At 37.2% G+C, this 260,622-nt stretch overlaps 10 protein-coding genes, 4 long non-coding RNA genes and 1 other non-coding gene across 26 annotated transcripts; 5 read left to right on the top strand and 10 right to left on the bottom strand.

The window, feature by feature from the left end:
• Positions 1 to 3,087: 3,087 nt before the first annotated feature.
• Positions 3,088 to 14,055, top strand: gipc1 (GIPC PDZ domain containing family, member 1). The gene is made up of 7 exons (XM_065263367.1): positions 3,088 to 3,261; positions 3,604 to 4,084; positions 4,164 to 4,349; positions 7,683 to 7,863; positions 7,947 to 8,053; positions 10,628 to 10,709; positions 10,831 to 14,055. The coding sequence occupies exons 2-7, from the start codon at positions 3,785 to 3,787 to the stop codon at positions 10,980 to 10,982; spliced, it is 1,008 nt and encodes a 335-aa protein (XP_065119439.1). The 5' UTR covers positions 3,088 to 3,261; positions 3,604 to 3,784; the 3' UTR covers positions 10,983 to 14,055.
• A 143-nt stretch (positions 14,056 to 14,198) lies between these two features.
• LOC135744983 (E3 ubiquitin-protein ligase TRIM39-like) lies at positions 14,199 to 19,651 on the top strand. Its single transcript, XM_065263366.2, has 6 exons — positions 14,199 to 15,302; positions 15,568 to 15,663; positions 15,741 to 15,971; positions 16,267 to 16,289; positions 16,372 to 16,490; positions 18,547 to 19,651. The coding sequence occupies exons 1-6, from the start codon at positions 14,775 to 14,777 to the stop codon at positions 19,104 to 19,106; spliced, it is 1,557 nt and encodes a 518-aa protein (XP_065119438.1). The 5' UTR covers positions 14,199 to 14,774; the 3' UTR covers positions 19,107 to 19,651.
• Positions 19,428 to 22,485, bottom strand: LOC135744986 (C-signal-like). Its single transcript, XM_065263369.2, has 6 exons — positions 22,249 to 22,485; positions 22,121 to 22,175; positions 21,843 to 22,030; positions 21,593 to 21,757; positions 21,369 to 21,479; positions 19,428 to 19,733 (listed from the first exon to the last, which is right to left on the bottom strand). Exons 1-6 carry the CDS (start codon positions 22,387 to 22,389, stop codon positions 19,620 to 19,622), a joined length of 774 nt encoding a protein of 257 aa, XP_065119441.1. The 5' UTR covers positions 22,390 to 22,485; the 3' UTR covers positions 19,428 to 19,619.
• A 2,684-nt stretch (positions 22,486 to 25,169) lies between these two features.
• Positions 25,170 to 27,906, bottom strand: LOC135744987 (C-signal-like). The gene is made up of 6 exons (XM_065263370.2): positions 27,311 to 27,906; positions 27,184 to 27,238; positions 26,905 to 27,092; positions 26,654 to 26,815; positions 26,425 to 26,535; positions 25,170 to 26,011 (listed from the first exon to the last, which is right to left on the bottom strand). Exons 1-6 carry the CDS (start codon positions 27,449 to 27,451, stop codon positions 25,898 to 25,900), a joined length of 771 nt encoding a protein of 256 aa, XP_065119442.1. The 5' UTR covers positions 27,452 to 27,906; the 3' UTR covers positions 25,170 to 25,897.
• A 196-nt stretch (positions 27,907 to 28,102) lies between these two features.
• Positions 28,103 to 33,544, bottom strand: LOC135788818 (C-signal). The gene is made up of 7 exons (XM_065298242.2): positions 33,362 to 33,544; positions 31,445 to 31,627; positions 31,309 to 31,363; positions 31,035 to 31,222; positions 29,384 to 29,545; positions 29,197 to 29,307; positions 28,103 to 28,379 (listed from the first exon to the last, which is right to left on the bottom strand). Exons 2-7 carry the CDS (start codon positions 31,592 to 31,594, stop codon positions 28,266 to 28,268), a joined length of 780 nt encoding a protein of 259 aa, XP_065154314.2. The 5' UTR covers positions 31,595 to 31,627; positions 33,362 to 33,544; the 3' UTR covers positions 28,103 to 28,265.
• A 2,924-nt stretch (positions 33,545 to 36,468) lies between these two features.
• On the bottom strand, positions 36,469 to 41,965 carry LOC135744811 (C-signal-like). Its single transcript, XM_065263156.2, has 5 exons — positions 41,742 to 41,965; positions 37,674 to 37,916; positions 37,431 to 37,592; positions 37,241 to 37,351; positions 36,469 to 36,820 (listed from the first exon to the last, which is right to left on the bottom strand). Exons 1-5 carry the CDS (start codon positions 41,898 to 41,900, stop codon positions 36,707 to 36,709), a joined length of 789 nt encoding a protein of 262 aa, XP_065119228.1. The 5' UTR covers positions 41,901 to 41,965; the 3' UTR covers positions 36,469 to 36,706.
• Positions 41,966 to 44,510: 2,545 nt separating this feature from the next.
• On the bottom strand, positions 44,511 to 45,749 carry LOC135744800 (uncharacterized). Its single transcript, XR_010530861.2, has 2 exons — positions 45,500 to 45,749; positions 44,511 to 45,029 (listed from the first exon to the last, which is right to left on the bottom strand). It is a non-coding gene; the product is annotated as an uncharacterized lncRNA (long non-coding RNA).
• LOC135745028 (small nucleolar RNA SNORA50) lies at positions 44,683 to 44,816 on the bottom strand. Its single transcript, XR_010530934.1, has one exon. It is a non-coding gene; the product is annotated as a small nucleolar RNA SNORA50 (small nucleolar RNA).
• A 1,606-nt stretch (positions 45,750 to 47,355) lies between the features above and the next one.
• Positions 47,356 to 175,213, bottom strand: kcnt2b (potassium sodium-activated channel subfamily T member 2b). Of its 2 annotated transcripts, XM_065263358.2 has the most exons (30): positions 174,701 to 175,213; positions 136,260 to 136,339; positions 135,895 to 135,994; positions 134,581 to 134,634; positions 133,004 to 133,052; positions 128,250 to 128,309; positions 127,398 to 127,472; positions 124,622 to 124,705; positions 124,259 to 124,353; positions 121,307 to 121,487; positions 108,452 to 108,616; positions 108,050 to 108,186; positions 107,650 to 107,713; positions 106,229 to 106,337; positions 80,241 to 80,349; positions 77,448 to 77,504; positions 73,190 to 73,342; positions 72,849 to 73,099; positions 63,985 to 64,303; positions 61,031 to 61,136; positions 60,756 to 60,928; positions 60,321 to 60,392; positions 59,136 to 59,270; positions 58,943 to 59,054; positions 56,867 to 56,968; positions 56,139 to 56,222; positions 55,887 to 56,015; positions 55,349 to 55,688; positions 51,910 to 51,994; positions 47,356 to 51,322 (listed from the first exon to the last, which is right to left on the bottom strand). In XM_065263358.2, the coding sequence occupies exons 1-30, from the start codon at positions 174,787 to 174,789 to the stop codon at positions 51,205 to 51,207; spliced, it is 3,687 nt and encodes a 1,228-aa protein (XP_065119430.1). In that variant the 5' UTR covers positions 174,790 to 175,213; the 3' UTR covers positions 47,356 to 51,204. The 2 variants fall into 2 exon arrangements, with proteins under 2 accessions (XP_065119430.1, XP_065119431.1); XM_065263359.2 differs by lacking the exons at positions 135,895 to 135,994; positions 136,260 to 136,339.
• Positions 83,281 to 89,297, top strand: LOC135744973 (uncharacterized). 2 transcript variants are annotated; one of them, XR_010530901.2, is made up of 6 exons: positions 83,281 to 84,858; positions 84,974 to 85,123; positions 87,325 to 87,392; positions 87,514 to 87,608; positions 87,675 to 87,774; positions 88,558 to 89,296. It is a non-coding gene; the product is annotated as an uncharacterized lncRNA (long non-coding RNA). The 2 variants fall into 2 exon arrangements; XR_010530900.2 differs by lacking the exon at positions 83,281 to 84,858 and having other exon boundaries at positions 84,897 to 85,123; positions 88,558 to 89,297.
• LOC135744901 (uncharacterized) lies at positions 114,354 to 117,246 on the bottom strand. The gene is made up of 9 exons (XR_010530874.2): positions 116,689 to 117,246; positions 115,984 to 116,045; positions 115,805 to 115,879; positions 115,630 to 115,691; positions 115,467 to 115,541; positions 115,305 to 115,353; positions 115,148 to 115,217; positions 114,883 to 114,970; positions 114,354 to 114,680 (listed from the first exon to the last, which is right to left on the bottom strand). It is a non-coding gene; the product is annotated as an uncharacterized lncRNA (long non-coding RNA).
• LOC135744974 (uncharacterized) lies at positions 152,757 to 153,692 on the top strand. The gene is made up of 3 exons (XR_010530902.2): positions 152,757 to 153,132; positions 153,294 to 153,418; positions 153,553 to 153,692. It is a non-coding gene; the product is annotated as an uncharacterized lncRNA (long non-coding RNA).
• A 1,869-nt stretch (positions 175,214 to 177,082) lies between the features above and the next one.
• Positions 177,083 to 184,644, bottom strand: qtrt1 (queuine tRNA-ribosyltransferase 1). Its single transcript, XM_065263178.2, has 9 exons — positions 184,318 to 184,644; positions 183,924 to 183,992; positions 183,511 to 183,649; positions 183,206 to 183,400; positions 182,877 to 183,015; positions 182,718 to 182,793; positions 178,595 to 178,704; positions 178,375 to 178,459; positions 177,083 to 178,298 (listed from the first exon to the last, which is right to left on the bottom strand). Exons 1-9 carry the CDS (start codon positions 184,597 to 184,599, stop codon positions 178,146 to 178,148), a joined length of 1,248 nt encoding a protein of 415 aa, XP_065119250.1. The 5' UTR covers positions 184,600 to 184,644; the 3' UTR covers positions 177,083 to 178,145.
• A 487-nt stretch (positions 184,645 to 185,131) lies between these two features.
• dnm2a (dynamin 2a) lies at positions 185,132 to 246,999 on the top strand. 10 transcript variants are annotated; one of them, XM_065263199.2, is made up of 23 exons: positions 185,132 to 185,272; positions 185,385 to 185,651; positions 202,882 to 202,955; positions 203,102 to 203,251; positions 203,368 to 203,571; positions 203,854 to 203,952; positions 209,941 to 210,101; positions 210,534 to 210,676; positions 210,752 to 210,887; positions 211,030 to 211,097; positions 214,184 to 214,322; positions 217,954 to 218,040; positions 218,120 to 218,190; positions 222,725 to 222,778; positions 223,011 to 223,059; positions 226,165 to 226,197; positions 232,623 to 232,733; positions 234,253 to 234,362; positions 234,447 to 234,558; positions 238,398 to 238,562; positions 240,575 to 240,798; positions 240,994 to 241,230; positions 244,693 to 246,999. In XM_065263199.2, exons 2-23 carry the CDS (start codon positions 185,491 to 185,493, stop codon positions 244,760 to 244,762), a joined length of 2,658 nt encoding a protein of 885 aa, XP_065119271.1. In that variant the 5' UTR covers positions 185,132 to 185,272; positions 185,385 to 185,490; the 3' UTR covers positions 244,763 to 246,999. The 10 variants fall into 10 exon arrangements, with proteins under 10 accessions (XP_065119271.1, XP_065119272.1, XP_065119276.1 ...); XM_065263200.2 differs by lacking the exon at positions 226,165 to 226,197 and adding an exon at positions 225,958 to 225,969; XM_065263204.2 differs by lacking the exons at positions 214,184 to 214,322; positions 222,725 to 222,778; positions 226,165 to 226,197 and adding exons at positions 214,917 to 215,055; positions 225,958 to 225,969.
• Positions 247,000 to 253,311: 6,312 nt separating this feature from the next.
• On the bottom strand, positions 253,312 to 257,275 carry tmed1a (transmembrane p24 trafficking protein 1a). Its single transcript, XM_065244539.2, has 4 exons — positions 257,084 to 257,275; positions 256,157 to 256,254; positions 253,738 to 253,915; positions 253,312 to 253,593 (listed from the first exon to the last, which is right to left on the bottom strand). The coding sequence occupies exons 1-4, from the start codon at positions 257,264 to 257,266 to the stop codon at positions 253,375 to 253,377; spliced, it is 678 nt and encodes a 225-aa protein (XP_065100611.2). The 5' UTR covers positions 257,267 to 257,275; the 3' UTR covers positions 253,312 to 253,374.
• Positions 257,276 to 260,622: the final 3,347 nt, after the last annotated feature.

The raw sequence follows: 260,622 nt of genomic DNA, 5'->3' as shown, positions 1-260,622 counted from the left end.
CCTAAATGTTGCTTTAAGAGGTACTAACGGATAGGGCTGGGTATCGATTCAGATGTTCCAGATTCGGTTTCGATTCAATTTTCGATTCCGGTTCTCGGGTCGATTTTATATAAATATAGATTTAATACAAATACTATATTAATAAAAAAGAACAGTGAACAGCAGTTTACAAGTGGGTAATTAACTCTATCGTCATCGTCTTGCTTGCGAAATCTAAAATGCTTCCATACCTCTGACTTTTTATGTAAAGGTGGCATCAACGTCAATGAAGCACCTGAAGCACCGCCATTTTAAGCACTGAAAGAATGAATGACAAGGCAAAAAAGAGGATGACATCTAGTGAAGAAGACTAGTAATTAGATTAACGTTAATCTTACGTTCAATGTTTACGGAAATAAATATGAAAGAAAAAAATCTATGCTGTTCTTTGAGAATCGATTTTAAATCAACCATGTTTAAAAAAAACTATTAATCGGAAAAAAAAACATTTTTGCCTAGCCTACTAAGGATTGACTCAAAAAAATATTTTTTGATCTTAACATATGAATGTCTGTAGTTGAGTTATCTGGGATAGGAGGAATCATCTTAACACCAACACTTTTCTAAACAAATTTCCAAATATAACATTGGCATCTTAAAAAAAAAGGTAACACTGGAAGTTGACTTATTTTAGCCATATTTGCAATTACAAATTGATTTGATGTAAATGTGTCAGTGTATGAAATCACAAGTTTCACTTAAGTTCATATCGTCCTAGTAAAGTAACCACAGGTGTTGTTCATTACAAATGCTGGGTTGTTTTTAACCCAGGGCTGGGTCACTATTGGACAGAACACACTGCCGGGTTAAAATGACCCAACTGCTGGGTTGTTTTAACCCAATTGCTGGGTTATTGTCAATCAACCATGTTGAAACAACCCAGCATTTTTTTTGTGTGTTATATAAACTGCTTGATGGATGTGTTCCACTCATGTTTGAAAACTAAAGGTTGCCCCAAATCTTTTTATTTTATATTTTCTATCATTTAAAATCTCACAGATTACATTTTTATGAAATGTTTTATTTGAAATGTGTGTGATCTGCCACAGGTTTGATATTTTTGGGGAATTTAAAGTTCAGAATCTTAAAATTGAGCATAAACCTTCTGCGGTTTCTTGGACAGGGTTTATCCTAGTCCCAGACTAAAATGCATGATTGAGTTGCCTTAATTTCAAAACACCTTGCACTGACATATTTTAACACATATTAGTACCATTGTTTTGTCTCAAAATGCACATCAGTATTGTTGTTTGTGAGGTATGTTTGTAAACACTACTTAAATGTCCTAAAATAACTAAGGCCTAGTCCTGGATTAATCTAAACCCTGTCCAGGAAACCGCCCCGTCATATGTTATTGCTTGAAATTATTCAGTCAAGATCCTGTGCATATCTTCAGGGTTATAGTTTAATAATGTGTTTTAGACATGAAAGCCCTGCTGAATAAAAAAAACAATATAACCCATCACAGAAATAATTTTGGTTCCATGAAAACTTTTGATTAGCTTTTTATATTTAAAACCAATACAAAATTCCTTGTATTGTGTTTTGGGACATATTACAATGGTCCCAGCATTGGAACCCAACAGTTAGTTAGTTTCCATTACAACCAGTACAATTCCCATTAAAACCATTAAATCCAATAGAATTTCTGTGATGGTTTCTATAGTTTGTGTGTTTTTAGCATGGGGATTTTGCTTTCATCTTAATTTTATTTTATTTTTTTATTTTTTTGAGCAATTACAGTATTTGTGCCAAAATTGTTAACTGGGTATGCAGAATAATTGGGGATAATCTGTGATGTTAACATCTCATAATGATAAGATTAGGACCATCAAATCTTTCAATATTAAAAATATCAAGGTTAGATTTTTTTTCCACAGAATGTTCTTTACATTATTTTGAATGATTTTATGTAGAAAACACAAAAAATGACTTTAGCTGTTTTCACATGCAGCGTCACATATGGACACTTAGTGTAAAGTACCTCACACACTTGCTATCTTGTAAAATTCAACTACCGTAAACAGGTTTTGGGTTGTTTTGAAGTAATACTTGTTTAACCTGTAAAAGAAATACTTTTTACAGCTGGTCTTTTTTAGTCACTTAATATGACATGCATTCTGATTCTATCCTTTATTCATGCAAATTAAAGCTTTACAATGACCGTATTGCTTTGCCCTGCTTCTTGCTTTTTGTTGTATATTTAAAAACGTGTTAAGAGTAATCTTGTAATAATTAATAATATAGTTATGTTAGGGCTGGGTGGTATATCTGGTAATATTTGTATATTGTTAATAAATTGGTATTTCTTCCAGGTGGGATGCATTGTAAGACAACACTGTCAGGTATGATCCTATGCCAGAAACGTACACGGAGGTCAGATGTAGGCCTGCATTTCAACCAGCTTGCATGTTGTGCAACTGTATATTTACCCTGTCTTTCAGTTTAGTTTTCATCATACTCCCAAATTTCATCCCAGATGTGAATTTCGGTCGATATTGCCAAGCCCTAATGGAAGTCGATAGTCATTATACATCATCATGATAACATTGCAACTCCGTCTGATGTGGACACAGTTTCTGATAAAACAAGTAGGCCTTTCATATCCAATATTTAACATATTCATATGTTTGTTCTGGAAGTATTTACTTTGCCTAAAGTCTTTTTGTTTTCCACGTTGATCGTAAGTCATTAAAATCGGACGAAAAACAACCAAATAAACCTTTAATTCCCCACAAAAAAAACTGTTCACTGGTGTGCAGTCCCGTTCCAATATGGCGGCGACGTTGACGTATCACAGCAACGGGACAAAGCGCTGACTGCGGCGTCTACAAGCGCACTTCTGACACCTACACGTCAATGGGGTTTACACCAAATATCAGATAAATACTTAGAAATATTTCTTGATGGTTTCACTCGGTAGGACATGAATGCTATACTATTATAAAATATGTTCTGTTTGTCATATTAAGTGGAGGTGTAGTTATCCCGTCTCGTCTGTAGGTGTCAGCAGTGCGCCGGCGCTTGAGTCGTGATGCGGGTCCGTAAAGAAGAGCTTCAGGTTGTGTTGAGTGATGTGATATCCGCCCTCCTCATCTAAAATACCAGAATATTCTCCCTAATCCCCCGCCTTAAAATTCCTCAACATCTGTCTTCTGTAATGAATACACTATAAACTCGACAGTCCGGTTGTTTACGGGTTTCTCACTGTCTGTTAGTTTGGTAAGTGTCGTGAAATGTAGAGGATTGCTAACATGCTAATTCACATTGTTGTTAGCTACTTTAGCTTCAGTATGTGACAGAAATATCAAACTGCTTAAATTGATATCTGAACTTTTACACTTGAAAGTTTTTTTGTTTACTGGTTTGGTAGATATAATGTAATTCAGGTTAGTAATATAACTGTTGCTTTTGTGTAACTAAGATAAGCCTTTCATGTTTTTGATTCATAAATTATTTATGCCCCAAACGAGATCTATTTTAAAATTCGTTTATATATATTTTGAGTTGTATATTATATTTGTTATAACTGTCCAGCTCATCTGTTCTCTTTTTGTATCCTAGGTGTGTATTTCCTCGTGAATGGGTTGAACCAAAAACCTCACAGGCAGAGACTTCCTTTGATTTGGGCACCGGGCTATAAAGCCTTTCTACAGACATCTCCAGTTAAAGACACTTCACAAAATTTATAATAAAAAACTTTGCGTCCCTACAATAAAAGACGACAGCAGCAGCTCCATTTAAAATGCCTCTTGGATTGGGCCGCAGAAAGAAAGCATCTCCTCTGGTAGAGAATGAGGAGGCAGAACCGATCCGAGCCGGGCTGAACGTCTCAGGCCTGGATAGGCTGGATGGTAGTGGGGTCAGCCTGGGCGGAGGAGCGACCCAGGAGGGCCTGCCACCTCCACCGACCAGCCTACGTCCTCGTCTGATCTTCCACACCCAGCTAGCTCACGGCAGCCCCACCGGTCGCATCGAGGGCTTCAGCAACGTGCGTGAACTGTATGCCAAGATAGGAGAGGCTTTTGGGATACCTCCAACAGAGGTGAGGTGCACGCTGCCTTTAAAAACGTTTCTACGGTTTGTAATTGTGTGCTGATTGATGAATACGTCTGTATTTTCAGGTAATGTTTTGCACACTGAACACTCACAAAGTGGATATGGACAAACTCTTGGGTGGCCAGATTGGTTTGGAGGACTTTATATTCGCTCACGTGAAGGGCCAGAGGAAAGAGGTGGATGTCTTTAAAGGAGAAGATGCCCTTGGACTCACCATCACTGACAATGGAGCTGGCTATGCTTTTATCAAGGTGAGAAGTTCCTGTTTGACAAAAATATTCATTTTAATGAGTAATTTTACATCACAGTAATGATGGTTTACTTTTGTGCAAAAAAAATCAATAACCAAGTAAAATCATCATTAAACTGATAGTTTCAACATTTATGTTGTCTGATCGGATGAGTTCAACTTAAAGGGGACATTTCATAAGAATTTTTTAAGAGGTAAAATAAATCTTTGGTGTCCACAGAGTACGTATGTAAAGTTTTAGCTCAAAATACCCCACAGGTAATTTATTATAGCATGTTAAAGTTGCCACTTTGTAGGTGTGAGCAAAAATGTGGCATTTTTGGGTGTGTCCTTTAAAATGCAAATGAGCTGATGAACCGCAAACAATGATTGCCATGATGATGATTTGTTGAAATTGAAACTCAATTGTGCTGTCAATTATTTCTCTCTGCACTAAATGGCATTGCTGTAGTTGGATAGTCCAGATTAAGGGTCGGTATTATTTAGTGATGCACCGATGTATCGGCCGCCGATATTTATCGGCCGATTTTTGATGAATTTGTAACCATCGGCATATCGGCAATAGCACGAGAACGGCCGATACCGATTGTTTATTAATTAACTGCATAAAGAAATCCATTATATGTAAAAAATGAGTTAATGTTGTTAATAAAATAAATGCTGAATAGCAAAAAACACCTTTGAAGGTTGTCATGCTGTCTTATTATATTTGTTTTAGCTTAATTTGTGTCTCTCTTATTATGTTGTTCAGTTGAATGTTAATTAGATCCAATTCGTGTTCAGTAAAAATAATTTGATGCAGAAATAAACTAGCAAATAGTTCAAATGAAAGGACAGAAATGCGCGAAAACTTTCCCTTTTGTGTAATGTTGGACTTAAAAAAGGTGTATATACGTCCGTTTCTCGTCATGCATCGCAAACAGTGACAAGCGCCTCATCAGACTATAAGCAGGTTTCATTAAAGCCCGGAACACAGCAGACGAAAGACCTACAGTATAGTTTCTTGCACGCGCACATCCGCACCGCTTTGAAAGTATATTTTTTCTTATGTTAAATCATAGATTCTAATAACTAATATATTTACATTTATTACAGATGCCTGAAAAGTAAAACAAGATAAGTATAGTCTTATGATTAAAAGAAAAAACTAAACATTTGCTTGTCAGAAGCATTGTTGTAGTGACAGCCAAAATACATTGGCCTATATGTTATTTTAAATAAAACTTTCAATACATTTTTGTTAAACTGTATTTTCTTAATGTTCTTAGATTAAAAAAAAAAAGTTTGTCTGCAGAAGAGCAAAGTCCTGCAGACACTTTGGTACAATGTTTAAGAGGTCTTAAATAAACAGTAGCACAGCATCTTTCTTTGGTGCTATTAAAACCACCACAACAAACCTGGATGTAGCTCTTTTATTATATACTAATGAATCGCACTTTAAATCGCGAATCGCAATTTTGATCAGAAAAATTGCAATTAGATTTTTTCTCCAAATCGTGCAGCCCTACTGGGTTGTTAATTTTCATATTTTCTAGGTTGATATAAGCACTGAGGACTCAATTATAGCATGAAAAGTCAGATTTTAAAAACCTTTAAATATCATCCAGAATATGCATGTGTGACTGCAAACTTGCTTAGGATGTTTGTCTCGCTCTGTATTTACTCATTCCTCCGTATTGTCTAGCGCTGTTATAAATAAAGCAAAGCAGTCTTGCTCACTGATGGTTACTCTGGTATAGACTGGGTTCGAAATAGCTCCCTATACCTTTATATAGTGCACTATTTGACAGCATAGACTTAAAAATAATGGATGTAATGTTCGCGACGTCACATAGGTTTCTGAAGATCGTTTTTGAAGCCAATAGTAGGCGGTGCCTGTGTCGCGTATCACTTGCGGATATCCGAATATGGGTAAAGAGGCAGGACGTGGGTGAAGCTGTGGTGACTGGTTGCTTTAACCACGCCCACCCAGCTCGATTCTAGTGACAGCAGTGGCAGTTCAATTGTCACTCAAGTGGCCACGCCCTTAATTATGCAGAAGGCTTTAAGGCTTAATATCATTTAAACGTATGATGTAACAAAAAATTTTACCCCCCTCACAGTTATCATGACAAGCAAAATTAGCTATACAGACCAAAAACTATTTTTGTACCAGGCTGTAAACATTATTATTTTCTATTGTAAAATGGGCAATTTAACATGGGATTGATTCCCTTTTGGAGTCAGCCTCTAGCAGCCAATCGATGAATTGCAGTTTAAATCACTTCCGTATTGGCTTCATCGAAGAGATCGGAAGGTTGCCCCTCAGTGGACAGTCATTATGTTATCCCATAATGCACTTCAGTAATTAGTTAGTCGCTACTCATTCACTTTTTACCCCCAGTGCTTTCGGACACCCAGCGTCCCCGTTTTCATTCACTCCTTTAAATGGGACCTATTATGCATCCTTTTACAAGATGTAATCTAAGTCTCAGCTGTGTGTCTGTGAAATTTCAGCTCAAAATACACCCCAGATTTATTACAACAGAACACATTTATTATAGCATGTCAAAATTGCCCCTACTTGGGTGGGACAAAAAACTTGCTGTTTTGTATGTACCCTTTAAATGCAAATTGAGCTACTGCTCTTCACCCCCACCAGATGTGCATTTATAATTTATACAGACAAGCGAGTTTTTTAGATTAAAATAGATCTGATTTCTGTTAATACAGTCTGAGGCCAAATTAGCGCTAATGTGGGCGGTGCTTGGGCAATGTGACATCATACTGCAAAGAAAATGAAAACAGCTTTATCTATGAGACCCTATTAGGTGGTTTCCCGGACAGGGATTAGCCTAAAACAGTACTAGGCCTTAGTTTAATTAGGAAATATAACTAGTTTTAACAAACATGCCTTACTAACAACATTACTGACATGCATTCTGAGGCAAAACAAAGGGCACTGATTTATTTTAAGATATGGTAGTGCAAGTTGTTTTTAGTTTGGACAGCTCTTACATTTATTTTAGTCTAGGAGTAGTCTAATCCCTGTCTGGGAAACGGCCCCTATAAGTGGGATTAAATGGAGTAGGTGGATTTTTATAATTTTAGGTTGGTTGGTTGGTTGTGTATACAAAATTCTGACACACATTTATGTTCAAGTGGACACTATTAGTGGACTAATAATGTAGGGTATAGTGAATAAGTGGGGATTTCAGAGACAGCCATAGTTTTTGCCTTGTAAACAGTATAGCAAAATGTCTACCACTGTTGCATGGTTTATATTATCACTAAGCCCTGCCTAAACATCTAAAATGAACAAAGCGATGCTAAAAATCATCTGCTGCTTTTACAGAGAATCAGAGAAGGCAGCACTATTGATCAGATCCAAGTCATCAACGTGGGTGACATGATCGAGTCGATCAATGGGCAGATACTCATTGGCTGTCGCCACTATGAGGTTGCCAAAATGCTGAAGGAATTACCTAAAGGAAAAACCTTTGTCTTGAAGATGGTGGAACCTTTGAAAGCATTCGGTAAATCTTACGTTTTTTACAAGATTGCGAAAAGCAATGAATTTGATGTGCTCATTCATTTTTAAAATGTTTTTTTTTGTTAGACATGATCAGTCAGCGCTCTGGAAGCAGGTCGGGCTCGGCACAGTTAGGAACAGGCAGAGGAACATTGCGTCTGAGATCTAAAGGACCGGCCACCGTGGAGGAACTGGTAAGACTGTTGGCCTAAGTGCTTTGCTCAAGGGTACAACGGTGAGCTCAGTTACATTTCATGTCATGGGTCACCTCTAGCAAATATGTTTGTGAAGATCTTGAGATAAGCTTGCGTATCGCCAACTATGCACACGCCGCATGTGCTTGTTTACCTGTCTTGCTCGAATGGCATGAAACAGGGATGCACACAAAACTAAACATGTTGATGTGAGGCTTGAGAAATTGATTAAATTGGCAACACATGATCCTGAGATAAGGGTAATGACATCACTTTTCCAGCCCTGGAAAATCACAGTGCAGTTCTGTAGTTTTCCAGGGCTGGAAAAGTAATCCAAATGAATGTAATCATAAAGGATTAGTCCATTTTCTTAAAAAAATCCAGAAAATGTACTCACCACCATGTCATCCAAAATTTTGATATTTGTCTTTGTTCAGTCGAGAAGAAATTATGTTTTTTGAGGAAAACATTCCAGGATTTTTCTCTTTTTAATGGACCCCAACACTTAACTAAATACTTAACAGTTTTTTTCAACAGAGTTTCAAAGGACTCTAAACGATTCCAAACAAGGCATAAGGGTCTTATCTAGCGAAACGATTGTCATTTTTGACAAGAAAAATGAAAAATATGCACTTTTAAACTTCTCATCTATCTCTGGTCCTGTGACGTGCCAGCACGACCTCATGTAATTGTGTAATGACATCGATAGGTCACATGTTACATATATGAAACACACATTTGCAGACCATTTTAAACAATAAACTGACACAAAGACATTAATTCGTATCATTCGACATACAACAATGCTGGAACGGTCCTCTTTCTGCACACTTGGAAACACTGGGCGTAGTTTCGATACGTCATTCGTGACCTCTTGACGTGATGACGTATTGTGTGAGGTCGCGCTGGCGCGTCACAGGACCACAGATAGAAGAGAAGCTGTGGTTTAAAAGTGCATATTTTTATTTTCTTGTAAAAAATGACAATCGTTTCGCTAGATAAGATGCTTATGCCTCGTTTGGGATCATTTAGAGTCCTTTGAAACTCCGTTGAAAAAACTGTTAAGTGTTGGGGTCCATTAAAATGAGAAAAATCCTGGAATGTTTTTTTCAAAAAACATAATTTCTTCTCGACTTCTTCTACGTATGAGAACCAAAGCATGAGTGGACGTCAGTGTTCACTCGCCCCGCTGACCACCGCCCTCTCTGGGCTACATCTCTGACAGGGATTCCCTGGCTCTTATATTCGCCTTGTTTGTTTTTGATGGTCAAAATGAGATCAAATCAGCAGTATTTGGTGTCATGATAAAGCTATTACTTGTTTTTTATTCATATTTAGTGTCTTTTGTGTTGTTATTGTTTTGGCGCGAGGTAAAAGTTAATAAAACTATACTTATATACCGTAAAACTTCAAATAATAGCCGAGTCCCAAATAGACGCCTGTCTCTTTTAGACGCCTGGTGTGACGACAGGTTTGGGTAAATAAACGCCTGTCTCAAATAAAGGCTGGGTCTGTTTTTAGTTTCGGGTTGTATTTAATCTTCTAAAACCCGTCAGATAGTCTGTTTAAGCCAGTTCTATGGTGCAGATAGCACACGCTAAAGTTTTGATTACCGGTAGATATCACGTGACGGACGCAGTCGTTCCGTTACTCATCACTATGACAACACAACAAGGTTCTTCTCAGGATTGAAGTGATGATGACAGTAGCGAAGTGGCAATCGGGAGAGCCTGGACTTTTCCCGGTGGGCCGGTAGTGTTTTGAGGCCGCTGATAATAGCCGGGCTTTCAGTCTTTTGTCATGCATGCACTCCCGCCACACATTGTATTTCTCACGCGGAGACACTGTTTATCATATTTAATATGCTACAGCACCCAAAATGTATCTGGCCGCACTGCTCTCTCTATCAAGCCCATATCCCCTGGAGTTCTAGTCGAGCGAGCCAATTCAAAAAATTTAAGAAAGAGGCTACACAATAGCCAATCAGAAAATAGCACTGTTGTATCTGGGTAAGATTTCACGCAACAACCAATAAAAAGCATATCCTCGTTCGCTTTATTTATGCTGCCAATAATTTAAGACTGTTATTCTTACACGAACTGTTTTGTTAAACACATTCAAATTATAAATAAAACTTAATATGTGGTAAACTCCTGCTGACATGCTGGAACAATTAAATTAAAAGCCTGTCTCTTATAGACGCCTGTCTCTTTTAGACGCCTGGTGTGACGAAAGGTTTGGGAAAATAAAAGCCCGGGCTATTATTTGAAGTTTTACGGTAATGTTACTATTGGTTTCTTATTTATTCTTAACGCGATACGAGCACTCGATTATTATTAAACTTTGGTCTTATCAGTACTATATAAAACTGTTTTTTATAAGTGTCAGAGAGATGTTTTTGCATGCTGCTTATAAATATACCAGTGGCGATATTCTCATAATGTGTTTTAATAGATTTTTTATATATATATTATTTTTTATATTTATGTATATTTTTATATATACATTTTTTACTTTGAAACTATTAAAATTAACATTTATATGAAAATGCATAACTATTGTTTGGTGTTTCAGCCCTCAGCATTTGAAGAAAAAGCTATTGAGAAAGTGGATGATCTTTTGGAGAGCTACATGGGCATTAGAGACAGTGAACTTGGTACGTTTACAAGTTTTTTTTTATTCTGTTACTGTTTTTTTACAATTGCAAGCTGCATAAATAAATCAATGTTAAATAAATGCAATGTTTACTAATTTCTCACTGTTGTGCTGTTTTTCAGCGGCCACGATGGTGGAACTCGGCAAGGATAAAAAGAACCCGGATGAGTTTGCCGAAGCTTTGGATGAGACTCTTGGTGACTTTGCATTTCCAGATGAGTTTGTGTTCGATGTATGGGGCGCCATAGGCGACGCGAAGGTCGGCCGCGTGTAACTCTAAAAACACTACTTTTAGGAAAACTTTTGATTTTTTTTGGGAGCTGTTTTTAAGATCGCCGGTAGTTCCTCTGTAGTTTTTTTTAAGCTGGATAAAGACATAATGTTGAATGACGTATTGAAGCTGTATTTAGATTTGCTCAAGTCGAGTCTTACTAGTTTTAAAGTTGAGTGATGAGATGAATTGAAGATGTTTACCTCGATTCTGCCATCCCTGCGATGTTATTCTGTTACATACTGTGACTTTCACTTGCACTGTATACATTGCACGCTATGGCACAGCAGCCAGAACACAAAGTGCAGACTGATATATAGACGCTGTGCTGCTCTGCGACCTCCATTGTGTGCATCTGCCCTGTCCTGTTACAAAGTTATGGACCATTTGTGTTATCAACACTACAGTGCGATGATTCCCGCAAGCATGTGCTGTCTTATGTGTTACGTTCTCTTTTATATGAAGGATTTAAAGTGGCTTTGAAATCGTGGTGGTGAATTGTACGTTGCAACTGCTTCCAAGGAACCTCTAGTGCTTTACATTCCCAGTTCTGTGACTTCCGTTGAAATAGCTGTTGGGAAAAAACGATCAAACAAGTTTTCATCGTAGGAGAGTGGTGATGTACCTTCTAATGCCAAACATGAGATCATCTTTCTGTTAAAGCAGTATTAGTAAGTATTAGGAACAGTAATTCAGCTGTTACATTATTTATCATTTTTACATTTGATGGAGAGAATATGGAGGACATGTAGGGTTGGGTGAGATTTTTAAAAATGTTTACTGCACGAATTTTTGTAGGCATAATGTGTTAAACTAAACACAAGAATGCAATTTACTCATTTTCATTCATATGCACCAAAAAACTATTGTAATATAAAGCAGTATTAACCTACATAAAGTATATTTTACTACGTCATTTTTTTACATACCGAAACATTTTTGAGTGATAATACAAATCTAAGTTTCGAATTAATTCATTGAGTGCATTCACATGCACAGTCTTACACCGATTATGCTTAATGAACTGATAACGTGTGGGGTCATGTAAATGCGTAAAACGCTTTTCCTTTATCAGGGAAAGCCCATAAACGGCATAAGCAAAAACCAATCGGCACAGGTAGTTTTTTGCTCATTACGCCGATTTCGCGTGGCATGTAAACACTTTAACCGGCTTTCTCACGGTTTTGTCCATGTGCGCATGTCTCCGCGTATGAAAGATAAACATCACACGCGGAAGTAAGCGCAAAGTAACGCATAAAAGTCTCCGCTCGACAAAAGCAGTTGGCAGAGAAACTGTGAAAACAGAAGCTCATGTTACATTTACAGGTTCTGCAGACCCGAGAAGAGATACAACAATACAGCTTAAGACAGATATGCTGTCGGCTTTTCGAATGACTTTAATCTACTATAGGTGGTGACGCCACTGCCTGCGAGAAAACTGATAATTTTTCAAGTCCCATTTTAACGCAGTTGTCTGCATAGCCGGCTTATTGATTTGCATGGAAACGCATGAAAACAGTTTTCTATAGTAAGCAGATTTTTGATAGTTATCCACTTATTCTGTGCATGTAAAAACGTACTCATTGAGTCATTAGCTGGTTTCCATTACAGATTTGCGCAAAAAATTTCCAATGTTTATTGCGAATTGACAACGTTTCCGTTAATTGATGTTATGCGACTAAAACGTACGTTTTTAGCAATAAGTCATTAAAAAACATGCTGGCAGGTTTATGTGTATCGCAGCTATAGCACTAGCCGTTATTTTTAATCAAAGATAACGCAAACGCTTGAATGTTTTTTTGCCCCTTATAATTGTTAGCAATTTCTAGGAGGTTATAGTACACACTTTCGCTTCCTTAAGTCATGTGATCTGTAAATGCGAAAAACTATTTTCATTTAGCAACATATATTTCTTTTTTCGACTGACCTGAAAACCACCTCATACAAGCTTTTTTTGGCGATATATGTGAATTTTTCAGAAATTGACAGAAATTTACGTTATTTCAATTTGCACAATTGACCCTTTGCTAAGCCCCGCCCTCCTTAGTTACTGTTGCTATGCCTGACAAGCTTTTGCACCTGGCAAGTCTATTACAGTATGTTTGCGCCGGTGTCAGACATTCCAAAGGAGATAATTAGTCATTTTTGGCGAACAGGAGAAATTTTTGAGAGAGCATAACAAAAGGGAGTGCAGTATGCTTTCGAGGGATATATCCAAGATATCCATAATAGCGAAGCGAAGTGTCAGTTAGAAGCATAATTGAAACAACTACTCAATCAACAGTCCAAATGAATTAACGAAAATTATTCAAACTCTAAGAGCATTTATGCTGCTGAGAGGAATCATGAAACTTGGACAAATAAAATCTGCATTACAATCCTATTCAGATGCTGCTTTGTTGGATATCACCCAACCCTATGTAAACCCCAAAGTGAATTAAGTGGTTTTACAAAAATGTAGGGCTGCATAACGATTAATCGCGACTAATCGGTTGTAAAATAAAAGTTTTTGTTCACATCATATATATATATATATATAATTATACACAGAACTCACACATATATATGATGTGAACAAAAACTTTTATTCTGCAAATGATTAGTCGCGATTAATCGTTATGCAGCCCTACAAAAATGACACTACATTCTATAAGTGTTTCAAATGTGTAGCTGTTATGCACGAGTTTATTGTTACAACTCTTTTTTTCTTCTTCTTTTATTTAACCAGGCAGTTCAACACTGTAGTATTCCACATCTGTATCATCAAAGCATGTTTAAAATGTAAAATATACGGATCATGTTAAAACGTCAAACTTTATATTTCGTTTATTATTTAGCCGAGTGTTTTATCTTCTTGCTGATCTGGTTTTGGTGTTACTTTTTACATGCTGTAAAGCTACGAGTGTAGCTTTGAATTTATAGTTGATGTTATGGTTTTAATGGTTTCATGTTAAACTGTACTACCTTTATGGCAATAATCATGATAGGAGTCTGGTTTTATTTCAGGCAGCAATAGTATTGCACCAAGTTGTATTGTTAGATGAGTTTCTCAGTACTATTAAAGTAAAGAAAATGATTTGTGCGAGTTTGTTTTTGTGCTCTGGAATGTGTTTTGCGTCAGTTGTTCATTGAAACAATGGGTTGCGTTCTCCTTCGCTGAATAACCTTACCAAGGACATTTTTCGTTCTCTAAATGCATTCACTGTGGAATTGTAACCGTACTAACTTTCATTGATTATTGTAAATGTTCAAGTATTTTTAAACATGACAATTCATCATTAAAATAAAAACAAAAACCTATCGTCACTTCAATCATATGCCATTAAACATGATACAAAATACATCTTTTTAGCAAAAACTTAAGGGTGATCCAGTGTGTGTCCACTGTTGGACTTTTTGCTAGACAAAATAAGTGTCAAAAGGTCCTTGAAATGACTATAAACACCAATAGCTTAGAATGCTGCGTCTATTCCAATCCCATCACACTGCCCAAGTATCCAAAACAATAATGCTTACACCAAACATTTCACGGATCAAAGCTTGTTTTCCCCTCGAGCACCGGTTTATCCAGTAATGATGCAAGAACAAATATTACACTGCTGTAAAGCCTCTCGAAAGGGACGAGGTGTGGTCAAAGACCGACTTCTCCGAATGGATGGACACGGCTCTATAAAAGGTCAGCCTTTTTCCTGGAAAGTGTCGCTGCTTGGGGGAGTCTTGTGATTTAGCTTAACATACGGCAGTCAATGGGAAACATTGGGAATTAACGCTACACTGAAGCAACCTCATGCAGCCATGCCTTTGCGACCAAGAGCTGCTTCTCAACCTGGAAGAGCCAACCTCCTTCCAACCCCCAAAGTGACTTCGGCCGTGCGTCCGAGAGCTCTCTCTTCCCACTCCAAATCGGCTTTGGAAGATGAGCTTTCTTGTCCGGTCTGCTGCGAGATCTTCAGCGATCCTGTGGTACTGAAGTGCAGCCACAGTTTCTGTCGTCTCTGCCTTCAGCACTTCTGGAACAAGAAGGCAGCCAAGCGGGAATGTCCGGTCTGCAGGAGGAAATGTTCCCTGACAGAACCCACAGTGAGTCTGGCTTTGAAGAACGTGTGCGATGCCATCTTAAAGGAGCAGAAACTACCTGCTGGAGCCGGGTCTGATTTAGTCAACGGTGCATCCAAACCGGAGGCTCTTTGTGCTGCTCATGGCGAGGGACTTAAACTGTTCTGTCAGTATGATGAAGAGGTTCTGTGTTGCGTCTGTCAGACCTCTAAAAAACATCAGGGTCACAGCGTTTGTCCTTTAGAAGAGGCTGCGAACGATCTCAAGGTAATGACAAAACGTGTAATCTAAAAATTTTGGATTTGTTCCTTTCCCTGTCAGCAGACGACTCTGGGCCGGATCCTCACCAAAGTCAGCAGCTCTGGTGCGGATCCGGCCCAGAGTCTTCTGCTGTCTGGTTCATTTTTTTTTATTCATTTTATATTCTTCTCAGGTAATCTTGCTTAATTAAAAAGTTAGGTTGATTAGTTGCTGGTGTAATTCACTATACTGGTTACAGTTTAGTATCACTCCCGTGTGTCTGCTTCTCTAGGAGGAAGTGCGACAGATCGTCGTTCCTCTCAAGAAAAGTCTCAGACGCCTCTATGAAGCCAAACAGGAATGCGATGACATCACTGTACACATCAAGGTAATGACAAAGAAAGTAGAAACATGTGACACATCAACAGTACCAGCAGCTGATCTGTATGCTAATTTGTGTGACAGAATCAAAGGCAGCAGACCGAGAAACAGATTCGTGATGAGTTTGAGGAGCTCCGTCAGTTTCTTCTTCTGGAGGAGGCTGCACGAATCGCTCATCTGGCTGAAGAAGAAGAGGCCAAAAAACAGACGATGAAGAAAAAAGCGGATGCCATCACTCGTGATATACTTACCTTTTCTCACACGGTGGTGGCCATTGAAAATGAGATTGCTAATGACAACATCGTCTTTATGCAGGTAAGCTGTGTTTGGATGGTCAATTGATCTCTCCCTACTGGAAAGACCTTCAGGCTGGTTTTAGAAGGATTTGGGACACTTTTACCTGATCAGGTTGAAAGACCAGCTGACCCACCAGCTTGACCAGGCTAGAAGTCTTAGCTGGTTTAAAATGGAAGTAGCTGGTCTTCCAGCCTGACCAGCTAGAAATTGGCCAACAGGCCTAGACTGGTTTAAGATGGTCTTTTTAGTAGGGTTATTCACTTCTCAAAAAATGTATATTTTTAAAGTAACCTGTCTTATTTTTTTTCCACAGAACTACAGGAATATAAAGAAGAGGTAATTGTAGACTTGAAATATAAAGTATTTGTTTGATGCATTGATGTAGATGTAAAACTAAACTGGCTTGCTGCCTTTACAGAGCTCAGATAACATTTCACGAACCAGAAAACGTCCCCGACTGTCTGATCAACGTTGCAGAACACATCAGCTCTCTGAAGTTCAGAGTGTGGGAGAACATGCAGACTATGGTGGAACACAGTGAGTACTACATTCATATCCAGATGGAGATAAATATGACGACAAATAAAAATTGTCTTTCAATGAATAAGTCATGAATTTCCCACAGAATGGTGAATTGGAATTATAGGAAGAGGAATTTTCCAAAGTGTAATTTAAAGAATGTTGTCAAAATTGGATAATAAAAACTTAGTTTCCAGCTTGTAAAACTTCATGTTAGTTGCATAGGCAGAGGTTCACGTTTGTAATTGGGGGGCACCTACCAGCAAACAAGGGTACTGTAATATTTTGAGATTAGCGAGAAAGTGCGGCTTTATGGTTTTTAAATATGGTTTAAATGAAATTAAAACTATTTTAGCATTTAATTACTCTGTCTACCTATTAACGCTATTATTTACATTAAAGCATTTTGAGAAATAGTGATCTTACACCATAGATCATAATATGAAAAGTTTGTTTTCAAAAGGCAATAAATCCATTTTGACTAATTTAGGTAAAAATGTGTTTTCTATACCAAGAAAGTGACGAGATGAAAACCACTATTTTCTGTTACAAACTTTCACGTAGCATCTTTAGGTTATAAAAACATAAAAATTCAAATCCATAATTTGATTTTCAAAGATTTATTATAAAAACTGATCACTTTTTCCACAAAATGCAATAAATCCATAAAAAGTTTTTTTCCAAAATGCTATAAATCTATTGAATCAATGTATAAATGTGCATTCATCTTTGCCATTTTATATTTATTTAGTTGACTAGTGGTATACACTGATTAAAAAAATAAACATGAATGGCATTACTGAAAACATTTACTTTGCTGCGGTTATACTTGGGACGTTGTCGCTGAACTTTTTTTTTGACAGTGATCAGCTGTAAAACGTTTTGTCCAGCGATTTTCGTTGGCTTCGTGTAAAATAATATAAAGTTTTTCATAAGATCCCCTGGGGTCAATGTGTTACATGACAGAAGCTTGATGCTGTCGGGAAAAGAAGCAACCAGCATTTTTCCTTCTCCCGAGTGCCTCTCGCGTTTAGATGTTGATGGCTTAGGGTTTTTTTTTCGTCACATAAAACACCACAGGTTTATCAATGCCATCAAAGTGTTTGTTTGTGTTTGTTTGTTGATCAAGAAGTACAAGATGAGGAAAACTAGGATTCTGTGAGTAACGCTCCGCCATTGTTGTTTACAATGCATGGAATGGTGCGCTGTGATTTGTTGAGTGGATTTATTGCATTCTGCATAAAAGTAGGAGTGGCGTTTATTGCATTTTGGGAAAAAATGGAGAAAAGATGACAGAATAACATGACGGATATTGGATTTTGCGTAAAATTAAGAATTTACTTTTAAATACTGACCTGATACAATACAGATTTTGTCGAGAATTCGTTTTTTTTTTTTTAAATGGTGTTTATTGCGTTTTGGAACCAAACTCTTCATATGTAGTTGCCTATTTATCTTGACTAGAGATGAGTCATTATAACTCATAAAATATAGTTGAAATATGTCAACTTCATTTTTTAAGTTGCAGCAACTCATCTCTTGTCAAGATATACAATAGTAATTTGAAAAGACTTTTAAAAATAAGTAGATTAAACAAAAAATTTAAGGCAGCAAATATGTATTTACAGTGATACACACACACACACACACACACACACACACACTATCGTTGAAAGGTTTAGGATCACTTAAATAAAACAATAAAAAAAACCTTGAATCTAAAGGTGTATGCTGCATGTTTAACATGATGTAAATGTATATAGGCCTACTTGTATCTATAATTTCTATATGCATTTGAAACATTGATTAATATGTGAGCCTGCCTGTGAAAACCCAGCTAAAGTCTTTTTGTTTTGTGTGTATGATTAACTGTTTTCTACATAAAATTATCCTACATAATGTAAAGGTCATTCTGTGAAAATATTACCTTGATATCTTGAGGAAGATCATCAAACTTTGATGTTCGTATTATCCTTTTATTTTCACATATTATCTGCTGTTTCTACAAATAGCTTAAAACAGTTTTAAGAATTACACACAACTACATGAAATTTTTTCTTTCTCTCTCATTTAGCTCTCGTGACATTGGACCCAAACACGGCGTACCCCTGTCTGTCTCTCAGCAAGAACCTGACAAGTGTTTCTAACACAGGGACGATGAAACAGCTTCCAGATAACCCTGAGCGCTTCGATCACTTTGTATTTGTGCTGGGATCCAAGGGTTTCACCTCAGGATGTCTTTCCTGGGAGGTGGATGTGGGCCAGAACAATGACTGGGTCATAGGTGTGGCCAAAGCATCCATAGCCAGGAAGGGAAAAATCTCTGGCTGTCCAGAAGGAGGATTCTGGACCATTGCGCTCTCAGATGGGAAATACACGGCCATGACCACACCACACACACCACTCGAGGTGAAGGGTCAACTGGAACGGGTTCGAGTCAAGATCGACTACGGTGCTGGAGAGGTCAGCTTCTTCAACTCGGTGGACACGACACTGATCTACACATTTAAGGACCATTTTACCGAGAGGGTGTTTCCTTTTTTCTGTCCGGGTGCAAATGTAAATGGGAACAATCCAGGCCCGCTAAAGATCTGTCCTGTGAGAGTGGCAGTATGGAACAGCGCCACCTGGTGACAGATATCTATAGATGAGCAACGTTTATGTATTTTCACTTTAGTTATACAATACCAGGCAAAAGTTTGGACGCACATGCTTATTCTTTAATATTGCTGTTTTACAACTTTTAAAACTATGAAATTTCACAAATGTATATATTGTAACTATGCAGTGCCCAAAGAATTATTTTGGTCCTTTTTAATTTTATATTTAAGCTAACTTCATGAGATACTGGGATGCTTTTTAAACAGTACTGATGGAGCTTTCATGTATTCATTTAGCCCAACTCATCCATTTCAGAAAATCAATAAAGTGAAATAAGTCAAGCGAAACAACAAATTCTGTTTGCACTTACATTTATGCATTTGGCAGACACTGTAATCCAAGGTTTACATTTTATAAGTGTGATCAATGTTACAAAATGTCAAACCAGAATAATGAGAATTAAAAAATATTAAATGGGATCTTCTTTGTGAGATAAGGCAACTAAAGCAGCCCTTTATTGACCTTCCAGATGTGTCTTTGTCACCTTTACCAGGGCATTATTTTTCCAGTGTAGTCAATGAATAAACCATTCTGTTTGTCAGTGAGACCGCTAATGACACGCAGAATCCCCTCCACACTTTCTCTCGGTTCAAGAGGAGCCTGATGGATAAAAAAGAAAAAAAACATGCATGGAGTTAATAGATAGAATAAATAATAGACTAAATGGAGACCATCACCCTACTTTTGAGGTGCTTTAGGGGTTAATTAACATTAATATATAAGATCCCAGATAGCAAGCAATCATTAAATCAATGTGTATAGCATTGAATCAATATCATGTTGCACCTTCCATTAATGTTGAAAAATATAGAATTTTAACAAACCATCATTATGGTGATCAGTGTTTGTTTTAGCTGGGCACTTGACTTTCGCTAAATTATTTTTTTGGTTGTTTTTCAGTGCTTTTTTGTGTGTTTTAGTAAGGACACGTATGTGCTGACAAAGAAAAATATTGTTCAAAGTTAATGTGTTGTTGGTTGTTTTCTATAATAGTTATTTCTATGAAGTTGATCATTTTGTAACTGTTATTCTGCGTTTACACCTGCCGCGTTAGAGGTGGCAAAAAACAAGCTATTCGCGGGTAGTTGGACGCTTGAACATTTGAGTTCACTCGCACGTGAAATTCTAGTCATTTGAGAAATTCAAACGGAAATTCCCGTCATGGGAGGGGCTTCTGAGACTCCGCCACTCCGCTCGCTTCCTGTAATCACGTCACTACTACAGAAAGGTCCTGATTGGTTAACGTGGTGCGGAAATCCGCCGAAGTTCCGATTTTTCTCAATGCCGCGTGTACTGCGCCGCAGGATAATAATCCGCGTGTAATCGTGTCTTTGCATTGACTTAACATGTTAATCACCTGAGCTTGCCGCCTCTAACGCGGCTGGTGTAAACGCAGCATTATAAATGTTCTGCATTGCAAATGCACTGTGACAAAACAAAAAAAAAGGTTGACAAACTTAACATCATCATCACTAATCCTACAAACCACAACAATGGTGACAAACATCAAACTATCAGCCGTTAAAATGCAATGCATGTTGGGAGTCATAGATAAGTTTAGTACTGTTGATATCCATCATGCATTGCAGCATGAAGCTTACTTCTGTTGTCACCATTGTTGATTTCCATACACTGATTCATGATGTCAGAGATTGTTTCACTAACATAACTTTTTTGAGTTTATTTGATCATTCATAAGCTAATAACAGCTATAACACTGCAGTATCACATGATATTTACACATCATTAACACAACATACGATGATAAAAATCATTATAAAGATCCCATAAGGTCGTTGTTATCTTTGCAACAACCAAAGAAAACTTGATGCGAAAGAGTCAAGGGACCAACTAAAGCAAACACTAATCACCATAATGGCGGTTTGTTGAATTTTCAATATTTTTTCAACATTAATGGAGGGTGCAAACCTGATATTCATTTAATGCATTTAACATTGACAAATCAACTGTTTTTTTTACTCTGATGTACAAATATGCAGTCTTACGTACAAAAGTTTACTTTTTGAAAGGGTTTTACCCCAGTAACACTTTCTGTGAGAGTGTATTGAATTGCCGACTGTCCCGTTTATCAGAAGTACATGCATTTGAAAACAGGCGACAGATGAGTTCAAAGGAAAATGTTTAATGTTTAACCAATTTCATATGACAATAAATGCACACGAGGTTAAAGGCCAAACATGTTATTGTGAATTAGCTTTCTGGATCTAAATTTACCTTATCTCCCCCCATGTCAGTCTTCACCCATCCAGGATGAATTGAAACGCAGAGGATCTCATCTTCTTTCAACTCCATAGCCGAACACACTGTTAACATGTTAAGAGCTGCCTGAAAGAAAATCACATCTACATTCAAACACGAAGCCAAAACTTTGCTTTAAACAGATTTGAGTCTTAAGGTTTATTGCAAGCATTGAATGATGCTTTAGGGTTTTGGGGTACCTTGCTGATGCTGTAAGGAAAGAGGGGAAATGGTGACTCTATTGTTGGCACAATGCTCATGGAGGATGTATCTGAATCGGAGAAGTTGATTATAGCTGCTTTATCACATGACAACCCTGCTTTACCACTGGCTTTAGCTGCTGCACGCAGGTATGGCAAGTACTCCTGATGAAACATTGAGCAATTTTTCATATTGCATTTTTCACATTTTACAAATTTCAAACAATTTGGATCAACTGTTCATCCTTACCCTAATGACTAACATAGGTCCTATGACATTGGTGTTAAAGTTGTCCTGCATGTCCTCCACTGTGGCGGTCAGCATGCTTTTTTGTTTTAGTATGGCTGCATTATTCACCAGCAGATTTAAGCCGCTATTCCCCAGTAAAGACGACACTTTCTCGGCGGACTCTTTGATACTGCATGGATCAGCCACATCTAAACGTCATGCAAATGAAATAGTGTCAAAATATGTAGTTTTAAAACACAAAAACATTACATTCTAATGTAAATAAAAATCACATTTACCTAGACGCACAATAGTCAAAATATTCGGATGTTTATTGGCCAGTTCTCTCAGTGACTATAAAAAGATAACGGAAATGATTAAACAGGTTTTTTTTTTTTAAAAAACAGCTTATTTTATGAGCTCTCACCTCAGACTTTGGCCCATCTGTGTCCCGACATCCAGCAAATATTTTAGAGCAGTGGGCTTCAAGAAGTTGCTTAACCATTTCCAAACCTAATCCCCGGTTGGCTCCTGTGACCAAAGCATTGCATGACTTTAATGTGGCCATGTTTAGTCTATTACCCACACTGCTTATGGATACAGCGTTATATAGGAGACCGTACACTGATGTGTTGTGAAATTATATGGTGAAAGTTGTTCCAACTTCCTGCTTTATAAGCTCATACTCCCAAAGCGATTCCCAAACGGAAGGCTGCAGCCTTCGGGGTCACATATGCAGGCTGCATACGTCATCAAGTCTGGTTTATTAAAGTTAACAGCGCATTACATTCGCAAGTCATAGGCATATTACAACAATTTACGATTAACTAAAAAATAAATGTCAACTTAATAATTGTTAATATTCTGAAATAAGACAGACTTTATGACGTATGCAGCCTAGATATGCGACCTCGGGAGTTGCAGCCTTATAAAAAAGGGGTCGAGAAACGGCCACAGGCATAGGCGTCTGACTCTGAAGCAAAAAATGTGGGTGGGTCCAAAACATTTTCTGGAGTAGATCCAATTTTTTGTATTCTGGTGCCTTTAAATTAAGCAATTGCTTTAGCCTACACTTTAGCTTGTTGTGTTGCGGTCGTGCAGCAGGTGGAATTTAGCTTTTAATTAAAGTGTATTGAGTTTAAATGAGTCAAGTGGAATGGATTTTGTGGAGACAGCAGCGTGGACGTCAAGGCTGTAACTAAAACGCGGAATGGAGTTTAATTTATTATGGCAAACCTCTAGTGGAATGGATTTGACTGACGGCGCTCCGACAAGTGAACAGACATATGTGATAAATTAAAGATAAATTGAGTGTTTACAATGTCATTGGTCTTAAAAAGAGGGTGGGTCTTGTCCCATGCTCACAACGATAAAGTAAGTAAATACGTTATATGACTATAATGTTTGTGCACCACGTATTGTGAATATCACCTCAGCATAACTTTGGCTCTGTGGTTCTGTCCTTACCATTATACACAATTGTGTTGTGCTTTCTGTGTGCTGCTATTGTGTAAAGTAAAAAAAAAAAACATTTTTCTGTGTCAGAGCAAGTTTCTTGATTATTAACTATTAACTTCCCGAACCAGCAAAGCGTTTAACTGATAAGCACGGCAGTTGTGAAATAGGGTGAAACATACAAATGGTATGATTTTAATGCTTCAAAAAGTACAAGTAAAAGGTTTACGTCAATGCATGAGACAAACATAGTAATGCCTTCTTTTCCAGACTTAACCTTTTACAAACTTAAAGCATTATTGTAAAGCATATCATATCAAGTTATCCCAAATCACATTTGTTTTCTTCCAAATCATGGAGCCCTAAATAGGGATTTTTTTCAATTGTAATAAATACTTTGAGAATTACAATCTCCTACAGCAAAAGTGAGACGTTGGGTCCCATTCACTAATTGTATGAAAACATGTTGTGTATAAAACCTGGGTTTGACAGAAATGTATCTATTATGTATGCATGCATGAAAACTTTGATGAATAAATATGAATGGATTAACTTGATTAAATTGTTCTTGCCATGACTGTAGCCATGGATGCCAAACTGGTTCTCCTATAAGAAATATTTAGTCTGTGTCCACTGGAAATTATTTTCATCCACTCCATCTCTGGAAATAATCAGGATTTGATATACATTTATGTGATTTTGTTGAACACTTGACATGCTTTAAAAGTCCTCTAATACGGGGTTTACAAACTTGCTATAGGACCGCCAAATATGATAAGCTTTCTGCAAGGGACCCCTTACCTATATATATACATATGCATATACATTTAGATTTTTTTAATGTATAAAGAATACATTAGATAAACACAGTAAGATTTTTATAGACAACATATTGTTTGATCAAACTAAATAATTGACTATGCTTCGATGTATAAACCTAAAGTATAAAATTTTTAATTTAAATTTTTAAGCCCCAGTAAGTGAGATGAAGAGAACTGTTCAGAAAAAAAACAGACTCTAGTCTAGAACAAAACATTTCTGGAATCTAACAAGAAATGAGAAGTAAACACTGAGAAATAAATAGGCCTATAAACACTCAGAAATAAAAAGGTTCTGACAAATTTTCCGTAGAACCCTTTGAATCTTTTGGAGGCCCCTTGTACCCCAGTTTAAAAACCTTAAGTAAAAATGCTTTTGTTTATCAAGACCTATTCCACACATTCACAGGTATTTTTATAAACTGCGTTTTCCCCTCTTTCATTAAAAGATCCAATATGATGCGCTGTCAAATGCATGCCAAATCAACAGATGGATATATACCCAACCGTTAAGCCATGTTGGCCAATCAGAAGCCATTGCGGAGTCTCGCCCTGACATGAACAATGACATCACAAAAAAACCTCTGGTTTCACCGGCTACACGACAACGCTCCAACCAGTTTTTATAAAAGTTCGGTTTCAGCCACTTGAATCTGTGTTTGCATGTGGACGAATTCTCAAACCACATAGAAAAAGGTACGGTTTCAGTTCACGGCATAAATATGAAGTGCTCTAATTTTAAGCCAACGGTCGACACTACCTGGTCTGGCCAGTAGGTGGGACTGTTCTCTTTCGTCGGTATGAATCATTTCACTGGGCAAGCTGGCTAACTTGGTTTTTAAACCTAGTTAAAATGAAACCATACATGTTTTTTGGAATATTGCAAATAAGTATTGTAATTATGCAGTGCCCGAAGAGTTATTTTGTTCCATTTAATCCAGAAAACTAATAAAGTTAAATAAGTCAAGTGAAAAAATTTTGTTTACACTTTTGTTCATGCGCATCCAAATCAACATAGGCTACAGATTTCATTCTTTTGTTGCACAATAAGTGAATTAAACACATTTGTCAATGATAACACAATAAAGTAAAAAAAAACACCTTAGTTGTGATGCAAGAGGAAAATGAGCATTGGCATTACATATATCACCTACATATATCAACTAAAAACCTTTACAAAGTATTTTAACTTTCAAACTAGCTCTAACTTTTAATCTAAAACCAACTGTGTTCGTAATATTTTTTATATTGACAGGCAACTTATTCCACTCTAGAGCCCCTGAGTATTTAAAAGACATAAGTTTGAAAATTATACAATGTACCATGTGAATAAGTCATCGGCATAAAAAAAGTAAAAACACATTGCAATCGAAAACCACTCTCATATCATTTATGTACAAAAGAAATAAAAGGGGGCCTAAAACATAGCCCTGAGGTACTCCACTGATAATAATATTTTCCTCATAGAATACCAAAATAAGGCATTGCAATTCCTGACTAATAATTGCCATTAAAGTGAAATTACTGAACCTAAACATAAGAACCTGATAAAAAAATGATAATTTACAAAAAAAAACCATGTCAGATGCAGTGGGGTAAAGGGTTTTTAATCCGAACCCCTTATTAACTATTTATTTCTCATTTTTCTGATGTGCACTCAATTTATACATTGATTTTAAAGGTGTGATAAATGGTACAAAACATCAAATCAGAGTATAAAGAACTAAATAGTAAATGTGATACTGTCTGTGAAACTGAAGCGGCCCTTTATTGACCTTCCAGATGTGTCTTTGTCATTTGGCTTTACCAGGGCATTATTTTTCCAGTGTAGTCCATGAATCCACCATTCTGTTTGTCAGTGAGACCCCTCATGACACGCAGAATCCCCTCCACACTTTCTCTAGATGTAAGAGGTGCCTGTTGGATAAAAGAAGAAAAAATATTAATAGATCGAATAAATAATAATCTATCTTGGTCAAACGGAGACCATCACCTTGCTTTTGTGAGGTGTTTAAGGGTTAATTACTATTAATATATTAATATATCAATATTATAAAATACCAATACATATATGTACATTTATGTATAAATATGTATACATTAGGTACCAATATGTACCTCTGAGGTACTAATATGGAGTCTTTAGGTACAAAGGTGTAGGTTTTGAAAGGGTTCTGCTTTTTCAGTAAAACAGAGAGAAGCAGCAGCAGTGCTATCGGTCTACTAAGTTTTAATAAGTTCAAAAGAACATATTTAACAAATTTCATACAAGAAACACACATGAAGGTCAAACAAGTTATTGTAATTTTGCTTTCTGTATCTAAATTTACCTTATCTCCCCCCATGTCAGTCTTCACCCATCCAGGATGAATGGAAACGCAGAGGATCTCATCTTCTTTCAACTCCATAGCCGAACACACTGTTAACATGTTGAGACCTGCCTGAAAGAAAATCACATCACAAAGCCAAAACATTGCTATAAACACAATTGGGTCTTTAAATTAGGGTTTATTCATATTTTGATAGCACTGAATGATGCTTTTAGGGTTTTTGGGGTACCTTGCTGATGCTGTAAGGGAAGAGGGGAAATGGTGCCTGCATGGTTGGCACGATGCTCATAGAGGCTGAATCTGTTGAGATGTTAATTATAGCTGCTTTATCACATGACAACCCTGTTTTACCGCTGGCTTTAGCTGCTGCACGCAGGTATGGCAAGTACTCCTGATGAAACATTGAGCAATTTTTCATATAGCATTTTTCACATTTTACAAATTTCGAACAATTTTGATCAATGAACTGTTCATCCTCACCCTAATGACTAACATGGGTCCTATGACATTGGTGTTGAAGGTGTCCTGCATGTCCTGCACGGTGGCGGTCAGCATGCTTTTTCGTGGCAGCACGGCTGCATTATTCACCAGCAGATTTAAGCCACCATTCCCCAGTAAAGACGACACTTTCTCGGCGGATTCTTTGATACTGCGTGGATCAGCGATATCTAACAATGACAAATTATATAGCAAAGTCTTACAAGTATCAAAACATTACTTACATTTTAATTTTAAATAGAAGTCAAATTTCACATTTACCAATGCGCACAAGATTGACAATACTCGGATGTTTATTGGCCAGTTCTCTCAGTGACTATAAAAAGATAACGTAAATAATTAAACAGGTTTTTTTTAGAAATCTGTGTTTTATCTTATAAGCTCTCACCTCAGAATTTGGCCCGTCTGGGTCCCGACATCCAGCAAATATTTTAGAGCAATGGGCTTCAAGAAGTTGCTTAACCATTTCCAAACCCAATCCCCGGTTGGCTCCTGTGACCAGAGCACTGCATGACTTTAATGTGGCCATGTTTAGTCTATTACCCACACTGCTTCTGAATACAGCGTTATATTGTAGTGATGTGCTGCACTATGTTATGGTGACAGAGGTTAACTACCTGCTTCATGATGACTAAGCATAAAGATATCAGCTCAGACACTTACAATGATAAAGTAAGGTAGCCTACACGCAAAAATAAGGGCTGGGTTATTTTTAACCCACGTTGGGTAAATACTGAACAGATCACGCTGGGTTAAAATTGATCAAACTGCTGGGTTTTTATAACACATGATTCAGCAACAATTCAGCATTGGGTCATTTTAGCTCAGCATGTGTTCTGTTTAATATTTAGTATAACTTGCGTAATAGTTTCAATTGCCTGTTAATGCAAAGCATTGTGGGTACACCTCTGTTTTTATCATTCCATGTCATTGTACTATTGTGCAAAGTGTTAAACTCATGTGTCAAAAGCAAGTCTTTTGGTTATTAACTATTAACTTCCTTAACCAACAAAGTGTTTAACTGATAAGCACAGCAGTTGTGAAATACTGCATGGGGTGAAACAATGCATTTCATCCTATAGTGCACATAATGCATCAAAAATTAAATAATACACGTTGTGCCAATGCAAAACATTTAGGTGCCTCTAGAAAACTGATACCATACTGCTTTATGGTTGTTGAGAGTGTTTTATTGAATTTTATACTTTTATACAAATATATCAGATGTATGTCATAAATATAGTCTTATATATTGATGATGATTTTTTTATATTATGCTGTAGTCTTGAGCGTGATTAAGAATTTTGGTGATCTTCAAATCGGAGATGTTTTGCATGTCGCCTTTACCAGGGCATAGGTTGTCCAGTGTAGTCCATGAATCCCCCGTGTTCATTCTCTGTAAGATTGCTCATAACCTTCATTATCCCCGCCACACTGTCTTTAGTTTCAACAATTGCCTGATGGGAAAACAAAAATAACTTTGCTAAAGATTTTTATTAGAATGATTTCTGAGCTTGCCATGTTTATTTTCTGCACTTGTGCACAAAAAAATGTATTGCACAAACATAAAATAGACTGTTTATGACTAGAGATGCACCAATATATCGACGAAAAATTGGGATCTGTCGATAAAAACAAATCGGTTATCGATTGATAGGTTAAAAACTGCTGATAGTCATGGCCGATATATCCTGTCAATCAAAAGAGAACAGAAAAATGCTATGAATTTGAGCGCTTGTGTATAGAAAATGTAAAGAAACATTACTAGTTTAATGTTCAATATTAATGGTCATTATATGACTGAATAACATTCATTTAATTTAATCTTCAGAATTTAGTTAATTGAAGTTAATATAAGCAACAAACTATTGGTATCAGTTTGAATAATCGTCTATCAGTGGACATTTTAATATCGGTGCATCTTTATGACAATTAAAATGTCTACATTTGTGAAATTAAAGTTATTCTTTTAATGTGTCCTGAAGCTTTATACTTTCCGATATATTTATACTAAATATTTTCCAAATATTCATTACTAAATTTTTTGTTATTCTTTCCATGTTTTAAAATTACAATCAGCATAATGTAGCATTTAACAACTGCTGCCATTAATTACTACAATTTGAGCAATATGCAATTTTACTGATAATGACTGTAAAGAAGAATGGCCAAAAACATGCCTTATTTTGTATGCACAATACAGAATAAACTTATTTTCATCTTGAAAGATACATCATTGATGGGTACCTTCCGATTCCCCCTTTATAAACTCACCTTTTCCCCTCCCATGTCAGTTTTTACCCATCCTGGGTGAATGGCTATGCAGAGGATTTCATCTGCTTTAAATTCGTGGGCAGCTAACGCAGTCATCATGTTAACACCAGCCTGAGAGAAAAACATAAGGTGCAATAGCTTTTAAATGGGAAATCCAGTTTAATCCCGAAGCAGGAGTTCCATGTACCTTGCTCACACAGTAAGGAAACAGCGGGAATTGGTCGTAAATGCCAGGCATGCTGCTCACGGATCCTCCTATAGAAGAGATGTTAATGACAGCCGCTTTATCACAGGACATTCCTGATATGTCGCTCGCTTTGGCCGCAGTTTGTAGATACGGCAGAAACTCCTACGTAAAAGAATATGAAACAACAATATTATATACATTTGTGACAGTTTCACTTACATAAACACCAACAACATAGTGTTCAAGCCTCAGAGATTTAAAAGTGACCCTGTCTGTGAAATTCAGATTAAAGTCGCAAAATCTAATGATGAGATTTGGAGCATCACAGTTTGATTTGAATCATTGACATGATCTTACTAAGTCATTCTTAAAGATATCAAGGTTATATTTCTACAGAATGATCTTTACAGTGTGTAGGATTATTTTATGTAAAAACAGTAAATGTCATTTGATGTCATCCACATTAGATGTTCCGTTGGTTTATTTTATCCCAATGTTTATCTAGTGTTAAAAAACTGAAACAGGAAGTGCTTCTGGACCAGTGTTGTTTACATCTTTTGAAATGGTCTATAAATCAGCTATGACAAGTGATGTCATTTCTTGATCAGGATGGCACAGTGGATCAGACACTCGCCTTTGGTGTGGGAGACCTGGGTTCGAATCCACTGTGACACATCATTGTGTCCCTGAGCAAAACACTTAACCCCTAATTGCTCCAGAGGCGTGTGACCTGACATATATAGCAATTGTAAGTCGCTTTGGATAAAAGCGTCAGCTAAATGAAACCGGTGAATCTGCTTTTTGAATCGGTTCAATGAGCCGAACTGTCTGAAAAGAGCCGGTTTGCGTAAATGAATCAGACTAGTAACCTGATAAGTGTGAGGAGACGGGGTGGTGGAGGGATTCTGAAGACTGTAGAGAATCCTTAAGTGAGCTTGACTGTGATTATATATGGGCTTGCCTTTGTGCTGATTGGATAGATATGTTGATTACTGATTGTAGACAGCTGGTGATACTTGAGTAGCTTATTTTTAGGTGTTCCTCCCAAACTATGTTAATAAAACATCATATAAAACCTGGGTTAGATAGCAACATGAGGTAAACCTAAATGTTATAAGAAAAAGATAATGCTGTACTTAAAGGTGACATAGAATGATTGAACGGGGTATTTATCCTTGTTCTGTGATGTGACATGTAGACAAAAAATGTTTTGTTTGGGTCTGTAATGCCTTAGAAGTTTCCTAAAACCTCTCTCAGATAGCTCTATTAGGGTGGGGGATTTTAAACAAGTGGTTTTGCACCTATTTGGCTCCCCCTACTGGCTTAACTTGCAATCTCATTACTGACTGGCTGACTTTGTTTAGCATGTGTAGCACTTTTTGTGTGTTCGTGAATGTGGGTAGACTACCATTATTCAACAAAGACAAGGTAAAAATGGTTTTTCATTCTCTGTCCCCTTTAATAAATCCCCAGCCAGAGATATTTGGGTGTCATCTCTCTCGCCTACTACAAAAATTCAGCTAAGACCAGCACAAGCTATGGAATATATTAAGTATAATATTAAGTACTGTTTATATATATATATAAACAGTACTTAATATTTGTATCATATTATGCAGTGAAATTAATATCAGTGTTTTCTCAACATTACCCTGATGACTGATAAAGTTCCCATCACATTGGTGTTAAACATGTCACGCATCCTTTCAGCTTTGACGGTCATCAGAGTACCACGCGAACACAAAGCTGCATTATTCACCAGCAGATTCAAGCCCCTCGTCCCCAGTGAAGAAGACACTTTATTGGCAGCTTCTTTGATACTGCTGAGATCAGTAACATCTAACAGTAGCAGATAAAGAAGAGGTGAAGTTTTCATGCCATTTCTACTTTCGATATTTCAGAGTTGAACCCATATGCACATATACCAAGGTGTGTAATAGTCAGCACATTTGGATGTTGTTTCGCCAGTTCCCTCAATGCCTTTAAATAGAGGATATGCATAATTTAACTCAATGCATAGGTGTTATTGCTGTTGTCTGTTTTAAGTTTCTAATAACTCACCTCAGACTTTGGCCCGTGTGGGTCACGGCAGCCGGCGAAAATCTGGCGCTTTGGACAGGGGACCTCCAAGATTTGCTTGACCATTTCTAAACCCAAGCCCCTGTTGGCTCCTGTGATCAGGACACTGGCCGCCTTTACTGCTGCCATCATCTATCACTATCAGTCCAATGTGATAACCACCTACTATACAATCCACAAATCCATCAGAGTTGACTCCACGTGCATACAGTAGGCCTATTGAATTTGTGCGTCATATTTCCAGGAAAATTTTATGAACACCAAACACCATTAAAGTATAAGGGATTTATGTTTGTCTTATATATCTGTGGCTGCTGGGAAATAACATAGGGGACCAATGTAACTGGGGGTTGTTTAATTCCTTGCACTTTTTTTACTTTTTCTTACTTTTCCCTTTTTAGATAAGTTACGTAACGTGGACAGTAAAAGTAAAGTAGGGATACCGAAGAACAGCGTCATTGTTTCTCATCATCAAAAGCGACACAAAAACGTATATATAATATTATGCATAGGTGTCATTTACACTGGGGATGCTGGGGACATGTCCCCACCACTTTTTGAAATGGCTGATTTTGTCCCCACCACTTTTTGAAAGCATATGGTTAAAATGTTCTGAAAAATTCAACAATACCTGTGCGACTTACACTGCAAAAATGACTTTCTAACTTAGTATTTTTGTCTTGTTTTCAGTAGAAAATAGAAATATCAAAAAATTCTTAAATTAAGATGCTTTTTCTTGATGAGCAAAATGACCTAAGAAAATAAGTCTAGTTTTTAGACAAAAATATACAATTTAAGTGAATTTGTGCTTAAAACAAGCAAAAATATAGAAAATTTTGCTTAAATTAAGTGTTTAAGAAAAAATAAATCTTATTTTTTGAATTTTTTCTCACCCCATTGGCCGATATTTTTGCTTGTTTTAAGCACAAATTCACTTAAATTGTATATTTTTTGTCTAAAAACTAGACTTATTTTCTTACGTCATTTTACTCATCAAGAAAATACATCTTGATTTAAGAATTTTTTGATATTTCCACCAAAAACAAGACAAAAATACTAAGTAAGAAAGTCAGATTTTCAAGAAAAAAATTCTTAGTAAAATATCTAAAAAATTCTTAAATTAAGAGGCTTTTTCTTGATGTGCAAAAATCTAGTTTTTAGACCAAAAATATCAAATTTAAGTGAGTTTGTGCATAAAACAAGCAAAAAAATCTGCCAATGGGGTTAGCAATTTTTTCTTGAATTTTTCTTGAATTTAGTGTTTAAGAAAAATTTTCAAGATTTTTTTTGCTTACCCCATTGGCAGATTTTTTTTTTGCTTGTTTTATGCACAAAATCACTTACATTTGGCATTTTTGGTCTAAAACTAGACTTATTTTATTAGGTAATTTTGCTCATCAAGAAAACGCATCTTAATTTAAGAATTTTAGACATTTTTACTGAAAACAAGGCAAAAATACAAAGAACATTTTTTCTTGAAAATAATTTTTGCAGTGTTTTGTGGTCCAGGGTCACATATGTTGCGTTGTGTGCTTATAGTGTGTTTTCTTTTACATAATGAATTTAATTGTAATCATTGCCTGAACGCGCTGCTGTTTTCTACAGTATGATGCTTTGGTACTGTTTGGCTGAGCTGGTTTTGCAGGGACTGTTACATGTGCAGTCGACATTGTTAGGGTTTTATGCTGAGTATTTTTTGTCCCCACCACTTTTCAACACAAACTGACGCCCCTGATATTATGTAAATATATCAACTGTGTCTCTTTGGTGTTCATAAAAGATAAACAAATAGAAAAGCTACAGTACCAATAATACGATAGTCAATAATAATGCGATAATAATCACACTTCTGTACACAAGATCCCACTAACTTACTTTGTGAGTATGAGTATTACTTACTTTTTAAAATGTACCAACCAAGCACCGATATCGTGCTTACGACACGAGAACAGGTCTCAGCTCCTCAAGAAAATATCTTTATAAAATATATCTAAACAAAATGTCAAAAAGTCTCTCACAAACATTACCGCAGTTCTTCGTGAAACCCCCTTCTCACGGTCACTTTGCGAGTCTGCGCTGTTCACGTGTGCGATGACGTCACTCGTCGACTCTTAAAGGACCCTTTACTTTATCCAATATACATTCAAATTATGATGGATAAGCATGTCCGATGTCCATCACATATATTGATATTTTAAAATTGTATTATTTTTCTTCTTTTTACTGACATTTGGATACTAAAACAGAAAAAAAGGCAACGAGTAAAAATAACTAGCTAGGTTAGCTGAATTTCGGTTTTTCATGTGACGTTCACCAAAAAGCCAATTTTATGCATATATATCTTAAAGGCGGGGTGCATGATATTTGAAAAACACTTTGGAAAAGGGAGCCGGCCGATCAGCAGTAAGGGGTGTGTCTACTTGGTTGGGTTATGGGGCAGGTCTATCAAAAGAAGGTCCAGATTCTATTGGGGTAGGGGCGTGTTTGTTTAGGTTATTTCGAATGTCAATATTGGTTTCAAACGGTTTCAATTAAGATCGAATGCAATAAAATTATTATATTTCGTTAAGAAATAATAAACTGTGATGCTTAATAAGATAACTATTTTGAGAGGTTTTTATGTGTATTTCCGTGTGTTTAAGCCAAACAGATTTATTTATAAATCGGTTGGTGTGATGCGCGTCGCGTTTTCCAGTCCAACACAGTGAATCTAATCATCATACATTAGATCACTTCAACAATAAAACACAGCGTTGAAGTTTTTTGTAAAAAGGAAAAGAGTGCAAAGGCCCAAAGAGAAAAATAAATAAATATATAATATATCTATATAGGCATATTTATTCAGTGTTTTTAGCAATATGCTGTTCTGCCACACGTCTAAACATCCGATTAAAGGGAAGTGAATTATGAAGATGAAAGTAGTGCACTAAATTTGGGGTGGCCAGTCAGATGCCACCCCGGACACCCCTCCTGTCCTCTTCTGTTCAAGGTGGCAATTTCCATATTTTATGGCAACAAGGGAAGTAAGTAATACTTTTTTCAGATTATATGGTCTAGAAGCAAAATCTTGGTCTCTTTTTAAAGAAGACATTTTATAGTTTTACATTGAAGTTTTTGAAGTTGTGAATATTAAATTAAAACATAGTTATACCAGTTTAAATGTATTTTAAATAATAAAAATAATGCAATAAAGTATCTATTTTATATTTAAAAATCATAAAAATTAAAATGTGTTACTCCCAAAACACCACAACAATAAAGACACAAGTCTCAACAAGTTCACAAAAAATGAAGTTTCTGTCACACTTGTAGTGGTTTTACCAACCAAGGCCACTAGGTGTCAATGGTTAGCTGCATTATCTTGTCACAAGTTAAGAAATTACTGTCTCTGCATTGTTTTTGATGCAAAAAGGTTTTGAAATATGAAATCTACATTCTTAGAGATTTCCAACGATATAGTTTGATTGGAACTATAAAATGATTTGGTGTAGTAGGTTTACACTATTAGATTATTGTTTTAAATACGAAGGGCCCTATTTTAATGATCTTAGCGCATTGTGTAAAGCGCACGACACATGGTCTAAATGGCCGTGTCCGAACCCACTTTTGCTCATTTAACGAAGGGAAAAATGGTTTGTGCGCCAAGCGCATGGTCTAAAAGGGTTGTTGCTATTCTCATAATAAGTAATGGGTGTATTTTGGGTGTAATGTGCAATAAACCAATGAGGGTTTCAGTTCTCATCCCCTTTACAAGCCAGTTGCGCTCACGCCATTTCAAATTTTTTTAAATTGTTATTTTTTAGTATTAAAACCTTTTAAAGTCGTTTTTTTTCAGTCATTGAAGTAAAAAATAGCAAGCCTTTAATTGCTGTAAATGTGTGGATAGCCCAAATGATCCGTGTAATCTCAAAGAATAATTTACAAATATGCAAAAAAAGGTTTGTACTCTAAAAATACTTTATTTGTAACCAACAGTTGTTGACCAGGTTTTAGTTGGTCAATGCCGTAATCTATGTTAGTTGCCTCAAAATAGCAACGCGCCAACAATGCGCCTGAACACAAATGCATTTGCTATTTAAACAACGTGACGCTAAACATGAAAATGATATTTGCGCCGGGTTGAAACTAGCAAAAGACACTTGCATCGCGCATTGTGCTGCATTGTGCCGGGTGTATGATAGAGCCCGTAGTGCCAAACCTCCCATACGTGTGACATTGACAGTTAAAAGGTTTTAAAACTCATAACCTTCAATTGCACATTTAGGAAAAAATGAAATTGAAAACAAAAGTAAATGTAAAAATAAAATAAATGTGAAAATGAATCAAATGGCAAAAACACTGAATCAAGATGGATTTAATTCATTCAATATTAAAGTCCCTTGTCCACTAGAATGGACATGTCATAAAATAAAGTGTTTTATTATTCTTTGCAAAGTGTTACCAGCCCAACACTTAATTTTTAAAAGAAAAAAACTTTAACTTTTTTTCTGGTTCTCAGGAGGATATTTGACCTCAGAGTCAGAGGACATATATATCCACGCCCCATCTAGTGGTGAATCTAGATATAAACATAATAAATTGACTTGATGTAAGGTAAGGGTGACAGTTAAGTCGTTTGTTATAATGCTTTCTGACGTTTGTTGCAATCCCTCCCCTCAGGGATTTTTTTTCCGTCAGGGAAACCCTCATTTAAGGATTTTCATGCAAACAAGCACTGGATAAAAAAATCACAATGTAAACTCATCTTACCAATGAAAAAGTGCAGGTGCCTTTTATGACCCTGCATCATATGCAGAAGATATTGGGTGTTTTGCTCCTTTCATGTAACAAAATGTTTCACAATTTTCTGACAGTCCCGCTCTACTTTTATTGTATGGAAATAAACGACTTTGGCATTCTCTAAATCACCTCTACACAAGATAATGTTTCATAAATGAAAAGGTTTTAAATGACATGAGGGACCAGCGTTTCATAAAACAATAGAAATTTTTATTAAGCACTGCTGGAAAAATCTTATCAATTATAAACCACAAGGCAAAACCACATAACATAATGTTATGTAATGATAAACATGTTAAATGATGTACATGTAGTGTTTAATTGCTTTTTGTTAGCTATTCAACTTTGACTTTTTGCAGAAGCGTTGGTTTCATTGATTGGTCCCGAGTGTTGTATTGTTTAAAGTTCAAATTGGGAAGTTTGAACTTAAATCGGTGTCAATGTGAAAATCACAGTTCTCCTGGATTACCAGGGAAGAGTTTGTCCTTTGTAGTCCAAGAATCCAGCATGCTGCTTCTCAGTAAGACCGCTCATGACACGCAGAAGCTCTTCCACACTTTCTTTCATTTCAAGAGGTGCCTGGGAGACAAACACATGGAAAATACATTGGTATCAGAATTAAAACTTAAGTAAACATCAAAAGGAAATAGTTAAAAATTAGCTATTAGTAAAAAAGTTTGGTTTAACCTACAAAAGTAAGTTGACACAACAATTTTTACCTTACTTTTTTAAGTCGATATGAATAAACTCAAAATGTTAAATGCAACCAGGTATCTTACTTTTTTAAGTTGAACCAACAAATCTTTCTTTTTGCAGTGTTATATAACTATTTTATTTGACGTGGATGAAACAATATAAGTGTCTTGATAATAATTACTAATATTTGAAGATCTGTACATTGTCACAAACAGGAGATCTACTGTAGTGTGATATTGCTTAACTATTTATTTAATGCCAAGCAGACACTGATGGACATCACATATTTCAGATAACACTTACTTTATCTCCACCCATGTCAGTTTTAACCCATCCTGGATGAATGGAAACACAGAGGATCTCATCGTTCTTTACCTCCGTAGAGGTGTACACAGTCAACATGTTAAGACCTGCCTGTTAAGAAAAGTATTTTTAACAAAATTTGAACAATTGAAACAAGTTTAGTCAATATCTGATAGGAAGCTATGTTTACCTTGCTGACACTGTATGAGAATGTTGGAAAATTGGAGTACAACGTAAGCATTTGAGTCATGGAGCCAAGTCCAGCAGAGATGTTAATGATAGCCGCCTTTTCACATGACATGCCTGATGTGCCGCTGGCTTTGGCTGCAGTGCGTAGGTATGGCAGGTACTCCTAGTAAAAAACAAAGAGATTTCAAAATCCTTGTGTTTTAGGCAGTAGTGACATAAACGTAATCCATCTTCAATCTATTACCTTGGTGACTGTGAAAGGTCCCATTAGGTTGGTGTTGAAAGCATCACGCATTTCTTGATCTGAGGTGGACAGCATGGTGCCATGTGCAAGCACGCCTGCATTATTCACCAGCAGATTCAAACCATTCTTCTCCAGCATAGGAGCCACTTTCTTAACAGACTCTTTGATGCTGGATGGATTGGTTACATCTAATTGGACAATGGTGATAATGCCAGGGTGCTTTTCAGCAAGTTCTCTCAGTTTCTGGATAAAAGAAAAACACATTTACTCTATATCTAGACTTCAATAATGCATTAATAATAATAATTGACTGGCTTTTCAAATAGCTCAACACAAAGCAATTATTTGCATCAGCAGGAATTCTGAAGAATCGCAAAGCTTCTGATTCAAAATAGACTGAAGAATCGCAAAGCTTCTGATTCATAATAGACTGAAGAATCGCAAAACTTCTGATTCATACTAGACTGAAGAATCGCAAAGCTTCTGATTCATAATAGACTGAAGAATTGCAAAACTTCTGATTCATTCTAGACTGAAGAATCGCAAAACTTCTGATTCATTCTAGACTGAAGAATCGCAAAACTTCTGATTCATACTAGACTGAAGAATCTCAAAGCTTCTGATTCATAATAGACTGAAGAATCGCAAAACTTGTGATTCATAATAGACTGAAGAATCGCAAAACTTCTGATTCATAATAGACTGAAGAATCGCAAAACTTCTGATTCATAATAAACTGAAGAATCGCAAAACTTCTGATTCATAACTAGAGTGAAGTATCACAAAGCTTCTGATTCATAATAGACTGAAGAATCGCAAAACTTCTGATTCATAATAGATTGAAGAATCGCAAAACTTCTGATTCATAACTAGAGTGAAGAATCGCAAAACTTCTGATTCATAATAGATTGAAGAATCGCAAAACTTCTGATTCATAACTAGAGTGAAGAATCACAAAGCTTCTGATTCATAATAGACTGAAGAATTGCAAAACTTCTGATTCATAATAGACTGAAGAATCGCAAAACTTCTGATTCATACTAGACTGAAGAATTGCAAAGCTTCTGATTCATAATAGACTGAAGAATTGCAAAACTTCTGATTCATAATAGACTGCAGAATCGCAAAACTTCTGATTCATAATAAAAAGTTTGACTGAAGAATCGCAAAACTTCTGATTCATAATAGATTGAAGAATCGCAAAACTTCTGATTCATAATAGACTGAAGAATCTCAAAACTTCTGAATCATACTAGACTGAAGAATCGCAAAGCTTCTGATTCATAATAGACTGAAGAATCGCAAAACTTCTGATTCATACTAGACTGAAGAATCGCAAAGCTTCTGATTAAAAATAGACTGAAGAATCGCAAAACTTCTGATTCATACTAGACTGAAGAATCGCAAAGCTTCTGATTCATAATAGACTGAAGAATCGCAAAACTTCTGATTCATAATAGACTGAAGAATCTCAAAACTTCTGATTCATACTAGACTGAAGAATCGCAAAGCTTCTGATTAAAAATAGACTGAAGAATCGCAAAACTTCTGATTCATACTAGACTGAAGAATCGCAAAGCTTCTGATTCATAATAGACTGAAGAATTGCAAAACTTCTGATTCATAATAGACTGAAGAATCGCAAAACTTCTGATTCATTCTAGACTGAAGAATCGCAAAACTTCTGATTCATACTAGACTGAAGAATCTCAAAGCTTCTGATTCATAATAGACTGAAGAATCGCAAAACTTGTGATTCATAATAGACTGAAGAATCGCAAAACTTCTGATTCATAATAGACTGAAGAATCGCAAAACTTCTGATTCATAATAAACTGAAGAATCGCAAAACTTCTGATTCATAACTAGAGTGAAGTATCACAAAGCTTCTGATTCATAATAGACTGAAGAATTGTAAAACTTCTGATTCATAATAGACTGAAGAATCGCAAAACTTCTGATTCATACTAGACTGAAGAATCGCAAAACTTCTGATTCATACTAGACTGAAGAATCTCAAAGCTTCTGATTCATAATAGACTGAAGAATCGCAAAACTTCTGATTCATAATAGACTGCAGAATCGCAAAACTTTTGATTCATAATAAAAAGTTTGACTGAAGAATCGCAAAACTTCTGATTCATAATAGATTGAAGATTCGTAAAACTTCTGATTCATAATAGACTGATGAATCGCAAAACTTCTGATTAATAATAGATTGAAGAATCGCAAAACTTCTGATTCAAACTAGGCTAAAGAATCACAAAACTTCTGATTCATATTAGATTGAAGAATCACAAAACTTCTGATTCAAACTAGGCTGAAGAATCACAAGACTTCTGTTTCAAACTAGACTGAAGAATCACAAAACTTCTGATTCATATTAGACTGAAGAATCACAAAACCTCTGATTCATAATAAACTGAAGAATCACAAAACTTCTGATTCTTAATAGACTGAAGAATCAAAAAAAACTTCTGATTCAAACTAGGCTGAAGAATCATAAAACTTCTGATTCATATTAGATTGAAGAATCACAAAACTTCTGATTCAAACTAGGCTGAAGAATCACAAGACTTCTGTTTCAAACTAGACTGAAGAATCACAAAACTTCTGATTCATATTAGACTGAAGAATCACAAAACCTCTGATTCATAATAAACTGAAGAATCACAAAACTTCTGATTCATAATAGACTGAAGAATCAAAAAAACTTCTGATTCAAACTAGACTGAAGAATCACAAAACTTCTGATTCATATTAGACTGAAGAATCACAAAACCTCTGATTCATAATAAACTGAAGAATCACAAAACTTCTGATTCTTAATAGACTGAAGAATCAAAAAAAACTTCTGATTCAAACTAGGCTGAAGAATCATAAAACTTCTGATTCATATTAGATTGAAGAATCACAAAACTTCTGATTCAAACTAGGCTGAAGAATCACAAGACTTCTGTTTCAAACTAGACTGAAGAATCACAAAACTTCTGATTCATATTAGACTGAAGAATCACAAAACCTCTGATTCATAATAAACTGAAGAATCACAAAACTTCTGATTCATAATAGACTGAAGAATCAAAAAAACTTCTGATTCAAACTAGGCTGAAGAATCCCAAAACTTAACTATTAAAACCCCAGCTACATCACTCAGATAATCAGCTGAATCTAAAATCAGTTAAATTTGTGGTTAAATTAGCATTTAGTTATGATTTCCGCTTGTGTTTTTTTGACGTCCTGTTTTTAACATTTAACTTTTTTGTCTGATGTATATCTATGCGGTCTTTCTAGCTGTCTTTTACTTTCACTTTCTCAAACACCAGCCATTGGCTACCGTTGCTGTCAATCTTAATTTCCCAATGACGTAATTTCTTCCTACCGCCAATAATTTTCTGCCAGCCTGTCTCATTTTCGCTACACTACACTTATCTTTTATTTTATCTCATTGCGCTGTTTTGGTTGTCTTTCTGTCCTCTTCTTTCCCGCGGTTCGTTGAATCACTTGATTTTTATATGCTGTTGGTGTTAGGTTTATCTTCGTTCTGGTTTCGACTTAGTTTAAAGAGCAACAGGTGTTTTGTTATTTTCTTGACTCGGCTCTCGTCCCTTGCCCCTCCCTCTTGTGTTTTGTAAACTGTTTTGTGACATGTGTAACCTCACCATCGCACTGTATTTTCATTTAGCAACGTTGATACTTGCAAATAATAAATCACACAAATAATAAAATACATTTATATTGATATTGACAAAAAAAATAATCACATTAATTTAAAACATATAATCTTCCAGAGCCAATGTGGTCGTTGTAACGTGCAACTGATTTAATCGAAACTTTATTTTACTTTTATCGTTTACTAGTTTTCCCGCGTGAAATCGTATCTTTTCTATATTTAGCTTGCATTGTACTATTATGCATTCTTTTTGCATTTCATCATTTATTTGTTTCTATATATTCGAAGTATTTTTTTTTACTTCTTGCATCTCCGTACTTTTCATATATAAGTTAGTGAAAAGTTTAAATTCATTATCAATGCATTTCAGGCATGCATAATAAACTTAACGTTACCTCAGATCTCGGACCAGCAGGGTCACGGCAGCCGGCGAAAATCTGGCGCTTTGGACAAGAACCCTCCGCGAGTTGCTTGACCATTTCTAAACCCAAGCCCCGGTTGGCTCCTGTGATCAGGACATTGCATGCTTTTACTGCTGCTGCTGCTGCCATCATCTATGACTATTACTATCAGTCTGCACAGTCTCTCTCTATCAGAACGAGCTTATAAACCAGTGCTTGTGTAAGTTGTGTAGTCTGAAGACACACCTCTTTAATGTTCCGCACTGTTAGTGTGCTTCTGTATTTGGTGGAAAAACTGGAGTGTGCAGCACTGAGAAAACAAAGGACAATGTAGGTGAAGTGATATCTGTAGGATGCATACTTCATGATGACTAAGCATAAATTAGCTGCTACTGTACTACATACTGACTTAGCATAAATACTGTATGTCGTCCCTTGTCTAACCAAATGTCACGAGTTCCCCTGAGAAATATTTAGTCTGTGGCCAGTGGGGATCATTTTTACCTTCTTTATCTCTAGAGACAAAAGGATTTGATGTACATTTATTAAACTCTAATTATATTATTACTCTGTTAAACAATTTATTCTGATCTGAGGCTTTAAATAACGATAAATGATGTGTGTTTTTTAATGTCTCATGTTCTTATAATTTATATTATAATATTGTGTAATGCCTTTTTATCTTTGAATTGTGAATTGGATATGAGCAACATTTCAAGATGAAAAATTCTAATTGCTAAGGGACCTCCAAATAGGGTGAACTTTTTGTGTGGGGGGGCATTTTTTATTTGTGTTGTCAAATGGTGTATGTATATATATATATATATATATATATATATATATATGTGTGTGTGTGTATATGAACTCACCTAAACAGAAACGCCCCATACCCCAATAGAATCTGGACCTTCTTTTGATAGACCTGCCCCACACATACGCAACCCAGGCAACAATGTCGGTTAGTAGACACGCCCCTTACTGCTGATTGGCTACAAGTGTGTTTTGGTTCTCGGCCCGACTCCTTTTTCCGAAGCGTTTTTCAAAATTCATGCAGTGTCCCCCAAATTTATGTCTGTGGTGTTATAACAATGGATGTTGCACCTATAAGAAAAGGGGAAAATCTATTTGGACTGTGCATACAGGTGTTGGTTTATCTGAGGGATGCATTCTCTCATTTATTTTCTTAAAGTTAGCAAAATTTCTGTGTCGCACTTTATTAGTGTCTGTGGTGTCAAGTTTATAATTTTCAGATTTTAAATATTTTAATCAAAATTTTGATAAATACATATTAATATTTCCTAAATGTCCCCTGATCTTGAAATCATCATGATGGCAGCCTCCATTTGAAAAAAGACTAATTTGTCTATGGTGTTACTGGATTTTTCCTTCAAATATTGGTACACCACAGACATAAGTGTATGTTTTCCCAGTTTTTAAAAATTATTTAAAATTAAAAATGTTATTAAGCTTCAATTTTAATAAAAAAGCATATTGAACAAATGTTTAATGCATAACAATACATTTTATTAAAATAAAACAAACAAGCACTTTTACAATTTTACAAAGAATGACCCAGGGGCAACATTTCCAATTCTATATAGGCTATTTATTAATCCAGCAACATTGACATTAAAGGGATAGTTCACCCCCAAAAAAAATCAAAATTATGTAATCATTTGCTTACCATAATTTATTAACGTATGTTCTTTTGTGTTCAACAGAATAAAGAAACCCATACAAGTTTACAGGGTGAGTAATGATGAAAGAATTTTCATTGTTAGGTGAACTCCTGTTTCAACGAATTGGTTTACAAAGAATACAGCCTAACCCTGGTGAGTGAGATTAAGGGCATTGTTGTAAGAAATAAAACAAGAAAGTTCGAAAGACGTTTAACTCTTTTCCTATCTTCTTCCACTGAAATTTTCTGGAGACCCCTTAGAGTAGTGGTTCACAATCCTTTGTGGGCCAGCACCCCCCCCCCCCCAATTATCAAGGTCCTACTTTCCCGAATTTATGCTGATTAACATTCTGTCTTAATAATAAAAAATATGCATGACATTGTTATTTTCTTTCTTCTTTATTTATAATAGTATTATTACATAATTAAAAAGCATGTCACGTAAAGCCAAGATTTGATTGTACAGTCGGAATATTATTATCATAGTTTCACAGAGAGTAAATTGCAATTATAGGCCTAAATACTACAACCAAACTCCATATTCTAACTATCATAAACAGAGCTACTTTTAAACCAAAATATACAAACATTGAAAGGTATGCCGCTGGACATTTGCCAATATGGCACACCATTGGGGGACCAAAAGAGTCGGGGTTATATGTATGTACATTAAAAAAATCTAACATTGGGGGGCAATTGGACTGTTTATTGAGGTGGACATGTCCTGCACTGGTTGTACATTAAATCATGTCTCAGTTTTAGCCAACAGTCGACAGTAGTTTGGCCAGTAGGTGACACTGTTGTCTTTCATCTGTAGGAATCATTTTATTGACCAAGCTAGCTAACTTGTCTATAAAGACATAGTTATATCAGAGAGAACAGACCTACAGTAGCTTGGCATATTTCATTAAATAGCCCTCACTGTAAAAGGCCCTTATCCTTAAAAACATGATCAAAACTACACAAGTGAAAGAAAACTGGGCCCAAAATGTATATACATCTAGTGAATAAAGTTTGTGCCAACCACTGTGTTTTGTCAAACACAAAAATGTATAAACATTAATTTAAAATACAAGTGCTCATAGTCATCATTTTGCACATTTATTTGCATATGTTAAAATGTTATCTGATAAATTTATGCTTGATTTATTTTAAAAGTGGTTAATTTCCAACATAGGTGAAAATTGATAAACAGAAATGCCCAAAAATCTATAGCCATTGTGAACAAACAAAATTAATGTGAAAGCTTTTCAAAAGAAATGTAGATTGCTTTTAAAAGAGCAACTTGGCGTAAATTCCATGAAGCCCCAGTTATAACAACCATTTACTTTTGCACCGTTGCTTGACCCATTGAGCCACGAGGAGGCTGCATGGGTTCAGATACAGTGCTTACATACATGGACTGAATAAAGACACAGACAACCATTAAGTCCCAAATAATTGTTTATTACACACAAACTGAAATGTTAAGGGTCACACAGTAAAGTAAAATACTAATTTATATAGCGTTATTAAAATAAGGCAAAGTTAACAAGTCGTATTGCAAGTGAAGACGGCATCGGCCTCGTGGTGTCCACGTTTTCTGGTCCCTCTACGTTCTTATTCTGTTTGAATAAAAAAAGAAATATGCGTTACTTAACATATTCAACCTTTCAAGAGTCTTTAAAGTCACAATGCCCAGTTTGGTCAGAGATTTGATTTGACATCATTGCTGATCAGTAGTCTAACGCGTTAAAAACATCATTCCAAACTAGAAATATCATGGGTAACACATACAAGGTTGCATTTGTATTAATAATGCATTAGCTAACATGAACCAGACTTCTACTACAGAATTTCTTCATATTCTAACTAAGTTTGTTTACTTCTTTTACATTTAGATCAATAAATGTTAGTTAATGCACGGTGAACTAACTTGAACAATTGTATTGGCAATAAATAACATTACCAAATGCTAATAAACTACATTACTCATTGTTAGTTCATGTCAGCAAATACAAGTAAAAATGCTTGAAAAACATACAACCTTGTATTGTGTCACAGTTATATGTAATAAAGAGAAGTCTGGCCTTACCTCTGATCACACGCACACTCCAATAAACCCTAATAGTGAAACTAGTAAATAATCACTAAAGTGTTATAACTAAAGACATGTTTAAGTTTACATAAGTTCTGTTAAAATACATAAAATATAACGTTAAATGCAATTTCACCAAGAATTTAAACAAGCAAGGTCCCACTACATACACGTGCTGTAATGAAATGGCCGCTCGTGCCGTGCGCGCTGAACTAAAGCGTGTGACGTCTTCTTCTTCAGCACTGCAGTAGAGATTCAGACTCCTATATGATAATATAGCATCACCTGCTGTTCAGGCGTAGCTCTACACACAAAAACGACTTGTTTGAGATAGGCGTGTACTCTCTTTGGTGTACTGCAGAAGCGAAGAACCATACGTCATGACGTGCTAGAACGTAATCCATATTGGTTGGGTCTCCTCACTCTCTATGCCATAGAAATGTATAAAGGCTATGTCGCGCCCGCGCTGCTGGACAATTGAGTGGAACGTCCGCATTTGGCGGCCATCTTACCACAGGCAGCTCGCTCACTCGTAGCATTGAGTTTAATGGTGCAGGTACTTTTAAATGACCATAACTTGCTTAAACTTCTACCGATTTTCAAACGGTTTGTTATAAACGTCAAAGATGTACCTATGACACTGCATACTTATACTAAAAAAAAATTATAATTCATGAAACATGTTAAAGCATCCAGAATTATAACCACGTTATCAACGTTTGTTAAGAAACCTAACCTTTTGAAAATTTTTAGAAAATTAAGCAACTTATGGTCATTTAAAAGTACCTGCACCATTAAACTCAATGCTACGAGTGAGCGAGGTGATGACGTTAGAGACTTCGCCGTAACACATATAGCCTTTATACATATCACTCCACTATAGAATTGTTCTTGGAGAAAAAAAGAAAAGTTTTTCTTTGTTTATTTGTGAAATATAGTATAAAAAAGTATTTTTCAATAAAATCAAATGTTCAAATGCTCAAGCTTTGTTTTCTATTATTATTATTATTTTAAATATTTGTATTCAACTGATGTTGTTAATTATTTCTGACAATACAAAACAAATGGATAATAAACTATAAGCTAAATGGCATCTTATGTGTTGTAAATATATATACTTTAAATTAAAAACTTTAATAAATTGCTTGATAGTAGTAATTTTTTAAGATGTCAAATAAATTTTGGTGTCCCCAGGGTACGTATGTGAAGTTCTAGCACAAAAATACCCCACATATAATTGGTTATAACATATTGTTTAAACATGTCCTTTAAAATGCAAATGAGCTGATCTCTACACTAAATGGCAGTGTTGCGGTTGGATAATGCAGATTAAGAAGGTGGTATTATCCCCTTCTGACATCACAAGGGGAGCCAAATTACAATGAACAGGTACAGTGTACAATGAACAGGTATAGCCTCGGATTTGTGAAAAGTTGTAAGACCTCTTGTATTATTGACTCCCTAAGATAAATCCCTTGATTGTTTCCCTATCTTTGTAAGTCGCTTTGGATAAAGCGTCTGCTAAATGCCTATGTAAATGTGTGGTTCTGCCTTTCTGCAGTTGTTTAGCGTTTTTTTTTATCTAAAAGTGAGGGTATAGATGAAAATGACCAAGGATGTTACTGTAAATTGATCAAATGAGTGGTCCAAGCACTTATGTAAATGCACTTGTGTGGCCTCAGTTCCCTTGCATTGAAAATAATTTGATGCATAAATTAGCATTTTGTATTAGAAATGTATGTTCATTTTGAGAAACTTTTGTTGTTCAACAGTAAGTGTTGTATAAAAGCAGTTTCATTGTGTTGTTAACTGCAGTGACCACATAAAATACACACCGGAAGTCATTGGTTTTGCTGATTTTATTATTCTCATGTGTTTGAATGGCACTGAATCAAGGCAATAGTGCATTATGAACACAGAGCAAGGGGATGGTACATTCATTCCTGTTATTTATAGCAGGACGAACAAATCCTTGGTCTATGCATGCGTGATCTGTAGCATGCATGCCAGCAACAGGATATTAACCTGACCAAATTACAAAAACAGCCTTGGTAAAATCAGAACAAAGAAACCCACGAAACAGTAGCTGAACAGATCTTATCAATGCAAACATCAAACACATACAGAAATAATCCAGTTTTGTTCAAAGAGACAATTTGGAAATTTTGAACACAAAATGCTTGTTCCTAAAGTGTCCTCAAAAATAAATAAAAGAAAGAAAACACATTATTGTAAATTTGTTTGGTCCATTAAATAAGCTCCTCTTTTGATGCCTTAATTCAAACAAACTAGTATGCAAGTTTAGAAAAGCTAAGGAAATGATAAATAGTATTAAAAACCGTTCATGACCGTACGACCACCTCTTCTCAGATTGCATTTAGACCATCTGAAAAATCCTTCCCGAGATCTCAAGCTGTTGACAAACATTGAAACACATGACAGCAGTGAACATCCTGTATCCTTTCAAAGTACACTTGGCAATGTGTTCCTTTGACGCTCCAAGAACGGCAGTGCTGTGGCTATTTCACATAGGCCTACATTCACATGCACAGAGACTAATACAAACAACTTATTTAAATGCACTTGTGTGGCCTCGGTTCTCTTACATTGAAAATAATTTGATGCAAAAATTAAATGGAAAAAATCCATGCATTGGAAAGTCCTCTAGTAAGAAAATAAGGATAAGATCACACTGTAAAAAGTGATTTAATGCTTAAACTTTTTAAACAACCAAATTGAGCTTTTTATTATAAATCTATTTTCATTTGTGAAATTTAAGAAAGTTATTGTTATTGTTAGTTGTGAAAATGATGACAAATGTTTGTTAATCAAAACAACAAATGAAAGTATTTTCACATATTTCAGTTGTTTCCATTTTCTTTACATTTAACAGACACTTTGACATTTTACATTTACGCATTTGGCAGACGCTTTTCTCGAAAGCAACTTAAGAGTGAATTATGATATATATATTTTATCAGTATGTGTATTCCCTGCACTCAAAAATGCAACATAAAGGTAAAACAAACAAAGTCAACTCAACCTACTATTTTAAGTTTTGACCTGTGATAAGTTGACATAACTTATAAAAATAAGTTAAACAATTTCAACTAGTTTTTATTAATTAAAGTAACATAATATATATATTGATTTGACAAAAATGCTGCATTTCAAAATATCTATTCGGTGCATGTGTGTGGCTCGTCATGTCAAAATATGTGTTTGGTGTGTCGTGTGTGGCTCGTCATGTCAAAATATGTGTTTGGTGTGTCGTGTGTGGCTCGTCATGTCAAAATATGTGTTCGGTGTGATGTGTGTGGCTCGTCATGTCAAAATATGTGTTTGGAGTGTCATGTGGATGCTCGTCATGTTTAAATATGTGTTTGGTGTGTCGTGTGTGGCTTGTCATGTCAAAATATGTGTTCGGTGCGTCATGTGTGTGGCTCGTCATGTCAAAATATGTGTTTGGTGTGTCGTGTGTGGCTCGTCATGTCAAAATATGTGTTCGGTGTGATGTGTGTGGCTCGTCATGTCAAAATATGTGTTTAGAGTGTCACGTGCATGCTCGTCATGTTTAAATATGTGTTTGGTGTGTCGTGTGTGGCTTGTCATGTCAAAATATGTGTTCGGTGCGTCATGTGTGTGGCACGTCATGTCAAAATGTGCTTGGTGTGTCGTGTGTGGCTCGGCATGTCAAAATATGTGGTCGGTGACATGTGTGTGGCTCATCATGTCAAAATATGTGTTTGGTGTGTCGTGTTTGCCTCGTCATGTCAAAATATGTGTTCGGTGCGTCATGTGTGTGGCTTGTCATGTCAAAATATGTGTTTGGTGTGTCGTGTGGGGCTCGTCATGTCAAAATATGTGTTTGGTGTGTCGTGTGTGCCTCGTCATGTCAAAATATGTGTTCGGTGCGTCATGTGTGTGGCTTGTCATGTCAAAATATGTGTTTGGTGTGTTGTGTGGGGCTCGTCATGTCAAAATATGTGTTTGGTGTGTCGTGTGTGGCTCGTCATGTCAAAATATGTGTTTGTAGAGTCGTGTGTTGCTCGTCATGTCATAATATGTGTTCTGTGTGTCGTGTGTGGCTCGTCATGTCAAAATATGTGTTCGGTGCGTCGTGTGTGGCTCATCATGTCAAAATATGTGTTTGAAGTGTCAAGTGCGTGCTCGTAATGTCAAAATATGCGTTTGGTGCGTCGTGTGTGGCTCATCATGTCAAAATATGTGTTTGGAGTGTCACGTGCGTGCTCGTCATGTCAAAATATGTGTTCGGAGTGTCGTGTGTGGCTCGTCATGTCAAAATATGTGTTTGGTGTGTCGTGTGTGGCTCGTCATGTCAAAATATGTGTTTGTAGAGTCGTGTGTTGCTCGTCATGTCATAATATGTGTTCTGTGTGTCAAGTGCGTGCTCGTAATGTCAAAATATGCGTTCGGTGCGTCGTGTGTGGCTCATCATGTCAAAATATGTGTTTGAAGTGTCAAGTGCGTGCTCGTAATGTCAAAATATGCGTTTGGTGCATCGTGTGTGGCTCATCATGTCAAAATATGTGTTTGGAGTGTCACGTGCGTGCTCGTCATGTCAAAATATGTGTTCGGAGTGTCGTGTGTGGCTCGTCATGTGTTTGGAGTGCGTCTCTTTTATCAGAAACCCCTTTGAAGCGTCTGCAGCAGGCACGTATTTTGACATGACGCGTTATGCACATAAGTGAACACGACGCGCCAAACACATATTTTGATATGACGAGCCACACACATAACGGGCTAAATACATGTTGTAACAAGCTTCACATTGTGCGCCCTCAAAAAAGAAAGTCACCAGCCACCTGTTCAGAATGCATCAGTTTCTTCTTTAAATGTATTGTTTTATATTTTTTAAAATAATAGATCAGGTCAGTAGACAGAAAAGCAGAGAGAAAAAGACAGGAACATGACACCGGCCAACTGTACCAAGCTATGTCTGAACAAAAACCTTTGATTATTAATAATGATGTATGTTGGCTCAAATTAAAGGTGGGGATCACATAGAGAATGAATTGCTGTAGTAAAGTCCTTTGAGCATTGTTACTTATAAATGCATTTTTAGGATGACTTATTATGATGAAAAAATATAATAAGTCTACTAAATCCACATGAACATGTGAAAAATATCTATTTTACAATAATGAATCTAAAGACACATTGGGAGAAAAATGCTTAAAGGGATAGTTCATCCAAAAATTAATTCATAATTTTCTCAACCGCATGTTGTTCAAGAGATTTTGTCTTCTGTTGAACTCAAAAGAAAATATTTTGTTAAATAAGGGTAAGATGATACACAAATCATTTTTCGTTTTTGGGTGAACTATCCATTTAATTCACAAAACAAACAAACAAAAAGATTCACAATAGACAATTTCTGTATGCAAAACATATATTCGTTTTTTGAAATGTGAAATCATGTGCTCACGACAATTTCAGTACTGACTATGTAACATTCAGTTTGACTTTGGTGAGTGATGAGTGAAGGCAACTATAAAAGCCAGATCACTTTTTACACTGTAGATTCAGTTCCCAGAGTTCCTCTGTTTTTTTCCAAAATTTCCACATGCTGTTGTTTTCTACATTCCATCCAATCCATCACGTTCCACCTCTTTCAGTCGTGCACATGCACACACAGCTTATATTTAACCTCCACGCTGTGATTTTGGTGGTGATTGTATTCATAAATGAGTGCTGTCCTGTGTGTCAAATCTGTGTCCCTCCGCTGGGCCTGCGCTTGGCTTGCGCCCACTGGCCTGGTTAGGCACCGCTGACAGTAAATCTGGTCTGATCAGATACCTGCGGGAATAACCCAATCCCTTTGTTAAATCTGAAAAATGATGAACGTTTCTATTCGTAATTATGACTTTGTGGTGGCGTTCATGTGCACTCGACTCATAAATACAATTTGTCAGTCACGACTTGAATGCACCATTGTTGCACTTTGTAAACTCTAAAAAAACAAACGGTGCTATATAGCACCAAAACAATTGCTTTGGATCGTAACGATAGAAGAACCATTTTAGTGCCATATAGCACCGGTGAAGAACCAGTGAAGCACCAGTGAAGCACCAGTGAAGCACCAGTGTAGAACCATATAGGGGCCATATAGCACCACATATGGTTCTACATAGCACTATATGGTTCTACACAGGTGCTTCACTGGTGCTTCACTGGTGCTTCACCGGTGCTATATGGCACTAAAAATGGTTCTTCTATCGTTACGATCCAAAGCAACTGTTTTGGTGCTATATAGCACCGTTTGTTTTTTAGTCATGTTAAATGTCATTCAGATCATGCCTTTGGGGCGAATCTTGGCTTAATTAAGCCAAGGAGATTGAACTCAATATCTAGTTGAGTGATGTTATTAATGTTATAATACTCACACGACATCATGAAGTTCAAGGCGTGTGTCAGGGGAGGGATTGATGAGGATATAAGAGAGTCTGTTGCCCTGATCTGTCATACCATCTGATAGCAGACAACAAAAAACAAGACACAAGTATATAAATCACAAACTCTAACAAAATATATACATTATACAAAAAGATAAACAGTTACATGGGCTTTTGTAAAGCGATGGGTTTTTGTAATTTTGGGTCAGAGGTCAACCTACTGTCTGACCTTAACTGTCTCGTTTCTCACGTATAAAGTTTGAAATATGTTTTTTTATACAAAAACCAATCGCTTTGCCTCACAAGACATTTCATTTAGTGTATATATTAGTTTTTATTGGATGGATGCACTTTTTGGTGCTTTAAAAATGGGGCACTATCCAATTACATATAAAGCTGAAAAGAGTAAGGATATTATTTAATATAACTCTGATTGTGTTTGACTGAAAGACAAAAGTCATATAGCAACATAATCTCAAAACAAGTCTTGGTATAGTCATGAAATATTTGATTTATTTATTAGTGTTCTTGGAACCAATTTTCCACATTTTTTCGTGTCATTGAGCATGAATGGCTTTTTCATGTCACTCAGCACAAATTTCTATAAATAGTTTTTCGTGTCCCTAGCACAACTTACTTTTTTGTGTCATTATATGTATTGTTTACTATTGTCGCTTTGGGTTTGGGTTAGAACGACTTTCTGTCTAATGTTCTGTCAAACATCCTTAACCCAAACCGCAACTTTAACCCCAATTCCAAGCAAAATAGTTTAAAAAGCGAAAGAAAAACATGTAGAAACAATATATAAAATTAAATCCTAACCCAAACCCCAAATTAAACTGATTTTAAAACAGAAAATTTAAGATTTCAAATAAATCTTTGGTGTCCCCAGATTGCATATGAGTTTTAGCCCAAAAAGTACCTTAAAGATAATTTATTATAGGATATTAAAATTGCCACTACTGTATGTAGGTGAGCAAAAATGTTCAGTTTTTGGATGTGTCCTTAAAGGTGACAGAATGATTGAACAGGGTATTTATCCTTGTTCTGTGATGTGACATGTAGACAAAAGTGTTTTTGTTTGGGTCTGTAATGCCTTAGAAGCTTCCTAAAAACCTCTCCCAGCTAACAGAAAAAAGTTCTAAGAACGTTCCCTGAAAGTTCCCAAGGTTCCCAAAAACGTTCTGCCAACGGAAAAAGTGTCCACTTTTCTTGACGTTCTAAGAACGTTTTTGTGTTGTCTGAACGTTAGAGGAATGTTACATTTTACCATTTTTAAACTTTATGCTTTAATGTTCACACAATGTTTAAAACAACGACTGTTTATTTTATTGACTTGTTTGATTGGTATGTAAATGATAGAGAAACATTGCATTTTAGTATTTTAAAACTGTTATAAAACACACTTAAAAAAATATTCATTCGGTTTACTTAATTTTTTTAAGATAAGTGGTTTCAATCAATTTATTTAAGATACATTTGAACAAATTTTTTTTAGTTTATTTTATTTGACTATTTTTTTGTTTAAATGTAGCTTAAATAAATTGATTGCAACCACTTACCTTAAAAAAATTGAGTAAATTGAATGAATAATTTTTTTTCAGTGCATTATTTCTGAATGTTCAGTAAAACATTGCTGTAGAAAACACAATTCACTTATTAGGTTTAGATTTTGATGTTTTGTTTAATTTTAAGTCACCATTATTGTGATTAGTGTTTGTTTTAGTTGGGCTCTTGACTCTTGACTTTTTCTTGCTAGTATTTTTCCTGGTTGTATTAACTTTGTGTTAATAAACCACATTTGTTATGAACATGTAAAGTTAATAGTGTAATTCTGTGGTGGTTGGTACATAATGGTAAAGATCATCACCTAATTAATTTACTAATCAAAAGTTTATTTTCTGTCAATAATGTAAATGAGATCCAGCACTTTCACAGCAGTTTGTCATTAAGGAGTTTTTGAAACTTTGGACAAAAAATATCCGCTTTATAATTGGGATGCACAAACATCAAGAATCAGAGTATGAATCTCAACCATGGTGACAAATAAATGAAAAACTTCATGCTGCAATGCATGCTGGGTATCAACAAATTACAAATCTCATTCAGGAATCCCAGCATGCACTGCAGCATGGATAAATAATGATTTAAAAAAAATTATTTGTCACCATGGTTGAGATTCATTTTCTGATTCTTGATGTTTGTGCGTCCCAATTATACAGCAGATATTTTTTGTGTTAAGTTTCTAAAACTCCTTAATGACAAACGACTGTGAAAGTGCTGGATCTCATTTACATTATTGACAGAAAATACACTTTTGATTAGTAAATTAATTAGGTAATGATATTTACAATTATGTACCAACTACCACAGAATTACACTATTAACTTTCCATGTTCATAACAAATGTGGTGTATTAACACAAACAAAGTTAACACAACCAGGGAAAAAACTAGCAAGCAAAGAGTCAAGAGTCCAACTAAAACAAACACTAATCACAATAATGGTGACTTAAAATTAAACAAAACATCAACATCTAAACCTAATAAGTGAATTGTGTTTTCTACAGCAATATATTTACTGAACATTCAGAAATAATGTTTTATAAAATAATAAAATGCAATGTTTCTCTATCATTTACATAACAGTCAAACAAGTCAATATAATAAACAGTTGTTGTTTTAAACATTGTGTGAACATTAAAACATGACATTGTCATAACGTTTAAAAATGTTAAAATGTAACATTCCTCTAACGTTGAGACAACACAAAAACGTTCTTAGAATGTCAAGAAAACTGGACACTTTTTCCATTGGCAGAAAGTTTTTGGGAACCTTGGGAACTTTCAGTAAACGTTCTTAGAACTTTTTTCTGTTAGCTGGGATAGCTTTATTAGGGTGGGGGATTTTAAACAGGTGGTTTTGCACCTATTTGGCTCCCCCTACTGGTTTAACTTGCAATCTCATTACTGATTGGCTGACTTTGCTGCCACTCAAAAAATTTAGCCAATTATTTTAAAGTGGAGGGGCAGGGAGATGCCAGGGATGTCATAAGCATCAGTTTTTCAGATTGAAAATAGGCACATTTTTCAGCTCCCCTAGAGTTACCAGTACCACTTTTAGCACTTTGCTGCAGTAACATGGCTGCAGCAGGTGCAATGATATTACGTAGCGCCTGAAATAGTCACCTTTAAATAGCAGGGGACTATTTTAGTCTGCTGCGTAATATCAGTGCGCCTGCTGCAGCCATGTTATGGCAGCAAAGTCCTTGATTTTTACGCAAGAATGAGATTATAGTTCCTAGCCATATTGGCCTAGAAAATCACAACTTTTAATTTTCTGTCTTAGTACACGATGTAACTACAGAAGAGTCAAGTTTTAAATAGGAAAAATATTAAAAACTCTTGGTTCTCACTAAATCGCACACTCACTAAATCCAGACGGCGAGAGACCCAAGTGCTTCATGCGGGTGCGGACCAGAGCATTGAGTTCCTGTCTCTCCGAGCGGCGGAAAAGGTTGAGTCTCTGCTGGCTGATGCGCTCGGCGGCGCTCCCCACACCCTTGGTTCCACTGGAGCTCCTCCCACCCTTGCGACTCAATCGCCGTGCCCACTGCATGCTCTTCCTCCTCAGGAGAGGGTGGTCCATGGCTTGTGAGGATGAGGGCGGTTCGGATGAGGTTGAGTTACGGTGAGGACCGGAGCGGCAAAGCAGAGGCTCCCGGGGCTCTCGCGTATCCTCGTAGTCCTCCACCGTGATAGACACCTGAGACTGAGAAAAACGAAATAATCACAAATCATCTGCATGACTATAAAAGCAATAATATTAAATGTTATTCCTGGTCAAAATGTTATTCCTGTTCTCTAGGATCGAAACCAGGACCTTTGCACAATTTCAGCTACTGGAACAATACAGTACAATCAAATTTGATTTCAAGAGTGACCCATATGGCCCTTGCTATTTATGTACCTCTGAGACGGGGAGTTTGTGAGCTTCAGTTCGGTAGATCCCAATGGGAATGTCTCCTGTTGAGGAGCACAGCTTCTGGTAGAGACGACCGTAAGTACGGATCCACAAATCCTCCTCCGTGATCTTCATCTGCAAAGAAGATCATTTCATTACGCCATCATTATTATCGACATTATCGTTCAGATACTATCTGGGTAACAGCTGTCTGGAATGATCTTATAATGGGTTTAGTGATGGGCTGCTTATACTCACAGCACACAGAAAGCCAGATCCAGGCATCGAGTCCAGACCTAGCAGCAGCCTGGTGATGGAGATCATGTAGTCTTTTACGAAGGACTACAACACACCAAAGATGAAAAGCAGATATGTGCGTATTGGTATTTAAATAAAAGTGTTTATAAATGTTTCAGTAGACCTCAATCACATATTGTACATCTGGATGTAAATGAAAATGGGAACGGTTTGTATTTCCACATGGGTTCTCAATTCCCAATCACAGTTAAATACCTGACTATTATATTGTATATTCATCTTAGAGTGCATTGAAATATGTTTCTAAATATGTGAACGTTGGATGTGAAAGTTTGATGTGATGTAGGAACACTGAGTTATCCCTTATTTAGCCTTTATATATTTTGTGTAAAGTAAATGCCTAGGGCAGTGTTTCTCAAACTCGGGGGCGTGAGGTGGTGCAGGGGTTGACTTTTTTTTAAAATAGCACTACATTGTAATTTAATTTAATATTATTTTATATGTTTTGTTTAATTCAAATTCTAAGTCTGTGATTGTTTTATGCAAAGGATAAACCCCCACATGGGGCAGGATGGGGCGAAAAGTTTGAACCACTTCAACCACTGGTCCAGGGTGAAGTTGGGCATATATTTTGGACATCATCAAAAAATTTTACATTTACTCGACTTCCCCTTCAAAGACTATTTTGAAAGATAGAAAGATGAAGCAGTATTTGAACTGTGTGTTACCTGATACAGCAGAGTGTCCAGCATACTGACACTAAACACCTTCCCTGCTGCAAATGGCAATCTGAACATGAAGACCAGGTTGGAGCCTCTCTCTCTCTCTTTCTACAGCGTACAGACAAAGCAAAAAACAAGATAATGAATTACAAAAAAGGACCTGAAACTCTTCATTTCATTATTCGATCCCATGAGGTCCTACTTGTCAACATAGCTTTGTTTACTTGTTGGCACAATGTTGAATGCTTTCTCATTTGTAATTCGCTTTTGATAAAAGCATCTGCTAAATGAATAAATGTTTAGTTTAATTTAATAAATTTTTTTATTCAATATTATAATATTTATTATCAAAATTTTGAATTTTGAGGAGCTAACACTTATGATTTTGCCATTATCAGTAAGCTTTATAATGCAATATACATTAAATAAAAATAAAACAGAGACAAAACTATGACATTGATGCATTTAAAGCCATGTCATATGAGTTTGAGAGGGGGGCCGGGGGGGCACTTCCCCCAAACCAGAGCTAATTATTTTTTTGTCTGAGCTATTAATTAAATAAAAATTCATAATATTTCTTTCATCTTAATATTTAATAGGTATACTAAGTAACGCAAGGCTAAAATAGTTTTAAATCATTTAAACCATATTTAAAGTGCACCCAAAAAACAACGTTATTTTGTGTATTTGTTATAATACAATGTGTTCGTGTGGTTTATGGTTCAAAAACACAATGGGTCTCATTTACTAAGCATGCGTACGCACAAATTTGTTCCTGAAATGTGTGTTCAGACGTTTTAACTAACAAATCATGAATCAACAAAAACGTTCATACTAAAATTTCTTCTAAATGTTTGTAAAAACGTAAGAACAAGTTTGACCACATGTGTGCAATAATCATGAGCAAAGAAAAAAAACTCTATAATATATATCTGTGTTATATATTTTATCCTTGTTAAAGATTATTGTGCATGTGTGGTCTGGGTGGTTCTTATGTTTTTACATACATTAAAAAAAAATTGTATGAAAGTTTTTGTTGAATCATGATTTGTAAGATAAAACGTACGTACGCACATTTTACGAACAAATTTGTGCGTATGCATGCTTAGTGAATGAGACGCAATATTTACCACATACCGTTCATTTTTTTAGCTCCAGATTTCCCTCTTTTCCTGAAACGCAAGGCTTTGAAAATATTTGTGTCCCTGATTGGCCAGCTAATCTGTACGTTGTGATTGGCCTGAATACCTTTGACGTCAGCAGGAAATGTGACGCTCCATACCATGTTTGAGAGATTCGCTCACAATGCAATACTAACAGGAGTTAACTTACAGGCCGTAAGTCCGAAGCGGGAGGAATTATGATAATGTCGGTCTTTACTACATCGCCAATCACAGGAAGTAAACTGTTGCATAACATCCGTGTGTTTGCTGTCCAAGGAAGTAGATTTATGTTGGAGACGATAACTCGCGTCATCATTTCCTTTGGGGTTTGTACCTTTTGCATATCTTTAACATGTACTAATACACACTTACACACCAAAGGAAATGTAAAATCGTGAATCGGACCATTACCAAAATGTGGAATTTTGGGGAACTAACACCTATCGTGATTCTGCCATTATCAGTAACCTTAATAATTTACTTTAATAATTTACTGCAATATACATTAAATAAAAATAAAAATAGTTTAAAAACACGTGTCCAATCCTTCTAAAGCACATTGAAGCAGCTTATTACAGTCTCATATTCAGCTGAAAATGACATGCAGGTGTGTTGGAGTGTTTTTCAGAGAGGTATGCTGGCTTCACATGCTTTTGGAAAGTCATACTTCCTACTTCTGAAGCTGTAATAACGTCTGTCATGACCAAGTGCTTTGCTAAAACGATCTCAGAGTTTCTCAGTTTCAAATACGACTTGAAAGGCCATTTAAATCAAATTTTTGAGTGGGACACTTTCATTTGCAATATTTCCAATAGCACATGAAGGCCATTGTAAATCTCCAGAAGTAAGATTGAGCACCTCTTCTGTAAAATAAAAGAAATGGGACAGCAAATGGACAAGTGCTTCATACACGACTCACCTTCTCCAGTTTTGAGAGAGCCAGGGAGTAGTGGTCTTTCACTTTAAACTGCATGAAGCGCATGTTGGCAGGGTGGGTCAGTTCTGTTATAATACTGAGAGCTGGAAAAAGCCTTTGAGAAACAGTGAGGAAAAAGATCTCGTCAGGCAACAGCACCAGGCAGAAACACGGTCACATGTAGGAAGTGACTTACCTAAAAAGTGTCTGAACATTCACAATGGTCTTGGCATCGGCCATGTAATCCTCTTCTGCGATCATGGAGCTCTCTTTGTCCACCACCACCATGGTGTCAGCAAACGTCACACCACAACGTAGAAGACTGTCTAAACTACACGTGAAAACAGATACAGGATCAGCGGACAACAGACGTTTTTTACTCACCAATGGAAGTTTTGTTGGTCTTCTAAACCAGTATGCTATATGTTTTGCCGTTCTACGTGTCATTGATTCAACAAGGTGCTGAAAGCATTCTTTAGGAATGTTGGCCCATATTGATAGGATAGCATCTTGCAGCTGATGGAGATTTGTGGGATGAACATCCAGGGCACGAAGCTCCCGTTCCACCACATCCCAAAGATGCTCTATTGGGTTGAGATCTGATGACTGTGGGGGCCATTTTAGTACAGTGAACTCATTGTCATGTTCAAGAAACCAATTTGAAATGATTCGAGCTTAGTGACATGGTGCATTATCCTGCTGGAAGTAGCCATCAGAGGATGGGTACATGGTGGTCATAAAGGGATGGACATGGTCAGAAACAATGCTCAGGTAGGCCGTGGCATTTAAACGATGCCCAATTGGCACTAAGGAGCCTAAAGTGTGCCAAGAAAACATTCCCCACACCATTACACCACCACCACCAGCAGCCTGCACAGTGGTTACAAGGCATGATGGATCCATGTTCTCATTCTGTTTATGCCAAATTATGACTCTACCACCTGAATGTCTCAACAGAAATCGAGACTTATCAGACCAAGCAACATTTTTCCAGTCTTCAACTGTCCAATTTTGGTGAGCTTGTGCAAATTGTAGCCTCTTTTCCAATTTGTCGTGGACATGAGTGGTAGGAGATGGTCTTGACCAGGACCACACCCATAAATGCATTGAAGCAACTGCCATGTGATTAGTTGATTAGATAAACGCATTAATGAGAAATTGAACAGGTGTTCCTAATAATCCTTTAGGTGAGTGTATTTTTTTGGCTTTTGCTACTACAAATATACCCGTGCTACTTACAATTGCTTTTGTGGTCCAGTGTCACAAACATTTTTATTTCAAAACTAAAAACTTAATTAAAAAATTAAAAATCTTTTAATAAATTTTTATTACATAAAAGTCTCCAAGTAAAGCATTAATGATATTTTTAGTTTTCCCTTACTTGTCAATGGAGCCCACAGTGTAGAAGACCATAGGAAACCAGCAGATGGCTTCTAGGAAGTCAGCCTCCGGTCTAACAAACAACACATTAGAGAGATGTTGAGAATCCTTGACAAAAAGGCGCAAACCCAATTACCCGTCTCTGATGTCACTTTCCTAGTATTAAACTGACCGGAGTCTAAAAAAAGAAGCTCTGGGTCATCTAAATGATCACATTTTGCCTGCAGATGCTCTTCAACATACATCCAGTCAGGAGATAAACAGATGATAGTCGATAGTTTTACGACATCTGATTGCATTATATGAAATCACATCTCGCAGTATTCGCTTTCTATTGCAGAAGATACAATGATTATGTGTCATAAACTCATTGATGTGCGATAAATAAGATGATGAACGATGCTCGACATCTGCTTGCTTGCTTTGAGACACTCACACGTTCTCCAGTAGCAGAACGATGGGGTTAAGCTCTTTCCTGGGCCGGTAATAAGCCCTCAGTGGAACAATGAAGTTATACAGGCCGTTTCCGGCGCTTTCCGCCGACACGATGATGAGTTTGTTTTTGAAGCCGTACGAACGGGCATCCTCGTAGGGCATATGATGACAAGCCTGAGAAAATAATCATTGACTTTTATAGTTTTTATTGTGATGATTAACCTCTGTTGCGAGCTGTGAAACTGCAATACATCTCTATGGTTCGGAGAGACTCACCTTATCCAGACGCAGACAGCAAAATGGCATTTTCTCTTGCAGGAGGTGGCAAAGTGCAGGAGAGCTGCCGATGTACGGAGAGTTCAGTGGGTAACCTTTCACCCATCTGTTTTTAGAAAGTTAAAAAAAACAGATTGTTTCAAAGCAAAGCCTACACGGTAACTCACTCGTGAAGCAGCAACCTCAGTGCCAGACTAAAACTTAAACATCGGATGCACACAAAATGACTCAATGTCTACCTTTTTAGTAGTCTTAATACATTTTCCTGTATAAGGTAGATACACGGCCTTGGATACAATGACAGGTACTTTTTATTTATTGGGTCGATTTTTTGAAATGGTTGAAGTCTGACACAGTAGTCATGAATTGTAAGTCAGCAGGGACCTGGGATTGTTTTGACACTTCTTGGCATGTAAGAATATGCCTGTTTTAGTATTCACTATGCGTGTGTCCTGTCATCGTTGTAGGTGTTTGTTGTGAAAGGACCCACAGCTCTATGTTCTGTGTCTAAACATAAGCTTTGGATCCTGAGGCTCTTGTGACTTTGGGTCTTGTGCCTGGTGTCAGGATCTAAACTCATGATCTGAATTCATGACTAAACTCGTGTCTCTTGTGTTTGGATGAACGTGGCCTTTGTAAGTTTTCTGTGGGTAATGGAGGCCAGCTATTTTTTGTGTGAAAGCTTTGTTAGATCCAATGGCCTTTAGACTTTTTGGTAGGGGCAATTAGAGTGTGGACCAGGTTTTAGTTGGTCAATTTAGTTGGTTTAGGGCTGCATAGGAGTTGGAGTTGAAATTTAGAGCCACAAACCTGTATATTAAACCTGTATCTTTTATTAATTTTGGTTTTTTTTAACTGTAGTAAAACCATAGTTAATTTTCATAAGGGACAATGCGATGCCAGGCTATGTGATGCAACGCAAGTGTTTTTTGCTAGTTTTAGCCCGATGCAGTTATCATTTCCACGTTGTTTAAATATAAACTTAAGACATTCATCTTTAACAAAGCATTCACATAAAATGTCCATTAAATGTACTTATCCCGCAATAGTAAGGTTGTCTAGAACAAACCACTCACATAACTCATCTGGGTAATATACTTATGCCGCAATAGTTAGCCTGTCTGGAACCGAGCTGACTTAAACCACTATAATGTGTGACACTTGCATTACATGTGAACGGCCCCTATGCTAATAGGATTCTGTTTCTCTCTCCCTGTCTCGTCCTCGACCCTGAGGACAATGAGACAAACAGACCCAATTCCTGCAGCTGTGAAGGTCATTACACCACTGATCTACTTACCGTCCTTCAACTAGATGCCCAGTCGATGCCTGACCAGTGACCACCAGCGGAACCAGTTTAATTCGCTTACCCGTTCACATACCCCGATAGTACTTATATATATATAACACAGTCTCACCCCATTTCGTCAATATTTGACGACACTTGACCATTCGTCATATGTTGACGTGAAGGGTATACCTTTCGCGTCATTTTTTGACGAACTGGGGACTTCAATACTATTACGTCCGTTGTATTCTCTTTCCTATTTTATTACCATTTGCGCGTCGGTTTAGGGTTAGATTACGCAAAATTAAACAGTGTACGCGAAATTAAACAGTGTACGCGAAATTAAACAGTTGTCACCTGGCGTTGGGGTTAGAAACAGTTGTCACCTGGCGTTGGGGTTAGAGTTAGGTTTGGGTAGGGATGTCATTATGTAAATCTAACCCTAAACCGACGCGCAAATGGTAATAAAATAGGAAAGAGAATGCAACGGACGTAATAGTATTGAAGTCCCCAGTTCGTCAAAAAATGACGCGAAAGGTATACCCTTCACGTCAACATAGGACGAATGGTCAAGTGTCGTCAAATATTGACGAAATGGGGTGAGACTGGGTTGATATATAAATATATATGTATCTCTCTCAGGGGTTTTTCTCCTCCTAGGAGTTTTCCTCCTGGACTAGCCAGGAGGGTTTTTCTCCTAGGGGGTTTTCATCCCCTGGACAGTCCGCCACCTTTGGCTTAACTTACTACTTTACTGTATACCTTACATTATTACTGTGCTCGCTTTTCTATGCTTTTACTACATCTATTAATATAAAGCTGCTTTGAAACAATTAACAATTGTGAAAAGCGCTATATAAATACAATTGAATTGAATTGTAAACATGGCCGCCAAGTGGGGCGACTTCCCTTAAGTAACTTGTCTCTATGACACTTTACTCTCACATTAACACACTTGTTTTGAAATGTTGCCATGTGAAAGCAAACCAAACCAAGACAAAAATTCAACAGCATTGTTTACAATTTAATTCCTGTTTGGCAACAAAGCAAATGATCCACTGGTCTGAAAACACGTTTTCATTGTCATTCATTCCATGTGAGGAGTATATCAAATCTAGTCATTTAAAGTGTTGGGTTGTCTCTGTGTTGTAGTGTTTATTTGTCTCTTGTGGGTTTCTGTTTGGTGTCAGCTACGTTGGCAGTTTTTTCTGGTTTTTTATGTCAGCCCTGTTTTTGAGTTTAATTCAAATGTCTTTTGTTTTCATGGCTGTCTGCATCTGGCTTATATCTCTACAGATTGTGCCAAAATGTATTTTCTGTAAATCTTTTGCATCAATGAAATATTGCGAAAACTGCTTTCAACAAAGACTTGAAGTTTTTTAACCTAAACCCCAGTCTCATCTTTTTACATGCAATCTGACTAAAATTGACAACAAAATCATATTTAAAATAAACTAGTTGAATGCAATGAGTTTTGCATTCAACTAGCTATAAGAAGTGAATATGTAGTGAGTAGCTATATATGGTGAATAATCTAGATATCTATGGCAGAACTGTTTATTACCATAACCTCTGCTTATTACTTTAGATGGAGAGAAAATACATTTCTATCAGAGTTGGTCAAGGTTTTAACAAAAAACCTGTGTTTGTTTACTTTATTACTCACTCGCAGTGAGCGCCCCACCACTGGCCCTTCTGTTCCCCTCCCTCGTCCTCTTTCCCATCGTCTCCTCCCTCGTCCTCTGACTGGTCTCCCAGCAGGTCGAATGTGGGACTGTGCACCCCGTCCACCACCTCCAGGACCGGGGCAATGCTGTGTCTCCTCTCCTCTCCTGAGGCGCTCACGGCGGGCAACGCTAGAGTGTTACAGCCCATAACGTCTGCCCTGGAGCCGCTTCTGCTCAGATGACCGCTGCCCAAAACAGCCGGGCCGGTCCCCTCCGGACTGCTGTCACTGGAGTCCTGCAGGTCTATGGCTACCGTGCCTGTAAAATGACAAAATGACTTTGAAACAGAAGTTAAAACAACTTGAAAACTGAAATTGACTCTTTCTTAAAGGGATAGTTCACCCTAAAATGAAAATTCTGTCATCAGAACAAAGAAATGTATTCAGGTTTGTAACAACATGAGAGTGAGTAAATGATTACAGAAATGTCATTTTTGGGTAAACTATCTCTTTAACATACTAATGGTGCAAGATCCATTTGGGCACATTATTACAAAAAAGTGAAATGCCATGTGCATAACATCTTCTATGTTGAAACCTTCCCATCCAACCCCCTAACTTCTTAAAAGGTACTTCCATGTTCCAATTAGTTTTTTAATAGAAATGCACAAAATTGAACTATTAAAACGCCATTATTAAAACTAGAGACCAAAAGCAGACAGATGATTCATAAATAAGTTCCTGTGCTTTTCACTAGGTGGTGATATTGTACAATAATGGGGCATTTTGTTGGAAAAGTCAAATTTAAAACAAATCTTTCTCTCACATTTTTACACACAGTAGGGCAGAAAAAACAAGCTGTATAAATTACTGCACTGAGAGATCCATAGATTATATAACAGTATTACATGGTATCTGTTTAAAATATTGTCAATAAAATATTTTGATTTTAAATCTATATACGGGTCAATGACACATTTAGGGGTGGTTCCCTTTCAGTCGGTCACTACGACGTCACGTCGTGACCGACGAATTGGGAACTCGCTTAGAGAGACCAATCTGCTTCGTATACTACTAAAACGCCAATGAACTTGGCATTGAGATATTTGCATAATGCTGGCGCCGCCCCGCCAGGTGCCTTTATAAGCAGCAGGTGCAAATAGGGAAATTAGCTTTTTCGCTTCGAAAGCCGGCTTTATCTGCTACTGAGAAGCTACTTTACTCTGTTGGGATTTGATTGCTGAAGTTGGTTGAACTAGCAGTATCACAGCGGACGCTTCGCTTATTCCACGGCTCTACATCTGTTTATTGTTTTGAGTTTAGTGTGTGCGTTGCCTTCCTGTGCGCTCATCAACTAAGCATCTGAGTGAATTTCCCTAAAAGAGTGATACGAGAGAGCTTTGTGCCTTGTTAAAGGCAGCCACTCTCTCGTATATGCGGGGATCAGCGTCCTTTTCAGGATAGCTTTTCGCCCGTGCGATCTTGGATGCGAGAAGTATAAGGGTTCCAGTGACGGTCACGAGCGCTGTCTTCGTGCTCAGGCATCGAGCACTCCGGGGCTGCGTTCGTGGAGAGTTTCTGTTCTCTCTGTGAGAGCATAACCCTCTTGGATTGCGGAGACGACTGTCGTTTCTACGGGAACGCTGGCAACAAGTCTTTGCAGTGCTGACGCCGCCATGGTGCGGCTGTCAAGCGCTCGCAAGGCGCCCTTCGCGTCACTACGCTGAGTAGGACGGAGGATGCGTCCTCCACCTACCGGCCTTCTCATCCTCAGCCGGTTGAGGCTCCGGTGGAGACTGCAGAGTCGTATTCTACGATGTCTGCCGAATCCATTGGACCTCCTTCTGGTCCCGTCACTTCTGCAGCATCAGAGGGGTGTCCATTTTTCCTCCGAGGCAGAGTCGTTCCGGAGATGGCGGCCGTGCCCGCGAGCGGCGGAGACGGTAGAGTTGGAAAGGTTAACCCCTCTCCGCCCGAACCGTCCCGCCCACATGATTGGTACTTCGGAGCTGCTCGGGCCTCTCGGTCCTCTCCTCCTGTGCCTTTCTTCCCCGACGGCACGAAGAGCTGACGTGATTTGCGGCCGTCCGGCCGTTCAGCTTTCACCCCTCACCTCCCTCACCAACGGAGCCGCTAAGGGCGGGGACCCCTTCAGTGGAGCGGGATGCGTTCCTGGAGGGACCACCCAACCCTTCCCTCCCGTGTTTGTAGACAGTCGTCCGGTTACGGACGCTGCCCATCAGGCATGCCGGAGAGGCGGCTTCAGCCCTGCACGTAATAACGTTGCTGCAGGCTCACAAAGGATTTACCAGGGAGGCCGCGACCTTCAGTCGTGCGATGTCCACCTCAGTGGTTCAAGATCGCCACCTTTGGCTGTGTCTGGCTGACATGACGGACGCAGACGAGAACAACTTGAATGCTCCTGTCTCACAGACCGGCCTCTTCGGCGAGCCAGGGGAGTCGTACAGCTCCGCTGCACAGACTGAGGCGATCTCCTAGGTCATGCCCCGGCGGAACAGAGCTGCCCTTGGTCCACCACGCCGGCTCCTCAGTCTGCCTCTCGCCGTCGGCGTCCTGCGGCGACCACCTCCGTTCCCCTCCTCGGACCCCATCTCGGCAGCGCAGGGGAACCGGTCGTCAGCAGCTCGCCCCGCCCGCTTAGCCGCTTCCCGTGAAAATCGGGAGTTTAAGTGGCCAGTGAAGGGCGACCCGGATTGGCAGAGGATCACTCTTCAGGAGATGGAGCTCCTTCCCCCGATAGAGGGTCGGGTGGAAAATCCTTGGTTTGCATATGTTCCACCGGCTGTTTAGCCGGTACCCACTAACCACACAGAGTGCATTCCTCTTCCCTCTCCAGGTCTCCAGAGGATCGAGAGAGCCGTGAGCGGGCACACACCAGCTCACCCTACCTCTCCTCTATCGCCAGCGGGTGACCTGAGGAGTCCGAGCTCTCCGCTGAGGAGACCGGACCACCAGCACCCTTATCGGAGTCTGCGCTCTCCGCAGAGGAGACCAGACGACCGTCACCCTCAGCGGGCTCAGGTCAGTGTCACACACACATACTGTAGATGTTTATGCTGTCACAGCAGACGCACCGGCAGTCCCACCTGTCTCGCTTCGCTGCCCCACCGCGGGTACTTCGGTAGTGTCGTTATTTCTCCTCGTACGGTGCCTGGGTGCTTGGCTTCAGTTCCCAGCCCGTTTCGTTGGGTTTTACGCACGATCCGCCTCGGTTACGAATCCGGCACACCCCAAAATTCGGGCTTTCGTTTCACTGTAGTGAAAGCGTCCGATGCACATGTACTGCGTGCAAAAGTCGATATCCTGTTGGCGAAGGATGTTCGAGCCGGTCCCTCTTACCGAGATGATGATGATAGGGTTTTTCCAGCCTTTATCTCATAGTACCCAAAATACGCGGCGGGTTACGATCGATTTGATTTACGCACCGGCTCTACGAAGGTGTTCTTTTTGGATGATAACGCCGAGGCTCGTATTTCAATATTCAGATCGGTTTGCAGCCTTAGACCTGTAGACGTGTACTTTATGTGTCCATCTCCCCTCGCTTTAGACCGTTTTTCGCTCTGCGTCGTGGGGTGGGCATATTAATACGAAGTACACCATTCGAGCTGTCTCTCTCTCTCTCCGTGTCTCCATGTGCTAGTCACGGCATTAAAATGTCAGAGAGAGAGCGTTGTTCGCATTCTGCTTTTTTCTACGTCGACTTATAATAGCCCGTTCTTGGCAGACGTGCGCGAACACAGAGAGTTAATGCTTTGGCATCTCGCTCGTTTAAGTCTTCAGGTCGACTGGGAAAGAGCAACTTTGCCCCGTGCAGAGGATCCTTTTTCTCAGTATGGAAATAAGACTCGATCGACTAATTGGCGTGTTTAACAAGAGCGCGCAACCAGTCAGTTCTGACTTGCCTCGGTTTAATTCGAGGGAAGTACGCGGTCCCTCTGAAACAATTTCAGAAGCTCCTGGACATATGACAGCATGCTGCGGCTGTGACGCCGCCTGAGCTGCTTCATATGAGACCGCTTCAGCGTTGGCTTACGATCGAGTCTCGAGGAGAGCGTGGCACACCGACATACACCGTGTAAACATTGCACCTGCGTGTCATTTAAATTTTTCCCCGTGGTAGACCCGGCATTTCGATAGAAGATATGCCCCTGAGGGGTCTCCTGGCATTCTGTATATTGCAATGCCCTCAGCACGGGATGATCAGCCACGTATGACGGGCTTGCAGTCTCAGGGGTGTGCATAGCACCCCAACTGCCGCGAGCGGTGCGCTGTATATCTGGGACTTGTACGCTCCGCTATGGAGATGCGAGGGAAGGATGTATTAGCCGACACCAATAACATTGCGACTGTTGCGTTATTTACCGTTAAGGCGGTTTTGCGCTCTCGTCACCTGTCGCATCTCGCTCGTCATCTCCTCCTTTGGAGTCAGAAGCATCTGAGGTCCCTTCGTGCCATTTACATCCCGGGTTCGCTCAGTACAGCGGCAGACGCGCTTCCCGAGCTGCGCCCCCGGCGAATGGCGACTCCACCTCCAGACGGTCCAGCTAATTTGGAAGAAGTTCGGTTGTGCGTAGATAGATCTGTTTGCGTCGCCGGACGATACCCACTGTCGCCTATTTTATTCACTAACCGAGGGCAGCCTCGGCGTGGATGCGTTGGCACACAGCTGGCCGCGGGGGGTGCGTAAATACGCATTCCTTCCAGTGAGCTTTATTGCGCAGACACTGTGCAAAGTCAGGCAGGACGAGGAGAGCCTTTTATAAGTCGCCCCGTACTGGATTGGTTTTCAGAGTTAATGCTCCTCGCGACAGCCCCTCCCTGACGATTTCCCCTGAGGAAAGACTTTCTTTCTTTAGGAAGGGGCACATTATGGCACCCGCGCCCCGACCTGTGGGATTTCCATGTATGGTCGTTGAGCGCGCGCAAGGTTTAGGTGATTTATCGCAAGCGGTATCTAACACCATCGACGCGGTTCGAGCACCGTCCACAAGACGGGCTTACGCGCTTAAAGAAACCTTTTTCGTCACCCGGTGCTCTTCGCAACGCGAGGACCCCAGAGAATGCCCATTAACATTGTGCTTTTATATCTTTAACATAGGTTAGATGGTAGGCTGTCCCTCCGCCATTAAAGTTGATATCGCCGCTATTTCTGCTCATCACTCTCTTATCAACGGCAGATCAGTTGGCCGGCATGATTTAATTATTTCATTTTAAGAGGCGCTCGCAGGCTAAACCCCTCGCGCCCTCCCTCTTTCCTCCTGAGACCTGTCCATGGTGCTGAAGCCTTCAGGTCTCCCTTTTGAGCCTTTGCAGTCTACGAGTCTGATGTTTTTATCAATGAAAACTCTGACCCTGATAGCATTGGCCTCCATGAAGAGAGTAGGGGATTTACATGCATTCTCTGTTGACGATTCGTGCTTTTAGTTTGGTCCTGCTGTCTCACTGAGACCCAGACCAGGCTACGTGCCCAAAGTTCCCACCACTCCCTTCAGAGATAAGGTGGTGAGCTTGCAAGCGCTGCCCCCGGAGGACGCAGACCCAACCATGGCTTTGTTGTGCCCCGTACGCGCACTGCAACTCTACGTGGATCGCACGCAAAGCCTCAGGACCTCAGACCAGCTCTTTGTTTGTTATGGTGGCCAGCAGAAAGGGAAAGCTGTCACTAAGCAGAGGATGTCTCATTGGATAGTTGATACTATCGCCCTGGCTTATAATCTTCAGGGTATTCCTTGCCCCTTTAATTTGAGAGCTCACTCCACACGGAGTGTTGCCTCATCTTGGGCTTTAGCTCGTGGTTCCTCGCTAACAGACATCTGTAGAGCTGCTGGTTGGGCGACACCTAATACGTTCACTAGATTTTACAGTGTTCGTATCGAGCCTGTATCCTCTCGTGTTCTTTCCTCATCAGGGGGAGCACGGAGAGCAGTCTCGCAGGTCGGCTTGCAGCCTCCAACTGATGCTTCATAACTGTGTCAGTATGGAAGGCCTTCAGAACAAAAATGCGTAATGGTTTGAATTGTTCTTCCTCCGCTGCCTTGGCAGCCTTTGTTGCGGAGCATTGGCTGTCAGCCTTTCACTAGCTGTATCCTCGCGAACCTACGTGTCTGGCTCGGGCTCCACATTGTGTCCCACCGGGTTCCTTTGTGAGTATTTTTCCGTGGGGTTAATCCTACCAGCCCACGTTTCCCTTAGCAGAGCACTGCTTTGCTTACACAGCCACGGCTGTCTTTATTCCTCAACTACGGTTGACTTCGCCCACCATTAGCCCTTAAGACGGGCGGTGGCTTCCGCAGCGTTCCTATCCCGCTCAGGTAGGGCGCTTCCCAGTCGCTGGCACTTCTGTGGGGTTAAAGGAACATCTAGTGCCCGGCCTTCTGCCTTAAAACCTATCTCCTCCTCCTTAAGTGGAACCGGAGGGCTTTACGCAGACACTGGAAGAGGTCAGCCCCTAGTGGCGTTTTGGTAGGGATTCCCAATTCGTCGGTCACGACGTGACGTCGTAGTGACCGACTGAAAGGGAACGTCTCGGTTACGGATGTAACCCTCGTTCCCTGAAGGAGGGAACGGAGACGTCACGTCCCGTCGCCACAGGTGCTGCCACCTGCTGTTTATCGGCCGGTCTCATTTTCCCGGCTTTCTCAGCGAAAAGAAGCTAATTTCCCTATTTGCACCTGCTGCTTATAAAGGCACCTGGCGGGGCGGCGCCAGCATTATGCAAATATCTCAATGCCAAGTTCATTGGCGTTTTAGTAGTATACGAAGCAGATTGGTCTCTCTAAGCGAGTTCCCAATTCGTCGGTCACGACGTGACGTCTCCGTTCCCTCCTTCAGGGAACGAGGGTTACATCCGTAACCGAGACGTTTCCCGGACAGGGCTTATCCTAGTCCCAGAATAAAATGCATGTTTGAGCGGCCTAATAATAAAAAAAACGTTTGCATTGACATATCTTAACATATATATAATATCAGTGCCATTGTTTTGTCTCAAGATGCACAGCTGTATTGTTATTTTGTAAGGTATGTGTGTAAAAACTACTTAAATGTCCTAATATAACTAAGACCTAGTCCTGGATTAACTTTATCACTTCCTTGGAAACTGCCCCATAGATAATTCTTTAAAAATCTTTTATGAATGAATGCAATGCATATTTATGAATCAGAAACAATGTGCTTAGTTTGTTTAATAACATTCAAATGCATGTAAATGCATTTTTTTCACAGTTTTTCTCATTCAAGAGATGTCAGGTGGTACAACCAAATTACAATATTACTTCCTAATAACATCATCTGACTTTTTCAACTAATTCACATGGAACAGGCTTCTACTTGGATGCCCGTATAAACTTTTGCATGTGCAACCAAGTTCATAAATGTAGTTTTAATGACTATTGTTTTACATTGGTTGTACCACCTGACAAAAAAGTGTACCATTCTACTCATTACACAAAAGTAGCTATTTTTCATTTCCCCAAATAAAGATCTGATGCAATTTTATGTTTACTACTTGTTCACTTCTTAATAATGCTGCTTTCACATAGGACGCGGTGTGCGCTGTGCTAGGAAATCCATTCATTTCAATGGTTTGCGCCGCGCGAGGGCTGTTTGTTCTTGCGTCGAGCAACACGCCAGGGTCAAAGTTCAAAATAGTTTAACTTTTGCGCTGCGCTCTGTGACGATTACCCGCACGGCCAATAGATACGGGGCACCCAAACAAAATGGACGAAAAGCTTATACTCGGAATTCCCGGATCTCCTACCCATGTTTGTGGTTGTACCACCCTGACATTTAAGATAACCCAAATTTGGTAGACAAAAGATTTTCAATTATCTCAACATCTCTAAAACGTCTGATATTTGTGAAATTTGTTTATAGGAAATGTTTCATAAAATATATATTTTAATAGTTGTCTTAATTAATTCGGACAGTTGCACCGCCTGACATTTTAGAAGTTTTAGATACCAAAACCTAAATTCATTATATTAATAAAAAATAATGAAAATGTTTTCAAACTAAATATGTTTTATAGAATAAATTGTCATGTATCATAAATGTATCAGTAAATAATGCAAAAATATGCATGTCATGTCACTGACCCAAAACGAAACTAGATCTGTCCCCATATTACATTATTACTTGACCAATTGTATTCTATTGATTCATTATTTAAAAAAAAACAGCAATCACAGTTTAAAACAGTATATACAATCTATAGTTCAGTGGTTGAACGAATGCAGTTAGCAGCGCAAAAGGTCATGGGTTCGAACCCAGGGAACACAAATACTGATAAAAATGTATACATTGTAATGCACTGTAAGCTGCTTTAAATAAAAGCATCTGCCAAATGTAAATGTAGTAAGCTTACATTGTAAGTGATGTGTTGCAAAGCAATTTGTATTTGTACAACAATAAAAGTAAATCAAATATTTGGTGTCCCCAGAGTACGTATGTGAACTTTTAGCTCAAAATATTATAGAGATAATTTATTATAGCATGTTAACATTGCCACTTTGTAGGTGTGAGCAAACATGTGCCGTTAAATGAGTTGATCTCTGCACTAAAAACGGCAGTGCCGTGGTTGGATAGTGCAGATTAAGGAGATGTATTATCCCTTTCTGACATCACAAAGGGAGCCAAATTTCAAATACCTATTTTTTCACATGCTTACATTGAATGGTTTACCAAAACTAAGTTATTGAGTTGATCTTTTTCACATTTTCTAGGTTGATAGAAGCACTGGGGACCCAATTATAGCACTTAAAAATGAAAAAAGTCAGATTTTCATGATATGTCCCCTTTAAGATTCTGACTACCCTAAGTAAAATGAAAGAGTTGTGTTTACTAACCCATGCTGGCTATAATGCTGTGTACTGGTAGACGAGTAAGGCCATGATAGATAGTCTGAGGGACTCCTCTGGAGTCGACCCCGGGTCCTCTCACAGGCTCCCTGTGGCCCCTGACAAACGCTGAGTTCTCCTCTTTAGAGATGTTAATGTAGAAACAGGTGTCTGAAGCTCCCATGATGTGACAGGGACCAGGGTTCAAGAGGATGTTCGCTGTGTCCATTCTGCGCACTCCGATTAGACACACTCCGTATCTGTCAAAGCAGTAAGAAGTGATTTACTGTGTGTGTGTGTGTGTGTGTATACGTCTAAGTTAATTGTAACAGATTGATAGAGACACTTACTTCTTATGTGCGTGAAATGAGGCAAAGGTGAAACTCTTTCCCTGATATTCCCCAAAGAACTTGCTCTCCTCCAGCCGGATGTGATGTACCTCATTGGCTGCACAGCGTCTGTAGGTGCGTTGCCAATGGTCGGCCGAGCCAGCAACGCCCTCCCTGTGACAAATTCGGCAGAGAGGGTTACAAATAAACATGAATCTTTTTCTCTAAAAAAAGAGCACCTATTTCATTGCTAAAAAAACAATGTTATTTTGTGTATTTGGTATAATACAATGTGTTTGCGTGGTTTATGGTTACGAAACACATTATTTTACACATACCGTACATTGTTGTGGCACCATATTTCACTCTCTTCCTGAAATGCACGGATTTAAAAAGCTCTGTGTACCTGATTGGCCAGCTAATCTGTACATTGTGATTGGCATGGATACCTCTGATGTCAGCAGGAAATGTGACGCTCCTTACCATGTTTAAAAAAGATTTGTTCACAATGCAATGCTAACAGGAGTTAACTATAATCCGTGTGTTTGTTGTAGTCCAAGAAAAATGATTTACGTTGGAAACGACTCGTGTCATTGTTTCTTTGGGGTTTGTACCTTTCGCATATCGTTAACATGTACTAATACACACTTACACACCAAAGGAAATGTCAAATCATGAATCGGACCATAGGTGCTTTTTAACGTTAAAGGAACAGTATGTAGGATTGTGGCCAAAACTGGTACTGCAATCACACAACTAGTGGCCAATACACAAAATGACAACATAAACATCAGTTGAGGGCTGCAACTCCACTTTTTAAATGACAATATCCTGGCCAGACCACTGTTGTGAGTGATATAAGTATTTGAAATGAAAATGATTTCAGAATGTCTAGTGACATATCAGGGCCATTTTATGATTAATTGATATAAATTTCTTACATACTGTTCCTTTAAAGGAAAAAGACATCTAAAAAAATTCTGTTATTACTCGCGCTCAGGTTATTCCAAATCTGGAATTTTATAAAATTTAAATAAAATGTTTTTTATCTGGAATGTTTCCATAAGAAAAGTACATATAAACAAAAACCAAGGAAAAGTTTTAAAGGGGTCATGAACTAAGAATTCAAATTCTCCTTGATCTTTGGAACGTTTAATAGGTTTTTAGTGATGCAACTATTATGATTTTTAATGGACAAATCTGACAAAACAAACAAATAGTCCAATTTCGATACACTTTTTTACATTTGTTTATGCAAAGAGTACATGAACAAGATGTTTATTTAGTTGTTAACAGGCTTAAATAAATCTGTAGCTATTTGAAATTAAAGTCAACAACTACATCTTTAGCATAATGATCAAAGATGCAACATTAGTGTTGTAGTCAAGACCACCTAAACCAGGACCAAGTCATGACCAAGACCAAGACAGGCAGAGACCGAGACAAGACCAAGACTTTAAAGGGTCGAGACCAAGTCAAGACCAAGACCACTGCAAGTCACTGCATTAAAACACTTATGATAAAATGTGGAATATGCATATGATTAGGCACTTCTTGTCTGTGTGTGTGTGTGTGTGTGTGTGTGTGTGTGTGTGTGTGTGTGTGTGTGTGTGTGCCATCAGAGAAGTTGATCAAATAATCAAAGGCATTGCAGATATGTGGGAATTAATCTTTGTCTATAAGCAAATAAAAGTGAACAAACACTAAAGAGCTGAAATCAACTTAACCATTTATTCTGAACTGTCAGATAGCATGCAACCATTGAAACAATGTTAAAAATCGTTGATTTTTCAATGTTAATACCATTGAATCAATATTACGTTTGCACCCTCCATTAATATTGAAAAAAATATTGAAATTTCAACAAATCACCATTATTGTGATCAGTGTTTGCTTTAGTTGGGCCCTTTACTCTTGTGTTTTAATGGTAAGTTTTCTTTGGCTGCGGAAGCAGTGTTTTAAAATATATCTGCTACTGCAAAAAAAAAAACAAAGATCTAATGGTATCAAGTAGTTTAATTCTTTTAGATATACCTAAATGATATTAATGAATTACTGTTAAAGTTATGCAAAAAATTTATTTTACAGTACTAGTTGGAAACCGTGTCAGGTCTGTTATTTTGAGGATTACAAAACCACAATTAAAAAGTTAAACTACTGAATCTATCTCTGACATCATGAATCGGTCCATCCCTCACAGCCTCGGTTTGGAATCAACATGGCAGCAGGCTGAATAAGGCGTATAGTATGAATATGGGTAAACTGTCAGAAATAAAGGTACAAAACTGTACTTTTCTGTCACTGGGGCTGTACCCTAAGTTTTGTGTTTGGTACATTTACAGGAATACAAAACAGAATACAATTTTGGGTAGGTTACCGTACCTTAAGGACCTACATTGTTAGAAAAACGTCAAAATATATACCCTAGCTGGGGCAGCACCCTTTTAAAAGGTAATTGTATGGACCATTAGGTACAGATATGTAAACATTTATTACCAATATGTACCTTTAAAATATTAATATTTATTTTGAGGTACTAATAAGCTCTCTTTGGTCCCAGAATGTATTTCTGAGGTACTAAAAGGAAATCCTTAGGTGCAAAGCTGTACTTTTTGAAAGGGTACAGCCCCAGTGACAGAAAAGGTACAGTTATGTATCTTTATTTCTGAGAGTGTAGTGTAAATGAAATTTGAACGCACTATATCTGTCATGTTGATACATCATGTGACACGTGTCATCATAACAACAAGTGAACCGTTAACTTGGATGCTGTTAAACAAGAGCAATTTAACCACAAGGAACATCTGTTTATTTATCTACATTTGAATAAAGCCACGTTAATGCTTTTCTACGATTTTGAATAAAATATGATAATGCCTCCCCTTCTCCTTCTTCGGGCTCACAGGATAGTACATTGTACATCAAATGTAAATCTTGCCGGAGAAAGTCGGTCATCCGGGTACTTTTCGACAGCTGTTTAAAAAAAAGCTATACTTGCCTCGTTTACTGCTTTTCGGCTACAATATAGTAGGGGCTAAATAAAACAAAACACCATGCAAAGACCAAAAACACCACATTTTGAATTAACATAATTTTTTTACGTAACTTACAGTATTTCAATCATGTGAAACCAGTGTCTAAAATTAAATTATGTAAAAGAAAAAAACAGATTCTCTCTCTGACAGCACTTATAAGCAGCCGTGTGTGCTTATAAACAGAGCTTTATCAGGCATTATACAGAGATAAGACTTTTCTGGAGGCACATTCATATCACTGCTTTGTCTCTCTATACAGATTGGCTGAAATAAATCAAAAACCATTCGTGCGTTAGGTGTGTTGGAGAGCAAAAACCATCCGTTTTCAATCTATCGGTGCATCTCTATAAAATATCACGCTAAGTTATTAAACCAATGTCAGAATACAACAGAAAAGTGTCTGACAATTACATCATAGTAATGCAAACGTCCGCCTCTGCAGGATAACGTCCACACTTTTTTTATATAATTAAATTGTGCAATTCCACACAAGCACAGACGGGGGGCTTTGAAACTTTTTACATGCAATACCCTACTGTTACCCAATAATAGCAGCGGGAGGTTACTTTTAAGTCTTCCATGCGGCACATCCACAAAAACTGTGTTTTAAAAAAAGATGCTCAAAACAGCTAAGGTAGAAAAAAGCCTATTAGTTATATGTAGCTCATGACCCCTTTAAAAAGCATCTTAATAGTATCATAATACACCAGCATATGTAGCATATTATACAACATTAGTCTTTGAAGTGTTGATCTCAAATCTCAATCGTCCAATATTGTTATGTTATGCAATGTCAAATCTAGTGTGATGTGCCTTGAGGCGACGCGTGTGATTCGCACCAGTCATAATAAACTATTTTTATGATAGTTTAATGGTTTTGTTTTTCTGGAATCTTAAAGTTAACCACAATCACAAAAGCATCAAAACAAGAAATTTCTTTCTAGATTTACAGGATGAAAAATATCACAGGTTTTTAAGTGACATTAATGCAACGTGTTTCTCGGGGCACTACGTCTTTAACCTCACACAGGAAAACACGTTTTGTTTATGAGCATCGATGTGTCTGTGAACCTGTAATGTGTCTGGGATGATGTAGTGGAGGTGAGAAGCAGAGGGAGTGGAGGAGTGTTAAGATGGAGGAGGTGAAAAACAAAGAAACATGATGCAGAGATAAATTTACTGGTGAGATCCCTGCTGCTGTGTGTATCGATGTGTGTGTGTCGATATTTGCCAGCGAGTCTGACCTGTTGAGCTGTTGGAAGGCACCGGCCCGCTGCCTGAAGGCCTCTGAAGATGCTGTTCTGATAAAAGATGAAATAGTTAAACACATGATCATGAATCAATAGATGAGGACTCTGTATAGCAGTCTGATAGTATTTTCTTCATCTAGAAAACAATGCTGTTTTGAAGATACATTAGATTATATTTGTGTTCAGATGTCAGTACAGATATGTATCCATTCTAAATCATAAACACACACATATTGGCAATATAAATATAATAAACATAGCATAATAAACACAAAAAAACCAAATAAATTGTCAGTTCCAATCTGATCAATAGTTAATAAAAATAATTACTACTACTAAACATTAATAATTAATAAATAATATTCTTAATAATATTAATTAATAATAAAAGAAAGAATAACTAATTTTTTGAAACAATGTTGTCAAGCACAGCTGTAAATTTCACTTTGTTTCACGAGGATCTCTGTAGTAAGTGATTTTAAGTAAATTTTACTTTCAGTCAGACATAAAATGTTGTTGTATTTGTTTGTGTTTTGTGATATAATCTATTTCAGATAAACCCCTTCAAAACAAATTTTAACAACTGTGGTCGGCTGTTTACATATTAGTCGACAGTAGCGGCGGTTCCATTAAAGATTTGTGCAAAACTTCAGCGCTATTTTCTAAATGTCAACAAAAAACTATTGCAAAATGACAGCATTTCCATTAACCAATGTTATGTGTCTAAAACGTAATTTTGTTGTCCCGTCATAAGTCATTCCAAAATCCATTCCACTTCTTAAGGCAGACTGACATGTGGATGACATCAAAATACCACGAGAGCAGTTCGACTTCCGAATCGCTTTCATGCGCTTGGCATTTCTTGTGACGTCACAAGTCGAACGCACCTCTTCTGTCTTATCCTCTAACCAGACATATTACGCCAAATTTAAATAAGGATAATGTAATTTTTATGCACGTCAGCGCAAATGCGGAAAAAATGTTCCATTGCGATTTTGCGAAATATTCCTTTTTTTAATTGTCTAAAAATGCACCTCACCTGAGCCAACGCTATCTCACGAGAATTCGAACATATTTTACGAGATGGCTAATTCGTATTAATTCATATGACCACATTCGTAAGTTTTGTAAAATTTGCCTTGACCCCTGTGACGTTGTGGTTAAGGGCTTGTTATAGTTGTGCGTAGGTCCTACGCCGTAGGTTCTGGGTCGTTTTTGATTTATACTTTTGCGTCGTCTTCGACGTGCAAACACACGCACAGACCACTGTTAGGCAGTATCCATTAGTGCTGTGTTCAAAATATCGATACGACGATACATCGTCATGGACGCCTGACGATGCGTGCATCGATACAGCACCTTCCGTATCGATTCGGATGTACTTTTGAAAGTAACGTGATGAATTGCTGTTGATCCGTGATCCATATGGAAAGGACGCGTGTGTCCCGCAGAGTACGTAGAGTTAAATGTGGCGGGTATACTTTCACTTTGCGTGTCTGTCTCGCTGGCGCACGTGTCTGCATAGTGAGCTGCGTACTCGCGCGCGTGCATTAAAGTCAATGAGTTCAGTATGAAAGCGCAGATATCTAAGCCTATACTACTGCAAAGAGCTTTATTAGCCATGCTCTTATAAAACAGTACTGACGCATTTGAGAAGAAACACGACAAAGATCTGCATGTGAAAAGTGTACGTCTAGAGAAGAGATACAGAGCTACTTCAAACTATAACTGTCACATTAATAATCTGATTTCTATTAAATAGTATTAAGTCTGACTGCATGTTTATAGATATATTCATAGATGTAGAATAATGAGAGATAAGAGTAAGGCACCATCTTTGTAAAACTGCTTTTAAAAAAACATAAGTTAAGTACTAACTCTGGGATTTTAAATATTTCTAATAGCTAATAAATGAATGGCAAAAACACAACTGTTACCACACTGCTTATTCAATGTACAATAAACAAATAATAATAATAAAAAAAAAATAATAATGTTACTAAATTCTGAACAAAAATGTAATTCAAAATAGTCTTGTATCGTGATGCGCATCGTATCGGGACCCTTGTATCGGGATACGTATCGTATCGGGGAATTGTTGGCGATACACAGCCCTAGTATCCATGCGTGTAACCACAGTAGCAGCCCGGCCTTCAAAGAAGAAGAAGCTTGGCAAGTTAACCCACAAACAAAGAAGAAACAGCAACTTGTGTATGATTTGAGAAGACCAGCTGTGATGGAAGTAAATAAACAGCGACTTTTGATGCAGTTTGAGTTAAATCACTCCTCAACTTGGCCATTCTTTGTTTTCACTGTCGCAAACGGAAATAACTATGACCCAGTTTTTTTACCAGACAGGAGGGGTTCTGGCTGACCAATCACAGCGCTTGCGGTTGCGCGTAGAACGCACAGGCTACGGATAGCCTATGCCGTAGAACTTACGCACGACTATAAATGGGCTTTAGGTGCGGGGTTAGGGCCTGGGTTTCGTTGTTGTTTTGTTAATGAGAATCATACGTTTTTGCGCGATTAACTTCGTATGAATTTAAAAAAACCCTCTTAAAATATGTACAAATTCTCGTGAGATAAGGCTGCCTGAGCATATAAACTTTTTTGCTAAATTGCTGTGTTTCTATTGGGCTCATGTCCAATTCGCTATTTCAATTTGCGCAATTTAAAGAGTAATAGATATGCAGCTAGATTCTTTCCGTGTAAGTGGGCGGAGCTTGGTCAGAATAAGCTACATGTGACTGTGTCTGCATGTATAAGAAAGATGTTGATACTCACTGTCCTCGAGATGAATGAATCAATAAGGTGATCAGGGTGGAAGTGGCAGGGCATACACAGTTCAGGGCCAACATGGCGTACTTAAACTCCTCCTCGCAAACCACATGGTCTGCGAAATAAACACACATGCACACAGTTACAAATTGCATGCAGAAAAGAAAGTAGATGTTTTATTATTATTATATAAATTAGTTAAAGGGACACTTTTTTAAAAATATGCTCATTTTCCAGCTCCCCTGAAGTGAAACATTTGATTTTTACTGTTTTGGAATCCGTTCAGCTGATCTCCGGGTCTGGCGCTAGCACTTTTAGCACAGCTTAGCACAATCCAATGAAACTGATTAGACCATTAGCATCGCGCTCAAAAGTAACCAAAGAGTTTCGATATTTTTCCTATTTAAAACTTGACTCTTCTGTAGTTACATCGTTTACTAAGACCAACGGAAAATTAAAAGTTGTAATTTTCTAGGCAGATATGGCAAGGACTATACTCTCATTCTGGCATAATAATGAAGGAGTTTGCTGCCGTAACATGGCTGCAGCAGGCGTAGTGATATTACACAGTGCCCGAAAATAGTCCCCTGCTATTGAAAGTAACCAAGGGGACTATTTTCAGGCGCTGCTAAATTGTATAATCAGATTCAATGGATTATGCTAAGCTATGCTAAAAGTGGTATACCGCCAGACCCGGAGATCAGCTGAATTGATTCCAAAATGGTAAAAATCAAATATTTAACCTCTAGGGGAGCTGGAAAATGAGCATTTATTTTATTTTAAAGTGGAATGTCCCTTTAAAATTATATTATACGAGTTTTGTAATTGACATCTTATGACATCATATATACAGCCTTGCAGTACCTTCCCAACACACAAACTTTACTAAGCCCCACTTTTATCCCAGCGGGCACCTTGACGTCAATTTGACATCAACAAATAGTCAAGATTTTGACCACCATGTATAACGTGCATGAATATGCATATTTTCATTATATTTTGTAATTATTTCCTTGTGGTTGTAAAGAGGCCCAACAAAGGTATCGATCTGACATGTTTTTTCTGGTCCCTATATCTCAGGTCAATATCATTGACATTAAATCGATGTTGATTTGATGTCAGGAAATAAGATGTCAAATTGATGTTAAATTTATGTCAAAACAATGTCTGTAAAAGTATATTTATTACTCATTGTAAATCAATGAGACTCATTTTTAACATCTTGAAAGTTGTAGGTTTATGTATTTTGCATGTGTTTTATTTATTTATTTAAATCCTAGCATGTTTACAAGTAGTTCACATTTAAAATGACACTATAATTGCATATACTATAAAAGGTCAATTTAATCTGATATCGAAGCTTGATATTGAATGATCCAAGCAGTCATATGACCGACCTTCAACGTTGAAATTTGGTTGAAAAAGCTTAGTTGTTCACAACAGTGAATGGTAAACAGTTGCAAAGGGTCAATAAAATAAATGTTTAATGACATTGTAATTTGTGAATCATTCAGTAAAAAGCTGTAAAAACTCGTTTTATGAAACTGATAAAAATACTATTTTAAAATTTACCAAAAGTAATTGGGAGAGTTAAAAATGTAATAGACACATGCAAATAAACTATTATTATTGTTGTTTTATTTTTATTATATTTTCATCACAGTGTCTTAAATATAACATGTTAAATATAAATTTTAAGAATACCATTAATAATAAAATACATCAAGACTTTTATCGGTTTAATTCATACAAGTCAGTTTGGAATGTTTGATCCTGACTAAAAAAGTAGCGAGGTAATCTCGCGAGATTACAGCCTCCCCATATAGAGATTACACGAGACTGGAGAGTTTAACGGCTGTCTGCGTGATCATCGAGAAAGTGCATTGAGGTAAGGAAATATCAAGTCAATAAGTCAATGTTTAAAACGCGTAACATTATTTTATTCACACATAAAATGTTTTATGTTTAATATGCATCGTGCTTTTTCTGTTATTTGTGAACGTATCCGTTATAATGGTTGATTCGCTATTCCACGGCATGTTCCCGCCGAAATTGGACTACGGTTACATTAATATGATTGTAATATGAATATTAATCAATTAATATGATATCTGGTCTTATCAACTTAACCACTTGGTTGTTTATTGCTTCAGAAAAGCACTTAAATGTAAGGGCTTTTTGGACAACTGTTCGGTAGAAAAGCGTTGATATCGTAGTTCAGTCAGTGAATATCTGATAGGTCTTACAGGCGCCACAGACACCTCTGTCAGTCATTTGTAAAGAGGAGCAGCACGGCAGCTGGATGAGTGCGGTCAGTTAATTAATGCTGCTTGCTTCATGTTACTGATTAAGTGTTTATACTTAACGTTAGATGAGATGTTGGTGTTTTATTGCTTGCGAATTTGCAATAACTGCATTTATCAGGCATCACACGTTACGTCACACGCTTATGCTTGTATCTGCGGTCCCTCGCGCTGTATCCATGATTTAAAGCGGAATAAAACTCTTAACTCCTTTGTAAGGAAAAAGTCAAACAGTGTAAGTTGTTGGCATGTGCTATTTGAATTGAAATGAAGTGTAATGGTATTATTTTGCTTACTTCTCTTGATGAATAATTAGCAAGTTTAATGGAACTTGAAAATATTAGTTATCCAGACAAATGTGCTCTTGTTTTCAGTGTATTTTTATAACTCTTTTGTAATGTCTTTGTTATCAGAGCCCTTCAAATTAAAAATAGTGATGGTGGTCTTGTCAATGCTGAGATTTTAATGCATCAACAGCCATTACATCTGGCTGGATCAGGTAATGTTGTGACATGTTAACCCTGATATTTCACAGTATATACTTAAATGCATTAATGCAAGTGTATGCATTGCATTCTGATGAAGGTCATCATTTATAGAATTCTCTTTTACTATTGCACTAATTTTACTTTTTTTATATGTTGTCAGGATTGAACAAGAATCAGACAGCAAGGGTTGTCACATCAGAAACGTAATAACACAAACATAAGAAACTTCACAGGTAAGCTTTTTAAAACCACCTACTACTTGTTTCTCAGTACTGGTTTATCATTGTCATTAGGAAAATATAAGAAAATAATTTAGAATGCAATGGTCTCTGTTCAGCACAGCAATTAATTTCTTCTGTATGTCACTATTCCCTCTATATTATATACATGTTTCACACCCTTTGTTTTCAATAGACAGAGCCAGAATTTAATTCATAGTTCAGAGCAGATGTTGATGGAAGTTTTGAAAAGGGTTCATATTGACAGACAAAATGGATCTTTGTGGTTGTGTACATAACAGCTTTCTTTCCTTCTTATCTTTATTAGGGCTGTGACAGTGACCGCGTTTACATGCACCCTAATAATGCGATTATAATGGGATTTTGTCAATACTGCGATTATACTTTACCTCATGTAAACGCAATAATTCGATAAAAATAATGCGATTAAGCTCATAATCGCAATAAGTAAAGTCGCATTAAAAGAGGTGGCGTACGCCGTTTATAATCGCAGTATGCGTCCATGTAAACGCTTTAATCGCATTTATACCGCAGTAATTAAGTGCACGTGTGTTTTAGTCACGCACCTTAAGCACAAATTCGCTTTAATCTTGACATTAGGAAGTTTTACATGAACTCTGCCAACACGACTCGGTGTCAGCAGTCTGCCTTCATTCAGAAACAGCTCAAATAACACGACAGCAGTGTATAAAACCTTTAAATGACATTATAACGATAATTATAACGATAAATATATTAGTGACCACATCATAATGATAACTTCATGCTAATTCGATAAAACGATCGCGGCATTACCTAATATTGGATATTTCTTGTAATAAAAACTTTTTTTGCAATTGTTTACATGTCACTGAATATGTACATATGCGGTTCTTGTTGCATTTACACAGCGGGAAACCAGCAGATGTCCTCAACTGAATGAATGTAGTAGTTTGTGTAATAATATCATACCTTTTGGCGTAGTCAGTGTGGTAGAAAAATTTCACAGCATCAGCGCTGGATACCTGAGGTAATTTTATGTTATAAACCTCAGCAATGAATGAGCTTTCTGCTGCATTTTAAGTGCGCGTGCACTTCAAGTTCAAATAGATTTGATTGGCTGTCAATGGTTTATCGTTCATCATGTGCCAAAATCGCTATCGTTATAGTTGTTGTGTGAGCTCTGCTATTATCTTTAATATAAAACGATTTTTAAAACTATATTTTTATATCATGTGAACGCCCTTTACAGTCATATTTATATCTTCATCACGGCACCGGATAATGAAATACATCTATAACAACGTGTTTGTCATTTAACGTAAGTAAATTAAAACAGTGGACCATATATGTGAGTTCATCATTTGTGCTCTGCATTGAACTTTGTGTGAATAATCCGAAAATAAAAACTGCATGTAAACCGGAGTGAAGAGGTTAGCTCCAGTCATGTAAACATCTTACTGCGATTAAGACCTTACTCGCATTATTGGAAATAATCGCATTTTTGGTGTGCATGTAAACGTGGTCAGTGACAGTATTTTACCACCGCGATGGTAATGCACCAATTCACCACTGTGGTGCGGTGGTTATAGAATGTGGTTGTGTGAGGGGGGAGGTATATTATCTTTTATATATATAAATATATATATAATGCATACATATATTTTGAAATATAAAAATGTAAACAAAGATCAGATATGATGTTTCTTAACAAATGTGTGTGTTCATAGGCGGCAATTTCTTTTTCCGCCGGTGGGTGCTCATCACAACCTCAAGCTTTACTTCGCAATGCCAGGTGCTCTAGAGTCTGGAGCGCTCAAAGGCTTTGAAGAGGTGGAAAGTGGCGCAGTCACGTTTTCGTGTGAATTGTGAAGTTAAAGGTAATGTTTTTCCTGTGTTTTTGATTGTGTTCATGTTTTGTGTGAAAAAACAGTATTTTTCACACAATTTACTGTATAGTGCTGTTTTCACTGTCCTCAAAACGGGCTGATGTCTTCCTTGTTCTATGAAGTCCCTCCTTCAGAAATATGTAACGAGTTCTGATTGTGTAGTTTGTTTAGTGTGTTGTGATTCAACAGCAGCTTAGCTTAGTCAGAGCTAGGGCTGCACGATTAATCAAACACGATTGTCACACACATCTCGTCAGTAAAGCTGGTTCCTTGATAAGTAATAAATCACCATCAGCTGCTTTCAGATGGAGCACCATTTACTACACAGACCCGACAAAAGGAGAAATCATTGCCGATTATGAATGCGATATTTTCCCTTTTGTCAGTGAACTACGGCTCTGTGTAGTAAATGGCGCTCCATCTGAAAGCAGCTGATGGTGATTTATTACTAATCAAGGAACCAGCTTTACTGACGAGATGTCCGTGACAATCGTGTGTGATTAATTGTGCAGCCAGAGCCATTTGAGCTTAGCTGGCGACTGACGTGTTCCTGTGGGCGGAGGTTAGTCAATGCTCGTCATTCAACCAGGAATTAGAGGGCTATAGTACAAACTGGTTGTTCACTGTATGGTTTGAAAGGGGAATATATCGCTTGGCAGTAGGCTTGTTGCGATAGTCGGTGAAACGGTGATTACCGGTGCTTCAGCCTCTCACCGTTTAGATCACCACCGCGACACCGTCTTTCACCATCGTTTTGATATTTTCTTGTAATTAAATCATTTAGTTTCGTTAGAGAGAGCAAACACTTACAACTGAATGTGTCTGCTGTTTGAATTCAGCGGAGCTGAACGCGCATCATCACAGAGCAGCGGCTGCGGGTGTCAGATTTCATTTATTCCTGTCAGACTGCTGCAAGCAGATGATGGCAGAAGCCGCGTGCTTACTCGTTTTTGTTATAAGATACATATATGATGTTTAATATAGGTCAGATCGTTTTGTTGTTGTGTTTTTCATTAAGAATAATAATAAACCCACCATTCAAGCAGCGCTTTATGAAGGAATAGCCGGTTGCTCTGCTTGGGACTGGCGGGTTCTGTCAGAAGTACCTGCCCACATTGACTCAAGCACTTAAACCAGCTGTTGTACTCGCATTTGCACGCAAATTCATACGCAATTTAACGCAGCGTGCGCAAGCGCTGGATTTAAACAACAGTTGCATCTAATTCAAAAGTGAAAGTAAAATGCTCCTATATAATGCATTTATAAGCCCCTTCCACCCGGTGAAACCGGTATCACCGGGTTTGTCACGCGCTGATTTACCGGTGGGAAAATTCTGTCACCGCAACAACCCTACTTGGCAGTGAACTTAGAGCATAAATAATACCTTAGCTCAAACAGCAACATTACACACATTACACACGAACTAAATTTGCGATCAGGAAAAACAGTACCTTTAATGTGAATAAACTGAACATATGTGCTTTGCCATTTCGCTGGGTGCTTGAGCCGAGCTTCTGAGCACCCACGGGATTGGCGCCTATGTGTGTTTATTGTAGCACTTCAATCCATGAAACAAAAAGTGAGAAACCTTATTGGGGTTACAATGTTTCCAGCAGCACTAAAAACATGTTCTGATGGTGTACGGGTAGCGCAGATTGATACTTTTTCGCAACCTTGAGTGACCAAGAAAGAATATTTTGCCTCTGTTCTGCTCCCAAGCCACCGTGTCATCACTGATATCAGTTGCAAATAGCGCTCTAACTCTGAATCTGCTGGCTGTTTGCGTTCACACAAACTTGAAGATATCTCGCTGGGGGAGATTGTACTTTATATTTTTTCACAGTTTGTGACGTGCACGCAACCGCAGGCCGCACTTTACCACCACGGTGGTTATGAGAACTGTCACAGCCCTAATCTTTATGTATTATGGCTCTAATCATCACTTTTAAAATTATGGCTATGCCCATGAGTTATAAAATTCAAGTTATCACCAACCATTGTAATCCACCACCAAGCTACCATGTAGTAATGGAACCTTACAATAGATTTTTTACTTGTTTTGGATTGTATTCCGATCAAATTCTAGTAATCCTAATAATTAAGATGCAGTGTTTTGTATTTCACAATTTATGTTTTCTTTTTAAAAGGGGCTATGACTTGTTTTTTATTTTTTTATGTGTTTTATATTGTAGGCAGATCACCGTGCAACTTGGTGAAGTCATGTGTCTTTCCAGATGGCCAAATCTGTACCCCTCAAAAAGTAAGGAAATAATAGTGTCCCATGACAAAAAATGGAAACATTCTTAATTTTTTTTAATAGTTGTGCTTGGGCCACAGTTTTTTTATGTTTTTGTACAAATGAAATATGTTTTTTTTTTCAGAACTTTATTAAATGCCATGATAGACAAGATGAGCCTTAAGAGGAGATTTGGGAAGATGCTGTTTCATAAGTCTTTGCTTTGCCAGATTATTTGTGGTAAGTTTGTAAAATCTATATTAAAAATAGGACAAGAATATCTCCTAATCAAAATTTTTTGATCAGGTTGGGGTGTCTGCCAACGTGATGCCTTGCTGGTCTGGTTTGAGTTTGAAGTCTCTCACAGACAGTCCAGAAGGTCTGGAGTCCATCTTAGCTTTCATTGGTAAGTGACTGCACAAGAGGCTGTTTGACCCACACGTAAGGTAAACAGTCAATGTTTGCTTTGTTTAGCATCTCAATTTGGGGGGGGGGTATAGAGTCAATATCACCCAAGTATTCAGACCCTTTACTCTGTATTTAGTTAACGCACCTTTTGAAGCAGCAGTTACAGCCTCAGGTCTTTTTGGGAAGGATGCAGCAAACCTTGCAACACCTGGATTTGTTTTTAAAAAAACAGTTAGAAGCACCATTCACTTCCATTGTATTCTTTTATCCTGCTATGGAAGTCAGTGGTGCTTCTGGTCAGTTTGGTTACAGACATTCCTCAAAATATCTTTGTGTTCATCAGAACCCTTTAAGGTGTAGAAACATCAAGACCAATAGGAGACACCTGAGCTAAATTCCAGGTATTGTTGGAAAGGGTCTGAATATGTATAATGTAAAAAATTATACATTTGCAAACGTTTCAAAAAACGTTTGCAAATGTAAAAAAATGTATGAGGAAAAATGTAAACAATTGCAGTATCATGAAAGAACATAACAAAATTGAAAAGTGAAGAGGGTCTTAATACTTTCTGAATGCATTGTAGATGATCTTAATTGAAGCTCATTGTCACATTTGTAAACACAACAGCTTTCTTCCTTCATCAGCTATGCTATGTTTCTAGTCAGACCATTAAAGAACACACATCTTGCCTTCATGTGCAATAACTTTTTTTATACATGGCCTAAAAAACATAGCATTTTTGACAATGAAATAACATGCGGTTTGTTTTTCCTCTTTTAGATGCTGTCATCATTTTTTAAGTGCATGAGCCAGAATGGACGGGTGGTGGTGGCCATAAGAAGACTGTCAACTAAACTAGGGTGACCATACGTGCCATTCTTCCCGGACCCGTCCTGTCCAGTCTTTTGGAACTCGTATTTGTCGACCGCATACGTCACAGAGGATTATTATTATTATTACAGAAAAGCAACCGTTACATTTTAAGGTAAGAAGAATGAATCTACGATTGTATATCTTATGTTTTTAACTGAATGGCGTATGCGGTCAACAAATACGACTTCCGGAAGACGCACCGAAATCCTGGACGGGATGCGTCCGGGAAGAATGGCACGTATGGTCACCCTAACTAAACCAACAACAAAATTCATATTTGCAGTTATAAATAAAATGACTTTTAAACCTGATTTTGTTTTCTTATTTTATGATTTCATTCTATATTTGGAATATTCCATTTTTGCACTACTAACTGGAAACTGTTTAAAAGAATGTGTTTTTATTAAAAGACAAATTTCAAAGGTGAATCATATGCCGGCTGGGATATCAAAATAGCATTAAAATGACATCAACATCATAACATCCTGATATCAAATAGATGTAGAATTGACATCAAAATGACATCAGCAGGGGTCAAAATCTTGACATCAAATTGACATCAACACTTTGACGTCAAAATGACTTTCATTTTTGACCTATTCTGTGACGTAATTTTGACGTCGATGTTTGATGTCAAATTGATGTTAAATTGACATCAAATGCCCGCTGGGATGTTATTTCCCCCTATTTGAAACCAGAACCAGGGCAGGATTGTTAACCTGTCTGCAGGTCTCGGTACTTTAGGCTGTATTTCATTTTAGAGTTACATCTTATAGGGGTCAGAACCTCTCGGCGCCATTAACAGAGTGTGAAATAAGGCAACGTCTGGGATCATATGCTCCTTTAACTCCAGCTGCCCTCTCAAACAGCCCTTTACACAGCTGAGCGAGCAGACATCGGGGCAAGACCTTGGCGGTCATTTAAATGCCACAAAAAGTACAAAAAAACCCACACAGATGGTTTAGAAAGTGGAAAAGAAAAAGATGATGCTTATGAATGCCCCCACATAATCAAATGTTGGTGTTCGGTATGAATATGTTCTCATGATATTCTCAAAATAAAATTACATTTACAAGATTCAAATCTTACAATCTCTCACTTCTGCCAATACGTATTAAAGATTTTGATGACATCATTCTGCACTTCAACCCGCCCTTACTTCCTGTTTGTGAAAACTGCATCAACTACAAAAATAAAAAGAAACTGCAAAGTGGGTTTTTTAATGTACATATAGTGATGTTGAGATAAACTGATGATTTTATCCAAAAAGCAAACAGCAGGAAGAACACTAATGGCTGTCTGGCAGATACAGCGTAATTTAATGTGGCTTGTAAGCAAAGAGTGAAAGCACATTTACCAATTTTGCTAATTAAGAAAATTAGTGTATAAAATCAAATTAGCATTGAGAAAAACAGTGACCTACATAAATTTTTTGCTGCGCCTGTATCGCATTTAGGCTGGGAACAATGTAATCCAAGTCTGGACCACAGTCTGTAAACACAAAAGATATAAAGTAATATCTTTAAAAAAATCATTTTGGTACCCTATTTGCCCCCTGAGGCTTTTTTGTCCTGTTTTTCTTTTACTTTGATCTATTTTTGGTTGTTTTTGAGTTGTTGTTTTTATATCCGAGGACACAGATATCACTTCTAGGTCTGGTAGCTTATTAAAAAGCCTGTGTTACTCTCACGTCGGGTTTCCGGTGGGAAATAAATGATAGGAGTGGCGTTGATTTCTGCTGCTTTTTGTTTTGACTAATTGAGAGGGAAGTGACAGAAGATTTATCGTTTTTTCTATATGGCCTTCAGAGGCAGACATAGTGGATTTGAGAAATGACCAAACATTTTTAGTTACACAAAAACAACCAAGACCACGTGCTGCAGTATTGATGTGAAAAGTCACTTAGACACCCGGCTGTGCTTAAGCGTTTCACTGGATTTTACTGACATCTGTTCAAAGAAGCTGTTCATCCAAGGATAAAAGAATGTTTTGATTGTTTAAATAGTCAATTCAGAGACTTGCGTAAGCTATGGCACTAAAATGAACTGAAGATAACACGAGTGACTGATGGCCAATGGGAAGGATCAAATGTTCCCTGTAAAAATTCAACTTTAAATGAGTCCACTTCCATAAAAAAATCTGATAATTTACTCACCCCCATGTCGTCAAGATGTTTGTGTCTTTCTTTGAGGCTGTTTACACTTGGCATTAACATGCGTTTTTGTCGATCGGATCACAAGTGGACGACGTTAATGCCAGATGTAAACGGTGTTCAAAACGTTTTGAACGCGTCCACTTTCGACCACTTTCTACAACATCCAGAGGTAGTCGAAACCACTTTCGATCGGATCGCTTTGGAGTTGCGGAACGCAATGTGGTTGAATGTGTTCGAACAGCCACACGCGACCGCCTTCTCTCCGCCCATTTATCTAATCTGAGGTATTAAACACAAATTTTACGTCCTTTTTTGACTTCTGGCGTGAACATACGGTGAACAGCGCTATTTTTTAGTCTTTCATTGATAAAACTATTGCGGGTGTTCTCCGTAGTTTCGTGTTGAAAGCGTGAAAGTTGCGCGATACTATTTCATCAATTGCGCTGAAAATTCAGAGAAAGCTCCAACATATAAACGTACAAAACTCTGTGCAGCATGTTTACTTGCTAAACAAGCAGTGGACTCCGACATAATATTAGTTTGCGTCCATATAAACTCATAATTACTTCCGCTCACGTTTGAATGACAGCAGAGAGACTCGCCCACCGTCTCACGGACCACCCCCTCACAGTATTCAGGACAGATGCGGTCGAAAGTGGACAAAAGAGACGGATTTAAATACCAGGTGTAAACGTAATGTGTCTCTCTCGTCCACTTGTGATCCGATCGATGAAAACACATCTTAATACCAAGTGTAAACAGCCCCTTTGTTCAATCGAGAAGAATTTTTTTTTTTTAGGAATACATTCCAATATTTTTCTCCATATAGTGGACTTTAGTGGACCTCAACTGTTTACAGCTTAAATGCAGCTTCCCAACCGAGACATAAGGGCCTTATCTAACAAAACGATTGTCATTTTCGATTTAAAAAAAAAGAAATACTTTTAAACCACAACTTCTTGTCTTGCACTGTGTGACACGCCAGCGTGACCTTACGTATTACGTAGTCATGTCAAAAGGTTTTTGTTTGTTTAGTCTAATATTTTTTTTCTTTAAGCATTATTGTCTTTTTATTGCTTTTATTGTAAGTTACTGGTTTTCATCACATATGTGACCCTTGGACCACAAAACCAGTCACAAAGGTCAATTTATTGAAATTGAGATTTATACATCATCTGAAATCTAAGTTAAATCATCATCTGAAAGTTATATAAATGAGCTTTTCATTGATGTATGGTTTGTTAGGATAGGGCAATGTTTGGCCGAGATGCAACTACTTAAAAATCTGAGAGTGTGATAGTTTTTTATATAATTACGGTAAGAAATTGACAAAATATCTTCATGGAACATGATCTTAACATAATATACTAATGATTTTTGGCATAAAAGAAAAATCTATAATTTTGACTCATATAAATGTACTGTCTAGTGTCACAATTGTAAACTTTTAATCACGATGATCTGCGTAAGTTGGTGTTATTTTCTACACTGTAAAAAAATCCATAGAAATTGCAGCTGAGTTGCCGGTAACTTACCGTAGATTTAAATTTATGTTATTTACTGGCAACATTTTGTTCAAAGTTAAATGAACATTTAACATTTACAAGTCTTTGTCTTTACAGAGTAAAACTAAAAAAACATCATCAAGCAAAACATTTTGGGAAACAAAATCTGAAGCAAAAAGCAGAAAAAGGTTGATGATGATTTCTGGTTCCCAGAATGCTTTGCATGAGGCTGTTATTGTATAGTTTTATTCTGTAAAGATAAAGACTTGTTAATATTTAAAATTTATTTAACTTTGAACAAACTCTTGTCAGTAAATAACATAAATTTAAATCTACGGTAAATTACCGGCAACCCAGCTGCAATAACATTGTAGTTTCTACGGAATTTTTTTACAGTGTAGCTACTAATGCTGGGTACACACCAAAAGAGTTTTTACATTTTATAAGATTTTTAAAATGTGATAGACCACAAACATGGGGATAAAAAATCCTAGATGTAACCGTTTGGCACCTAAAGTGTGTGGTGTGCCATGATGTGTCAAAGACAGCACACACCACACACAAACAGATTTTCAACCAGAGTCTCAACTGTAAACACAGGAAATCCCACAAAATCTCGCGAGACTTCAGAATAAGCATGGCGGACGATAGCAGAAAGAAATTTCAAATGAAAGTGTTTGGAATGATTTTTACAGAAAATTTAAGAATGGTTTGGGTAAAGTTGTGGACACAGCGGGAACATGGTCTGTACAAGCTCACGTTGCATGAACTTCACTTTGTGCTGCGCCATGACTGCTTCCGTCTTCCATCATCTCGCTTTCTGATTGGATATTGTTTCGTTTCATGTGATAATCTCAAGAGCGTGCGCGCGTTTGTCCTCTGGGTTCCCCCCACACATCAATGTTAAAAATTTACGATTCGCAATCAGGGCGGCTCCGACGTTGTTCCGATCAGGTTCGGACACTCTTAACACACCTCACACCAAGGGAAAATCTGATAAGATAATCTGTAAAACCATCAAGATAATCGGGACATAGCTAGGATTGTCGGAAGGAGGGAAATCGGCCCAAAATCAGCCCGATTATCTTTTGGTGTGTACCCAGCATAAATGAGAAAAATTCGATTTTTACACAAAATAATATCAATTGACATTATTATAGGAGCCCAATTTTGCTTAGATTCAATAACTAATATTGTGATGCATTTCAGCCTTTGAATAATTGTGTTTTATTGTTTGTATATTTAAACCTAATTCATTCATCTGTACAGTAAATATATACAGTGCACAGTACTGTGCAAAAGTCTTAGGGCCCACAACCAGCTTTGTTGTTTTAGGGCATTTTAAATGTCCATCCATATTTATTTTTCACTCTTTTTATTAAGATACAAACAGAAAATACAAGAAATATGTACACAAAATTAAAAACAAAACCATTTTCAGAACTAAATGTCTTCTTCAGGCATCAGTCAGTATTTAGTGTGACCCCTCTTGGCACGAAACACATCTTGAGCTTTTTTGAGAAGATTGAAGTCCTGAAGTCATTTGATTAGAATTACAAATTAGGCTTTAATTTCATTTAGGTTTAAGAGATCCTGCAGCTGCCTGCTATTGCTCAAGTGGGAGTTTAGGGAGTTAACCCTAAAAACTTGACACTTCAGCGTATACTTTAATACTGTTTTTTATACTATATACACATTTCCTGCATTTTCTGGTTGTATTCTAATAAAGAACCTGAGAAATAATTATGATCACTATCTATACAGTACCATTACAAAAACAACAAATCTAATGGTATCATGGTGGCCTAAGACTTTTGCACAGTATATATATTACTTATTTTGCATTGAAATATGTACTGTTAAAGCCGCCATGAAAATAAAATGAAAAACTGTAACTTGTTTTGGAGTATTGCGGTAAAAATGTCATGTGTCCTCATAATCTTTAATCAAAAGATCACTGCGATTAGCAATTAGCAACAAGACCTCAAATGCAGCCCTGCCTTATTTCATTTCAGAAGCTGGTTTCACTCGAATCTACGTCACTACGAGGAAAAGTAAAGCAATCCATACTTCCGTTTCATGGCGATTTTAAAATTGTATACTGAGTACCGTTTTAAGAATGTCACTGTCAAGCGAAAATGGCAGTGTGAATACAGTTGAGTTGCACAGTTTTCTTTACCGCGTCCGTGATATTAAAGATTTCAGCTCATATATGTAAGTTTAATTTGTGTAATTGTTTGTATCATATACAAAACAAGGCTTAGGATTTTTTTTAATGAAGTATGTGGATTGTTTCATTGTAATGATGCGCAATCACAGTCATCCTGTTTAAACGTTTACATACAGGTTTAACTTTTTCACTCACCAGCCAATTTGACTACTAGATTTTTAAGTTACGGGCCATTCAGAAGTTCTACTAACCAAAAAAGAAAGAAAATCACCAGATTAACTATGTCACATCTTTATTTATAAACATAATTATTATTATTTATTATAAAATCAATTGCATATTATATTCTGTCAAATCCTCCCTTCCTCTTTGACCCTTGTCCTTACTTATATATGTATATACTAAATAGATTTTCTATTTAATCTTAACGCTGTCTTTTTAATTGGACCTTGTTCTTGTCTTGTATTACATGAAGCAGAATAGCTCAAGTGTTTTTTAAAACTACTAAAAACACCTCATGCTAATTTTTATTTCCATAACAACATGGACATGGATTTTTTTATGAATTATTAATACATTACTGTCAGTGATTCTGGGAAGACTGCATGGAGACTGCTGTGTAAACTGAAAGTTTTGGCCTAAATGTGAAATATGAATAAATAGTGCTCATAAACAGCTTTTAAAATAACATCCTCAATTCAAATTATTTGAGGCTTAGACCCGGAAACAGTATTCCTTACGTCACAACTTAACAAGCAGATACGTAAACAATAAGGTACGACAGGGTGTGGAATAAGTCCTGGCTGAAGGATGTTGTTAGGAGTCAATGCAACCCCTTTCAGCTGTGACTTATTCATGATACAGCACTAGCTTGGAATACCTTATTGATTTTATAAAATGTTAAAACACAATACAGAAGAGTTATGTATAAATGCAACCTTTATAAAGTAAAATCACTAAAAGTCTTTGCATTAATCCATAACATTATGACCACCTGCCTAATATTGTGTAGGTCCCCCTTTTGCCACCAAAACAGCTCTGAGGCATGAACTCCACTAGACCTTTATATCACTACCAGCATTCACTTTTTTTTAACAATTTCAGCTGGGTGATTCTCACGAAACCATTGAAACACCACGGCACTAATGATTTTAGCTATAAAATGTGTAATATAGTAATATTAAAAAGCATCAGAATTAACACAATACTGTGTTCTACCTTGCACAATGTGTGATTTCAACATAAGAATTTATAATTTGTCAATTTTATCTCATTTTCTGCTGAAATTCTCATTACCGAAATGTGTCCGGCTGTGTTTGAACATGCGTTATGTTGTAATTTAATCAAATTAACACAAAAATATTTAGAAAAAAAATAAATGGATGTTTTGCTAGACTACTTTAGATGACAGAAAAAATATTTACTGAATATTCATGTATAATAATAATGAAGAAAAATTAGGAAAATGATGTGTCCATGCCTGATGTTCTCATCCTCCGCAACACTTTTTGAGAACAGTTTAAGCACACATACAGAATTTTAATAAAGTTTGATTTTGAGTGACCAAGCACATGGACCAGTAACTTCAAGATGGCTTCCAGGTAAGATCATTTTTTTACAGTTAATTTGAAATATTGTCTTGTCAGAATGCTTACACAACATTTTGATTATCATTACCGCAACAGATGCTTATTAAATGTTAATTTAATTAATAGAAGCATAATACTTTGATTTTAAATGCATGTGCAGAATCTCCAAATTATGTTCTTTCAGGTTTGTCATGTCATTTTGAAAATATGTCAGTGTTGATGTTTTCTGACTGTTGCGGTAATGAGATTTTTTAGGACTAATTTTTTAAATTATATTACAAAAAGTGTTAAATGATAAGTAAAAGTGTTTAAATGAATGTTCCCATTTACTCCAGACTTTGTTTTTCAATGTCTGGTGGGAAAAAAGTAAATTTAAGCAATTTTTACATTTTCAAGCTTGACATTTTTAAAACCAAGTTTTCGTGAGAATCACCCAGCTACAGTAGCTCATCTGTTGGATCGGACCACACGGGCCAGCCTTTGCTCCCCACGTGCATCAATGAGCCTTGGCCGCCCATGACCCTTACACCACTTTGATAGGTACTGACCACTGCAGACCTGGAACACCCCACAAGAGCTGCAGATTTGGAGATGCTCTGACGCCAGGATTAATTGTATTTTATTACACATTACACTATTCAGGCATTTAGGGCAAATAATGTGTCCATTTATTTATTATATGATATAAACACAGCATACAAAAACAAGTCACAACTTTTAAATAATAAACTTAAAATATACCAAGTGTACCGAGGTCAAACGATCTATTTATTTAAAGAAAGATGCAAAAGTGTTGACAATCCACTGTAAATATCAGATTCGGTGTACACTGATTCAAAAACTACCGCCAGAAGAAGCGATGAAACGTCATCTATGATTGTAAAAAGGCATTGGCTCTCATGTGTCTCGTGACCAATCGCATCATTATGTCAGCTAAGAATGTGAAGCGCTATTGGCTCTTGTGACCGACTAAGTCATGCTGGTTTATGTTTGAATGAGATCAGACTGTGCGTTCTTCATATAAAGTAATCGTATGGCTTCAGTTCGCAAGGTTTGGTGAATGGTTTGTAATACTTTTATACAGTACTGTTTTAATACAGTATAAAATACTGTTGTTTTAATACTGTTGCAATAAATACCTGACTGTACTTTTACTTGCGTGTTGTGTTTTATATGGTTGAGAAGTGGTTGGGTTTAGGGTGAGGGTGGGGTTAGAGGCTTCAAAATATCTTTAAAACCATAAATGTTTATGAAACCGTTTCTACAATTACAAATTCATTATTAAATGTGTCTAATCTGATGTATAAGGCAAAAAAACGTAAAACGTAACAACAGGGTTTGTAAGCTACTGCTGCTAGAGGACACTCGGACCGCAAGCGCTGTGATTGGTCCACCAGAACCCCTCCCGTCAGGTAAAAAAAACTGCGTCATAGGTATTTCCGTTTGTGACGGTGAAAACAAAGATGAGCCAAGTTGAGGAGTGATTTAACTCAAACTGCATCAAAAGTCGCTGTTTATTTACTTCATCATTGCTGGTCTTCTCAAATTATACACAACAAGTTGCTGTGTCTTCTTCGTTTGTGGGTTAACTTGCCAAGCTTCTTCTTCTCTGATGGTCACGCGACCTACTGCCTACCAGCGGTCGCGCGTGTGTTTGCACGTCGGCGCAGACGACGAGGCAAAAGTATAAATGAAAACGACGCGGAACCTACGCCGTCGCTGCTACGCCGTAGGAACTACGCACAACTATAACGAGCCCTAAATGCCTTAATACGTCACTTTACGTCGTAATAAGGTGCTTACTTTTTGGAGGACAGTCTCGTGTGTATTACAAAATGATTGGCAGGTCTAGCTCAACGAAAATTAACCCACTGCCAGCCACACGATGTTGCAAGCGCTTTTGGCAAACAGATGAGGGGTTGGAAAAGGACTTGATGCACACATGCAATTTAGTTGGGGTCTTCTCATGTCTGTTCAGCAAAAACATTTATTTTAAATTACCCCAGACCTGAGGCTGCTAATATTATTCCTGACTCGTGTCCAAGGCAGACTTGAAACTTTTAGGGCGCACTCACATTATCCCAACCAAACCAAACCATGCCTGGGCGCGATTGCCACCCCTCCCTACTCCCCCAGGTGCACGCATTCACACTGTACTTCTTATCGATCCGAGTCCGGGCGCGCTTTCGTCATTTAGATGCGATTGTTTTGAAAAAGCAGGAAGTAAAGCGCTCTCTTAACACTGGAACCCACCGTAATGATAAGTCTGTGTTTTTTATTCGGAGTCGTTTGGTGCGCGATTACAGACAGCCCTCTCACATGTCATCATATTGCTTAGTTGATCTGTCACGTGCGCAGCTCGGACATTCACGTAACCCCGCTGCGAGCATCAAAAGGTTTTTACGGAGGCAGATGAAGGTGAGTGGTCGCGCAACTGACGTCTTCACCTTTTGAATCGCGCTCAGGCGCGATTGCGCTCACACCACAGCCTTCCGCGCCTGAGCCCAAGTGAACCGCGCTCCGGGCCACCTCTGCAACCCGGCCGCGGCACGATTAAACAATCCGGGCACGGAACGAAGCAATCACACTAGTCAAACAAACCAGGCTTTGGGGGTCAAACGCGCCCGAGCGCGGTTTGGTTTGGATAATGGGAGTGCGCCCTTAGACCTAAACCCGCCTCGGACCTTGGGTTTTCGGATCTAAGTGGACCCGTAAGGACCTCTAAAGTACACAATAGGTAACTTATTCAGGAAAGCACTAAATAAAAAACTGCTACTTTTAAAACATTTTGCAAAATCAAGGTGTTTCTAAAATCAATAAAATTTTAAATTACATTGAGGCCTTTTAATCTGTCTATATTTTATATTTTAATCAAAACAACATTTTAATTTCTTTCATTTATACAGTTATTGTCCGCTAATCTATATACACATATTTATGTCTTGTTCTTTGAAATATTCTCATGTCAAGCTAAAGTACTGGAGGCGGCCCCCTTAAATACGCACAAACACTTCTGAAGATCAAACGCTGAATTAAAGACCTCAATTTCTCCTCATGTACAGCCTTTCTGCCCGGCCACTTCATCTCCTCCTCCACTAACTCCCTCATTTCCAGCAACCCTCAGAAAGCAATCGTTGACCTCGACTGAAGGGGGGAAGCAGCACAGCGGCTGGTAATTGTGTTCCAGTTTTTTTCTCTAAAGCTGCTGTTTTCGGTCCCCAGCCGTGAGAAATTGCACTGGTTCTGTGAACCCCAGCAAGACAGTAACAACAGCGGCACTTCTCTGCCATTAGCATTAATTAAAGCAGCATGTCGGTTATGTTTAAGAATGACCCGGCTGTTGATACAACCACCGTGCGGATCGACGGAAAAACAAAACAGCCGGGTTGCTATTTCCAAACATGCCCAAGGAGCGAAAGAGAAAAATCAATTAACGCAATCGGACAGAAAATCTGCGAGGCCAAGCTGCAAGCGGGGTGTTTTTCTCGGCGAACGCAAACCTGTGAGATTCTTTTACACTGATGTGAACATTAGGGTGCGATTAAGTTATTTGTAGAGCGATGTCAAGTCTACAGTCGCAGTCATCCATGCCACCCACTTACAGCATACATTGCAAGCAGTGTCACAACACGTCTGCCACACACTGAGAAACTACATACTGATGCGAACTGTCGAAAAGCAATCGCTCTCTAAGCACCCACATGCCATGCCGCCCACAGGGGACGACCATCTCTTGACTGATATGAAACTTAAGCACTTATGTTACAAGAAGTGCCATTTGAATGATAGTCACTCGGACGGAGGGTTGAACATCAGATGCAGGACACACAAAACTGATCTAAAAAGTCGATCTAATTGGTTGAATTGTATAGGATTTTCCAGATATGTGTTACAACTCTAATAGTGAACATGAAAAAAAGACATGATAGGTTTGGCTTTATGATTTCTTATTTAGTATTTTTGTGTTGTTTTCAGTACAAATATTTAAAAATTCTTAAACCAAGATTCATTTTCTTGATGAGAAAAATGACCTTAGAAAATAAGTCTAGTTTTTAGACAAAAAAAATATATATATATACAATTTAAGTGAATTTTAAATTTTTTAAAGTGAAATTTGTGCTTAAATCTATTTTAAAGGATAAAATCTGAAATGGTGTAAGACAAAAATGTTGAAATAAGTTGACTTTTTTTCTTAAACATTTTCTTACCCCATTGGCAGATTTTTTTGCTTGTTTTAACTCTTTCCCCACCAGCGTTTTTAAAAAAAAGTTGCCAGCCAGCACCAGCATTTTTCATGATTTTCACAAAAGTTGAATGCCTTCTAGAAAATGTTCTTCTTTAAATATATAAACAAATTATATCTCAAATGAAAGATTGGACCCTCTGCTTTCAAACAAACAAACAAACAAACAAACAAAAAAAGTTTCATCCTACCTTCATTAGTTCTCTTTTTATCACCTCTCAAATATGGGTTGGTTTCTTCAAAAAGATAATTTGAGATAATTAAATTTTTGTGAAGGACTTTTCATAGAGATCAGATGCAGGGCGATCTTTAAAACATACACCGAGTTTTTTCTCTTTCACGTGAGGCGTTACTTCCGGGTTGTATAAGTTGCGGAAGTGCGCCACATGGTGGATAATAGTGGTATTGCGGAAAGCCGGAAATTCTCGTAATTGGCAGGGAAGCTTTATCTCGTCAATGGCGGCGAAAGAGTTAAGCACAATAAGCACTTATTTTCTTAGGTTATTTTGCCCACCAAGAAAATGCATCTTAATTTAAGAATTTTTTTATATTTGTCCTGAAAAAACATTAAACAAATAAAAAAAGTCCAACACTTGACAAACAAAGCTTTTGTAATAATATACTGTGGTACGTACAGAATAATTGACGATGGGTGGTTGAATTATTCGAAAATAATGCACACCCAATGCGGTGAAGCAACACAACGCAAAGCCATTTTTCTACATACGTTTTCAAAACAATTCCCCACCTGTTATGATAGAGGCGTTGAGCTAGTTTACTACACAAAACTGTTATCCAGTCATAGCAGTGGACATTTACTTCAAAGTCTTCAATGCGGCCCGCCCATCAAAAGATTCTAACCGTGGGTTCACACCAGCCGTGTTTGAGGCGTCAAATTCGCGTGTACCACGTCTAGTTTGGCGGTTGAACATTTTGAGTTTACTCGCTTCATTTGCGCATTAAATTCTAGTGATCAAGACATTCACGCGGAAAATTGCATCATGGAAGGGGCTTCTGGGATTCGCTTCCTGTAATCACGTCACTACTAGAGCAAGCTCCCGATTGTTTAACACGCCACGTTTTTCTGACAAAAGTTCAAATTTTTCAACTTGCGCGTTTGCCGCGGCAACTCTCAATTCGCTCGAACTAGACGTGCAGATGAAGTGGAATCACGTCTACCACGCTACCCTAAACACCTCATTCGTGTCGCAAGACCTCCAGACGCATGTCAACTCGTCTTTAAATTGACTTAACATTGAAATCACTTAATAATAATAATAATAATACATTTTATTTATAGCGCGCTTTTCTAGAACCCAAAGCGCTAAACTTGCGCTTGACGCCTCTACCATGACTGGTCTGAATGCAGCATAAGGGGCTGTTTACACTTGGTATTAAGATGATGTGTTTTGTTGATCGGATCACAAATGGACGAGAGAGACACATCACGTTTACACCTGGTATTTAAATTCGTCTCTTTTGTCCACTTTCGACCTCTTCTGTCCTGATTACTTTGAGGTGGCGGTCTTTGGGTGAGTCTCTTTGTTGTGATTTAAACGCGAGCGGGAGTAATGACAGGTTTTTATGGACGTGAACTATTATTATGTCGGAATCCTTCAACACGTAACTTCTGGTAAACTCTACTAAGAATAAATAACAACAAAGTACTTTAAACATAGTTTATTTATATAACAAGCAAAATAAACAACAAAGATTACCTAGGAAACCAAAACATTTGTTATTTTCGACGAGGTATTTATTCAAGAGTTCAGTTTAGCAACTAGTCAGACCATTAAACAAACAGAAACCGGAAGTAAAGTTTCGACCAGACGCGTATTGCGTCACCGCACGTTCGTCCGATGGAACCGTCTATATGTTAAAGCCTTCTCCGATATTTCAGCGCAATTGATGAAATAAGATCACGCAACTTTCACACGCTTGCAAAGTGAAACTGCGGAGATCAGCCGCTTTAGTTTTATCAATGAAAGGGTAAAAATAGTGCTGTTCACTGTGTGTTCACACCAGAAGTCAGAAAAGACGTAAAACATTGTGTTTAGTACCTCAGATTAGATAAATGGGCGGAGAGAAGGCGGTCTCCTGTGGCCGTTCGAACACATTCAACCACATGTGTGTTTACACTAAAAAGCAATCTGATCGAAAGGGGTTTCAACTACCTCTGAATGTGGTTGAAAGTGGTCGAAAGTGGACAAGCTCAAAACGTTTTGAACACCGTTTACACCTGGCATCCACTTGTGATGTGATCGATGAAAACGCATGTTAATGCCAAGTGTAAACAGCCTCTAATGGTGCATTCCCACCAGCCGTGGTAGAGGTGTCAAAAAAGTGCTATTCACGCGTAGCTGGATGCTTGAACATTTGAGTTCACTCGCTTTATTCGCGTGTGAAAGCCGCGTGTGAAATTCTAGTCATTCCAGACATTCACGTGGAAATTTGAGTCATGGGAGGGGCTTCTGTGACTCCGCTGCCACTCTGCTCACTTCCTGTAATTACGTCACCACTACAGCAGGGTCCTGATTGGTTAACGCGGCGCGGAAATCCGCCGAAGTTCAGATTTTTCAACTTGCGCCTTTCCCGCAGCAACGGTCAATTCACGTGGAACGCGCCATTCGCGCTTACCGCGTGGACCGTGCCGCAGGATGCCTAATCGCATCTTTGCATTGACTTAACATGTAAATCACTGACGCTTGCCGCCTCTACCTCATCTGGTGTGAACCCTGCATAAGAGTCTTCATTTAAAGAGTGTTTTGCTAGCCAGCCTCAAAACCAGGGTACAAAATAGTCTATTACTTATTGCTTTTGATATTTTCAATGTACAAACCATGTGAACGTCATAAGTAGACCTCAGACAACAGTATAAAACAATAAACAAAACAGCTGATTCACTGCACCTTTAACAGTTCAGGTTATTGCCTTGTTTTGTTTACTGCTGGTTACTACTGTAGAATACCAACACCACCGTCATTTATTCGAAAAACTGGATAAAAATGCAACTCTTTTGCATTTGTTTTCTTTTCTGTTTTTGCGAACATTAAAAAGATGCGTTTCATGTTTGGATGGAAGCCCAGCTAATAGGACCCTCCTGATAAAATAAAAGTTAAATGAAGAAATAAAAAATGTCAGTCAGACAGGCTCTTGATCGGTCCTTATTCAATAAAAGATGTTATATATTCCTGTCAGTCTGAAGGTTTGGCTAAATGAGACTCACAATGAAAGAAATACTTTGCATTCATTTTCATAATCCTGCAGGACACCAACACGTTTCATGTATTTAGAAGCAGATAAGAAAAGCCTTTGTTGAGCTTTTGTTGTGTTATAACAATCTGTCTACTTAGAGGACTATTCTTTTTTGAAGGCAACAAAGATATTTCCACATTGTCTATAATATCCCATAATCCTGTGCATGTTTATTAAGATGTGACAGTATTTTAATTAATTTAAAATGAAAAGAAATGAAAATTCTGTCTTATAGTTTCGTTAAGATTAACAAAAAGCGAACACAATGTTAACTGTTAAATGAAAACTGTTCCTTTAAAAGCTTGATTCAATTTGAATGGCGTATTCAAAGCGTTAAGGCGTAAAATAAAAGGAATTAGCGAAAACACTCAAGTCACTTTTGATGAGTGCAATCTACAGTGACCTCTGTGTAGAGTATAATAATCTGTGATTGATCTCAATGACCCCACAGCTGACTCTACGACTCATTTATGTCTGTTTAAACCCGAGACACAGCGACTCTGAAATAACGGCTGTCAGTGCATGCTGAGAAACACTACACGACTGTCATATCTTAAACCCCAGGTGACGTTACAGTAAAGGGCAATCTGAAAATGAGTCTGCACGTAAGAGACACGTTCTTCTCACATTTTCATCTGTTGCCACTACCCCTGTGATCTGGCTGTCTAATCTAAGCCTCACCTCACGTCCTACGGCACCGTGAAATTCACCTTCAGATCATTTTCTGATAGAGGTGCACACACATACATTACACACATTACATATCCTCCCAAAAAATGTGAGATTTATGAGAGGATATAAAGTTGAGGGTGGACTTTCCACAGCTTTAAAGAAACTTTTTGAAATTTCAGCCTAAAGGGGCGTTCACATTATAAGAATAACTTTAACTATAAAAAATACAGATTAAAAAAATCATTTTAAAAGAGAATAGCGGCGTTCACACCACATCTATAACAATAAAGATAACATGAAAGATATCGTTGGGATCACTTTCTGAGCGTTTTTTTTTTCAAATCTATTTGAACTTCATGTGCACGCGCATTTAATATGACAGATAACACTAAGAAGCTCATTGCTGAGGTCCATAACATAAAAGTACCTCAGGTATCTAACGCTGATGCAGTTGCTGTGAAATTGACTACATAATGCTTTTTATTCTACTACAAACTGCAAAAAATTATTTTCAAGAAAAAAATTCTTAGTTTCCTTAGTTTTCTTGTTTTTAGTAAAAATATCTAAAAAGTCTTAAATTAAGATGCTTTTTCTTAATGAGCAAAATGTCCCAAGAAAATAAGTCTACTTTTGTGCATAAAACAAGCAAAAAAATCTGCCAATGGGGTAAGCAAAAAATCTTGAACATTTTTCTAAAACACTTAATTCAAGAAAAATGTGCTTACGCCATTGGCAGATTTTTTGCTTGTTTTATGCACAAAATTACTTACATTTGATATTTTTGGTCTATAAGAAGAGAAGAAAAAGAAAAAGCATCTTAATTTAAGAATTTTTAGATATTTTTACTGAAAACAAGACAAAATACTAAGAATGTTTTTCTTGAAAATAATTTTTTGCATCATTTTTATTAGCAATAAGTTATTGTTATCATTCGGTGGTGTTGACAATAATATAGATATCGTTATAGTTATATCCGTTATAGGCCCTTAAACTATAACTCTAGGCAGGTACGTGAAGGTAAATTATACTAGATTTTATGAGTTGTTTATAAATAATGGCAAAAAGATTTGCATGAGCAGCTTTTCATTTGTGAAAGTATACATAAGTATACATTTAAAGTCACCATGAAACGGAAGCAGCGATTGTTTTATTTTTTTCATGTTGTGATGTATATCTGAGTAAAACATCTGAAATAAAATATACATGTTTACATGCTTTGGCGCCCCCAAGGGAGGAGCACCCCACATTTTGAAAGCCCCTGCAAACTCCTCTTAAACCTACATCCTTCAGTGGTCAGTTTTTTATTTTGGGTCAACTACTGTTGAGGTAGAGCAACAGATTGCGAAACTTCCTGAACAAGTTGGGTAAGTTTGTTTAGTACGCTAAGTCTGACAGAAGTGTGCTACCTTTTAAATATAAACTATTGTGCAATATTGGTACATTCTGAGCAAAAACAAATATCAATACAAACCCTAACACTGTTGTCACATGAATATGACTGTGCCACCAGATGGTACAATACAGATTTTGAGTGGAAAGGAAGCAGGTGGAGGATGGAAAGAATGGATTTTCTTCACTTTTACAATACAATCAAAACTCGATCACTATTATTTCTGAAAAGTCAAGCTTTGTCTGGTACAGCAAAACAGTGCTGGAGATTTGAGCGCTCCACACTCTCTCCCATTTACCCGCTTGTCAAACATACAACAACAAAGCCTCCTGTAGTACTTTTGGACAATGACATGTGCTATAACTGTGCCACATCTGCTACAGTATATTAACAGGGAATTGTAAACATCTCTTATTCATTTATAATTCAGCAGTGACTATTTGGATGATCCACACCAGAATAGATAAATGCTGGTCTTGTCCAAGGCTCAACGTTCATAGCACAGAAGAATCATTAAAACAGCACAGGGGTCACACACATACGAGTATCAAATATAACACTGTTCTGTTCCCTGAGGGAAGCACATTTCACACGCTCACCTGCAAACTTGATGTGGAACTTATTCTCAGGTTTGAGGATCTGCACGTACAGAGGGCAGTTCGGGGCAAAATCCTTCACAGCCCAGGCTCTAAGAATGGTCTGATGATCCTGTGACAAAGACAAAGAGATGCATATCAACACAATTGTGACACCATAATTAAAGTACAATGCATACAACCTGCAAATGTCGCGACTGGCCAACCAGAATCAAGCATTCCAACGAGCCGTGTAATAAATTGGGTTAGAGATTAAAGCACACTTCTTATGGTGCGTTCACACCAGACGCGGAACAGGTGGCAAGTGCGAGTGATTTACATGTCAAGTTACAAGTCAATGCAAAGACGCGAATAGGCATCCTGTGGTGCAGTATGCGCAAATTATAATTGTCAAAAATGGATCAACATAATAATTGAAAGCAACATAATTTTATATCATCTTGACATCTTCACAAAAAGCAATCAGTTTCAACTTAACTTTGAAACACATCTACATACAAACATACAAACACTAAAAAAAATAACTTAGTTAATGTCAAGAGTCAATGACCCAACTAAAGCAAAAACTGATCACAGTAATGGTGATTTGTTGAAATTTCAATATGTTTTCAATATTAATGGAGGGTGCAAACGTAATATTGATTCAATGGTATTAACATTGACAAATCAATGATTTTTAACATTGTTTCAATGGTTGCATGCTATCTGGGCCCTTAGGGGCTCCGTAGATTTTGGATTTGCTTAAGGATGTAATTTCATATATAATTTTCTCAATGTTTTTGTCTATTTTTAAATCATGGTTGCTTGAAGTTGGGGTTAGAATTGGGGTTTGGGTTAGTATTTCATTTTATGTAACAAAAAGATGTTCTTACCCCATACCCAAGCGACAATGGTAAAAAAAAAATGAAACCAATACATAAAACAACACGAAAAGATTAAATAAATAGGGAAGAGCTGGCTTATCATATGCACGCAAAATTGGAATTTGGCGTATGTATTGCACCACCTTTCACACCGCATGCTCTTTATACGCATCTCATGAGAATGGGCTGCATAAACGTATGGTGGATTTTATTTTTTAAATTTTCAGAAAAGCATTGGTTCAGTAATATTTCCTTTTTGTTTGTTCTGAAGTGAAATATGACTTTGACATTTTCTTTAAAGGTTTCAGAGAGATCCACACTCATCTACCTTCACCAACATCACTCACAACATGACAAAGTCTCCTTGAGAAATAACTTCAATCTTAACTGTGCTTTCAAGTGTGAGATCAATAAAAATGACTAAAAACAATCAAGAAACAGAAAAACAGGTGAATATAGGACTTGTTTGATACTGCTGCTTCACAATTCACAGACACACGTGTAATAGGACAGAAAAGAAGAAATAAATAGTACTGTAAATTGAATTGAAGGACAACATACAGCCGCAAAGCGGTCCACTTCGAACCGGTTGCTCAGGATAAAACATGCCTCAGCATCATCCATCCTGCAGCCAATCAGGACGAAGATGATAAAAAATCAGAGTCCAGGATCCATAACAGAAGTTAAAAGACAAACAAACAGAGAGGGAAAAAAGAACAAAGGGCATTTTCCCAAATTAATCACAATTTCGAGGGCCTAAGTTTGAACATGCATTAGATATGGCTGGGTGAAAATGTACATGTGACATGGGTTTCATAATAATGTCAAAATGACTCAATAGCGCCACCTACAAAAATCATACGCTTTACATGGAGAAGAACACTTCAGACATACTCATGGTAGGTCACGAAGTGTCTTGAGGTGATTATTGTTATTGATTTATTTGCTTTGAAGGTCTTACTTGGCCCTCATGAGATCCTGATCTTTAAGAGCAGATCCCTGCAGGTAGATGACTCTCTGAGCCCACAGCGGGATATGGAGGACTCTCCGTACCTGGACGTCCATCTCAGCAGGACATAATATCACCACATAGTAATCCTGCATGCAATGAACTCAAAGTCAGTGAAGAAATGGGTCAGGCAGAAACGGCAAGTTAATTACATCCCAGAGGATGATTTACACATAAACGGATTTGTTCATGTAAATTAATGTTTAGTTAATCCCTGTGCAAGAATGTCAGCTTCTTGATAAAATGAATAATAATTGAATTAAATGTGTAAAGCGGGCTGTCTCATTTAAAAATAACATTTGCATATGTGTTCGTGTACACGTGCTCTACATATATGTGCAGACGCTTGCCAACCTGCAGTCTGGGATGAGCGAAGAACTCATTGAGGAAGTCCATAAGAAGGTCTATCTTCAGGCAGCTAACACACAGCACCACATGTTTCTCTGTCTGTGCTCGGTAGCGGCTGTAGTTGCCTCCAGACTTCTGCCGCTCCATCCACAAGAAAGCTAACTGCTCAAACTAAAACAAAGTACAGCAAACTTGGTTTTAAGTTGATTTTACAAAGAGGCGTCTCATGTGGTTATCAGAACTGGGAAAAAAGGATCTGGAGGCAGACTTGCATGCTTATTTACAGTAAATATATGTATACGGTAAAGCTTAAATAATGAGGGTGTGTTGGTGTTGTGGGGTGGTGGTTTTATGGAGTGAATGCACAGACTGCTTGGGATGTGAGCTGTATTTTGGTGGTGTTATTGGTGATGAGCATTTGGTTGGAGGATATTGAATGTATGGTGGATTGTGTCTGTAGATATTGATGGTGCTGGTAGATATTGATGGTGTTATAAATTGTCTTAGTAGATATTGATGGTGTTGGGGATTCTGTAGGTAGATATTGATGGTATTGTGCATTGTGTATGTAGATATTGATGGTGTTGGGGATTCTGTAGGTAGATATTGATGGTGTTGTGAATTGTGTAGGTAGATATTTATGTTATTGTGGATGGTGCTGGTAGATATTGATGGTGTTATAAATTGTCTTGGTAGATATTGATGGTGTTGGGGATTGTGTATGCATATATTGATGGTGTTGGGGATTCTGTAGGTAGATATTGATGGTGTTGGGGATTCTGTATGTAGATATTGATGGTGTTGTGGATTGGGCTGGTAGATATTGATGGTGTTGGGGATTGTGTCTGTAGATATTGATGGTGTTATAAATTGTCTTAGTAGATATTGATTGTGTTGGGGATTGTGTAGGTAGATATTGATGGTGTTGGGGATTCTGTATGTAGATATTGATGGATTGTGGATTGGGATGGTAGATATTGATGGTGTTGTGAATTGTGTAGGTAGATATTTATGTTATTGTGGATGGTGCTGGTAGATATTGATGGTGTTATAAATTGTCTTGGTAGATATTGATGGTGTTGGGGATTGTGTATGTATATATTGATGGTGTTGGGGATTCTGTAGGTAGATATTGATGGTGTTGGGGATTCTGTATGTAGATATTGATGGTGTTGGTAGATATTGATGGTGTTGGGGATTGTGTCTGTAGATATTGATGGTGTTATAAATTGTCTTAGTAGATATTGATGGTGTTGGGGATTCTGTAGGAGATATTGATGGTATTGTGCATTGTGTATGTAGATATTGATGGTGTTGGGGATTCTGTAGGTAGATATTGATGGTGTTGTGAATTGTGTAGGTAGATATTTATGTTATTGTGGATGGTGCTGGTAGATATTGATGGTGTTATAAATTGTCTTGGTAGATATTGATGGTGTTGGGGATTGTGTATGTATATATTGATGGTGTTGGGGATTCTGTAGGTAGATATTGATGGTGTTGGGGATTCTGTATGTAGATATTGATGGTGTTGTGGATTGGGCTGGTAGATATTGATGGTGTTGGGGATTGTGTCTGTAGATATTGATGGTGTTATAAATTGTCTTAGTAGATATTGATGGTGTTGGGGATTCTGTATGTAGATATTGATAGTGTTGTGGATTGGGATGGTAGATATTGATGGTATTGTGAATTGTGTAGGTAGATATTGATGGTATTGTGAATTGTGTAGGTAGATATTGATGGTGTTGTGGATTGTGTAGGTAGATATTGATGGTGTTGGGGATTGTGTAAGTAGATATTACTGGTGTTGGGGATTGTGTAGATAGATATTGATTGTGTTGGGGATTCTGTATGTAGATATTGATAGTGTTGTGGATTGGGATGGTAGATATTGATGGTATTGTGGATTGTGTATGTATATATTGATGGTGTTGGGGATTCTGTATGTAGATATTGATAGTGTTGTGGATTGGGATGGTAGATATTGATGGTATTGTGAATTGTGTAGGTAGATATTGATGGTATTGTGAATTGTGTAGGTAGATATTGATGGTGTTGTGGATTGTGTAGGTAGATATTGATGGTGTTGGGGATTGTGTAGGTAGATATTGATGGTGTTGGGGATTGTGTAGATAGATATTGATTGGGTTGGGGATTGTGTAGGTAGATATTGATGGTGTTGGGGATTCTGTATGTAGATATTGATGGATTGTGGATTGGGATGGTAGATACTGATGGTGTTGTGAATTGTGTAGGTAGATATTTATGTTATTGTGGATGGGGCTGGTAGATATTGATGATGTTATAAATTGTCTTGGTAAATATTGATGGTGTTGGGGATTCTGTATGTAGATATTGATGGAGTTGGGGATTCTGTAGGTAGGTATTGATGGTGTTGGGGATTGTGTAGGTAGATATTGATGGTGTTGGGGATTCTGTATGTAGATATTGATGGTATTGTGGATTGTGTAGGTAGATATTGATGGTGTTGGGGATTCTGTATGTAGATATTGATGGTATTGTGGATTGTGTAGGTAGATATTGATTGTTGTTGGGGATTGTTCTGGTAGATATTGATGGTGTTGGGGATTCTGCATGTAGATATTGATGGTATTGTGGATTGTGTAGGTAGATATTGATGGTGTTGGGGATTTTGTATGTAGATATTGATGGTGTTGTGGATTGGGATGGTAGATATTGATGGTATTGTGGATTGTGTATGTAGATATTGATGGTGTTGGCGATTTTGTATGTAGATATTGATGGAGTTGGGGATTCTGTAGGTAGTTATTGATGGTGTTGGGGATTGTGTAGGTAGATATTGATGGTGTTGGGGATTGGGATGGTAGATATTGATGGTGTTGTGGATTGTGTAGGTAGATATTTATGGTGTTGTGGATTTTGTAGGTAGATATTGATGGTGTTATAAATGGTCTTGGTAAATATTGATGGTGTTGGGGATTGGGATGGTAGATATTGATGGTGTTGTGGATTGTGTATGTAGATATTTATGGTAATGTGGGATATCTTGGTAAATATTGTTTATGTTTTGGATTGTGTTGGTAGATATTGATGGTGTTATAAAAAGTCTTATATTGACGGGGTGGTGGATTGTGTCGGTACTGCAGATTTTAATAGCATTGTGGATTGTGTGTCGTGGAATATGCCGGTTGATATTCATGGTGTTGTGGATTGTGTTATCAATATTGATGGTGTTGTGGATTGTGCCACTTGATATTGATGGTGTTGTGGATATTGATGTGTTGTGGTATTATGTTGGTAGATATTGATGGTGTTGTGGATTGCGTAGGTGGATACTGGCAGAAAGTTTAGCTGAGGTTCCTTTATATAATCTTCTCTAATAGCAACCATAAATGACATGAGAGATTTTGTCGCAGTGGTGAGTATATAAAGGGATTCATGGCTAAGATTCGCCAGGTTTTATTGAGAGCTGTGGGTATCGTTTGCGTTTCAGTGCCTTCCAGGCAAAGGGATTTGGGAATAGAGATTTGGCACTGTTTAATTGCAAAGAAAAGCTACGAATATAAAACTCATTGCAATGTGTGCACAGGGAAGATTGGGATACAGTGACTGCTGTCAGTCTGTGCTGTGTGAAGTCTCCCTACGGCCCCCGAGCCTTACCGGAGATTTCCCCTGTTAGGTCGGAAGCAAACATACACACAAACTGTCCTGTGATGCTCGCGAACACACAGATGCACACCAGCTGCATGTGGGGGGGGCAGTAAATGTCAGCTGGTATTTGTGGATGAAGAGAAGGTGGCCCTCGATGGACCCACAATTATATCCTGTGTTACGTGAACACACCAACCCCCACCAACTCACAAGAAAAAGCCGTCAGGGAAGTCCTCACATCACACATGAAAGACAGCCGTCTCTCTCATCTTATTCTATCCTCTGCCCCACAGGAGTCTTATGCTATGTGTGTGTGTGTGTGAGCATGTGCTAGTAAAGGAAGGTAAATTCTGAAGTGGAATGGGAAATGTGTTTTATTATACTGCTGTGCACATGAAAGCGTAACTGAACGCACACATCAGTTTGTTTGTTTGTGTGTGTGAATGTAAAAAGCCCCAGCTGTGTCGTCTCTCACAGGGGCCTTAAAAACAAAAGTGATTCGGCTGAGTGCCTCTGTCATCACAACCACATAATATTTGCATAAACTGTCTGACGGATGAAAAAGTGCAAAGAGTTAGTCAAATCAGACCAGTGCGGTTGCACGCTTGAATAAAACTCCTGTTCGTTTTTTAATGTCCACTGTAAATGTTCAACAGTGATTCACAATATTTTCTTCAAAGACACATCACTGTTCACAGAAAGCTCGCTGAGCGTTAAATGTGAAACATGTCATTTGAAACAAGTTTATTTTGTTTTTGGGGATATAGTTACACAATATATTAAATACACTGCTTTTCAAAAGGTTTGAAACACTTGACTTAAAATGTTTCTCATGATCTCAAAAAGGTCATAATCTGAAATGTATGCTTACATTTATGAAATTACACTGTAAAAAAAAATAGTTTTCATGCTGCCTTCCCAGATAGCAAATTTTTTCTGGGCCAGAAAGGGCTGAGTTCAGGCTGTTCTTTTGGCTCACATACCACCACGGCTTACGGTCCTTAATTGGCTCTAAAGCTGCTTGCCTTAAGTAATCCAGATTTTAGCCTTAACTATACCATAACTCAGCCACAACCCATTCACACCTCCAGAAATCAGCCATAGCTGTCCCACTACAAAGCCAGAATTTCCAAATTGACCAGATTTATCCCAGAACCCACCCACAATTAATCCAGAAGCCCAAGATGTCTACCATAAAAGGTCCAAATTGACCAGATTTATCCCAGAACCCACCCACAATTTACCCAGAAGCCCCAGATGTCTACCATAAAAGGCCCAAATTGACCAGATTTATCCCAGAACCCACCCACAATTTACCCAGATGCCCAGAAAATATACTGTAAAATGTATAATTGAAAAACACAGATATAAAGCAAATATAGAGTTTTATTGATGCTGACAATAATAATTTCAGATAACAGCAAAATAAATGAAATGTCAAATGTTCTGCCAAATAAACAAATAACAGTAGAAGGATCAAATAAAAGCAAAGAAATAGCCAAAGTAACATAAAAGCTAACAGAGAAACATTAACTTAATTGTTTTAAACAATAACAGGCAATAAGAAACAGATGTAATAACAGAAAGCAATATACAACAACTGGTTAAAGGGATAGTTCGGCCAAAAACGATATTAAACCCATGATTTACTCACCCCCAAGCTGTCCGAGTTGCATATGTCCATCGTTTTTCAGACAAACACATTTTCGGATATTTTAGAAAATATTTTAGATCTTTCTGTTCATTAAATGTAATGTTACGGGGTCCAGCAATAGTCCACGACCTTCAAGTCCAAAAAAGTGCGTCCATCCTTCACAAATTAAATCCAAACGGCTCCAGGATGATAAACAAAGGTCTTCTGTGGGTAATCCGTGCGGTGTTGTTGTAGAAATATCCATATTTAAAATGTTATTAACGTTATAAACTACCTTCCGGTAGCGCCGCCATCTTAGACTCAGGAGAGAGTATTAGCGTAGTGTACGCACTTTTCTTAGTGACGTATGACAAATTCGGAGGGCGGGGGCACAGAGCAGCAGCAGAGAAACTCTGTACGCTGCGTAAGCTCTCATCCTGAATGCGCATCACTCTAAGATGGCGGCGCTACCGGAAGGTAGTTTATAACGTTAATAACATTTTAAATATGGATATTTCTACAACAACACCGCACGGATTACCCACAGAAGACCTTTGTTTATCATCCTGGAGCCGTTTGGATTTAATTTGTGAAGGATGGACGCACTTTTTTGGACTTGAAGGTCGTGGACTATTGCTGGACCCCGTAACATTACATTTAATGAACAGAAAGATCTAAAATATTTTCTAAAATATCCGAAAATGTGTTTGTCTGAAAAACGATGGACATATGCAACTCGGACAGCTTGGGGGTGAGTAAATCATGGGTTTAATATCGTTTTTGGCCGAACTATCCCTTTAAATATAAAAAACATGCAATATAAAATGAATGTTTACAGATGTGCAAATGTGTATTAGATAAATACATTTGAAAATAATACCATGTTATGTCACCAGCTAGAAAAAAGCAACATTTAGTAACTTTAATCTCCAGTCATGTCTGTGCACACAAAGGAATTCTTACAGCCTACAGAATAAGAGCATAAAATACAGTTAGAAAATAAATTTACATAAAATGAATAAGAGTAAGGACAAAAATGACATAGTACACACTGCCAGTCCAAGAACTGATACTTTTAACATTCAATTCAAGACATGGGAAAAAATATGTTTGCAGATTTCAGAGTTCCAGAAGGATTTCTAAATTACCAATTAAATAAAGCACTTACCAAGTACAAAAATTGTTTTGGACAAGCATTTTCATTTCCTGCTTCATTATTTGTCAACGTTCACTCCAAACAATCCAAGATCAAGTACCTGGAACATTTTTAAAACATGGCGTCACTTTTAAACCAAAACTTGTGCTTTTCTAACTTATATGAATATTAGACAAATTACCCTAATAAGAGACTTAAATTAGATATAGACAATAATGTAATTCATCAAATCTAACTGCACAAAGATAAATAATGAACATAATATACATCATCTTACCGTGCTTCATTTTCTGTTTTGATGTCTCTGTCTAGAGAATGGTTTGTTGTTCTCCAAGAGACAGTAATGTCTATCAAATACAGAAGTCAAAAATCAAAACACACACATTTGTTTACTCTTTTAAACTGATAAATTTTTTAACGAAGTTAAAACTCACATCAGTCTTTACCCAGACAGCTGGAACAACATAGTCTGGTATAGCACTTCTGCAAACAAAAAACAAGTATAAGTAAACTTTATATTGTAAAAAGGTAAAATAAAAGATTAAGACAAGCAATAAAGACAACATTTATAACTCTTAGGTATAAAATTCCTTTACAAAAGCAATGGATGTCCTCATGTCTTTGTCTCTGTCTGGAGTACAGTCTGCTGTTTTCCCAAGAGGCAGTAATATCTATTAAATAGAGAAGTCAAACATATGATCAGATACACATTTGTTTAATATTTAAACTATTACATTTTAAATGAAGTATTAAACTCACATTATTCTTCATCCAGATAGCAGGAAAAACATGTATTGTTGACAAAGTGTGGTACATGACTTCTACAAACAAAAAACAAGTACAAGTAAACTTTATATTGTTAAAATGTAAAATAAAAGATTAAGACAAACAATAAAGACAACATTTATAACTCTTGGGTATAAAATTCCTTTACAAAAGCAATGGATGTCCTCACGTCTGTCTCTGTCTGGAGTACGGTCGGCTGTTCTCCAAGAGGCAGTAATAATATCTATTAAATAGAGAAGTCAAACATCTTAACACACATTTGTTTATTATTTAAACGGTTAGGTTTTTAAATTAAGTGTATTAACCTCATTATTATTTTTTACTCACATTATTCTTTATCCAGATTGCAGAAACAACATTTATTGTTGACAAAGTGTGGTACATGACTTCTGCAAACAAAACGCAAATATAATTAAACTTTATACTGTAAAATAAAAGATTATAACAAACACATACAAAATGCATGACTCTTGCACTTTACAAAAGCATGTGGTTATTCTTCAAGCAGGGGTTGGTTATGTTACACCATAAAATAAAGCAAATAAATATGGCTTTTAACAACACTGAAGAGAATTAGAGATCATAGTAAACCATCTTTATTAAGCTAAAACTTGAATACATGCCTTTCTAGAATATCAAAAACATGGTTTTACTAAGATATAAATAGTAGGAATGAGTTACTTTGCTATCTGTTATGATTACCAGCAAATACTGATTTGTGGTTTGGTACAGAAAACATCTCATCTTCGGTTGGCTTCTTTGGGGTTCAGCATTAATTTATTTTTAAAGATTCAAACTTCTTATTGATTATTTTATCATCCCCGTCATGCATGTTGCTTCTCTTACTGTAAAAACATGCATGTTTAACGTTATCTACGTTAAATGGCGACTGATGATAAAATACTTGCACTTACACGAAAATACATCACAGAAAAGAATAACAAACAAAAAGGAAAACCAACTGGGTATCGTGCTGTAGAACAATAAGTGCAATCTACGTGGATTTAAAAGAAAAGTATCTTAATAACTTACCTTACTGTGTTATATAAAACTCCACAAGACAAAAGATCGCGCGTCCTCCGTCCAGTACACAGCGGTACACAGTGGGGGTTTGAATTTCGCGGAAGTTCCTGATCATGACCAATTGCATTATGGGAAAGGTAGTCCATTTTCCACGGCGTATTGAACGCTCCTGAGGTTAAATGACTACTGTTTCCAAGATCCATTGCAATATACGAAAGTACACCAATAAATATTAGTATTATTTGGTCGTATTTTAAATTGTAAACACAATGTTATGTAAAGTCTTATTTATTTATAAAAAATACTGTTTAAAAGTACAAAACTAAAAAGACTTAAACAAGCACACATACTTAAAATACTTTTGTTTGATGTATATTAGTGCAGACTGAATTATTCATTTATCTGTTTATTGCATTGTTTGTTTATTGCACATTGACACCTTTGCATTGACTGCCCAAAATAACATTTTCTACATTTCGTCTTTCAATAAGGATAAACATATTTATTATTGCCTTAAATATTAACTTTGATGTTTTTATCAATTGTAAATATGATTTTATATAAATAGATTTTGAAAAGTGTCTGCTATTTAATGAATAAATATTGTCAATGGTTTTTGACATGACAAAGCCATTTAATTTAGACTTTTTACATTTACAAAAACGTTTTGGTGTTTTTTTTTACTCTTTGGCCAACCAAACCTTAGCCAGAACTCAGCCAGATATTTACTATTTTCTGGCAGACCACACTCAAGCCAGGACTCGGCCAAAAAATGCACCTTTTGCTTTTGGCTGGCTAGCCTCACCCCACAACTCCCCCGAAAGCTGTTTCACACAAAGGTGTGAACAAAAGAGAGCCTAAATTTAGCCATAAATGCCCAATGTAAGCCAGATTTGTGCCAGAAACTTTGCTATCTGGGTTCCCAGCTAACAGAAAAAAGTTCTAAGAACGTTCCCTGAAAGTTCCCAAGGTTCCCAAAAACGTTCTGCCAACGGAAAAAGTGTCCAGTTTTCTTGACGTTCTTAGAACGTGTTGGGATGGTAGATATTGATGGTATTGTGAATTGTGTAGGTAGATAACGTGTTGTCTCAACGTTAGAGGAATGTTACATTTTACCATTTTTAAACGTTATGACAATGTCATGTTTTAATGTTCACACAATGTTTAAAACAACAACTGTTTATTATATTGACTTGTTTGACTATTATGTAAATGACAGAGAAACATTGCATTTTATTATTTTATAAAACATTATTTCTGAATGTTCAGTAAATATATTGCTGTAGAAAACACAATTCACCTATTAGGTTTAGATGTTGATGTTTTGTTTAATTTTAAGTCACCATTATTGTGATTAGTGTTTGTTTTAGTTGGATTCTTGACTCTTGGCTTGCTAGTTTTTTTCCGTGGTTGTGTTAATTTTGTGTTAATACACCACATTTGTTATGAACATGTAAAGTTAATAGTGTAAGTCTGTGGTAGTTGGTACATAATGGTAAAGATCGTCACCTAATTAATTTACTAATCAAAAGTGTATTTTCTGTCAATGATGTAAATGAGATCCAGCACTTTCACAGCAGTTTATCATTAAGGAGTTTTAGACACTTAACACAAAAAAGATCTGCTGTATAACTGGGACACGCAAACCTCAAGAATCAGAGTATGAATCTCAACCATGGTGACAAATAAAATTGTATAAAAAACATTATTTATCCATGCTGCAGTGCATGCTGGGAGTCCTGAATGAGATTTGTAATTTGTTGATACCCAGCATGCATTGCAGCATGAAGTTTTTCATTTATTTGTCACCATGGTTGAGATTCATACTCTGATTCTTGATGTTTGTGCGTCCCAATTAAACAGCGGATATTTTTTCCAAAGTTTCTAAAACTGGATCTCACTTACATTATTGACAAAAATAAACTTTTGATTAGTAAATTAATTAGGTGATGATCTTTACCATTATGTACCAACTACCACAGAATTACACTGTTAACTTTACATGTTCATAATAAATGTGGTGTATCAACACAAAGTTAACACAACCAGAGAAAAAACTAGCAAGCAAAGAGTCAAGAGTCCAACTAAAACAAACACTAATCACAATAATGGTGACTATAAATTAAACAAAACATCAACATCTAAACCAAATAAGTGAATTGTGTTTTCTACAGCAATATATTTACTGAACATTCAGAAATAATGTTTTATAAAATAATAAAATGCAATGTTTCTCTATCATTTACATAACAGTCAAACAAGTCAAAATAATAAACAGTTGTTGTTTTAAACATTGTGTGAACATTAAAACATGACATTGTCATAACGTTTAAAAATGGTAAAATGTAACATTCCTCTAACGTTGAGACAACACAAAAAACGTTCTTAGAACGTCAAGAAAACTGGACACTTTTTCCGTTGGCAGAACGATTTTGGGAACCTTGGGAACTTTCAGGGAACGTTCTTAGAACTTTTTTCTGTTAGCTGGGTTAACACTATTAGTTGACTATTTTTACACAACATTTTTGGGTTAAGTAATATATTTTTAGTTTAATTAAAGGGGTGAGTTCAACGGTATTTCATGCATTCTGACTTATTAACACAGTTTAAGAGTTGCTAAACAAATGCAAAGTGTCAAAAAAGCAGTTGGGCGTGTTACAGAGTATTTCTGTGCCGAATGCACTTCGCCAGGGTTCGTACAAGTTTTGGAAAGTTTTTTTCGATTACAGGTCCAGCTGACGGTTCAGAGGTACGCTATACGTATCACTTATTTTTTATGGACAGTTCTGATGATGACAGCGTGTGTTATGGATGCTTTAACGTAACATTTAAAGTTGAAACAACTGTGTTAAAAAAATTACTTCACTTGTTTCAACTTAAATTTCAACATAAACTAAAGTGAAATTTTAGGTTGAAAAATACACTTCTTAGGTGTTACCAATTAAAGCTGCTGTGTGTAAATTTTAGCGGCATCTAGTGGTAAGGTTGCGAATTGCAACCAACTGCGCAGTCCACTGCTCACCCGTCGCTTTTGAAAGGTAAAGAAAAGCTACGGTAGCCACCACCGGAAGAACATGTCATCATTGGAGACAACTTAGTAAAAAAGTTTCTGTTTTTGAAGCTTTGATTGTGTTTACGGTGCACAATATTACATGTGTCCATGTTTCACGTGTAAAAAAACGCGGTATTTTTCACACAATTTACTTATCTGTATTGCGCTGTTTTCACTGTACTCAAAACGAGCTGATGTCTTCCTTGTTCTATGAAGTCCCTCCTTCAGAAATACGTAACGAGTTTTACTGACGTCATTAAAGCAGGAAATAAATGGCTGTAGTCCAAACCGGTCGTTCGTTGTAGGCTTTTAATGAGGAATTCTATTAAAGTAAATATATAGCCTGGCAGGGAACTTTGAGCTTCATCATGTTACAGGTATTATTTATGCTATTATAGCAACAGTACACACTAACTAGGGTTTAAAAAATGGGTTAAGGAAGAACGTGACCTTTAAGGGTTTCTGTAGAAACATGGCGGCACAAAATGGCGACTTCCACGTAAGGGGACCCTCTGTATATGTAGATAAAAACGTCTCATTGTAAGGTAATAAAATCATAACGGTTAATTATAAAAGGTCTTTATATACCACTGATAATATAGTTATGTATATTATTTTGCATTTCTGTAAAGAGATCCTTCTAAAAATTACACACTGCACCTTTAAAGTAATCTTTAAGTTGACCCAACTTTTCACTTTTTACAGTGTAGGTAATATGTTGTTTTTCGCAAAAATAAGCCCTAACAGTGTGAATAGGACCTGACGTGAAGCCTAGGGTCTTGTATCAAACTGAAGGGGCTTATTTCGCAATAACAACCATCTCCCTGTACATTATCCTGCTTATTCATACTTAAATTTGGGGTAAAATTTAACTGTACATGCCAAAATGATTTGCAGCATCTGGGTTACCGTGTGTTATTAGTTTCAGGTGATTGTTATCTCAGAAAAAAACATACCTTGGAATGTCATGGTTGGCCAATCAGAATCAAGCATTTTAGAGTGCAGTGTAATAATACTGTTTAAAAAGATCTTACGGTGAGACCTCAAGAATCTGCTTGATGAAATGCCAGGAGTGCGATTTTGCAAACCACACTGAAAATGAAATATAGTTTTGATTTATTTGTCACGTTTTTAATCATAATACAATTCCTGTAGGTATAATCGTGCAATTCTGTAGCTTTGATGAATTTACTCTGATTTTAAAATATGGAAACAATTATAAACAAAAAACGAGTAAGTGTTTCTAAACGTTTGAATGGTAGTGTATTGCATGTTTACTGAAATACAGTAATCCTAAACAGGGGTACATGAATCCCAAGATATATAATAGGTATTTAGAAAGAGTTTAAGTTTGGTTTAAACCACGAAGATGAAATCCATACTTACAAAAAATCAATGACAATTATTACCAAGATTTGGAATATAGTAATAAGGGGGTAATGATGAAATGGTCACAAAGCAGAACATTTTAATGATCTTATTATACACATTATGTGTACATATATGTATGTCTATCTATATTATAAAATATTCAGACTGAGGAGTTGTAATGCTGTGAGTCTGGGTTTAATTTACCTGAATTGGCAGAACTATAAGAGCCACACAGATCATAATGACCACCAGTAGCTGAGATGGCCAGATCTGAGGTGTGACATCACCAAAGCCCACCGTAGAGAAGGTCACTACACAGAAATACAGCGAGTCGAAGAGAGTCAGATTATTTCCTGCTCGCTCCAAGTGTTGAATGCCACAAATACTGCAGGAGAGAGAGAGAAAGAGAGGATTGTGTGCCATTAGAACTGAATTGACAATGACCAGCCTGGTGGCTTGCAAAGGTGGGTTTTAGCACGGTTCACTTGGGATCAGGCGCGGAACGCACAATGTGATCGCAGATCACCTTCATCTGCTTCGTAAATACCTTCTGATGCGTGCAGTAGGGTTACGTGAATGTCTGATCTGCACACGTGACGGACCAACAAAGCAATATGATGGCATGTGAGAGGGCTGTGTGTCTTTGCGCACCAAACGATAAAAAAAAAAAATGAACACAGACTTAACATAACGACGGGCTCCAGTGTTAAGAGAGCACATTACTTCCTGCTTTGTTCAAAACAATCGCATCCTAATGATGAAAATTGAGACTTGAGAATTGACAATTGAGACTATTAATAGAATGTGCTACTATCCCTTGTTTAGATAGTGTGAGTGCACCCTAAGTTTGTAGTTAGTAACTTAGTGTAGCAGGGGTGCGTTTCCCGAAAACATCGTTAGCCAACTACTTTCGTAAGTTTCGTCGTTACTGACAAAGTTCAACGATTTGGTGTTTCCCGAAACCATAGTTTAAACAAACATGCGCAAGCTGCATCGCAAACTTGTGTGATTTGAACGACAGCTGTTTACCTGTTGTTAGAAGCATCGTTCCTTGTTTTTAAAATATGTAGACTTACGTTGATCATGCTTTTGAATGAAATAAGCAAAAAACATGTTGTACATTCTATATCCATCATTCTAAATATATAAAAAAATTATTTTATGTGTTAAAGTTTGTAAACAGAAATAAGGCGCTGCATTTGAAAACTGCGCACGAGCTTTAAGACCCTGGGGAATCCATGGGAGGAGTGACGTAAGAGGAAACTTGCGCATGAATTAAATATCTTGAAAATAAACAACAGATAACGAAGTCTTTCGATGCAATTCATGTTATTTACAGCAATAATCTTACATTAAATCAATTTGCACAGATTAATTAGTACTTCACCTCCCATGTGACATCATCGACGAATGTGCGACAAAGGAACTATGCTTTCGGGAAACAGTCATGACAAGCTAGTTAGTTTCTACAACTATGTATCGTATCGAAGTAATTGGTTTAAACGGGTCCTCCCAACCTGGCAGAGCTGCCCTTACCAAAATTAACCATGGTTTTACTACAGTTAAAACCAAAAAAAAAACATGGTTACTGTAGTAAAACCATGGTAACCACAAAATAACCATGTTTTTTACAACCATGGTTTTCAAAAACCATGGTTAAACCATTGTTAGTGTAGTAAAACCATGGTTTTGCTGATAAATTAATAATTATAATTAATAATAATTCGTTACATTTATATAGCGCTTTTCCGCAGACCTCAAAGTGCTTTACATATGAATGGGGGAATCTCCTCAACCACCACCAATGTGCAGCATCCACCTGGATGATGCGACGGCAGCCATATTGCACCAGAACGCCCACCACACACCAGAGTGATATAGCCAATTAGTAGATATGGGGATGATTAGTAAGCCAATGGGCAAGTTTGGCCAGGATGCCGTGGCACACCCCTACTCTTTTTCAAATGACATGGGATTTTTAACGACCACAGAGAGTCAGGACCTCGGTTTAACGTCTCATCCGAAAGACTGTGCTTTTTGACAGTATCACCTCTCACTAACACCTCTACCAGCAGCAACCTGGCTTTCCCAGGTGGTCTCCCATCCAAGTACTGACCAGGATCAGCCCTGCTTAGCTTCAGTGGGCAAGCTGTCTTGGGCTACAGGGTGACATGGCTGATAGTAATCAATACACCAAAAACCATGGTTACTACACTTTTACCACAATAAAACCATGGTTAATTTTCGTAAGACATCTTCCAGCCTTGTTAAGCTTTTGGGTAAACTGGTTTTAGCTGGTAGGTCAGCTGGTCTCCCAGCCTGACCAGCTAAAAAATTGGCCAAAACCCATCTAAAACCAGCCTGCTTCACCAGCTAAAACCAGCCAATCAGCCTGTAGGGTGATCAGTTATATAATGCAGTACCACACTAGTATTTGTACTGTTATGGCCCAATGTGATTCAGCATGAGACTCAAGCAATAACATTCATCTTCATGTGATATTGCTTAAATTTGTATGAATAAACTTTCATTTTACAAAGGTAGAAAAACTTTCATTTCCCAGGATGCCTTGAACTACCTTGAGCTTCTTCCAATTGAAATTCAATACATTCATCTTCCTGTCAGTCCTGTCCGTTTTAATACAAATTCACCATCCAAACACAATTCCAGCTCATGAAATGAAAAATTCTGAATTTTTTATGTAGCTTGTGCATAAACAGCTCTAATAGAGATTTAAAGACCTTTCAGGTTGACAGTATTGTGGGGATTTGCATGCATATGGAAAGCCAGAGGGTTAATATAATCTCGAACGGTACAGAACAAACTGTAATAAACACAAAAAACGTCCATCCATGTGCACGTGAACAGAGCGTGATCTTTCTATTTCTCAGTACTGCTGATGTGTGTGTGTGTGTTTGCTCAGTTTGAAGGGCCGGTTGAGTCAACACACAGCTGTCAACGGTGAAAAGGTCACTCATTTCTCTCCTTTCTGTTTTTCGAACCGCAGTGGCCCCTCCACTGACAGAACACGAGAGCACAACCCCGAACCAATCAATCTCACCCTAACATGTTTCATCTCGGTCGGACCATAACCCTTATTCATATATACAATATAAAGTACACCTTAGTGTCCAAAAATGTGATTAAATGTCTTACCAGGTGAAGATGAGGCAAAGTAGCGTGCTGATGAGGATGAGGACCTGGTTGAACATGGCTGAATGTGTGCGCTGGATCGCTCTGTGCAGGTCATTCTGAAAAAACAAGGAGAAAAATGAAAGATAAATATTGAGATAACATTGGGGATGTATGAATGATGGTTACCAAAATATACTGACAAGAAGGCTAGCAAATGTGATAACCAGAAAGGTTTAAGCAACGCAACACAGACAGAGTCTGGAAAACAAGATATGAGATATGAGGAGGAACGGGACAGAGACTTTGTGAATACACGCTGAGACAATAGTTCTGCATGAAATGATGCATGGTGTGATAATGGAGAAGAAACGCTTCATTTCTTACAATCATGTTCTCGAGAGCGTGTTTGGCCAACCAGCAGTTTAAGAACACAGGGATGAATATGTTTCTGAGGGAGGGCAAAATCACCTGGAAAGAAAATAACCATCATTTACTTCAGTTCAAAGAGTTTTGTGATACATATATAATCTACACATTTCTGCATAACCTGAAATACGGTTCTCCTGGTATTTCTGCATCTTTCAATTGAAGAGTCCACTAGAGGCACTTGTTTTTTTTTCTGTTTTGATTTGGGTTCATTCAAGGTTTTAGTTATTTAAGCTCATTTTAAAGGTCACCTATGGCCATTTTTCAAGATGTAAAATTAGATGTAAAAAAAAGTTTTAAGTCCAAATACCATTTTGATGTTAAAAAATGCCCATTTTTGGGTGAGCAGGAAAAAGTGCTGTTTTTTGTGTCCCTTTAAATGCAAATGAGCTGCTGTTACCTCCACATTTCATGTTATTCACTCTAAAAAAAATTGGTGCTAAATAGCAATAAAAGCTCGTAATCATAGGGGAACCATTTTTTGTGCTATATAGCCATAGCCGATCCTCTCTATACGCAGGCTACGCAAGCTGCATAGGGCCCCGCACCACTAGGAGATCCTCTTGTTCGTAACTTTATGCAGCTCTGCACAGACCAGCTGGCATCATTGCGCCGCACTGCCGCAAAGCCATTTTAATTTATGCAGCTCTGCATGCGGTTGACGCGCCTACATGCGTCTTCATTCGGATATGGTTATTCGCCCGAAGCAGGACAGACAAGTGCCGTGAAGGTGAAGTAAATTGATTAAGAACACATTAATGTTTTAAATTCCTATTTAGTCTTGACTAACCAAGCAATGGATTTATAACAAACACTGCAGTCCAAATCCCTAGATTCAGTTTTAGACCAGTGTGTTTTGTTAGAAATGCTTGTACTGTACACATTAATAATTTAAATCTTAAAATAAACACATTTATTTATGCAAGATGTTGTGTGACTCCTGTTAGCATTTTAAAACAATGCACATTAGGTTTAATGTTTGCATATTTAGAGAATTATTTATGTATTTCAGTATGTTTACCTGTGGAGTCTGATCATGCCTTAGTTTTTAAACAAAATCTGTTGAATTGTTTGTTATTGTTTATCTGAAAACTATTTTGGTTTAATTTTATTCATAATTTTAAATTTGTTTCCCTGATGTTTTACATATGAAGAGTTTCGTTGCAAAACAAGAGAACTCCGTTATTTTATTTTTCAGAAATCTCGTTTTTTGGTTTTGCATTTCAATAAATATATCAATTCAACTGCAGTTGGTGTGTATTGATTTAAACCTTCATAACTTAAAAAATACAGCTAAGTAGCACCATAAAACAAAATAATAACATGATAACATAATAATAAACATGTTTTGACAAAAATGTTAAAAACGAAGTTATCTCATTTTGCAACTCTTCATATCTTAAAAAATAATATATTTGGCAATAGACCTTCTTTTCTAAGTATTAATGTAACAGATTAAGGGCTTTTCAGAAAACGTGTCAAATGAAGTATTCTGATGAGTGTCACAGTAATGTACATGAGGCAAAAATGTACAGCTATAAGATAATACATGTTTTAGTTAGCATTTTGTTTATAGCTAAATTTTAGCAGAGACAGTGAATGTTTTTTTATGAACGGGATGACAGGGCCCCTTCAAAAAGTTGCTTAGGGCCCCCAGAAAGCCAGGATCAGCTTTGTATAGAGCACCTATAAAGCACCAATATGGCTACGCAGGTGCTACATTGGTGCTATATAGCACTTAAAATGATTCCCCTATGATTACCAGCCAGTGAACCACGTTAAGTGCTATTTAACACCATCTTTAAGACAATCACCTTAATTAATGTTTATAATGAACATGCTGTAATGAATAACGTAAAAAAGATTAAAAATAGAAAAAAATATTATGAACTCTGGTCTTTTGATGGCAGTGGGCGGGGCCTGTGCAAAGTGTTGCATTTTGCTCAGAAAATGCCAACAGCCTGTCCCATGAGACTGTTGAAGTTTTACAGGGATTTGTAAAAATCATTATCATAACAGGGTGGCTGTGTGCATACACAGGCGACACACAATTATGTTCAAACAACATATAAAAGTGAATTTCTCATATTAGGTGACCTTTAATTCTTGTTTTGTCTTTTTTTTAGGTCATTTTAAGGCCCCTGGAATTTGTTAAGGGCTCCTTCTTTCTCAACCAGGGGACCGGGGTCCACAGGGAGGGGGGGGGCTCAATAGATTTTCAAGGGGCCTTAAGATGACTTAAAAGTATTCAAAATAAGACTAAAAGCATTCAAATAAAATAAAACAACCACAAATCTATATATTTTAAAATTTTTGGTTATATACATCTAGCCATGCCAAGCTCTAAATCACTTTATTGGGTAGAAATAAAGTGAGTGTGTGTGTGTGTGTGTGTGTGTGTGTGGGGGGGGTCAATAGGTAATAGTGAAAAAGTTTGAGAACCACTGCCCTGGTGGACCCCGATACACTGGGTTAGACAGCTCGTTTCTTCCCTCATAGTTATTATGTCAGAAAATGTTATTAAGACTTAAGCTGACCTAAGAACCCTTACTGTGTTATGTGCAATTCCTAAAAGCAATTTTGAAATAGTTTCAGACCTAAATTAAGAGTAAAAGTTTTGTCATAATAAATAAATACCATTTAAAAATGTATTGTTGTTTTGTATTGTATGTTTTTATGACCTCTACTATAAAAAAACACAACAGTTTTTCATAAGCATCGCAATTGTACTTACAGTGATCACGAATGGAACGGCGCTGATCATCTCCAGAATAAACGGAATGCGCAACACTTGCTCCCAAAGGTTGCCCTGGAAACAAGGATACTCATGTCAGGGAGCACTATTGTATCCGTGACCTCTCGGTTTAAAGGACAAAACACGGTCTTAATAGGCTTCGGACCACCGGAAACGGCAAGGTCGAAGGTCAAATATCTTCGGCAACCTCAGAAATAGGTTTCATTTATCGCCGGTTGTTGAGATGGTGGCTCAATTAAAGCGTTAAATGACTACAGTATGTTTACTTCAGAGACGCGAGGTTGAAGAACACTGTTTGTTGCAATACAAATAAATACAGGACAAAGCGCGAGAGACATGTTGATGCAGGTTGAAGTACATCACAGTAAAGAAGGAAGTGTACAACACACATACAAAAAACTGAAAACAAACATGTCTTCTGCTTCCCCTCATCACTTAGTCCCTTCAAAACGGTTTAACAAAATTGATTGGTTGTTACTGGCTAAACTCTTTCACTATTCAATCGCCTGCTATCCTGGCTGCTCAAGGAGGCCAAATTTGTTTTTGTAACATTGTACTGTAGATCCTAGCTATCTTGTTGGAGATTTGAAACCAAGTTGAGCATCAGGTGTCTAGACCAGTTTGGACCTTTGAATAAACATGGACCAGCTATAGAAACACCAGCTGGTATAAAAATCTGGCTGGATAATTCAGCAGGTTTCTGTGACAGGATCTTGTGTGTATAAAGTCTATAAAGTATCGTGTGGGTCTTTTGCAAGCAACATAAAAATCATGCCATTATATTATAGTGAACTGCGGGAAAACTACGATCACACATGGTGTTTATCTCACCTTGTAGCTGAGGTACACCAGCAACATGGTCTCTGAAAAACTGATGAATGCAACAAGCACCTGGAGAGAGAGAAAAGTAGACACGGAGACAAACAGAGAAAGAGATGAAAGAGAGAGAGAGAGAGAGAATGCGAGATGGAGGTCGTGTATAAAGAATCAGCAGGGTGTGTTGCACACTGTCTGAAAATAAACGGCCTAACTGAAGACAATACAACAATGGCAAGTGTATGCATGTGTTTTTACTTTAACTACGGGTGCTTTCATGTTCCAGAGTCTTTGTTCTTTTTAAATATTAAGTTCAATATGTTTTTATTAATTTAGCTTTGTTCCAGATTGATCGTTTCCACCGTATTTTACAGAAATGATTTATGAACATCGGTACTTACATATATCTGCGCGCGCAAAACACGCAAAATGTGAAGCACCCCTAATCTTAAAGTCTCCCTGTATTCTATCATTTTATCACTTAAAACTCATCTTGTAGCATCATAATAGCATATAAACATTGTTTCCTGTGACAGTAATTTCTACCTGCCTTTAAAGCTTGAATGTAATTCCCTCATTTAGGGGCTGTCCACACGGAGACGCAAATCACTGTATACGTATACATTTTTATCGTATTGGCGTTTCGTCCACACGGATCCGGCATTTTGGGAGACTGGAACCGCTATTTTTTGAAACCGGGTCCTAAAGTGGATAAATCTGAAATCGACACCCTTGTGGTTTCGTGTGTACAGCCAATCCGTATATTTTGTGAAGCGAAAACGTCATCACATCACGTGTCGGCAGCATCACACGTAACAGCAACAACAATAATGGCGGACTACATGATTGTGTTCGTGCTACAGAAGCTACTAAGCCTACAAGCTTTATTACATCAAAATCTATTGCTTCTGTGCAATTGTGGTGAGCAAGCGATATTGGACAACACCATACGCCACATGCTCTTAGATCCACCGCGGAAGACAACCAGGAGAAAGACAAAAAGAGGCTTTTGCTCTTGAAGTTGTTGCGTTTGCCATCACTTCTTCTTCTTGGTTCGTATACAGCGCGCAAGGTTATGCGCAATGCGCATGCTCAAAGTCTTTTTCTCCGTGTATAGTGTATATCTGTGGCAGAAGTACAGCGCCATATACTGGTCTGGCATATATACTACACCGCTTTCAGTCGGTTTCAGTGGTTTAGTTTGTGCGCAGATATTTCTTGAGACGACGCCGTGTTTACGTATTATTTTTTTAGGACGAGGAAAAAAAATGATCGTATAGGGAATGCACTGGCTTCGTGTGGACAAAACCTTAGTGAAGCGGATCAATGAATTAGTCTCCGCCTCCACTCAATACCACCGACCATTGGCCCCCTTACCTTTTTTTGCATGTTTTTCACACTATAATGTTTCAGATCATAAAACAAATGTAAATATTAAGCAGAGATAACACAAGTGAACACAACATGCCATTTTAAATGAAGGTTTTTTATTATGAATTGAAAACATAACTTAAGGATTGTGCACACCAAAACTTTTAAAAACGCCTGGAGGACGCCAATTTTTTCAGCCGAGCGCTTTGGTAGCTGTGATACTTCAGCTGAGAGCCAGTTGGTTGCTATGGTAATTTCTCGCCCCTCTTCCACTGTGATTGGACAGGCGTGTGAGAACTGACATTTACAAGCGGAGCTTTTCACCCAAAACTGAATATTTTTCAACTCTTGGCGTTCAGCACTGAGCGCAAAAAAACACGCTGAGTGCCGTTTTTTAGCGCGGAAGGAAACCGCTAGCTGCTGGCTTTTTTGAAAAACCCTGAGCTTAGAATGGAAACAGTTGAAAACATGCACCGGCCGCGGGCGTAAAAGTTTTGGTGTGAACGCCCCCTAACTGTGGTTTATCACACATGAGTTTAATTTCTCCAGTCACACCCAGACCTGATTACTGCCACGCTTGTTCGCAATCAAGAAATCACTTAAATAAGACCAGCCTGACAAAGTGAAGTATACCAAAAGATCCTCAAAAGCTACACATCATGTTGAGATCCAAAGAAATTCAGGAACAGATAAGAAAGTAATTGAGATCTATCAGTCTGGAAAAAGTTATAAAGCCATTTATAAAGCTTTGGGACTTCAGGGAACCACAGGGAGAGCCATTATCCACAAATGGCGAAAACATGGAACAGTGGTGAATAGGGCTGTCACTTTTGAGAAAAATCAAATTCGAACGGATTTCGAATATCATGCAATGTATCCGAATATATTCGAATATCTAGGCGCCGCCCCCCCACGCGCATCAAAAACCCACCGTAATGGAGATTCAATCACAAAATTATTAACAGTGACAGTCATAAACAGGGTTGTCTGGATTACTTTTTTACTTAATGTTTGAAACAGCAGGTTATCAACTTATGAATAACAAACTTATATATATATAAAAGTATGATTCAGAACAGTTACTTACAAACAATAACGTGACAACTTATATAGCAGCAGGAGTATATAGGCAGACCCAAACGGAATTCGCGCCCGCAGATTTCGGCAGAAAACTCCGCGGAATTCCGCGGATTTAATGCCCGTCATTGACAAGCACACGTTCCGCGCTTGAGCGTGTTTGTGACCAGAACTGTCATTGACAACAAGCACACATACAAAACCTATCCAGCGCGTTTGTGAGCCATCATTCACAAGTACATTAACCCTGCGCGTGCTGTTTGCTCGCCCGTTTTCAATGATAGAGAGCACAAACCCTTTGTTACTTGAGATGAAATTAAACTTACCGCTTTAAGCAGATCTCACTTGTCGTCAATGTGACGCGCAACAGTCAGCACATGATCATTTCAAATCCGTTTACAAGACAAATGCTGTTGTTGTTTAATATAAAGTTTACATTGCGTTGTAAAAATTATGAAATTATCTTCATACATGCTAATTTCATAATGCAAACGAATTAACACAAGCTTTTTATTCTGCTATAATATTTAACACTATAAACAATATGTCATTTTATATACAAACTATAATTCTATCTTGACATGCACATGAGATTCATTTTGGTCCCATTTGACTCCCTCTCTTGCGCACAGTTGCTGTCGTCGGTCTCACTCTCAGCCTCCTTCCTATTACGAGGTGTTTTACTGTAAAAAATGCGCTACACATGGCATTTAAAAAACCGGATGGTTCATTTATAGTTCGAATACGGATATTTCACGTCATGTTCGAATGCATATTCGAATATCGAATAAAAAGTGACAGCCCTAGCTGGTGAACCTTCGCAGGTGTGGCCGGCCGACCAAAATTACCTCAAGAGCGCAGCGATTACTCATCCAAGAGGTCACGAAAGACCGCACAACAGCATCCAAAGAACTGCAGGCCTCAGTTGGCTCAGTTAAGGTCAGTGTTCATGACTCCACCATAAGAAAGAGACTGGGAAAAAATTGCCTGCATATCAGAGCTCCAAGACAATAACCACTGTTGAGCAAAAAGAACATAACATCTCAGTTTTGCAGGAAAACATCTTGATGATCCCCAAGACTTTTGGAAAAAAACTGATGAGACTGGAGTGATGAGACAAAAGTTTTGGAACTTCTTGGAAAGTGTGTGTCCCATCACGTCTGGCGTAAAAGTTACAAAGCATTTCAGTAAAAGAACCTTATACCGACAGTTAAATATGGTGGTGGTAGTGTGATGGCCTGGGGCTGTTTTGCTGCTTCAGGACCTGGAAGATTTTCTGTGATAAATGGAAACATGAATTATACTGTCAACCAAAAAATCCTGAAGGATGATGTCCGGCCATCTGTTTGTGACCTCAAGTTGGGTTCTGCAGCAGGACAATGATCCAAAACACACCAGCAAGTCCACCTCTGAATGGCTGAATAAAACAAAACAAAGACTTTGGAGTGGCCTAGTCAAAGTCCTGATCTCAATCCGATTGAGATGTTGGGGTATGACCTTAAAAAGGCGGTTCATGCTCAAAAACTCCAATTTCAACAATTCTGCAGAGATGAGTGGACCAAAATTCCGCCACAGAATCATTTCAAGTTATCACAAACGCTTGATTGCAGTTGTTGCTGCTAAAGCCCGATTTATAGTCGTGCGTAGGTTCTACGCCGTAGGCTATCCGTAGCCTGTGCGAAGCCTGACGCGCACCTCGCAAAAATTTTAACAGCGCGTCAGATCTACGCGGACCACAAGAGCTGTGATTGGTCCACCAGAACCCCTTCCGTCAGGTAAAAAAAACTGCGTCATAGGTATTTCCGTTTGTGACAGTGAAAACAAAGATGGGCCAAGTTGAGGAGTGATTTAACTCAAACTGCATCAAAAGAACTACGTTTAAAGAACTTTGTTGTTATTTATTCTTAGCGGAGTTTACCGGAAGTTACGTGCAGACCACGACAGCCGCTGGTTTATGTTGTTACTGCTGAAACCATCTATACACAAGGATAGTAAAAGTCAACAGATTCTAATAATGGACCTACCAATATTTGTGTAAAAATAAAATCATGATGCTGCCATTTATGTGAAGTCGTTTTCACCCCTTATAATTTGGCTCCAGATTTTATGTGAAAATTGTCATTTTGACCCCTATTTACAAATGAGTGAATTATTCAGTAAATATTCGTTTAACACGTGTCTTTTTTTGAGCTGGGGACGTCTCCAAAATCTATGAATAGTGTAAAGTGTGCCCTTTAAATGAGTTTCACCTCTAAAAGTCCACAATGCCAAATGTACCCATGACTGAAATAAACTGTGTGTGTTAGTAATTGATTTCTGACCTGAAGAGCCCAGAGTGGGAGAGGTCTGTTCACCCAAATAATGAGGGACCTGATGACAGGAACACGTTATTGTGATCAAATGAAAGGGAGAAAAAAGAGAAATGACAAATTAAAGGCGATCATAATTCAAAACTTTCTTTTCACATGTCAGCCACAGAGACACTGAATCTAATCCATTTAAAATGCTACATAAATGTTGCCTAAGAAATAAACAAGTACAAACAAGCAAACATTTTTGTTGTGAATAAAGAAATCAAAGCTCTGTGATCTGTATTCAGCATTGATACACGCTTACAAAGTGTCTCCAGAATATCTGATGCCCAGTAAAAACAGAAACCATGCAGTCTTGTTAAACATGTTCTGGTATTACCACAGAGACACATGTGCACGGTCTCAATAAATCAATTCTACTGTTCACATGACATATGTGAAATCCAGAACAAAGTTTTTATAATCTAATAATCATCAAAGTTTGATTTCCATCTTTGACATGACCTTACTCTGTCAATATTAAATGGATAGTTCGGCCAAAAATGATATTAAACCCATGATTTACTCACCCTGAAGCCATCCGAGATGCATATGTCCATCATTTTTCAGACAATGACATTTTCAGTTATTTTAGAAAATGTTTTAGATCTTTCAGTTAATCAAATGTGAAGTTATGGGGTCCACGACCTTCAAGTCCAAAAAATGTGCATCCATCCTTCACAAAATAAATCCAAACGGCTCCACGATGATAAACAAAGGTCTTCTGAGGGTAATCCACACCGTTTTGTAGTAGAAATATCCACATTTAAAACTTTATAAATGAAAATAACTCGCATCCGGTAATGTCGCCATCTTAGTCGCGTCCGCATTCAAGATCAGAGCTTTACGCAGCGTACAGAGGTTTCTCTGCTGCTTCTTTGTGCCCCCGCCCTCCGAATTTGTCATATGTCACTAAGAAAAGTGCGTACACTACGCTAATACTCTCTCCTGAATACAGAGGAGTCTAATGATGGCGGCACTACCGGAAGGTAGTTATTTTCGTTTATAAAGTTTTAAATATGGATATTTCTACAAAGAAACTGTGTGGATTACCCTCAGAAGACCTTTGTTTATCATCGTGGAGCCGTTTGGATTTATTTTGTGAAGGATGGATGCACATTTGTTGGACTTGAAGGTCGTGGACCCCATTACCTCACATTTAATTAACTGAAAGATCTAAAACATTTTCTAAAATAACTGAAAATGTGTTTGTCTGAAAAACAAAGGGACATTTGCATCTCGGACAGCTTGGGGGTGAGTAAATCATGGGTTTAATATCATTTTTGGCCGAAATATCCCTTATGAAGGTTATTTCACAGAATTATCTTTACATTAAAAAGGATGATTTTATGTAGAAAACAGTAAATTACAAAAAATGACTTTAGCTGGGGTACATTTAGATATCAGTATGCATAGCAATGATACAGTCTCGCTAAAAAATATTTGGTCCATATTAAAATGGGCGTTTATCAGTCGATTCCCCTCTCTGGCCCTTCGCCACCATCTCCACCATTACTCCAGCCAAAGTCAAGAGTCTGGATACTAACCAGTCAAAATGGCTTCTGTTGTGGGCAGAGGCGTTCTGTCTGAGACAGCCAGGACTGCAAGGGAAGAAGAAAAAAGAGTTTTAACTGCTTGCTTTTATGCATGGAATAACCCAAGGCACTTCAATCTTCTCTCTATCTTACTTCTCTCCATCCACCCACCTTCTCTCTCTCTTTAGTTCACATGAACTAGAAATAGAAATTACACTTTTAACTATCTTTCTCTTTTCCTGTCACTCACTCTCATACCCCTCAGATGTTCCTGCTGAATCAAAAAATAGAGTAAGCCAGTTTAGGGTGTTGGTCTTCAAGTCCAAAATCTCTGAAACCAACCAGGGGTGCGTTCCCAAAGGCATCGTTAGCCAACTACTGTTGTAAGTTTCGTCGTTACTGACAAAGTTCAACAATTTGGTGTTTCTTGAAACCATAGTTCAAACGAACATTCGCTAGCTGCATTGCAAAATTGTGTTGTTTGAATGACAGCTCTTCACCTGTAGTTAGAAGCATAGTTCCTTGTTATTACAATATCTACTGTAGACTTACGTTAATCATGCTTTTGAATGAAATAAGCAAAAAACATGTAGTGCATTCAATATCCATCATTCTAAATATATAAAAATTTAATTTTACGTCTTTGAAAACTGCGCATGAGTGTAAAATACGAGCTTTAAGACCCTGGGGAATACTTGGGAGGAGTGACGTAAGAGGAAAGTTGCGCATTAATTAAATATCTTTAGGGGACTAAATCACAATAACAAAAACAGTTTCCGATGCAATGGATGTTATCTACAGCAATAATCTGACATTAAATCGATTTGAGCAGATTTATTAGTAGCCTACTCCACCTCCCATGTGACATCATCAACTATGTTGTTGAACCAATATGGTTCAAACGACGAATGCGCAACAAAGTTACTATGTTTTCGGGAAACGGTCTTGACGAGGTAGTTAGTTTCTCCAACTATGCACCGTACTTTGCTGGTTCAGCAGCGAGTTACATCGTTGTTCGGGAAACGCACCACAGTTTAGCCAAAACAGCAAAACCCAATAATCCCTGACTGACTTACTTTCCTGTTTTTCATGTCAATAAAAAAAGGATTTACATTAAAACATTTTAAAAGAGAAAATAAAAAACTTTAATTACACATTACAATTCATATTTAATTACACGAAAAAAGTTAATTAAATTTTAATTAATTACTAATTTATTACTATGTAATAAATATTTAAGCTATGGAAATCCTTCAGATTAGGGCTATGAAATCGGCTCGCTTTCATCTCTCTTTAACACACTATTCCCATTCGTCCCCATCTCACCAATCTCTCTCCTCTCGCGGGTCGTCCAGAAGCACTCGTATGATGTACAGCAGGCAGCTCAAAACCTTCAGGAAGAAGTTGAACAGTCTCACTCTTAAACCTGCGGACGAGAGCGACAGCATTTCAAAGAGCGTCACAAACAAAGTAAAGATGACTTCTCACGGACGGGACACGACAGCTAGAGGACGGCACATCAAACGACCAAAAACATAAACAAGACCAACTAATTGCCCAGTACCGACCCCTCCGAGCCACTCACAGGGGTCAACAGCACTCCACGTGAAAGCAGACACAAACTACCACCTCACAGCACGAGAAAAGCCACAATGAGAGCCGCTCCTCGGCCGGGAGTGAAAAGGACTCACTGGATCTTTGGTTTTTGATGAAGAACAGCTTGAGACGCTCCTTGAAAGTGTTTTCATTCACATAGAACTCTACCTGCACTCTAAAAGGGATGAGGTTTGGATGAAGACAAGAGATGAGGAAGAGGAAGGGGGAAGAAAAGATAATCAGGTTATGTATGCGAGACGAGGAAAGAGAGTTAGACTTATTTCCATTGCGGTAATATATAAAGCAATAAATTAAGGAGTGGAGAACGCTGTTGTAATATTAAACTGGAATGGCTTCGGGAGGAAATGATGTTGCCTCTTCTGCATAAGCCGGCTGTGGTTGACCTCGCTATCTGTGCCGGCTTCATGCTGAATTATAAATGTCTTCAACAGTGAAGGCCGGCACAACAGGAGAATCCATAACAGTTTATCGATCAGCTCAAAACTGTGAGAACTGTTACTGAACATTAAGGAATATTTCTGCTATTTCTAGACATACTAGCATTTATCAATCTAACTGAAAATGAGCACAAAAATCATCTTAACGGATGAAAACAATTGTCATTTAAATAATAAATCGGCATTTAAATACCCTTCAAAAACCGTAAAATACTAATTTGTATTGACTATAGTAATCTGTAGTAACATTTTTAGGTATTCATGTTTTTTAACATATATAATGTGCACTTCAGTATTTAATACAGTTTATTAATTCGCTACAGTTAATACTACAGCTGTGCAATAAAATACTGTAAAAAATTTGCTGTAATTATGCAGCTGGTTGCCAGTAACTTACTGTAGATAATAAAAACTGAAAATGTTTTATGTTCATTTAACTTTGAACAAACAGTTGGAAGTAATTAATATAAATGTAAAATCTACAGTAAGTTACTGGCAGCTAGTTGCCAATAATACCCAGTAAATAATGTAATTTCTACAGAATTTTTTTACAGTGTATGAATATAACATTTTATGATGCATTGCAAGCTCACAAAAATAGTTTTTTCTGTATATGTGAATTTTGGCATGGGGTTTGCACACAACACAAAAAATAAATAAATAAAAATGTGTTTCTTTTTCCCTCCCAATGAATTCAGGTCACACCATGGGATGGCTGTTTAAAACTGTTAAAAGTTGTTAAAGATTTGTAAAGTTTTTTTTTATTGCTGCGGGCAAAAATCCTTGATCTTGCGGCACATTTTCTTAAAAAATGCGATGAAATATGCAGGATATTTATAAATGCAATTTTATGCGATGAAATTGCCCATGGCAACAGGGGACATGGGTGCACTTGTGTGAAGTAAATGCATAATTTTTCAAATTTCTGCTAAGATATATGTGATTTTTGCTACAAAAATGTGGGGATTATGAAATCAAGCAAGCCCCGCATATTTTGTGCACGGAAATCTGCAATTTATGCAATCGCATAATCGCGTTTTTCTGGAGGGACTGACTTAGTACTTACTACAGTATACGTCAGTTTACTACAGACACTTCAATTTACTGCAGTTTACTATAGTAAACACCATTGGCTGCCAGTGACTTCTTTTTTCGAGGGAGCTCGATGCGATGTTCGTCACAACATGTATGTAGCCCGTCATGTGTGTGGTTTCTAATTTCAAAATATGTGTTCTGCGCGTCGAGTTATCCTATGTGCATCAGGTGTCTTGTCAAAATAAGTGCCTGCTGCAGACGCATCTAAAGGGTTTATGATAAAAACGCAGACGCTCGCGTTCGCCAGATACACGTATAATCTCATGCGTAATCAGAGTTTAGTGTTAAGAGAGTGTCTTGCGTGTATTTTGGGAACGTGAGCGTCTCTTTTATCATAAACGGTTTTGACGCGTCTGGAGCAGGCACTTATTTGGAAAAAACAAGTGATAAGTGATAAATATATATGTGATATATTTACTGTAGGAAATGTACAAAATATCTTCATGGAACATGATCTTTACCTAATTTACCGCCTTATTTTTGAACGTTGATGTAAGGGATGTTACGCGTTTCCCTTTTTTGTGCTAGACTTCAGTTTCAATAGCCGGCCAATAGAAAACAATGTCGTGAAGCACACACAAAACATGATTAAACACTGTTAAAATAATCTCACACATGTATGCTGAGTGTACTCCTGCACATTTACAATCCCCTTAATCAGTTTTCCTTTGGTCCAGGCACCTAAAGACTCACACAATAGATGAGCACATGCAAGACCTCTTCAGTCTTTATAAAGACCACCTTTTGGATCTCTTGGTCTTATAAGCACAGAGCTGTGCATAACTGGATGAAAAGGCAGAGACAGAGAGTATGTGGTGAGTCATATAACAAAGGGAATTGAAGACGAGAGGACCTTCTCACCATGTCCTGGAAAAGTGTTAATCCAAATTCACAGTCTAGAAGGGGTCCCAGACCACACGTGGTGGTCAACCCTACACCACGTCCTTTCCACTCTTCCCTCGCAGCGAGAACCCCGACGCACCATGCTGTGTGTTGCTATGGCGACAGCGAGCACCTCCGGCTTTCCCAACACGCTCGCACGTCTAGTTATCATAATCAAAGTTTTGGTGGGCGTGAGGACTCGATTCATTTAGAGCACCCTAAAAATGATAAGTGCTCACCAAAATCTAATGATTGCACCTTTGACCAGACACCAAAAATTATTTGGTGCACAAAGCATCATAATTAAACTCCTTAGTCAAATACGCCGCACTTAGTGTTGGGAAAGATGATTTGGGTAACACTTAGCATTAGCTAACATAACCTAACTATGATTTATTCTGTTTGTCTGCATCATTTATTAACAACGCATTATGATCTGTATTTTACATTCCTTCATGTCCTGCATTGCTCACATGGCAATAACACAAAGTGGTCAGAAGAAATGGTCAGTGACAGCTAGGGATCATTTTTTTCTGACAGTGTAGCTATATATAGCCAACGCAAGTGTCTTTTGCTAGTTTCCACCCTGCGCAATTATCATTTTCACGTTTAGCGCCACGTTGTTTAAATAGCAAATGCATTTGCGCCCATTTTTGTGCCCATGGGCGTTCTGATCTAAAAATTATTTAATTACCTCAAAATATATTATTTAAATATTTTGGTAACATAACCATAATAATAAAGCATGTAAAATTTGATACTACGGGGGGGTCCTTTATATCCATTAAGGGGTCCTTAGCCTGCACTAGACTATATACTGCTCTACAGACCTACTGTATACATTTTGTTCAAAGTTCATCTCAACTTAGTTTGAATGATGCAAATCAAACTGCGGGTTTAATTACCTTGGACTGTAAGAAACTCTGGAGCTTTGAGCTTGTTCACAAGTGATAGTTTTACAACTATGGTCCTGCCAAATTGATCCAAGCTTAATCCCCTGACGTGATTTGAAAAAAGCAAAATGTAATTAATACAACAGGCACTGACAGTCTTGTGAGTCTTCTGAGGATAAATTAAAGACTAAAGGATGCATGAGCTGACAGGATACGGTAAGACCTGGTCAGAAAATAACCACATTCATTCAGCCAGTAGCCTTGGCCTCTTCACTAAACATTTCCCATGATGCCCATCTGTGCACGTGTACAACTGTCTATCTCAGCTGCAGGAATATTTCCGACATACTTGTCTCATGATTGGGTCTTTCCGGTTCCCAAATCACGTTAGCGCAATATGCCGCCTGAATTACATTAACCCCCCTTGCAGCCCCACGGACATTGCATTGTGGTTTACGAAACAGTGCGCTTATATATCAAGAGTTTTCCCTTTGTACATTACTTTCAATTCATGACAAGCCATAACATGGAGTGACATTTATATGTCTTTGTCGAAATGCCAAATATATGTCTGTAGGAAATTTACAGACATAGAAAGGACACCGACGCCAGCTTGTGCCGGCGGCTCAAGGGACTGTAATGGAAGATGGCACACTAAATGAGCTAATGGACATTAAAAGTAGATGCTAGACCAAGAGCGCATCGTTTTGAATTACTCTGCCATTTAGGGCTCGAACATCCATATTAACCTGCCACTTATAACGATTTGGACTTAATTTGATTAAATCAAGAGTTCTGGTTAGGGATGTAAAAGAGGTCTGGCACGTGAACGACTGCAAAGGATCATGGGAGATTAGAGATTTGATAAGTGTTTTAATCATGTCATGCTCGCTTCAGTGGAGGATGACTATAGAGGTAAAGACTATCGAGCACATTTACTTAATGTCAAAGGCTGTTGCATGCGCCTGGTAAATGATGACTTTCATTTTATTTGTTGGGGGGAATGTATATAGAGCTGGCGGGAAAATAGGACAAAGTATCCCATCAGTCATTGCACAGAATGGAGATGAAGGGACCCACGGAGACAAACTGTACTGTAAAGCGATAAGGAGAGGACAAAGGAAATGTCTTGTTCTAAAGGGTGTCTTTATCCTATCAGGGGCGATGGATCAGAAATCCATAGCAGCTTTAATTGGCAGCCTGTGGAGCAAATCTGGCCTGTCAATCATTCGTAACTTAAAGGAACAGTATGTAGGATTGTGGCCAAAACTGGTATTGCAATCACAAAACTTGTGGCTAAAGCTGGTACTGCAATCACACAACTGGTGGCCAATACACAAAATGACAACATAAACATCAGTTGAGGGCTGCAACTCCACTTTTTAAATGACAATATCCTGGCCAGATTACTGTTGTCAGTGATATAAGTATTTAAAATGAAAATGATTTCTTAATGTCTAGTGGCATATCAGGGCCATTTTATGATTAATTGATATACATTTCTTACATACTGTTCCTTTAACTCTATTGTAGGTCAGCTTTCCGAATGTAAATAAGTGCCACTGAACCTGAATGCAAACATATCGTAAATAAAAAAAATCTGCTCAAACATCTGAGAAGTGTATTTAAAGAACAAAGAAAGACAATGGAGGAGCTAAGATGCAAAAGCCAAGATGCAAATAATTATTTAATGTGCATTTTTAATTTTTATAAGAAATCTAATTCTGCTTTCAAGAGTGTTTTTGTTCACACTTCTATTCTCAAACTATCTTCTAAACATCCCTTTAATCCCTGTCTGTGGTTTGTTCTTCAGGAACTACAGACTGGATATAAAGCTTAAGACAGCTTTGAAATAGGAGCCTAGAAAATAATACCAACAAGTAGCTCCTCATATTTTTAAGTAAATGTTTAAAGGAAAACACCACTGTTTTTCAATATTTTACTATGTTCTTACCTCAGCTTAGACTAATTAATACATACCTATCTTTTTTTAATGCGTGCACTTAATTTTTGTACAGCGCGTCGTGAATGTGTTAGCATTTAGCCTAGCCCCATTCATTCCTTAGGATCCAAACAGGGATGAATTTAGAAGCCACCAAACACTTCCATGTTTTCCCTATTTAACTCATTCCCCGACACCCATTTTTTAAAAAGTTGCCCGGCAGCATTTTATGTGATTTTCACTAGAGCTCGACCGATAAAGGATTTTGAAGGCCGATACCGATACAAATGTTTGATGGTTTTAAAATACGATATTCCGATATATCGGCCAATATTAAAAAAAAAATTATTTCAGAAACGCGCAACAAAACATTAACAGATTTCCCTAACATTAGTTATTTGTAGTTATTTATGATTTTTAAATAAAATAATATGATAATGCATTTTAAAAAGAAACTTGTTTCTTTTATTGTCACAACAGAACAGAGGAACATCAAAATGTATTAAAGTTCTGATAAATAAAATGTATAAAAATACAAACTTAAGATATGAAACGTAAAGCGCTTTGAACAAAAACACAAAAACAACAACAACTCAATAAAGTTACCAGTTTTAAAAGACTTGGTTCATAAATATAACTTTGAATAGGACTGGAGACAAATTCTGTTAAGTTCTGATAAATAACAACAAAAGCAAAATATAAATTGCTGATCACTTGACTCAGGCAGTGGCTAGACGCCTAAATCTGGACCCCACCAGCAGCTACTGGTTCAGAGCGCTCTGTCAAAAACACCAACAGTGAGGAAATCTAATGAAGGCTGGTTTTTTATATTCATTTATCGGCCATTATGTATGCCGATACCGTTAGTTTGGAAAATGCCTAATATCGGCCTGCCGATATATCGGTCAGGCTCTAATTTTCACAAAAGTTTTACAAAATGCCTTGCAGGAAAATTTTCTTCAAAATATATATATATACATACAAATATATCAAATTAAAGAACAGACCCTCTGCTTTCAAACAAACAATAAACAATCAAACAAAATGGAATTTTTTTTTCCGTCTATCAATATTTTTTCTCTGCCTATAAACTCTTAAATATGGGTATTTTTCTTAAAAAAAATAATAATTACATTTTTGTGAAGGAATTTTGTTAGAGATCAGATTCAGAACGATTATCAAAACATACATATGGTTTACAATTAGTAAATAACTCTTTAGCTTCTGATTTTTCATAAATTGGGTAAGTGCGGTCCATCTATTACAGATTAACATTAAAATTCTTCAGAAACAGGTTTTGTTTATGCAAATGTTTTCTCTTATGGCAGGGAAAGAGTTAAAGACTGTTACACGAGTAAGTATGGTGGCACAAAATAAAACGTGACATTTTTTAAGTGGATAAAAAATGAGAACTATATTGTATGGCGGAAGAGCACTTAGTTCGACCGTGGCTCGTTTTCATTTTTTTTTAATCGCCACATTTTATTTTGTGCCACCATACTTACTCTTGTAACTACTAATGTAACAGTCTTTAAATAGGGAAAACATGAAAGTTTTTGGTGTCTTCTAAATTCATCCCTGTTTGGATCCCATGGAATGAATGGGGATAGGCTAAATGCTAACACATTCACAACGCGTTGTACAAAGATTAAGTGCACGCATTGAAAAATGATAGTTATGTATTAATACATTTAAGTTGAGGTAAGAACATAGTAAAATATTTAAAAACGGTGCTGTTTTCCTTTAAAATTAAATTTCAGAAAAGAAGATAAGCTGAAAGACTCCAAATACATTTTTGAGGATCCCTGCAACATTTTTTCTTCAGCATACGTATTATAAAGGTCTCTGTCCAACAGTAGAAAGGCTACAGTTTGTTCTGTATGGATAGGTCAGGGTCAGACTGCCTTAGCCTTCAGAAAAAGGCCGCTCACAAGCAATTCTTTATCCGCCGCATCAGGGAGGTGTGCACATCAAAACATCTCTCTGTGTCTGTATGAATGATGTAATTTTTTCTGTATTATAAAGAGTCCACTTATGTCCACATGTCTTTCAGGAGGTTCTCAAAAGTGTACGTGTTCCTCATATCTCATCATTCGGTGGACACATTCAGATTTTCATCAGCACGTATTGTGCTGGAGTTCATTGTGGAGTCAATATCTCTAGAATTAGTAGTCTCTTTAATAGTGACACTTGATTAAAGAATCAATATGATTTTTTATTAAAAAGGGCCATTAGTTTTATATATTTGCTGTAGTATTGAAAGTGCTTTTTTAACACAAATACATTTTTCTGAAGAAAGCAAGTCAAGTTAGCAGTACAGGTGATGCAGGTCAATTTAATATTTAAGGTGATAAACACAATGTGGTTGTATATTTTGTAGACAGAGATGACTTCATGTTTAAAATATTGATATACAGTATTATTTGGACCTACACAATGTAAAATTATGTGACATATAGGAGCCGATTCCAAAATGTCTGAGCACCCATGAAAAAACGCCAGAAATGCGCAATTTATTTTAATCTTTCCAAAGCACTTGGGCACTTGCGTGACTTTGTGCTGAGCTCCCACCGGCGAAAAAGAAATCGGCTTCTGGCATATATGTCTAACAATAATGTCCATCACTCTTAGAGCCCTATTTGAACAATCTAAGCGTATTGTCAAAAGCGCACGGTGCAGTCTAAAAGGCACATCCAAATCCACTTTTGCTAATTTCACATCAGGAAAAATGGTTTGTGCACCAAGTGCACAGTCGAAAAAGGTTGTTCCTATTCTCGTAATGGGTGTGTAACATGCAATAAACCAATGAGAGTCTCAGCTCTCATCCTCTTTAAAAGCCAGTTGCACTTGCGCCACGCTGATTCCCTATTTAGATGGCTGAACTAAAAAACTAAGCAGAGGAAGAAGACTACCAGTTTAAGATGGATTGCGTTGTTTTCATTTGTATTGAACTAGTTTTTTATAAAACCTTTAAAAGTCGTTTTCTTTCAGTCAAAGAAGTAAAAATAGCAGGCTTTTAATTGCTATAAATGGATAACATGATCAGTGTAATCTCAAAAAATTATTTAAAAATATGCAAGAAAAGGTTGATACTCTAAAAATACTTTATTTGTAACAAAGAGGAAATAAAGAATTTACAAACGTGACGAAATGTTTCAGCACCCGGACAGCGCCATGAGTGAAAATCTCTACTTAAAAGGGACATATCATGAAAATCAGACTATTTTCATGTTTAGGTGCTATAGTTGGGTCCCCAGCGATTCTATCAACCTAGAAAATGTGTAAAAGATCAACCCAGTAACTTAGTTTTGGTAAACCATTCTCTACAAGCATGTGAAAAAATAACTCACTGTAATTTGCCCCCCCTGTGATGTCAGAAGGGGATAATACCGCTTCTTAATCTGCACTGCCATACAGTATTATTTGGACCTAAGCGATGTAAAATGATGTGACACCGATCGCAAAATGTCTGAGCACCCATGATAAGCGAACGCGCGTTGTCATCCCGTTTATAGCCGCATATTACTTACCACTCATTAAATAACGAAAACATATTGCGTCTAAGGTTTTAGTTGGTCAATGGCATAGTCTATTTTAGTTGCCTCAAAATAGCAACGCGCCAACAATGTGCCTGAACACACCCTTGTTTTCAGACCAGAATGCATATGGGCGCAAAATTGGGTGCATTTGCTATTTAAACCACGATTGAACTCTTCCCATTCCATAAGGCAAAAAATAAAATTGGCCAAAATATGTTTTAAATATATGTTACATTCATTTTGTAAAAGAAAAGCTTTTAAAATAAAATATATTTAGTTTTAACCTTCATATATTAACATATATTTCAAAATGTATTTCAGGGGCAACAAATAAATTTCAAATTTTATAACCCATATGGCAAAAAAAATTTCCAGGCCGAAATATAAAAGTTTGTATGAAATCTATAAAGAATAAGTATGTTTTAAATATAAAATTATAAGTATATTTTTGCAGTTAAAAAATATTTAATTTAAATCCTTTAAAACCTGTTATTTTTATAGGGTTGTAACATACAGTACAAAGTTCCAATGCCACTTGAATATAAATGCTTAAAAATATATTTATTTTTAAAATATATTTTAAAATATACAAAAAATAACACAAAAATATATTGGTGAAAAAAAATTGTAAACTTATTTCAAAATATCTTTCAGCACATATATTTTTTGCCATTTTTTGTATATTTTGAAATACATTTAAAATTATATTCTATAATATATATATATATATATATATATATATATATATATTTAAATATGTATATTTAAACACACACACATACAGTACATATATATACATTTAAGAAATTTTTTATTTAAACATCGTATTTTTATTTATATATAATTTAGAATATATACAAATATAAATAAATATATATACACATGTAAATGTTTCTTAAATACATACATGAATGTGTGTGTATTTATATATACATAATAATTACACACAGCACAAACTCATATGTTATGCAAAAAATTACTTTTATTATGAGATTAATCTAGATTAATCTATGCCCAGCTCTAATATATATATATATATATTTGTTTTTATTTTTTATTTTTTTGCTGTATGGGATAAATCCATAATTTTTACTAATTGAGTGTTACTATCACAATATAATAAATGTTGTGCAGGATTTACAGACATTGAACTAGGTGGTGAGCGGTGTTAAAGGCATTGTATCTGATTGTAAAAAATGCTAACTTTAGCCTACTAGCGATGAAATCACGATCCCACCCTCTATTCAAATCGCCATCCAAAGGCACGCCTCCTCCAAAATACATGAACACGCACAGATCAAAAGCTTATTCATGTCTCATTCACCAGTGAAAAAACTTTGCAGTACAAAGTGAATAAAAGTATTAAAACAACCAGTGGCGGTTCTACACGGAGGCCAAGGGTGGCCCGTGCCTCTGTAGACATGTCCCTGGCCACCCCTGTGGCCACCCCGTGCTGACCAAATAAAAAAGTATACATTTATTTTGATTTTACACGCGAGCGCCAAAAGAGGAACTAATGCGACGCAACGTACTACACGGGCAAATTAGAGCGGCTCACCCAACCACTGTAGCCGCCTGTGGATGCTGCTCAGCGAGTGTCTCAATTTGTTCCCAACCTCCCGATGTTGAGAGTGTGTATGCAGGTTTGGGCACTGGTAAGGACTCTAGCTCACTTCATATTGGGACACTGTTCACTTGTTCTCCTGTGACGTGGCTGCTTAAGCGCGGTGATCATTTACAGCTGTTACTCATCAACAACCGGCAAAACCAACATCTCGCTAACTTTTTAAAGTTTACACATTGTAAAAAGCGCTGTAGTTATGCTCTTACATATACGTGCATACAATTGGAGGAATATAATTAAATGTTACATATAAAAATGTTTACAATTTAAAATAAATATTATTTTAAATACTGATTAGATTGTGGTCCCTAACTGTCTAGCAATGTGTGTTTATATGTAAACTAAAACCAACGTTTGTCTTTATAAAAGTTTGCATTTCATAAAGTTTATTGAGTAGGCTCGCATGCTTTTCGGTTGGGGTGCTTTAGAAAAGAGCCCAGCTCCCCTTTTGCACCTGCACTCACTCTTTTATTAAATAAATATTTATATGATTGTAAAGTAAAATAAAGTTTACGGGGCAGTTTCCCGGAAAGGGATTAGACTAGTCCTAGACTAAAATAAATGAAAGAGCTGTCCAAACGGAAAACAACTTGCAATGCCATATCTTAAAACCCTGCTGAAAAAAAAACAGCATCAAACCAGCATGGACCAGCATGCGAATTATGCTGGTCTATGCTGGTTTGATGCTGGTTTAGCTGGCTGTTTTTTTCAGCAGGGAATACACCAGTGCCCTTTGTTTTGCTTCAAAATGCACACAAGTAATGTTTTTAGTAAGGCATGTTTGTTAAAACTAGTTATATTTCCTAATTAAACTAAGGCCTAGTCCTGTCTTAAACTAATTCCTGTAACCACCCCTAAAATCTTAAAATATAATTTCTTTCCATTTTTTATAATTTCATATAATTTCTGCCCCCTCCTGGGCCCCCCTAGTGAAATTTGTCTAGAACCGCCACTGAAAACAACTGTTTTAAATCGGAATTAGATACAGCTCGGTTTCCGCTGTGTTAGACGTAGTAGTAATATTGTTACGCTAATTCGTAACGTATACACACACTCGAATAACCTCACCCTAACCCTAAACCCAACTACTTCTCAACCATATAAACACAACACGCAAGTAAAAGACCAGTCAGGTATTTATTGCATAAAACAGGATAAAAGTATTACAAACCATTCGCTTTGCAAACCTTGTGAACTGAAGCCTACTTTATGTGAAGTCAGATCTCATTCAAACATAAATCAGCATGACTTAGTCGGTAACATGAGCAAATAACGCTTCACATTCTTAGCTGACGTAATGATGCGATTGGTCACGAGACACACGAAAGCCAATCCCTTTTCACAATCATAGATGACGTATCATCGATTCTTCTGACATGGGTTTTTGAATCAGTCTACACCGGATCTGATATTTACAGCAGATTGACATCGCTTTTGTATCTTTTCTTCAAATAAATAGATCGTTTGACCTCGGTACACTAGGTATATTTTAAGTACATTTAAAAAATTTTGTGACTGTTTTGTATGCTGTGTTTATATCATATAATAAATAAATGGGTATGTTATTTCCCTTAAATGACGGAATAGTGTAATGTGTGATAATATACAAATATATTTAAATTGAAAATGTTATCCCTGTACATGTCATCATAGTAAAATGATACCCCAAAATATCATTTTATACTCTAATATATTAAGTTTTACCTGCTGCCGGTAGAGGCGCTAATTTAGTAAATGCATCTATTGGTCGTATTTGGTGAAATGAACAAACGACCAAAGCCATCGTATGAGTTGGAGGATATGTTGCAAAAGAAACACTGCAACGACCCTTTCAGGCCCTTTGCCAGCCGCAGACGTTTTTTGTCGTTGTTGTTTAAGAAGATGTTTACAGAGCGCACGTGAACGCGCTGGTGACGTATGATTTCTGTGTGAACAGGGAATGCAAAACACGTTCACAGAAGAGGATCAAAAATTGCACGTGTCCATTTTTTGGTCCTACGCCTTTCACAAATAACATATATTTATACAAATACATTTAGACACTTAAACATAGTGATTGCTATCAGGATGTGAGAAGACTTTTAACCAGCATAACTAAAAATGTTTATGGATCAATGCCTATATGGTCAGTTTATAAATCTTTGACAATATTGTCTTGCATATTTAATACCGATGAGCAAATATTAAAACAATAGATCACCTTGAAGTGCGACTTTTATTTACATTAGTAGTCATGTGCTAACTGTAAAAACTATAAAGCATTTTGTAAATCACTATTATTTTGCATTGGCTGACCCTAATGCAAGATCTTGGAGAAAAGACGCACGGGTTTAATATTTAATTCATTTTTATTTGCGCTCTTCACCGTGTGGATTTTTGCAAAGCAGCTTTATAAAAATCTTACAATGTATTGATATAACTATAGATAAAGTATACAATTTGTAGCAATTGTTGTAAAACGTTTTGTGTCAGGTAATTGAGGTTTTTAGTCCATCACAAAGCACTCTGACGGAGAAATGAAATTGTGAAAGTTTCCCAGGTCTTTGTGCCTTGCAACAATTGTGCAACAATGACGTGCAAATTGGCGATAAAGATAAGAGGCTACGGCAGAGGGAAAACCTGAATAGTAAAATCAATCAATCGGTGTATAGCGACATACATTTCCTCATACAAAGCCGCTGTATGACTTCAGAAGAAAACATAGACTAGCCTACAGTACTTTAATGGTTACATTATTAGAGCTTAGCAGCTCCTGGTCACTTCATGTCCGTATGTAAAACCAAAGCAGCTGCTTTTGTATTCATACAGGTTTGAATAAATTATAATTTATATATTTCAAATATTTTTGCAAAGGATTACGGTGTGCAATTTTATGCACAAAATAGCTAATTTTTGGATTTATTAGGAATCCTATTTTCATTTCATCACAGCGTTGCAGTACATTATAAAATAATTTAACGAATGATTGTTGCTTAATTGCTTTTTATTTGAGAAAGCAACTGTATTAGCAATTCCCAGCATTATCATCAAGAGAGCTGTATGGGATTGTGTGTTTGATTCTCTGTAGAGACATATGGCTTTTAACGTTTCCCCTTTGTTTCCTTCCCGCACCTAACTAGTCAGCACTGTTATCAGACCCGCCGCTCGATTCCTTTCATGTGTTGATGTTTACACTTCACTTGCTCTCTGCTGCTATTCCCTCGAGTGGTAAAGAGGTTACCCTACAAAAGCACACCTGAAAACGAAGCGATGGAGTCGCTCAGGCGAGCCTTAACACAACCTGCAGAGAGACTGCGGGACACTTTAAAGGAACAGTGAATGTGAAATAAAGACGTACTCTTACTCAAGTTAACACTTAAATACCATTCAAAAATTTAATCAGAGACCCGACGTTGTTGAGAAGGCAAAGATGCAGAATCCAATTGCAATTTAAAGGGATAGTTCACCCAAAAATTTAAATTCTGTCATTATTTACTGACCCTCATGTTGTTTCAAACCTGTTGAAATTTCTTTGATCTCCTGAACACAAAAGAAGATATTTTGCAGCAATGTTTGTAACAAGTTTTGGGGCACCATTGACTTCTATAGAATTTTTCCTTTCCTACTATGAAAGTCAATGGTGCTCCTGTTCAGCAGAACAAAAACATTTCTAAAGGTTTAAACAACTTGAGAGTAAATGATCACAGGATTTTCATTTTTGGATGAACTATCCCGTAGTACGTACTGCATCCGCCATGTTGATACATCACGTGCCATACATCGGCATGACAACAAGTTAGTCATTAACTTTGCTCCGCCATTGACGAGTTATCTACATTTGCATACAAAAACGTGTTCCTGATGAGTTTTGATGGTTTTCTGTTATACCGCGATGATCCACTAGATGGATAAATTACCCAACAAAATTCCTTTAAAAAAAGCTATTATTTCATTTTTTTTTTACATTTTTGAAGAAAAATACCCATATTTAAGAGTTTAAGCAGAGAAAAAATATAGATAGGATGAAACTTTTTTTTCTCCGTTTTTGTTTTTTTGTTATTGGTTTATTGGCATTATTTTTATATATTTTTAGAAGAAAATTTTCATGGAAGACATTTTATAAAACTTTTGTGAAAATCACAAAAATGCTGGGAAGCAACTTTTCAAAATATCACTCTTTCCCCGACTGCCTTTTTAAAAAGATACCAACCAGTGCCAGCATTTTTTATGATTTTCACAAAAGTTTAATGCCTTCCAGATTTTTTTCTTTAAATATATAAACATACAATATAGCAAATAAAAGAACAGATCCTCTGCTTTCAAAAAAAAATCATCTTTTTATTTGTTCTCTTTTAATCACGTCTCAAATTTGGGTAGGTTTCTTTTAAAAATACCACATTTTAAGCAAAAAGCTGAGATAATTACATTTTTGTAAAGGACTTTTGTTAGAGATCAGATTTTGTTAGAGATCAGATGCTTCCATGTTTTAAGTGCCACCTAGTGGATAAAAACGGTAATACGGATTGCCGTAAAAACTCGTCATTGGCGTATTCTCTTAATTGACAAGATAACTTGTTAATGACAGGGAAATATTTGTAATTGCATTTAAATACAATTCATTTTGACATACTACTCGCCTCTCCTTAATGTTCAGTTAAAATATTGCTGTAGAACACACAATTCACTTATTAGATTTAGATGTTTTAAATTGAGAAACACTGTCTTACAGAAAGAAGCAACCTCAGCAACCTCAGGGAGAACGGCTGTGTTGTCCTTGTCGTTACTATTAAAGGACTAACTGTATCCTGTCCAAGTCCACAGAGACTGCTTTTAGTTTTTTAATGTTGTTTTGCTTTGCGCTTAAGGCAAAATGTTCAATTCTCCCTAATACAAAGCGTCTGCAAAATGAATGAAATCTAAATTGCTGAGCATTTTAATTAAGTAATCTCTGTTTTTTTAACCCCAATTTTGTTGTTCCTTTACATGTTGTTTTAATCGGAAAGAAATCTCTATCAAAACTCACATCTCCATTTTATTTGTCATATACATTGATATAAAGGAATCTTACCATGGTTGACTTTGTTAAATCCTTCCTGATCATGTAAGATCTTGATTTGTGACATAGCGCTATGATGTTAAGACGTTTTGCCTTTTGTTAATGTGATCTCAAAATCACAAAATGTATACATGTAATGTGCGCTATAGTGCTGTGCAGGGACGGTTCTAGGATTTCATTCTTAGGGGGGGTTAGCCCTTAGTGATGATGTGAAGAAAGCATTGTAATTCCTTTTTGCAAACTAGGACCAGTATTATTCAGGGCCGGCGTCAAGGGGGGGCATTTGCGGGTAGTGCCCCCCCAAACAGGTTGTTGTGACCCCCTACAAAGTTTTTTATTATTTAATATATATCAAGAATAATTAAAATAAATTCAACATTGATTGTTTCATGATGACTTGTAATGTAATCAAATGAGGAAAATATAGTTGATATATGTTTTCTTTAATTAAAATAGACCAGTTTCTCTGATTGGATGTATTGCCGGGTCTCACCCGTCTTACGTCTTTAGCATATTTGTGACTTGATACTAGCAGCATGTTTTTCGCGGCATTTTATTTATCATGTAAAATATGGATATTAGAACATTTAGAACGAACCAGTACCGCCTGCTTCATCTGACTTCATGCAAACACAGACTGGCTCAAATTCAGAGATTAGAGGTCGAGGTGGAATTTACAAAAACACTGTTTTAAGGAAGTTTAATGTTCGTACACGCTGTCTTCAGCTATTTTAAAGGTAAGTTAGCGTTGTTTTAAATTACGTAAGCTTAAATGTGAAGTGTGGCTATAGACCGTTAACAGCATTACGACGTGATTATGGTAAAACTGCTTTTTTCAAGCTAGGACGCGGTGTGCGTTGCGGTTTGTTGTTGCGTCGAGCAAAGCGTGAGCGCAGCGGAGCTCAGCTTGCGCTCACGCCGCGGTCGAAGTTCAATAGTTTTGCGCATAGTTTGTGGTCTTTTGCACTTTATACGGGAAATGAGCTGACAGTCTGTACCAGTTGTATGAGTGTGTGCTTGCTGTATTTGTTGTTTTAATGTCTTGTTCTTGCAAGTTATTGTTGCTATAGACTCTATGCACGCCTTACTGCCTACGTATTTCCGGCAAAATCTCAGTTTTACGCTGGCTTCCGGTCTAGCATTATCTGATAGCAAGACGTGGTGGTAGTGTGGTCTTTTTATCATTTTCAACTAACTAGCGATTGCAATTTATAATATTATACATATTATCAACCTTAGTTACATAATAGTTTTAGTTTGTTATATTTATACAACATTTTAGTTATGAGTTCAACACGCTTTAAGGTGCGAACATAATTACTGTTCATCTCCCGTTCCGGCGGCAGTCGATCTTTCTTTAGATCAAACTGAAGAACTCCGAAAGGAGGTGGAGCGCTTGAAGAAGTAGGTGGAAGAGCTGTCTGTCCGTCACAGTTTTTGCTTGGGGCGTTTTGCTGCATCTGACGATGACAATGTCATTGACATACGGTTCTTTACTAGGTAAGATAGGGAATTACCAGATGCTTTAATATCATTATTATAAGATGACATATTAAGACATGGTGTGATTTTTACATTTCGGTATGAAAGTTAGCTAAAACTGTTGGGCTTACATTACCTTAGATGTATATTATCTCAAACATGCCCAACGTTTTATGTAGGTTTGTGACCTACAGTCATATCATGGCGTTCTGGAGACTCATTGAGCCTGCAACCAACAGAATGGTTCGTGTGACAAGGGCAAAAGCAAAGAAGTGGTGAAGTTGGAGCAACAGGCAATGCATCTGTAAATATATATTTTTTATTTCTTCCTATCATTTATTTACATTATTAATATATATTATGTGTGGGGAGGGGTAAGGAACACAAATGTAGTACTTTTTATGAATGTAAACTGATTTTTGCATTTTACTTTAACAGGGTCACTCCCTAATGTCGGCTGATGAGGTAAGAAAGACGCAGTCCATTGCTCGTCTGAGGGTCCACGTTGAGGGTATCATCCGCAGGGTGAAGCAACACAAACTGTTTGATGCTGTCATCCCTCTTTCAATCACACGAAGCATAAACCAGCTATACACTGTTGCTTGCCTTCTTGTCAACTACCAGAATGGGCCCTTGGTAAAAGCATGGGCAACGGATTAAAGACTTTGTATGAGATGGATACATTTTGATTGGCAGAGAATCATATGTAAATTAAATGTATTTGCTATGTATGTTTTTGTATTCGAGTAACAGAAGCATTTCTTTCACAATGCCAATGTAAAAACTGTAATGCAGCAATGTAACTAAGTAATTTTGATGCAGTTTTAATGTACACCACTAATGTAAACATGTAAATAACTTTAAATACTACTAAAGGTATAGTTCACCCAAAAATGAAAATTCTGTCATCATTTATGGATAATCTTAAGAACATCTAAGTGTATTCAACTGTGTGTATTCTGCTTTGAGAGACCATGAATATGAACTGAAATGTATGTAGTTACCAATTGTAGTAAACTTAAACACATTTTTGTCTAAAAGTAGGGTTTGAGTTTACTTTAGGTTTTGAGAGATAGTATCTTAAAGGTGTGTTTTAATTTATATTGTTGATGTCTAAAAAATTGCACAGTTGAGTACACTTACATGTTCTCAAGTTTATCATAGGAGGTACTAAAGAAGAAATTTTAGTACATTTCATAAAAAAAGACCAAGTACATTATGGAAGTACACTTTTTCACCTGGGAAGATGTCTTTCTGTATGTCCCAGAATAAAATCATATGGGTCCAGAATTACATAAGGGTATATAAATGCCATAATTTTTTAACTGTCAATTTGTTTAAACCGTAAACATTTGCATATTACACTATTAGGTTACATTTGAAGAGTTTCATTGCAAAATGAGATAACCACCGTTTTTAATTGTTCAGAAATCTCGTTTTTTGGTTGTGCATTTCAATTAATTTCAATGCAACTGCAGTTGGTTTGTTTTGATTTAAACCTTCATAACTTAAAAATTACAGCTAAGTAGCACCATAAAACAAAATAATAACATGATAACATAATAATAAACATCTTTTGACAAAAATGTTAAAAAGTGGATTTATCTTGTTTTGCAACGAAACTCTTCATTTATAGTTGATTGCAGTATCCACTTTACACCAGCAGCAAGTTTCCTCTCTTTAGGTCTTGCAGATAAAACCACCATCCCAGTGACAGGACCTGGCCGGACTCCCTAGGAATACCAATGATAATTTTAGGATGAATGTGCCAGATATGTACCATGAAACCAGCAATATATGTCTTGGTCATCTCATTAATTAGACAAAGTTAAGGATACAGGGAAGCAATGCGTATTTTAATAATCTTAATAACTTACCATTGTTCTTGGTTTGTGCCAGCTCTGCTCAGTTTCAGTACAGCTGCTCACTGGAGGAACTGCACTGATGCCAAGCTGAGAGTAATGTGCTGTCTGGTACAGTAGTGCAACTATGTGATTACACAGTGCAGTGCCAGCAACACAAGAACAGTTGCACTGGGACAATATGACAAAATGTCAATTAAAAGACCCCAAATTATCGAGCATTTGCATAAACAATGACTTATTTAGCTTTTAAAGTGCTAAACATTTACTTAAGATAGGGCTGTTCCGAATACCATTTTTTGAGCTTCGAAGCTCTAGTAGAAATAAAATCGAATATTCGAAGCTTCGGAAGGAGGGGCTGAACATATTTTTCCTCTTTAATAAAGGCAGGAATCTGTGTGTGTGTGTGTGTGTGTGTGTGTGTGTGTCTATTTATCTACAGTTTTATTATGTGGCGGATGTGTTGCTGTGGACTCAAGGGAGTGTAGTGCCTTTTTTTCGTGCAATATGGACATGTGACACGTTTAGAATAAACTTTAAGAAATAAACTTTAAAAATACTACAGAACAGCGCAAGCTGGAAGCGGCGTGCCTGTCACGCGTCCTGCGAGAACAGCATTAGTGAAACAAAACACAAGAGCAATACTTTTAATAAGGTAGCCTAACATTTTTCTAACAAACAAACATTCCCGTATCAGAAATTAGCAGCACAGTAATTACTGACAACGTAGGGTAGGCTATTTAAATAAAACAACGAAAATAAATGAACGAAGTTCAACAAACTGTAATAAAACGTTAGCATACTTTCAAAATCAAGTTTATTTACTAACACTTACACCATCAGTATGTTTTTTTCATCAGCAGAACAATAAAGAAGATATTTTGCAGAAACCCCAGTGCTCCGTCATGCAAGTCAACCGATCCGCACACTTTAAGAGCTAAAGCATATATATCCAATACAAAAGTAATCCCCCATAACTCTGTGTGACATATTGACGTCTTGTGAAGCAAATCAATCAGTTTTTGCAAAAAACTGAACGTTATTTACAACACTATTAGCGTGAATGCCAAAGCAGGAAGCGCGCTTTCCGTTCGAGGCGATCTCTTCCACTGGTGCTGTTTGATGGCTGTTGACTATGGATGTTGGTCTCTCTGCGCCACCTACAGAGCGGGAGCGTGAAGCGCACTTCCTGCTTGGCAAAAGCTCTGCATTAACGCTGAAAAATATTTATATATATATATTCGAATCTCAAAACTGAAAATCGAATGTCAACCCACGGAACGAATATTCGAATATTCGAATTTTCTGGTCCAGCCCTAACTTAAGATACTTGCATACATGTACTAAAGAAATTGTTATAAATTTAATAAGACAATAAACTTAAAATATGAACAACATGTCATCATTCATGTCTATGTTTGTCTGCCTACTCTCTATGTGACTTCTCTGTCTTCCTCATAGATCTGATCCTTATTAGAAACTGAAAAATGCACAAAGTGACAGTTTAAGTGTATTAACATGATAACACCACTTGCAAAAATATAAAAACAGACAATCTGAAAAGGTAAAATAGGAAGAAAACAAAACTCTGACTCTAAGGAACGTTTACAAACGTTACCTAGCTAGTTTGTACGCTTGTGAATACTTACCCTCTAAGTTGTCGATGTAACTCGAAATGTACCATTTAAATCCTTTCTCCTTTTTACTAGAAGGAGTGACAGATGCCAACCTCACAACTCGATTGACGTCGTTCACCGTAATCCGGGGAAGCTCTTGCAAGCAGCGAGTGTAAAATGACATGCTGACAGCGCTTATTAAAACAGTGTGCAATAAGCGCTGCGCCGGAAGCTACAGTACAACTGAGACAAAACGCGGAAGTGACAGTGCATAGAGTCTATTGCGTGCCCCCCGTTGGAAGCCAAATGCCCCCCCGTTAGTTATGGTCTGGCGCCGGCTCTGGTATTATTATTAATAAATTCATGTAGGCTATACATTACTCTTCTATATAGTTCCAAGCCCTTATGATTTTTTATTTAACCTAATAAAAAACCCTCTTGTACAGATATAAAAGTATAAAAGTTATTTATCACTATTATTATTATTATATGACTGTAATAAACAATACATAAAACATAAAAATTATAAAACGTTATCTATCCATCTATAAAAGCAAACAAGTCACTGAATGTTGTTTATAGTCTATCTTATTTGTGCGTTTCATATACAAAATGTGTGAGTGCACTGGGTTTGTTACATGTCAGGTGTATTTGTGTGTCCGTGCGTAGCTTATGTGTGATGGCGGTATTTACAGACATTTCGTGGGTGAAACTCAAAATGATACATTTCTCTATTGCACATTCGAAAACTTAGCATCATATTATTCACAGTTAGTATTACTGTTAACTAGAAAAAGGCAAAAATAAAGATCTTGTATTGCAAAATGTGACATGACGGTAAACTTAATTAAAACGTCACGGACTATGTTTGCAAAGCAATTTGAATTACAAACGGGGAATAACTAATATTAGCTCATTTAAGACGGAAGAATATTCTCATATATTTTGCAGACATGACTGCACTCATACAGGCTAGCAAATTAAAACATTCGCGAAAATACCTTCTGAGCTCCCTCGCTGGATACTTTATGAAACAATGATTTTAAGTTTGCAGGCAGCTGCCTCTGTGTGTGACGCTCGCGCGCTCCTCCACTACTCCACTGGCGGTTACGACGCATGCGCAGAACAGCAAAGCTAATCAAATGCCTCATAAACTCGTAATTCTTTTTCATCTAAATGTCCTGCATTTTGCATTATTTTAATTATTATCTTGGAATAAATTGTTTTTACAAATAAATAAAACTTCAGAAAAATATATTTGATAGTTTGGTAGAAAAATTAAGAATAATTTTAGGGGGGCTAAGATGACAGGTATACACAAAACAATGAATATGCAAATTAGTCCCTGCCCTCAATAAATCGCACCACCCCTGACCATAGATATATTTCTAAATAGATGCTGCATTCAGCAGTTACAGACACATAGCTGCTGGTTTCATAATGCACTCACGTATGCATTATGAAACCAGCAGCTATGTGTTTAAAACTGATGTTAAAGCATATGTCTCAAACTTTTTTGTGAACAAGAGCTACCACAATGGATAAAACAATCTGGAGGTCTACATTTTGATGTGATCTACTAAAAACTTTTTGTTTTACTTGTTGATTTTATTTTATTTTAATTGTTGATTTGTTTATAACCATTAAAAATGTTAACATAAAAGAAACCAAGCTAATATAATAATATTGGCGGGCAACATGTTAGAGAGAACCGTCTTAAAGCATATAAAAACCACACATAGACAAGTAAACAACAATAAAAACTTGTTTTTACCACATGGGGACTTTAATTGTTTACTGTTGTTGAAACGGTCTTATGCTCTTGTCATGCAGTCGCGTGTAACGAGAGTAATGGCAGCAAAACCTGCTTTATTTGATATGCATTTAATGAAGCACTGTCACATAAGGCAAGGGATCAGTGTTTAATTAAACGTTTTGTTCAGTGTGGTTGCTGTGCTTTCTCTGGACTCTGATCAAATCCAATTACACCTAAGAGGTAATGAGACTTAAATACATTAGCACTGCAATGACCGAAAAATATGCTAATGAAGGCCCCCGGCCAGTCAGTATAAAATGCCCCCTTGAATTATCTGTATGGGTGAAGCCAAAGTCACTGTAATTGTGAAGCGCATGATAAAAGTAAAGTTATATATAAAAAAAAGAAAAAAAAGAAAAGAACTATAAATGCGACCTGGACCACAAAACATAAGTAACAAGTCACACAGGTATATTTGTAGCAAAATTAGCAATTTTTATGCAAAAAAATCATTAGATTATTAGGTAAAAATCATGTTATAGATATTTTGTTAATTTCCTATCTTAAATATTTATATATTAATTATTAATTAAATTATTAAATTATTTAGTAAAACTTTAGAATTATTTAGTAAAACTTTAGAGGTGATTTTCTCAATATTTTGATCTGAGTACGGTTCACTTTTACCGTCGAAGTGCTAAGTGCTCTTCCGCCACACAATATAGTTCTCATTTTGTTAATCCACTTAAAAAATCAACACATTTTATTTTGTGCCACCATACTTACTGGGGTAACTACTCATATAACAGACTTTAAACAGGGAAAACATGGAAGTGTTTTGTGGCTTCTAAATTCATCCCTGTTTGGATCCTAAGGAATGAATGGGGCTAGGCTAAATGCTAACACATTCATGACGCGCTGTACAAAGATTAAGTGCACTCATTGAAAAAAGTTAGGGATGTATTAATTCGTCTAAGTTGAGGTAAGAACATAGTAAAATATTGAAAAATGGTGGTGTTTTCCTTTAAGGAGAACTCAATTGTGAAAACACCCTAAAGCAGTGGTTCTCAAACTGGGGGCCATGGCCTTGGGGGGTCCTGAGGTGATGACAGGGGGGCCCCAATTGTATGTAATTTTATTTAAAAAAATAGAGAAAAATGAAATGAGATTATGAATTATCCAAAAAATCCACATTACCATTTGTGACGTATTTGTATAAAGCACATACAGATAATCACACCACGATTCTGTATAAAATTCGCCTAGCATTTGGAGGCCATAATGTGGATGATAGATGGAAATACTTTGTTTTGAACTGGAACTCCGAACTTGATAAAATTCACTCCTCCCCCCATTTCAAACCCTGATTATAATATATATCATCACTGTGGTATAATATCACACTGCCCACTCAGGTCGGTTTCGGTTGACATGAACAAAACTAATCCAGAGATTTCCCCTTACTCCGTAAGCCAGTTTATCAAGGCCAATGCTAGACAAGGAGCTTAAGGAGAAATAATGGGACTGCAGGGGGAAGCATGTGAAGTGGGAGACACAAAGTCAATAAAGAAATTTCTCCTTTATTACTGAAGGCTGTTATTTGTATGATAATCCACAGCAACCCAGTAGCATGGCTGTGCTGCAGGCCACTGCAGTCCCACTTCACCTGTTTAGACCGACAGGAGCACGTTTAGCAAAAAGGTGTGCGACTAAGCATGATGGATGAAGCCTTTTTTAGTTTGTTTGTAGTGCCACAGAAAGACTGGAGAACAACCAGGCGTTCCTTCGAGGCGGGCGATGATTTGATTTGATCACATTGTATGTGAGTGGATGGTGTTTCTGTGAGGGTACGAGTAAATCAAAGATAAAGGCGGGCATTTGTGTTGTCTCACTCGGGGGCTTTAGTTTAAGCCTAGCTCGAAGCAAAGGACCAGACTGCTCTTTTCACAGTGAAAACTGAAATATCAACCCACCCCACATCTGAAATGCAACAACTAGTCATGTGACACTACTGATTCATGATAACAAAAATGTTGTCGGTTTAGTGGTGACCCTTACATTATGTATTATGTTATGTCTGATCACCACAAGGTGTGCATATGACGAGTGAACATGCATTGAACATTGAGCTAAATACTGTAAATAAAATCCTATTGGAATTCTTCTTGATGATGCTAGTGGTACAGAAATGTCAGACAACCCCTTTTAAAAATGCAGAATTTGACTTCTTTAAGGTAAATTGGATCTCGTGATAATATCATTTGCATGGGTTTTGCTGGAAGCTTCCAGCTGGAGGAGATGAGATGAGTATCTGGCATTAGATCCTGCTGGACTGAGTTTTGGCTCACTTCCTGTGTCTGCTGCTACACACAAGCACATTTTGAGCCCTGATGGTAGAATAAAATGACGGTGCCCTACAGAGAACAAATGTGCTTATAGTCGTGCACTAAATGTTAATGTTAATTACTGCTGGAAATCCATATAAGCCATTAAAGGCAAAGTTTTGTTTGTCTTTTGAAATGAAATAATTGATCTGCTCATTTTATTTGAACATGCTTTCAATTGTACTGACATGCCAGGAAGGAAATTACTGATGTGATCTTATGGGTTGAAATAAGACTCAAAATAATTAACAAATACGTGCTCATTTATCTGCACTGCAAAAAATGACTTTCTTACTTATGTATTTTTGTCATGTTTTCAGTAAAAATATCTAAAAATTCTAAAATTAAGATGCGAAGAGCTTTTTTCCAAAACGCTATAAATCCATTTCAATAGTTTTCAGAAAAGTAAATTTTTTACCTAGACCCGCACATTTTGTGAATATTCTATTTATCCTTTTAAAATAGTTTTTTTGCTCAGTCTGAACATGTTGAATAAGTAAGGGATAATGTAGAGGCAGCCGGTAGTTATCGGGAAATAAGCCCCGACAGTGTGATCAGTTGTGATTATTTCCCGATAACTACCGGCTGCCTACATTATCCCGCTTATTACACGGCTACTTGTCACATAAGAAAAAAACTGGACATGAATATGAATTTGAAACATTTTATTGGCATATTTGGTTTAAATTAACATGTTTATCCTTCCGCGAAACTTTGCACAGATGCATAAAATGATCGTAATACCTTATTAAGATCCTCTGCTTCATACTTGTCGGTCTCCATTTTTTCTCTTTTAGCCAGTCTTTGAGAAGTTTTAATGCCCATTCTGTATTTTTTTGTGTGTTGGCTTCGTAGCTGTCATGCTCTATTTTGTCAAGTTCAGTCTCAGTAAGCTGTCTGTGTCTTGTCGTGGTTGTCCAGTGTTTGTCACAAGATGGCGCCAAACAGACAGTAATCTTTATTGATCTTTATTGGCGCGGAGCGATTTTACTCGTACAAGTAGTACCGGCTATGCGTTATTACTTTGGAGCGGTTATTATTTGAAAAGAACGAACCTGCAAATGTCTCAACTGACCAATCAGAATCAAGCATTCCAGAGAGCCGTGTAATAATGATTATTAAATCAAACAACAATATTGTTGATTATAAAATCAAAGTTGATACATTTTTTTTTCAAAACGCTATAAATCCATAAATTTTTTCCACAAATAAGAGAACATGCAACATATACTTAGGGACTCTTCATACTATAAATGAATAAGTAAATTATTCAGATTGTATACATTGGAGCCAGTATGAAATAAACAGAATTACACATAACTAACTTGCTATTACTCCCTCCACCATTTCAGTTTTCTCCTTAGCAGGGCGTCAGGAACCTCTTTTGCTTTATATATTTCACATCTCTCTCTCTATCTCTCTCGTCTACACACAGTTTCTATTAACCTCACACGCACACACAGCGAGCTCCCCTCGATCTGCTCTCAATGACATACCATGTAACAACGCGCTCATAATGTCCAATCCAAAAAGCACAACTTTACAGATGTCCCTGCATTGTTCACTAGCCACATTTTGTACTTTTGCAATACACACAATCTACAATAGCACCTTATTATGGTCAATGTATCAAACAAATCAGCAGGCTATCAAACTATTCAGTACTTTTTATGTTACGTTAGCAGGGTTCTTCACAGGAAAAAAACTCTATCGCGAAGGAGAAACGTACAAAACGGTATTAAAAGAGCCAGTTCTGAAACGAAAGTTGTACATACCAAACACTTTGATGAACATCGCCTTGCAAACGGTTACCTTTTCCGGATGATGTATTAACATGACATTAATCCTCATTTTGAGTAATGAATGAACATAAACAAACATCTGTTCAGAGCGCCGCCATTGGATTGCGTCGAACGCTCATCTAATTCTGATTGGTCGAGAGGATAAATCGCGTTTAGGCTAAAAATAGTCTCGGCGCTTAGCGCGTTTTGGAAACGAACGGCATCTTGTACGTACATTTTAACAAGGAAATGTAGTGATTTGGCATAAAACGTTCATGGAGCAGTGAATAGCTTCAGTACACGGACAAATGACATGACAAACTACATTTTTTTTTAAATGGCGTTTATCGCGTTTTGGAAAAGAGCACCTCATGTATTTTACTTGATGCGAAAAATGACCTAAGAAAATAAGTCAAGTTTTTAGACAAAAAAGATTAAATTTAAGTAAATATGTGCTTAAAGGCTCTCTAAGCGAATATGTTCAACGTCACTTGTTGTTGATATTTGAACTGTTTTCAAACAAACGTGGCGTAGCTAACTCCCCCTCCCTTCCGTGCTTTCGTGAACGCGACCAACCCCCACCCCCAAATCCTTCTTGGTGATTATTGGCTGTAAAGCTTTGTTTTGTTTCGTGGTGCAGGTTTGGCCACTGTGTGTAAATTGAAGTTTGTAGAGCCTGGGCTATCTACAGAGATCGCCTTTTTTTACAGTTTGATCAGCGGTCAGGTAGCAATCAGATAATGAGGAGATGTGTGCTGTATGTAACAAAAAAATTGTATTGTCTAAAACGCGTGAATTCGCTTAGAGAACCTTTAAAATAAGCAAAACAAATAATAATAATAAAATCTGCCAATCGAATAAGAACATTTTTCTTGAATTAAGTGTTTATAAAAAAAGTAAACTTATTTCAAGAAATTTTTTCTTATTCCATTGGCAGATGTTTTTGCTTATTTTAAGCTCAAATTTACTTAAAGGGACAGTAAGTAGGATTTACCCACATCTGCAATGCTAACAGGACTTAACTTGCAGTGAGTCCGAAAAGGGAGGAATTATGATAATATCGGTCTTGTCTACATCACCAATCCCAGGAAGTAAACTGTTGCATACAATCCGTGTGTTTGTTGTAGTCCAAGAAAAGAGATTTACACTGAATATGATAACTCTCATCATCGTTTACTTTGGGGTTTGTACCTTTTGCATATTGTTAACATTGTTATGCTTACACACCAAAGGAAATGTAAAAACGTGAATAGGACCATAGGTGCCCTTTAAAAAAATGTATTGCAAAATTAAATCTGGGCCCTATTTACATTTGCAGAGGAACCAAGGAGATATTAACATACATTAATGATAGCAAAAACAGTATGTCCATTTAGATAAAGCACCAAATTTGGCCAAAAAAGCCACTTTTCTCAGTTGACAGTGATGTTAATGTTTTAGCCCTCGATAATTGATAAAGACTTTTTAACTTTTGCATCCTACTGAGTGCCTGGAGTATTTTTTTTAATATGACAGTTTTTCTAAAATATAAGTTATAGATTTTGACACATATTTATGCATATGTTTTATAAATATATTGCTCCTTTATAGAAAGCCATGTAGTTGTACCTCCTGTTTCAAAGTAGCTTACCCAACACATTGGTGACCTCACTCTAGTGCTTTATGTTAAGAGGCACTTTACCAATCTCCACAAACATCCACAACGCAGGAAAAGAGTATCTTGCATGAAAAACAAGTGAAGTTTAAAGGGCATGGATGTTTAGCAGAGATTAAGAGGATGTGAGTGGCAACACAGTAGCGCTCTTTCATGCGTAGGCACACGTGTTCACATGCACGCGTGTGCCGCAGACTTGCGTGGGATGGAGACTGAAGCCTAAGTGTGAGATTAATAGAGGCGCGAGTTGCTAGACGTGTAGGACAAGCACTGGCTGAGTCGACTGCTGAATTAACCTGACTGTCAGTATTAATCAGTGCTGGGCCCGAGCGCACCTTATTCCCCAGAACTTAATGCCTTCTGCTTAAACCTAATCAAGTCCGTTCCCACTGACACAACGCTTTGTCAAGTATTTCCCTCAAACAGATACTTGCTCCTCTTCAAAGCATCGCTGTCTTTTAGGCCGCATTAACTCTACCTGTTTAAAATGACTCAATTCCGAGTTTTTCCCACACAGAACGGATATGACCCACGAACGTGTAACCAGGAAAAAGTGCATAGATATTCTCTGATCGGTTTCAGGCCTCATTCATTCGAAAATTAATCGGATACATGCATTTGCGTCCGCAATGTCAGCAGATACAATATTCCCATGTCAAGCTGTGTCGTGCGTCATTAAAAATGTGACGCTGGCAAATGGGCGGACACCACCCATGATCACATGACTCTTAGTGGAGTAAAGTTAAAGTTTTATAGCCTGTTACGGAAATAAAGCTCTATGATCTTGTATAAACATTTTGTCTGTGTCCATTGCATATAGCGACATTTTAATTCTTTAAGAATTATAAGAATTAAAAAGTTTTAAGGGCACACTCCACTTTTTTTGGAAAATATGCTCAATTTCTAGCTCCTCTAGAGTTAAATATTTGATTTTCAGTGTTGGGGAAAGTTACTTTTAAAAGTAATGCATTACAATATTAAGTTACTCCCCAAAAAAGTAACTAATTGCATTACTTAGTTACTTTTCATATAAGTAATACTTACGTTACTTTTGCGTTACTTTTGCATTACTTTTTCTTACTTGGCTGAGGCTTGATCTCTTTCAGGCCTTGCAGGTGTTTTTTATGACTGAGAAGTTCTGCATTCAGAAATCGCATATTATCATCGCAAAAAATGTCGAGCTCTTGCCTGCCATCTCCATTTCTGACTCAAACTGTTTCCGCTCAGGCGCGCACACATAGATGCGTAATTCTACATGACAATGCTCAGTTTAATTCAGCACTTTATTATAATTTTTTTACGCGATGCTAATGGTCTAATCAGATTCAACAGATTATGGCAAGCTATGCTAAAAGTGCTAGCACCATACCCGGAGTTCAGTTGAATGGATTCCAAAACGGTAAGAATACAATGTTTAACTCTAGAGGAGCTGGAAAATTAGCATATTTTCCAAAAAAGTGGAGTGTCCCTTTAAGCTTTTCTGGGTAAGTATTTCTACCTTGAATTGATTGGCCGAGTGTTTAGTGTAAATGCAGATATCGCATATGAATCACTTTTAAAAAAATGATGTAAGCTAGTTGTCTGTCAGGGTTTTGGTTCCATTTAGTTAGTTTTCTTTATTGTTCTTCTTCTTCTGGTGTTTTATGGGGGTTTGGCAAACCAACGTAAAGGTGCATTACCGCCACCTACTGATCTGGAGTTTTCTTCATTGTTCATTATTGCTTCTTGTGTTTGTTACCTTTTATTAGTCACACCTGTGTTTAGTTAATCACTCATCATTAGTTACAGCTGTTTGTCATTATCATTTACCCTTTATAGTCTGCCCTAGTGTGCCTGTCCTTTGTCTGATCTCGTCTGTATGTATCCTTGTCATCGTGTTCTGCTGTCTTTCGTGATTAAAGTCCTGTAAGTTTTATAATCCTGCCCAGGTTGCGTGAACAGAGTTTCCGGTGTTCTGCCGCGGGGGCTGCTAGTGACGTCAGGGAGGACGTCCATCTCCACGCCGCTGAGGGTGAGCCAATAACGGTCCCTGGGGTTTTCAACATCTGCTCGGATTGTGCTTTGGACTTTTCCCACCCATTGTCGTCACCGCTGGTTCCGTCCAGCCCACCCCTCGTAAGTCGCTGTTGGATAGCGCTGCCGGTCCTGTCCGGTCTCCCTTTCCGCTCTCCCTTACCAGCCAATCCGAAGCTATATCAGCGGACACAGCGTCACACCTCTGGTCATCCTCAGCGCGTCACCGGCGCTGGTTTGTTGGAGCCGAGGTGTGCCTCTCTGCCCACTGTCTAGGGGGTTTCTCCAGTTCTCCTCCCCCGCTCCGTGAGACCTAGAGGTCCCCTTGGCTCGTCGGACCAGCGGCCTTGCTTCGGGTCTCTTCTCCCTCCTCTTCGTCAGCTCCCATCCCCCCAGCAACGTCAACAGGCTTCGGTCCCCCTTCTGATTCCGCCCCGGTCAGTCGTCGTCCCGCCCTCACCTCCGGGTTTTTTCATTCCCCATTGTGTCTCTCACTCCACCCTTCTGGCTTGTTGGGCTCCTCTTTCCCATAGACGTCACCGTGGGACTCCCTAGCTCTGGCTCCTCCTTGTGGCTCCGGACTCATCCTACATCTCGGTCGGGAGACCCACCAGCTCCGCCCCGTCCCTCCGGATCCTTGGCTCACCTGGGTTCTCCGCTCACGTGGCTAGAGGTCACCTCGGCTCGTCAGACCAGCGGCCTCGCTTCGGGTCTCTACTCCCTCCTCTTCGTCAGCTCCCGTCCCGACAGCGACGTCACCAGGCTACGGTCAACCTTCTGGTTCCGCCCCTGGTCAGTCGTCGTCCCGCCCTCACCTCCGGGTTTTCCTCGTTCCCCATTGTATCTCTCACTCCACCCTTCCGGCTCGTTGGGCTCCTCCTTCCAATAGACGTCACCGCGGACTCCCTAGCTCTGGCTCCGCCTCGTGGCTCCAGACTCCTCCTTTGCTCGATCGGGAGACCCACCAGCTCCGTCCCGTCCCTCCAGATCCTCGGCTCCCCCCGGGTTCTCCGCTCGCGTGGCCCCGCCCTGGATCCTCCCTTCAGTGTCGACGCCGTTGTCTGTCCCCAGGGTGGGACTAGGACTTCTATCACCCTGGCGCCCTCCTCCAGCATCTCCACCCTGGGGCTTCGTCTTGTCTGGTCTCTGGGCCCTACTCCAGACCATTTCCCTCACCTCTCATCACAGTTTTTGTTGCTCCCTCCCTATCGCCTCTATTTTTTTTTCATCTACGGCGCGAGGTCGCGCCTACCGGGAGGGGGCGTACTGTCAGGGTTTTGCTTCCATTTAGTTCGTTTTCTTCATTGTTCATTATTGTTCCTTGTGTTTGTTACCTTTTATTAGTCACACCTGTGTTTAGTTAAACACTCATCATTAGTTACAGCTGTTTTTCATTATAATTTACCCATTATAGTCTGCCCTAGTGTGCCTGTCCTTTGTCTGATCTCGTCTGTATGTATCCTTGTCATCGTGTTCTGCTGTCTTTCGTGATTAAAGTCCTGTAAGTTTTATAATCCTGCAGTTTGTCATCTTTCATGTTAGAGAACTGTGACATCGTCAAAAAAAAAACAAAAAAAAAAAAACGGATAAAGGCAACAAATCGGAATTGTGCACCAAGATTTGCTGCGTAAAAGGAGTGATTTCAGCAAGATGTGATTACTCTTTTTCCTTTCATCAAGCCAGCCAAAGGGAAAACTATATCTATCTGACCAGACGGTGTTTATGACAGTCTGGGTGCAAAAAAACGTTGGTGGCGGCACACAGGGAGGAACATCATGACTGTGTAAGACTGAGACTGAGCGACAACCACGGCGGCCAAATGTTGCCTAAAGCAGTTCACGCAAAAATGAAAATTTCATCATTTACTCATCTTGTCATTCTCAACGCATGGTACACAAAAGGAGAATTTATACTGCACTTAACAGTGTTCGCATGCGAAACTGTGTCAAAGATTCATCTGTGTTGCCCAAAATAAACAGCAGTATATGACACGAGGCCGAGTAAATACAATTTAAGGGGAACTGTTCCTTTAATGGGCACTTTTTGTTTGCGTTGGCATAAAATGATAGGCCTATTCGGACTCTGCACCTTTTTTTAATCTTCCCATTTAATTTAGAGTTAAAGGAGCCAGGCATCCTTGTATGAAATCCCTCAGGGTGTCAGGTTGACCAGGTTAATGTTTCACACACACACACAAACACATAGAAATGGATTGTAAGCTTTCTTCAGTGTCATCCTTCACTGGTTTATCTATACAGGAAACAAGCTTGTTCTGTACAACAAAACACATCCACAGGGAGATTGCGCTTGCCACCTCCGCACGCTCTCTGATAGACAAATAACATAATCAATCCACAGTAGGTGAGCTCGATTAGATATGATTTCAGTAATAAGATCCCTCTGAAACTGACAAAAGGTGTCTGTTTCGTGTGAAAAATTATCACCAGAAGTAGTCGAGCCGTTTACTAAGACGTGTCCTCTACTTTTAACCCTTTTACGAATGAGCTCGTGCCAATTAGTGCATTTTAAACGCCCACTCAGACAGAGCAGAGGCGAGAGAGAGAGAACTCATTCTTATCTTTCTAAAGGACAGAACTGTGTTTTGGTCTTCATTCCTCACCTAGCAACGCAGTGTCAAGCGTGCAATACAGATTTTAATTTTCCATTAGTCTCGCTCAGTGCCATATTTGACTTGGGTGCAAATTTAGGGACGTTTGCTGCGTCATTCATATTTTTAGTACATGGCTTCTGATCGGATAGAAAACATGGATCATAGATGCAGGCGGAAATGTGTTTTAGATCTGCTACAGTTAACAAACAATCAGTTATGAATCTTATCAGTTGAAAAGTGTGCATATTCAGGATTAATATAGCATAAAATGTATCTAAAAGGGACACAAAATGAAAGCAGACCTGGTTAAAAAACGTTACTTATAGATGCTGTAGATTGTAAAAATGCATTTACATAGGCATAAATGAATAATACGAGTTCTGTACATGGTAATGATATATTGTGAGCCTTAAACATGATTGTTTACCCCTTCTTATGTAAACCTAATGCATGCAAAAGACCGCTGGAAAACGGGCCAATCTCAACATAACACCATCTGTGAAGTTACCGTCATGATGTACACCCCAACATTAAATTACACATTAATATGTTAAAACAAAGATGTGACTGCTAAGTTAGCGCTATATGCTAGTTATTGCTAGCATTTAGGCGGAAGTTCTACTATTGATGTTACAGTAACTTACCAATTAGAAATGTCCATTTCCTATTTCAGAATAATTGATTATTTCTCAATTTCTGTAACTTTGTCTGATACAGGCTCGAGCATAAGATGGGTTTACACACACACAGAGCTACTGAATGAGCTGCTCTGTGAAACAGCCAATGAGAGCAGAGCTCAACATTATTATTCATGACCCTTTATAATAAGGTAATAATACACCATTCCATTCTAACGGCAAATCCTAGGGCTGTAAATTGACATGTTAACCCATCTCTGGATAATTTTTTGCACTAAATAAAGTTACATACCTTCTATGTAGATATCAGAGAACAATTTAACACATTATTTCATTTTTACTTTTCTCTTTTTGATGTCAGTGAAATGGCTGAGTGTGTGAAGGTGTGAGCGGATTACATAACACAGCTTCGTAAGGCAGGACAAACACAGGCTGTGTTTAAAAACCTTTACTGGACATCTAAAGATGCTGACACCACCAGAATGCATAGTACTGTATATACTTATCCAATGCTCATGCAAATATTAATATTGTTATTATTATACTAACAATAACAACTCAGATTAAGAATGACACCTCTACTAACAACTCACTAATGTTCTCAAAATACATTTTGACATAATACCAATATCAATGCTAGTAATGATGCTCATTCTCATAGCAATATTCTAAGTATCACATGTAGAATCACAACTATTAATGTAAATACTACTACTATTGTACTACTAATAATACCCCTGCCAGTGATAATGGCATATTAGCGTTCATACATTACAACTGCAATGTCTAATAATATACTTTTGTGATTACTGTCAATACTACTAATAAACTACATAATAATACTCATACTATAACGAATAATACTAATTTCATGAATAATCACTATTGCCAATACTACTAATAATGCGCATACTAATACTCATACTATTGCATACATAATAAAACAAATCTGTGAGTATTCAATAATATTGCCAATTACTAACTGCTGATAATGCACATACTAATACTCATACTATTGCAATGACTAATAGTCCTAATTTTGCGTGTACTCATTACTATTGCCAATACTACAATATACCACATATACTATTGCAATGGCTAATTATTCTTATATAGGTAGTACACATACTATTGCTTATACTACTAATAAACCACATACTATTGCAATTACTAATTATACTAATTTAGCTACTGTAGTACTCGTGCTATTGCCAGTATATAATAATGCACAAACTAATACTCATACTATTGCAATGACTAATAATAGTAATCTTGGTAGTAGCCTACTGATAGCAAGCTGACACTACTCATACTGTACTATTGCAATGACTAACAGTAATTTTGGTAGTACTCATATGCTGCTGACACTACTAATAAACAACATCCTATTGCAATTACTAATTATACTAATTTGGCTACTGTAGTACTCGTGCTATTGCCAGTATATAATAATGAACATAGTTATACTCATACTGTTGCAATGACTAATAATACAAATTTTGGTAGTACTCATTTCCTGCTGACACTACTAATAAACAAAATCCTATAGCAATTACCAATTATACTAATTTAGCTACTGTAGTACTCATGCTTTTGCCAGTATATAATAATGCACATACTAATACTCATCCTATTGCAATGACTAATAATAGTAATTTTGATAGTACTCATATCCTGCTGACACTACTAATAAACCACATACTATTGCAATTACCAAATATACTAATTTAGCTACTGAAGTACTCGTGCTATTGCCAGTATATAATAATGCACATACTAATACTCATACTATTGCAATGACTAATAATAGTAATCTTGGTAGTAGCCTACTGATAGCGAGCTGACACTACTCATACTGTACTATTGCAATGACTAATAGTAATTTTGGTAGTACTCATATCCTGCGGACACTACTAATAAACATCATCCTATTGCAATTACTAATTATACTAATTTGGCTACTGTAGTACTCGTGCTATTGCCAGTATATAATAATGAACATAGTTATACTCATACTGTTGCAATGACTAATAAAACTAATTTTGGTAGTACTCATTTCCTGCTGACACTACTAATAAACAACATCCTATTGCAATTACTAATTATACTAATTTAGCTACTGTAGTACTCATGCTATTGCCAGTATATATTAATGCACATACTAATACTCATACTATTGCAATGACTAATAATAGTAATTTTGGTAGTACTCATATCCTGCTGACACTACTAAACCACATACTATTGCAATTACCAAATATACTAATTTAGCTACTGAAGTACTCGTGCTATTGCCAGTATATAATAATGCACATACTAAAACTCATACTATTGCAATGACTAATAATAGTAATCTTGGTAGTAGCCTACTGATAGCGAGCTGACACTACTCATACTGTACTATTGCAATGACTTATAGTAATTTTGGTAGTACTCATATCCTGCGGACACTACTAATAAACATCATCCTATTGCAATTACTAATTATACTAATTTGGCTACTGTAGTACTCATGCTATTGCCAGTATATAATAATGAACATAGTTATACTCATACTGTTGCAATGACTAATAATACAAATTTTGGTAGTACTCATTTCCTGCTGACACAACTAATAAACAAAATCCTATAGCAATTACCAATTATACTAATTTAGCTACTGTAGTACTCATGCTTTTGCCAGTATATAATAATGCACATACTAATACTCATCCTATTGCAATGACTAATAATAGTAATCTTGGTAGTAGCCTACTGATAGCGAGCTGACACTACTCATACAGTACTATTGCAATGACTAATAGTAATTTTGGTAGTACTCATATCCTGCTGACACTACTACTAAACAACATCCTATTGCAATTACTAATTGTATTAATTTGGCTACTGTAGTACTCGTGCTATTGCCAGTATATAATAATGAACATAGTTATACTCATACTGTTGCAATGACTAATAAAACTAATTTTGGTAGTACTCATATGCTGCTGACACTACTAATAAACAACATCCTATTGCAATTACTAATTATACTAATTTAGCTACTGTAGTACTCATGCTATTGCCAGTATATAATAATGAACATAGTTATACTCATACTGTTGCAATGACTAATAATACAAATTTTGGTAGTACTCATTTCTTCCTGACACAACTAATAAACAAAATCCTATAGCAATTACCAATTATACTAATTTAGCTACTGTAGTACTCATGCTTTTGCCAGTATATAATAATGCACATACTACTCATCCTATTGCAATGACTAATAATAGTAATTTTGGTAGTACTCATATCCTGCTGACACTACTAATAAACCACATACTATTGCAATTACCAAATATACTAATTTAGCTACTGTAGTACTTATGCTTTTGCCAGTATATTATAATGAACATAGTTATACTATTGCAATGACTATTAATAGTAATTTTGGTAGTACTCATTTCTTCCTGACACAACTAATAAACAAAATCCTATAGCAATTACCAATTATACTAATTTAGCTACTGTAGTACTCATGCTTTTGCCAGTATATAATAATGCACATACTACTCATCCTATTGCAATGACTAATAATAGTAATTTTGGTAGTACTCATATCCTGCTGACACTACTAATAAACCACATACTATTGCAATTACCAAATATACTAATTTAGCTACTGTAGTACTTATGCTTTTGCCAGTATATTATAATGAACATAGTTATACTATTGCAATGACTATTAATAGTAATTTTGGTAGTACTCATTTCTTCCTGACACAACTAATAAACAAAATCCTATAGCAATTACCAATTATACTAATTTAGCTACTGTAGTACTCATGCTTTTGCCAGTATATAATAATGCACATACTACTCATCCTATTGCAATGACTAATAATAGTAATTTTGGTAGTACTCATATCTTGCTGACACTACTAATAAACCACATACTATTGCAATTACCAAATATACTAATTTAGCTACTGTAGTACTTATGCTTTTGCCAGTATATTATAATGAACATAGTTATACTATTGCAATGACTATTAATAGTAATTTTGGTAGTACTCATTTCTTCCTGACACAACTAATAAACAAAATCCTATAGCAATTACCAATTATACTAATTTAGCTACTGTAGTACTCATGCTTTTGCCAGTATATAATAATGCACATACTACTCATCCTATTGCAATGACTAATAATAGTAATTTTGGTAGTACTCATATCCTGCTGACACTACTAATAAACCACATACTATTGCAATTACCAAATATACTAATTTAGCTACTGTAGTACTTATGCTTTTGCCAGTATATTATAATGAACATAGTTATACTATTGCAATGACTATTAATAGTAATTTTGGTAGTACTCATTTCTTCCTGACACAACTAATAAACAAAATCCTATAGCAATTACCAATTATACTAATTTAGCTACTGTAGTACTCATGCTTTTGCCAGTATATAATAATGCACATACTACTCATCCTATTGCAATGACTAATAATAGTAATTTTGGTAGTACTCATATCTTGCTGACACTACTAATAAACCACATACTATTGCAATTACCAAATATACTAATTTAGCTACTGTAGTACTTATGCTTTTGCCAGTATATTATAATGAACATAGTTATACTATTGCAATGACTATTAATAGTAATTTTGGTAGTACTCATTTCTTCCTGACACAACTAATAAACAAAATCCTATAGCAATTACCAATTATACTAATTTAGCTACTGTAGTACTCATGCTTTTGCCAGTATATAATAATGCACATACTACTCATCCTATTGCAATGACTAATAATAGTAATTTTGGTAGTACTCATATCCTGCTGACACTACTAATAAACCACATACTATTGCAATTACCAAATATACTAATTTAGCTACTGTAGTACTTATGCTTTTGCCAGTATATTATAATGAACATAGTTATACTATTGCAATGACTATTAATAGTAATTTTGGTAGTACTCATATCCTGCGGACACTAATAAACAACATCCTATAGCAATGACTAATATACTAATTTAGCTACTGTAGTACTCGTGCTATTGCCAGTATATAATAATGCACATGCTAATACTCATACTATTGAAATTACCAACAATACTAATTTTGCTAATGCTATTTCCAGTACTAAGAATAATGCAAATAGTATACTATATGTAATCAGCAATTTTTTCCCACATGTAGTTACTTTAATTTGTAAAGCACATACTGTATAAAAACAGCAGCATGTGTGAATGAATAGTTATAATTGTCTACCTGTCGTCTGTCTGCCAGTCCCCGAGCAACAGGTCTCGGAACCGGTACCGCGGTGGCAGCGGCAGAACCTCCTTCTCCAGCTCCACCATAGTCAACACCGAGCCCAAATCACCGCGTAATAAGAATTTAAAACACCTTTCCCCCTCGTTTAGCCCTCCGATGGCATTATTTCAGGTTGCGCACATGTATGAAGTGTTGTCATCATCACTCAGTGATAGCACACAGAGAGGAGAGATCCCGATCACAGGAGCGAGTGTGCAACTGGTGCCTGCTGTCAAAACACAGATGTGAAACACATCGCCTGGACATCCTGAGCCCAACACGTCCAAGTGCTTTTCTTGGCGTTTCACATCAGATGTAACAGTTGCCAGCTATTGCTGCCATGCATCACCATTGTCCTGGATTGCAGCAAAATCGCGCTGTGTTAGTCTTCAGAAGTGATGTGGCATGGGGTGGGTAAGTTCATTTGTAACCCATCTAGTTGCAACCCGCCTTTAAAAATGTCGTCTGCTGCATTTACCAAGCAAACAAATTTTGGTTCAGAGAACGGCATAATGTTCATTTATGGTTACAGAAGAACATACAGAAAACGTTACTGTATGTTGATTGGTTGCAATGAAATAACCAAATGCGTTATGCGTAGGTTTGTGCGTAAATGCATAATCATTTCATGCACTTTCTTCCTTTAAACACTGATATAGGTATGTCAATCAAAGTAATTGATCATAAAAATATTTTAATCACATCTATAATTGATCAAAAGCAAAAGTCGCCAAAAATAGCGAATTAAACGGGAATACGATGGATTTGCTCATAAGCACCATAACATCTGCATAATTGCAATATTTAATATGAATGCTATTAGACTAGCAGACTGAAAGTAATGGACCTTAGCACCTGTTGCAGTTTTGACATGGATTATTCAGTATGGCAGAGGGAAAACACACACACGCGCTTAGCATAATAATGTGATCAAAATAAAAAAAAGTCAAATTTCAATGCTGGAGTCAAATTAATTGTGTTGTCACATTCAATTTCTCTCATTGAACTGAAACCAATTCAGTGCCGAGCTCATGCTGTCAGTTATCCATACATACACTGATGCTCTGCCCCCTGGTGGATTCATATGAAAGCCTAATAAATCATTTGTAGTCAGGTGCTGTAAGGTTTAATATAACCTCAAACTCAACCTTTACAGGTTTTCACAGCACACTTGAATGATTTAATATAAAGAGTGACCCACATGATGGCTTATACTATGAAAGTGAATTTGGTTTGCTTACAAACATTCCTCAAATTTTCTTTTTTCGTGTATATCAGCCCACAGAAATGTTTACATGTTTGTAACAACACAAGAGTGAGTAAATGATGACAAGATTTTCATTTTTGGGTGAACGATCCCTTTAAGCTGCCGAATGCCAATAAAAACACTTAACTGCAATAGTCATTTTAAAGCAACACCTGCATGTGTTGAATTATTGTATTGTTCATTTCAATTGTAGTATTTTGGTAATGAAACACTCCTAAAGATGCAAGGCATGAAGCTGCTTGTACTAAACACGCTCTTGCGAACATGAGCCTCCACGTGTGGCCTGAACAATCACATCGCAATTTTTGTAACAGCGTGAATGGCGCCTTAAGAAATATATTTCTTGGGCAACACTTTTTGGCAGATTTAGTTTGCTGTAGTTCCTCTAGAAAAATCTGATTTGAAGTTTAGACTTTTATAAAGTCACTAGATCCACATTTTTTGAAAATATGCTCATTTTTCAGCTCCCCTAGAGTTAATCAAATGATTTTTACTGTTTTGGAATCAATTCAGCTGATCTCTGGGTCTGGCGCTAACACTTTTAGCATCGCTTAGCGCAATCCATTGAATCTGATTAGACCATTAGCATTGCGCTAAAATAACCAAAGAGTTTCCATATTGGATATTCGATATCGCCAGGAGGCGTAGTGATATTACACAATGCCCGAAAATAGTCCTCTGCTTTTGAAAGTAACCAAGGGGACTATTTTCGGGCAGTTCATCTATCACTACGCCTGCTGCAGCCATGTTACGGCAGCAAAGTCCTTGATTATTACGCCAGTTTCAGAGTATAGTTCATGGCCAAATCTGCCTAGAAAATCGCAACTTTTAATTTTCCGTCCATCTTAGTACACTACAGAAGAGTCAAGTTTTAAACAGGAAAAATATCGAAACTCTTTGGTTATTTTTTTGCGCGATGCTAATGGTCTAATCAGATTCAATGGATTGTGCTAAGCTATGCTAAAAGTGCTAGCACCAGACCCGGAGATCAGCTGAATGGATTCCAAAACAATAAAAAGTCAAATGTTTAACTCTAGGGGAGCTGGAAAATGAGCATATTTTCAAAAAAGTGGAATGTCCCTTTAACAGAGACGCATGACGTGAAACATACAGATGCAAGAAACATCTGCAAGTGCCACAGTTTTACTGCATTGATTTGGACAACGTGTGTTGGCAGTGTGTGAAAACAACCGCCCTACGATAAAAAAATCTTGTTTTTGAATCCCCATTAAACCAAAGCAGTGTCATTAGACATGCCGTTTTGATTCTCTTATCAATGTGACGTCACATTAATAAAGCCCCACCAACTTACAGTCCTGCATTACCATAGTTTCCACCCTCAGTGAGTTGTACTTTGTCCACTAGATACTATTGTCTCAGACTGTATTAATCAGATCTATTTTATCTGAAAGCGCTCACTGTCTGTTTGTTAAGAAAGTGAGAACCTGTAGCTCATTTGAAAGGTACAGACATTAAAACAGTGCATTTTTACTCCCACCCAAATAGGGGCATTTTGGACATGCTATAATAAATGATCTGTGGGTTATTTTGAGCTGAAACTTCACAGACACATATTCATGAGACTTAAAAGGCCATAATAGGTGCCCTTTAAAGGGATAGTTCACCTACACATGATGTAAGCACACAGTTGACTTCCATAGTATTTGTTATTCCTACTATGGAAGTATATGAGTACCGCCAGCTGTGTTGTTCCCATCATTTATCAAAATAACTTTTTTTTCAGTGCTTCTAACACAGAGGTGAATAAATAATGACATAATTTTCATTTTGGGGTGAACTATCCCTTTAAAGTGGTAAATCATTGCATTAGCAGTGGAAAGGTCATGGGTTCAAATTTTGATTCCCATGAAACACATCTAATAATAAAAAAATTAAAAAGTGTTAAATTAATACATGTAATTCTTTAACACCGGCATAACGCATCAAATAGATGATTTTGGTGGGTGTAGATAAAATAATAAAGTATGAATAAAAGATTTTATTTACAAAACAGAAATAAGAAGGTAAAAAGGTTACATTATAATAACAAAATGCATAAACCCCCCCCCCCCAAAAAAAATAAATCCTATTAAAAGCAAGCGTCTTTTAAAATCATCCTTTACAACCTCAGCCCACTTAGTCGACAGTGATGTTTACAGATTGTAGCGCCTCTACTGCCCAGGAAGGGTACTGTTCACTGGATGAGAACATCCTCCTCATGAACGCTTTCACAAACTCAGGAAACCTCTTCTCTATGATGCTCTGACGTACCGATCGCATGAGGGTTAGCTAAAGTGCGAACAGAAGTAAATGAAATCACAACAATAAATATTTTAAGAAATCTGTAAACCTGTGTGGTAATTACCTGGTAAGAGATATTATGGATGGTAATGTGATGCATGGCTGCAGTGTCACTCTTGAACAGGGCGTGAAGATAAGCCCGACTGTGTCTGTCAGATTTTTAAGCAAAGAAAACAATCATTTTTTTTAGCTTTATGCCAGTTCTGATGATATTAAGGTGAGTAAATGATAACAGAATTGACATTTAATGGTGAACTAATAGTTTATGTACAGCATTCCAATACCTTCTGCAGGTGGGACACTGGCAGTCAGGATCAATGGGCTGGAAGTCTTTAGCATATTGCTTTTGTTTAAGCTGCAGAGATCCCCAGGGAACCAAAGCTGAGCCAAATCTCTGAAACAGGCCAAAATTAACGGTATTAAGTTAGCACAATATTGAGAGTGCTCAAAAGTATCAATGGAGTCATTAAAGGATACTGTCGATCAAAAATGAAGTCGTGAAGGTATTGGGGTTAATTCATTATGTGCAACTTTTAGAAGGATCTTTTGACAGAAGAAAAAGACTGTTACATGAATACGTATGGTGGCACAAAATAATGAGAACTATATTGTATGGCGGAAGAGCACTTAGTTTGCAGCACATCGACCTCGGAACGCAGTAATATAATCACTTCTGACTACTTCACCTCTTGCTCAAACTTCTGTCAATATTACTGCGCCCAAGGTCGAAGTGCTGCAAACTAAGTGCTCTTCCTCCATACAATATAGATCTCATTTTTTATCCGCTTAAAAAACCACCACTTTTTATTTTGTGCCACCATACTTACTCTTGTAACTACTAATGTAACAGTCTTTAAATAGGGAAAACATGGAAGTGTTTGGTGGCTTCTAAATTCATTCTTGTTTGGATCCTAAGAAACGAATGGGGCTAGGCTAAATGCTAACACATTCACGACGCCCTGTACAAAGATTAAGTGCACGCATTGAATAAAGGTAGGTCTGTATTAATTTGTCTAAGTTGAGGTAAGAACATAGTAAAATATTGAAAAACTGTGGTGTTTTCCTTTAATATATGAGAATTTTTTAAGCTTTAAGGGGTTTTGTACACCAAAACTTTTAAACGCGGCTGAAAACGCCTGGACAACGCCGAATGCCAGCTGTTTTTCAGCTGAGTGCCAGCTTTCTTCAGCTAAGCGCTTTGGTAGCTCTGATACGTCAGCTGTGAGACGGTTGGTTGCTGTGCTACTTGTCCCGCCCCCCTCCACTGTGATTGGACGGCCACGTGAGAACTGACAATTTGACGAGCGGAGCTTTTCATTGAAAGTTGAAAATTTTTCAACTCTCTGTGCTCAGCCCAGAGCGTGGAAAAACCACCGGGCGCCGGTTTTCAGAGCGGAAAAAACCCGTAAGCTGCTGGCTTATTTGAAAAACGCCGAGCTTCCATTGGAAACGATTGAAAACATGCGCCGGCCGTGGGCGTAAAAGTTTTGGTGTACACGCCCCCTATGTTTTGATCAATATCAAATACAGGAATTATAGCTCCCAAGAATTAAAGCACGTTGAACAGAAATTTAGGGATGGGTGATATTTATGCCTTTGCTCTTTATTTTTTTATAAAAATTTAATTTTCTTTCAGTTTTCCACTGATCCATCTCTATCCTAATTTTCTTACATTCACAAGTCAATGTAGTCTGGTGGCAGCTCTTAAAGGCACAATATGTAATTTTCACCGTTAGAGGTCATCATACAAAAACAAAATGCAACTTGATGTCAAGGGCTGCATAATGATTAATCGCGACTAATTGTTTGCAAAATAAAAGTTTTTATTTACATCATATATGTGTGTGTACATATATATATATATAAAAATCACACACGCATGTATGTATAATTTTAAGAAAAAAATATATTTATAGATTAAATATTTATATATAATATAAATTATATATAAATCTGAAAATGTATATACACATGTAAATACTTCTTAAATACCTACATGTATGTGTATTTGTTTATACCAAATTATTATACACTGTACACACATATATTATTTAAACAAAAACTTTTATTCTGCAAACGATTAGTCACGCACGATTAATTGTTATGCAGTCCGATTGATGTCGGTATGAACTGCCAACTGAAAATCATTCAGATGGGACTTAAAAATCATGTTCATGGATGATGTAATAAAACAAAGTTTTAAAACCATTATGTAAGCCAGTGTCACTTGATAGCGTCTACGTCCGCATGTGGGCCTGCGCAGATCGGCCAACGTATGTCGTGAGAGCTACTCGAGAGGTACTACTTTTGGATCACTCTTGTGATACTATGACACATCTATGATTTCCACTGCTGTAAAGCTCAATTTAAGGATAATTTAGACATTGCACAATTGGCAGGTGACCTTGTAAAGAGGAATGAAATGCTTTTTAAAACGGCAAATTCTCCGAATTCAAACACTGTTGAAAGCATTTGGAATAAATGTAACTACACATGAAAAAAATACATTAAACTGTGCTAGTAGTTTTAAGATATTTTAATGCCAAAATCTTACATATTGTGCCTTCAAAGGGATAGTTCACCCAAAAATGAACATTACCCTGATTTATTCACCCTTAACCCATCCAAGATAATTATCTTAATAAGACGAACCCACTGGAGTCATATTAGAAAATGTCTTGGCTGTTCCAAGCTTTATAATCATGTAAATGGTGCTTTTGATTCAAAGCCCATAATATTCCTTCACATAAGTAATCTACACGACGTTTCCAGTGTATGACGTACACTCACCTAAAGGATTATTAGGAACACCATACTAATACTGTGCTTGACCCTCTTTCGCCTTCAGAACTGCCTTAATTCTACGTGGCTTTGATTCAACAAGGTGCTGAAAGCATTCTTTAGAAATGTTGGCCCATATTGATAGGATAACATCTTGCAGTTGATGGAGATTTGTGGGATGCACATCCAGGGCACAAAGCTCCCGTTCCAGCACATCCCAAATATGCTCTATTGGGTTGAGATCTGGTGACTGTGAGGGCCATTTTAGTACAATGAACTCATTGTCATGTTCAAGAAACCAATTTGAAATGATTTGAGCTTTGTGACATGGTGCATTATCCTGCTGGAAGTAGCCATCAGAGGATGGGTACATGGTGGTCATAAAGGGATGGACATTGTCAGAAACAATGCTCAGGTAGGCCGTGAGCCCAATTGCCACTAAGGGACCTAAAGTGTAGAAACATCCCCACACCATTACACCACCACCACCAGCCTGCACAGTGGTAACAGGCCATGATGGATCCATGTTCTCATTCTGTTTTTAAGCTAAATTCTGAATTTACCATCTGAATGTCTCAGAAATCAAGACTCATCAGACCAGGCAACATTTTTCCAGTCTTCAACTGTGCAATTTTGGTGAGCTCGTGCAAATTGTAGCCTCTTTTTACCTATTTGTAGTGGAGATGAGTGGTACCCGGTGGGGTCTTCTGCTGTTGTAGGCCATCCGCCTCAAGGTTGTGCGTGTTATGGCTTCACAAATGCTTTGCTGCATACCTCGGTTGTAACGAGTGGTTATTTCAGTCAAAGTTGCTCTTCTATCAGCTTGAATCAGGCGGCCCATTCTCCTCTGACCTCTAGCATCAACAAGGCATTTTGCCCACAGGACTGCCGCATACTGGATGTTTTTCCCTTTTCACACCATTGTTTGTAAACCCTAGAAATGGTTGTGCGTGAAAATCCCAGTAACTGAACAGATTGTGAAATACTCAGACCGGCCCTTCTAGCACCAACAACCATGCCACTCTCAAAATTGCTTAAATCACCTTTCTTTCCCATTCTGACATTCAGTTTGGAGTTCAGGAGATTGTCTTGACCAAGACCACACCCCTAAATGCATTGAAGCAACTGCCATGTGATTGGTTGATTAGATAATTGCATTAATGAGAAATTGAACAGGTGTTCCTAATAATCCTTTAGGTGAGGTTTTTTTAGTTTGTAAGTTTTAAATATTGTAATTTTCTTACAATATTGCATTGATAGACATCAAAAGGCCTTTATTAACCCCCTTGAGCTGTGTGGATTACTTCTGTGAAGGATGGATGCACTTTTTTGGGCTTCAAATCAAAAGCACCATTAACTACCATTATAAAGCTTGGAACTGCAAAGACATTTTCTAATATAACTCAGATTGTGTTCGCTTGAAAAAAGATAATCATATACATTGAGGATGGCTTGAGGGGAAATTTTCATTTTTGGGTGAACTACCCCTTTAATGCTAGAAACCTATTGGCCAAATTGAAAGCATGATTCACCATATTGCTGAATTTTATACCAGCGGCAAAATATACTGTAAATATTCTATATAGTGCCCCAATAAAAAGACAACCAGAGAAATCTATCACTTACTGCTGTACGAGTCGGGAAAACACAGTCAAACATATCACAGCCCAAGGCAACGCAGACCACCAGGTCCACTGCATAGCTATAAGACAAATAAAAAAAAACAATAAACATCCATAAAACAACAGAGTAAACAGTACAAGCACCAAATAAAGTCGGCCTTACCCCACTCCCATAAGGTAACGGGGCTTTTCTCTGGGCAGGTGGTCTGTGCTTAGAGTTACCATCTTCCAAAAATCATCCTTCTCCTCTCCCCCACTTAAACCACCAATGGCAAAGCCTGGCACATCACGCTTTGTCATTTCTGTTGGAAGAGAGAAAAAGTAAAATCTTAAAACTCAGTTAAAGATTCATGAATGTGTAATAAAGACAGTATGTTATATGTAATATTGCTATATACTGTGGTGTAGCTCTAATAACACTTTACAAAAATAGACTATATTGATTCCATAGAAATGAATAGATGATGTTAAATAATGACATGCTGTGCACACCATCTAAACAAGCCTTGCGTAGTTTTGCATCAAGTCCCCCTTGTATAATAGCAAACAAATTCTGTCTGTCTGGATTTTTATTTGCTGCGATGCAGCGGTCCAGCCAGCGCACCGAGCGGTGCATCGCCTCTTCCACCCGTGGCCCTTTCACAGTACTGCTGACCACATCATCCAGTTGCATCATAATATCCGAACCTGCACACAATGCAGAGAATTACAGTCCACTGGGGATATAAAGTCTCGACTAAGCATCATTATACATTCTGAACGGGTTGAGAGATAATGATCTGCAACAGGTGCCGTACCCAAGCTGTTCTGTATGGCTATGGATTGCTCAGGGGTTAGCAGGATTTCTTTGCCATCATACGGGGAACGAAACGTGACCCCTTCCTCTGTTACTTCAGAAAGTTCGACTAGAGACACCATCTGGAACCCTCCGCTGTCCTAGCAATAAAAATGAGGAGTAAAACACAACATTAGATCATACCAGACTATGATGGATAACCCCTACCAACTACTAATTTACAAAATATTATTATTTAAAATTACTATAATAAAACTTCTATGGATTGTAAATTTTTTTGACCACACATTATGGTTAATACATGGTTACTGTACTAAAAAAATTGTTAATTTTTAATAACAATACCATAGTTTAACTTACCAACTTTACCATGGGTAATTGTCACAAAGACATCTTTTTGTTGTGCATGCTTACCGTTAAAAGATTTCTTTTCCAATTCATAAATCCATGCAATCCTTTAGCTTTCTCTATTAACTCTGGACCCTGTGTGAACACATAGATATCCATGTATAAATACTATAGTATACTTCTGTATTCCTAGATATTTCAGTACTGCTTAAACCTTACTACAATAAGCTTTTACTGCAATTTATCAATTCACCATAGTTTATACTATAAAAAACTGTAGTATGCATAACGTACTTATTATGCAACAGTACACTGTTATCATCTACAGTTTACTATAGTAAATAACCACCTTTGCGTTGCAAAATGAGCTGCATGAATACTACATTATTTTTTTTTACGTGGGACAAAGTTTTAAATCAAATGCATTTCATTTATTTATTCATCATTCCTGGGAACATACCGGTCTCATACCCAAGTGGTACGTGTTGCCCAGGCATATGTGACAGTCCAGATCTTCCAGCTGGTCTACAGTGATCCCCTTCATGGTACCCTGAGTGCCCACCGGCATAAATACAGGGGTACTGACAGCGCTGTGGGGCAGAATAAGAGTAGAAGCTCGCGCTTTGCTGACGGGACACTCGGCCACGATACGAAAAACAAGAGGAACGGCCGTGGGTAAAGCTTTTACTGATGCCATAGTGCTCTCACAATCATGTGGACTAATTTCTATGGGCGCAGCCATTTTGAAAAGTGTTTGTAGTGAACGACACCAGGAAGTGGCTCAAGAGTCTCTTCTGACTCAAGACTAACCATAATTAAAGATCATTTTTTTGTGATTGTATGGATTGTTCTTAAATATTTCGTCAGTTTTTTTTATAAGATGCAACTATATTTAAGCCCTCAACAATGTATTTTACAATATAATATGTTATATTGTAGGAAGGAATTTAGGAAATATAAGTGCAATGTATTATTAATTATAATACCATAATTTACTTAATAAGTGTGTATTAAAATTATTATAAGATACAATTATTTAGTAAATGAATTTTGGCTTTGCAGTTCAAACTGAAAATAAAAAGGCTTTCTTTACAGACTTGATCGACTTCATGATGCGCCACAAGAACCTATTAGAGGATGACGTCAAATTTCCGCGAGAGCTATTTGAAATCTAATTTCTCCCTTAGGATTTCTCGATCAGTCTCGCGGCACTTTGACGTCATTTCTTGCGGCGCCAGCAATACCACTAATTTGCAGCCAAAACGAAGGCTGGGCCAATAAAAAGTAAAAACACACCCGGAATCGCTCAAGAGGACCAATCAGATCCCACTACATCGGTTGACAGGAGGCGGGACTCGCGTCACCGGTGGAGGTCGGATGTCGCCTGACCGGATGATAGCGAGAAGTTTTGTTTTGTGAGTTTACGTCTGATTGAACCGCCGATCACTATAAGAATATTAATGAAATCGCTTTATTACGCTATATCTGACCGTTTCTAACGTTTAATTCATGACTTGTCTTTGACAGACTAAAGTGGAAGTGTCTGAAAGGTGGAAACTGAACAGTTGTTAAGTAACCCGAGCGCCCTGCTGCTGTAAGCCCGTTCCTGTGCGCTGAGAGACGGCCAGAAACCATGGGCAACCGGGGGATGGAGGAATTGATCCCCCTGATCAATAAACTTCAAGATGCTTTCAGTTCAATCGGCCAAAGCTGTAACTTGGATCTGCCGCAGATAGCCGTGGTGGGAGGACAGAGCGCCGGAAAAAGCTCCGTGCTGGAAAATTTCGTCGGCAGGTTGGTTCAATTGGTTGTTGTGTTTGTCGTTTACGTCAGTAATCAGTCGTAAATACGATCTCCGTTAGTTAAATCTAACTACGTATTCACTTGACAGGGACATGGCCAACTCATTTGTTACGATTACAGTTGCGTTTGTATACTTGCTCGTCGATCGATTGACTTGGATTTGGTGTCATTCACAAACGCGAGTTACGCAACTGACGTAAGTGGACGCTGTCTGTCGTCCCTTGAAATGAAATGGGCGTAAGTGAAGGCATAGCGCAAAATAGGGAAGTTGGCGGTATGGCTCACACAGACGAAGTTGTATCTAGTCGGTGTCTATAAAAGCTTTCAAATGGTACTAAAGGAAAAGTAAATTCACTTATACAATTCCAACTGTGTTTATTGTTAGAAGCTATGAAATTGTTTCCTTGTTCTTATGCATGTATCGCGTGACACTGACACTTCTCTGAACATTGACGCCATGCACGTCGATGTGTCCTTATTAAAGTTATAAATAATGTAATTATTAGTGTATATTATTGTTAGTTATATGGTACTACAAAGGTGCTTCTAAAAAATGCCACAGTACAAGGACAGAAATGTCGTAACCTTAGACAACACTACGATACCATGATAGTATTAAAGCGCAATGGTAAATCTCATAAAAAAATGTTCAGGGCACATGTAACCTTGTCAAATAAAAGAATGCTAGTTAGCACATTTCAAAAATATTTTCTGTACTAAATTTTTATTCAAAACATATTTTTGTGTGGTGGTGGCCTAAGAAATGTGCTGTCACAAAATATTTGCGGGATGATATATCACCTGGATGTGTTCTTGACAGGTTTTATAATATTCATAATATATCCATAAATAATACAGCTGCTTAGCATTGCATACTTAACTCATTAAAGACAAGTATGCAGAGCTTTAAGGAATAGTGTGGAGTATTATTTTGAATAATCATTTCTGTGCTCTGTTTATAGTTAGTTTCTAAAAACAAATCTGAATCAAATGTAATGTAAACAGAAGTCATCCTGTTCCGCTTGACCTTGTTATTTGTTGAATATAGGTAAAGGTTGGTGTAACCACCTGTTTTGCAGTATTCATAGGTCACTGCCACACCTGTTTCAAACAACAGGCAATGATAGATTATATGAACCAGACCTGCTGTTCAATCTCATTTGAAGCTGCAGATAGGAAGAGGAAATCATACTTGGGCAGAAGAGGATTGTCAATACTTTTAAATCTGACCCGCTTTCATTTTCTTTAGCATTCTTCTTTGTATGACTGATCTCAGCACTGACTCGAATTTGAATGAATTGTGTCTTGATGTTAAGCAGTGCAGAGAGTGAGTCAGAATAATTGCCTGAAATTTGTTGCCATTTCTCAGGCATAAATAAAAATGTCTCTTGAGAGCTTTTGAATGCATGTATTCATTTTCTTTGATCAGTGAAGCTATAAAATGATTGATATGTTGACTAAAATATGTTGTTTGAGCACATATATTATATGACTGCAGTATTGTGTCTCTTATGTGGTGGTGTTGTTGCACTATGATTATATATGCATTATATAAGCTATCTGCCACCCTGCCCTACTTATGGTTTCACTGCCAGACACTTACAAACTCTTATCTGTCAACTACTATTAATTGAAAATGACTAGGGTTGCAAAGGGGTGGAAAGTTTCCTGTAAATTTCTGAAAACTTAATCTGGAGAATTTTGAAAATATTCCAAATTGGAAACTTATTGGAAATGTATATGCATTATTTTGAAATGTATATAAACTATATCCTTTACAAACATAAAGATGTTTGGTCATAATAAGACATGCATGCAAGGTAAGACAAATTTTGAAGGATTCTGATGTTTTGCTCATCAAGCCTGGATTTGTTTGATCAAAAACCCTTCAGAAATCATTTTAATATGAACACACTGCACAAGGAAGTTATACGTGAGTACATGCAAAGATGGATAAGAAATTATCTGTGCATGTTACGGAATAATGCAGGGTAGAAATTTAACTGAAATTGCATTAAATATTGTTGTTTTTATGCTCCACGTTTTTTTAACTACATTTAAGTTCCCTGTTATAGGCAACTCTTCAATTTTTTCATATTCGCAGGTTACTTCCATTAATTCCTATGTATTCCCCTTAATTCCCATATATTCCTGTTAATTCCCATGGAAAGTTTCCAGTCTTGAAAATTCCTGAAATGTCTCATCCCTAAATTTGACTTATCTAACTAGGGATAGATATATTGCAATGACCAACAAATATTGGTCTTGACTGATTAATCTTTCTGTGCATTTAAATTAGCTTGTCTTTAATAAAAAAAGACAATCAGATGTTAAGGCAAAGTCTTACAGACAATAAATTGATCTATCATTATTCACTTTTTAACCTGATGTTATGTTGTGTTAAACACAGAGATGTATAGTAACGAAGTAGAACTACTTCACTACTGTACTTAAGTACTAAAAGACAGTATCTGTACTCTACTGAAGTATTATTTTTTTCTCCTACTTCCACTTTTACTTCAGTACATTTTTTCTTTGAGTTTAATACTTTTACTCCAATACATTTTTTATGTGCTGCATAGTTACTCGTTACTCTCAAATGTTACGAATCATGGTCACATGGTGGTCTGAACCAATTGGAGATAGTAAAGGGCGACCCCTCCCAACCTCTCACTCACAAATATGAGCCAGGGTTGTTGACAAATGTGAAGCGAAGAGAGAACCAAAGTGCGCGAGAAAGACAGAGAGAGAGAGAATGCGCAAGAAAGGGCGAGTGTGCGCGAAAGAAGGAAACCTAAATTCAATGAAACACCTTGTACCTTTACCTATTACCATTTTATCGACTAATATTTCATTAATTCTGAATTCTCTATCGCCATATCAGTTAAATTAATCTGAATTATCTGAACATTCATGTCCTTGTACTCCTGCTACAGCCAAAGGAATTGTAAGTGTCCTTTAGCTTAAACATTTGAAATAATATAAACAATATTATATTCAAACTTTTGACTGTTTTCTTTAATAACTACATTACACAATACTTGTACTTTTACTTTCAGTACTTGAGTAGTATATTTTAAAATAAACTACTTGCAATACTTAAGTACAAAGCATGTTTAATACTTTAGTACTTCCACTTAAGTGCTGTGCTTAAAGAGCACTTCAACTTCTACTCAAGTCACTTTTTTGATAGAGCACTTGTACTTTTACTCAAGTCTGGGTCGCTAGTACTTTATACATCTCTGGTTAAACACAACAACACAAGTATGGGAGAGGGCACAACCTAACTCTTTTTGTTTGGGCTCAATCGTTCAAAAATATATCAGTTTGATTTAATTTTAATTTTACACAAGCAACACACACATCTCATCTACAAATGAACATTTGAAGTTTGTTTCAATATTAAAAATATGAACAAAAATAAATTTGACACACGATTTTTGATAAGACAGGCACATTTATTTTGTTGGCAGCCAGCAATCATTCATATGTAGGCTATTTAAAACAACGGCAAGAATTACGCTAACGTTAGCGGTTTTCATATCATAAGTGCTGAGGGGGTAGTTGTAACACAGCGTTACAATTAACCCCGCTGGGTCAAAATATTTTCAAGCCCACCAAAAAAATGTATTGTTGTTTTCGTCAACAATACAGTGATTAATATGACATAGCATTGGATTTGGTATCTTACACACCCAACTTAGAAACCGAAAAAAAAACATATGATGAAAAAATTTACTTACATGCCACCAAAACACTCGTTCATCAATAACTCTCTGGAAAAACATGATACATTTTCAATAATTTGCGGGAGATCGTTTTTTGGCAGCGTGAAAAAAATACCGGTAAAACAAAACGCTCAACCTTGTGCAACAATGTAAACAGTCCGTGTTACAACTAACCCCCCATTAGTTTTTGCCCCGCGCACCCCTACTTACAATTATATTTATAAATATTAGGGATCGATACCACTTTTTTAGAATACGAGTACGAGTACTTGCATTTCAGTACTTACCGATACCGAGTACTTAATAAAAAACAAGATTTAAAGGACAAGTTCGGTATTTTAGACTTAAAGCCCTGTTTTCAGATTGTTTATGGTCAAATAGAATGGTTTTGACTGAAATTTCGACATTTTCGGCTGCCCTGAGAATTTTCGCTTGTTTGTGTTTCAGCTCAGACCTCTACAATGGCTTTATAGGTGCACTGGAACAATCCTTCCTAAAATGCATTAAACTTTCGTTTACAAAGACGTGAAACTCACCGAGTGGTCAGGGGTGTTCACTGGTATGCTCACACAAAAATCGCTCCAAAAGACGCATTCCAACAGGTTTTATCGTAGTTTTTACCAACTCCATTGACATGTATTAGATGTGCTGTGAGGTACGGTATTACTCCGCGCCGGGAACTTTGTTTCTATTCTTGCAATTGGCAAAGGCGGATTAGCGCCACCTCCTGGGCTGGAGTGTTTATTATTCAAGCTCTAAGCGGAAGAATGTACGGGTGTGAGGCGTTTGGGGAAATAGGTCCACAAGTTAACAACGAATGCTAAAACAGCTGTTGGAAAGCATCTTTTGCAGCGATTTTTGTGTGAGCATATCAGTGAACACCCCTGACCACTCTGTGAGTTTCACGTCTTTGTAAACGAAAGTTTAATGCATTTTAGGAAGGATTGTTCCAGTGCACCTATAAACCCATTGTAGAGGTCTGAGCTGAAACACAAACAAGCGAAAATTCTCAGGGCAGCCGAAAATGTCGAAATTTCAGTCAAAACCATTCTATTTCACCATAAACAATCTGAAAACAGGGCTTTAAGTCTAAAATACCGAACTTGTCCTTTAAATTTATAGGTAACAGCTTTAGTCATATCATTTAACAAAAAAACAAGGGACTAGTTTTCCAGTTTGTTGTAAACTCTGCCTCTTTGGACAACACGAGGCATTAACCCCTTACACGCCGCTCAAACATAGACATTTCTCAGACTGTGGTATCGATCTCTGGTATCGGGGGACTTTTAACGAGCACGAGTACTTTAGAAAATGTGGTATCGAAGCCGATACCAGTATCGGTATCGGTGCATCCCTAATAAATATTATGCAAAACAAATGTTTATTCACTTTCACAAATTGTCTGTTTGTCTCTCATTACTGTAATTACATTTGTGTTGTATCTGCATCATATCGACTAGTCCACCACATCTCGGAATTGGCCATTAACAAACTCATATCGGGTGACCACTATGGCTAACCTTCACTTTTATCTGCAGTGCTGCCAAACCCACTCAGGTCTGTTTAGCTGTTTTATGCATTATAAGTTATCAGATTTTTTGCAAAACAGATATTTATGTTTCTTAGTGATATTATTCTGCTCCATCCCTAGAGGTGTCTTAGTTTTAATGTGGGACCTTACTGGCGTACAATAAATTCAACTTTTATTGACGTGACTCTGGAGGGCGGAGCCTAAGGCATTGATGTTTTTAGTAGTTTCTCGCCATATCCAGCTTTTGAAGTATGGCATGCATAGTGTTTGTCTGAGATATTGTATTATGAAGGCAGTCACTTGACGGTTGCGGTGCAGTTTCTTCTTTGTTTTTGTTATGCTTTTATTATGCTGGTGTTTTTGAAAGGCTGAATCATTGTTTGGCATGTCACACCCACATGCTTGCCTTATAGTGGCTGCTTTTCCTCAAGGACACATTACATTTGTCTTCTTCATTATAATGCACAATGTACCCACAGCCAGGATAATCCTAGATATCAGGGAACTTAAAAGTATGTTTTCATTTCTGTAGTGAGATGTTGTTAAGAAAGTGTGGCCGTTGTAAGTCGCATGACATTGACATCGGAAATGCTTTCGTTCTACCATGTTAGTTCAGTAAAGAGCCGTTCACCCAAAAATGAAAATTCTGTCATCATTTACTCACTCTCTACATTTCTTTCTTCTGCTGAATACAAAGGACATATTTTGAGGAATGTTTGTTAGAAAGTAGATCTGGGGCACCATTGCCTTCCATAGTATTATTTTTCCAACTTTAAAAGTCAATGGTGCCCCAGATCTGCTATGTTACAAACATTCTTAATAATATCTTCCTTGACAACTTGAGGATGAGTAAATGAAGATTTTAAATTTTTGGGTAAACCTTCCCTTTAATTCATCATTGTTTATTAGTTTTTAGTTCTGGGAAAGCTTCTGGGAAAAGTGTGCTGGTGAAAAAGCACCGTACGACACAGATGTCGAATTTTGAATTCGGTGTCTCATGAGCTTACTCAAAGCTTGAACTCTATGATGGGTTTAACTTTGTTTACTGTACTTACAGCAGACGTGGTGCCTGAGTTTCTTAACATAGGCTTAACAGTAATAGGACTCAACCTTTGCATAAATGCACCAGAATGGACATGCATTATACTCTGCATAGCATCTCAAAATCACTTTTAAAGATTTTTTTTCTTAACTAATAATATTCATTTAATTGTCCCAGTTTGCACCAAAAGGCATCATGCATCTCTTTTATGTCGCTAGACAGGAAGACAAAAAGTTTGAGGTTTCAAAGCATGCACATGACCACCATATTTGAATAAAAAGCCACTGATCTGGGCCATCAGTTAAATGCAAATAAACGACTCCTGTTTAAAAATAATAATAAAAAAGACACATCAGCACAGTGATACCTTAGCGCATTAACACGCTCTGGTGCTTTAACCTTCTGCTCAGCTTTTATCCACCATGCTAACATTTAGACAGCTGGGAATTAACAAACAAAAGCGCTATTCATTTCACGGACACAATCTGAGCTCAGTGTACATTAGTGAGTTACACATATTAATTAGCCAAGTCCATCTGCGTCTTTGGTTAATGCTTTACAGTGACATTCAGATTGTTGGTCTGATTTCATCTCGCAGAACTGGATTTTCAGGATCTTTCGCTGGATTGGTGGGTAAAACTGGCTGAACCAACCACAGCCCTGAAATGTAAGAGCTCTTTCTCTTGGTTGTTTATTGTGGGGCTGATGTCATTGTTCTGCGTGACTTTCGCTATCTGTTGTTGCCGTCTGCTTTAGGAGGGGCAGTTATTCAGTGGCTGTATTCACTATGGGAGGAGTAGCAAACCGTCTTAATGGAGGAAGATGGGCTGAACAGTGTTGAAGAGCAGGCAGAGAAGGCCTAGGGCTGAAATTTCTTGAGAAAAAGGAAGTTGAAAACATTTTGTGAATGCTATCTTGTTGCATAAGTGATGGTAACATTGTATGTAGTGTGAACCTCTTGCAAACATGTACCACGATACGGTAATGTTATCAGATGATAATAACATGGTATTTTGATCAGGTACATATGGCTCATGTAATAAATGGTATTACTATAGTTGAAGGTGTGACTTCCAAAGGTCAGTGTAAAATAAATGCCGTATCTTTCACTTTAGTTTATGTTCTCCATGAACTCAACCTGTAATGTCAAAGTTATTCGACAAAATACAACATGACCATTACTCTCTATCTTTGAAAGGGTTTTACCCAAAACGAAAGGCATCCAGACTTCATTTACTCCTTTTTATTCATTGTCCTTTCGATCCAGAATTTCGTGTTTTCAAAGTGTTGTTAGAGTTTACAACAGGTGTGTAATTACCTGTTTACAGGCTTCAAAAGCCAGCCAAAGCTTTATAAAATAGCGGCGACTTGTGTCGTGTATTGCAAGTGTCCTGAAGGCATAGAAATGGGTATGGTGAATACAAACTGAAAAAAAAATTCATTACTTTATGAAAGTCTTGACCTCGTATGCAAACCCGTACACAAACAACGCATCCGAAGACTACATAAGCAACACAGTCCACACATGGACAATGCATGTGGAAAAACGGCATCTTTAATCAAATAATAAAGAGGCGGTCACAATGCTCGCCTGTCGTAAACGGAAAACCCAAAACCCTTGGCCTTGGTTTAAGATGGTAGTATCTGATTCAAGCTGGTCTTCCCAACCTGGTCAAGCTGGTGGGTCAGCTGGTCTTCTGGCCTGACCAACAAAAACTGTCAAAAACGCCTCTAAAACCAGCCTGCTATACCAGCTTAACCAGCTAAAACCTGGCTTGGAGGAAAGTAGGGAAAAATGACACAATCACAGAATTTTCCGTGTGTTTTTATGTAGTTTTTAGTACATACCAATGTAACCTTGCTGACTGCACCACCTGGACTGTCACTGCACAAACCGCTTCCAGTGTATGAGAAAAGCGCAGCCATGCAGCGAATTCATTGCTTGCTGTGTTAAATGGCCTTTATTTAGTGTTACTTTTGGTCGGATACCAAAACTCTAACGTATCAGTCACGTCAGATGGCCTCTGTTATTGTCTTGCATTGGCTGATCACCATGCAGAAGTGTATGTGTTCAGGAGAGGTGTCAAGTTGCTGATGTTTACCAAAATCCTTTTTTAGCATTAATATTTCTGACACTAGTTTTAGAAGGTTGTACTTCCTTAAGACAGTTTTAGCGTGTTGACTCCATTCTGTGCTTTACCCTGTTACTAAGTTTGCCAAAACAGGAAAACCTTGTAGTCTCGAAAGAAGTCCCTTTCGATGCACCACTTTTATGACATTTACCACACAACCATAACTTTTAAGGCAACAAGTAAGGAAATTTTGACGACAGGCCATTGAATTATAATAAAATAATGCAAATCCAAGGTGGTAATGCGGCACGACGCGAAGTGTCATAAAGAAGCCATTATTAAATAATTAAAAGAATGCATACCCATGGAACTTTTTTCAACCAATCAGAATACAGCATTCAACAGACTTGTGGTATAACCGAGTGGCAACCTTCCGATCTCTCTGATGAAGCCAATACGGAAGTGATTTAAACTGGTGCGACTGGCCGCTAGGGGCTGGCTCCAAGAGGGAGTCAATTCCCATAGACCTCCATGTTAAAATGGGCAACTTTACAGTAGAAAAATTATATGTTTAAAGCCTGGTGCAAAAAGTGTTTTTGGTCTGTATAGCTAATTTTGCCCTTCATGACAACTGTGAGGGGCGTGAATTTTTTTGCCTTAAAGTTCTTAAGGGCATGGCCACTTGAGTGACGGTTGAACAGCCACTGCGTCCCGCCTCTTTACCTATGTTTGGATATCCGCGAGTGATGTGCGGTGACGCACGGCCAAGATGTCGACGGAGGACACCGCCTACTTTAAGCTTTAAAAACGATCTTCAGAAACCTATGGGTGACGTCACGATACACATTCAAAAGTGCAAAAGCCACAGAGTTCTACAAATATTCTTTTTAGGATTTTGATATTTTAAGCCTTAAATAAAAAAAGTGCAGCTTTTAATTAGTAAACCATCTTTAGATGTCAAAATATAAATAAACAAAACTAATTGAGTTTTGAGAAAATTTTGCCACAGATTAATAAACTCATTTTAATCTTCACAGGGTGTCCACGGATCCTTAAAGTCTTTAAACGTCTAAAATTCTGTAGTATGAAAATAAGGCCTTAATTAGCATTAAAATGTCTTAAATCTGCGTATCAAAGGTCTTAAACTGTTGTCCAACCAACACCGCCAGGAAGATTGTAACTGTTGTACATGTTTGTCATGCGTCAGGCAGAACTAAATAGCAGGACCAACTGAAGCACAGGTTTGTGAGGAACCTGGCATGCATGAAAGCCCCCTGCTTGCGTATCCTTGTGCATTAGACGTGCCAAAGTCTCCTCAAATTAGTTCTCCTAATATAAATAAGACCTAACGTTAGTCCTGGATTCATCTAAACCACCCCTATATAACATTGTTGTTTAATAAACCATGGGCTCTATCATATACCCAGCGCAATGCGCGAAGCAAGTGTCTTTTGCTAGTTTCAACCCGGCGCAATTATAATTTTCACCTTTAGCGCTACGTTGATTAGCCAATGCATTTGCGCCCATGGGCATTCTGGTCTGAAAATGAGGTGTGTTCAGGCGCATTGTTGGCACGTTGCTATTTTAAGGCAACTAAATTAGACTACTCCATTGACCAACTAAAACCTAGTCTAAAACAATATGTTTTTTGTTATTTAACTCTTTCCCCGCCATTGACGAGATATCTCGTCAATTAAGAGAAAACGCTTCCTCGCCAATGACGAGATTTTCCGTCTTTCCGCAATACCGCAATACCCTTCCGAACTTTTTAAAACTGGAAGTATTGCCCTATGGCAAGCTGCTGCATGTCCGTGTCTGTTTTAAAGATCGCTCTGAATGGGATCTCTATGAAAAGTCAGTCACAAAAATTGAATTATTTTTGCTTTTTGCTCAAAATATGGTGTTTTTGCAAAAACTTACCCATATTCAAAAGCTGATTGCAAAAGAACCACTAAAGGTAGGATGAAACGGTTTTTTTGTTTGAAAGCAGAGGGTCTGTTCTTTCATTTGGTATATTGTATGTTTATTTATTTAAAGAAGAACATTTTCTGGAAGGCATTAAACTTTGGTGAAAAACGCTGGCGCTGGCTGGCAACTTTTTTTAAAAACGCTTGCGGTGAAAGAGTTAATGAGCGCATTAGTAATATGCGCCTGTAAACGGGACGACAACGCGGGTTTGCTTATCACATACATGGATGCGCAGTAGCACAAAACCGCTTTTAAATATGAAAGATTAAAGGATTGAATGTAAAAGATTATTATTGAGTCTCTTGGAAATAAATGAGGAACGATTATGAGACTTTAGTAGGCGTAAAGAGCTGCTTCACCTGTAGCCTGGTAAGTAAATAATTTTTGCTTTAAATAAATGCGTCTATTTTTAAATGTTTTTTTAAATGCTACCCTACGGATTTATTGTATAAGATGACTCTGTACCTGTGGATATGGTGAGATGAGAAACAATTTAAGTAATGCTTTGTAAAAGTCCCATATGGCGCTGTTCTTCTAGTGCTGAAACGCTTCGGCTCTCTGCACGTTTGTAATTTCTTTATCTCCTGTTTGTATTTTTAGAGTACAAACCTTTTCTTGCATATTTGCTAATTATGTTATGAGATTACATTGATTATGTAGGATATCAATACATTTACAGAAATTCAAAGCCTGCTATTTGTACTTCTATGACTGTAAGAAAAAAGGCTTTTAAAGGTTGTAATCCACAAAATGTAAATTTCAATAAAAATGAAAACAACACACTTTTTTTAACGTTATTCTTAAACTGGGGATCTTCTTCCTCCGCTTAGTTTTTCAGTTTACAAAGTCCGTCATCTAAATAGGGATTACGCACAGCGGCAGCGCAACTGGCTTTTAACTCTTTCGCCGCCAGCATTTTTCATGATTTTCACAAAAGTTTAATGCCTTCCAGAAAATGCTCCTTTTTAAATATATAAACATACAATATATGAAATAAAAGAACAGACCCTCTGCTTTCAAACAAAAAATCAGTTTCATTCTACCTTCATGTGTTCTGTTGTTATCACCTCTCAAATATGTGTAGGTTTCATCAAAAACACCAAATTTTGAGCAAAAAGCTGAGATAATTACATTTTGTTAAAATAGGGCCCCATATGTTGATTTGGTTTTTGATACTTCTGTGAACCAGTTATTATTGTCTCATTTTTATTGTCATTTTAAATGCTTTTGCCCACTTAGGTCTATTTTTATTACCAAAAATATCAGATTACTTGATCATCATCAATCTCAAAAATAATTGTTAGTGAAAACCCTAGATTGGTTAAAACATTTCAAAATGTTGTGATTTTTGTTAATTAAAAGGCCATGTTCATGTATTTTGTCATTGGGGATTTTTTAAAAGTTTGAACTGAAGTCTCAAGGTGAAAAATATTTGGTAATATCTGCAAACTTTAAACATCTTGTCTTATTCTAATGAAACCAATCTCGTGTTTCATCTTCCAGGTGTCTTATCACACCCTTAGAAAATACATCTTTTTCTTTTTGTGAAATATAAAAGGTCTTAAAAAACACATGGACGCATGCACACTGGATTAAAAAATTGGATTTCATTGATATAATTTTTAAATTTCATTCATAATGGTCTTAAAAAGGTCTTAAGTCTTAAATTAGACTTGGTGAAACCTGCAGAAACCCTGTTTTAACTTTAGACCTTGATGACAATTTACATTTTTCGTTATTAACAAAAAATAATCCAATTTAATATGAAAGTGATGTGCATACAGGGTTTCCTGCAGAAAATTTGGTAGTTAAAGGAATAGTCTACCCTTTTGCCATATTAAACTATGTTATTACCTCAACTTAGACAAATTAATACATATCTATATTTTTTCAATGCGTGCACTGTACAGCGCGTCGTGACTGTGTTGGCATTTAGCCTAGCCCCATTCATTCCTATGGTACCAAACAGGGAAGCCACCAAACACTTCTGTGTTTTCCCTATTTAAAGACTGTTACATGAGGAGTTATACTAGTAAGTATGGTGCCACAAAAGAAAACTTTTTTTTGGTACCATAGGAATGAATGGGGCTAGGCTAAATGCTAACACATTCATAATGCGCTGTACAGTGCACGCATTGAAAAAAAATGGGATGTATTAATTTGTCTAGGTTGAGGTAATAACATAGTTTAATATGGCAAAAGAGTAGACTATTCCTTTAAGGTGGTAGGGTTGGGCGGGTGGGCGGGGCAATCAAACGGGGTGTCAGGTCTTTCAAAGTATGCGTCATGATGAAAATGTAAATATTTTTATTTAAAACACTCCAATAAAACTTTATTTTGAAGAAACTTTGACAGAAAATGAACACATTCTAGATTATTAATGAATTAAATGTTTTTAACAGATACATCTAATGGGAAGCGCTGCGTGATGAAGTGAAACTAAAGGGTTAATAAACACAAACTAAAGCAGATGTTGTAGAACGTTGATAGATGGCGCAAAAATAGTAAAAACTGATTATTTCCCACTATTAAATACATTATCTTAAAGGACATTAACTACTGTAGCATGTAAATGATGCACATAAATAATGTGAGCAAGAGCGTTCAACAATTATATCGAATCAACAGGCACGTGAAACCTACCTAGCAAAGTTGCTCAAACAACAAAAATAACCAGCTAATTTACTTTAAATTTGCAAGAACTATAGACTAATACAATAACAGGCTTAAATAAACCCAACACATAAGTCCACTTACAGTTCTCACGGACACGTGTTTTATCAACTGGCTATCCTCCAGACATGACGGACCACATCTTTATCTCATTTTGGCCGTGTGGTGCGCGTGAACGCTCGCGGTGTGAAGCGTGTCCGCGCTATTCTCCGAGATGTTTTATCAACTGGCTAGTTATCCTCCAAACAAGTGACGGTCAGGACCACGTCTTTCTCATTTCGGCCGTGTGGCCCTGCTATTCTCAGAGATGCACTTGACGGCCTTTTGTGCAGCAAAATAATTTTTTTACATTTTTTTTAATTTATTTTTTTGAACGACCTAGTTGAGGCGGTAGTTCCAAGCGCGGGCAAGATGGCGACGGCAGGTCCCACCAACTATTGGCTTCAAAAAAGCTCTTCACAAACCTATAACTCACCACCTATCGTAACCTATTGCACTTTGTACAATAAGAAGCCTTTGTAATGATGGTTGCTGCTCTATTCTATATTTATGTGACTGGGAGGGAGCGAGTACAATTTTGTGTTGTTTGGGAGGGAGAGGAGGGATTGTTGATTTTGTTGTCTGTTAGATAATTTATTTATTTATATTCATTATCTATCTTCTTTTATTTATTTATATATTTATTTTTTTATAATTATTATTATCTTTCAAGTACGAAGCTAGAGAGTGGCACTTTGAATTTCGTTGTTTTAATACACTGTATTTTTACAATGACAATAAGCTTGAAACTTGAACTTGAACTATAGGTGACGTCAGAGATACTACGTCCATATTTTTTTACAATCTATGGTCCTGACCTACAGTTTGAAAACCCCTGGCGTAGAGGGTATAGTATAGGTCTGTTGCAGAAGTATAAATTGAGACATTTTAAAGAATTGGTCAAACACATTCACGCCCCCTTTCTTAATGTTCCCTTCTATATACCTGGGTGGTTATATGTGTATCAATACCAGGTTCATTTCTGTGTATACTGCATAGTTTCTGGGTGGGGGTTTATATTTTTTTTACCTAACAGTTTGTTTATGCAGAAGTTTTTCCTTCATAAGTCCTCTTCAGTGTCTTTTAGTGAGCAGACTCGGCTTGATGTTGGGTGTTCGGCTTTCACAGTCATATTTTGGATAATGAGAGCAGCCGATTAGCCCATTTTTCCTGCTGGTGGTGAGAGACTCACGCTGACTGTTACTGAAAAGAGAGATGAGTCCCGTCTATCTTTCCCTCTCTTTAATTCCCTTCTCTCGGCCGCTCTGCAGTTTTGCATGCATAATGGATGAAATGATACACAATCTGCTCAGCCTCCTTTATCATTTACAGCGCATGAATAATGGACATCGTCCCACCTGCCTGTTTGCTCTGGCAATATGTGAGAAATAGTAATCGTAATGGTAAAATGGATCTTTTGTTGGACTATAGGGTGTTGTTTCCTGTGTTGTGGGTTTTTGTTGCTATTTGTTACTTATTGAGTGTTTAACACTGGATAAAGTGTTGGTGTAAGCCGAGAAGCATGCATGCAGTGTAAGAGCGACACATGACTGTCAATGGCCTGTTTTCATTGACTCCCTGATAGCCTACAGGCTTTGGCTGTTGTCATACTGAGTGTTTCACACAGCTAGGCCATGCTGTCTTTGCAGGCCGCCTTTCATGTATGCAGACTTGAAAGCTGTGGTTTACTTTTGTCTCATCTCTTTGTGTCTAGTCTTCCCTTTTTCATAAGCTGACTGTGTGTGTGTCTTTTTAAAGTGTGATCTTTCTGTCCTCTTGGGCTCTGCGCGAGGTGCATTCAACGAAATAGCGTCTAGATTCACAGCTGACTGCACAGGCTTTAATCACAGCCAGATGTAGTGCAGGAACTCCTGGTGTGTTGTGCGCACTCATTAGGGGAGGCTACAGTCAGACCCCTGTCGTACCTCGGCATGAGGGACACGACTAAAGCTTTTCGAAAGAAAAACGAAACGCTGTAGGTATTTGGCAGTGCCCATCTCTTATCCCCCCTGAATGCATGGAACTTGTTAGTATGTAACCAAAGTGAAAGCAAAAGCTTTCATGCACGTAAGCTTGTGTGGTGAAATGTGTCAAAACATTTCAATAATTTGTAGCGCACTGCACGTTTGTTGCATTCCTATGGTTACCACAAGGAGTTCTACTATTAAAGGTTTAGTTTAGTAAACGCGTTCCTCAAATGTCGTATTAGAATTCATATTCAAAACTGTAGGTTTGTTTCTTTAGCTAAATTGGTAGAGAATTGCATTAGCAGCGCAAAAGTTATTAGTTCAAATCCCAGGGAACACCCACAAAATGTGCATATTTTAAATTCCCTGTAAATCTAGAAGTAATGTTTTCGATTTTACGCATAGGGGGCACAACTTAACGCTTTTCAAAAATATTAAACTTAAATATTACATTTTTTTTAAGTTTGATTAATTATATTTTTACACAAGCAACACACACATCTCTGCTACAAAAATTTGAAGTTTGTTTCTAGTACTTACCATTCTTGGACAATTACACCAAACGTGACAGAGGTGCAAACGTTACAACTTACCCCATAGGTGGGGTTATTGTAACAGGCAGGGGGTTAGTTGTAACACTTGCTAAAAATTAAGTTTGCAGGCAAATATTTCAATACTATTTTGTCTATGTACTTTTCTTAAATGTCCCCTTTAAGTAGTGCTTTATTAGCGAAAAGTATCGAAGTATCGCAAATAAAATAATTATTTTTAAACACTTCAAAACGTTACGTATAATCAAAGTTTTAGCTTAATGCAGATATCAGAGAAACTGGCGAGACAAAAATCGAGTGATGCTTCATTTTTTCCAGAAAGAATATAGACGGTTTCATCGGACGCACGTGATACACGTCTGGATCCGAACTTTACTTCCGGTTTCGTTTTTTTAATGGTCTGACTAGTTGCTAAACTGATCTCTTGAACAAATGCCTCGTCGAAAATAACAAATGTTTCGGTTTCCTAGATAATCTATGTGTTGTTTTTTTGCTTGTTATATAAATAAACTACGTTTAAAGAACTTTGTTGTTATTTATTCTTAGCGGAGTTTAGCGGAAGTTACGTGCGGACCATGACAGCCGCTTGTTTATGTTGTTACTGCTGAAACCGTCTATAGAATGTATGTTGGTTTAAAAAAATATATATAATTTGATTTTACAAACTAAGTCGCAATGCAATTGAAATTAAAAACTGTAATTTGTTTTGGAATATTGTGGTATTTTTTACTACTGTCTTATCTGTGAGCTTCATAATTTTTTTTTTTTTAATCATGTGCCCTCATAATATTAAATAAAAAACCCAAGTCTCCTCCCATCCTCAAAATTATCTTTCTTTACTTCCGGTCATATGGTATGGCAGGGGGGCGGGACCTGGGAAAAGATCGCAGCGATTACCAATAACAACATGACCCATCTTCAAATGATCCAATCAAATCATTGCACAAATTCAAATCCAGCTCTACTTTTATTTATTTCAGAAGCCGTTTCAGTCTGATATGCGTCACCACGTGGGGAAAAAAAGACCAATTGCCACTTTCGCTTCATGGCAACTTTAAAACATTTTCATATTGTATATCACATTTTTCAACAATATTGGGACACATCTGCTTAAAAAACATGATTTTTATGATCATTCTTCTCTGTTGGAAAAATGCTGCAGAATGTGTGATTACATTAAACTTTAATACTAATGTTTAATATTTTAAACAACCCCCTAAGCCTGTTTTAATACTGATGCTTGCCTGACTGCTTACTCTGCTTATTAGATTCAACTATAAGGCTAAAATCGCCCAGCTCACTGCAGTCTGATCTCAGAGGGTGTTTGTAATACGCCACAGTGTTATTAAATGTCTGAGATACCAATTCATTTGCCAAGCCACTTAAGAACGTTGGGCCTTCAAAAGATGGCAGCGTGTTTTAAAATTCATTGCTACATGGGATCAGATAGCGTTTTCATTCGCGTGTGCATTCTGATATGAATGCAAAGAGGTTTCTTCTGAACGCTCGCCCACTCGCTCATGAATTATTTGAAAAGTATTGCCATCTTTGAAAATCGCTACGATTGTCATGAGAGTTTTTTTAAAGGTTTGAGACCCCACGAGACGTCTCACTCCCCCTCATACTCACTTTCTTTTCCTTTTTTTTCAGGGATTTCCTTCCTCGTGGCTCAGGCATCGTCACCCGCAGGCCTCTCATCCTGCAGCTAGTTAACAACAAAGCTGGTGGGTGTAAACTGGTTGAGCACAGTTTATATGTGCTGTTTATGTTGGTACCAGACGGGTGACACGTGTCCTAAGAAGTGAAGCCAAAACTTTATGACCTATTTCCTCTCTTGCTAAAAATGTAATTTCTATCTCTCCGCCTGCAGAATATGCAGAGTTTTTGCATTGCAAAGGGAAAAAGTTTGTGGACTTTGATGAGGTCCGGACGGAAATCGAAGCGGAGACGGACAGGATAACCGGGTCCAATAAGGGCATCTCTCCTATTCCCATCAACCTGAGAGTCTACTCTCCCAATGGTAACGTGAAAAGGGGCATCCCAACGCCACTGAATCCCTCATTTTGCAAACTGAATCACAGCAGCAGCCATTGTTTAAAATGCCACTGTCTGTTTTTCTCTCTTACTGTGTGACAGTATTGAATTTGACTCTCATTGATTTGCCCGGCATGACCAAGATTGCTGTGGGCGACCAGCCGCCAGATATCGAGCACCAGATTCGAGACATGATTCTGCAGTTCACCACTAGGGAGAGCTGTCTGATCCTGGCCGTCACGCCGGCCAACACTGACCTGGCCAACTCTGATGCCCTCAAGATGGCTAAAGAGGTGGACCCTCAAGGTAGGGAATAGTTATGATGAGAAAAGGTGGATACAAAATATGTTTAGTAAAGTCTTGGAAATCACTATACTTAATTTACATATTTAATTCATAAAAAATTTAATTGACTGGAAACTTAGATAAAAATATATTTATCTTTTGAGTTGAACTGATTCACAAATTGGTTGAAGTGGATCATTGGAGAAGTGATTTTGAATGCAAAACAAAAACAGAATAAAAGTTAATATGCAAAACGTGCAGGAAGGTTGTGGACAGGACATAAACCTATCTGTTTATCAATAGGACTGCGTACTATTGGTGTGATCACTAAACTGGACCTTATGGATGAGGGCACGGACGCCCGAGATATCCTGGAGAATAAACTCTTACCACTGCGCAGAGGTGAGTGGTTTTTAATGATTTAGTTGTCTGCTATAAGTTGTCTGTGATTCCTCCCACAGGCCAAAAACATGCAAGTTAGGCAAATTGGAGATACCAAATTGTCCCTCCCCCAACTTGTGTATAAATCAAATAAACTTGTGTATGGATTACCTGGTTCTCGCCATGAATATAGCCGTAGATGCTGGAATGGTGTTAAGAAATAAAGGAAGAAGAAGAAGTTGTCTGTGATGTGGGATTAATTTGTTCAGTTAACTGAATCGGCAACACAATGACATTTTTTAAGCCATTGGCATTCCTGATCGTGATAAAATAATTTGTTCTGGAAGTATTTAGTAACCATGTTGCTTTTGGGGGATAATAGGCTTTATGCCCAGCTGCACTACTTCCTGAACTTCAGCCAGCTCCTTGTTTTCTGTCTGACATTATTGGACAAACTGATTAATCCAGGTGTGCCTGATTATTGTTGTTGTGACTACTGAGGTCAGGCACACCTGGATTAATCAGTTTGTCCAATAATGGCAGACAGGAAACAAGGAGCTGGCTGAAGTTCAGGAAGTAGTGCAGCTAGGCATAAAGCCTATTGAGTAAATTAAGTGCTTTTCAACTGAAATATCCTTTATCTCATTGAATGAGAAACACACAATTTCTGTTTGATCCTTGGTCTAGCCCATGGTTTGATAAATGTGACCCGTGCCGTCTAAATGAGTCATAAAAATGAGAACATTAAGCTCTCGTTTAGCGATCCCAATGCTCTAACATAGTAGTTTAACATCTAAAATTATCTTTTTTGTACGATTTCTGAGATGTATACCATCCTAAATGCTAAACTTATACACATTATGCGTGTCCATCCACTTGCGCATCTGTGATTTTGGTTTCGGTTTTAAAAATATGCTTTATTAAAGAGAAAATAAATTGAAGCACTTGCTTGATTTTAAAATAATTATTAAGAGAGATTAAGTTTGGCACCTGACTGATGTTAAAAGCGTTATTAAGAGAGATAAGACTCGAAACCGACTGGCACATCTGAAGCGCGAGTGCCCAACCCCGATATATAGACAGAATTACAGTTTTAAAAATATCTGTTTTGACAGGAATTCATGCAGATATAATCTGTTATGTCTTAAGTGAATGTTTGGTTTACTGTTTTGAGTAGTGCTGGGTGATAATTCGATAACGATAATTTTATCGATATAAATTTCCCCGATAAAGCAATGACGACCTTTACGCGCTGGGCAAGCACTTACGGATGTCACACACGGTCTTCATTTACAATCACATTGTCGGTTAGACTTGAAGGAGTGGAGTAAGGTGAGGCAAGTTATTCATTTAGGGCCCTATGGTTTCCATTATTCAGATTACGGAGACAAAATCACGGAATCCAAATGCGCGGAAACATTTTCCTTTTGTGTTATGTTGGACGACAAACAGGTTTTGTCAAAGCCCGGAACACGGCAGACAAAATAGGAACTGTTCTTTCTTTCGGCATCTGCATTTCGTGTGCAAACGTCTGCAGGGTTTTAAAAGTATATTTACAGGACATTCACAAATTCAGGAAACTGAGGAAAACAATAAAAAATAGTTCTGAATAAAAAGTAATTTAAAATCATAATTAACTGTCTGTTTTTTACAACTTTAATTCAGGAGCAAAAATCTGCCTTTAAATTAGAAATGAATAAAGATTTGTCATTTATCATGACAATTATCAATACCGTCTGAAATGGAAAACATTTTCATGATAATTTGTTTGGCCGTATTGCCCAGCCCTACTGTTGAGGAAAAATATCTGATGTGTAACATTAAAATAGATCTGTCCCTTACAGTTGATCTCTAAACTGTCTACCTCAATGTCAATCAAAAAATACAATAATTAAGAACATATAACGATATTGTTTTTTACATTTTGTGTGCTAAATTTATTAGTTTTACAAGTGATTTTTAGCTATAGATCTGATAATAAAATCTTGAATTTTTTTCAAAATTAACTTCATACTGGTGTAGCTTTGTCTTGTTTTTTTTTTTCAGATTCCAACAAATCATGCATTGTTTTAAAGTCAATGCCAAAATCTAAATTAAACAAATTTTTTTAAATTCTGACTCAATTTGCCAGCACGGGTCACAAATGATGCAGCAGCAAACATAAATGGAGAAAGAAAAGGGTTTTCTTTTATTATGAAGGGAAATTCATATACAAAACAATCGCTGATGGTTCTGTCGAAAATGTAAACGGGCTGCAACTGGTGTAGGTTAATTGCTCTGTGCAAAAAAAAGAGAAGTAATGGTTACCTGTGGTTTTTCTATCTTCTTTTTCCCATGCATTTAATAGACAAACTAGTTCTTTAAAAAACATCTCTACTATCTTTGAAACATGTCTCTGTTCCTTATGTTCTATGTTGAGTATGGTTTCCACTAATAATAAACTTACATTTGCATGAACCATCTATATTTGTCTACGCCCATGTAGTATTAAAAACCTGAAAAGTGTTAAAGGATTAGTCCACTTTCTTAAAAAAATCCAGATAATTTATTCACCACCATGTCATCCAAAATGTTGATGTCTTTCTGTGTTCAGTAAAGAAGAAATTATGTTTTTTAAAGAAAACATTCCAGGAACTTTCACATTTTAATGGACTCTAATGGACCCCAATACGTAACAGTTTTAATGCAGTTTAAAATTGCAGTTTCAAAGGAATCTTAACGATTCCAAACGAGGCATAAGGGTTTTATCTAGCGAAATGATTGTCATTTTCAGCAAGAAATATAAAAAATATGCACTTTTATACCACAACTTCTTGTCTATCTCCGGTCTTGAGATGCTCCAGTGCGACCTCACGCAATATGTCATCATGTCAAGATGTCACGGATTACGTATGTGAAACTACGCCCAAGTGTTTAAAAGTGTGGAGAAAGAGGACTGTACGACGTTTTTGTATGTCGAATGATACTAATTAATGTCTTTGTGTCAGTTTATTGTTTAAAATGATCCGCAAATGTGCGTTTCATATATGTAACACGTGACCTTTCGATGTTATTACGCAATTACGTGAGTTCGCGCTGGCGCATCACAGGACCGTAGATAGGCGAGAAGTTTAAAAAGTGCATTTATTTTTCTTGTCAAAAAATGGCAATAGTTTCACTGGATAAGACCCTTATGCCTCGTTTGGGATCGTTTAGAGTCTTTGAAACTCCGTTGAAAAAAACTGTTAAGTGTTGAGTTAAGTATTAAATGTTGAGCTCTATTAAAGTCCATTAAAATTAGAAAAATCCTGCAATGTTTTCCTCAAAAAACATAATTTCTTCTCGAATGAACAAAGAAAAACATCAACATTTTGGATGACATGGTGGTGAGTAAATTATCTGGATTTTTAATTCTTTAAATTAAGGTAAATTTAGAACACATAAAAATGTGCAGTAAATCACGAGTTAACTCATGACAATCATCCGATTAATCTAGATTAAATGTTTAAATCGATTGACAGCCCTACTTGGGTAGTTTTTACAAATAAACCTTAAAAAAAAAAAAACAATACCGGTGTACATGTAAAAAGAGCACTGATGAATATGCGTGATGGAAGACTCCTCGTCTGAAATGGTCTGCTTTCATGCTTTATAGTAGGCAAAAATCAACAGTAAACAACAGTATGCAAGAAACACTCGAATAGATATCCGTTTTCACTGAAATTACTCAGTCAGCATAGGATGGACACTTTTTAATTCTGTGAGGTCACAGGAGCTGAGAAGTGACCAAATTTACAAATAAATAAATTATTAATACCGTAAGCTATATTTTATTTGTTTAACAACATCTGAGTAAATGATTTTAGTACATGATAGATGAATAACATACGGACCACATGACAATGAAAACCTGGCTGAGGTGTTATGTTTTATGAGAAGAATATATGTAAAGTTGAGACACCAACGTTCCAAAATAATAAAAAAAAAATGTATTTAGAAGGAATATTTCACTTTCTAAGAAAATCTGATAATTTACTCGCCCCCATGTCATCCAAGATGTTTATGTCTTTCTTTGTTCAAGTCCAGAAGAAATTAAGTTTTTTTTCTCCATATAGTGGACCTCAACAGTTACAATTTCAATGCATTTTAAAATTGCAGTTTCAATGCAGCTTCAAAGGCCCTTAACGATCCCAACCAAGCATAAGGAGCGAAACGATGGTAATTTTTGTCAAAATTTTTTTTATTTTTTACTTTTAAACCACAACTTCTTATCTTGCATTAGCCTTGGGATGCACAAGCTGATGTATGCGAAACAACCGCTAGTGTGAGGAAAGAGGAACGTTTCGACATTGTTGTATGTGGAATGATTCTAATTAATGTCTTTGTGTCAGTTTATTGTTTAAAATAGTCCACAAGTGAACTTTTGATGGGATTACGTATAGGGCTGGGTATCGATTCAGATGTTCCAGATCGATTCAATTTCGATTCACAAGCTATCAAATCGATTCGATTTCGTTTCTCAATTCAATTTTTGATTCAGGTTCGCGAGCCGGTTTTTATACTCGATTCTCGATTCAACTCAATGAATATAGATTTAATACATATACTTTATTTTAAAAAAAGAACAGTGAACAGCAGTTAACAAGTGGGTAATTAATAAAAGAAATTAAAAGCCACAACACTATCGTTGTCGTCTTGCTTGCGAAATCTGAAATGCTTCCATACCTTTTTATGTGAAGGTGGCATCAACATCAATGAAGCACCTAAAACGGTCATTTTAAGCACTGAATGAATGAATGACAGGCTCCTTGGTAACACTGCGCAAGGCAAAAAAGAGGGTGACATCTAGTGAAGAAGACTAGTCATTTGATTAATGTTAATCTTACGTTATGTTTGCAGACGGAAAAAAATATGATAAAAAAATCGATTCTGCTCTTTGAGAATCGATTCTGAATCGACCACGTTTAAAAAAAATGATTAATCGAAAAATCTATTTTTTTTGCCCAGCCCTAATTACGTAATACGTACGGTCACGCTGGCGCATCACACGGCTAGTGCAAGAAAAGTTTGGGTTAAAAAAGTACATATTTTAAAAATTCTGTCGAAAATGACAATTGTTTTGCTAGATAAGACCCTTATGCCTCGATTGGCATTGTTTAGATCCTTTGAAGCTGCATTGAAACTGTAAACTGTTGAGGTCCATTAAAGTCCACTATATGGATAAAAATCCTAGAATGTTTTTTTTTTCAAAAACTTAATTTCTTTTTGACTGAACAAAGAAAGACATAAACATCTTGGATGACATGGGGTAAATTATCTGGATTTTTTTTAATGAAAGTGTATTAATCCTTGAATAGACTTTCTCACAGCGTGTGATGTTTGGAGCACACAGGTATGTAAAAGTTAATTTTGGAGCTTCGATGTGCCGATTTTCTCATATGATTTTTTTTAGTCGAGCCCCCACTTTAGATCGATGTTCGTGCTTTTATTTTGGTTTTGATGTGCGATGTCTGAAATGTATTCATACTGCACCCACAATATAATATAACATACTGTTTCAGCGATCGATAAGTACGTACTTAAAGCGTAACTAAACCCCTGGTCAGAGCCTGACTCCACCCACTGGCAATATTTGAAAAATGCAAGAAAAGTGGGCAGATCCCAACGGCGATAGAGGGGACGAACTAAGCTCGTACCAAGTGTGTGGTGAGATCCTAACAAGGGCGTGGTGAGCTTGAACCTGCTTACGTCACAAGTCATTTTTTGGACCCAACATCCAATGGGAAAATTCAACTGCAGTAGCCACCGTTCAACCTGAAGAGGGCAGCACTCAGACGTTTTTACACCATATATTGCAGTATTGAAACACTTTATATCCAAATGTCAAAAAACTTACTAAAATCAATGAACAGCACTAATAAAGCATCATTCTTACAGATCATTAACCAAAAAAAGTTGGTTTAGGGTTTAGTTACTCTTTAATCCAATTCAGTATGTGAATGAGAGTGTAAATGAATTTCTCTACCTCAGGTTATATTGGTGTGGTGAACAGGAGTCAGAAGGATATAGATGGCAGGAAGGATATTCGTGCTGCACTGGCAGCAGAGAGGAAGTTTTTCCTGTCACATCCCAGTTACAGACACATGGCTGAAAGAATGGGAACACCTCACCTCCAGAAGACCCTGAACCAGGTAAGACTGGAAAGCAGGAAAAAGTTAGCCTATTCCACCTGGGCGTACCAATGTGTTGATGTAAAAGCCACACAGGAGTTACAAACTTTGTTGGCACCTATAGCTAAGAATAGATTTGGCAACGCAGCCCAATGGCAAGGCTGTTAACATTTCCTGAGAGATGAAGGTCACGCATATCAACTTTTCATGCGTTTATGTAAATGAAGCTTAACATTAATGAAAACTAAGGTTTGTTTGTCAAACATCGCCCTCATTCTCATTATTTTTTGGTTTCTTTTTATTCATTTTGCAGTCATATGTTGTGTTTGCAGAATTGGAATGCCTGTTATTCCGTACTCCCCATCCTCCTTTCCTTATTTCATTATGCTTTTAGCCATCAACAAGACAAGATATGTTCTTGTAAAGTGCATCAACAGCTTCTTTTATTTTCAGCAATTGACAAACCACATAAGGGACACGTTGCCCGGCTTACGCAGTAAACTTCAGTCCCAGCTGCTCTCTCTGGAGAAGGAGGTTGAAGAGTATAAAAACTTCCGCCCGGATGACCCGACGCGAAAGACCAAAGCTTTGCTACAGTAAGCGAATTCTCATAAGATCCTGGCTGTAAACTACGATGCAGATGTTTGTAATGTCGTGTGTGTCGTGTTCAGGATGGTCCAGCAGTTTGGAGTGGACTTCGAGAAGTGCATTGAGGGGTCCGGAGACCAAGTGGACACTGCGGAGCTCTCCGGAGGTGCTAGGATCAACCGAATTTTCCACGAACGTTTCCCCTTTGAGTTGGTCAAGGTAGATGGCAGTGGTTTTTTTTTTTTTTACTGATAAGCTGTTGTAGAACTTGCAAAATATGTCTTTGATCTCAAGATAACAAGTTGCAACGTGTACCAGCGGTAGTAACAATTTCTTCTGACAAATTTTCTGTTTCTTACAGATTGTGTTTGATGAGAAGGAGCTACGGCGAGAAATCAGTCACGCCATTAAGAACGTCCATGGTGTCAGGCAAGTGGTGTCTCACTGACAACAAGCACTGGGGCGGTAGCAAGCCACGCCACTTCTTACATCCTCCGTTGACTTACTAATCCCTCGCTCTCTCACTCCAGTCACACGCTATCTTTCTCACTCATGTTATGGTGCGGCTGTGCTCTCACAACACGACCGAATCACAGTATTGTTTACCTGACATGTTTCTTCTTGTCATCTGTCGGGCTGTAGCAGCCCACATATACTACAGAATGGGGGTCAACTACGTAAAATACACTAAGGCTGTGTTTGCACCTGGTATTAAGATGTGTTTTGGTCGATCAGATCTCAAGTTGATGCTAAATACAGGTGTGAAACGTTTTAAGCTCATCCACTTTCAACCACATTCAGAGGTAGTCGAAAATGCATTTGACTTGATTGATTTTGTGGTTAGATGCTCATGTTATCGTATAGTAGCAAAATATCATATTTCTCTACCTATTGATCAGGGCTCTCCAAGCTTTTTGTGAGCAAGAGCTACCACAATGGATAAAACAATCTGGAGGGCTACTTCATTGATGATATGTTTTATCATTCTTTAAAATGTTAACATGTATAAAAGAAGCCAAGCTAGTATAAAAAATATGTAATAAATAAATATCAAAATTAGAATGAGCTTTGGCAGGCAACCCACAGACTCTGTGCGATTCGATGCAATTTTATAAATAAAAATCTCAAAATTTCAAACTTTATAAACTGTATTTACTAGATTCTGATAAAGGGACTATCTTGGACTCACGCAATTCACGCAAGTGTTTTAGCGTAGTAAAGCTGCATTCAGACTTGCAGTAACAGAGCGATGCAATCTCATTCATTTCAGTGGAAGCTCAATGACATCCAGAGACATGAAGACAAAGTTGAGAAAAGTTTAACTTTGTGCAAATGTTGAGCGACTTTCTGGAGCGACTACCAATGAGAGCAATGTTCACTGCAAAAAATGACTTTCTTAGCTAGTATTTTTGTCTTGTTTTAAGCACAAATATCTAAAAATTCTCAAGTCATTATGCATTTTCTTGATGAACAAAATAATCTAAGAAAATAAGTCTAGTTTTAAGACAAAAAATATCAAATTTAAGTGAATTTGTGGATTAAACAAGCAAAAAATCTGCCAATGGGGTAAGCAAAAAAATCTTGAACTTTTTTCTTAAACACTAAATTCAAGAAAAATTTGCTTACCCCATTGGCAAAATCACTTAAATTTGATATTTTTTGTCTAAAACTAGACTTATTTTCTTGGGACGTTTTGCTCGTCAAGAAAAACATCTTAATTTAAGAATTTTTTGATATTTTTACTGAAAACAAGACAAAAATACTAAGACTTTTTTTTCTTGAAAATAATTTTTTGCAGCACACACGCACTGCAAAAAAATGACTTTCTTACATTGTATTTTTGTCTTGTTTTCAATAAAAAATATCTAAAAAAAAAAATTTTTTCAAGAAATTTTTTCTTATGCCATTGCCAGATTTTTTTGCTTGTTAAAAGCACAAATTTGCTATTTTTGCTATTAAAAAAAATCATTAAATCTTAATTAAAAAATTTTTGTAGATATTTTTACTGAAAACAAGACAAAAATACTAAGAATTTTTTTCTTGAAAATCATTTTTTGCAGTACACACGCACTGCAAAAAATGACTTTCTTTGTATTTTTGTCTTGTTTTCAATAAAAATAAAAATTAACTTATTTCAAGATTTTTAAAAAAATCATTAAACCTTAATAAAAATTTTATTTTTGATATTTTTACTGAAAACAAGACAAAATAATAAGTAAGAAAGTCATTTTTTGCAATGCGGTGACAAAATCGCTTACACTGCAAAAAAGATTTTTAAGAAAACATTTTTCTTGCTGAACAAAACGACCTAAGAAAATAAGTCTAGTTTTTAGACCAAATATATCAAATGTAAGTGATTTTGTGCATAAAACAAGCTAAAAAATCTGCCAATGGGGTAAGCAAAAAATTAATAGATAATAGATAGATAATTTTACTTATTTTAAGCACAAATTCACTTAAATTGTTTAGTTTTTGTTTAAAAACTAGAATTATTTTCTTAAGTCCTTTTGCTCATCAAGAAAATACATATTGATTTAAGAATCTTTAGATATTTTTTACTAAAAACAAAACAAAAATGCTAAGTAAGAAAGTCATTTTTTGCAGTTTAAATGTTGGTTAGCATGGGCACCTTGTGCATTGACTCTCATTAACCAAGTCCAAGTTGGCAGCATTACCGGAAGCTAGTTATTATAGTTTATACATTTAAAAATATAGATATTTTTCTTACAATATTGCATCGATTACCTGCAAAAGACCTTTATTAACCCATTGGAGCCGTGTGGTCAAGGATGGATGCACCTTTTTTGGGCTTCAAAGTCAGAAGTTGTTTCCTGATCCCCATTCTCTCCTATTATAAGCTTGGAAAAGCAAGTACATTTACTAAATAACTCCAAATGTGTTAGTCTGAAAGATGATGGACACATGTATCTCAGATTGCTCGAGGGTGAGTAGATCATGGGGTAATATTGATATTTGGCTGGCGTATCGCTTTAATATCGAGTGTAAATTGGGCCTAAATGCAAGAGCAGTCAGGCTTGACGTGACAGTCAGAAATGTACTTCCCCTGTGAGATCATTTTCAGGAACATGTTTACTTTTATGAGATTAATTTCGGAAGAAAAACACCTAGCTGGAATGCATATCAACGCATGGCACACAGTATATATTGTGTAGTGAGGGCACAGCCTAATGTCTGATGTCTCTGAAATGTTTAATGGGTTTTTTCCCCACAGTACAACTGAAACACTGTCTCTCTTATTTATTCACTTACTGTCTTTTATTGTTTGTTTTTAATGCATTCAAACTAAACCTGTGTCTTTTCTGCCTCTTTCCTCCGAAGTCCCCCACGCTTCCTTTACTTTTAGTAGCCTATTCTCTCCTCACTTGGTTTCACTTCCAGTATTTTTATGACGTCATTGTCAAAATGTTTGTCTTTGAATTTTTTTCCTCCTCTCTTTTATTTCTGTCTCTTGTCTTCGTCTTCTCACGTCTTGCTGTGTCCCTGTGCGTTCTCAGAACTGGCCTGTTCACACCAGATCTGGCGTTTGAAGCCATCGTGAAAAAGCAGATCATTAAGCTGAAAGAGCCCTGTCTGAAATGTATCGATCTGGTCATTCAGGAGCTCATCAACACGTTCAGGCAGTGCACCAGCAAGGTACTGCAGTACCCCAGCCTGGCCACAGGGGGGCTTTCTGCGAGGGGGTCACACAGCACCCGAGACAAACCAAGTGAGGGAGAGTTATAGGTTGAACAGTTGGTTCAGGGTGCGTGTTTGCGGGTTCGTGTGATCCCCTCTGCCCCCCGGCCGCCCCGTCCGCAGGCTCTGCTGTCGTGTGTTGGGGTGTTGTGAAGGTCTTGTGAAGTGAAGATGGGCAGAGAGAGACTACCTCTGGTCATCGGCGGTCTAAAACGGATAAGTCGCAGGTCCCAAGAGGTCCCAACTGTGAAGGGACCAGATTAAATTCAGAATTTAAGATTGCAACTTTTTATTTTGCCATGGTGCTATGGCACTGTTGTCTTTTATAGACTCGATAATGTGTAATATTTTAAACTTTTAAACCTGCGCCTGTCCCTTTTGGACCTCATGTTGTATCTGTTCATAGATAAGCAATGAATAATCCACTAAACTGGCTCTCTCTCTCTTTATTCTCTCCCCTTGTTCCTTGTTCCTTGCTCTGTCTACTTTCTTTTTTTCTGTCCTCTTTTAACCCACTCAAACACACCCCGAAAAACGTTGCCGCCCACTCAGAACGGGGTTGTTCACCCCTGACCTTGCTTTTGAAACGATAGTGAAAAAACAGATTCGCAAACTGAAAGAGCCCAGCCTGAAATGTGTGGACCTGGTGTTGTCCGAACTCACCACCCTCGTCCGGAAAAGTGCCAACAAGGTAACCAGAAGTAACCAGTCGCGAGGAAGTGGAAAATATAGCGTAACCCCTCCCTGTTCAACATTCCCGCTCACTCACCCAATCAGTTTTCCATCTGTATGAAATCAACCACGCCCATCTGGTGTATTTGAAATTTGTTCATGTTACTGCCATTGGTGTACTTGTCGCCTTACATTTTCATAGCCCCTGTGAATCCAACAAATGACACACATTTGCTTGGAAAACTCTGGAGTTTCCAAGTTGAATCCGCTTGCAGCTTTCCAGGTCTAGGATTTCCTAACCACCCTCACATTCTCAGACTCTTTGTTGCTTTAGTAGAGCATCACTTAGCCAGGACAAACCTGTCAGCCCAACATTACAGGCTGCTGCTGTTGCCATAGCAACAAAGATTTGTTCACCTGCCATCTTGTGGTTGTAAGAGGAACTGCCTGACTAAATTCCCAACTTCACATTTTCTTTCCTTTTTTTTCAATTCTTTGCTTTACTTGAATCATTTCACTGCATCACTTCCAGTCCATGAATGGTTGTTTTGTAACTTTAACCTCAGATTTCTGAAGGTATACATTTACGTGTTTGGCAGGCAAATTTATCCAAATATTTTTAATCTGAATATGTGTTCCTGGGAATCCAACCCATTGTCTTTGTGCTGCTAACACAATGCTCTACAAACTGAGCTACAGGAAACTTAGTATGATTCTTTAAACTTTATTTATTTATTTATTTGATATCCATTCCTGGCTGGAAGTTATTGTACTACTTTCTGAAATGGCTGATTGTGCGTGTGTGTGTGTTTTTGTGCATACTCTGATTAATCTTGCACTGCAAAAAAAAGAAAAAGAAAAATGACTTTCTTACTTAGTATTTTTGTCTTGTTTTCATTACAAATATATTAAAAAAATTTAATCAGCATTTATTGCCTTGATGAGCAAAATGACCTAAGAAAATAAGTCTAGTTTATAGACAAAAAATATAGAATTTAAGTGAATAAAAAAGTTTAAGGGAAAAAATTTGCCAATGGTGTAAGCTAATTTTTCTTGATATTTTCTTGAATTAAGTGTTAAAGAAAAAAGTTCAAGATTTTTTTTCTTACCCTATTGGCAGAATTTTTTGCTTGTTTTAAGCACAAATTCACTTAAATGTTATGTTTAATATTGTCTAAAAACTAGACTATTTTAAGATATACAATTTAATGGAATAAAAAATATAAGGGAATAATCTGCCTATATCTAAGCAAATGTTTCTTGAATTTTTCTTACTTATTATTTTTGTCTTGTTTTCATTATAAATAAAAAAAATTAAATCAAGATTTATTGCCTTGATGAGCAAAATGACCTAAGAAAATAAGTCTAGTTTTAAGACAAAAAATATAGAATTTAAGTGAATAAAAAAAGTTTAAGGGAATTTTTTTTACAATGGTTATAAGCTATTTTTTCTTGATATTTTATTGAATGAAGTGTTCAAGATTTTTTTTCTTACCCTATTGGCAGAATTTTTTGCTTGTTTTAAGCACCAATTGACTTAAATTTTATGTTTAATTTTGTCTAAAAACTAGACTATTTTAAGATATAAAATTTAATTGAATAAAAAAAATAAGGGAAAAAATCTGCCAATGGTGTAAACCAAATGTTTCTTGAATTTTTCTTGAATTAAGTGTTTAAGAAACAAGTTCAAGATTTTTTTTCTTACCCTATTGCTTGAATTTTTTGCTTCTTTTAAGCACAAATTCACTTAAACATTATGTTTTTTTTTCTAAAAACTAGACAATTTTAAGATATACAATTTAATGGAATAAAAAATATAAGCGAAAAATCTGCCTATCTAAGCAAATGTTTCTTTTTTTACCCTGTTGGCAGATTTTTTTTGCTTGTTTTAAGCACAAATTCACTTAAATGTTATGTTTAATTTTGTCTAAAAGTAGACTATTTTAAGATATACAATTTAAGTGAATGAAAACCAAATAAGTGAAAAAAATCTGCCAATCGTGTAAGCAAATATTTCTTGAATTTCTCTTGAATTAAGTGTTTAATAAACAAGTTCAAGATTTTTTTTCTAACCCCATTGGCAGATTTTATTTATTTATTTTTTGCTTGTTTTAAGCACAAATTCACTTAAATGTTATGTTGTTAAGATATTTAAAAATTTAAGTGAATAAAAAAATAAGTGACAAATCTGCCAATGGTGTAAGCAATAAAAAAAAATTCTTACCCCATTTGAAGATTTATTTATTTTTTTTGCTTGTTTTAAGCAGAAATTCATTAAATGTTATGTTTTTTTTTGTCTATAAACTAGACTATTTTCTTAGAGCTTTTTTCACCTGGTCACTTTATGCATTTTTAATTATCTGATAGCTATTCGATCTTAAAAAGACCAAGTGTAATTGCCCCCCAAAATGGGGATTTAAATCCGATCGCTCAAACCACTTCAGGAGGTGGTCTGGGATACATTTCAGAGGACACCGGACAAGTGTTAATACATCTGGTTGCTGAAGCCACGTATGTCAGCACTTTACTCCTCCCAAATGTAATCACGTCACCCGGAAGTTAGCTGGCAAAGAGGCAAACAAACACAGATGGCATGCTTGTTGCTTTATGGAGAGACAACAGTGGGTAAAAAAAAACTTTATAGGACCAATAAAATAGTCAAATGACAAACTTGATTATATTTAAAGAAATACAAATTTGAAAGAGTGTTTTGTGAAGCACTTATCCCCCGTCATGGACCTGTAAATCATTGCGCCGTCTTAATTTCCTGCTGCAAAAATACTAAGTAAAACTAAGTAAGTCAGTCATTTTTTTGCAGTGTGTGCATGGAGGCTTTTACAGTACGATTGTTTGTGCGCGTGTGGCTGTGGTTTGCGTGTACATCCTTTGCTGCATCTATGTGGCTTTTTTTCTACAGCTTAACTCGTACCCCAGACTGCGAGAGGAAACCGAGAGGATTGTCACTACTCACGTCAGAGAAAGAGAAGGCAAGACCAAGGACCAGGTGCGATATACGAGAAAACTTCCACTTGTGGTACTTTGTCTTGAATTTCCTAATTCAACTTGATTTGTTTTTTCACCAGGTCCTTCTGCTGATCGACATCGAGCTGTCGTACATCAACACCAACCATGAGGACTTCATTGGATTCGCAAAGTATGTAAAACGCATCTAGCGCATCAGCACTTGTTGTTCCCTTTACCTGAAAGTTTGACACCACCTCCAAACTTTAATTAACCAGTAGAGTGTCTAGCTTTCTAGGGAGTGTTGCATCTTGCCATGCTTTTGACTAGCTGCACGTTAAGCAGTTATTTGAATTAATTGATGGTTAAATCAGAAATTGGAAATCTCTCTCCTTATTGCTCACTCGTATACTCGTATTGCTCTGGGGGTTATGTATAAATACCTAATAAAAAATACATGTAAATATTAATAGGCCAACTTGCTCACATTGTTCTCATTACTGCTCTTCAAACACAAGACACCCTCTCTCTTTTGTTCTTTCTCTCTTTGTAAAACAACATTTTGAAGTTAGCAACAAAGGCTTTAGATGAGATGCGCAAGACTCGTATAACCACCTCAGGTGTGCATTATTGTTAAATAATTCAACGTCCCATTATCAATTATTTCTTACTTCTCTACAAGTTAGATCATTCTGGCATCCTTGTTCTTTATATGTGCTTATTATATTATATTTTCATTCCTTATTCTTTATATATACCTATATTTACGTTACTAAAATTTATGTTGTGTGTTGTTCCTCTTAACATCCAAATTGTAGCATGTTAAAGCTGCCGTAGAATGTAAACGTGTATTTATCTTGGCATAGATGAATAATAAGAGTTTTGTATATGGTAATGGCATATTGTGAGCCTCAAACGCGATTGTTTCCTCCTTCTTTTGTAAAACTCATGTATTCAAAAGATGGCTGGAAAACGGCCAATCTCAACGTTACATCGCCTGTGACATAACATCGCCAACATTAAATTACACATAAAATTTAAGGTGCAGTGTGTAATTTTTAGAAGGATCTCTTGACAGAAAGGCAAAATAATATACAAAACTATATAATCAGAGGTGTATGAAGACCTTTCATAATGAACCGTTATGTGTTTATTACTTTAGAATGAGACATTTTTATCTACATAATTTGGGTCCCCTTACATGGAAGTCGCCATTTTGTTTTGCCATGTTTCTACAGAAGCCCTTAACGTTAGGGATGTAACGATTCAATCACGATTCAATCGCGGTCCCCATTAAAAATGCCTGTCTGAAATCGATTCTGAATCGCAAGGCTGTGATTCTTTGTTTTATGCACAGCTTGTGCGTGTACTACGGCATTTGGTCAGTAGGAAGTCCTTATCAATCTAAAATCACTATGAGTCAGAGTCGTTTATAGCGTGCATTTAAAAAAGCGACACTCATTAAATAAAATCATTTAAAATATTCTTTATTATCATGAAAATACCTAAAACAATTTGAAGAACAGCGTATAAATGAAGAGTTTGGTTCCAAAACGCAATAAATCCATTTTGACAAATTTCGGTAAAAACGTGTTTTCTATACCAAGAAGGTGACAAGATGAAAACCACTATTTTCTGTTACAAACTTTCACATAGCATCTTTAGGTTATAAAAACATAAGAAATTCAAATCCATAATTTGATTTTCAAAGATTTATTATAAAAACTAATTATTTTTTCCACAAAATGCAATAAATCCATGACAGTTTTTTATTTCAAAATGCTATAAATCTATTAAATCAATGTATAAATGTGCATTCATCTTTACCATTTTATATTTATTTAGTTGACTAGTGGTATACAATGATTAAAAAATAAACATTAATGGCATTAACCAAAACACTTACTTTGTTATATTAAGAACACATTGCTGCGGTTATATTTGACGTCGTCTCTTTACATTTTCACAGCGATCAGCTGTAAAATGTTTTGGTCCCGCTCGATTTTCGTTGACTTTGAGTAAAATAATGTAAAGTTTTCATAAGATCCTCTGGGGTCAATGTTTTAGCATGAGAAGCTTGATGCTGTCTGGAGAACAAGCAGCCGAGTGCCTCTCGCGGAAATATTAGATGTTGATGGCTTACGTTTCTTTCCCATCACAGAAAACCATCACAGGTTTAGCAATGCTGTTAAAGTATTATTTTGTTTTGTTTGTTGATCACGAAGTACAAAGTAGATGAGGAAAATTAGGATTCCGTGTACTCAGCGCGCCGCCATGTTTGTTTACATTGCGTGAATGGTCCGCTGTAATATCAGGAATGGATTTATTGCGTTCTGTAAAAAAGGAGGAGTGGCGTTTGTCGCATTTTGGGAACAAAGGGAGAAAAGATGACAGAATATCACGGCGGGTATTGGATTTTGCGTAAAATTAATTATTTACTTTTAACTACTGACCTGATATAATACTGATTTTGGCAGTAACTCATTTTTTTCAAAAATGGCGTTTATTGCGTTTTGGAACCAAACTCTTCAAATATTCCTGTGTAGACATTTCCTGGAATAGTGTTTGCAATGATACTTCTTGTGTGGCACAAAGGGAGTTTCTGCATGAGAGCGCCCCCTGGCGTTCGGATGTGCCGGGATTTCACCATAATTCATTCAAATTCATTCATTGAGAAAACGCGCATTTGCACGGTTAATCGTTACACCCCTACTTAACGTACAAACTTTTTTTACGAAGCTGTCTTTGAAGATGACATGTTTGTCTGGTGGCGGCTACTGTAGCTTCTCTATGCGTTTTTAAAAGCGATGGGTGAGCAGTAGTGATGCACCGATGGATCGGCCGCCGATATTAATCGGCCGATTTTTGATGAATTTGAAACCATCGGAATATCGGCAATAGCACGAGAAAGGCCGATACCGATTGTTTATTAATTAACTATATAAATAAATCCATTATATGTAAAAAATGAGTTAATGTTGTTAATAAAATAAATGCTGAATAGCAAAAACCACCTTTGAAGGTTGTCATGCTGTCTTATTATTTTTGTTTTAGCTTAATTTGTGCCTCTCTTATTATTTTGGTCAGTTGAATGTTAATTAGATCCAATCCATGTTCAGTAAAAATAATTTGATGCAGAAATAAACTAGCAAATAGACCAACTGTATAGTATTGTATACAAGTGTTTAAATCGGTATCGGTATCGGCCCAAAAAAATCCTATCGGTGCATCCCTAGTGAGCAGTTAACTTAGCCATTGTTGCAATTCGCAACCTTACCACTAGATGCCACTAAAATTTACACACTGCACCTTTAATTACAATCTTAATACAATGTTAAAAACAAAGTTGTGACTGCTGAGTTAGCGTTATATGCTAGTTAAAGCCGCCATGAAAGGAAGTATCGATTGCCTATGTTTCCCTGTGATGACGTGTATCCGGCTTCTGAAATGAAATAAGGCAGGGCTGGATTTGAATTTGTCCATCGAGATCTGATTGGATTGTTTGAAGTTGGGTCGTGTTGCTAATTGCTAATCGCAGCAATCTTCTCCCTGACCCCGCCCAGCTACCAAATGACCATGGAGGAGATTTGCATTTTTGATTAAAGATTATAAGGGCACATTAATATTTTTAAAATAATGAAGCTCACATGTAAGTCAATTGTAAAAATACCACAATATTAATTTTATTTTCATGGCAACTTTAATGCTATATCCTAGTTAATGCTATATGCTAGCGTTTAGGTTGAAGTTCTACTATTGACATTACAGTTACGTTTTGCAGGTCCATACTGAAAAAAACACAAACTTACCACTCAGAAATGTCCGTTAACAATCTCCAATCAATTTATTATTCCTGAAAATCTGTATTTTTATCTGATACAGACTCAAACATTTAAAGTCTGTTTACACACACACAGAGCTACTGAACTGTTCTGAGAAACAGCCAATCAGAGCAGAGCTCAACATTATTATTCATGACCCTTTCAAATAAGGTAATAATAGACCATTTCATTATAAAGGCAAATCCTAGGGTTGTAAATGGACACGTAAAACCGTCTTCATTTTTGCACTTGATAAAGTCACATACCGTCTATGTAGATATCAGAGACCAATTTAACATTGTATCAATGCATTCTTTGGCACCTTTAAAACATCTCTGAAAGCCATCCGATCTTGGATAACTGTGTTCCTTGGAAACTGTAATGCATGTGTGCAATGGACTATGATGGTCCGTTTCAAAGCAAGTGCATTATGGGTAAAGCAGTAGACATAACTAAGTGCATGTCTTTTGACTCGGATGGCTAGTGTACAACTGAAGACTGATAGCATGTGCGGTGTCTGCACGCATGTTCTTTAAAGGAAAAGTTGGTTTTCCAAATATGAATATCCTCTTGTACTTCACTTACCCTGATGCCATCCCAGATGTAAAGGACTTCCTTTCTTTAGTTAAACACAAATAATTTTATAGAAAAGTCACAATAAAACTGAAGTAGCGATTGTCCCCGTCGTGACGTATATCCGCGTGAAACTGCTTCTGACATAATATACATCTGTGATGGCATGGAGGGTGACGTTTCATATTTTGGTTAAACTGTTCCTTTAACGCATAGTTGGTTGAAGTTACCGCATACATAATCAGGCCTGTCTGACCCCTTGCGCATGCTGTGCGTGATTCTGCAAGTTGTTAGGGAACCTCTGTTAAACCGTTCTCGTGCCGTCACTTTCAGTCTTGACTTCAGACGGATGGATGATGGTACCCTACCGGGGTACGGCAACAACAGGTGCGCTAGCGTTTCCCTTATCCAACCAACCACACACCCACATTCAGATAGATGTTTAGTAGACCTCTTTTTCTTCCTCCTTCCTTTCTTTATTGCATTATTGCTCCCATCCAGAGCATCAAGGGGGTTTACACAGTCATAGCTTTACTGTTGTGCTATTATCACAATACAAACTGCATCATGCGATCAAAGTCTAATCAATGTTCGTCTGTATATTTGTTCCCCCCTGCAGTGCCCAGCAAAGGAACGTTGTCAACAAGAAGAGGGCCATTCCCAACCAGGTACCACTTTCTCTGCTTTTTACATCTCTCTGATATGACTCCTTCTGTCCTCACATCCCACAATCTCCCCATCACTGTTCTCCATAAACATAAAGGGCATAACCTTTAATGCCACACATTTCTCTTCACTACCTATTGAAAATGAATCAGTTTATTTTCCCAAGGTCTCTGTCACTTATTCATGTGGTGAAACACATTTACACCATGTCCTAACCAGGAATGATTTATTAAACTAGCAGGCAATAAAACCAGTGCAGTCAATTTACATTTATGCATTTGGCAAATGCTTTTATCCAAAGTAAATATTCTGTACGTGTGTTCCCTGGGTTCGAAACCGTAACCTTTTGCGCTGCTAACAAAATGCTCTACAACTGAACTTCATGGGAGCTACTTATAACTTTTTTTATACCTGATGTAACCCCGACAAGCATTAAGTCATTTTATTTGATATCTTTCTACAGCGTTATGCCTGGTAGTCATGTTCCCTACTATCCCCTTCTCTTGGCAATCTGTAACTATTTTACAAGATGGCTAATTTGTATGAATTGGTACAATCTCATTTGAACGTTTAAAGTGCCATTTATGATTTAATGATAACGGTAACGTTGACTATATAATGATAGCTATATTAGCGCCCACACCACTGGACAATAGCATTAATTTTGTTAATTGGCTTGCATTTAATCTTTAATGGCATTAGGTAATTTCCTTTGGTAAAAACTTTTGTGATTGTTTACATGTCATTCAATGTGTGAATATGCTGTTCTTGTTGTCGTTACAGTGGCTTTGCATTTAACGTATCTCAAAACAGTGAATCTAGTGTGTGTAATCTATCATCTTTTATACTGGCATAGAATAAAAACATTACATAGTCAAGTTACGTTGCACTTCACTGCGTTACGTTTCATTTCGTTGTGTTACTTTTCATTGCGTATGTTTCGTTGCGTATGTTTCGTTGCGTTACGTGCCGTTGCGTTTCATTGCGTTACATTATGTTTCATTGTGTTACGTTTCGCTGCATTACATTTCATTGCTTTACATTTCATTGTTTTACGTTTAATTGTGTTTAGTTATGTTTCGTTGCGTTTCATTTTGCTGCGTTTCATGGCGTTACATGGCATTACGTTTTGGTGCGTTTCGTTGCATTGCGTTACATTATGTTTCATTGCGTTACGTTTCGTTGCTTTACGTTTCGTCGTGTTACATTTACGTGGCTTTACGTTTCGTTGCGTATGTTTTGTTGCGTTACCTTGCGTTGCGTTACGTTTCGTATGTTTCGTTGCTTTACGTTTCGTTGCGTTACATGGCATTTCATTGCGTTAAATTATGTATCATTGTGTTACATTTCACTGCATTACATTTCATTGCTTTACGTTTCGTTGCGTTACGTTTCATTGTGTTTCGTTGCATTTCGTTTCACTGCGTTTCATTTCGCTGCGTTTCATGGCGTTACGTGGCATTACGTTTTGGTGCGTTTCGTTGCATTGCGTTACATTATGTTTCATTGCGTTATGTTTTGTTGCTTTATGTTTCGTCGTGTTACATTACGTGGCTTTACGTTTCGTTGCGTTACGTTTCGTTGCGTTATGTTTCGTTGCGTTTCGTTGCGTTACGTTTCGTTGCGTTGCGTTACGTTTCGTTGCGTTACGTTTCGTTGTGTTACAACGTTTCGTTGCTTTACGTTTCGTTGCGTTGCGTGGCATTTCATTGCGTTACATTATGTATCATTGTGTTACATTTCACTGCATTACATTTCATTGATTTACGTTTCCTTGCGTTAAGTTTCATTGCGTTTCGTTACACTGCGTTTCGTTTCGCTGCGTTTCATGGCGTTACCTGGCATTACGTTTTGGTGCGTTTCGTTGCATTGCGTTACATTATGTTTCGTTGCTTTACGTTTCGTTGTTTTACGTTTCGTTGTTTTACGTTTTGTTTCTTACATTACGTGGCTTTGCGTTTCGTTGCGTTTCATTGTGTTACGTTTCGCTGCATTACATTTCATTGCTTTACATTTCATTGCGTTACGTTTCATTGGGTTTTGTTTTGTTTTGCTGTGTTTCGTTTAGCTGCGTTTCATGGCGTTACGTGGCATTACGCCTTAGTGTTCCCTACTGAATCATAGTTTATGGGTGGAGTTAGGAGTGGGGCTTCATGATTGTTTTTAATCTAATCATTTTACGGATTTGTTTGATTCACTTCATACAAACCCATAAAATCTTAACATTTCCCCCACGGTTTGGAAAATGGGCTGCTCTCGCGTTTTCTGGCTTGAATATTGTTGTGTTATTCCTGGTAAGGACATGGTTGTATGATTGTATAACTGTTTTGTATGAACGAATGTTGAACAAAGCTCAAAAGATTATTTTCACTATAAAAATTGAACCTGAGTAAATTTGTAAGCACTCTGATTTGATTAAAAGTGGACGTTTAGACAGGAATATTCCCTCTTGTGTTCTCCTCTGCATTTGAGAAACTGCTTTCACTAGACTTACACAGCATTACTGTCACAAGCATTACGCACGATTCCTCATCAACACAATGAATAATCAACGCATTGTTTTTTTTTGTCTTGCACTATTTTAACACACTTACTTTTTTGGTCTGTTTTTTTTTTTTTGGAGTGTAATTCAGATGTGCATGGATCTGTGACAATGACGCAGCCTGCTAGATAATTCAGATTTTTGTGGTACACTCGGTTAATCTAATTGCATGTTGCTCTTTCTCTCCCTCTCTGTCTGTCATTGTCTCTCTATCTGTCTGCTCTCATCCTTGTCTTTTTTTTCTCTCTTTTTGATGACTCACTCCATCACATTCTTTCTTTCCTCCTGGACTGTTTTCTTGCTTTGCTTGTTTCGTGTGTGTCCTTTTTCCCTAAACCCCACCCCCTTATCACTGCAGGGTGAAATACTGGTAAGTACTACGATCATACATGCCACGCCCAGTTAGAGGTCACCAGCGCTCATCCAGTCAGGAGAACTGAGGCCATGACAGTTCAACCAATCAGAGCTCGTGTTGAGCAGAGGGGGCGGGATGTTTGTTTGGTGGCACCGTGTTAAACTCATCAGCGAGCGTTATAAAGCTGATTATTTCTTTTTTACTCTGCAGCTTTATGGCCTGAGAGAAGGTGAAGCTGAGAAGGTATAGTCTGGAGGAAAACTGAACAGATAAATAATAGCAAGTTACGGTTACAAGTAATCGGTAACCGAACTCAACCCCATCATAAAATGTCCACTGTAATGAGTGGCATCACCTAACATTCGGTAATTTTTCGTAATTCAGTGAACCTTACTAACCGTTTCTTTTAAGACAATTTCACAGTACACCCTTTATGTCGTAATCGGATGCACTTTTGCATGAATGTTACGTTTTGTATGGAGTATAAAAGAAGTGCCTTGGTTGTCCTATGGCTGGATGCGAGTTCTGGAGGCTCGGGCTGGGTGAGCAGAGTTTGCCTGGTGGAGAATCAGCCTCTGGGTTATCATGGGGGTGGGTGGGGCCAAGAAATCATCCAATCCAATCGAACAACAGATTTACATGTGGTTTGTGGTTGTATAAAAGCTGTCACTGGGGTGGTACCCTGAAGAGTGCATATAAAGTACCTCAAAGGTACATATTTGTACCTAAATGGTAAATAAAGGGGCCTTTTTAAAGGTACTGCTCCAGTGACAGCTTTTGTATCCTTTTCTCCCTACTGAAAAGACCAGCTTAAGCCAGCCTAAATTGGGGTGCGTTTCCCAAAAGCATAATTGCTAACCTGTTAGCAACAACGCTTTTGGGAAACGCATCCCTGGTTAGCTAGTTTTAGGTGGTCTCCCAGCATGGTTCTAGTTTGTTAAGCAGGATGGTTTTACATGGGTTTTGGACACTTTTTTGACCCATTAGTCTAAACCAGCATGATAAAACCAGCCTGTTACACCATCTTGCCCAGCTGACCCCCAGCTTAAACCAGCCTGGCCAGCTAAAACAAGCTTGACTACGCTAATTGGATCGTCTTGGCTGGTTTAAGATGGTCCTCCAAGCTGGTGGGTCAGCTGGGATCCCAGCCTGGCAAGCGAAGACAAGCTTGACCGGTTAAAAAGTGGCCAAAACCAGCCTGCTACACCATCTTGCCCAGCTGACCCCAGCTTAAACCAGCTAAACAAGCTTGACTACGCTAATTGGATGGTCTTGGCTGGTTTAAGATGGTCCTCCAAGCTGGTGGGTCAACTGTGCTCCCAGCCTGGCCAGCTAAGACAAGCTTGACCGTTTAAAAAGTGGCCAAAACCAGCATTCTACACCAGATTAACCAACTGAAACCAGGCTGGGAAACCAGCTTAAACCATCCAACCTGTTTAGACTGGTTTAAGATGGTCTTTTCAGTAGGGCTGAGAGTGTACAAATCTTAAATGCATTAATTTCTAAAATCTAATCGGCATAAACTTTGATTAAAATAAAGAAAAAAGATACACCCATGTGTATGAGATGGGGCTGGTCGATATATGATATAAACCATTGTAAGAAGGTTTAATATACTGTAAAATATATTCAATGTATCTAGATACTTATTTATTTCCTATGAAACAATTCATAGTAATGAAAAGTGATATTTCGCCACATATGTGTATGTGCTTAGCTATAAACATATAGAGTGAATGCTATTAAATTCAGGAATGCTTTAATGTTAGCCTTAAAGGCTTAGTCCATTTTCTTAAAAAAAAAGAAAAAAAATCCAGATAATTTACTCACCACCATGTCATCCAAAATGTTGATGTCTTTCTTTGTTCAGTCGAGAAAAAATTATGTTTTTTGAGGAAAACATTACAGGATTTTTCTCATTTTAATGGACTTTAATGGACCCCAACACTTAACACTTAACTCAACACTTAACAGTTTTTTTCAACAGAGTTTCAAAGGACTCTAAACGATCCCAAACGAGGCATAAGGGTCTTATCTAGCAAAACGATTTTCATTTTTGACTTGAAAAATAAAAATGCACTTTTAAACCACAACTTCTCTTCTATCTCCGGTCCTAAAAGCGTCAGCGTGACCCCACGCAATACGTCAAGAGATCACAGAGGACAAACGCGAAACTGCGCCCCAGTGTTTACAAGTGAGGAGAAAGAGGACCCTTCCGACGTTGTTGTATGTGGAATGATACTAATTAATGTCTTTGTGTCAGTTTATTGTTTACAATGGTCCGCAAATGTGCGTTTCACATTTGTAACACGTGACCTTTCTACGGCATTACGCAATTATGTGAGGTCGTGCTGGTGCATCACAGGACCGGAGATAGACAAGAAATTGTGGTTTAAAAGTGCATTTTTATTTTTTTGTCAAAAATGAAAATCGTTTTGCTAGATAAGACCCTTATGCCTCGTTTGGGATCGTTTAGAGTCCTTTGAAACTCTGTTGAAAAAACTGTTAAGTGTTGAGTTAAAACTTAAGTGTTGGGGTCCATTAAAATCCATTAAAATGAGAAAAATCCTGGAATGTTTTCCTCAAAAAACATAATTTCTTCTCGACTGAACAAAGAAAGACATCAACATTTTGGATGTCATGGTGGTGAGTAAATTATCTGGATTTTATTTTAAGAAAATGGACTAATCCTTTAAAGGAACACTCCAGTCCCGGAAATCGGATAAATGGATTCCAAAATTGTAAAAATCAAATATTTAACTCTAGGGGAGCTGGAAAATGAGTATATATAAAAAAAGTCAAGTGTCCCTTTAACAGTCTCATACCCGCAAGTCATAAAACCTGTTTGACTACTCGGTCACCACAAAAGGACCGTCACAATATTAATGTTTACATATATATATATATATATCGCCCAACCCTATTCTGAGGGTGACTGTCCCTTTTTTACATTGGTGTGCCAATACTGGCCACACTGTGGCAGTATTGAGTCTTTTAAACTGATCGGTTCTCTTCAAAATACAAAACGAGCTGCTTAACCTCGGAGAGATTTTCTGGGGCAGTGTTAATGAGGGACTTTCTGTTGGGATTATTTACTGTCGCCTCGGTGGTAATCATCTAAACGTCTATCATCACATTTTTCTTCAATGTGATTGCTGATTATAATTCTCCAACTCTTCAAATACACTTTCATGATTGCATTTTATGTATATAATACTAAGATTAATCAGTGTAATACAAAAAGACAGCGGTGTATGGAAAAGAACGTGGGGAAAAATAGGATCGTGCTCTCGTTTCATTCAGCTGTGGGCGGCAAAGTGAAATCGGAGAATTCAGAGCCCAAGCCAAACTCTGACCACAGATATTTGCTGGGTTTCTGTCTAATGAAAACATATTCAGAGCGCCTTTTCCCTCTCTTAGTCATGTTAACTCACAGCGGTAGCTTCTAACACCAAATGCATGAAACATACTGTCTTCTTCAACTCATCCGTTGTCTATTTTGTGATCTGCCACCTTTTAGAGATGGTTATCTGGTTTCTAGCTTTAAGAAGGTTGATGGCATTTCCCCACCAAGGCAAACGGTCGATTTCGCCTGTCTGGCACAGCTTTCTGCCTGTTTTGTTTCTCTTGGCTCTCTCTCTCTCTCTCTCTCTCTCTCTCTCTCTCTCTCACTAACTCTTCCCCCTCCTTTCAGTTTAACGCCAGCTTTACGGAAAAGTTAAGGGAAACGGAAAGGGAGAGTGGGGATGGTATCGTAAAATGTTGGTGGTACAATATTTTATTTCGGAGTTCGGAGTCATTAGCTGCGTTTCCATTACAGATTTGCGCAAAGCATTATTTTCTAAATGTCAACAAAAAACATTTCAAAATGGAGTTTCCGTCAACCGATGATATGCGGCTGAAAAATTGTTTTTTCCTCTCGTGATATGTCATCTCAAACATCACGTTTAATGATGTTGGACGGTTTACTTATATCATATTCACCGCACTAAGCATTGTAAAAGAAGAAGACGTAAGAGTATAATCCAAACATTAATGCCAAGGAAAGCCCCTTATACTTAGGAGCGGCAACATATACACTGCAAAAAATGATTTTCCAGAAAAAAATTCTTAGTATTTTTGTCTTGTTTTTAGTAAAAATATCAAAAAATTCTTAAATTAAGATGCTTTTTCTTGATAAGCAAAATGACCCAAGAAAACAAGTCTAGTTTTTAGACCAAAAATATCAAATCTAAGTGATTTTGTGCATAAAACAAAATGTGCATGAATTTTTCTTGAATTTTGTGTTTAAGAAAAAATTTTCACTTTTTTTTGCTCACCCCATTGGTAGATTTTTTTTGCTTGAAATCACTTATATTTGATATTTTTGGTCTTAAAAGTAGACTTATTTTCTTGGGTCATTTTGCATTTTTGTCTTGTTTTCAGTAAAAACATCTAAAAAATCTTTAATTAAGATACTTTTTCGTGACGAGCAAAAAATGTGCCAATGGGGTAAGCAAAGTTTTCTTACATTTTTCTTGAATTTAGTGTTTATGAAAAATGTTCAAGATTTTTTGCTTACACCATTGGCAGATTTTTTTTGCTTGAAATCACTTATATTTGATATTTTCGGTCTTAAAAGTAGACTTATTTTCTTGGGTCGTTTTGCTCATCAAGAAAAGCATCTTAATTTAAGAATTTTTAAATATTTTTACTAAAAACAAGACAAACATACTAATTTTTTTTTTTGCAGTGTAGGTGTTTCTTGGAGGCAGTAGTACATTATTTTAATCAAAAGAGATGAACACTGCAAAAAATGATTTTCAAGAAAAAAAAAATGATTAGTATTTTTGTCTTGTTTTCAGTAAAAATATCAAAAAATTCTTAAATTAAGATACTTTTTCTTTTTGATGAGCAAAACGACCCAAGAAATAAGTCTAGTTTTTAGACCAAAAATATCAAATTTAAGTGATTTTGTGCATAAAACAAGCAAAAATCTGCCAATGGGGTAAGCAAAGTTGTCTTACATTTTTCTTGAATTTAGTGTTTATGAAAAATTTTTGAGATTTTTGCTTTACCCCATTGGCAGATTTTTTTGCTTGTTTTATGCACAAAATCACTTAAATTTGATATATTTGGTCTAAAAACTAGATCATTTTTTGCAGTGTAGGTGTTTCTTGGAGGCAGTAGTATATTATTTTAATCAAAAGAGATGTACGCTGCAAAAAATGATTTTCAAAAAAAAAATTCTTAGTATTTTTGTCTTGTTTTCAGTCAAAATATCTAAAAATTAAATTAATCTTAAATTAAGATGCTTTTTCTTGATGAGCAAAATGACCCAAGAAAAAAGTCTAGTTTTTAGACCAAAAATATCAAATTGAAGTGATTTTGTGCATAAAACAAGCAAAAAATCTGCCTATGGGGTAAGCAAATTTTTCCTGATTTTTTTTCTTGAATTTAGTGTTTATGAAAAACTTTCAAGATTTTTTTGCTTACACCATTTGATATTTTTGGTCTAAAAACAGGATCATTTTTTGCAGTATATGAGTGTTATGCAAACATTATTGGCAAGGAAAGCCACAGTATTATGGTGTTTCTGGGAAGTTTTAGTACATACCTCATCATCTTCAAATAATGAATATGTGACTTACAAATGCCTAAAAATGCAAGCATAAAACTTTTTTGCTACATATTGGAGTTTTGCTAAATTAACATGTTTCCATTGGCCGTATTTTGAATTCACAATGTCAATTTGCGCAATTTAAAGGGTAATGGAAACGCAGCTATTGATGCGTTGGTGAGATATTGGGAGGAAATGATGCAGTGTCAGGATGCAAATGAATGTTTGAACGGAAAATGTGTTGATCATTATTAACAAACACATTAACGTTTGACTTTTGTAATTGATGAACTTCTCAGTGAAACGAAGGGCGAGTCGTATTTAACAAAATGTGGCAAGTCATGTGGTTGAAAGAGTGGCTAGAAAACTAACAACTTTATTTATTTAAAGTTTGACTGTATTTTGGATACCCTTAAATAACATTGCAATCCTCCTAAAAAGCGCTAGCTGTACCTCCCCTCCCTTTTAAGAACCCTGCTATATTAACTTAACGTTTTTTACAGCTGTGCTTTCTGGCATCTTCTTGATACCAGTTTGACCTCCTTACCTGCTTCCTCTCGCTCTCATTCAACCGTTTATTTCCTCTTCAACAACTTCTGAGTCAACGTCCTTCTCACTTTAACATCACTAACTCAGCTCTGTTTTGTTTAACAGCATGTAGGCTAGCTTTTACTCACCAAACTAACCCTAACATACCACCGCCGACCTCTGTTCCTCCAATGGTCCTGACTGGTCACATTACCCTGTCCTTAAGGAAAATAGTAAAAAAAGACGAGCACCACAGATTGTTCCTTATGGTTGTTTTATTGTCGCTCTATTTCAAGACACTCCCCCGTGGCTTTTTTAGTATTCGCTGTGTTAGTAGTGAAGCGGGACTGTATACTTTAATTGTTCCCTTATGTTTAACTCGCTCATAGCATGCAGGCCTTTAGCTTAGAAATACTGACACATATATTTCACCAGCAGGTAAGTTGCTTTTTGAATGATACATTGAATGTGACTCTCATAATTGTTTTCCCGCCCCTGTGACATGCCCCACTCCCACCCCCCCACACCATCTCTCCAACAGGTGATCCGTAAAGGTTGGCTAACCCTTAACATCAGCATCATGAAGGGAGGCTCCAAGGACTACTGGTTCGTTCTTTCGGCCGAATCCCTTTCCTGGTACAAGGACGAAGAGGTGAGATGCATCTGTTCTTCATTTTGGTTTTCATCCCCCACCCCCTCCCTGGTTTCGTCTCAAAGCAAGCGCCACTCAAGTCAACTTTATAAATGTAGATTAAATGCAATGCCAGATTCCAGTTGTATAAATGTCTTCTTTCTCGGAGAGGTTGTTTATACGCGCAGTCCTCGTTCCAAAGTCGGGTCCAAGCGTGGGTGTGTGTGTCCCTGCCCAGCCTAACCAATGTGCGGACTACTGTTCAGCTGCAGCGTGATGAACAGGTAGTCTGAACACTGGGCAGGCGAGGGGGAGGAAAGGAGCTGGCGGGACGGCGGGTCACTGCCCTGAAGAACGCACACGACTGTAAAGGATAGTAAACAGTTTACTGATAAAGAGTCAATTTCACCATTACCGTTCAGGGCATATTTCAAAATATAATCGATCTAAATAAATATGTTCAATCGTGTTTCGAAGATTGTGACGTTTTTAATGACTATTCACCTAGTACATTACTTAAAGAGTATAAGTATGTTTTTAAATTCTTGTAATTGTTACGTAAAATTGTATAAAAACTACTGCAGATGTGCTTTCTTAAAATTGAATGTATTAAATTGCGCAGTTAATGATATTATTAACTTAAAATGTTTACTTTTTAAATATAAATGTTTTAAAAAAACTTCTACTGACGCACGAAGGCGAACAAAGGATGTAGTTTAGTAGCCTCCTATATATTCAATTTGAAAATGCACATTTGATAATAATAAATGTATAGAAAATTGGCTCAAAAGCACGACATTAATATTAGTATTTCGACTTTGTTCGTATTAAATAGTTAAATCCAACCATATACTCACTGCGTGCTGATAATATATTCCAGGCCTCCTTAGTTTCTTTGACCGAACCATCACAGCACTTTTCTTATAATCTGAACCACACGCTCAAGTTGTCGAACTTTATCGTTGTTTTACGAAAGCCGTTCCTTCGTTAATAGTTACCGAAGAATAGGGAGACCGAGATGCATGGGACGAGAGGAGAGAGGCAATGTGACGTGGCAAGCCGACTGAAATGTTCCGACTTTGGAATTTGCAGGAAATCGTACTGGGTTACTGGGGGGTTGTGTGTGTGTGTGTGTGTGTGTGTGTGTGTGTGTGTACTTGTGTTGGGGGCAGGGAAGAGTGATGTAACTATTGGGACCGTAGCAGCGCAGACATAAGCGATTCCAGATGTTTCTTCTCAACTCAACAGAGCGAGTTGGCAGCACAATTCGACTCCTCCTCTCTTTCTTCTTATGGTTTCACATCCCCCTCTCTGTCTTGGCAACCTGGTGGTCCTTTTTTAAATAAAGGCCTGTTATTGGAGAAAATCCTCCAATAATAGTCGTGTCACTCCATCCGTCCCCGGTTGTCCGGCTGTTGTTGTCTTTTTGGCCACAGGCTGTCGCCTGTATCCCTGACTTAGTTTTGAAATGGTCCTGAAAGTTTTGATAAAGTAGCTTTGCATCCGTAACTCTCCCTCTTTCTCCCTGCCTCCCCAACAGGAAAAAGAGAAGAAATACATGCTTCCTCTGGATAACCTGAAGCTGAGAGATGTGGAGAAAGGCTTCATGTCCACCAAGCACATTTTTGGTATCTTCAACACCGAGCAAAGGTCAGGGCTGACTGTGGCTCGATGCGTCTGCGTGTTTGTGTAAGCGTAGGGTCGATTCATGTGTGTGTTTGGTTGCTTTTGCAGGAACGTTTATAAGGACTTGCGTCAGATCGAGCTGGCTTGTGACACGCAGGAGGACATGGATAGCTGGAAAGCCTCTTTTCTGAGAGCAGGCGTTTATCCTGAGAAAGATCAGGTACAAGTGTGTTTAAAGTCAACATTAAACAAAACAAATCCAAATACTGGTATGTGGTTTTACAAATACTCATAAAGGGATGGCAAATTGGCGCTAATCCTAAATGTTATTCTTGAGTGCAGTTTGCATAGAGCTCAAATTTCAATTTACGTGGCTCACTGTCACAAATTTTTGCATTCAGATTTATTCAGGGTTCCCACGGTCCTTGAAATCCTTGAAAGTTTGTGAATCTGGGGGAAAAAATTCAAAGCCCTGGGAAGTTTTTGAAAATATACAAACATAGATACAGGTCATTGAAAGTGCTTTAATTTATTTTATGCAAGACGTTTTCTGGAAAAACATCCATATTATTCCCTGTGTAGTGTAGGATAATATCATAAAATTCTAGCCTTTTAAGCACACATGCTAAACTTTTCACTTTAAAAGCTTATATCTTCTGTATGCGAATGTTGATTCATACCAAAATGCTTTTTTGCATAGTTGTGTTTGACAAATGAAAACGTCTCGGGTTACGTATGTAACTGTTGTTCCCTGAGAAGGGAACGAGACGCTGCGTCTCCCTTGCCATACTTCCTGTGTCCCTGTAACGCCGTCTTTGGCAATATTTCAGATAGCGATATACTTCCTGCTCCCGTATCACCCTGTCTTTGTTGTTAAGCCTCACCATTGGTTGAATTTGATATACACATTCAGATGCACTTACCCCTGGAGGCGTCCCCAAAGTGTCACCGCAGTGACGCAGCGCGAGTTCCCTCGAAAGGGAAATGTAACAATGTATCTTTAAAGGTAACACGATGTAACCTTGCTCTCATTTAAAATGTGTCCCCACATTTAGTCCTTTAATTTGAGGGTATCAGACCTGGAAAGTCCTTGAAAGGTCCTTGAATTTTAAGTTAAATAAGGTTTGGGAACCCTGATATTTATTTTTGTTTAATCAGATGACAAAAAAGGATGAATCAGGAAACATCAGGAAACTGAGCCGTATGTACCGAGCCATCATTAAGAAACCACCCTGAACACCCAAAACACATAGCAACTAGGGGTGTGACGAGATCTTGCGAGATTTAAATATGTATCGTGAAATAATTCATGTCATGAGATTTCTCGTGGAGGTGAAATGCTGGCCGTTTCTCAAACAAAAGATTGCATCCTTTAGAGGTCGCATTTGTAGACTGCATCCTTCATAAAGACAGAATATTAACAATTATAAAGTTTACTATTATATTTAGTTAATCGTAAATTGTTGTAATATGCTTATGACTTGCGAATGTAATGCTCAGCTAACTGAAATAAAGCAGGTTTGATGACGTATGCAGCCTGCACATGCGACCTCCGGAGGATGCAGTTTTCTGTTTGAGAAACGGTCACTGTCCTAAAATTAGCATAAAGTTAAGTTTCTAGCTAAAACTTTTACAGCGGAATTTGCATGCATTATATTCAGTCTTTTACTGCATGTGCCTTTTTGTTTGTGTTTGCAGTGGCTGTATCATTTCTATTGTAAAAAACTAGACAAATATTAAAGATTTAAATGGATTTTAACATTATTTGGCTAAAGTTAGAATCTAAAGCATAGAGTGTAAAAAAAGATGGACGACGCCCGTTCGCTCTCTTCTATTGGAGAAAAGTGAAGCCTTCAGTGTCCTGATACGGTGCTGACATCTTGGGTCTTGAGTCTGCGCAATAGCGATTTTGGGACCAGTCCTGCGCAGTAGTAAGCAGAAAGTAACGCCGCGAAGTCAAGGCCCCGCCCTCGCAGAATGCGCATATCACACGATATCACAGCTGTCAATCATGACGTGACACCACAGCTTTTATATCATTAAATAACTAACTAAAAACAAACTTATTTTAAAAACAAACACTTGAATTTAAATCAGTGTGATAAAAACTACAGATTTTTGTGGTGTAATTAAATTGTTTAGTTGGTCTCAAGTCCCATTGAATAACATGTGGAGGCGGGGTTTATAACCTATACTGGGACCAGTCACTGGGGGGCAATCGAGAAGTTTTGGCTTTACTTTTCAGGGCTTGTGCGGCACGCTTGATCTAAAGTAAAACTAACAGAAGTGGGTTCATTAGCGCCCCCTGCAGGCCTTCGTTATAATACATAATGCTGTTTTTATTACAAAGGCTACATACATATTACTGTAATCTGTTTACTTGTTAGATAGTTTATTTCAACCAATTATTATTGTATCGTCATTATTATGTCATTTTAAAGGTTATTGCTCACTTGGTTTTTTTTTACCAAAAATATCAAAATAATTCATTATCAATTAACAAATTAATTGTTAGGTACAGTCCTAGATTAGTTAAAACATTTCAAAATAATGTGATTTTAGTTTCCCAATCATTTATTTTATCATTGAGGATTTCTTAAAAAATCTTGTGAACCCAATCTGTTGTCTTGTCTCGTAGATTAAGTGTTTCGTCAAACCCCTAATAGCAACATGTGAAATAAAGTGCAATTGCACAGCTATGCACCATTACCAATCAACAATCCCGCAAATAGGGCTGGGTAAAAATATAGATTTTCTGATTTGAATCAATCTTCAATTTAACAAAACAATATCGATTCAGCACATGCGTGCTGTACCTAAGGCACGGCAGTGCCCGACGGCCCGGGGCAAGCGTAAATGCGAGGGACAGTTCACTGAACTGTCACATGCCTGCACAGGCCATTTCTACATTCTCACGAAAGTTTAGTATTTGGACGTGTTTTAGGCCTTGCCAATTTAAATATTTAAACAAAAAGACACGAGACACATCTTAATGTGCCATTCACACACTGCTTGTGAAGTCCCAGCAAGCCACATCTTACGGCAAGCAAATACTGGATTCATGTTTCTTTGTATTTTATTCGTTTGCAGAATAAAATGTATTTAAAAAATATTTACACGTGTGTGTATATATTAGTGCTGGGCATAGATTAATCTCATACAAAATAAAAGTATTTTTTGCATAACATATGTATAAATAAATAAATAAATAAATATAAATATGTGTGTATATATATGTATGTGTGCGTGTTTAAATATACATAATATTTACACACCGCACAAACTCCTATATTATGCAAAAAATTACTTTTATTTTTATGAGATTAATCTAGATTAATCTATGCCCTGCCATAGTATATATACATTTTTATATTAATGTATAATTTATGTTATATAAATTTCTTTTTCTTAAAATTATGTATGCATGTGTGTGTATACACACATAGTTATTCGAACCAGTTATTATTGCATCGTCATTATTATGTAATTTTGAAGGTTATTGCTCACTTGGGTCTATTTTTATTACCAAAAAAATCAAAATAATTCATTATCAATTAGCAAAGTAATTGTTAGGTACAGTCCTAGATTAGTTATAACATAATTGTAAACAATTATTATACACCGTAAACACAAATATATATATATGATGTAAACAAAAACTTTTATTCTGCAAACAATTAGTTGCGATTAATCGTTATGCAGCCCTATTTCCTTGCACTTGAACGGACATGTTTAAACAAAATTATTTCAAAATGCAGTTATTATTCTCATAAATGTAGTCTGTTGTCTAAATGTGAACAATTCAGAAAATGCATGAGTAACAGTGTAATGGATCCGCGCATTACATGTAGGTCTTAAAGTGACAGTACACCAAATAAATTTAATATCTGCAAAACTAAAAATTTTAATGAAATATTGAAAACTAGTTGATTTTGGAATCGAAATCAATTGGAAGCCATATATGGAAATAATTATTTTTTTTAACTTGCACAAAAAAAATCAGTTTCATATCTTTAAAAACCATGCAAGTTTCTAAAATTAAGTCAAATGTGTGTTTAGGTGGAGTCTGAAGATGCGGGCCCTGTTGACAGCTTCTCCATGGACCCTCAATTAGAGAGACAGGTGGAAACCATCCGTAACTTGGTGGACTCCTACATTGGGATTGTCAACAAGACCATCAGAGACCTCATGCCCAAGACTATCATGCATCTCATGATCAACAACGTAAGGAGAAAACTATTTGCAAGCAGATAGTATTGTAGTCTTACAATTTGTAGCCATAAAGTCTGGACCACATGTTGTGGCCAAAACCTCCATTAAAGGTGCATTGTGTAAGGATCTCTTGACAGAAATCCAATATAATATACATAACTATATTCTCAGTGGTGTATAAAGACCTTTTGTTTTTATTACCTTAGAATGAGACATTTTTATCTTCATACACCACGGGTCCCCTACAAGGCAGTCGCCATTTTGCTCCACCATGTTTCTACAGTAGCCCTAAATGGACAAACTCCTCTATAGAGTGCATTTCGTCACTATGTTGTCTCATAGGATGACATGTTTGTTCTGTGGTGGCTACCGTAGCTTCTCTATGCGTTTCGTAAGGGAGGGATGAGCTGGTTGCAATTCACAGTCTACAGACCTGCCAACCTGTACGCATTTTGCGTAGCAGGTACTCATTTTGACCTCAAAGTACGGTGGTACGATTTGTCACTCTAAACTACGCAAAAACCTGATGACGCCCTTTGCCGCGCGAAGTACTCAAAAGAAGCAACAGAAAAAAGAAAAATATGTCCAATCATAGCACTGGGCTCATCCACCACATAGAAAGTGGGGATGATTGACAAGTCGTATGGCCAATCAGTAACAGGAGTCTGCTATCGATGGAATCACAAAATCCAGCGTGATCTCCTTCCTCCACCCGCAGTTTCTGACCATCTTTTTCAACGGAGAGTCAAGGCGTCTGACCCGCTAAGGTAAACTGGTCAGGGTGGATGTGCAAATAATGAAATAATGCATTAGCTTAATCCTTTGAAGTCGACGGTCGCGCGGGCTCCGTTTCATAACGTGCACTTGACCGCAAGATGCGCTAACATTACTTCTGATTTGTAAATGAGCATCATTTATAATTGAGCGCTTACGAAAAAGTACAATGATTTTACCATGGGGAGAGCATCCAGTTTTAGTCAAATAAAAACGGAAAGTTCACTCTCAGTGAAGGGAATTCACCTGACATCCGAGTGAAGCGGATTAAATGCGTTCTGAAATAACGCGCTCTTGATAATTGTCAATAAAATAAAACGTCATATACAAACCACATCAAATAAAGTTTTATTAATGGAGAATATCTCGTGTCTCGAGCGCCCACGTGATAGGTGCCTATGCCGTACTGTACTGCACTGTAAACAAAGCTACAATAAATTACAGACAGACATACAGTTAAAAGCACTACTGTCACAGTTATGGTTGAATTTAAAGCAGTGTTAACTCTAAAATACTGTCTTAAAGGTATAGTTAACTTAAAACATGTAAGTCATAGTTTACATAACAGAACAGACCATCCAAACATTTATGAGTTTCTTTATTGTGTGATACACAAGTTATTTTAAAGAGTGTTTATTGATAACCACAGTGTCTGGTCCCCACTCCATTGTATTTTTTGCTAGTCAGGGAAAAACTAGCATTCTCTATTTTTATTCTCAATTTGTTTTGTGTGTGTTTCACTCAAGAAAGAAATCATGAAGGTTAGACACAATATGAGGTTGAGTAAATGATAACAGAATGTCATTTGTGGGTTAACCATCTCCCACTATTTAACAGTAATATCACTTTTAACAGTGTTTGTGCAGACATGCTAAACTTTGGAGAATACAGTATTTAACATTAATAATGTTATTAATCACCATGTATGGCAAATTTAGTTAAACATGATTTAATTCACATTTATAATTATTTTTAAAGCAGATTATGGCAGGATGGGGAAAAAGTGAGTGCAATGTGCAGCATGTTACCTTGAAAGTTACCAAGAGTTGTGTGTGCGTGCATGTGCGCGTGCAATATGTTAAATTATATGTTAAAAACCTGTGTTCTCTCCTTTCGGCCGATGCTACTGTACTCAAAAAAATTTTCCAAGGTTGGCAGGTCTGAGTCTAGATGCAGCTAAAATCTACACACTGCACCTTTAAGTGATAAACTTTTAATAAAAATCTCAATGTCTCTTGTGTCCTTGCCAGGCTAAAGACTTCATTCATTCAGAGCTGCTGGCGTATCTGTACTCATCAGGAGATCAGAACAGTCTGATGGAGGAGTCCGTTGACCAGGCCCAGCGCAGAGACGAGATGCTGCGTATGTACCACGCCATCAAAGAGGCACTCAACCTCATCGGTGACATCAGCACCAGTACAATATCCACGCCAGTGCCTCCGCCCGTAAACGACAGCTGGATACCAGAGACGAGGTGAGAACCCCATCTTTTTCTTTCTAACTATCGCAGTACCTTGTTTAGGATGGACCTTGTACTGGATTGTTAGTACTATTGGATGCAGTATTCTGTGCAGTCTGGCTAATCTAAATTAGCATTCTATGCAAAGTATACATACTACATACAGTAACAAACTCATCAATACTATATTTCTCTTCTTTTCCATCGTAGCCCCACCCCCCAGCGAGGACCGGCCTCATCAGCCCCGCCCCCCAGCAGGCCTCCAGCAGTGCGTGGTTCTGCACCAGGCCCACCTCCTCTTAACCCCACCTCCTCATATGTAGTTCCGCCCATTCCTTCTCGGCCAGGCCAACCTATGAATGCCTTCGGCAACAGCGGCCACGATCATTACAGTGCCCCTCCTCAGATTCCCTCTCGGCCTGCACGTGTGCCGCCCGGCATCCCAAGGTAAGACTGGCTTACACGCATGTGTGCAGCATATACATAAGCTTGATCTCTCTTAAGTCCAGAGAAATTGAGCGTTAGTTCACAAACTGAAGATATTAAATTAGCAGATGTTGTGCTTCATGCTAGTTTAAATAAACAAGCAAGATTTTACTTTTTTTGTGGTGTAGTTTACTCGGCTCTCTGGTTCTTCACCACTAGCATGCAGATAATCTTTCTTTGTCATGTAATCCAGTTTCTTTTCTTCACACTTATGGGGTGGTCACACTCGACAATGTAAATTTTAATGTATATTGATTATTTTTCGGACATTACTGCAAATATGGGCAGGGAGCGTTAGTATAAGTTCTTTGGCTTTGCCCATTTTAGCTTTTCAGTGGAGGGAAAGGTCACGCTGTGATGTACCGGTTTTCAACTGGAAAATATGGAAAACTGGAAAACCGATTGCAAAATATCGGTCTGTTGTCGATCTGACATGTTCGCAAGTCATTGAACAAAAAGTGTAGTGTTACCTCTTTAGGCTACGTTTACACAATAACGAAGTAAAAAACTGGAAAAAAAAATTCTTTACATTTGCCAAAATTTAGCAAAAACGATCCGTTTACACGGATCCACAAAAGCGACTAAAAATGCTGCATTATACGTGCAAAACCATTAGTTGGCGATGTTACTTTGTAAAAAAACAAAAACTCTTCACACCTGTATAGATGCGATGAATACAAATAATCAAGATGGCGAAAGCACTGAGCCGTTTTGTTTAGACGGACGATGATGGACAGTTATTACTACAAGTGACTCTAAACTATAAAGTGGTACAACTTTGTTGGAGAAGCGTTAACATTTTCAGTATCTTGAGCAGCACAAGCCGCCGTTGTTGTTATGGTGGTCATGGACGTGCGCATGCCTGAAGACTGAACATGTAATACGCATACAAATTACATCACTGTTGTTACATATTTTGCATTCACGGAACCAACAGCGTCGATTTTAGAAACTTTGTGGTAACACTTTACTTTAAGGAGTGTTCATAAAACTGACATGACACCTTTATAATTATGACATGAGACGTGCTATGAACATGAAGGAGATTTTATGCACATTTATGACAACTGTCATTATGTCATTTTTTAATGGAAAGATGACATTGTTTGAGATGTCTTTGTTATTACAACTTGACATAACTAAGACAACATGACTGACCACGTTTACCAGTGACACAAATTTAAATTGTCATTAAATGTCATTAAGTGTTAATACTCTGTCATATAGTTTTATAGCAGCGTCATGAATATTTTTCTTGACCTCAACTACAGTGATACAAATATAATTTGTTATTAAAATGTCATTAAGTGTTAATATTCTGTCAAATAGTTTTATAACAACATCATTGATATTCTTCAGTTCTTTTTTTTTTAAAGTTTCCTCCTGGTGTTTAAGAAATAAAATCAATCGTTCAATAATAATAATAATAATAATTAAAATTGATACAGTTATATTTTATTGCATTTGTAGACTGATTAACCTAAAATTAAATGAAAACTGTACAATAATGGGTTAAGCCATGCAGCGTTGGGTCCATATTGCTGGAAAAACAGTTAATTATATTAAATTAATTAATTAAATTAAAAAGTTTTATGTTATGTCAGTCTTATGAACATCCCTTCAAGTAAAGTGTTACCAACATTTTTTAACTCTTTCCCCACAACAAAATTTTGAGTTATTTCGGCAATCAAGCGAAAACTCTTCCCTGCCAACAACGAGTTTTTATGACAATCCACATTTCTGCTATTATGCATTAGATGGCGCTCTTACCCAACGTATAAAACACCACAGCATAAAGTCAATATTCTGTGTATTTTTTTGATTATCGCTCTGAATCCGATACAAAAAATGCAATTGGGTGATTCTCACGAAATCCAGATTTAGAAGGTGTCCAGCATCAGAATTTTTAAAAAGCCCTTAAAGCCAATTTATTTATTTTTTTGCACATATAAGATTAAGGTCTGAACTTACTTTAACCATTATTTTTAGAGGATGTAAAAATATTTTCTATAGAATTTTTTAGATTATCATTATCAAAAATGATCATTACCGCAACATGATTTACATTAAATATATGCATTTACAGACTCATGTTTCGGTAATGAGAACTAAAAAGTTGTTGAGGTACTATGACAAACAAAATTTCAACTTTTATCTGGACAGAAAAAATAAGAACTGCTTACCTGGTAGCCATCTTGAGTGTCACAGTCAAATTTGTCCCTTCCAATAATTTTTTTTAAATGTTAGTTTCTTGAGGGCTTAAACAATGATTGAAAATTGTTGTGGAGGATGAGAAAATTGGTCTTGGACACATTTATATTCCTTATTATTGTCTCTACATTTACCAATGATCACCAAATGTTTCTTTACTGTAAATGTTTATAGTATACCATGCACTGAAGCTTTTTATTTTTTAGATTTTTTAATCATAAACAATTCCATGTCAAAGAACCCAAATCCAGTCATGGACACATTGCAGTAATGAAAATTTTCCCCTTAAATGTGAAAAAAAAAAAATTGGTTTGTATGATGTCATTTGAAATCATGTGCAAAATAGTACACAAAGAGATGTTTGTAACTGCATGCTTCTTATTTTGATAGCATTTACTTTTTTTATCAAAATGTTTCATGACACCTCATACGTCTAATTTCGCGAGAATCACCCAATTATTTCAGCTTTTTGATCAAAATTTGGTATTTCTGAAGAAACAAAGCTATCTAAATAAAGACAGGATAAAACATTTTGGTAACACTTCACAATAAGGTTCATTAGTTAACATTAGTTAATGTATTAACTAACATGAACAATCTATGAGCAATACATTTGTTACAGTATTTATTAATATTAGAATAAAGCTGTTAATTGTTTGTTCATGTTAGTTCACAGTGCATTAACTAACGTTAACCAAATTTAAATAAAGTATTAGTAATTGTTGAAATTAACATTAAGAAAGATTAATAAATGCTGTATAAGTGCAATTCATTATTAGTTCATGTTAACTAATGTAGTTAATTAATGTTAACTAATAAACCTTATTGTAAAGTGTTACCAACATTTTTTTTATTTTTTTATTTTTTTTAAAGCAGAGGGTCAGTTTTTTTGGGTGGCATTAAACTTTTGTGAAAATAATAAAAAATCTTGGCAGGGGAAAGAGTTAAAACGTTTGCGTTTTAGGGACCCCAAAATGTTGTTAAGTGAACGAACAGCCAAATTGCATAAAACAGTTTTGCATTTTTGGTTAAACACGTTATCGTATCTCATCTAACCTCTCGTCTCGTTTCTTACGTCTTTCCCTTTTTCTCATATCAAATCATCTTTCTCATCTCTGCTGGTCTTACTTTATCTCAATTAATCTTTCTTTGAATCGGCTGTGGTTGTGGGTTAACCTCATTCCTGTTTTTCCCTCTTTTCTCCTCCTGCAGCAGAAGACCCCCTGGCGCTCCCAACCGGCCCACCATTATCCGCCCTGCCGAGCCCTCTCTGCTAGACTAGACCTGTGTGCTGGGCACCCATAATGTGCTGGCCTGACAGAAAGAGAGAGAGAGAGAGAGAGAGACAAAGAAAAGGGCTGGAGAGCTGCACCGATATACGTGCACATGTCTCTACACATACAGCCTGACCCATAGACCTAAATAATCCACTCAAACTGTTCTCGGATCAGCGCTGCTAATGACACCGCTAGATTTTAAAGCCCAGAGCCCTAAATTAAGCACATAGATATTCAAATAAAATGATTATTGTTATTATTTTGGTGAAGTGTGGGGTGTATTGGCCTATCATTCAGTTTGGTCAGGTGACCACCAGGGGGTGTCCTACTCAACTTGTGTAGCTGAAACAACATAAGATCTGGTTTTCTGATGTGTACCTCCTCTCTGACTAGTTGATTTAATGTGGGATGAAATGTATAAAGCACTGTGCAAGCTAGTTGCTATTAAACTGGCCTGTTTTCCTGTTCTGATAACCTAAGGGTGGTTGAAGACTTCTTTCTTGTAGTAGACACACTTAATGTGCGCCTTTGTGTTTTCTGGACTCTTTAACTTGATACGCCGAAATAAGACACCACAACTGTTAGCATTATTATTGGGGTTGATTTTGATCTCATTTCTTTTAATATATATATCGATTTTCATGTGATGGCCTCCAAAATGGCCGTTAAAGGGACAGTTCACCCCAAAATGAAAATCCTGTCATCATTTTCTGACTCTTCTGTTGTTACAAACCTGTATAAATTTCTTTGTTCTGAAGAACGTAAAGCAAGATATTTTGAGGAACCGATCAGGGGCCCCATTGACTTCCATTGTATTATTTTTTCCTACTATGGAAGTGAATGCGGCTCATGATCGACTCGGTTACAAACATTCCTCAAAATATCTTTGTGTTCATCAGAAGACATTTATACATGTTAGTAACATCACGAGAGTCAGAAAATTATGATTTTTGGAGTGAACTATCCCTTTAACCAGAGATGAGCTAGCATATGAGATCATATAAGAAACATCCTTGCACTGTTGCGTCCGGGATTTAGCGTTTTGTAAAGCACTTCTAGTACTTTGGCTATGGGAATTTCATTTTATGCAAAATTTCTGTAATGATTTGTTTATACAATGATTAAAAATCTGTGTATATGAATATAATCCTGAAAGCACAGTAACCACTTTGTAAGATAGCGTCTCAGGTAACACCCAACTCCACATTTGGTAGTTTACGCTAATGTTCCCGTCATTGTAATCTCAATTAATCTGCAAGGCTTTCATTACACATCAGGGATGCTGAGGTTTTATGAGCGAGATAAGAGCGTTACATGAGGTGGGAATGCATCAAACGCTTCACTTGATATGGTACATGCAGGTGTATTGGGCAACGTGAACAGAAACGCATGAGATGTTCGCACTTACACTTGGGAAATGCCACAACACTTTAAGAGTCAGATGATGAGGATTTAATGTAGAGATTGTTGTAGATGTACTAACACGTTTGGCTTGGGGAATACGGTGAATTTTCTTCTAAGTATATTATTTATAACTGATAATGTTGTACTTTTCATGAACTTTTTGCTTCCCCTTTTCGTTTTGAAACAACTTCTGCATTAATGAGAATGTCGACCGTGCATAACTCAAAGTGAAATAATTTCAGATGTTTTCCTATTTAATTCATCATGCTTCGGTTGCATGTTTGCTTTTATTGATGCGTGCCCGACGACAAATGTTTAGTTTTTTTATTAACTTGAGGATCTAAACAGGGATTTGGTGATAGAGGGACTTTCATTTTATCTTCAGCCTTTTGTCCAGTGAGTCATTCTGTAAATAATCAAAGCTTTGAGTCGAGAAATAGCCCAAATTTCTAAACTACAGATTTCCTGCAGTTACTTCTGTGTCTTATGGCTACAGTGATGGCAAACATCTCAATCCATAATCCAAACACATGCATACTGTTATACAGTTACATGTGTATATAAGATTTCTTAAGTTAAATCTCTTTTAGTGACTGGATGAAGCCCAAATCACTGCAGCCATTTTTTCTTTTGACACACTGTAGTGTGAAAGGTTATCTCCCACTCCTTCATTCAAATTTGCCTCATGTTGTATGATGTGGGGGATGCTTTTCTTTTTTTAATGCTTTCTGAATAACAAATCATTGTCAAGTGCCTGTGCAGCCATTTAAAAAGGACCTGGAACTGGCAACGTGAGATAATTAAAGGTGTGGTGAATAATAAAGATCTGGCGCTCTGATGGTTTACGTGTACAGTTTCTCTTTTATTTACTGTATAGCTGCATAATCAGGGTCTCCATGCATGCATCTTTTCCTTTTTATGTTATCTTAGAAACAGCACTTGAAGTGCACATTTATAGGATATTCAGAAATTGAGCAAACTCAAAAGTTTAAATAATAGGGTGACTTTCAGTAGAAATGTCAAAAAAAAATTAAAAATCAAGATGTATTTTCTTGATGAGCAAAATGACCTAAGAAGATAAGTCTAGTTTTTAGACAGAAAAATATACAATTTAAGTGAAATTGTGCTTAAAACAAGTAAAAATATCTTCCAATAAGGTGAGAAAACTTAAAGTGTTTAAGAATAAAGTAAACTTGTTTAAAGATGTTTTTTCTAACCCCATTGGCAGATTTTTTTGCTTGTTTTAAGCACCAATACATTTAAATTGTATATGCACTGCAAAACATGACTTTCTTACTTCGTATATTTGTCTTGTTTTCAGTAGAAAGATCTAAAAATTCTTAAATTAAGATGTATTTTCTTGATGATCAAAAAGACCTAAGAAGATAAGTCTAAAACAATATACAATTTAAGTGAATTTGTGCTTAAAACAAGCAAAATTATCTGCCAAATTTTCTGGCTAAATATTATTTTGTATGTGAACGGCCCGCAGCAGCAGAATTGAGAAACACTTAATGTGGTATTGCTGATTATTAATTCTTCCTTGCTATACTGGTTTGTATTTATCACACAATAGTGATTCCTCATAAAGTTGTGAAGTCATCGTTTTTCAACGTCGTTACTGACACATTTCTCCGAATATATTGTGACATAAAATCATAAGACTTTGTGAGTAATACAGTAGTGTATTACTCACTCAGCATCTTTTCTGCACAAACAACACTTTTCTCTCAAGATCTCAAGCAAGATTATTATTTTCTTATCATTGTGAAAATACAAAACACGTGATGTCATTTTTCCTGCTAAAGTCTAATGTTTTGCCTGCCTATTACCTATAACATGATTCATGGTATTGTTGAAAAATTCCGTAAAAATTCCTAAAATAATGTAACACATATATTTCTTCTTTTATGGGCCATTTTTATAAGATGGAAAGGCTGCGGCATGTCTAGTTTAACATAACGCCTGTCATTTATCATATTATTGACTAATTTTCCAATAGTTATAGATGAGGTATGCACCAATTCATAAGTTTTATCTATTTATGACGACAATGACATTTGCAATTTTGCCATACAAATTGTATGACATTATTGCAAATGTCATTGTCCTCATAAATAGAAACCACAGAAAATTTATTAAATTATATAAATATAGCAGAAAAAGGTACAAAAGTTAAACCTTTTAAAAAAATACCTCCTTGTACATTAATTTCTAAGAGTAATGAATATTCATTTTCACTGGAGCGACAGGTACAATTTAGGTACTACTGATACCTGAAATGGTACATAGAGGACTTTTTAAAAGGTACCAGTGACAACTTTTGTACCTTTTTCTGATGGTGAATTAGGCTGACCATGCGTGCCATTAACTCGACCTGGAGGCCAGGATTTCGAGATCGTCTTCGGGAAGTCGTATTTGTCAAACGCATACGTCATCAAGATTCTCACATTTTGCTTAAAAACATAAGACATACAATCGTAGTTTTAATCTTACCTTAAAATGTAAAAAAAAATGTAGATTGTTTTTCTGAAATAGAACATGAAAAAATACACCTCGATGACGTATGCGGTTGACAAATATGACTTCCGGAAGTACGCACTCGAAATCCCGGCCAAGATTCGTTTTAATATTATTCAATAATTTTTCCATTTTCTGTGGTTTCTTTTCTTCGTCTTTTATGTTAAGCTGCTTTAAAACAAAGCAACGTTGTACAAAAGACTACTGTATATAAATAAATTTGACCCGACTTCTACACAAGAATCAATGACTTTCTAACATCAACATCGCAATATGGCAAAAATGGCAATTATTTGGAAAGTGCAAGTAGTGATTGTGTAAAGTGCTACATGGTCATCAAAAATATCTCACTTTTAGTTCAATATGGGAAAATTTGACGGCATAAAGGTTTCAAATGACACGTGAGGAAATAATGACACAGGATATTTTCCTGTCATTAAGAACTGTTGAATTAATCGACCTTTCAATCTTACTGTATGTAAGACAGTTACTGTATATATACCACACCTCTCCACATTTACATGTGTCCTACCTAAAGTTATTGAGAAAAAGATTTCTCACATTCTGAAACTCATCAGATGATGCCGTTGACTGTAAACGTATGTGTTGCACACGTGAAATCTCACTGCTCTTCTGTGGTTGCTGTTGAACAGACGTCCACCTCCCCGCCGGCCAGAGAACCAGTGGTGACCCTGTGTGCTATGAAGAAGGCCAGGATACAGCTGCTACACTGCACTATGAAGACAGCACCATGCAAGAGACACGACGCCAAATTAAAAATACAGACGATCAGTGTATATTTCTAAAAGCACAATTATGCTCGCCAAAGAATATGAATCATACATAGTGAAATCTTACTGGAATAAATGCTTTAATCGGACATTTCTGCAGGAATACCAAATTTCCCTTCAGACTTGGCTTGTTTGACTCCATGCGGCGTTGTTAGAACTGACAGGCGGATGACGTCAAAGTGCCGCGAGAGCCAGAGGAAATTACACTTCGTATGATTTCCCGAATCGTTCTCGCGGTACTTCGACGTCATACGGCTGTCGGTTCTTGCAGCGCCGCATGAAGTCGAACAAGCCTTGTTTCTTGTATATTTAGAAATATCACCACATGTTGTAAATGATGCATCATCATGTGATTCAGTGGTAACCACGCTGATATTCAATACAATATTTTATCATAGGCATTCAGTAAACCAACCAGCATTGAGTCGACCCACAAAATGATAACATTTGATTTTTTTATTCATTATGAGACTCATTACCAGAGCTTTTCCATTACGTGGAGCAGCTCATCATGTGTAACAACAGACCAAATTCTGGATTTCGAGTGCGTCTTCCGGAAGTCGTATTTGTCAGCCGCATACGTCATCGAGGTTTATTATTATTTTAGGGTCTATTTCAGAAAAACAACATAATTTTTTTACATTTCAAGGTAAGATTAAAACTACGATTGTATATCTTGTGTTTTTAACTGAAATGTGAGAATCTTGATCACGTACGCGCTTGACAAATACGACTTCCGGAAGACGTGAAATCCTGGCCAGGACGCGTCCGGGAAGAATGGCACAAATGGTCAGCCTACAAATGCTGGAAGTCAATGGAGAAGATACTATGACTTGTTTTGCACCATCGCTTTACAATCTCTGGATAAACTCACTTGGATTTTACTTTTAAACCCTTATTTGTTTTCTACAAGAAAACCTTGTGATATTTTGCAAATTATGATAATCTAAATGGAATGGACTGGAAAGTGAAATGTGCATTACTTCCTGTGATATATTATTTACTACAGACTTAGCAGTAAGCCAAAAGGACTTACGGAGATGTAAAACTATGTGTAGTTTCAACATTGTTATTGTTTTATTTTAGTAGTGTTAAATTGCATTAATTCAGGTTTAGGGTGGTTTTGGATTTGTAAAAGTTTAAAGTGAAACTCACACATTGGTGTAGCTACAAGAGGAAGTCTTGTGGCCTGATCAAATAATTTTTTTTCCTTTTTATTATGCAACTGCTGGTTGCTCAACAGTCTTTTTATGATAAGCTCAGTGCCAAATGACTAATAAATGAGTTTTAAGACATAAAATGAGTCAATAACTGAGCACTACAAAATGTCCATAAATAACTTTGTTTTTTAAATGTATGTCTCTCCATTTGATTTTGTCACTATGTTGACAAGCACATTAAAATGAAGCTTGAAATAGTTGAAATAATTATTTTACACAAGGATATTTTGAAGGTGCCAAAGAATGCATTGAAACAATATGTTAAATGTTATCAACATAAAATGTATGTGGCTTTATTAAATGCAGAAATTATCTAGAGATGGTTTTACATGTCCATTTAGGATTCACCTTTAGAATTAAATGGTCTTTTATTACCTTATTAGAAAGGGTCATGAATAATAATGTTGAGCTCTGCTCTGATTGGCTGTTTCACAGAGCAGCTATTTTGTATAGCTATGTGTGTAAACAGACCTTATGTTTGGGTCTGTATCAGACGAAGATACAGATTTTGAGGAATAATCAATTGTTTGGAGATTGTTATTGGACGTTTCTGAGTGGTAAGTTTGTGTTTCAGTATGGACCAGATCTGCAAAACGTAACTGTAACATCAATAGTAGGCCTTCAGCCTAAACGCTAGCATATATCATTAACTAGCATATAGCGCTAACTCAAAAACTTTGTTTTTAGCATTGTTGTTACAGAATGTTGTTACAAGGCTGACGATATGTCATTACAATGTACAGAGCTCTTATTATTCATCAATTAGTCCCTCCAGAAAAACACGATTATGCAATCACACGATTCAACGCATATTTAGCCAAAGTCTTCATATTTTTGCAGAGGCCGCATTTTTTTCCAAAAACGCCACACTTTCGCAGCATAAATTGCAGATTTCCGTGCGAAAAATATGCGGGGCTTGCATGATTTCATAATCCCCGCATTTTCGTAGCAAAAACCACATATATCTTAGCAGAAAGTTGAAAAATTTTGCATTTACTTCACACATGTAGAGCCACACTGCAAAAAATGATTTTCAAGAAAAAAAATCGTAGTATTTTTTTCTTGTTTTCAGTAAAAATATAAAAAAATTCTTAAATTAAAGGGATAGTTCACTTTAAAATGAAAATTTTGTCATAATTTTCTCATCCTCGTGTTGTTCTAAACCTGTATGAATTTTTTTCTGATGAACACAAAATAAGCTATTTTGAGAAATGATGGTAAACACACAGCGGTAAATGACCATTGACTTCCATAGTAGGAAAAAAATATTTTGGAAGTATTGTGATAAATAATGCTAAGCACACAGTTGGCGGTACCCATTAAATTCCATCATATTTTTTATTCCTACTATGGAAGTCCATGGTCACTTACTGCTGTGTGTTTACCATCAAGATTCATTTCTCAAAATATCTTTTTTTGATTTGTTTTATCAGAAAAAAGAAATTCATACAGGTTTAGAACAACATGAGGATGAGTAAATGATGACAGAATTTTCATTTTAAAGTGAACTATCCCTTTAATTTAAGAATTTTTAGATATTTTTACTGAAAACAAGATTTAAGATTACTAAAGATATCTTAGATTTTTTTTTCTTGAAAATCTTTTTTTGCAGTGCATGTCCCCTGCTGCGATGGTAACGTTATGAAGTGACGTAAACATCACTGAAAAGCTGCAAACAGTTTTTGCAAGTTCCTGCAATTTCTTCGCATAAAAAAAATCTTGCATATTCCATCGCATTTTTTAAGAAAACGTGCCGCAAGATCAAGGATTTTCGCCCGCAACAATCACAAAAAAAAAGTGTTTTTCTGGAAGGACTGATCAATACAGTTTTGCATTCTACGGCACCTTTAATTAAAATTTTTGGCATTGTAAAGCATGAGATTTATTTTTTTTTAAATTATTAATAATAAAATTATTAGTGTAACATCTTTATTTGAGCTCAAAGCATATCGCATCATGCGCCCCCTGGTTGTGAACCACTTGCATAGATGCCTAAATGAGAATGATATTGTCTGGGTATAGGAGATTAAATGAATCAAGACAATAATCTAAAGTAGGCTGCTAATCTTGATCAGCCTTCATTGTAGTCAGCAAATTAATCATCCAGATCAGTTGTAAATATTCATATCGGTCAATACAATGTTCACGTGCTGTATTTCAACATCTGGTAGATGAGACCTATGATAGTTTACTCTAGATTTTTATTAGTAGTAAATCCATTCAAGTTGTGCTAGTCATAATTTATTGCAATTTTATTTCAAGTCTGAATGATAAATTACCTTTTAACTTTTAAAAGTCAGGTCATCAGGTTATGTGCAAAATGTACATTCACAATCTACAAAACGCTTGCATTTCAAGTATATTCAAGGATATTAAACAGCAGCAGAGCTCGAAAAGGTCATCTGCATTTAAAACTCGACAAGCTTCAAAGGCAGATTTTTGATTGATATCACTAAAGAAATGTTTTGCCAATAACAGGCTGCAGACAATTTTGGTTTACCTGAGGTTCTCCACATATTTTGTTTTTTGTATCTAGTAGTGCTTTCATTTTTTACTTTAACAGCAGTTATCGTAAATCCCGGCCATCAGTGCAGTGCCATCTACAACCTGTCATGCTAGGTCAAGTAACTATCACACATAAGAGATTGTTGAGTCTTTTTTAAGTTCATCTCTATATCTGCGCTACGTGCAGACTCTGTGTTTGTCACTAAACAATCTGCGTAACGTGTAGACCTGAGTGAGGGCCACGCTGACCATGACCAGCAGACTGACACCAGACCAAAATGAAACGCGCCATAGATTATCCTCCAGCAGGTAACGGTCACGAGCCTCCAGCGCTCGCAACATCGCCTGGATCTGACGGCTTCGCTCGAGGTTTCTGTGTACAGCATCCATTGTTTCCTGTGTGATTAAAGATGACACATATAACCATTAAAGCCCTGCCCCATGGTAAACCACACCCACTATATGACATTTATGAGAGCATCTGCATTATAATTTCCATTAAATGAAATCAGATGATCAAGATGAATGTGAATTGTGTACCCGAATGTCCTCCAGTTTGTATTCCAGTGTGTCTTCAGGTTCAGCCAGACCAGCCCAGCCTTCATCATCCTGATCAGATTCATCCACAATCACCTCCACATACACCATCTTCTCTGACATACGACTGAAACTGTTGTCGAAACAAATTCTGTAGTCACCCTCCTCTGTGGGTTCCACCCTGAAAGCAAACCACACAACAGACACAACAAAATTATATTCAAATTCGTTAAAAATTACAAACCAAACACAAAGCATCGCATTCCTTGCTCAATATTACTTGTTGGATTTTAACGTTGGGTCAGGCAAATTTTTTTGTTTAAGTTCAATTTGTTCAACTTGCGCAGAAGACGCGTTAAAGGCGAAAAAAGCTTGTTTGCGGCAATCACACTGCCCAATTGTCCCGCGCAAATTTGCATCTATTCGCACCATTGCATTGAGTTTGTATGTAATCTGCGCAAATAGTTTAATTCGCGTAAATTCACATCGCATTCCTTGCTCAATATAACTTGTTGGACAGGAAAATTTTTCGCTCCAGTTTAATTTGTTCAACTTGCACGGAAGACGCGTTTGAGGCGAATAGCACATGTTCGTGGCAATCGCAAAGCCCAGTTCATGTCATTCGCATCACCCGGTGCGTATTTGGGATTTGCATTGACTTTGTTTGTAATCTACTTGCGCAAATTGTTGAATTTGCGTTTGGTGTGTACGCAACATTATGCTCCGTAACGCAAAGCATTGCATTCCTCTCTCTAGCGTACTCGTGGGATTTAACGTTGGAGTCATGCAAATTTTCCTTTTGAGTTAAATATTTTCAACTTTCAAGGCATTTGAAGTGAATAGCGCATGTCTGCGACAATCGCGCCCCCAATTCACTTCATTCGCATTGCCTCGTGTAAATTAATCTCTTCGCAGTGACATTGTATGTAATCTTCTCGCGCAAATCGTTAAATTCAAGTTTGGTTTGTAAGCCTCATTAGTCTTTCATAGTTCAATCTTAGCTATAACTAAGATTTTAACCCTGGAGAACCCAAGAAGATTTTGGATAGCAGCAATTATTTGCGCAAATTGTTGATTTCGCGTTTGGCGTGTACGAAACATTATGCTCCATACACCCCAAAAGCAAAGCATTGCATTCCTCGCTCTAGCGTACTCGCGGGATTTAACGTTGGAGTCAAGCGAATTTTCCTTTCGAGTTAAATATTTTCAACTTGCACAGAAGACACGTTTGAAGTGAATAGCGCATGTCTGCGACAATCGCGACCCCAGTTCACTTCATTCGCATTGCCTTGCGTTACTTAATCTCTTCGCAGTGACATTGTATGTAATCTTCTCACGCAAATCGTTGAATTCGCGTTTGGTTTGTAAGCCCCATTAGTCTTTAATAGTTCAATCTTAGCTATAAATAAGATTTTAACCCTGGAGAACCCAAGAAGATTTTGGATAGCAGCAATTGACATTGCAAACAAAATTATATTCAAATTAATAAAAAAATTATGTTTTGCTGCGTACACACAAAACATTGCATTCCTTGCTGAATTTAAGTTGGATTTTAACGTTGGGTCAGGCGGATTCTTTGTTTAAGTTCAATTTGTTCAACTTGCGCAGAAGACGCGTTAAAGGTGAATATAGCTTGTTCGCAGCAATCGCGCTGCCCAATTGTCCTGCGCAAATTTGCATCTATTCGCATCAATGCATTGGCCAAATTTGACCCCGTGGGTTCTCCAGGGTTAATTATAGCATTTGGCCTGTAGGTGAAGCAAACAAATTTGTGTGTTACATTTCAATTTTAACATGTCAAAATGTTGCCATTATACTCTTCCCATTTAGCATTTGTTTGTCAACACAAAAAAATGGACCTTTGAAAGGGTTTGTATGAGTGTAAACAAACTTTTGTTAAGGTCAGACAAAATTTATGCAAGGGTTCACTTTAAAAAGGTATGCAAATTAGTTTAAAATGGCATAAAAGTCTTCAACAAATCTTGAGTTTGTGAGCCAATGTTGTCAACAAAATAAAACGTTTGCATTTCGAAGTGCTTGGCGCCATAATGTGCGGCCCCATATAAAAGATGCAAAATAGTGTGTGCAACCATTTAAAAGCATAAGTATGAAACAGCTGGGAACGAGAACTTAATTAGATTATGGTGTATCATATCAAAATTGTCAAATTTTCATTGCAAGTCATTAGTTGGACTAAACCGTCACGCAACTTTGCGCAACCCACCTTATCATACTGTGCGACCCACAAGTGGGACCCGACCCAGTTTGAAAACCCCTGCTCTAAACACGCTACATGTGGTGAATGTCGTACCTGCAGACAGCATGCAAAAGTGCAGCAGCAGACATGCAAATAAGGTGGGGAGTTTACACAAGTAAATGCGTAACAGTTCATGGTCCTTCGGTTATGACATGTGAAACGTACGTGTGGATACCGTCTGATTTTCTGAAGTCGGAGATCAGTCTGTAGCCACGGGGAGAGATCAGAGTGAAACCCACATCCAGCCCTGAGCCTGCAATGACCTAAAGACCCGCAAACAATTAGCCATTGCCAAATATTTAGAAAGCAGGCTGATGGAAACCTTAAGGGAAGAGTGTACCCCAAAATTAAAATGTGTCCATACTTTACTCACCCTCAAACCATCCTAGGTGTATATGACCTTATACTAAATAATTTCCTCTCTTCTTAACTTTATAATGGGATTAGATAGTGCCCCAATATTTAAACTCCAAAAAACACATGTAATCCGTCAAAAACTTATCCATACAGCTATTAAATGTCTTCTGAGCCAAAGCGATGGGTTATTGGTTCTCAAACCTTTTAGGGTGCTCCCCCTTTTCTGTGGGCTGCATCTCTTTGCACACCCCCTTTGCACCCACCCAAATGTCACTGCTGTAAAAAATATATAAACCCACCGCTACACCTAAAAAAAAATATTAAAAAAATGTAATAGCTGGATTAGTTTTGATGGATGTATGTGCTATTGGAGCTTAAATATTGGGGCACTATCCAATGCCATTAAAAAGCTGAAAAGAGCCACTTTCTAAACTTACATTGCTTCACCAGCACAGCGCTTACACTTGCACCAAATGCACTTTGACCTACACTTACCCACACCAGCAAATCTTCATCTGCTTCCTTATTACTATGTTTTCACCATGTACATTACATGGCAAAACACAGTAAGTGAAAGTGGCGTTTAAATAAAATATGCAATGAAATAATAAACAATAAATAATTGATTTATTCACTCATGGTACTCCATCTTAACACTGCCCAAATACTTAATCAATATTTTTCTAAATTCATTATTTATTGAACACGTTTCAAAATACTTTGCAGTTAATTGACCTGGTACTCGACTTCCATGCTGCTGTTCCTGAAGGTTGTTTGGAAGAAGCACTCGGTTGCTCCGGCAGGCAGAAGGAAAGTGAATTCACTGTTCTGATTCGATCTGAATGCGAATCCTAAATCCACCACGAGCGTCAGAAACAGCAAACAAACAACAAGATGCGTCGCTTTAATGCGCTCCATTACTCTTTAAAACAGCCGACTAACTTGAGAGCAACGCTGTTCGGCGTATGACATCAAAGTACCGCGAGAGTGATTCTAGTAAATAGCTCTCGCGTTACTTTGATGTCACATAATCAATTGATCTGTCTGCGCAGCGCTGTTAACAGTCGAACACACCTGATAGGAACATTGCAGTCACAGTGATGGTACGCCGCTCTCGTGCTTGTTCGACTTTATGCGGCGCCGCAAGAACCGATAAGCGGATGACGTCATAGTACCGCGAGAGCGATTCGAGAAATCATACAGAGCGGTCTGCTGACGAATCAGTCTCGCGGTACTGTGATGTCATCCGTATGTCGGTTCTTGCAGCATCGCGTGCTGTAATGTTATTACACGCCCCAAGTTTATGTTGCAGGATGAATTTCTCTGTTAACTTCTTTTGGATACAATATGCTGAAGATATTCTTAAAAGTAAGTAAAATCTGACTAAACCGCTATTCATATGTGTTTATAATAAATGTATGGGATGCCTTCAGCCAGTGGTTATCGCAAAATAAATTTCGACAGGGTGATCAGGATCTTTTTGAAGGGGGTTATATTTTGCAATAACGATTGGTTAACACTGCATACATCAGAGGTCTTCAACCTTTTCAAGCCAATGACCCCTTAATGGATAGAGAAGGGACCCCCAGTTTGTTAGCAAAATATTCATATAATGATTTTTTTTTACACAGCCACGTGCTGTTAAATACGTAACATTTTAATTTTACTGAATAGATTTGAAACTAGAAACGTTATGCTCTTCATCATTATATATTAATATAATGGTTAATATAAATATATAAGGGCTGTCAAAAAATTTATCGCATACAAAATATAAGTTTGTTTTTGCCAAATACATGTGTGCAATGTGTTTATATATATATATATATATATATATATATATATATATATATATATAGATAGATAGATAGATAGATAGATAGATAGATAGATGGATAGATGGATAGACACACCAATTTGGAACTTATACATAAATACAGTTTGTCTTAAATATATACATGTATGTGTGTATATATACAAAATAATTACTCACAATACACACACACAAATATATTATGCAAAAACAAAGTTTTTATTTTGACAGCCCTAATATATATATAAACAATATTTGGAGGACCCCCGTAATATAACAACAGACCCCCAAGGGGCCCCCGACCTCCAGTTGAAGACCCATGGCATACATTATCTCTCTTATTACATACTTGTCACATAAGTTAATAGTTAGACACAAAATATTTATTTGAAATACTTTATTACAGTAGCTCATTTGTTTTAGGGTACGGCATCATTTTTTCAGGCCATACAAAAACAACATTCTGTAAATCTGATATTTAAGCATTAGTAGACATTTCAAAAACATTTTTGCACATTTTCATTATGGGGTAGATGAATGGGGTAAAAATGCATTTAAACAATCGTTTAAATAGTATTAGGCTAACAAAATTGAAAAATGTGAAGGTGGTCTAAATATTTTCTGAATGCACTGTATTCAGTGATGACTCACAGTACCCGGTTGAGCAGTGTGTTATCAGTTGTAGTGGTTGTTATCAAGATAAAATAACAGATCTTGAATTGCTGCAACTAACCAATCAGAATCTAGTAGTATTCCAAAGTATTCCAGAGAGCCATGTAATGAATATCTTTCTTTTAAATGAATGATTTATAATTATTAATAATGTGGTTGGGTTATGGCCTGTAGTGATTCACTTTAGTTTATAACATTGTAAAGCAATGACTTTTAAAGAATGCAATAGCATTACTTCACACCCTTCATAATCTTGTACAGGGCTGACGACATGACTGCCTGAATGAATGGCTGAACTCAAGTATTTGAGTTAACAATCTTTTCCCATTGAAACATCTCTTTCTGTTTTCTTGAATTTATCTTTTTATCAGATAAACTACGTGATCAGTGACGTTTGCAGACGTAGTTGTGATGTCATTAGCAAAAAATTAAATCTGGCATCTGATTTTGCTCTATGTGTTCTGTTTGGACATGTCGCTGTGCCGCTTGCTTTGCAGTATAGACAAACATTGTCTTTTCATAGTTTGTCAGGCTTAGTTGAGTTACTGTTTAATTTTATTGGATATTTCCAGATCTCATTCAAAAACAAATTTGTTCAGACAGAGACATTACAAAGGGACAAAATTAAACATTTGTGCATAAATAGACCGTTGTTCAACCGTAGAGTTAAAGCTGCCATACAGCCTGGTACAAAAAGTGATTTTGGTCTATATAGCTAATCCCCCCCCCCTTCATGACGACTGTGAGGGGGGGTTAATTTTTTTTAAGCCTTAAAGTTCTGTATAGGGGCGTGGCCACTTACCATCGAGCGAGGGGGCATGGTTTCAGCAACCAGCCCACCTCAGCTTCACCCGCGTCCCGACTCTTTACCCATTTTCGGGTTATTTGCGAGTGATGCGCGGTGACGCACGGCCAAGATGGCGACGGCCGGCCTACTACTGACTTCAAAAAAGCTCTTGCAAACCTATGGGTGACGTCACGGACACTACGTTCTTATTTATTTACAGTCTATGGTCCTTACCAGGGTTCCAAATTAACACCGCCAACCTGCCAAATGCGGGTAAGAATCTGCTGTGGCGGGTAACATTGGTTGCGTCCGGAATGTCTAAAATGCAGGCACGAAGGCACGTCCAAATCCAATGTTTGGTTTACTTCCAAGCTCCTGAGATACCGTCATTGTCTTGTCCCACAAATCTATGCGTGTGTATGCCAAGAAAGGGGCTGTTGCACAAATTTTGTTTAAGGTGACATAGAATGATTGAACAGAGTTGTTACCCTTGTTCTGTGATGTGACATGTAAACAAACAATTTTAATGCCTTAGAAGCTTCCTAAAAACCTCTCTCAGATAGCTCTATTAGGGTGGGGGGTTTTAAACAAGTGGTTTTGCACCTGTTTGGCTCCCCCTACTGGCTTCACTTGCAATCTCATTACTGATTGGCTGACTTTGCTGCCACTCAAAAAATGTAGCCAATTATTTTAAAGTGGAGGGGCTGTGAGATGCCTGTGATGTCATAAGCATCAGTTTTTCAGATTGGGCCGTTTTCTGGCTGACATTTCTAAAAGAGGAATTTCTATGAGACTAAGATGTTTAGCATGTTTAGCACTTTTTGTATGTTTGTGAATGCGGGTAGACTACCATTATTCAACAAAGACAAGGTAAAAATGGTTTTTCATTCTCTGTCCCCTTTAAATTAAGGTTATATTTATAAATTTGATAAAATATCTATATTTTTTAAATTATGTTCACTCATTAAGTTCTCAGAAAAGCTCATGTAAGCCAAATCTGCA

The sequence above is a fragment of the Paramisgurnus dabryanus genome, chromosome 3, assembly GCF_030506205.2.
Source record: "Paramisgurnus dabryanus chromosome 3, PD_genome_1.1, whole genome shotgun sequence".
Lineage (NCBI taxonomy): Eukaryota > Metazoa > Chordata > Actinopteri > Cypriniformes > Cobitidae > Paramisgurnus > Paramisgurnus dabryanus.
Note: the sequence above shows the minus strand (reverse complement) of the source record. Positions and strands in the feature narration are given on the sequence as shown.

What these genes read in the sequence shown, in the direction of transcription:
- gipc1 (XM_065263367.1), top strand. Translation starts at nt 3,785, where the DNA reads ATGCCTCTTGGATTGGGCCGCAGAAAGAAAGCATCTCCTCTGGTAGAG. An exon ending in TTGGGATACCTCCAACAGAG is followed by an intron (nt 4,085 to 4,163) that starts GTGAGGTGCACG and finishes CTGTATTTTCAG; the next exon opens with GTAATGTTTTGCACACTGAA. An exon ending in CATTAGAGACAGTGAACTTG is followed by an intron (nt 10,710 to 10,830) that starts GTACGTTTACAA and finishes GCTGTTTTTCAG; the next exon opens with CGGCCACGATGGTGGAACTC.
- LOC135744983 (XM_065263366.2), top strand. Translation starts at nt 14,775, where the DNA reads ATGCCTTTGCGACCAAGAGCTGCTTCTCAACCTGGAAGAGCCAACCTC. An exon ending in ACAACATCGTCTTTATGCAG is followed by an intron (nt 15,972 to 16,266) that starts GTAAGCTGTGTT and finishes TTTTTTCCACAG; the next exon opens with AACTACAGGAATATAAAGAA. An exon ending in GCAGACTATGGTGGAACACA is followed by an intron (nt 16,491 to 18,546) that starts GTGAGTACTACA and finishes TCTCTCATTTAG; the next exon opens with CTCTCGTGACATTGGACCCA.
- LOC135744986 (XM_065263369.2), bottom strand. Translation starts at nt 22,389, where the DNA reads ATGGCCACATTAAAGTCATGCAATGCTTTGGTCACAGGAGCCAACCGG. An exon ending in GACCTATGTTAGTCATTAGG is followed by an intron (nt 21,758 to 21,842) that starts GTAAGGATGAAC and finishes ATGTTTCATCAG; the next exon opens with GAGTACTTGCCATACCTGCG. An exon ending in TTCCTTACAGCATCAGCAAG is followed by an intron (nt 21,480 to 21,592) that starts GTACCCCAAAAC and finishes ATTTTCTTTCAG; the next exon opens with GCAGCTCTTAACATGTTAAC.
- LOC135744987 (XM_065263370.2), bottom strand. Translation starts at nt 27,451, where the DNA reads ATGGCCACATTAAAGTCATGCAGTGCTCTGGTCACAGGAGCCAACCGG. An exon ending in GACCCATGTTAGTCATTAGG is followed by an intron (nt 26,816 to 26,904) that starts GTGAGGATGAAC and finishes ATGTTTCATCAG; the next exon opens with GAGTACTTGCCATACCTGCG. An exon ending in TCCCTTACAGCATCAGCAAG is followed by an intron (nt 26,536 to 26,653) that starts GTACCCCAAAAA and finishes ATTTTCTTTCAG; the next exon opens with GCAGGTCTCAACATGTTAAC.
- LOC135788818 (XM_065298242.2), bottom strand. Translation starts at nt 31,594, where the DNA reads ATGATGGCAGCAGTAAAGGCGGCCAGTGTCCTGATCACAGGAGCCAAC. An exon ending in GAACTTTATCAGTCATCAGG is followed by an intron (nt 29,546 to 31,034) that starts GTAATGTTGAGA and finishes TCTTTTACGTAG; the next exon opens with GAGTTTCTGCCGTATCTACA. An exon ending in TTCCTTACTGTGTGAGCAAG is followed by an intron (nt 29,308 to 29,383) that starts GTACATGGAACT and finishes TTTTTCTCTCAG; the next exon opens with GCTGGTGTTAACATGATGAC.
- LOC135744811 (XM_065263156.2), bottom strand. Translation starts at nt 41,900, where the DNA reads ATGATGGCAGCAGCAGCAGCAGTAAAAGCATGCAATGTCCTGATCACA. An exon ending in CTGCTGGTCCGAGATCTGAG is followed by an intron (nt 37,917 to 41,741) that starts GTAACGTTAAGT and finishes TCTTTTATCCAG; the next exon opens with AAACTGAGAGAACTTGCTGA. An exon ending in TCTCATACAGTGTCAGCAAG is followed by an intron (nt 37,352 to 37,430) that starts GTAAACATAGCT and finishes TTTTCTTAACAG; the next exon opens with GCAGGTCTTAACATGTTGAC.
- kcnt2b (XM_065263358.2), bottom strand. Translation starts at nt 174,789, where the DNA reads ATGGTGGAGCTGGAGAAGGAGGTTCTGCCGCTGCCACCGCGGTACCGG. An exon ending in AACAGAAGCCATTTTGACTG is followed by an intron (nt 133,053 to 134,580) that starts GTTAGTATCCAG and finishes TCCTGTCATCAG; the next exon opens with GTCCCTCATTATTTGGGTGA. An exon ending in ACGCTCTCGAGAACATGATT is followed by an intron (nt 124,354 to 124,621) that starts GTAAGAAATGAA and finishes TTGTTTTTTCAG; the next exon opens with AATGACCTGCACAGAGCGAT.
- qtrt1 (XM_065263178.2), bottom strand. Translation starts at nt 184,599, where the DNA reads ATGGCTGCGCCCATAGAAATTAGTCCACATGATTGTGAGAGCACTATG. An exon ending in CAGTGTCCCACCTGCAGAAG is followed by an intron (nt 178,460 to 178,594) that starts GTATTGGAATGC and finishes AAAATCTGACAG; the next exon opens with ACACAGTCGGGCTTATCTTC. An exon ending in TCCATAATATCTCTTACCAG is followed by an intron (nt 178,299 to 178,374) that starts GTAATTACCACA and finishes TTCGCACTTTAG; the next exon opens with CTAACCCTCATGCGATCGGT.
- dnm2a (XM_065263199.2), top strand. Translation starts at nt 185,491, where the DNA reads ATGGGCAACCGGGGGATGGAGGAATTGATCCCCCTGATCAATAAACTT. An exon ending in GAGAGTCTACTCTCCCAATG is followed by an intron (nt 203,252 to 203,367) that starts GTAACGTGAAAA and finishes ACTGTGTGACAG; the next exon opens with TATTGAATTTGACTCTCATT. An exon ending in GACTTCATTGGATTCGCAAA is followed by an intron (nt 218,191 to 222,724) that starts GTATGTAAAACG and finishes CGTCACTTTCAG; the next exon opens with TCTTGACTTCAGACGGATGG.
- tmed1a (XM_065244539.2), bottom strand. Translation starts at nt 257,266, where the DNA reads ATGGAGCGCATTAAAGCGACGCATCTTGTTGTTTGTTTGCTGTTTCTG. An exon ending in GCATGGAAGTCGAGTACCAG is followed by an intron (nt 256,255 to 257,083) that starts GTCAATTAACTG and finishes GCGGGTCTTTAG; the next exon opens with GTCATTGCAGGCTCAGGGCT. An exon ending in ACAAACTGGAGGACATTCGG is followed by an intron (nt 253,594 to 253,737) that starts GTACACAATTCA and finishes TTAATCACACAG; the next exon opens with GAAACAATGGATGCTGTACA.